This window comes from Corythoichthys intestinalis, unplaced genomic scaffold (assembly GCF_030265065.1).
Source record: "Corythoichthys intestinalis isolate RoL2023-P3 unplaced genomic scaffold, ASM3026506v1 HiC_scaffold_23, whole genome shotgun sequence".
Lineage (NCBI taxonomy): Eukaryota > Metazoa > Chordata > Actinopteri > Syngnathiformes > Syngnathidae > Corythoichthys > Corythoichthys intestinalis.
In genome coordinates, this window is record NW_026651592.1 from 9,716,312 (window position 1) to 9,953,784 (window position 237,473).

The 237,473-nt window shown below is 39.5% G+C and overlaps 4 protein-coding genes across 7 annotated transcripts; all 4 read left to right on the plus strand.

The window, feature by feature from the left end:
• The first annotated feature begins 37,242 nt into the window (after positions 1-37,242).
• Positions 37,243-84,852, plus strand: LOC130911227 (coiled-coil domain-containing protein 9-like). Of its 3 annotated transcripts, XM_057829059.1 has the most exons (16): positions 37,284-37,383; positions 37,951-37,997; positions 41,748-41,796; positions 44,458-44,562; positions 44,633-44,794; positions 47,973-48,299; positions 50,102-50,185; positions 50,285-50,449; positions 50,536-50,717; positions 57,864-57,925; positions 66,833-66,953; positions 67,113-67,221; positions 67,292-67,721; positions 73,565-73,732; positions 73,804-73,986; positions 82,323-84,852. In XM_057829059.1, exons 3-16 carry the CDS (start codon positions 41,794-41,796, stop codon positions 82,325-82,327), a joined length of 2,106 nt encoding a protein of 701 aa, XP_057685042.1. In that variant the 5' UTR covers positions 37,284-37,383; positions 37,951-37,997; positions 41,748-41,793; the 3' UTR covers positions 82,328-84,852. The 3 variants fall into 3 exon arrangements, with proteins under 3 accessions (XP_057685040.1, XP_057685042.1, XP_057685039.1); XM_057829057.1 differs by lacking the exon at positions 37,951-37,997 and having other exon boundaries at positions 37,243-37,383; XM_057829056.1 differs by lacking the exon at positions 37,284-37,383 and having other exon boundaries at positions 37,455-37,997.
• A 5,835-nt stretch (positions 84,853-90,687) lies between these two features.
• LOC130911097 (putative transmembrane protein INAFM2) lies at positions 90,688-95,504 on the plus strand. The gene has a single exon (XM_057828810.1). The coding sequence runs from the start codon at positions 91,414-91,416 to the stop codon at positions 91,711-91,713; it is 300 nt and encodes a 99-aa protein (XP_057684793.1). The 5' UTR covers positions 90,688-91,413; the 3' UTR covers positions 91,714-95,504.
• A 13,596-nt stretch (positions 95,505-109,100) lies between these two features.
• On the plus strand, positions 109,101-160,507 carry LOC130911209 (serine/threonine-protein kinase PAK 4-like). The gene is made up of 11 exons (XM_057829018.1): positions 109,101-109,259; positions 140,335-140,572; positions 144,977-145,149; positions 145,211-145,403; positions 148,645-148,878; positions 148,951-149,367; positions 150,133-150,266; positions 150,353-150,479; positions 154,624-154,749; positions 154,829-154,963; positions 158,661-160,507. Exons 2-11 carry the CDS (start codon positions 140,372-140,374, stop codon positions 158,814-158,816), a joined length of 1,896 nt encoding a protein of 631 aa, XP_057685001.1. The 5' UTR covers positions 109,101-109,259; positions 140,335-140,371; the 3' UTR covers positions 158,817-160,507.
• Positions 160,508-162,750: 2,243 nt separating this feature from the next.
• Positions 162,751-223,050, plus strand: LOC130911164 (echinoderm microtubule-associated protein-like 2). Of its 2 annotated transcripts, XM_057828943.1 has the most exons (22): positions 162,751-163,022; positions 179,985-180,212; positions 189,181-189,298; positions 189,359-189,463; positions 196,409-196,437; positions 202,387-202,516; positions 202,588-202,737; positions 204,281-204,350; positions 204,440-204,550; positions 204,617-204,712; positions 204,776-204,910; positions 209,109-209,208; positions 209,289-209,443; positions 209,505-209,630; positions 209,723-209,854; positions 209,930-209,997; positions 213,215-213,303; positions 213,374-213,471; positions 213,561-213,648; positions 213,716-213,811; positions 214,633-214,763; positions 222,232-223,050. In XM_057828943.1, the coding sequence occupies exons 1-22, from the start codon at positions 162,923-162,925 to the stop codon at positions 222,355-222,357; spliced, it is 2,481 nt and encodes an 826-aa protein (XP_057684926.1). In that variant the 5' UTR covers positions 162,751-162,922; the 3' UTR covers positions 222,358-223,050. The 2 variants fall into 2 exon arrangements, with proteins under 2 accessions (XP_057684926.1, XP_057684927.1); XM_057828944.1 differs by lacking the exons at positions 162,751-163,022; positions 179,985-180,212; positions 189,181-189,298; positions 189,359-189,463 and adding an exon at positions 195,197-195,280 and having other exon boundaries at positions 222,232-223,044.
• Positions 223,051-237,473: the final 14,423 nt, after the last annotated feature.

Here is a 237,473-nt window from a genome sequence, read left to right on the forward strand (position 1 = left end):
AGTCGACAATTTTGACCATTATGCAGTAATTTTGCCCTGCAATACTGAATAAATGCATTTATAATATTTTATATTCCATTTAGCACAAGACTGTTATTTGTCATGACCATACCATTTATTTAGCAATTGTGGAAAAATACTTAGATAAAAAGAATATCCTGTAAAAATATTGGAAAGATTGAAACAAAATACATAGTGCTGCTCTCTTCGTCACATTTTCCTCATTTTGAATCTTCCCCCTCAATGGGCTGAATTCCAAATCCGATGAAATCATGACCCTGCCGACGTCATCCTTCAGCTGGGGACGCTAGAGCGCTATAATGACAGGCGAGGCTAAACGGCCAATTAAAAGAATAACTTCTCTTCATCTGCGCTTTGCCAAATTCTTGTATATAGTCGAATCGTCTCAAAATATGATTCAAATTCACATATTAATGCTATTTAAAAAAAAAAAAAAAAAATGCTGTCACTGGCACTTTAAGTATTAGCAAATAAATGCCGGCTATGAACTTACATAATTACATACAGTTTCAAGCTGTAAATATTTCCACATTATACTGCATCACACATGGCTGTATATAAGTGCTGCAACGATTACTTGATTAACTCGAGTATTCAATTAGAAAAAAATATTCAAATTCAATTTTGTTGCTTCGAGTATTCGTTTAATTAAAGTGGCGTTGTAATGGTTTATTTTGAAAGTGTTTGCATTTAGTTTTAATGATTAGGGTGGATACACTGCCCTCTGGTCTGCCTCTTTTCACATGGCTGAATCCAACTGCTCCCTGTTAAGACCAACGTAAGCTAAGTTTTTGTTTGCGCTAATGTTTTTTAATGCATTCATAATTTAGTTTATAGGTGTATTTAGCTGTTTTTTGTGAGAATATGTGTCTGAACCATTTGTTAAGAGCATTGTAAAAAAAAACTTTAACGTTTTATAGCATTTAAACTAGCGGACTTTTTCTATGTAAATTAGCCAATTGTTCTTTTGTTGTGCATAGATCCACATTAAAAAAAAATTATACCGTTTGAGGCTCAGCCCAGGTATTTTAATTTTTCATGTTCCTTATCCGATTACTCGATTATTCGAACTAACTAGTCCATCGATTAATCGACTACTAAAATATTCGATAGCTGCAGCCCTACTGTATATCCACTGTCTGCGTCTTAACAAGTCTACATATACCCCACAGTTATGGACATACCGTATATAATTATACTCCAGTACAGGGTAAATATTGATGCAGAGGCAGCATACTGAAGTGTTAAATTTTACATTCCACTGCCGCCATATTAAAACTTTACCTGACCAATTTTTTACGCTGTGAAAGGAACTAGAAATATAAATAAAAAGCAATACTCTACCTGATTGATCTCTCATAATGGTGTTCTGCTGGCCGGGTGGAGAAGGCGGTGGTGTGGGCAGATTGGGTTGCTCCTGGTGGTTCTGGTTCTGCTGGTGATTACTGGGCATGTTGTGCAAAAAGGAATAACAGGCACTTGGGTGTTGGTGGGGCAAAGGGCCACTCGCCCCTCCAGCAGCCTCGCTCACGCTCTCAACTGCTTCTGCACGTGCCATCTTATGGGAAAGCTGAGGGAAAACAATTATCATTATAGTATATTATATAATATTACGGTAGTATTAGTAGACATGTGCCGATTACCGGTTTCAAGGTATACCGTGGTATGAAAACGTCACGGTTTCAAAACCGCAAAAATTTTCCTTCATGCCATCCCTACATTATAAGCTATTTTTTAAGTGCCAAAAATGCAGGGAGAAATATCTTGCTTGCAGCTGCAAGGCTCAGCCCACCCCCACCCATTTGTTGCTCAGTGTCAGTGAGTCAGCTGTGCTAAACGATGGCTGGAGAAGGTGAAACTGAACCTGAACTTTTTTCCCTATCATAGAAAACGTATAATAATGTGTTAATAATTTCACACATGTCGCTCCAGAGTATTAGTCAAACCCCCAGCCAAATTATGAAAAAAAAAAAAAACGCGACTTATAGTCTGAAAAATACGGTATGTATTCATGTTGCCACGAGAAGGCAGTGTATCCACCCAAATCAATAAAACTAAACGCGAACACTTCCAAAACAAACCATGACAACGCCACTTTAATTAAACGAATACTCGAAACAACAAATGCGATTTGAATCTTTTTTCTAATCAAATTACTCGAGTTAATCGATTAATCGTTGCAGCACTAATTTATTGTAATTTCATTTACAATATTTTTTTATTTGATTTATTTATTTATTGGAATTTAAGATTATACTTATGCTCCAATTTGCTAATATGTTTTGAAAAATAAATATCCTGTTCTATGGAAAAAAACACATTTTAGAGCTGTGATTACAATACCGTAATACTGTGATATTTTGGCTAAAGGTTATCATACCATCAGAATCAAGGGCGTAGGTTTGCATAGAGACAGTGGGGACATAACACTACCAACTTTTCAGGATGCTGAAATTATCCCCACCAACTTTTAAGCAACCATTTGCATTATGACTTCAGTTATATAGGTCATTTAGATTGTCTTCCTATATGTTGTGAGGATAGAATTGATCCTGCCATTATAAAGTGATTTACAGTACTTTCATTATATTCAGACTCACATTGACCCCTTTTCTCTCGCCGAATGTGCCAGTCCATTTTTTTCCCTCACATGCACGTTTGATTGGCTCATGACTTCAACCCCCCAACCCCCACACACGCATTCACAGCCCGACAGAAATACAACATGCCGCCTCCCCCGCCCCCTTCGAAGACGAGAGATATTAGACGTTTTTTTTCCTAGCAGCAGCCAATGTAAGTATTGTAAAAAGATGTCAATGTTGTCGAGGCGGGGAACACATCACTAATTTGGCATCTGCTACAGTGCTTCACGTCAATTTTACTCACCTAAATTTCTTGACATAATAAAAACAGCTAGCTGAAAATAAGATTAACAGACTTATTTTGTTTGTCAGAAATGTTCTTACTGCAAGAATATTGTTCAAAACACTATTTGAAAGCAATTTTTTCTTGATTTAGGTGAAAAATGACCAACTTTTAGATGTATGGGCTCAATACAAATAAATAGTAATATATACTTAAAGTAAGTGGAAGAATCTGACGCATTAATCTGTTAACTAGCATTTAACACTCAAAACAAGATGGGAGAAAATTATTTGACTAGATTTGACAAAAAATATCAGATTAAGACGTTATAAATTTGCAGTGTGAAATTTAGTATAGGTCAATACGGATTTATTTTGCATGAGTCATTTAGCCTATCAATTAATTCGGTTCATATTAGTGAGAAATGTAGCCCTGACCCCCATTCACTCAATCTGTTTGGTCTTATTCATGTCCCGTCGCCAGTGTACATGCAGGTTATGCTGTTATATCGTCCCTACCAATACTGAGACCAAACCTACGCCCTTGGTCAGAATGTAATACCAACTGTGTTAGTGATACACCTAAGCCTGTCGCAATATGCAATAATTCCATTAATCGCACGATAAATAAATATGAAGGCGGGATTTTTTCCGCTGCGATTTATCACCTCGTGCGGCAGACGTGCTGTTAAAAGTTCGGATTCCTTGTTACCAACTACGCAAAATGCATCTTTGTTCCAGGTCTGGCAAAAAAATAGGCAGGAGCCAATCCGTTCCCATTATATCCCATTTTCTATTTTTGCTGGAGATGCATCCGTCAAAATCCGTAAATATCCGTCCGGATATCTACAGCGAAGTCCACCAAAACATTGTTACTGACTTGGCTGCTACGAACAACCTCGCTTTGACAACGGACAGCTGAATGGACATGATGAACATTGAGTGGCAAATTAAGAGCACTGTGCTTCAAACTCGCCGTATGCTGGTGTTGTGCAGTAATGAGCAGACGTGACTACTGTGGCGTTTGCTAACTTTTTTAATGCACGCACACACTAGATATCAGGAAATGGCAAACTAGATGTGCTACATACCATGCCATTGGCTACATGAGCCCAGAGTGATTATGGGACACATAGTCCATATACTACATCGATGAATTCTAAACCGGCATGACTGAATGGAAGTTAAGCAGGCCAAATCAATCCATACCAGTGACTATAGATAATGCTGCAAATATTGTTAACTCAGTACATGACACAGATGGATTCGGACCACAAATAGGATGTTTTGCTCATGTAGTAAACCTAGCTGCTAAGAGAGCTGTAACAATCAACAGTGTGCCCTGCCTCACTTTACAAACAGTAAAGATTGTTCTCAGCACTTTTATACAAAATTTCTTCAGATCAGTAAGAAGTAAGCACATATTAGGCACTAAAATGCATGTTTATTGAAAATTGACCGAACCGCACATTTTCAAAACACATTTTATTTATTCTGTGTTTCTGTGCGGTATTAATGTTGTTGTCTTTTACTGAAGAAGCATGATCTATATTTTTTAGTTATATTTCTTAAAAAAGGTGTTTTTTAATATAAGAGTAAACATTTATCGTGTTTAAATGGGTGTACTTGATCTATTAATATATACTGTATTCTCACTGTATTATTGAAAATGGTTTTTAAAAAATGGGGGGCGCAATAATATCGCAATAATTTATGAGACAAATTATCGCACACTAAAATTTGCTATCGCGACAGGACTAAATACACCCCTGCGTTGTTTTTATAATTCTGTCAGTGAATGTTGCTTTCTTGATCTGGTTCCACACTTGACCTAAATTTCATCAATACTCGCTAGGGGGCAGCACAAATAACCCCCTTCATATTCCGCAGTGTTTGTAAACACAACGTACACGCGACTATTTAATTGCTTCGGTTTTTAAAGTTTAAAAAAAGTAGTGCACTCAGACTATACCCCTAAAATGTCCGACAATCCCTATATCAACAACATTTTCAAGTGGCAACAACTTGAATCGCGATGAAACACAATTGCTAATTGAAAATTGTTCATTAGTAGCCTAGCTTAAATTCGTCATGTACTGTAGTATAAAGAAGTCACGTGTCCACCATTTTGTTTGTCTTACCGTGTGTGATGTGTCTGCGTGGAGAGTTGCTCTTGACTTCTGGCCGATGAGTAGAACAAGCGCAAAGCCGGGCACATCAGAAGTGGGCAGCTACGTTAAAAAAAAGTATCATGCAGCGCTTCCAAAAGTGTCACTTCATGTCAGATGAGCTCGCGCGATGACTCTGGACACCAGTTGACGAAGTTGTTATGAGTCCATGTGTCGAGCAGCTACCGACAACTTGTCGACATGTTTACCGTTTCTCGTTTTGTTACGACTGTTTGCCGCCGAATGCGGATCACTTTTTTATATTACTATACAACATCCGGTGTGGCTTTTCAAAATAACGTAACATCTGAAGCGATACTCTCCACGCAAAGAAAATATGATTACATCAGCCGTTTTATTTAGCATTTATATTTATGTCATAGTGACTGAAAATAAATAAATACATACATACATACATAAATAAACAAATAAATAAATAAATAAATAAATAAGAGTAAAATGCATGGACAAAAAAATTTTCTCATGTAAATTTTATTCATTTACTTTTACTATGTTCTTAATGGCGACGTTGTCTTTGGAAAATTGAACACTGCATTCATTAGCTTAGACGATTAAAGCTTAAACAAATCCACAAAATCAACAAAAGTAAAAAAGGTGTAACTAATTAAAAAAACGATATTACAAAACAAAATACGTGCACTAAAAAGATGCAAAATAATTATTTTATGGAAATAATGTTCTATATTTTTGTAGCAAATAATCAAGATACAAAGTGATTTGTTTTCGATACTAAATATCATTATTTGAATGAATTTATGTTTCTTCATCTTAAAGTTTTCCACGTTTTCTTCAATTTTTTACACCTCAAAATGTGCAAGTAAATTGATAAAAAAAAACTTACTTTTTACTTGAAAACGTATTTTTTAGATCATATATATATATATATATATAATATTGCAAAGAGTACATTTTCTCATAAGTATGTAACATTTTTTGCTATTTTACATATATACATACAGTACAATCAACTTTTTTTTAGAAGAAAAAATAAGGTAAATTCTCGTGCAATTATAAATTCAATTTAGTGTTTTCTTTTTCTTCTTTTCAGATTCATGAAAGTATTGTTACCGAATTTGTAAATTAACTTTAGCTTATGTCCTAAATTTCCTTCAAATATTTGCTTAAGCATTAAGACATGAGCACGTGGTGTTTTGTTGTATACAAACATTAAAACCCTCCACGTGTGCTTTTATTTTGACGGAGCGCCATTTTAGCTTCCGGTGAAGTTGCCTTTCCTGGTCCACAACAAGTGCTGACATGCTCCCTGTCACCAGCTGTTGTCTCCGCCTCCTCTTGACTTCCAGTCCTCATCCTCATGCGTTTATGTCGCGCTCTTTCTTTAAACACATTTAGTTGTATTTACTCACACGTGCATGCCACTAACCTAACTCCTTGCATGCAAACTGTCACTGTCATCAAATGGGGCCTGCAGGAATTGGCATTTTAACAGTTGGTTTCCTCAAGGCTTGTAAACAAACCTGCACACATGCTGAACTTTGGCCCCAAACCCCCAGGCCGGCTTTCCCCTCCACTTCCAAACAATGACTCAGCCTCGGGTGTCAGGTTTCTCTGTATGTTGTGCTCCACTTGCCTGCTTGCGTATGTAGTAATAATAGTCACTTTAACATGTGTGCTTAACCCATTTTTTGGGCAAGTGACTATTTTTGGTCATTTAAAAAAACAGCCTCAAAAAGATCTAGTGTACACATACGTGATCATCACAGTTTGGGTCATGTGTCCACAGGCATTTCATAAATACTGTATACCGAAAATGAATCTTGATTTTTTTAAATTTCATGAGTAGGTAGATAAAATGGTAAATTAATGTAATATTAATTTTAAAAACTAAAATAAAAAAACCCCCACAAATTCACTCTGGTTGCAGCCCCAATAACATTTTAAAGTTGATAAATAAATAACATGAATAAATAACAGCCTTTTTAAAAAATCTTTTGCTGTTGTTGTTTGTAATAAAGAATGAAAAAACAACAGCCTTTTTAAAAAATCTTTTGTTGTTGTTGTTGTTTGTAATAAAGAATGAAAAAACATTCGAAACTAGGCCTGCAAGGCGGACTCAACAAGTCCTCGCAGTTTGGCGCAACTCGGACGGCAGGCAGTTCAGGGTGGTGGCAGATCGTCCCCGTCATCATCTCATGGGAACATTCACACACCTAGAAGGAAAAAACCCTGTTGAAGACGGTCCTACAAAAAAGGAGGCGTGACTGAGCTGTGCAGCCACGCCCTTATTCAAAACCAAAATGAATCTTCTAAATGGGCTAATTTGAACAAAACTCATAGGCCATCCATCCATCCCTCATCTACCGCTTAATCCGGGGTTGGGTCACGCGAGGACCAGCTTTAGCAGGGAAGCCCAGACTTCCCATTCCCCAGTCACTTCAACCAGCTCCTCCAGCGGGATCCCAAGGCATTCCCAGGCCAGCTGAGAGACATATTCTCTCCAGCGTGTCCTGGATCGTCCCCGGGGCCTCTCGCCAGTGGGACATACCCGGAACACCTCTCCAGGAGGCATCTGAACCAGATGCCCGAGCCACCTTAACTGGCCCCTCTCAACGCGGAGGAGTTGCGACTCAACACCGAGTCCTTCCCGGTTGACTGAACTTCTCACCCTCCGTAATAGGAGGGTCTTTTGGAAAAATTCAAGGGGGCGCCACTGAGCCATTTTATTACTTTTTTTGCAGCGTCACAAAATTATCGTCATTATCCCATGAGAAACTAACATATGCTTGAAACTCGCCCTTTTTTTAATGAGAAATACAATCACACACCTATGTAAAAAAAAAAACCTATTGTAACTGGTCCGACAAAAAAAGGTGCTATTGAGCTGTGCAGCCACGCCCTTATTCAAATATGGCCAATTCGACCAAGTGTCCCAAATTTCCCCTGAAGTCCCTGAAGAAATCGACTTCCTTTTAATGCCGAGCAAAGGGTCGTCATGGGAACAGACAGAAACAAGGACATGGGGATTAAAATGTAGTATGACAAAATGTCTTGTAACTACACTGAACAACCTGAAAAGAACTGGACATGTATAAGTAAAATGAGTGACTTTCTGTTGCCACTAGTTGGCGCTGCAGGGTTGATGCAAATGACCCCTACAGGACTCTTCAGGGTACTACTCTCACCAAGCATAGGTAGTTTGGCGCAGATATGCTGTATCTCTGCCATGTTACGACTGTTCAAAATTTGTGGTGAGACAAGGTCATTTTCACTTTCCTGTTTGGACCATCTTCTTCAACGAACCATCAATATTTTTCATCAGACACCTGAACACATGTCTTAAGGCTCCCCGGATGTAGGTATGAAGTCAATTGTTTTTTTTTTTTCCCCACGGAGGAGGAGCCCGTGTAGTAAAAAAGGGGTGTTTCTTGGTCCCAGCAGGGGGCGCCATGCCTAATGGATCATACTTCAATGCAGTTGTGTTTAGGCTCGGATACCTCACATACATTCATGCCAGATATGAAAAAGATTGAACCTTTGATCAGGGAACTATTAGTCATTTACTGAATTTGGCCGACTTTGGCACCCCGCCCAGCCCAGGCCCGTGAATGGAAACTCACAATTTTTTGATAACTTTAGATCTCATATGTCTCACCAACTTTGAGGAGGATCTAATTAACTCCCTGTATCCCAATGTCCCTGTAACTTGAATTAAATTTCACACTCGATCCAAAATACCTAATTTCCTGCCATTTTATGACCATTCAAAATTTGTGGTGAGACAAGACGGTCATTTTCACTTTCCTGTTTGGACCAATCTGCTTCAACGAACCATCAATATTTTTCATCAGACACCTGAAGACATGTCTTAAGGCTCCCCTGATGTAGGTATGTATGTAGGGTTTTTTTTTCCCTCACGAAGGAGGAGCCCGTGAAGTAAAAAAGGGTGTTTCCTGTTCCCAGCAGGGGGTGCCATGCCTAATGGATAATATTTCAATGCAGTAGTGTTCAGGCTCAGATACCTCACATACATGCCAGATATAAAAAACACTGAACCTTCGATCAGGGAACTTTAGTCATTTACTAAATTTGGCCGACTTCGGCACCCCGCCCAGACCAGGCCGTGAATGGAAACTCACAATTTTTTGATAACTTTAGATCTCATACAGTGGGGAGAACAAGTATTTGATTGGCAGTGTATCAAATACTTGTTCTCCCCACTGTATGTCTCACCAACTTTGAGGAGGATCTAATTAACTCCCTATATGCCAATGTCCCTGTGACTCAAATTAAATTTCACGCTGGACTCCAAATATCTGATTTCCTGCCATTTTACAACTGTTGAAAATTTGTGGTGAGACAAAATGGCAATGGTCATTTTCACTTTCCTGTTTGGACCCATTTACTTCATCGAACCATCAATATATTTCATCAGACACCTGAACACATGTCTTAAGGCTGCCCTACTGCAGGCCCAGGCGTGAAGTCAATTGATTTTTTTTCCCACAGAGAAGGAGGCCGTCTTGTAAAGGCGAAATAAGTGAAATTATCTTCTGGTGCTTCAAGTAAATTTTACCCACTTTGATTTCTTGAAATAAGAAAAATGCTTCGCTGAAAACAAGATTAACAGACTTATTATACGCAAAAAGTTTGGATATTTGAAATAAAAAAAACTTGTTTGTCAGAAATGTTCACAATTCAAGACTACATATTGTTCAAAACATTATTTGAAAGCATTTTTTTCTTGATCTAGTTGAAAAATGACCAACTTTTAGATGTACGACCTTAATGAGACCAAATACTGTAGTAATATTTACTTAAAGTAAGTGGGAGAATCTGACACATTAATCTGTTAACTAGCCTTGAACACTCAAAACAAGATGGAGAAAATTGTTCAACTAGATATAAGAAAAATGATCAGATAAAGACATTATAAATTTGTAGTGTGAACGTTTGTATGAGTCAGTACAGACTCATTTTGCATTAATCGTTTAGCCTATCAAATGATAAGATAAGATAAGATAAGATAAGATAAGATAAGATAAGATAAGATAAGATAAGATAAGATAAGAAGACCTTTATTGATCCCACCATGGGGAAATTCTCGGTGTTACAGCAGCAAAGATATACAGTGCCTTGCAAAAGTATTCGGCCCCCTTGAATCTTGCAACCTTTCGCCACATTTCAGGTTTCAAACATAAAGATATGAAATTTAATTTTTTTGTCAAGAATCAACAATAAGTGGGACACAATCGTGAAGTGGAACAACATTTATTGGATAATTAAATTTTTTTAACAAATAAAAAACTGAAAAGTGGGGCGTGCAATATTATTTGGCCCCTTTACTTTCAGTGCAGCAAACTAACTCCAGAAGTTCAGTGAGGATCTCTGAATGATCCAATGTTGTCCTAAATGACCAATGATGATAAATAGAATCCAAATGTGTGTAATCAAATCTCCGTATAAATGCACCTGCTCTGTGATAGTCTCAGGGTTCTGTTTAAAGTGCAGAGAGCATTATGAAAACCAAGGAACACACCAGGCAGGTCCGAGATACTGTTGTAGAGAAGTTTAAAGCCGGATTTGGATACAAAAAGATTTCCCAAGCTTTAAACATCTCAAGGAGCACTGTGCAAGCCATCATATTGAAATGGAAGGAGCATCAGACCACTGCAAATCTACCAAGACCCGGCCGTCCTTCCAAACTTTCTTCTCAAACAAGGAGAAAACTGATCAGAGATGCAGCCAAGAGGCCCATGATCACTCTGGATGAACTGCAGAGATCTACAGCTGAGGTGGGAGAGTCTGTCCATAGGACAACAATCAGTCGTACACTGCACAAATCTGGCCTTTATGGAAGAGTGGCAAGAAGAAAGCCATTTCTCAAAGATATCCATAAAAAGTCTCGTTTAAAGTTTGCCACAAGCCACCTGGGAGACACACCAAACATGTGGAAGAAGGTGCTCTGGTCAGATGAAACCAAAATTGAACTTTTTGGCCACAATGCAAAACGATATGTTTGGCGTAAAAGCAACACAGCTCATCACCCTGAACACACCATCCCCACTGTCAAACATGGTGGTGGCAGCATCATGGTTTGGGCCTGCTTTTCTTCAGCAGGGACAGGGAAGATGGTTAAAATTGACGGGAATATGGATGCAGCCAAATACAGTAACATTCTGGAAGAAAACCTGTTGGTATCTGCACAAGACCTGAGACTGGGACGGAGATTTATCTTCCTACAGGACAATGATCCAAAACATAAAGCCAAATCTACAATGGAATGGTTCAAAAATAAACGTATCCAGGTGTTAGAACGGCCAAGTCAAAGTCCAGACCTGAATCCAATCGAGAATCTGTGGAAAGAGCTGAAGACTGCTGTTCACAAACACTCTCCATCCAACCTCACTGAGCTCGAGCTGTTTTGCAAGGAAGAATGGGCAAGAATGTCAGTCTCTCGATGTGCAAAACTGATAGAAACATACCCCAAGCGACTTGCAGCTGTAATTGGAGCAACAGGTGGCGCTACAAAGTATTAACGCAAGGGGGCCGAATAATATTGCACGCCCCACTTTTCAGTTTTTTATTTGTTAAAAAAGTTTAAATTATCCAATAAATTTTGTTCCACTTCACGATTGTGTCCCACTTGTTGTTGATTCTTGACAAAAAATTTAAATTTTATATCTTTATGTTTGAAGCCTGAAATGTGGCGAAAGGTTGCAAGGTTCAAGGGGGCCGAATACTTTTGCAAGGCACTGTATGTATGTAGGGGGGTTTTTTCCCTCACGGAGGAGAAGCCCGTGAAGTAAAAAAGGGTGTTTCCTGTTCCCAGCAGGGGGCGCCACGCCTAATGGATAATATTTCAATGCAGTAGTGTTCAGGCTCGGATACCTCACATACATGCCAGATATAAAAATCACTGAACCTTCGATCAGGGAACTTTAGTCATTTACTGAATTTGGCCGACTTTGGCACCCCGCCCAGACCAGGCCGTGAATGGAAACTCACAATTTTTTGATAACTTTAGATCTCATACAGTGGGGAGAACAAGTATTTGATACACTGCCAATGGGAAAACCCATTGACAGTGTATCAAATACTTGTTCTCCCCACTGTATGTCTCACCAACTTTGAGGAGGAGCTAATTAACTCCCGAAATGCCAATGTCCCTGTGACTCAAATTAAAGCACTAATGTGAAGTAATTTCTTCACATGCCAAATAGGGTCACAAGTAAAGTTATTAAACATTGTCCAACAAATAAAGCATGAAAAAATAATTTATATGTTGTATATTTGACAAAATAATCGCGTTTCCGAAGTTCGAACCTGAAAGGGGACGAACCCGGAAATGATACGTCACACCGGGAACGCGATGGCACCTCCATAGATACGGCCGCCATACAAAGCCCTTCAAACAATGATTCAAACAGCGATATAAGCGATAGATCAAGCGCAAGGGAGGAGATCCAAGTTTTTGAAGAGTTGGAGGAAGAAGAGGAGATTGGAATTTCATGTTATTAGCCAGACGCTAATCATGATGCAAACAATGTGCCTAGACTTCCTGACATGGAATGGATACAAGACCCATCGAGATTACAACATTGGTAAGATATAGGCTGCTATTATTTTCATGATTTGAAGATGCAGATATTTGCTCATAATTTTATGTTTTTGTCTATCTGATGACATTGTTAAAAAAATAATAATCAGACTTCATGTTCATTTTGGCAGATCCGGCAGCTCTCGTGCATAAAAAATAATAATATAAAAACGTTGGGGGGAAGAATACAATAACACATCTAAATGGCATGCGTACACTCTTCTGGTGAACTCCCGTATTACAACTAAATAAAATCCACTATAGACCCTACCCACCGACGTCACAAAATCACGTGCTTGCTGTATGGTTCCGCTCCCTTGTCCGTCATTTTGTGTCTGTATTATCAATGGTCTCAATTGATCGAGCAATTTATAATGCATTTCATGGAAGACCTGGTGCTTTCGGATGCCGTAAACTCACTTGATGCGTTGCATAAAAGGCGTTATGTGGAAAAGCTTCAGTTTATCCATTCGCCAGATCCATATTTGATGCCTAAATCGATGTTTTTCGACCCGCTGTCTCCGCCGTATTTGCCTGACATCTGCTAGCTACCCTGATATGTACAACTATCTTGTCCACACAAAATCAGCCTATTCTCACGAAAGTTTGAATAACTTTAAGAGCTTGGAGGCTTATAAATGCTTCATTGCTGGTTGGGTGAAACAGGTCCTCGTCCACGAAAATTCGGCAGGAATCTATCTTGTGCTTGGAAAGGTGAGTTACGAAATTTTCAATTCAAAATCTTTTGTTATTGCTAACATCCACTGTCAAGTCTCATGTATTTCATGTCGTTTGTCAATGGAGTTAGGGCTTTTAATGTTTATATGGTTTAGCGATAGCACTCTCACTACATACATACGCGTATGTTGCCGGCGATTAGCCTAGCAATGATCTTAATTGTGGTTGTCAGCCCAAAACCCTCTAAATATATATTAAATGCATCTTACCAGATATAAAATGACTACTACATAATCTGTGGTAATCGTTTGGAGCCCAGTTTTCTCGTCGAATTGCAGCAGCCCATCTCGCTCTCTTCTCTCCGGGTCTCTCGGAATCCGGTAGAACTTCAAGTCTCTCCGTCTTCTCCGTCTATCTTCTCTGTTATTGCAACCGACCGCCACACACGCCTTCACCATTTTGATTATTAATGTTAACGAGCAGAAAAACACGTCGTAAATAGGAGGAATGTACGTAGCCGTAACAGGTAAACATGATGTGTTGACGGACAATTGGGCGGCACCTGTCAGGAGGAAGGAGTTGTGACGTCACGTGGGTAGGGTCTATATCACAGTCGCCAATGGCTTTCTCCACTTTATTGTGGCAACAATAAGAAAACAAAGTGGCATCTAATGGCGTGCGGAAATGTAGTTTTTTCACACAAGCGAACAGATTACAAAGCACCACTTCAGTGTTGTCCCGAGACTACATTTCCCATGATTCACTTCGTGGCCTGGGTGCTCACTAATTCGCTGCCAGACATTAAAAGCAACACTTGTCACCTGTCAGCGGCTCCCGCGAAGCGGCGAAGCACAAACTAGAAGGCTTCAAAGCGATCACCGTGAAAGAAACGGCGAACCGTATAAATGTAATGCAATGCATGAAGCATGAAGGTGGAAATACATAATACAAATACAGATAAATAAAAAATAAATAAACTCACCGGCGGTGTGTGTCTCTTACTGCAACGTGACCGTGAATTACCGCGACGCTGACCCGCTTAAGTGCACATCCACACCCCTTTCCCGATTGACAGTGGATTAACCCTTTCGGACAAGATCGTAGATGAAGGACAATTTAAACACGCTTAACCTAGCGAATGCAACAACAGCTATGATCGGGGATAGCCTCGGCTAACGTCGCTAGCTTATACTGTTCATTCCACAACAGTTGGCAGCTCTGCTTTGACAAAGTCATCAGTCATCTATCCAAAAATCACACTTACTTTTTGGCAAATCCTTGATCATAAGCAGACCGGTTAAGGAAGCAAGCATCTTCCAAGTGTTTGCAGCAGAGAACACTACTCGATGATGGCATGAAATTCATTCGCTTCGTCCATTTACGTGCCCTGCTATCCTTTGGCCACTCATACAACTTCGTTTGAGTGAGAACAAAACATCGCCACACACCGCCGTGGCATCTTACCGAGAAGCAATGCAACAAACAATACTGTTCTATGGCGGACTTCCCTCGCACTTCCCGGTGTGACGTGATTTCCGAAGATTGCCGAAGAAAAGCATTTTCGTTGTCAAGGGCATTGCTATGAGTTAAACAAAGAATCTGGAAGGGTTGCGTTAAAAAAATAATGAAAATATGCTTATAATTGTTTAGCCATTGATATTATTCAAAAACATGGTTGGCCAACCTTACTTCAATGTTCCCCTTTAAATTTCACGCTCGATTCAAAATATTTGATTTCCTGCCATTTTACAACTGCTCAAAATTTGTGGTGAGACAAAATGGCAACGCTCATTTTCACTTTCCTGTTTGGACCCATTTACTTCATCGACCCATCAATATATTTCATCAGACACCTGAACACATGTCTTAAGGCTGCCCTAATGCAGGCCCAGGCGTGAAGTCAATTGATTTTTTTTCCCACGGAGAAGGAGGCCGTCTTGTAAAGGCGAAATAAGTGAAATTATCTTCTGGTGCTTCAAGTAAATTTTACCCACTTTGATTTCTTGAAATAAGAAAAATGCTTCGCTGAAAATAAGATGAACAGACTTATTATACGCAACAAGTTTGGATATTTGAAATAAAAAATACTTGTTTGTCAGAAATGTTCTCAATTCAAGACTAGATATTGTTCAAAACATTATTTGAAAGCATTTTTTTTCTTGATCTAGTTGAAAAATGACCAACTTTTAGATGTACGACCTTCATGAGACCAAATACTGTAGTAATATTTACTTAAAGTGCTTGTGACACGAAAAAGCATGTTTATTTCATAATACACGCGGTATTTTATGCTCCTGAATGATATGGACCGCTTGGATGTGTGTGGAAGCGATCGCTATATTTATTTAGTTTTTTGAATCCCGCGCCAGGAAAATGAGTGACTTCCGGCTTCGGTCTCGCATTGAGGAGGAGGGCGCTGTGACGTGTACGGTAGAAGACGTCCTCTTCACGCTACAGTGTACTGTTGTGTATGAGGACGAAGGATTCAGCTGATTTTGCGGATTAATGCTTTTATTTTTTGCATCACGCCAGCCAAACGGCTGCAGAAAAATCATTCTGTATGCGGGAGAGGCGTATGCGCCTTTTTGGAGTTTCAAAAGGTTCCCATTCACCGTGGATATTTACTGTGGGACCATTGGACTTACAAGGAAGTGAGTAAACATCTTGTTTTGTATTATGTCAAATACGAATACAGTGATTACAAAGTAAACACTATAAAATTCCTTTAAATAAAGGACTACTTACGTTTGATCATTGATAGGCATGTAAAAAGCTATCCTCACGCTCATTAGCAGTTAGCTGTTAGCACGTTAGCTACACAACAATTCCAGCCACCCTCCTCCAGGGAACGAACTGTAAATTGCTCTCCGCCGGGCGGTTTGCCGATCCGCAAAGAAACTCGACAACCGGGTCGTCATGTCAAATAATCCAGGCTAGTTATGTGTGATTTTCCACTTCGAAGACTTTGAAACATCCCTCGGTTCGGGTTAGCATGTCGGCTAGCTGTCACTCCTTCTGGTCTGTTTGCATTCTCCGAAGCCGGGGAAGGGAAATGACATATGTCCGATTTAGGTGTCATAAAATATCGTTCGGCAGGTGTGACAGTAAAGGTAAAGTCGACTGTTTTGACCATTATGGAGTAATTTTGCCATGTCGTCTTGAATAAATGGATTTTTATTATTTTATATTCCATTTAGCACAAGTTATTTGTCATGACCATGCCATTTATTTAGCAATTGGGGAAAGTACTTGGGTAAAAAGAATATCCTGTAAAAATATTGAAGTAAAGAGACAGAAACAATGACATTTTGCCGCTCTCTTCGTCGCGTTTTCCTCATTGTGAATAGTTCCCCCTCGACGGGCTGACTGGTCCTTCTCAAGCCATTTATATAGCTATTGGGGAAAATACTTGGATAAAAAGAATATCCTGTAAAAATATTGGGAGTAGAGAGACTGAAACAATGACATTTTGCAGCTCTCTTCGTCTCGTTTTCCTCGTTCTGAACAATTCCCCCTCAATGGGCTGAATAGTAAAACCGATGAGCCTAGTCTACCGCTGACGTCATCCACCTGTTGGGGACACTAAAGCCCTATAATTGTAGGCGTGGCTAACCGGCAGATTAAAAGACTAATTTCTCGTCATCTGCGCTTTGCTAAATTGTTGTATATGGTCGAATCGTCTCAAAATATGATTCTAATTCACATAATAATGCCATTTAAGACTTTTTTTCTGGTGTCGTATGCTCTTTAAAGTAAGTGGGAGAATCTGACACATTAATCTGTTAACTAGCCTTGAACACTCAAAACAAGATGGAGAAAATTGTTCGACTAGATATAAGATAAATGATCAGATAAAGACATTATAAATTTGTAGTGTGAACGTTTGTATCAATGCAGATTCATTTTGCATTCAGTGTTTCCCACAGGATTTTAGGAGACTGTGGTGGGAGGCTCTCTGACCATAGGATTTTTCGAAACTGTGGTGGTGGGCTGCATCGGAGTCGGACAGCCACACCATGTCGTGCCACGGCGAATTTTTTTTTTTTCCCCATATTTTTCCCCCCCAAGAAGAACCATAACAAAGATATATTTGAAATATTTCATTAGCTAGGCTAATGTTATAGCTCTCAGCTACGGTACATGTATGTAAAATGCGTTGCTGATTACAGCTACGTTACCCTATGTAATAATGCGACTTTTTTTCTCGTAGCAATAGTACGACTTACATCTCGTAGTGACTCAGGGTTGGCAACCCAAACTGTTGAAAGAGCCATATTTGACCCCCCCCCCCAAAAAAAACTGATACAGTATGTCTGGAGCAGCAAAAAATTAAAAGCCTTGTACAAGCCTTATAATTATCAATACTAGCTACATTAGCCTACTATAAAAATGAATAAGTTGGCTAGAAATACATAATTAGCCTTCATGATTAAATGTTTATTTTCCCTGCAGTGGATCCTATAGCGCACCACGTGACTTCTCTGTTGTACGATGACACCACAAGTTTAACTTCATTACAATATTAATGAATTGAAAGAATGTTTGTATCATGTTGGTCCTCCTAGAAATCCTATTAAAACAAAAAATATATTTCCCTCCCCCATCTTTTTCCATAAAAAAAAAAAAAAAAAGCCCCGAAGCAGCACTAAAGAGCCGCATGCGGCCCAAGAGCCGCGGGTTTCAGACCGCCGTCGTAGCCCTCCTTTTTCCTTTTTATTTGACCCTCATAAGTACTACATTACCACAACAATAACAGTTCTTCTGTCAACTGACCCATTTACAGGACTGGGGGAATTCTAATAGCCGTGTAAAGAGTTTTACTTGATTCGGTGAGAAGGTGAATAGTTTTTTCCCCGTTGTTCGTGAACTAAATTTCCACACAAACGCACATCGAGGTACCATTAACTTAGCAAGGAGAGGTATGAGAGTCATTTTTCCGAGTGTCCCAGAGCTCGCGAAATTTGGGGGGGCGCATTTATCCAAGTTTCGTCAGCCGTAATTGTCTGAAGTTGGCGCGCCGGTGTTGTGCCGAAAAATAGCCACTCCACGCGAAATGTCCACCCTGACGGGAGCGCCCACACGTCATTCGTACAAACAGCCTTTTCTTACCAATCGATGGACACGGAAACGACGTTCTTGTACCGTGAATATGTATCATTTTACTCTGCTTGAACTAATAAATATTTTACTGTGACCAACGCTCTGAAAATAGAGCAAGGCTTTATTTTGGGCCGCGCCTCTCCGCGCAAGTTCAATCAAAGTTTGCTTACCGTCCAAGACGGCCGTCCACCGCTCACTTTCACCGAAAAGTCCGATCCAAACTATTGTAATGCCCCGGATATGGGGAAGAAGGAGAGAAGTCTGTATTTGCTTACCCACTTGATTGTGGTAACAATAATAAAGAAAAACAATAACAAAATAACAGCGGGCTGCTACGACATGCGACCGCTATCTCTCGCTATCTCGCTCGTTCTCCCATTCTTCCTACTCGTTCCCCTTGCGTCTCTTAAATGAATAAATAAATAAATAAAATACTACTCTAAAATGCTGCTCTCACTCGCGCGGGTAGTAGAGTGGAGTGGGCTACAGCTGTGTAATCGGCTGACTGACGCATCTGATTAGTATCTTTTTTTTTTTTTTTCCGGCGGGGGGGGGGGGGGGGGGGGGCGCAAATGAGACTGTGGCGGGCCCAAATGAGACTGTGGCGGGCCGCCACAGTCTCTTTCATTGGTGGGAAACACTGGCATTAATCGTTTAGCCTATCAAATGATAAGATAAGATAAGATAAGATAAAATAAGATAAGATAAGATAAGATAAGATAAGATAAGATAAGATAAGATAAGATAAGATAAGATAAGATAAGATAAGATAAGATAAGATAAGATAAGATAAGATAAGATAAGATAAGAAGACCTTTATTGATCCCACCATGGGGAAATTCTCGGTGTTACAGCAGCAAAGATATAGGTAGCTCAGAGGACAGCATGATGTGGCCGTTAATGTATAACATTAGCATAACATTCGAAAACACATTAAATAGTCTGTACATTGTACAGAGGGAAAAAAATAGTTGGCAGTGCAGCAGTGCATGATATAAAGTACAGAATTGGAAGCAATAAAAAATACAGTAGTGGAATGTTAGATATTGCACAGTATAATCAAAAGTGCTGAACGGCACAATTGCACCAATGACCGGCAGTTAGGAGAGACTATCTAGTGTTCTTATTAAACAGCCTGATAGCGGCAGGCAGGAAGGAGCGGCGGAATCTCTCCTTTGCACAGCGAGGGTTTATAAGTCTATTACTAAAGGAGCTGTGGAGTGCTGTAACGGTGCCCCGGAGGGGGTGGGACGAGTTGTGCAGCATTGATGACAGCTTTGCCATCATCCTCCTGTCCCCCACTGAGTCCATCGAGTCCAGGGAGCAGCCCAGAACAGAGCCGGCCATCCTCACCAATTTGTCCAGCCTCTTTTTGTCCCGGGCCGAGATGCCGCCTGCCCAGGAGACCACTCCCTGGAATATGACCGATGCAACCACCGAGTCATAAAAGTTCCTGAGGAGTGCCCCCTGAACGCCAAAAGACCTCAGCCTCCTAAGTAGGAAGAGTCTGCTTTGACCCTTCCTATAGAGAGCGTCGATGTTGTCACTCCAGACCAGTTTATTGTTCAGATGAACACCCAGGTATTTGTAAGTTGAGACTCTCTCAACATCCGTTCCCTGGATATTCACTGGTGCAGGTGGAGAGTGCCGGCGCCTGCCGAAATCCTCCAACAGCTCCTTGGATTTCTCCGCGTTGATCTGGAGGCGGTTCTGCTGGCACCAGTCCACAAAACCCTGAGTAAGTTCTCTGTACTCCCGATCATCACCGTCTGAGATGAGGCCGACGATCGCAGAGTCATCGGAGAACTTCTGCAGGTGACAGTTGGAAGTGTTGTATTTGTAGTCCGAAGTGTAGAGGGTGAAAAGAAAGGGAGCCAAGACAGTCCCCTGCGGTGCCCCAGTGCTGCAAAGAAGCACGTCAGACAGACAGTCCCGTGTTCTCATGTACTGTGGCTGGTTTGTGAGGTAGTCCTGGATCCATGTGGTGAGGTGGTGGGCCACTCCCGCCCGGTCCAGCTTGTCTCCCAATAGGGTAGGCTGGATGGTGTTGAAAGCGCTTGAGAAATCAAAGAACATGATCCTCACAGTGCTCCCTGCCTTCTCCAGGTGGGAGAGTGAAGTGTGGAGTAGGTAGATGATGGCATCATCCACACTAATACCAGGCTGGTATGCGAACTGGAGTGGGTCCATTGAGGAGCTCACCAAGGGGTGCAGGTGGACAAGGACCGGTCTCTCCAGGGTCTTCATGAGATGAGACGTCAGCACCACTGGTCTAAAGTTGTTGAGCTCCTTCGGGTGTGGGGTCTTTGGCACCGGGACCAGGCAGATTAGGTTCATATTGGTGAGAAATGTATCCCTGACCCCCGTTCACCCATTCTGTTTGGTCTTATTAATGTCCTGCCCCGAGCAAAAAGTGTACATGCAGTTTAGGCTGTTATATTGTCCCTACCAATATTGAGACCAAACTTATGCCCTTGATTCAGTAATATAAAAATATTTTATGTGAAAGACTGGATCTTATAGTAACGTGTAGAACATGAAAAGTAACGTCAGTGACTTTGTCGAGTAAGTAATCACTCTTACGTTGAGGTAACTGAGTTACTAACTCAATTGCCTTTTCGAAAAAGTAATTTGTTACTGTAACTAATTACTGTACTTTTTTAAAGTCAGATTAACAAAACTGGTTGCCCCTAGTTGGTACTGTAGGGTTGATGCAAATGACCCCTACAGGATCCTTCAGGGTACAACTCTCACCAAGCTCGAGGAAGTTTGGCACAGATATGTTTTATGTCTGCCTTTTTTCGGCTGTTCGAAATTTATGGTGAGACAAAATGACGATGGTCATTTTCACTTTCCTGTTTGGACCCATCTACTTTAACGAACCATCAATATTTTTCATCAGACACCTGAACACATGTCTTAGGGGCCGTTTACATGGTGACTCCCTGAGAATACGAAAAATGTCAAATTTGCATTCATATGGGCCCGTCTCGAACAATGTGGCAATTCCGCATGAAAACGATGTAGTATTCATGCCAGGCCCTAGGGGGCAGTGCAGATTTACAAGGCGACAGCGAATGATGCACTTTGACCCCACCAAAGTTCCTCAGCCCGGAAAAAAATATGCCCGCCCACTCGAAGCGATGGCATTTTTCTTTTGTTCAAAAAGGCACAAAAATGGAAATATTCAACATATTTAATTTAAAAATATTATTAAAACAGTAAATTAAAGTCAACATTCCACCATATTTGCTGTTTTTAATGTTTAGTAGCACCGCTGTGTACGTCCAATGTGACGTGTACGAGTGCTGACGTTATCGGCGCGGTGTCGCGCCGCAGAAGCCCACAGAGGAGGAGGCCGTCTTGTAAAAAAGCTCGTTTCCTGTTCCCTGGAGGGGGCACCAGGCCTAATGGGTAATATTTCAACGCAGTCGTGTCCAGTCTGAGATACCCGTCATACATGCCATACACTGCTGGTGGTCAAAAGTATTAGCACCCCTGAACAGTCTCAAGAATTTTGGGGAGGATCCAACTAACTCCCTAGGCGCCAAGGTCTCAAACGTGTGCCCTGTATATCGACTAAAATTGCACATTTAGGGTTTAATTTGGGGGCTTCAAGTATTAAATAACTCTTGAGTTGCCAGGAATTAATTCTAAAAAAATAAATAAATAAATACTAGGCAGAGATTTAATTCACTTGTGGATTTCCCGTTGGTGCGATGAAAAAGTAGTTTATTACTATTAAATAACTGGTGAGTGATACAGTAAGATCACATGCTACCTTTTGCAACAGCAAATGTTTTATGTAACATAACTTTTGGGGGTTTTCGGCTTCTGTATGATGAAGACCAACCACGTTTCATTTCTATGCTTCCATCATGTGCTCCTTGTGGACTGCAGCAGTCATGTTAGACTTCATGTGACCGAATGAAAACTCACACACAGCGTGACTTCAACCTATTAAGCTTTTGCATGTTGACTGTTGCGGAGCTAATTCCAAAACCCGAATAACTACAAAAAATGACATTTGTTTCTAGTGAAAAAATCGACATGTAGCCAATAACCACTTTGCTATTGATTTTTGGGGGATAACCTGGACGTGTAAATGTGTTTAAAAATCTAAATTTCCTAATTATCCAGTTTTTTAAAAAAAAATACGATGTGTTAACCCTTTTTTAAAGGGAATATCTGTCGCCACGTTTACATGCTGACTTTTTTTCATACCGATTCAAATCATTCCGAATGGAAATTTCACATCAGCTGTTTACATGTCACTTCATCTATTCCGATCCAGCGTTTACATGTGTCTGCCTTTATTCCGAAAGGACGTTTGACAACTGCCGTCTGACATGCGCAGATTAATCAAAACAAAGCGTCACGTTGCAAAACATGGAGATCGATCGTCAGATCAGCTGCTGTTCTAACTTTTCGAGTGGAAACAAAACTTCAGAATGACACGCCGTTCATTTAAAAAGTTGTGTGGGTGCGCTGTGCGTGTGCTTGGAAGCTATGTTGCATGTGACGTTACTTACGTCACCAAGTGACGTCACCACGTCAGTACGGAGCATGTGCAGAAAGAACGCAGCCAGACACCATTCCGCTTCCCTGTTTACATGATATAATTTTACTTCTAATCGGTTTGGGAAAAGGAATATTCCACCCCTGTGAATCGGAATGAAATTCCATTCGGTTTGGGCCTGTTCATTCCGAATGAGGTGTTTATATGGAACACATTTATTCGGTGTGAACAAATATTCCGATTGAAATTGGAATATTTGGTTCCATGTAAACGTGGCAAATAATGTAAACCTGCTATTAGGGTCGATCCTTTGGAAGGAGCTTCTGTGCATGCACCATTCGCAATGAATATTTTGAGTACAGGAAGTAATTTTGTAATTTGTTGTAAAATAAACAGCGGAAAACACTTTCAGAACTTAATGGATGAGAAAATTAATCGGTAAATACTATATTCGTTGCTGAAATGTTGAGCTATATTGCTGACCTAAAAATTTATCCGAATCCTGATTTTTTATTTAGGTAAAATTATTTTTAAAATATATTTTTTTGTTTTATTTGTTTGATCAAGTGAAACAAAAAAGAAAACGGTTACTGTTTTCTCATTTATTTATAAATGTACTATTAGTACAATTATTAGAATTAATATTTTTAATTTAAATGTTTATTTATTATTAGATTTAAATAAAAATCAATCCAAATACAAATTCTTTTTGAAAATTATATTATTTTTGGAGGTTTTCAATAAGGAAAAAAAAAAAAAGTAAATATTCTCGGATTCGTGTAGTCTTTAAGTATAAAGCCTTAAAGAATATGCTTATCTTTGTATCTTTGTCTATGAATAAAATGCATTATTTGTCATGAATCCAAATGAGATATTTGCAAACGTCTGCTTTTGCTCTGGAAAACAATGTTACATAAACCTTATGGGGCAAGTGACTATTTTTGGTCATTAAATTAAAAAAATGATAATCATAATAACTTACCCCCGTAAAGACCTTGAGACCTGGTGTCCATTTGCGTGGATGTCACATTTTGTGTCACCCAGGCAACAATATGGCCTGTGATGTCCACTTATGTGGACGCCAAATTCAGCGTGTACCCTATGAAGGATTGACATTCATAGTCCAACTTTTCTCACTACCTACTTTTTGCTTATAGACTAAAAAAATATTGTCTACTTGCAAAATATATCAGTGATTACCTGTAATAAACCATCAAAATAATGGTTTGTAGCAGCCCAAGCAACCAGTGTTGTGTCACACACGTGGGGCACATGGCAAGAAAAAAACACTTGGAGTAGTAGTAGTAGTGTTTACAATGACATCACCACATAGCGTTAGCATCACAAATGACTTGTGACACCCCTGCCGTGGCGACCTTTAACCCTGCTCACATTGTCTTACCCAGCTGCGGGACAGAGAGGGAAGATGGGGGTTGGTTAATGCAGGATTGAAGGCTGTCTAATCAGCTGGAAAAGACAACCCCCCTTCACCCTAGACCCCCAACTCCTCTGGCGGTTGAATTGAGTGTTTGTGTGGGGGGGGGGCTGAGCTTGTCAGGTACATGCCTGGGCAACTGTCCTCTGCCAGCATTTCAATCAATCAAACAAAATCAAATACTAGTATAACCGATTTGGCGCGATATATGAATAAGAGAAATAATACACTGTACTATCATTGAGTTTGAATGTGTTCGGCAGTGGTCCCCAAACTACGGCCCGCCTCCATGTTTGGTCCGGCCCCCTGAACAATACCAGAGAGCATTTTGATTTTTTTTTTTTTTTTCTCAGTAGTGTTATTTATTTCCTAGCCTTTTTCTGTGAAGAACTCAGAGAGGGTTATTTGGTCATTATCTATTTAATTAATATTGTTATTATTTATTATTATTACATGATATTATTATTTTTATATTATTTACTTTTGTTCCGTGAAGAATCCAGAAAGGGTTATTTGATTGTGGCTTTCTGAAAAACAATACATTTTTACATTTAGGCACTCCTGCATTTGACACACTTTTTCTGTTGTAAACTGACCCCGGCCCCTCATCAGAGAAGGGAAAAGTTATGTGGCCCTCACAGGAAAAAGTTTGGGGACCCCTGGTGTACAGCATTAAAAGGTGGGAAGAGTTATTAGCTCAGATTAGCTTGTAGCCAGTCGACATGATAAATCGTAGGACTGGCCAAAATTCAAAAGAAAGTGACCCAGAAGTGTTCAAAAATCAACAAGAAGTTACTCGAAATGAACAGGAATTGAACCTAAATCATGAAATGAACAGAAAGAGACCCAGGAAAACACCTACAGTGTATCACAAAAGTGAGTACACCCCTCGCATTTCTGCAGATGTTTAAGTACAGTACTGTATATCCTTTCATGGGACAACACCAGTGCTGGCCACGTTACTTTAATTAGTTATAGTTACTCACTACTTCTTCCAAAAAGTAACTGAGTTAGTAACTGAATTACTCAATAGTAAAAGTAACTACTGTAGTTACCAGGGAAAGTAATTCTTTCCGTTACTTTAAAAAGAAATTGTTGTATGTCAGTTGAATAGAGAAGAACAGACAGTTGTGTCATAGAACCTTGTAATATTTATTGCACCTAACCAGCAACAGATTTATACTACACTTGAAGTGCAACAAAAATAAACAGTAAACAATATAATAAAATAACAATCAGCAGTAAACAATATAAAGTGAGTTTAATCAATTAAATCTCACTCTCACAACCTGAGACAACTGGTCAAGTAGACATAGCCTACTGTACTTCAAGTATTTTGACTCAAAATAGTGTTTATATCTCCACCTCGTAAAGGACAAATTTTCCTCTAAATGCTCTGCCATCATATCCCTCTGCATCTGTTTTGCGTGTGTGTGTTTGACGCACGCGCTGTTCTGGTTTGTGTGTGAAAACACCAACTCTGATTGGCTTACCATGACACATGACTCTAACCCTCAGCAAATCACATCCATCGCATCTATCCAGGTGGTGCATTCAGGTAGCCTCGTCCCCCTACTCCTCCCGTCACCCTCAAAGCGTCTGCCATCCTCAAGATGGAAGCAGCATTCTTGCTGGCTGACAATGGGGGATGGGAACGAGGCTAGCATTCAGGTGTAGCAAAAACAGAAAAGTTAGCAAGCTTTGGAAAGCATTGTCTAATTGAATGAGCAGGGACAAACGGCCTGGAGTCATTAGAAGTACGTGCTGTAATATTCTGATACGGAATTATCCGAGGCACCCTAAAGTGCACACGGCGCCAATATTGTTTTGCTCACATGATGCGGGAGTGAGTTAGAGACACGGCCTGCCGAGAGCCGTACGTTTTTTGTAAATGTTGAAGTTATATGTGCTATTAAAGAAACAGAGTGCCAGCACGTCCTGTGTGGTATATCTTTGCTAAGAAAAAGCACAAAACAAAACACATGCGCTATTCTCGAACCTGAACGCACCCAAAGTCTTGGATGACAAAAGAGCAGAGTAGACTCGCTACGGCTGGTAGTTTCTTCAGTTTATTCAAAGTAACGCACCGCTTTTGACCGTCAGTAACGGTAACAGCGTTCTATTGCCGGAAAAAAATAGTTAGATTACCCCGTTACTGAAAAAAATAACGCCATTATGTAACGGCATTATTCCCAACACTGGACAACACTGACAAAACGACATTTTGACACAGTGAAAAGTAGTCTGTGTGCAGCTTATAGACCCTACCCACCGACGTCACAAAACCACGTGCTCGCTGTATGGTTCCGCCCACTTGTCCGTCATTTTGTCTCTGTATTAGCATTGGTTTCAATTGATCGAGGAATTTAAAATGCATTTCATGGAAGACCCGGTGCTTTCTGATGCCGTCAACTCACTGGATGTGTTGCATAAAAGGCGTCATGTGGAAAAGCTTCGTTCTATACAGTCGCCAGATCCATATTTGATGCCCAAATCGATGTTTTTCGACCCACTGTCTTCGCCCTGTCTGCCTGACATCTGCTACGCTGATATTTACAATTATATTTTCCACACAAAATCAGCCTATTCTCACGAAAGTTTGAAAAACTTTAAGAGCTTGGAGGCTTATAAATACTTCGTTGCTGGTGGGGTGAAACAGGTTCTCGTCCACGAAAATTCGGCAGGAATCTGTCTTGTGCTTGGAAAGGTGAGTTACGAAATTTTCATTTCAAAATCTTTTGTTATTGCTAACATCCACTGTCAAGTCTAATGTATTTCATGTCGTTTGTCAATGGAGTTAAGGCTTTTAATGTTTATATGGTTTAGCGATAGCACTCTCACTACATACATATGTGTATGTTGTCGGCGATTAGCCTAGCAATGATCTTAATTGTGGTTATTTGTCAGCCCAAAACCCTCTAAGTATATCTTAAATGCATCTTACCGGATATAAAATGACTACTACATAGTCTGTGGTGATTTTTTGGTGCCCAGTTTTCACGTCGAATTGCAGCCGTCCATTTCGCTCTCCTCTTTGGATCCCTCGGAATACGGTAAAACTTCAAGTCTCTCCTTCCATCTTCTCTGTTAGTGCAACCAACAGCCACACACGCCTTCACCATTTTGATTATTAATGTTAAGGAGCAGAAAAACACGCCGTAAATAGGAGGAATGTACGTAGCCGTAACAGGTTAACACTATGTTTTGACGGACAATTGGGCGGTACCATTCAGGAGAGCGGAGTTGTGACGTCACGTGGGTAGGGTCTATTTAACAGTTAATTTATTTTCCCCTCAAAATAACTCAAAATATAGCCATTAGTATATAAACCCCTGCAAAATAAGTGAGTACACCCCTTAGTGAAAGTTGTCAATATTAACATACAACATGTCAACTGTCAATATTTTGTGTGGCCACCACTATTATCCAGAACTGCCTTTACACTCCTGGCCTTGGAGTTGACCAGAGCTTCACAGGTTGCCACTGGAATGCTCTTCCATCCTCCATGACGACGTTGCGGAGCTGCCGGATATTTAAGACTTTGCGCACCTCCACCTTCTGCTTGAGGAGCCCCCAAAGATGTTCTATTGGGTTCAAGTCTGGAGACATACTTGGCCAGTCCATCACCCATTTACCCTCAGCCTCTTCAGTAAAGCAGTGGTCATCTTGGAGGTGTGTTTAGGGTCATTCTCATGCTGGAACACTGCCCTGCGACCCCGTTTCTGGAAGGAGGGGATCATTCTCTGCTGCAGTATTTCACAATACATGTTGGAGGTCATGTTTCCCTCAATGGAATGTAACTCTCCGACACCTGCGCACTCATGCAGCCTCAGACAATGGCATTCCCACCACCATGCTTGACTGTAGGCATGACACACTTATCTTTGTACTCCTCACCTGGTCGCCGCCACACATGCTTGAGACCATCAGAACCAAACAAATGAATCTTCGTCTCATCAGACCATAGGACATGGTTCCAGTAATCAATGTGCTTTGTTGACATGTCTTCAGCAAACTGTTTGCAGGCTTTCTTGTGTACCGTCTTCAGAAGAGTCTTCCACTGAGCTGCAGCTCAGTTTCAGGGTGTTGGCAATCTTCTTGCACCCTTGGCCATCTTCATGTAGCGAAACAATACGTCTTTTAAGATCTCAGAGAGTTCTTTCCCATGTGGTGCCATGTTGGAACTTTCAGTGACCAGTATGAGAGTGTGAGTGTGTGAGAGCTGCACTACAAATTAGAACACACCTGCTCCCTATGCACACCTGGACCTCGTAACACTAATGAGTCTGCACACTGACTACTTTTGCGTCAAAGTCTCATTTTGTCAGTGTTGTCCCATGAAAAGATATACTTAACTAGAAACTGCAATTTCGGGAGAAATTACACCTGGGTCTTTCCTCAGTGGAGATACAGATCTTAGCCCCACTCAGGTGTAGCAATAGAATGGACAATAATACCAGTCATTTGCATTAAACAAATTAATGCCATTAGAAATGATTGGGAGAATTGGACGTCCATGGCCGTCAATAGCGGCACCCTTCATAAGCGTCAATGGAATTGGGGACGTTTGGGGGAGACGTCCTATTGATATCAGGTCATTTTTTGTAGATTTGGGAAAAAAAAAAAATTCCCATTGAAAATGAATGGGAAAAATTTTGGACGTCCATGGACGTCAATGGTATCAACTTACATAGGCGTCAATGGAATCCAAGTACATTGGCATCAATAGAATGAAAAAACATAATTAAATGCCATTAGAAATGAATGGGAAATTTGGACGTCCATGGCCGTCCATGGCCGTCAATGGCGGCGCCCTTCATAAGCGTCAATGGAATTGGGGACATTTGGGGTAAAGGTCCTATTGATATCTGGTGATTTCCTACTGATTTGGAGACATTTTGTTTTTTCCCCATTGAAAATGAATGGGAAAAATTTGGACGTCCATGGACGTCAATGGCATCACCCTCCATAAGCATCAATGCTATCGGGGACATTTGAGGTAAAGGTCCTATTGATATCTGTTGATTTCCTACTGATTTGGGGACATTTTGTCTTTTCCCCATAGAAAATGAATGGGAAAAATTTTGGACGTCCATGGCCGTCAATGGCATCGACATCCATATAGTCAATAGAATCCAAGTACATTGGCATCAGTAAATTCGACATGCATGGCCGTCAATGGCATCAATGCAATGTAAAGTCCATAGGAAATCCCATTGGAAGTGAATGGGAACTTTTCCCATTACAAATGAATGGGAGAGTTTTTGGCCAATTTCCGGGGAACCGTAATTTTTTGCCAAATTCTGTATACAACTTTTATGCCCCTCAACGTCCCGGAATTTTTGATGCCCAAATTATGTGATTTGGTCAAAAACTGTAGGACTAGATACATTTTTAAACTTTTTTTTTTTTCCGGAAAATTGCCGTTTACGGGCGAACGGAAAATTTTTCGGGGGATTTTGAAAAATTCCCATCGTCGCGCGAAAAATCCGGTCGTGTCAATACTTGAACTGTGCCGATCGGTGCTATGGTTCGGGCTGCGCGGCGCGCCGAAAAAACGCGGAGAATAAGATGATGATATAATAAATAATAATAATAATAATAAGACGAATAAAGTTGCAGAACAGCACTACCTGGACTTTCCATAGGAAAGACCCAGGTAAATATCTGCAGAAATACGAGTGGTGTACTCACTTTTGTGATACACTGTAAATAAACAGAAAGTGACCCAAAATCTACAAGAAGTGACCCATAATTGCCCCAAAATGAATAGGAAGTGTAACAAAACCAAAAGGAAATACCCAGAAAATGACACAATATTAACAGCATGTACAGTGCTGGCCAAAATATTGGCACCCCTGTAATTCTATCAGATAATGCTCAACTTCTCCAAGAAAATGACTGCAAATACAAATGCTTTGGTAGTAATATCTTCATTTATTTTCCTTGCAATGAAAAACACAAAAGAGAATTCAAAAATTAAATCGTCATCATTTTACACAAAACTCCAAAAATGGACCGGACAAAAGTATTGGCACCCTCAGCCTAATATTTGGTAGCACAGCCTTTAGACAAAATAACTGCAAACAACCACTTCTGCTATCCACCAATTAATTTGTTACAATTATCTGCTGGAATTTTGGACCATTCCTCTTTGGCCAACTGCTCCAAGTCTCTGAGATTTGAAGGGTGCCTTCTCCATAGTGCCATTTCCAGATCTCTCCACATGTGTTTTATGGGATGTAGGTCTGGACTCATTGCTGGCCACTTTAGAAGTCTCCAGTGTTTTCTCTCAAACCATTTTCTAGTGCTTTTTGAAGTGTGTTTTGGGTCACTGTTCTGCTGGAAGACCCATGACCTCTGAGGGAGACCCAGCTTTCTCACACTGGGCCCTATACTATGCTGCAAAATTTGTTGCTAGTCTTCAGATTTCATAATGCCATGCACACGGTCAAAGAGTCCAGTGCTAGAGGCAGCCAAGCAACCCCAAAACATCAGGGAACCTCCGCCATGTTTGACTGTGGGGACCGTGTTCTTTTCTTTGAAGGCCTTGTTTTTTTCCTGTAAACTGTATGTGGATGCCTTTTCCCAAAATGCTTTACTTTTGTCTCATCTGACCAGAGAGCATTCTTCAAAAACCTTTTTGGCTTTCTCAGGTAAGTTTTGACAAACTCCAGCCTGGCTTTTTTTATGTCTCTGGATAAGAAGTGGGGTCTTCCTGGGTATCCTACCATAGAGTCCCTTTTCATTCAGACGCCGACGGATAGTACGGGTTGACACTGCTGTACCCTCGGACTGCAGGACAGCTTGAACTTGTTTGGATGTTAGTGGAGGTTCTTTATCCACCATCCACACAATGTTACGTTGAAATCTCCTGTCAATTTTTCTTTTCTGTCCACATCTAAGGAGGTTAGCCACAGTGCCATGTGCTTTACACTTATTAATGACACTGCGCACGGTAGACACTGGAACATTCATGTCTTTGGAGCTGGATTTGTAGCCTTGAGATTGCCCATGCTTCCTCACAATTTTGCTCCTGAAATGCTCAGACAGTTCTTTGGCCTTCTTTCTTTTCACCATGTTCAATGTGGTACAACAAGGACACTGGACAGAGGTTGAGTCAACTTTAATCCATTTTAACCCTTAGATGCATAAGTGGGTCAAAAATGACCCGGTGAGGTTGTTTTCTTGAAATATCTTCAGAATGAAAAATTGTTATCAATTCATATTTCAGGTATTCCTCAAAAACATGTTCTTGATATAATGCCATTCAAATTTTTTGATGAACTTTTTAGTCATTTGAAGAAATTGTCATTTTTGTATTACTACCCTAATCTTCCACAAGTGGGTCAAAAATGACCCACATGCATTTCCTATGGAATCCAATTGGAATCTTTCATTCTTATCAACTTTGGCTGTCAGGAATAAATTTACCGTGGACCACACAGACTAGGTATGTAAAAAGTGACATCCCTTAAGAAGATTATTTTACACAGCAAGAGCTGATACGTGTACTGTAAGTATTATGTCCATATTACATTTTGTGTATTTTGTGTGTGTGTCTTTTATGACTCTTATTATTTATCAACAAATTAACCTACTTCATAACTAGCTAGCTAACTAAGGATAGGTTCATACCGCAGGTCCTAATGCACAATTCCGATTTTTTGTCATATCTTTTTTTTTGGGCGTACCCGTTCAGACTGCCTTTGTCCATTGAGCCTGTTCAAGTATCACACATGCGCTCTAATTTGCAGTCCAAGATGCGCTGAGCAAACTGGCCCGCATGCGCAGGAGCATTGGACCAGAGAGAAAACCGAGCATTGTCAGGCTTATTCTGAACCCATTTAATTTTTTTATCACGGTTGTCAAGCCCGCTCCTTCCCCAAAAGCCGTGTTCAAGCTAGGCGCTAACGCTAATGCACAGCTGCACCGCTACCATAGCACGCTGTCTCTCTCCCTCTTTGCTGATGTTAATTGCAGCATGAATTCCATTTTTGAGGGACTTGACAGTTTGGACTGCAGCCACATTCTGGAAAAATGCGGCCCAGATGGGATTTTAACCACATACGAAAGTTACCTGGATCGAATTTGAAAATGGTCCAATTTTATGCGACTTTTCCCGTTCGGTCGAGTCGGAAAAACATGAAAAAATGGGATTTGTGCCAGATTTACAGCGGAAGTGGTCCTACAGATGTTGGATGATGGAGAGGCAGTGACGGGGTTGGACTCAAGTGTCCGAAATTTCTGATGATGAGGACCCAGACTATTGTCCAGGTGGCAGTGGCAGTTGTCCAACTGGAAATCCAACTGAACAGGATCAATGTGACTCATAAGATTCCACTTATGTGTCCTCTGAAGAACAAAGTGTCCAAATCATGGCCAACAGAATGAGATAATAGGGTTCTTACTGGAGAGAATTACCTCCCACCCATGGCAGAACACAGAGCCACAATATCCTCAGAAATTGGTCAGTGCCTCCACAAGGGCTTAGCACCGCTGTTTTACCAAAAAGATGCATGGGAGCTCTTCATCATTGATGATAAAAGACAAGGAAGTCTATTGGTGTTCTGTTTTGTTGTTGTTGTTGTTGTTTTTTTTTTCAAAAAATGTTAATTGAATCATAAAGATATTTCAAGCATGAAATCATTCTTGTGTGGCCCTAAATATCATACTGATTAATATACAAGTAATTATTCTTCACCAAAATGGCATAAAAACACATTGGTTCTAATATGGGTCATTTTTGACCCACTTATGGAAGAGTGTACGGTCCAGTAACTTGTGCATCTAAGGGTTAACTGGCTGCAAGTATGATTTAGTTATTGCCACCACCTGCGATGTGGCACAGGCAAGTAACGGGTGCTGTTAATTACACAAATTAGAGAAGCATCAAATGATTTTTCAAAGGGTGCTAATACTTTTGTCCGGCCCATTTTTGGAGTTTTGCGTAAAATGATCATGATTTTTTTTTCATTCTCTTTTTTGTTTTTTCATTGCAAGCAAAATAAATGAAGATATTACTACCAAAGCATTTATAATTGCAATCATTTTCAGGGAGAAATTGAGCATTATCTGTCAGAACTGCAGGGTGCCAATACTTTTGGCCAGCACTGTATATTAATATAAATACAAAATTCTGTAAAAATCAATAGTAAAAATAGTAACATAAATGTATAATGATAATTAATATTAAAGTTTGGTAAATTACCAAAAATAGTCACCTGCCCTATTAAGGCCATACAAGGTTAAAGTGCTTAAAGCGAGAGGAAACTTAAGCCCTGTTGGCTACTGCATGTGAGAACTGCCCGGAGACACATGCCTCAGCCATTTCCATTACCCCCCACCCTAGAGACGGGCTTGTGTGTAAACAAAAGTGGCCGGCGTCGATGTCATCTCCCCGTGATTACAACCTCAAGGGCTCCGGTGTTGTCTCCTGGGAACTTGTTTGGCTCTCAACAATGAGATCATCGCCCAGTGCCCTCCCGCATCAAACCTTCCGTCCACCTACTTTGACAGAGAAGCATGACTGACACGAATGGACAACCACTGATCCTAATGACAAACATGTTATTATGTTGAACTTCTACATCTTATATAATCATATTGGTCACCTGATGTCATGCCACTAAATCATGTGTCGTCACACTGTAACCTTTGTGTGACCCTTCTGAGATGACACGTTGAAAAAAACGGCACAGAATTATATTAATACAGATGCATCTTTATTGTCAGGTAATTGCACCATAGGCGGAGTTTGACTTTTGGGGCGGGAGGGGGGGCACAACATGTTGATGACCCCAAAACGCACTGTCAGCAATAAAATTAACTTACAAGAATATTTATAATAATAAGTTGACAATTAGCGTTTTTTGTTTCCCATCATTCTTGAGGGGAATTCTAAATCAGGCTGCTTAGGCAATACTTTTCGCCAAGATCGTCATCCATTGAATTTGGTACGCCCGGCGGTGTCGTGCCAATGTACTTACCCCAGTCAAAAATTGTATCCCCTGGGCGGAGCCATATGGAGGTAGATTTGTGTCTTTATTATTCAATCAAAAAAAAAGTTGCTTCAATAAAAAAAAAAAGTTGCTTCAATTAAAATATATATTTTCAAACAAAAAAAGTCGCTTCAATAAAAAAAAAAATGTATTTGAATGCAAGAATAAATTTGAATCTCAAAAAAATGCATGTGAATGCTATTTTTCTTTGATTATTGTTTTTTTTTTTTGATTGAAGTCAAGTTTTTTTTTTTTTTTTTAATTGAAGCAACTTTTTGATTGAAGTGATGTTGATTTGTCACATCTTGGCTAGGACATTTTTCTCTATTATCAAATCAAAAATAAGTTGCTTCAAAAAAATATAGATTTTTAAAAAAGAAAAATCACTACAATCAAAAAAAAAAAGAGAAAATTTTCAATCATAGAAAAAAGTTTTTGAATGTGAAAAATATTTGAGATTGAAAAATTTGCCTTTTAACACTTAATTTTTCATTGAAAAAGTTTTCTTTGATGCGATCCTCTTGGTGTTCGGGTCATATTATGATTAGGACATTTGTGTCTATTATTCAATCCCCCCAAAAGTTGCTTCAATCAAAAAAAAAATTTCCAATCATAAATAGTAAAAATTATTTCGACCCATTATAAAAAAATGTTTTTTTTTTGTTCATTTCATTCATTTTTGTTGCAGTTTTATTGCTTGACAACTTTTATATGTGGTGGAAAACACGCAGGTGACTTGAAGTTTCACTCTGAGACCCCCAATTTGGCCAAATTTCAAAATTGTCCGATATGCATGTGTGATACATCATTGGAAAGCTTAAAATCTCCATTTTCCGGGGGAAGAAAAAATTCGGACATGAGGGCATTTAAAAAAAAAAAAAAGTTTTTTAGACAGCAAAACCCTATCTGGAGGTGAGAGCACGCCAGAGCAGAATTACAGACGCCACGACTTTCACGAGATATTATCGCGTACTTACCTTGTTTCGATCCCAAAACTCCCATGTCGCATGTATCACTGAGTGCAGCTGGATTTTTGGGGGATTTTATGGGTGAAACATGGTAATATAACAAGGGTCGGGATGCAGAAATCAGACATCAAGGAGTGGTCAAAATTTTCTTTGTCATATATTAACCCTTTTAAACTTTTTTTTTTCAATTTTTCTTTGTTTGGATTGATTATTTGTCATCTAACATATCGGGGAAAATGCGTCAGCAACAAAAAAAATACAATTAAGCGATAGTTATGAGGTACATATCCGTGACTTTTTTACAGACGCCATTTTTTTCATTGTGATGTAATTTGTTCAAAAATTTAAAATATGCGAGTGAATAATTTTTTAAAAGTCGTTTTTCTTTTTTAAACAAAATATTAGACATCAATTAATGATTCTAAGCTAAAAATGACAGACATTTTGAAGAATAAATATAATTACTTACCTTGTTTTCATGGCTGGGTTGAAACAAAAACGGTTGCGCGATGTCTGTAAACGGGGGTTGCAGGGTGAAAAGGGCAAATTAAAAATAGTTCGGTGGCTTCATGCACCATGAATCTGCTATGGCAGCATATAGGCATATTGTTCTATCAAACACAACAGTTGTTTTGGATTAAAATACAGCAGTTTCTTTTAAAGAGGAGTGGAAGAGCAGCAACTGCTTTTTCAGTCTCGTCTGTGTTTTCTGTTTTATATATATATATATATATATATATATATATATATATATATATATATATATATATATATATATATATATATATATATGTCATTTACATGCAATGACACTTTTTGGCCACCAGGTGGGCCCTGGACTCCCCCTTAAAATCCGCTTATGTGTAAAATAAAGACACTTAACCTTTAATAGGGCACTCATTGAACTCATTGCCTGCCATTGACGGGGCCCAGGAGTAGACGCCCAATCAATTTTGGCTGGGAGGATGGCAGCAAATGATCACTGCTAGCCCTCACATTAAAATGTTATTAATTTATTAAAGTGAAAAGCCGAAAGCAAAAGAAGAAGATAAATATCAAGACCTGGTGTCTACATACTGTATGTAGACATTGCATTTTGAGTGATGAGGGCCACACTTGCGCACCAAATGTTAATAAAATGGCTCACAAAACATGGTGTACACAATTGTGGACGTCAGGTCTTTGTTTTTTTATTGACTAAAAATCATAATTAGCCCCAAAAAGGGTTGATGATAGATACAGTAGTCAGGACAAATATGACATATGTGGAACGTTTTGATGTGTTAGGTCTGACAGTTGTTTTTAATTCAATTTTAGGAGCAAAATCAAAAACCGTTGACAGTTAAGGATCCCTGTTTTCATCAAAAATAAGAAAAATATTTACTTATCATATATGTGCTTGTCTTAGAAAAAATATTGACAACGAAAATAGACATTACTGCAATATTTATTTAACACTGTGATACTTTTACAAAGTAAATGGCTACTGTTATTCTAATTGTGTGCCAGTCGTCACAACATAGTAATTAGGCGAGCTGTGGAGAAAAAAAACTTGAAATACTGGCAGATTTTTATGGAGTCAGCGTGCCAATTTTACTTTTAGTTAACATAAAGATCAAAGCTAACAGGTCCCTCCCAAATTGCTCCCCAGTGTAATTTTTTTAAACACAATTATTGTAGTTTAAGTATTTCTGTTTAAATTAATGTACTGTAGTTTAGCGTCATCTGTTGGAAATTGTCGGTACTACCTTTAAAATGCTTTAAACGTCTACTTTAGCTTAAGTGAAAATGCGAAAAAAATCTGTGAAAACAACAACCATATACGTAAAATGGTATCACAGAGTGTAAATCGTGTGGTCATTTAAATACGATCTTCGATGAGGCTCACGCAAAGCTCGAGTTACTTCCTCTTTAAATCCCCCGAGTGTGGCTCACTTTTTGGCAGGAAGTGAGCTTCAGCTAACTGTTGGCAAAATAACGTGGGCACTCAAGGTGCTGGATGTGGCAGCGAGCAACGAGTAGAAACTCATCCCCAGCAAAATTAGACGAGGTAATTATTTTGTATAAAAAAAGGAACAGAACAAACTATGCCTTCAAGGCTAGGTTTTTCTTTTAACGCGCTTTTTTTCGCTGCACGTCCTACGTTTCGGCGCTCTTTCGGTTCGTCTGGTGCGCATTGTGTCATGGCTTGTCGTGCTTACGTTACGTCCAAGTCAGACATTCGTCGTAAAAAGCGAGCGGGAAGCCTCGTTCGGTTAACTTTGTCCTTCTTAAATATGCACTTGCTTTAGTTGTGTTTGTATTTGTTTTAATTGTGTATTTTGCGACCCATATTCGCCCTACTTTAGCTCGCTGGCGGCGTATCCCCATGAAGGATTTGCTTCCACGCATGCGCCAAAACCGCTAACCTGTCTGTTGACCTCACCTGGGTTTAGATTAGTTTAATTTGAGCTAAAATAGCGACACGTGGACTCGCCACGTTCATTAAAATGCAGACAACGTGACTGTTGCGTCTGTACTGAACGTCATTCATGGCTATATGAGTGAATGTAGGTGGTGTTGTGGCTACTGGAAGGAAGTGAAGTCTTGTTTGTTGTCCCATGTGTATACATTTCAGGCCATTGCACATTGAATTTTCAGATGAAACTACAGTGCATCACAAAAGTGAGTACACCCCTCGCATTTCTGCAGATATTTAAGTATATCTTTTCATGGGACAACACTTTGACACAATGAAAAGTAGTCTGTGTGCAGTTTATGTAACAGTTAATTTATTTTACCCTCAAAATAATTCAAAATATAGCCATTAATATCTAAACCCCTGGCAACAAACGTGAGTACACCCCTTAGGGAAAGTTGTCAATACAACATGTCAACTGTCAATATTTTGTGTGGGCACCACTATTATCCAGAACTGCCTTTACTCTCTTGGGCATGGAGTTGACCAGAGATTCACAGGTTGCCACTGGAATGCTCTTCCACTCCTCCATTGCGGAGCTGCCGGGTATTTGAGACTTTGCGCACCTCCACCTTCCGCTTGAGGATCCCCCAAAGATGTTCTGTTGGGTTCAAGTCTGGAGACATGCTTGGCCAGTCCATCACCTTTACCCTCAGCCTCTTCAGTAAAGCAGTGGTCATCTTGGAGGTGTGTTTGGGGTCATTGTCATGCTGGAACCCTGCGACCCAGTTTCTGGAGGGAGGGGATAGTGCTCTGCTGCAGTATTTCACAGTACATTTTGGAGTTCATGTTTCCCTCAGTGGAATGTAACTCTCCAACACCTGCAGCACTCATGCAGCACTAGACCATGGCATTCCCACCACCATGCTTGACTGTAGGTATGACACACTTATCTTTGTACTCCTCACCTGGTCGCCGCCACACATGCTTGAGACAGTCGGAACCAGACAAATTAATCGTCGTCTCATCAGACCATAGGACATGCTTCCAGCAATCCATGTGCTTTGTTGACATGTCTTCAGCACACTGTTTGCGGGCTTTCTTGTGTACCGTCTTCAGAAGAGGATTCCTCCTGGGGAGACAGAAATGCACACCAATTTGATGTAGAGTGTGGTGTATGGTCTAAACACAAACAGGCTGACCGCCCACTTCTTCAATCTAGGGCTTCAGCTATCGATTATTTTAGTGGCTGATTAATCGATGAACTGGTTAGTTCGACCTCAAACGGTATGAAAAAAATAGGATCTATGTACAACAAAAGAATAATTGGCTAACTTACATAGCAAAAGTTTACTAGCTTAAATGCTATAAAACATTTTTAAAAAAATTTTTATACAATGCTCTGAACAAATGGTTTAGACACATATTCCCTCAAAAAAAAAAAAAAACGGCTAAATATACCTATAAACTCAATTACGAATGCATTAAAAAAAACATCTCAAACAAAAACTTATGTTGGTCTTAACATGAAGCAGCTGGATTCAGCCATTTGAAATGAGGCAGTCTAGAGGGCAGTGTAGCCATCCAAACCAATAGAACTAAATTCAAACACTTTCAAAATAAACCATTACAACGCCACTTAAACGAATACTCGAAGCAGCAACATTTAGTTCGAATCTTTTTTTCTAATCGAATACTTTAGTTAATCGATTAATCGTTGCAGCACTACTTCAATCTCTGCAGCAATGCTGACAGCACTCCTGCAACGATCTTTCAAAGCAAGCATTTGGATGCGACGCCCAGCACGTGCGCTCAGCTTCTTTGGACGACCGACCCGAGGCCTGTTCTGGGTGGACCCTGCTCTTTTAAAACGCTGGATGATCTTAGCCACTGTGCTGCAGCTCAGTTTCAGGGTGTTGGCAATCTTCTTTTAGCCTTGGCCATGTTCATGTAGCGCAACAAGACATCTTTTAAGATACTCACAGAGTTCTTTTCCATGTGGTGCCATGTTGGAACTTGCAGTGACCAGTATGAGAGAGTGTGATCCATTTGCTAGTCTGATCTGCAGCTACTGGAAGCATCTGGTTGAAAATATTAATGTGATGGTTCACTTACTTTTTTTCCCCCCTCCTGTCATTGTTTGCATACTATACTCATTAAAATATGAAAACCTATAAATATTTGTGTGGTTTTAGTTAAAGCACACTTTTTTTTCATCTGTATGATTTTGACAAAAATCAGATCACATTTCATGGTGATTTTATGCAGAAATGTGAGAAATGCCAAAAGGTTCAGATACTTTTTCATACCACTGTATAGACCCCAATCACCAGCGTCACACAATCACGTGATCGCTGTATTGTGCCGCCATATTGTCCGTCATTGTGTGTCCGTATTGTCATTGATCGTAGTTTCTAAAGGTGGATTCACTTGCAAATTATGGAAGCCCTGGTGCTTTTAGATGCTGTAAAGTCATTGGATGAGTTGCATAAAAGCTGTTATTTGGAAAAGCCTCGGTCGATCCAGTCGCCAGATCCATATTTGATGCCCAAACCGATGTTTCCTCCCGTCCGGTCCCGTCCCGTGCGTCAGAGCTCGTCCTGAGACCACAAAATTTCCAATCGTACTCCAGTTTATGTCACGATGAGAAGTCGGGTACCCAAAATCGGCACCGGCCTGAATATAAATCGACATTTGGTCAGCTGAGCGTCACCGTTGTCACGATTGTAAAATGAAACTTGATCGGCGGTTCGACAACGGGCCGGTGTGTGCCGAAAAATATCTGCCCTGCGTGAAATGTCCCCCCTGACGGGAGCGCTTATTTATAACGCTTTATTGAAGTGAAAACATCAAATGTTTTCATGGACGCATTGCAGTAATGGATTTACGACTGTAAGATCAGTTTTAAATAATTAAATTACACAAAATATTAGTACTGTATTTTAGTGACAAATCGTGGACTGGGCCACATAACCATCTTTGAACAGAAATGTATTAGGCTACAGGTTTTCACGACCATATCCCAATGACAATCACACAGGTATTACATTTATTAGTTCAACCAGAGTAAAATAATACGTACATATTCACGGTACAAGAAAGTCATTTCCGTGTGGGCGCTCCCGTCAGGGGGGACATTTCACGCAGGGCGGCTATTTTTCGGCACAATACCTGTTGTTGCGCTCACCTTCATGCTGCGCGACCGTGGCGGCAAGCTTCATAGTCTCCGTCTGATGATGTCTGTGATCGTGTTGGCATCATATTGATGTTTTCGCCGCTGTCTAACGGCTGTCGACACAAACGCATCATGGACCGAGATAAACAAACCGTGCTGCTTTCGAGATTTGCCCATTTCACAATGGGCACACAGCAACTACTAAAATGACCGTTTATCTTCTCTGTTACTGCAACCAACCGCCACACATGCCTTCACCATTTTGATTAATCAATGTTAACGATTGTCAGGAAGGTTTTTGGGTTCGTTTACTAGGCGGTGATTCCTAAGACAAGCAGAAAAACACGCAGTAATAGGAGGAATGCACGTAGCGGTAATATGTAAACACGATGAGCTGACGGACAATATGGCGGCACCAGTCAGGGGGGCGGAGTTGTGACGTCACGTGATTGGGGTCTATATACATGTATACATATACAAATCATTTTCATCTATATATCATAACAATTACATTTGCCATGCTTAAAAACTATTTAGAAAAATATACATATATGGTTTTTTATTATACTTTGGGGGAAAATCATGTCTTTTGTATCTCTTTCCAATGCCGTTAAATCTGAATAAATACATTGAAGAAAAAAAATTGTAATTAGGCTCCGCCTATACTTTGCTGATTTTCGCGGGGGGGGGGGGGCATCAACCGCGAAAAACGAGGGATCAATAACAAAAACGGGTCATTAGAGTTGAGGACAACAACTAGTTAGTCAATGTAATGTTGTGGAAGGTTCAAATGGTCATTGAATGAACTAATTGTTGATAAATATGTTTTTTTCTAATGCAGCAAAGCATTCAGCCCACAGCTCGTGCATGACAAGACGGAAGAAGTCATGGTGAGTTGTTCAATTAAAAAATATATACATGTACTGCATTGAAGAGCGTGGAATTTGAACCCAGATTCAAATGGTGGATGTGCAGCTTTTAGTCCACTCGATGGTGCTGTTTTACTAGTGAGAAAAATCCGCTAATGAGGCCTGTTCAGTCTTAATATTTTCTATTTTTTGTCTTCTGTTGAATTATTTTTTTGTTTTCTTTTGTATTTTTGTTTTTGTCGTTTTTCTTTTGTCTTGGATTTTTCTTGTGTTTCTTGTGTCATAGATGTCTTTGAGTTTTATTTTCCTAATTAGTAGTTGTATCGAGTTCATTTTGTCTACACTTAGTTGAACATTTCTTTTATCCCAGGCGATTGGTTTTAGGTTGTTTTATTTACCTGACACGGTTGAAACATGTCAGGGATAAAAGAAAAATTCAACTTTCCTAATTTGTGTTTACTTATTTATATTTGTGTCATTTTCTCCTTTTTTTTCTTTCGTCTTTGGTTTTAGCATTTCGTCTTCCCTCTGTCGTTTCCTCATTGCCATATTTTCTTATTTGTTTTCCATTGTTTCATTTTTTCTTCTGTGTACTGCCATTGATTTGAGATGTTTTTTTTTTTTTTTTTTTTTAAATCAATTTCTTGAATTGTAATCTATCTTATCATCTTTTTAATCCTTTTGTCATTTTTTGTCTTTTCTTTCTGCTTGTTTTTCTTATTCTTTTTCGTGCTTCATCTTGTTTTGTATTTTCGCTTTTGTCATCTTTTGACCTGCCTTTATCTTGATTTTTTTTTTGGCCTGTCTAAATTCCTTTTATTTTTTTCTCCACTTGTTTCTTTAATCTTGTAATTTCTTCTTTTCTTGTTTTGCCATCATATGTCATATTTACTGCATTTTTTGGACTATAAATCGCAGTTATTTTCATAGTTTGGCTGGGGGTGCAACTTATACTCTGGAGCGACTTATGTGTGAAATTATTAACATGTTATTACCGTATTGGCCCGAATATAAGACTGTGTTTTTTCGCATTGAAATAAGACTGAAAAAGTGGGGTGGTCTTATATTCACGGTCTAGACATTATACCCATTCACAACGCTAGATGGCGCCAGATATCATTAAAGCGATGTTCTGTCATGACAGAGCTCAGCCATTCTCAAGTTTAACCAGTTTGCATTATTTTATTGCAATGGTTTTCCTTATTCAGATTTGTTACAAGACTACAGTTACAGTTAGACTTCACTTTGATGGTTAATGAAGTTATTGCAATTTTGTTGTTTTATCACAATAGAGTGGTATATTTACATTTCAAAAACCAGAAGCCATTCATTTACGAATGTGATTGCACTTTAGTTTACATATTTAAATGTTCAGATATTAAGATTTGAATGAAGCAAAATAACATGCTTTTTCTCTCAAATATATTGTTATAATCATTTGTTTCAGATGTACTGTAATTATTTGCTGTATACAAAATAATTTGGTGTTCAAAAAGTTGAGTCTTGAAAAAGAGGGGGTCGTCTTATACTGTAATCAGGGCCGTCTTATATTGGGGCCAATACGGTGTATCATTTCACATGTTATTTTGGTGTTTTGGAGTGACACTGTTGGTTTGGTAAACTTGCATGTTCTTTGTTATAGTTATCTGAATAACTCTTTAATAGCTATGTTACGTTGACATACTGGCCACGTTCGCATTTGGGTGTTCATCCATCATGGTACATTATAATTAGAGGTGTGCGAAATTTCCGATTCTTAGATTATTCGCGAATCGGCCGTGGAAGATTCGAGAACGATTCACAAATATCCAAATTCCGATTATTGAATTATACCAGGTAAAGCGGAAGTAAAACACAGTCAGTGCGGTCTTTGGGACGCAATGAGTGAATAATGTTCAACTCATGCCGCTAGATAAAAAAAACAATCATACCTGACTGCGGCCGACAGCCGCTACAAACAATGCCCAGTTGCTAGTTGCTACAAACATACGGCTACAGTAGATATGTATATATATGTAGAACTAGATGCAAAATGACAGACGATGTCGGTGTTAGAACATGTATTATTGAACAGAAATGCGAAATGACACTTTCCGGCGTAAGTAAACAGCCGCCATCTTAAAGCAGTAGACCTCTCTAGAAGGCTCTGTTGTAGCGAACCTAATTAACTTTTTATCTAAAATACTCCTAAATCGGCAGAATCTTGTCTTGAATCTATCGTTAAATGTTGAAATAGTTTTAAAACATTGACAAAAGTTTAGTGGACTGGAGTTTTTTGTTTACTGTCATTGTTGTATATTTGTTGACTGTTATATGTTAACTTGATACTGAAATAGTAGTTTGGTTTAGCCTGAGAGGATTTTTGAACAATTTTGGAACTAATGTACAAAACATTTAAAAAAAAAAAAAAAAAAAAAGGAGCCTCTAAATCGTAATCGAATTGTTAGGTGCCCAAAGATTCCTAGCTGTAATTATAATACTGTACACTTATTCAGCATGCTGTTCTCTATTGTATTTTTATTTTAAATTGCCTTTCAAGATGACAAATCTGTTCTATGTGTTGGATTTTATCAAGTAAATTTCCCCCCAAAATGCGACTTATACTCCGGAGCGACTTATAGTCCGAAAAATACGGTACTTTTCTTTCTTCTAACCTTTTCCTTCAATTTTTGTTTTTTTCAGTCTTCAACAGTGGACCTCAAGACCAAGGAGGAGAAGGACGCTGAGTTGGACCGAAGGATTGAAGCACTGAGGAAGAAGAATGAAGCTCTGGTCAAGCGCTATCAAGTACGTGGTCGAATGGATGCCTTGGGACATTTGATGCTGACTCAATGGCACGTATTCTGGTTGCCGATAGGAAATCGAAGAGGATAAGAAAAAGGCAGAACAGGAGGGAATTGCCATCACCACACCACGGAAACCCCGCGCCCATGAGCCGGCGGAGACTGGAGACCGTAGAAGGATGGAGAAAGAAAACTTCACAATCACGGTGGACGTCTCCAAGTCGCCTGTGGGGGGAGTAAGTACTAAACTTAGAGGTGGGAATCTTTGGGCGCCTAAAGATTCAATTACGATTACGATTCAGAGACTACGATTCAATATAAATCGATTATTGATCTTATTGAGCAATCTACTAGCTGCTTTTTTTATGTTTCGTACACTAGTTACAAAAAGTTAACAGTTCAAAACAGTAAATAAAATACTCAAGTGTCCGTTCTGTATCAGCAGCTTTGAACTACATTCAATTAATTTAATATTGCACATCAACCGTTAAAGTTGTTAAATTTGCTCCCGTTATTCCATAATTTCCCTTATGTCTACTTTCGACATGTGAAAGTTTTAAAGCTTGCTTGTCTTGCGTCTCCGATTGTTCTTGGGGGCAATTTACATTGCTATTTTTTTGTGTAGCGATCGCAAATGCTCCTCAGTGACAGCTAATAAACACTTTTAATTTATTCCCTAATAACAAATCTTAATTCTATAATTTATTTACACTTCCTCCTTACTAAAGTTTTTTTTTTTGTTTTACAACAGAAAAGGCAACAGTGGCATTCAGATACGATTTTAATTTTTTTCAGGTCATTCATTACCAGTCATAAGCAGCACGCCAAAACGCCACGCTGAAAAATAAGTAAAAATATCAAAATGACTTACCTCTTCATCCTCTGAAGCACCGTGGCCCCCAACAAAATGTTTACTGCATATAAATGTGAATGGCTTTACTTTGCTGGCGTTAAACTGGTCTTTTGGATGTCCGCGCAAGTTTATCCATTCCTCACTTTTTTTTTCCCCCTCTGAGTTTTTGGTTTCGGGAAACATATGAAGAAAACATCCTTCATATTTTGTAATGTTATAGAGTCGTTTCTACAAGTTCCATAGCAGCAGTGTTTGATCGGCATGTTCTTTTTTTGGAAGATTACCAGAGAAAACAAGTAGAAATAGCATGGTTTGTATGCGAGGGCGTGTTGTCTATAATGTCCCACTTCCACGTTACGAAGGCGACGTCACGGTCTAAAAATAGCATTTGTGTGGTATGCTCCTGTCTATAAAGGGGCATTTTTGGAAGAGAAGAAGCATGAAGTGTTTCCATGTCAGAGCAGCAAGGTTTTTTTTTTTTTTTTTGGGTGGGGGGGACCGAATTTCCCATCTGTGTTTTTTTTGTGTTTGGCTGCTGCTGCTGAAGTCCTTTCAAATATTCTTTAAATAGTAAGGATGTACACGATCTGATCACGTGATCGCGCCATTTTTCAGAGGATCTGAATCAGGTGAAACGACTGGGCTTTTAATTAATTTTTTGTAAGGGATAAAAAGTAACAAAATAATCCAGAAATTCAATGGCATTGCCAAAAGAAACAAAAATATTTGTTTTATACTCTGCAACACACACGGAAAAAAGGAACGAAGAAGTCCAGTAAACAGTACAGTACTGTTGTTTTGAACTTTTGTTCAAATTAAAAAAAAAAAAAAAACAGAACAGGCCTCTATCCGCAGACACCATCAGTTTTTTATTTTTATTTATTTATTTTTTTTGTAGTTGAAAGAACCCCGCGACAGTCTGTCAGCATGGCTTGAAAAATGATAAACATTAGAACGAACGACCTTCCCCGCCGTGGCTAAAAACCAGCACATCGGCATCAATATCATGCTATAAAGTCTATACCCGTGCTGTAATCTGTTTATGGCTTGCTTTTATGTTCTGTTTCCGTTGGCGTCACACATTCGCCAGATGGTAGGTTACACTGCCGAATTCGAATGTTGAGCCTTGAGATTTGATTTAAAATGCTCCTCACTCCCACATCTGCTGAGTAGGGGAGAACTTGCCTGGCACAGCCAGACTGTTCTCCCTGTATTTTTCAAACACTGAGAGAAAAAAGTCTGGGAACCAGCCCATTGACGGCCTCTCGAACAGGTACAAAATCAATCGACAAATCAGATTCGTTTATTTGCGTGACGTGTTCTTAACGAGCAACGTCACTCTTGCGCGTCGGAAGTCGTCTCCACAATAACACAGATGGTGATCAGGAGAGCCGAGAATATGTTCCAATCCACGGTAAAATCAGTTTTAAATTACCAAAAACACATCGACACGAGTCATTGACAACAGTCTGTCTCGCGCTAGCCATGTTGAATAAACTCCGCTCTCCTCGTATGTTTACGTCCACGCGCAAGTCCCTCGTCCTGCCCTCGTCGTTTTACTAACGTCATGTCTGCCCGTCGCTGATTGGTCCATTCCGCTGTCTGTTTGCTGTGGCTTGCTCCGCCCTGGAAATTGTATCTGCTGAATGGTGGCCAGACTCCATCGCTGGAACACCGGTGAGTCTGGTGTACCAGGCAAGGGGAGAACAGGGTTAGTTGGCACACTTGCAATAACTTGACCACCAGAGGGTGGCGTTGCACAATATCAGAATTGTTCAAAATTATGCCACCCAAAAATCTACATTGTTGTGTTGCAAATGTTGCACTGAACTGACTGGTCTTTTTTCTTTTATAAAGTGCAATTTTTTTCCACTCTGCAGTCAGGGAATTGAAATATGTTAAAACGGTTAATTTTTAAAGCAACTCTAGTTTGTCTATCATCGTCAATGGCAGCCAAGAGGTTAAAAGAACTAGGATTACAGTGTATCACAAAAGTGCGTACACCCCTCGCATTTCTGCAGATGTTTAAGTATATCTTTTCATGGCACAACACTGACAAAAGGACACTTTGACACAATGAAAAGTAGTCTGTGTGCAGCATATACAACAGTTAATTTATTTTCTCCTCCAAATAACTCAAAATATAGCCATTAGTATCCAAACCCCTGGCAACAAAAGCAAGTACACTGCATTGAAAGTACGTACATCCCTAAATGTCCAAATTGAGTACTGCTTGTCATTTTCCCTCAAAAATGTCATGTGACTCGTTCCAGGAGTGCTGTCAGCATTGCTGCAGAGATTGAAGAGGTGGGGGGGTCACCCTGTTGGTGCTCAGACCATACGGCGCACTCTACATGAAATTGGTGTGCATGGCTGTCACCCCAGGAGGAAGCCTCTTCTGAAGACGGTACACAAGACATTTTGCGGGCTTGTGTACCGTCTTCCGAACAGGCGAGGGGTGTACTCACTTTGTTGTTACACTGTAGTTCTACCCCACACGACACCTAACTTTCCTTCCTACTAATAGCACTGAAAGGACAACCACTTCCTGTCTCTTGCAGGACAAGCGCGTAGTGGACGACTGGAAGCCCGCCACACCCCGCGGGCGGAGGGCGTCGGAGGAAGGTGATACCACCCGAGGACCCACCGACAACCGCAGTCCCCCAAGGAGGACTGGCTCTGGGCGTATGGCGAGGGGCGGGACGCCCAGAGGAGGAGGTGGGAGCCGCCAGGAGAGGAGAATACGGGAACCACGTACGCCCAGAGATGGAGAGCAGGGTGAAACGGGGGGGCGGCGAGGAGGCAGGAGGGGAAGAGGAGGAGGGGGACCAGGAAGAGGAGGAGGAGATGCAGAAGGGACACCAGGCGGCGTGGACAGGAAGTCCAAAGTAAATAATACTACTATTTTTTTATTATCTTGAGTTAGACTGCAATACTTTTAACAAGTTGGCAATAGCGCTGCAGTGGTATTGAGCTATTCGACAACAATTTAATCGTTTAGAGACATTGACTGAAAAATAGTCCAATTTTGTTTTTTGCTATTTATTTGTATTTCCTATTTTTTTCTTTCTTTTTCTGTCTTATTTTTTGTTTAAAAAAATTAATTAAAATGGAAATGCAGAAAAAAATCTTTTTCTAATTATATTCAAAATACATTTATTTTAGATAAAAAAACAAAAAAGGAAAGAACAAAGTATTTTGTTAATGTTTTTATTCCTATAAATTCAGAAACAGTAAATATTTTCTTTTTTTTCATCAATTTTATTTAAAATATACTGTCATCAGCTTTTGCTTTGGAAAATAATAGTTTCATCATCACAAAATATTCAGTCAACTTTTCTCAGCCATTTACAGTGCTGGCCAAACGTATGGGCACCCACACAATTCTGTCATAATGCTCAGTTTCTCCCAGAAAAGGATTGCAATTACAAATGCTTTGGTAGTACGGTAATATCTTCATCGATTTTGCTTGCAATGAAAAAACACAAAAGAGAATGGGGGAAAAAAATCATGATTATTTTACACAAAAATGCGACGGACTAAAGTATTGGCACCCTTTGAAAAATCATGTGATGCTTCTCTAATTTGTATAATTGACATTTGTATAATTGACATTACCTGTTACTTACCTGTGGCAGCCAGTTCAAATGGTTTAAAGTTGACTCAACCTCTGTCCTGTGTCCTTGTGTGTACCACATTGAGCATGGAGAAAAGAAAGAAGGCCAAAGAACTGTCTGAGGATGTGAGAAGCCAAATTGTGAGGAAGCATGGGCACTCTCAAGGTTACAAATCAGAGTTTACAGGAAAAAAACTAGACCTTTAAAGAAAACACTGTCCCCACAATCAAACATGGCAGAGTTTCCCTGATGTTTTGGGGTTGCTTTGCTACCTCTGGCACTGGACTACTTGATTGTGTGCATGGCATTATGAAGTCTGAAGACTACCAACAAATTTTGCAGCATAATGTAGGGCCCAGTGTGAGAAAGCTGGGTCTCCCTCAGAGGTCATGGGTCTTCCAGCAGGACAATAACCCAAAACACACTTCAAAAAACACTAGAAAATGGTTTGAGACTAAGCACTGGAGACTTCTAAATTGGCCAGCAATGAGTGGAGACCTCAATCCCATTAAACACCTCTGAAAATTGCAGTTTGGAGAAGGCACCCTTTAAATTTCAGATTTTTGGGAGCAGTTGGCCAAAGAAGAATGGTCTAAAATACCAGCAGAGCATTGCAAGAAACTCATTGATGGATACCGGAAGCAGTTGTTCGCAGTTATTTTGTCTAAAGGTTGTGCTCCCAAGTATTAGGCTGAGGATTCCAATACTTTTGTCCGGGCCATTTTTGGAGTTTTGTGTAAAATCATAATTTTTTTTTTTTCATTCTCTTTTGTATTTTTTCATTGCAAGCAAAATAAATGGGGATATTACTACTAAAAGCATTTGTAAATGCAATCATTTTCTGGGAGAAATTAAGCATGATCTGACAGAATTGCAGGGGTGCCAATACTTTTGACCAGCAGTGTACATTTTAAACATAAATCCTACTGTAATGTAACAGTAAAAACACATGATTTATAGAATGTATTAGCCGATTCGTTGACTCAATGCAGCAATAATCGGTGACTAGTTAACTATTAAAACCATAATTTGTGGCAGCCCTAGTTTTGATAAGTTTTCTTCTTCCCACCCAGGAATGGGAGGAGAAGAGACGACAAAACATTGAAAAAATGAACGAGGAAATGGAGAGAATAGCGGAGTATGAACGAGGACAGCGGGTAACTGACTCATTTGGAATTTGTGGTCTGAAACGTGCATTTCATGACCAGATGGGCGATCCCCGTTGCATATTGAATAAAAGAAAGTTCTCTTCTCAGGCTGACGGCGATAAGCCCCTCCGCAACTTCCTGGACGACCCGCGTCGCTCCGGCCCGGCTCTCGACACTGACCGCAAGGAGGGCAGCCGCAGACATGTCCGCAACTGGGGCGGGCTAGACTTTGATAACGTCAAGACTGGCGGCGATCTGGAGAAAGAGTGGACTGTGAGTCAAAGACTGCTGCTTCAAACCAAAACTGAAGGTTTGCCACGTTAAATCGCACGGGGTCCTATTTTTGTCTTCCTCTCTAGAGTCGACGACCCGGCCCAAAAGGCTCAATGGACATGACCATGTCCATGACAGGCCGCGAGCGAGCGGAGTACTTGCGTTGGAAGAAGGAGCGCCAACAAATCGACGAGGAGCGACTGGCACGTCATCGCAACGCCACCGGACAGTGGAGGCGGGAGTGGGACATGCAGAAAACCGACAACATGTAAGAAAATGTGCGGCATTGGCATCAAGCCCTACTGGCGCATCTGATCATCTAGACTGTGAAAAATAAAATGTTCCAATAGCGTAACGCACAAGCACCGCAGCATGACGTCACCATTGTAAACCGAACGGGGGGTCAACATTAAAGCAGTAATGTGAAGTAATTTCATAACATGCAAAATACGGTCACAATTAAAGTAATTAAACATTCTCCAACAAATAAAGCATGAAAAAAAAAATTTATATGTTGTTTATTTGACAAAATAATCGCGTTTCCAAAGTTCGAGCCTGAAAGGTGACGAACCCGGAAGTGATACGTCACACCGGGAACAGAGATGGCAGCTCCATACATACGGCTGCCATACAAAGCCCTTCAAACAATGATTCAAACAGCGATATAAGCGATAGATCGAGTGCAAGGGAGGAGATCCAAGTTTTTGAAGAGTTGGAGGAAGAAGAGGAGGTTGGAATTTTATGTTGGACCTAACATGTATTAGCCAGACGCTAATCAGGACGCAAACAATGTGCCCAGACATGGAATGGATACAAGACCCATCAAGATTACAAGATTGGTAGGCTGTTATTATTTTCATGATTTGAAGATGCAGGCGTTTGCACATAATTTTATGTTTTTGTCTATCTGATGACATTGTTAAAAAAAAATAATAATCAGACTTCATGTTCATTTTGACAGATCCGGCAGCTCTCATGCATATAAAATAATAATATAAAACGTTGGGGGGGAAAGAAGGAGATGAGTTGTTGATGGCTTTCTCCACTTTATTGCGGCAACAATAAGAAAATAAAATAATAGCGGACTGCCGCCACATTTGACCGCGAAGTTTTGCTTCTCGCTGATCTCCTCCTCGCCTCCTCCTACTCCAGCGTCTCTTAAACGGATCGTGCATAGTGTCTTATTATGAGCTTTTTGTTTACAAATGTATCGAACACACGACGTGCTGACAACTTTGTTTCTTTATTAACGCATGGAGCTAACAGTACAACACGGCTCGGGGCTCTCTGGAGGAAGTGGCGTTTAATGGCGTGAGGAAATGTAGTTTTTTCACACAAGCGAACAAATTACAAAGAACCACTTCAGTGTTGTCCTGAGACTACATTTCCCATGATTCGCTGCCAGACATTAAAAGCAACACGCATGTTTTTGTCACCTGTCAGCGGCTCTCGTACGTAAAACACAAACTAGAAGGCTATCAAGCAATCACCGTGAAAGAAACTCCGAACTGTACAAATGCAATGCTTGAAGCATGAAAGTGGAAATACATAATCCAAATACTAAAAAATGTGCACAAACTCACCGGCGGTGTGTGTCTCTTACTGCAACGTGACCGTGAATTACCGCAACGCCGACCCGCTTATATGCACATCCACACCCCTTTCCCGATTGACAGTGGATTAACCCTTTCGGACAAGATCGTAGATGACGCACAATTTAAACACGCTTAACATAGCAAACGCAACAACTATGATCGGGGATTGCCACGAGTTAACTTTGGGCTAACGTCGCGAGCTTATGATATTCATTCCACAACAGTTGGCAGCTCTGCTTTGACAAAGTCATCAGTCATGTATTAAAAAATCACACTTACCGGTACTTTTTGGCAAATCCTTGATCATAAGCAGACCGGTTAAGGAAGTAGGCATCTTCGAAGTGTTTGCAGCAGAGAACACTACTCGATGATGGCGTGAAATTCATTCGCTTCGTGCGAATGAAAGATGTCCATTTACGTGCCCTGCTATCCTTTGGCCAGTCATACAACTTTTCGTTTGAGTGAGAACAAAACATTGCCACACACCGCCGTTGCATCTTACCGAGAAGCAATGCAACAAACAATACTGTTCTATGGCGGACTTAGTTCGAATAATCGAGTAATTGGATAAGGAACATGAAAAATTAAAATACCTGGGATGAGCCTCAATTGGTATAAAAAATAAATAAATGAGGATCCATGTACAACAAAAGAACAATTGGCTAACTTACATAGCAAAAGTCCGCTACCATAAATGCTATCAAACACTAACGTGTTTTTTTTTTTTTTTTTTTAAACAATGTTCCTAACAAATGGTTCAGACTCATATTCCCACAAAAAATGACTAAATATGCCTTTTAACTGAATTAACAATGGATTAAAAAACATTAGCCCAAACAAAAACTTAGCTTACGTTGGTCTTAACAGGGAGCAGTTGGATTCAGCCATGTAAAATGAGGCAGAGCAGAGGGCAGTGTTTCCACCCTAATCTATAAAGCTAAATCTAAACACTTTCAAAATAAACCATTACAATGCCACTTTAATTAAATGAATACTCGAAGCAACAAAATTTAATTCAAATTTTTTTTATCGAATACTCGAGTTAACCCAGTGCTTCTCAATTATTTTCTGCTACGCCCCCCCCAAGCAAGACGTAAATGTTTCGCGCCCCCCCAAACTCTCTGCCGCCACTGTAAATAGTATTATTTGTCTATAAAATTACTATTATAAATAGGCATCTGCCTAATATTGTCCTTTTTTTCTAATAAAGAAAAAAAGTAACATAGATCAACTTATAATAAAGTATAACTTTATTAACATTGTTTTGTTTGTAACAGAGAAGACTTGACGTGCATCAATTTGCCTGAATTAAAAAAAAAAAAAAAAAAAGTCACATTCAAACTGTAAAAATACACTCAATTTACATTTTTGACCATTTGATACAGAAAAATAAAATCAGTAAATAATAACAAATTCAAAATGATTAGAAACATTCACTCATGAGGACAATATGCCAAAAAATTTGACCGAAAAAACAAAAATGAATAAAGGAAAAAAAGAGTGTCCTTGGACAGAAGGACAGTTTTTATTTTTGCTGCTCACACTCAGTATTACCTCCTTTGCAATGGTGTGGAGTCATATTGCAATGAGCATGCTAACAATGCTCACTGGTTTACTGATATAACACTGACAAAGCAGGACGATTGTTGGCAATATTCGGCACGTTTTCGCTGAAAAACAATCAAGCGGCTTATCAATGAGATTGGGGTCGAATGTCTTTAGGTGGCGTCTTAATTGATTTGGCTTCTGGCGGTCCGCTATAATTATTTTTAGACACAGTCAACAGTCTTTCCTCATCACCCACAGTATTAAAAGTCAAAACTAAAAGGCAAACGGCACGAACAAAGCGCATTCTCGGCGGCCGAGGTAGAACCGTAGGTGAGGGCGGTCGTCGTTACGATCCCAAGCCGAAAATGGCACTTATCGGGCGGCGGCGTGAGAACCGGACAAGACAGTGGGTCGCTGCGTGAGTGAGTCCGGTCGGAAAACGGCGGCGGCGCACTGCTCTTCATATTTGTTTTCTGTGTGATGAGTGCTCTTCCTTAGTTCAAAAATACTGCACGCACTCTGAAAATGAGAGCGCCACTGCCACCCACTGAGTGGATGCGCAAGTACACTTTATTCCAGTACGGCAGAAAAAAAAAAAAAAGCATGTTCCCCGAGGTCACACGTGCCCCCCCTGGCATCGCTCTGCCCCCCCCCCAGGGGGGCGCGCCCCACTATTTGAGAAGTACTGAGTTAACCGATTAATTGTTGCAGCATTAATGAAGTGTAAATCTGATTGTCATATATGTTACAGTAAGCAACATTACACTATTTTGATGTTTGAATATTCTATCAAAGAACAAATCGGGGGTATTAATAAATTGGCTCTCTTAATATACACTTTTATAACAACCTCATGTTTAATAACATCAGAATAAGGTCTGAAGCACTGTACATTTTAGTAATCACGAATTTGAAGTTTCAATGACAATAATGACAATATTTCGTCAACGAACAATTTTTTTGATGACGACATCATTATGGTGCGCTGAAAACGTGTCTTTGGAAGACGTAGGTTCTTGGGGTGGCGTGGCTCAGTGGTAGAGTAGTTGTCCCCCAACCCAGAGGTTGTGGGTTCGATTCTTCGCCCTGATGAACTTACTGAACCCCACGTTGCTCCTGGTGCTGCGCCACCAGTAGGTGGATGGCGAGATAGTATAAAGCGCTTTGAGCGCCTTGAAAGGTGGAAAAGCGCTATATAAGTATAACACCATCTACCATAAAACATAACGAGATGGATGCATGTTGTCGTTTGATGACACGAGAACAAGATGACAATTGATGCAAGGAGGGGTTCTTGTTTGGTGCCCTCAATATTGCATCACTGCTTTTTGTGGATGATGTGGTGTTGTCGGCTTCATTGAGCCATGACCTGCAGCTCTCACTGGAGCGGTTCGCAGCCGATTGTGAAGCAGTCAGGATGAGAATCAGCACCTCTAAATCCGAGACTAAGGTCCTCAGTCGGGAAAAGGTGGAATGCCCTCTCCGGGTCAGGGATGAGGTCCTTCCCCAAGTGGAGGAGTTCAAGTATCCCGGAGTCTTGTTCACGAGTGACGGAAAAATGGAACGGGAGATCGTCAGGCGGATCGGTGATGCGTCTGCAGTGATGCGGACTCTGCATCGGTCCGTCGTGGTGAAGAGGGAGCTGAGCCGGAAGGCAAAGCTCTATTTTCCAGTCGATTTACGTTCCTACCCTCACCTATGGTCACGAGCTGTGGGTCGTGACTGAAAGAACAAGATCCCGGATACAAGTGGCCGAAATGAGTTTCCTCCGTAGTGTGTCCAGTAGGGGTGTGACAAAATATCGAAATGGTGATATACAGGCATGAAAATCTCTCACCTTTCGGCGAAATTCGCCGTTTTGAAGTCAAAAAGGGCGACCTACGTGAATTGCGTAGATCCGAGGAGAAATTCTTTTTGGGAGGAGGGGGGGGGGGTCGGGAGGTTTTATTTAATAATTATTATTATCATCATGTGATTAACTTAGTACGTAAACTGAGCACTTAAGAACACAGTCAGCAAATCCTTCTAGATGCTTCGCTGACGAGAACCAATCATCGGCCCAAGCTGCGTTCCATTATTCCAAACGCGCGCACTCCTTACGCGTGTACATGGAGTGCTCGGAGAGCCTTCGGTTGCATTGCAAAGCTGCGAAAACAAAAAGCAGGCCTTATCCACATCGGGGCAGACCAGAGCGCAGCATACACACTTGCCTGTATTTGCCAGCAGATTGAATTTGGTGAGTAATGGTTTCAATCGTTTTCACGTTTTGCGATATAAAAAAGTTACTGCCATTCGTTGCAGCTTGAGCTGCCAGAGCTAGCCAAATCTCCCATGAAAAAAAATAGCTCCCGTTAAATTGGCGTCAAGCTTGTGTATTTAGCGGTAATATAAACGAAGAAACACACTGTTGAGTCAAATTAAGCGGCATTCTCTCGGATGGAGGGGGCGCCTCACATCGCTTCCGTCCTCCGTCGGAGACGCGTTATTTTCGGCTTGGATTTGAGCTGACGGCCGGTGTCGGCACAACAGCGGCCCGACGAGAGGTGGGAATGAGTCCTGCTTCTTAAAGCTTTTCAGAAATACAGGGATCTCTCGTTTTTCGCGGTTAATGGGGACCAGAACCCACCGCAATAAGTGAAAACCGCGAAGTAGCGCCCCAACCCCCCCCCCCCCCCCCCCAATTTTTTTTTGCGTGTTCAATGCATTTATTCAGATTTTACATTGGAAAAAAGATACATATATATATAAGACATGTTTTTTCACTTATTTCACCAAAGTATCATTTATACATGGTTTTCAAGCACTTCAAAATGTAAGAATTATGATAAGTTTTAAACATGTTACTGCCCCACCGAATTATTTTTAAACAAGAATAAAGTAGTTAGAAAATGCTTGGCTTTATTAAAAGCTTCATAGTGAGTCTACTCAAACCCTCTCAGGCTTTGGTAAATGGTGATTGGCACATGTGCAAAGTTTTTCTTTTTATATATATTTTTTTGTTTGAAGCAACTTATTTGATTGAATAATAAAGACACAAATGTCCTAGCCAAAATGTGGCCCAAATGCAAAACATTAAATGGAAAAATTTGTTTCAATCAAGAAAAATAGTTTTCAAATGCTTTTTTTGTCTCAAATTTATTATTGCAATCAAAAAAATTTTTTTAATTGAAGCTACTTTTTGGGATTAAAAGTACTGTACTGTATTTTGATTGAAGCAACTTTGTTTTTGATAGAAGTAACTTTGTTTTTTGATTGAATAATACAAACACAAATCGTTATTGAGAGAGAAAGAAATTAAGAAAGCTTTAAAACTAAAAGCCACCGGGGAGTCTGTTTTTAAAAATATTTATATTTCATTACATAGACATGCGTCGTAGGGAAGGGAGATTGAGGGATAAAAAAAGGAGTTAGATGAGGCTGCTAAAGGCAGTGGATACCTCATCAGCTGGGTGAATAGCAGACCTGGTAAGAACAAGTTTGCAAGGATAGTCGGGTATTAAATCCAATTATAAACACAATTACAATGTTATTTTTCTATAAGATTTTTATGTCATTGCTTTATTAATCATTAGGTGCTAGAGTTAAGTATGGATAATAATGAAATAATAGTTTTAAGAAAACTGCTGTTGGTGGCTCAGTGACCATCTGATGTGGTTTGTTCTCAGATGAACAAGTTGAGGAAGGAAGTTTTGATGCAGAGGTTGAAGGAAGAAAAGAGGCAGACTGACTGAGTCACAGCCAGAAAGTGTTGATGACAGTTTTGATTTCTATTCACTGTTGCCCCCTCCCAATTAAAGTATGTCACAGTCGCAGCCAATTATTATCTAAAGCTGGTTAAAATTGAAGTTATGTTGTTTTAAGGTGTATTAAATACTTCTTCATGTGCCCCTTTTGATCTACGAGCACCCACCCCTCCACCGGTCTCTGCATGGCCCTGCTGAAACACAGTGTGGGTCGACAGAGCTCAATATTTTGTTGGGGTGTACAATACAGTGTGCTGGAATATATTTCCTCCACACCCTTCTCACCTTTTTAACCCCTGACCCATTTTCATGCCTGGATATATCGTGATACTTTGTATCCCAAAAGGTTATCGATATGCTCCTGCCAAGAATCGAGATATCGTTTTGAAAAGGTGTCAATGTCTAAAAAAATAAATTTTTCAAATGAACCAACAAATTGCTACCAAAATCTTGCCCCAGTGTAAATAAATTTGATTTGATTTTTACAGTGTGCTTGCACCAAATGTCATTTTGTTTTGTCGTTGACAGGTTCAAGGAGGAAGCGAATGTGGCGGCAGAGGGCAGCACACCAGAACAGGGTGGCAGGAGAGGTATGTTACAACTCCTGTGGTAATGCAGCCAGTACATGAGCAGTGTGACACTCCTCAAGGCAAAGCGTTTTCCTCGCAGCTTCAAATTTTCTCCCTGTCGGTGTCCCAACACTTTTCTCAATGTCGCGTACACGTGTACCCTCAGAGACTGTCACGTGAGATACCATCATTAAGTTCATTAGCTAAGTGGCCAGTTGTATTTCCCCAGAGTGGCATCGAGCTCTCCCCGGAGACCTCATAAGTGTTCGGGTCCACATTGAGAGATGAGCAATTACCCACAATACATCCATGATGTCATTTCCTCGCACGAATGATGGGCCGCTATCTTTTTGTCTTCTTCCCTACAGCCCGAGGGCGTAGCTTTGGCAGCAAGCCTCGGGGCAAAGCTTCAGGTGAAACCCCAATGTGGTCCACTGATATTGGCACTGTCTGTGTGCTTGTTTATGTTTTGCATGCACGACAAGCCAAAAATAGTCTGATTTCCCACCCCAAATTAGAAAATTGGCCCTGAATTTTTATTGCTTTACTGGGTTTGTACGGGTCCTTGAAATGCTTGAAAATGCTTGGATTTTATCATCGGTTTTTCAAGGTTTGAAAAATGCTTGAATTTTGTGCAGTCTTTGAAAATGTTTGGAAATGATAAGCACACAAAATTTTTCAGCACCCTGTCTGAAAATATAAATTATTAAATGAAGGAAAATAAATTTGCTTCATTGCTTTTTCACACTCGTTCTGAACTTGCTTTACATCACCCCAACAATATACAAATAAAGTAGTACCGTATTGGCCCCGATTATAAGACAACCCCCTCTTTTTCAAGACTCAAGTTTGAAAAAAGACTTTTTGAACACCAAGTTCATTTTTATACAGAAAGTAATTGCAGTACATCTAAAACTAATTATAACAATATATCTGAGAGAAAAGCATTCAAATCTTAATATCTGAACATTTAAATATGTAATCTAAAGTGCAATCACATTCGTAAATGAGTGGCTTCTGGTTTTTGAAATGTAAATAAACAATCAGTTGTGATAAAACAACAAAATTGCAATAACTGCATTAACCATCAAAGTGAAGTCTAACTGTTACTTGGTCTTGAAACAAATCTGAATAAGGAAAACCATAAAATAATATGCAATAAAATAATGCAAACTGGTTAAACTTGAGTAGCTGAGATCTGTCATGACAGAACGTCGCTTCAATGATATCTGGCGCCATCTAGCGTAGTGAATGCGTATAATGTCTAGACCCCGAATATAAGACAACTCCCAATTTTTCAGTCTTATTTGAATGCTAAAAACACCGTCATCTATTCGGGCTAATACGGTATTTAAACGCATACATGTGCATTTGCTGTGGTTTATAAACAGTGATGTTCCAAACGCATATTTTTGGGTCCGAGCCACCTGATTTTGAGAATCTGCCTATACCAAGTTCCGATCAGATACAGAAAAAAAGTGTTAAATTTTTTTTTTTTTTTTTTTTTTTTTTTTTAACATGCTACTGTTCCGCCTTCATAGTGCGAATTATTTTTAAAGAAGAATACTTGAAAAATTCTTGTCATTATTAAATGTTAATTGAGTGAGGCTACTCAAATCCACTCATGCTGCTGAGAACAGCCTCTCACTTACAAAATGAGTTGCCACAGCACACTATCGCTAGTGTTGACCAAGCTAAACGATGATTGACACTTTGGGTCTTTGATGGTAGAGCTAACAAGCTTCTCTGGCAAGATCAAAGTTACACCCCTGTCAATCATCATTAACTTTAATAGCCAACTCCAGGGCACTGCAGACCAAGAAAAGCAGCAGGATAGAGATTGAGAAGCTGTACAAGCATGAAGCAGAAAAACATACATTTTTTAAAATTAAAAAAATTTTCACCCGAGTCCGATCCTCTGCAAAATAGTGATAACGTGATCGGGACATCCCTATTTTGTACAGTACTTTTATCACATGACCAGTTCCTCTTTTTGTTAAGTTTGTTACAATTAAAATTTTTAATCGAGTTAATCACAGCCTAAAAATTAATTAATCGTAATTATTCGCAATTCAAACCATCTCTAAAATATGCCATATTTTTCTGTAAATTATTGTTAGAATGGAAAGATAAGACAATACAGATATATGGTGGAAAACACTCAGGTGACTTGAAGTGCCGCGCTGAGACCCCCAATTTGGCCAAATTTCAAAATTGTCCGATATGCATGTGTGATACATCATTGGAAAGCTTAAAATCTCCATTTTCTGGTGGAAGAAAAAGTTTGAACAGGAGGGTGTTTAAAAAATTGTTTTTTAAATTTTAAACAGCGAAACCCTATTTGGAGGTGAGGGCATGAAAAAGCATCATAATTAAAGACGCCATGACTTTAACGAGATATTATCGCATACTTACCTTGTTTCGATCCAAAAACTCCATGTAGCATGTATCACTGAGTGTCAAGACACAGCTGTGAATGGCCACAGCTGGAGAAACATGGTAATATAATAAGGGTCGCGGTGCAGAAATCGCAGACATCAAGGAGTGGTCGAGATGTTCTTTTTCATATATTTTTATTCGTTTGCCCGGGCGTGACGTTTCTTCGTCCGCCAAACAGCATGCTATCACTGCGACAGCACCTTTGCTATTGACTAATCTGAGCAAAACGACTGGAAGTACCCTGTCCGCCATTGTTGAGGTGTGTTGCACACAGCTAACAGCAGCAAACATCACTGTTTTCATTGACTGACGCTGGGCTGGGCTGTTAGGTGTGGTAACACACCAGCAATGGCGGTCAACCACTAAACGGCGAACTACTGAAATCTACTTGGATTAGTCAATAGAACATGTTCAGAGTTTGCCACAAAACGTTCACTGCTGCCGGGAACGCACCCTCCCAGGGGTTTTAGAATCGGCACCTTTCGAACGAAAGCCTCCGGGGTTGTAGAATATTTTGGAAGACTGTTGCGTACGTGAGAAAAGACACAATTTTTTTTCTGCATTCTGGAAAAACTGGAAAATTGGTCTTGTAAGTTCTTAAACAGTGCTTGAATTTGGCCGTGAAAAATGTTTACAAACCCTGGTTTTAGTGCCATTGACAAGCATAGATGTCAAATCCTGTTTAAATTGATTTGGACTTCTGTCACCATCAATGCAGCCACAATGTTAAATGCTCATTTCAAGTGGTAAAACGTTTAACTTTTGGATTACGGTTGTGTAATTTGACTGATCAAGTTGTATTTTGGAAATTACTTATGCACAGGACTCACTCACTCATTGCATAGTACTGCATAGTACACACACTCTTCTAAGTACGCACTGGCACTGTCTGTGTTGTTATCAAGATGTAGGTAAAGAGTTTATGGCAGGAGCGGTGAGGGATGTGAAGGTTCAAAGCCTCAAATTATTTTTAGCGCCGCTTGACTGCTTTTTTCTGTGCGTGTGCCAGACGCTTTAAGTCAGGGATGTGGCGTCTTAGTGACATCACTCACTGCGTCTTAATTGGTGGAATGACTCAAGTGTCCTCAACTCCAGTCTCTTTGGGACTTTTTCCTCCCCTTGCTGATCCCGCTTCCCCGCCTTCTCTTTGCAACCTTTTCATCACCTCCCGCCTTGCTCTTCAGTCTGTTATCTGCCGTTGCCTGCTTCATCCTTGCAAAGCTTTCAGACTGTGTGACCTTCCTTTCTCCTGTGCCTCACGTTCATATGTGTGTTAAGACAACCGTTTTCGATTAACCTTTTGGCTGAAAAGACAAATTCAGCAAAAGTGCAGATGTTCCATTGCGGAAATTGTATAGTCATCTGTACAATGCTTCAAAGCATGGCTCCCTTCTTTAGAGTGGCCTGTCGAGGATGTACAGTGTCTCACAAAAGTGGAGTACACCCCTCGCATTTCTGCAGATATTTAAGTATATCTTTTCATGGGACAACACTGACAAAATGACACCTTGACACAATGAAAAGTAGTCTTTGTGCAGCTTATATAATAGTTAATTTACTTTCCCCTCAAAATAACTCAAAATACAGCCATTAATATCTAAACCCCTGGCAACAAAAGTGAGTACACCCTTTGGTGAAAGTTGTCAATATTAACATGCAACATGTCAACTGTCAATATTTTGTGTGTCCACCGCTATTATCCAGAACTGTCTTTACTCTCCTGGACATGGAGTTGACCAGAGCTTCACAGGTTGCGACTGGAAGGCTCTTCCACTCCTCCATGACGACGTTGCTGAGCTGCCGGATATTTGAGACTTTGCGCACCTCCATCTTCTGCTTGAGGTTCCCCCAAAGATGTTCTATCAGGTTCAAGTCTGGAGAGATGCTTGGCCAGTCCATCACCTTTACCCTCAGCCTCTTCAGTAAAGCAGTGGTCATCTTGGAGGTGCGTTTGGGGTCATTGTCATGCTGGAACACTGCCCTGCGACCCAGTTTCTGGAGGGAGGGGATCATGCTCTCCTGCAGTATTTCATAGTACATGTTGGAGTTCATGTTTCCCCTCAATGGAATGTAACTCTCCAACACCTGCAGCACTCATGCAGCCCCAGACCATGACATTCCCCACCACCATGCTTTACTGTAAGCATGATACACTTTGTACTCCTCATCTGGTCACCGCCACACATGCTTGAGACCATCGGAACCAAACAAATTAATCTTTGTCTCATCAGACCATAGGACATGGTTCGAGTAATCCATATGCTTTGTTGACATGTCTTCAGCAAACTGTTTGCGGGCTTTCTTGTGTAAAGTCCTCAGAAGAGGCTTTCTCCTGGGGTGACATGGGGCGTATGGTCTGCGCACTAACAGGCTGACCACCCCACCTCTTCAATCTCTGTAGCAATGCTGACAGCACTCCTGGAATGATCTTTCAAAGAAAGCATTTGGATGAGCGTGCGCTCCGCTTGTTTGAACAACCAACCTGAGGCCTGTTGTGAGTCGTGCCCTGCTCTTTTAAAACGCTGGATGATCTTAGCCACTGTGCTGCAGCTCAGTTTCAGGGTGTTGGCAATCTTTTTGTAGCCTTGGCCATCTTCATGTAGCGCAACAATACGTCTTTTAAGATCCTCAGAGAGTTCTTTGCCATGTGGTGCCATGTTGGAACTTTCAGTGACCAGTATGAGAGAGTGTGAGAGCTGCATTACAAATTTGAACACACCTGCTCAATATGCACACCTGGACCTAGTAACACTAATGAGTCACATGACATTTTGGAGGGAAAATGAAAAGCAGTACTCAATTTGGACATTTAGGGATGTAGTAACTAGGGTATACTCACTTTTGTTGCCAGGGGTTTAGATATTAATGGCCATATTTTGAGTTATTTTGAGGGGAAAATAATTAACTCTTTTATATAAGCTGAACAGTACAGACTATATAAGCTGAACAGTACAGACTACTTTTCATTGCGTCAAAGTGTCATTTTGTCAGTGTTGTCCCATGAAAAGATATACATAAATATCTGCAGAAATGCGAGGGGTGTACTCACTTTTGTGATTCACTGTATCTCATCAAAAGTCCAATTACATTTGTGGCATTATTTAACCATTTTTCTCCCCTAAAAAATGTTTCCAATAAAATGTTTTCATTTGTATTTTATTGGATACTAACCTTTGTCAGAAAAATTTACATGAAAACTATTCAATCCACATATTAGTGTAATTTGTTATCGAAATTAACAATTGATAATAATTTAAACAATTACTATACACTGCTGGCCAAATGTATTGGCATCCCTGCAATTCTGTCAGATAATGCTCAATTTTTCCCACAAAGTGGTTGCAATTACAAATGCTTTGGTAGTAATATCTTCATTTATTTTGCTTGCAATGAAGAAACACAAAAGAGAATTGGGGTGGGGGGGGATTAAATCATTATCATTTTACACAAAACTCCAAAAGTGTTCCGGACAAAAGTATTGGCACCCTCAGCCTAATACGTGGTAGCACAACCTTTAGACAAAATAACTGCGAACAACCGCTTCCGGTATCCATCAATGAGTTTCTTACAGTGCTCTGCTGGAATTTTAGACCATTCTTCTTTGGCCAACTGCACCAGGTCTCTGAGATTTGAAGGGTGCCTTCTCTAAACTGCCATTTTCAGATCTCTCCACAGGTGTTCTATGGGATTCAGGTCTGGACTCATTGCTGGCCACTTTAGAAGACTCCAGTGCTTTCTCTCAAACCATTTTCTCGTGCTTTTTGAAGTGTGTTTTGGGTCATTGTCATGCTGGAAGACCCATGACCTCTGAGGGAGACCCAGCTCTCTCACACTGGGCTCTACATTATGCTGCAAAATTTGTTGGTAGTCTTCAGACTTCATAATGCCATGCACACGGTCAAGCACTCCAGTGCCAGAGGCAGCAAAGCATCTCCTAAACATCAGAGAACCTCCGCCATGTTTGACTATGGGGACAGTGTTCTTTACTTTAAAGGCCTTTTTCCCCCTGTAAACTCTATGTTGATGCCTTTTCCCAAAAAGCTCTACTATTGTCTCATCTGACCAGAGAACATTCTTCCCAAACATTTTTGGCTTTCTCAGGTAAGTTTTGGCAAACTCCAGTCTGTTTTTTATGTCTCTGGGTCAGAAGTGTGGTCTTCCTGGCTATTCTACCATAGAGTCCCTTTTCATTCAGATGCCGACGGATAGTACGGGTTGCCACTGTTGTACCATCGGACTGCAGGACAGCTTGAACTTGTTTGGATGTTAGTCGAGGTTCTTTATCCACCATCCACACAATCTTTCGTTGAAATCTCTCGTCAATTTTTCCTTTCCGTCCACATCTAGGGAGTTTAGCCACAGTGCCACGGGCTTTACACTTATTGATGACACTGCGCACTGTAAACACAGGAGCATTTATGTCTTTGGAGATGGATTTGTAACCTTGGGAGTGCCCATGCATCCTCACAATTTTGCTTCTCATGTCCTCAGAAAGTTCTTTGGTCTTCTTTCTTTTCTCCATGCTCAATATGGTACACACAAGGACACGGGACATGGGGTTGAATCAACTTTAATCCATTTTAACTGGCTGCAAGTGTGATTTTAGTTATTGCCGCCACCTGTTATGTGCCACTAAGTAACAGCTGCTGTTAATTACACAAATTTCACAAAAGAAGCATCACATGCTTTTTCAAAGGGTGCCAATACTTTTGTCTGGCCCATTTTTGGAGTACTGTGTGAAATGATAATGATTTAAAAAAAAAAAAAAAAAAAAGCCATTCTCTTTTGTGTTTTTTCATTGCAAGAAAAATAAATGAAGATATTACTACCAAAGCATTTGTAATTGCAATCATTTTCTGGATGAAATGATTATTTTCTGATAGAATTGCAGGGTTGCCAATACTTTTGGCCAGCAGTGTATATATTTTTTATAACCAAAATTTACAGGCAGACATGTTTCAACATTTATTTATTTATTTGATCGGGACATTGCACGTTAATGAACATCTATTTAGGGACATCTAAAAGACATACTTATGCCAGATCATAGCAAAAATACTAATTTACATCCGTAGTCCCTAGGCTGGTAATGGAACAGAAAGACACTAGAAGATATATGAGAAAACAAAAGGTTACAATAAAACGCAGTACAGTACAATAAATGACTAAGAAGTTAAAAGTTTGTGTTTACAGGACAGGTTTACTTTCAACCACTGCTTGAGGGTGAGTTTTGAATGTTTGCAATGAATCACACTCCCTGATGGCGAGTGGTAGACTGTTCCAGATCTTAGTGGCCTTAACAGAGATAGTTTTTACCAAAGGCTGTTTTTCTGAGTGGTAAAGGAGGCCCTGGTCTTGAGACCACTGTGAGCCCCCTTTTTTTTTTTATTTATTTATGGCGGAAAACACTCTGGTGACTTGAAGTTCCGCTCTGAGACCCCCAATGTGGCCAAATTTCAAAATTGTCCTATATGCATGTGTGATACATCATTGGAAAAGCTTTAAACCTCTATTTTCTAGGGGAAGAAAATTTTGAACAGGAGGGCATTTTTGAAATATAAAAAAAGTTAAACAGCAAAACCCTAACTGGAGGCAAGAGCACGCGAGAGCAGAATTAAAGATGCCATGATTTTAACGAGATTTTATCGCGTACTTGCCTCGTTTTGATCCAAAAACTCCATGTAGCATGCATCATCGAGTGTCAAGACACAGATGTGAAAGGCCACAGCCGGATTTTTGGGGGGTTTTATGGGTAAAACATGGTAACATAAAAAGTGTCGCGATGCAGAAATCGCAGACATCAAGGTGTGGTCGAGATGTTCTTTTTCATAATAACCCTTTTAAAGTTTTTTTTTTTTTCTTCATATTTTCTTTGTTTGGATCGATTATTTATCATCTAACATATTGGGGAAAATACAACAGTAACAAAAAATGTACAATTAATCGATAGTTATGAGGCAGATATCCGGGACTTTTCTACAGACGCCCATTTTCTTCATTGTGACGTAATTTGTTTAAAAGTTTGAAATATGCGAGTGAATAATTTTTTAAAGTGTTTTTTTTTTTTTTTTTTTTTAACGAAATATTAGACATCAGTTAATGATTCTAAGATAAAAATGACAGACATTTTGATTGATAAATCTAATTAATTTCTTTTTATGGCTGGGTTGAAACAAAAGCGGTTGCGCAACGTCTGTAAACGGGGGTTTCCAGGGTAAATCGGACAAATTAAAAATAGTTCGGGGGCTTAATGCGCCATGAATCTGCTATGGCAGCATATATACATATTGTTCTATCAAACACAAGAGTTGTTTTGGCTTAAAATACAGCAGTTTATTTTAAAGAGGAGTGCAAGAGCAGAAACTCCTTTTTCAGTCACGTCAGTGTTTTCCACCTCATTTATTTATTTATTTATTTTTAAGTCCAACATGGGAGGCTGGGTGACTAGTTCTTTGGTTTGACATTTTTCATGAATGTGTTTCCAACCAGACGATGGCAAGCGACCCCCCAAAGTGCCCACATTCGGTGACTTCCTTTCCCAGGGCAGGTCCCAGGGGCTCCGTGGGGAGCGGAACAGAGGGAAGGGCAGAGGAGGGAAACCCAGCTACAGGTGGGACAACAGTTTTAACTTGCAATTGCAATAAAGTTGAGCACAATGTTACAGAAATTTTATTTTCACGAGATATGAAATCGCTGCATAGGATTTACTTTCGCACCTCGGCCGAGTTTGATACCTATAGCATACCTGACCTGAGCTTTAAATTTGCAGTATGCATGACAACCGCTGGGAAGGCGAGAAAGAAGACGAGGAGAAGGAGAAGAAAGACAAACCTAAGCGAGAAAAGAAGAACACGGTCATACCGGAACCAGAGCAGAAGGTGGCTAGCAGGAAGTGAGGAAAGGCAAGGTCACGTTTGAACTTCCTGTCACTCTCACTGTGTCTCACAGGTGGAGGAGATGGAAGATGAAGACCAAGTGGAAGATGACGAGCAAGACGACGACCAGTGGGAAGACGCCAGCGAGGGTGAGGAGGAAGTGTCTGACGAAGAATGCAAGAAAGATGACGGGAAAGAGGAGGTCGGCGAAGACGGCTCCCCTGCCGAAAGCCCCCTTGAAAAGCGTACCCCGAGACCCAGGGTGCACATCCCCTCACCCCAGCCGGCCTCGCAGAATCCCCTGGAGGCGGGGAAGCCCGTCAGCCCCTTCCAGCTTCCAGATGGACACCAACCTGTGTCAGACTGGGGGGAAGAGATGGAGATGCTTTCGCCAAGGAGTAGCATGGGAGGGGAAAGCCCCCTGAAATCCCAAAGTTCTGAGAGCAGTCCCCCACAGAAGAAAGAGCAAGAACAGACAGTCAAACGCATTGAGCAAGACAAAGGTACTTCTCTTGCAAAATTGATTTTTTTCCAATTAATTACTGTAGTGCTGAGAGTAGAGCTTATCATGAGTAGGAAATAAAGTCAGAAATGAATTTGAATAATCATAGACTTCACCATCAGTTGACATGACAGCTCCCACAGACGTTGCGCCACGGATTCCCGTAGGGGGCCGACTCAGAGCGTTGAGGTGGCTTTCACTAGTGGCGGTGATAAACACACGTTGCGTTCTAACATCAGATTTAGGTGGAAATAGGATGAAAGTTTTTCAGCATACAAACAGGCAGGAATATCTCGAGTGAATTGGTGGAGGAATCAAGCACCATGCATGCACTTTGAAACCTTGTGAAAAAAAATGGATAAACTAGTGTAATTCTGGCTTGAAATATTTACGTAAAATGAATGATAAAAGCTCATTTTTGCTTTTAACCAAGAATCTATTCTGTTTTACTTTCATATCTATAGAAATTCCACGATTTAAGCAATTATATACAAGAATTTTCAACTTAAAAAGCTCTTTTTTTTTTTTCCGTGACGCCACCATTTTGGATTACACAATAATATAACTTTGGCTTGAAATATTTACGTAAAACGATAACAGCCCGTTTTTCTGCTTTTAACCAAGAATCTAGACTATTTTACATTCATATCCAAGAAATCCCACAATTTAAGCATTTATTTTCAAGAATTTTCAACTTAAAAAGCTCTTTATTTTGTGACAGCTGCCATGTTGGATTTTGTATCTTCAAATCGGTCCTCGGGGGTGGCTGTGGGTCCTGGTTTTTGTTCATACCGATCAAGCACAGACCTTTCAAGCAATGTGGTTTGTACTAAAACAAGCAGTACCTGACTGCAATCAACTGATTTCACTTATAAAACACCAGATTGGTGAAAAGGTGTGGTCTTGTTTTGTTGGAGTGAAATCCTGCACCCACTGCGGCCCTATGTGGAATAGTTTGGAGACCACTGCTTTACACAATAGCAGAATTCAACCTAGATAAATTGTGATTGTATGTAGAAAAATGCTAATTTTGCTTTTTTTGAGTAAAATTAAGATAATTCTGCACGCTTTCCTCAAGTATTAGGTTTCTGATGTGGAAATTGAGAGATTTGTCAGCTGTTGAAGACACGTCAAAATTGCACTAAATTAAAAAAAAAAAATTGACTCGCTATTTTGAGCAAAACCTTTTCCTACTGATCCTGTTAATATAGGCGATTATCTCTGCATCTGGTGATTTTTGTGCTTCTAATGTAAAAATTGAGAATTTTAACTTAACTTTTAACGTCAACTGATAGTGAAGTCATGGAATAATACATTAACATGTAATAAATAAAAATAGAGAAACAAAAGGTTCAAAACCTCTCACAATTGTCATTGTAGTACAAGTGCCACGTGTCTGTAAAAGGCTAATGATACCTGACTAGCATCATCTTAATAAGGTGTTTATCTCTTCTGAAATATTTCAATAAGCTCATCTGATATAGTCAGCAGTTACATAAAAGCACTCGAATATTTACGCACGTTAGCCTAATATTCAATGTTGTATAATATTAGTGTGTCATCAATACATTGTAAATGTCTTTTTAACCCTTTATAGGGAAAGGCGCTCTTTTTGGTAATTAATGAAAAAAATGTTAATGCTGTGGCCTCAAAATATGATGTCCATATACACTCCTGGCCAAAAGTATTGGCACCCCTGAAATTCTGTCAGATAATGCAATTACAAATGCTTTGGTAGCAATTTCTTCACTTATTTCGCTTGCAATTTAAAACCACAAAAGAGAATGGCAACATTTTTTAAAATCATTATCCTTTTACACAAAACGACAAAAATGGGTCAGACAAAAATATTGGCACCCTTTGAAAAATCATGTAATGCTTCTCCAATTTGTGTAATTAACAGCATCTGTTACTTGCCTGTGACTGAACCTCTGTCCCGTGTCCTTGTGTGTACCACATTGAGCATAGAGAAAAGAAGGAAGACCAAGAACTGTCAAGATTTGAGAAGCAAAATTGTGAGGAAGCATGGGAAATCTCAAGGCTAAAAGTCCATCTCCAAAGACCTGAATGTTCCTGTGTCTACCATGCACAGTGTCATCAATAAGTGTCAAGCCCATGGCACTGTGGCTAACCTCCCTAGATGTAGACTGAAAGGAAAAATTGACGAGAGATTTCAACGAAATAGTGTGCGGATGGTGGATAAAGAACCTCGACTAACATCCAAACAAATTCAAGCTGTCCTGCAGTTCGAGGGTACAACAGTGTTAACCTGTACTATCCGTCGGCGTCTGAATGAAAAGGGACTCTACGGTAGGATACCCAGGAAGACCCCACTTCTGACCCAGAGATATAGAAAAGCCAGGTGGGAGTTTGCCAAAACGTACCTGAGAAAGCCAGAAACGTTTTGGAAGAATGTTTTCTGGTCAGATGAGACAAAAGTAGAGCTTTTTGGGAAAAGGCCTCAACATAGGCCGTCAAAGAAAAGAACACTATCCCCACTGTCGAACATGGCGGAGGTTCCCTGATGTTTTGGGGTTGCTTTGCTACCTCTGGCACTGGACTGCTTGACTGTCTGCACTGCATTATGAAGTCTGAAGACTACCAAACAAATTTTGCAACATAATGTAAGACCCGGTGTGAGAAAGCTGGGTCTCCCTGAGAGGTCATGGGTCTTCCAGTAAGACAATGACCCAAAACACACTTCAAAAAGCACTAGAAAATAGTTTGAGAGATAGCACTGGACACTTCTAAAGTGACCAGACCTGAATCCCATAGAACACCTGTGAAGAGATTTGTAAATGGCAGTTTGGAAGAGGCACCCTTCAAATCTCAGAGACCTGGAGCATTTGGCCAAAGAATAATGGTCTAAAATTCCAGCAGAGCATTGTAAGAAACTCATTGATGGATACCGGAAGCAGTTGTTTGCAGTTATTTTGTCTAAAGGTTGTTCTACCAAGTATTAGGCTGAGGGTGACAATACTTTTGTCCAGCCCATTTTTGGAGTCATCATTATTTTATTTTATTTTTTCATTATCTTTTGTGTTTTTTCATTGCAAGCAAAATAAATGAAGATATTACTACCAAAGCATTTGTAATTGCAATCACTTTCTGGGAGAAATTGAGCATTATCTGGCAGAATTACAGGGGTGCCAATACTTTTGGCCAGCAGTATATTTTGATACCTGGTACCAATTAAAATTGTGTATAAATACGAGGGGTGTGACGAAATATCAAAATGGTGATATATCGTGATACTTTGTATCCCAAAAGGCTATCGATATGCTCCTGCCAAGAATCGAGATATCGTTTTAAAAAGGTGTCAGTCTGGAAAAAAAAAAAAATGATAAAGAACAAACAATTTGCTACCAACATCTTCCCCCATAATAGTGTCTCATTCAACTCTAAGGCTGTTTTGACTGTGCTCGACACCCAACCAATCCATTTAGCCTGGGAACATTCGATCATTTGAAACCAGAGCATTCACAGTCATTCTGTCCGATTTTCATGGCATTTACAGGTCACTTGCTGTTCATTTTAAGGCATATACGGGTCATTTCCTGTTGAGTTTGAGTCACTGCCTATTGATTTGGGTGAATCCCAGGTCATTTCCTGTTCTGTAACGCAAAATAAACAGGAAGTGACCCATAAAATACCCCAAAATCAACAGGAAGTAAGTAAAAATGAACAGGTAAATGACCTTAAATGGCCCAAAATTACCTCATTGCCTGGCGTTGGCTACCACTGACGGCCATAGACGTTCAATCCATTTGAAGTGGGAGGGATGGCAGCGAACGAACGAATGTTCATTCGCTGCCATCCCTCCCACTTCAAATGGATTGGACGTCTACTAGTGATAAACTCATTCCAATTCCCAGCAGAAGCTTTTTTCTGTTTATTAGTTATTTGTAGAATATCCTAGATTATTTCCTGAGTAATGTATTGATAATCGTTGTATTGCCATATTGTCAGATCATCGTTATCGTGAGCTTTGTCTTGCAAATCGTATCATATCTTGCAGTTCCCACTCCGAATAAATACAGTATGTAAATTCTTATTTCATTGCATGCTTTTGATAACTATAGACGTTCAATTTATTTAGACTGATGACTGGATGCTCATATTCCATTGCCATTGACCATGATAGATGTCCAATCCATTTGCTTTTAGCAGAATGTGTACTCCTTGCAGCTTCCCACAGCACTTAACCGACAATCTCCCAATGGCATATGAACAGCACTACTCTATAACAGAAGAAGAAAAATGACACACTGCTATACCTAGTACCAGCTCATCTACAAGGTTTAAACATGTCAGCCGCTATAGCTGGTTTGTGTGAACTATTAATTAGGGCTGTCCCAAATGACTAATTTTCTCCCGATTAGTCAGCCGACTATTTTTACGATTAGTCGACTAATCTAATAATTAAATTTTTTTAATTTATTTATTTATTTATTTATTTATTTATTTCTACTAATTTAGCAATGAAATTTTTGTTGACGCTTATCAATTCACCAAAACATATTGGAACACTTAAATTATTTATTAAAGTACAAATAAACACGAAAATCACAATAATAAATCACAAATAAACAATGAGTTCAAGTGCTGATAGAATTAACTAGTGCAAAAGAATGGAATGTAAACCAATTCAGAACACTGACTTCGCCTTTCCAACATGATTCAAAACAATTCTTAAAAAAACACCTAGCATTAATAGTATAGCATAGTACTATATATAATAGTATTATAATAATTATAATAATTATTCATTGCCAATCAGATTTTTCATAAAGGGTGTCATTTTAAAGGCTTAGTGTAGAATCTGAATTCTGAAGTATGTGGGATTAACTTCAGAAATCGCTATTTATATGATGAACATGACATGCTTTTATTTTGAAATGTTCACCGGAAGTACGTTCGCTAAACCGCTAACTTCAGCTTTACATTCCTCAAAAAAAGCCATTTTTGTCATTGCATGTAGTGTCAATAATAGATTTTTTGGGTCATTTTTTTCGTTTGCAAATGCTGTTAACCAGCGATTTTTCATGTCTGAAGTGTCACCTTTTAACCGCAAGTTTGCTTTCACGAGACGACTGCCAAAGTTTTATAGCAGGCTAAAGTAAGTTGCCCCCCACCCCATTCACCTCAGTGTAGCAGTGCTAACGTTACAGTGTTTAATATAGATGTTTTCTTATTTTGTATGTCTGAACTTTAATTCTACAGCGTGTTGATAAGAGAAAGGAACTCGAGACTCATATGCCATCAGCACGCACGCACCAATGTATGCACGCACGCAGCTATAAAAGGCAGCCGTGAAAATTACCGCCCTCATTTTTATTTGCCGTGCGATAAATGGACTCATTGCATATCGTGACAGGCTTAGCAACTTCAATAAAACATGTCATCAGTTAGTTAGATTGACTTACAAACTGGGTGACGGCGCTTTGGGTGTTTATTCACGGCCAACGTGCAGCCAAGCTTGGCATTGAAGAGACAGGACACAAGAGTGTTCCCTCCTTTGTTTCTTTGAAATAAGTCAATGTTTTGGACACTCTGGTGCGCTTTTTTGGCTTTGTGCCGCTTTCCCCGCTTGCATACAGAGCGTCAAACATTATGAACTTTCCACGCATATATTTTTTAACCCTTCATTAACCGTCGACGGGATGTTGTGTTCGGCGACGGATTTACGTCATCGATGACGTCGACGATGTCGACTAGTCGGGACAGCTCTACTATTAATACAAAAAGAGATGTTCCTAAATGAGTGTTTTATGGTCTGACGTCAATACCGACATTGTGGGCAATAGCTGGTTCAATTGAAAGTAGATCAACCGTCCTTTTCAGTCTCTTCAGTCACCCCGGTGGGTTCGTCACCTCCAGGAGCGACAGAAGTCCTCGCGTCAGAAGCAGACTCCGTTCCCGCAGACACATCAATAGAGCCGCTGCCTCAACTGGCTCCGTCCGACATGCCTGACGTCACCAAACATGAGCAAGATGCGGCCAGCGCGCGAGGTTGTCAGCAAGTGTGTGTTGTTAAAGTGACAGAACGCATGAATCAGACCAGTCATTTTAATGTCTCGTAGGCAAAGCTGATAGTCCATCACCGGCAACACCCACTGTCCTGGTGAGCGAGGCCACTGACGAAGGAAGCACAACTGAAGCAAAAAGGGGGAAAGACGACCGTGATGAAAACAACTGTAACGCGTGCGACGTAAAAACTGATGTTGCTACCACATCGGAGGGGTCATCGGAACAGCCCATCGCAGGTAAAGTCTTGCTAATTCCATCAACTCAAAGGGACAGTCAACACATAGAATGAAGGTTGCTCAAAGATAATGGAGAACAAAGGTTTAAATCAGGGGTCCCCAACCTTTTTTGCACCACGGATCGGTGTGATTTGGGTCTTTTTTTTCACAGACCGGTGTTCTGTCAAATTTTGCACCATAACAAAATTTTGCTCCCAAAGCTTTTGTGGCGGTGAAAAAAAACCCTCTTTTATATTCAGTTGGACTTTCAATGTTATCCAACGGTGCTAAAAAAAACTATTTACATCATGAACATACATGTGCAACACGAAAATGGCGTAAATTAATGCTTAACGACACGGCAAAGTCGTTAAGTGAGAGAGTTGCATGCAGTTGTTTTGTGCAGCTAACATGGCAAACGTAAGTTAATATTCCTTTCTTTCAAGAAAGTTTGTAGTGTTTACTTTGGAATCGCTGCATTCGCGGTCATTTTTAACATTGCGCGCATGGCAAATTTGTCAGAACACCGGCAATATAAAATAACATTTGTTGTTAGCCCCGTTGTGTTAAGTGCAGGGAAAATACAACTCACCGCTGAATTAGTGGGAGCCTTGAGCTTGTTTCGTTGAGACGAGATGGTCCCGAGATGGGAGAGTGAGAGAAGCCCGCTTCACAAAGATACGATGTCGATAGCGATAGCAATTTTAGGATATTCCGAAAGGACTTTAATCCAGAACCTCAGTAGAGTTGTTGTCTCAAATGTACGTTTAAGGTCGCTGAGATTTGCGATCTCTACAAGCTGATATTTCTGTTGCACAGACATACTCGAATCACTCGGTTTATTCACATGCGGGTCACGAATCCACTCCTTCGCTGTTCTTGGGTCTTTAGTGATTGGGAAGTAGCATAAATTTTGTTTTTTTGAGGTTGAAGGCTCATTTTCTGGCTCGTCATGTGCCCTTTTCCCCGTAAAAAATCTGTCCAAAGACGTCTGTTTTTCAGTCATTCTAGTGTGGGGGCTAATTATTTCCGGGAACAAATGTGATGCTCCTGCCCCACGTCAAACATCATTATCAAGGACAAGCGCACATAGATATACAAAACAAGATGTACTGTTAGCAGGATTTCTATGACTACATTATATCCTGCAGTATTATATCTAGAGTAGACATGGATATTGGTGTTTTAAGGGGCACACGCCGAAGTTCATTTGGCCAGAATGCAGTTGTTAATAAATTATTAATCTGTGCGGCCCAGTAGCAAATGCGCCTCGGACCGGTACCGGTCCGCAACCCGGAATTTGGGTTGGTTTAGATGTCAATTCGACCCACGTACATACAGTGGGGCAAATAAGTGTTTAGTCAACCACCAATTCTGCAAGTTCTCCTACTTGAAAAGATTAGAGAGGCCTGTAATTGTCAACATGGGTAAACCTCAACCATGAGAGACAGAACGTGGAAAAAATAAACAGAAAATCACATTGTTTGATTTTTAAAGAATTTCTTTCCAAATTAGAGTGGAAAATAAGTATTTGGTCACCTACAAACAAGCAAGATTTCTGGCTGTCAAAGAGGTCTAACTTCTTCTAACGAGGTCTAACGAGGCTCCACTCGTTACCTGTATTAATGGCACCTGTTTTAACTCATTATCGGTATAAAAGACACCTTTCCACAAGTGTGTCAGTCACACTCCAAACTCCACTATGGCCAAGACCAAAGATTTGTCGAAGGACACCAGAGACATAATTGTAGACCTGCATCAGGCTGGGAAGACTGAATCTGCAATAGGTAAAAAGCGTGGTGTAAAGAAATCAACTGTGGGAGCAATTATTAGAAAATGGAAGACATACAAGACAACTGATAAGCTCCCTCGATCTGGGGCTCCATGCAAGATCTCACCCCGTGGCGTCAAAATGATAACAAGAACGGTGAGCAAAAATCCCAGAACCACACAGGGGGACCTAGTGAATGACCTACAGAGAGCTGGGACCACAGTAAAAAAGGCTACTATCAGTCACACAATGCGCCGCCAGGGACTCAAATCCTGCACTGCCAGACGTGTCCCCCTGCTGAAGCCAGTACACGTCCAGGCCCGTCTGCGGTTCGCTAGAGAGCATTTGGATGATCCAGAAGAGGACTGGGAAAATATGTTATGGTCAGATGAAACCAAAATAGAACTTTTTGGTAGAAACACAGGTTCTCGTGTTTGGAGGAGAAAGAATACTGAATTGCATCCGAAGAACACCATACCCACTGTGAAGCATGGGGGTGGAAACATCATGCTTTGGGGCTGTTTTTCTGCAAAGGGATCAGGACGACTGATCTGTGTATAGGAAAGAATGAATGAACAAAGAAGAATGAACAAAGGGTACATAACAAAGTATTGAGATTAACTTTTGGTATTGACCAAATACTTATTTTTCACCATGATTTGCAAATAAGTTCTTTAAGAAACAAACAATGTGATTTTCTGTTTTCTACGTTCTGTCTCTCATGGTTGAGGTTTACCCATGTTGACAATTACAGGCCTCTAATATTTTCAAGTGGGAGAACTTGCACAATTAGTGGTTGACTAAATACTTATTTGCCCCACTGGACACACTGATCGACTCTTATGCTGCATGGTGGGAAGTCGGAGATTTCCAACCTCTGTCCTGGAAAAATATCATTGGAACGGCACTTGAACTAGGAGGTCCTAGTCGCGAAGTCGTTGAAAATAAAGTATCCTGACTTCACGAGTTGGTTCAATCTGGCGTGGAGGTGCAACAATTAATCGATTACTCGAAAACTAATCGATTAGCAAATTAATTGACAACTATTTTGATAACCGATTAATCGTTAAAGACCTTCTTCACCTTAAACTTGTCCAAATTCTTGAAATTATAACATATATATAACTTGAAACATACAACTATGTAAAATAATAATAATTTAGTGATATCAAAGGATCATAATCATTCCCCTTTTTGTCTACTCACTGCCAGGAATCAAAAAGTAAAGTCGTTTGAGTCGCATTATGTAATTTTCAGAGCAACCATTAGCAAAATCACAAGACCTCGTTGTGGCGTTGCCTCCTCACTGTTGTGGTGATGGTGGTGCCGACTCAGGGGAGGCAACAGGAAACCAGAGAAATGGCTAGATGAGAGGCACAATTAGGTTTTTGACGGGAAACCAGCAAAGTGCTGAAGCGTGATTGGATTAAGTCGAGAGATGGATGACACGCCAATGCTTAAGTGGCGAATCCATTTTGGAGGATTATGCCAGACGTTCATCTATATAAACATTACCTACACCGTGACAATACAATACAGCACTACTGTATGTCAAAGCTTGACTGGTGCACCACTTGATCTCTTCTTTATATACATTTGAGTCATTTTTAAGAAGTCAGTTGCTAAAACATACATACTGAAACATACAGTACAAGATGATGAACTTTTTCCAATGACAAAGAATCAAACTCTGATCAAGATAATTAACCCATTGACTGCCGTTGACGGTGATAGACAAACCAGATCTGCTTAAAAAAGGAATTTTTACATTGACCACACATTAACTTTGACGTTTTATCACTTAGGACGCTAAAACTAAGGGAATAGATCAACAGCATAGGCGGAGTTTGACTTTTGGGGCAGGGGGGGCACAATATGTTGATGACCCCGAAACGGTCGGCTGTTAAATTAACTTACAAGAATATTTATAATAATAAATTGACAAAGAGCGTTTTTTGTTTCCCATCATTCTTGAGGGGAATTCTAAATCAGGGTGATTAGGACAGCTGTACTTTTCGCCAAGATCGTCATTCATTGAAGATGGTACGCCCACTGGTGTCGAGCCAGTGTAGTTACCCCCATCAAAAATTGTATCTCCTGGGCGAAGCCACTGCGCTGCACTTATTTGCTTTATTTCCGTTTTTGGGTGAAGTAGTTATCGACGAGGTTTTAAAACTTGGCCCATCCCTTAAAAAAAACAACAACAAAAAATAACTTTTTTTCTGTTGTATAACGTAACATACATACTGAAGGTATAAAAAGGCAATATTTCACTGTTTTAATCATAGGATAACCTATAACTGTTATTACTGTAAGTCAAGTCCTGTATGGAGTTTCTCCAGTTTATATAAATTATAAATAATAATATATATATTATATATGTATATATATTTAATAATATATAAATGTTATTTTCTGGCTTCAATTAATTAAGTCGACATAACTCATAACTAATGTGTGTGTGTGCGCTCCTGCGGCCATGGGACAAAATTTTTGACAGGGGTAACTACATTGGCAAGACAGCGGTGGTGGCTATGTTGTACAATTAGCGTCTTTAGTGGGGCAAATTGAAACTCCACACACCATTTTGACGGTGGTCTCTAGCGTTTCATTGTCCACAATTTCAAATCCTTGGTTCTTGCTCAGTAGTTGTTGTCACTTTTGAAAGCTTAGTTTGGAAAAAATTACGTATATCTATCTTGCCTATTCGGTCCTCGGGTGGTTTTGGCTAAGCAAAGCAAATGACCGTCTAAGGTGCTCGTCACATGATCTGGTCCAAAAATAATTTTGACCCATTATAAAAATCTTTTTTGTTCATTTCATTCATTTTTGTTGTTTGTTTTATTACTTTACAACTTTTATAGACAATATTTTACCAGAAAATTCTTAATTTTAAAATCATATATCGGAAAGGCAATTATATGTAATGACACTTTTCGGCTTTAAACTCTGCTTATGATCGACAACCTTCGTGCTTTTATAACAGACTTAATGTTACTAAATAATAATACAGTGATCCCTCGTTTTTCATAGTTAATGGGAACCAGAACCGGCCACAACAAGTATGTTTTATGTGTATGTATATTTTAATTAATGTTTTTTACGCACTTCAAATGTAATAATTAGGATAAGTTTTAAACATGTTAATGTCCCACCGAATTATTTTGAAACAAGAATAACGTACAAAAATGCAGTCTTTATTAAATGCTTCATTGAGTGAGTCCACTAAAATCCACTCTCGCTGCTCACTTACACACAATGAGTTGCCACAGCAAGTGTTCAACAAACTAAACGATTGACACATGCGGCGTCTTGAAGTTTCGGTTTCTCTGGCAAGCTCAAACCTTAACGCCTGTCAATCATCGTTAACTTTAACAAGCAATTCCAGTGCACTGCCTGACCAAGAAAAGCAGCAGGATGGAGACTGAGACATCGTGATAGCATCGGGACAGCTCTATAAAATAACATATTTAGTTTAGGGCTGTCAAATTTATCGCATTAACGGGCGGTAATGAATTTTTTAAATTAATCACGTTAAAATATTTAACACAATTAACGCATGCGTGGAACGACCCACTCACACATTGCCGCAAATAGACTACAAAGTCGCTGTTTTGCGTGTATACAGATCTAAAAGGCAGCGTCAAGTGAGTAGAGTAGATACAAGCATTCAGTGGGGCTGTGCTTTTAACTGGTGAAAGGCTGGCTTTGATATCTCTTCCACAACAACTACAACTATTGTAGGAAGTGAGGTGGGGACTGAGAGGAGTTTCTTTTTCTTAACAACCTGTATGGCTCCCAACTCAGAGAAGATATACTATTTGCAGCCACCACACACAGTCATGGTTGCATCACAGAAAGAATGTTCATAATGTTAATGCCATCTTGTGGATTTATTGTTGTAATAAACAAATACAGTACTTACAGTGCCTTGCAAAAGTATTCGGCCCCCTTGAATCTTGCAACCTTTCACCACATTTCAGGCTTCAAACATAAAGATATGAAATTTAATTTTTTTGTCAAGAATCAACAACAAGTGGGACACAATCGTGAAGTGGAACAACATTTATTGGATAATTTAAACTTTTTTAACAAATAAAAAACTGAAAAGTGGGGCGTGCATTATTATTCGGCCCCTTTACTTTCAGTGCAGCAAACTCACTCCAGAAGTTCAGTGAGGATCTCTGAATGATCCAATGTTGTCCTAAATGACCGATGATGATAAATAGAATCCACCTGTGTGTAATCAAGTCTCCGTATAAATGCACCTGCTCTGTGATAGTCTCAGGGTTCTGTTTAAAGTGCAGAGAGGATTATGAAAACCAAGGAACACACCAGGCAGGTCCGAGATACTGTTGTGGAGAAGTTTAAAGCCGGATTTGGATACAAAAAGATTTCCCAAGCTTTAAACATCTCAAGGAGCACTGTGCAAGCCATCATATTGAAATGGAAGGAGCATCAGTCCACTGCAAATCTACCAAGACCCGGCCGTCCTTCCAAACTTTCTTCTCAAACAAGGAGAAAACTGATCAGAGATGCAGCCAAGAGGCCCATGATCACTCTGGATGAACTGCAGAGATCTACAGCTGAGGTGGGAGAGTCTGTCCATAGGACAACAATCAGTCGTACACTGCACAAATCTGGCCTTTATGGAAGAGTGGCAAGAAGAAAACCATTTCTCAAAGATATCCATAAAAAGTCTCGTTTAAAGTTTGCCACAAGCCACCTGGGAGACACACCAAACATGTGGAAGAAGGTGCTCTGGTCAGATGAAACCAAAATTGAACTTTTTGGCCACAATGCAAAACGATATGTTTGGCGTAAAAGCAACACAGCTCATCACCCTGAACACACCATCCCCACTGTCCAACATAGTGGTGACAGCATCATGGTTTGGGCCTGCTTTTCTTCAGCAGGGACAGGGAAGATGGTTAAAATTGACGGGAAGATGGATGCAACCAAATACAGGAACATTCTGGAAGAAAACCTGTTGGTATCTGCACAAGACCGGAGACTGGGACGGAGATTTATCTTCCAACAGGACTATGATCCAAAACATAAAGCCAAATCTACAATGGAATGGTTCAAAAATAAACATATCTAGGTGTTAGAATGGCCAAGTCAAAGTCCTGACCTGAATCCAATCGAGAATCTGTGGAAAGAGCTGAAGACTGCTGTTCACAAACACTCTCCATCCAACCTCACTGAGCTCGGGCTGTTTTGCAAGGAAGAATGGGCAAGAATGTCAGTCTCTCGATGTGCAAAACTAATAGAAACATACCCCAAGCGACTTGCAGCTGTAATTGGAGCAAAAGGTGGAGCTACAAAGTATTAACGCAAGGGGGCCGAATAATATTGCACGCCCCACTTTTCAGTTTTTTATTTGTTAAAAAAGTTTAAATTATCCAATAAATGTTGTTCCACTTCACGATTGTGTCCCACTTGTTGTTGATTCTTGACAAAAAATTAAAATTTTATATCTTTATGTTTGAAGCCTGAAATATGGCGAAAGGTTGCAAGGTTCAAGGGGGCCGAATACTTTTGCAAGGCACTGTATGTACAGTATGCTGAATGTATATAACCGTCTTGTCTTTCCATTTCAACAATAATTTACAGAAAAATATGGCATATTTTAGCCATGGTTTGAATTGCGATTAATTACGATTAATTTTTAAGCTGTGATTAACTCGATTAAAAAATTTATTCGTTTGACAGCCCTAATTTAGTTATTTAATTAATTTTTTAAAAATCCGCAATGGACTGAGGGCGCGAAGTTTGAAGCTCGAAGTAGCGAGGGGTCACTGTACCTCATTGGCTGCCGTTGACAGCAATAGACACCCAAACCATTTTATCTGGAAGTCTTCACGGACCTGACGTCTATTGCAGTTACTGGGTACTGAGTTAACTGCTTGCGTTAATTAGTGAGTTAAATTGGAGTCAACTCTTTAACTTGCCTAGCTTTAACTTTATGCTTTTTTTTTCACCATATAAATGTCTAAAAAGGGCATCTTAAATTCCGATCTTTAAGGTTTTTCCCCCAGGCAATTGTTTTTCTACAGCTTTGTATTCATATTAAATAAATGTAATTTTGCAGGCTATTTTATTTGATTTATTCATCCACAAAAATCCTTTCAGTTGAAAATATTATGCAAAAAATAATGCAATGCGATTAAAATGCAATTAATCAAAATGAATTACATAGCCTAATTCAATTAAATTTGTAATCTGGTTCCAGCCTTAATGTAAATAAATGATAAATAATTTTCCTATAATTAATCATCATCATCAATACTTTTTGTTTTTCATGCATAAATGTGTAGATTAATCAAATGTTATTAACACAAAATTAAATTGAATTAAAACAGTTACTGTAATTGATAATGCCTAAAAAAAAAAAATCAAAAATTATTTATTCCACAGTTTAGTGGGTGCGCAAAAAATTAATGATAACTCCCAAAAACACAGCGAGAACAAGCATCCTCCTAACGCTCTCAGGACCTCAAGACAACCGTACTTATTCACGAGTCCAACATCCTTCCCAAAACTAATTAATGTGTTTTTTATTCATTTGTCTTCATGTGGACAGACTGAATTCGACAATGTTGGAGCGATGTCCCCCCAAAATAGGGCGGAAGATACCTTGCAGCAAGGATTTTCACACTGTCTGACTGCAGAGAAGGTTGTCTCATCGCTGTTTAGATCTTTCTCACTTGTTTTCCCCTATGTCAGAGGGGAAAGAATCAACAAAAGGAGCTGCTGGAATCAGCTGAAGCCACGCCCTCTTCACATGAAGTCAACCAATTACAAGGCTGCAGTGAGTTTTTACTCTTTTGTATGCCTTAGTTCTTTTAAGACACTTTTGTACTACTTTTTATCGCTGAGGGAGAAAGTATTATAACTGTCTGACTTATGACTGCTGTATAGTCATACGTACATTTTAAATGAAAGAAAAAGACTTATGAATCGTACCGTCCTGAAAATTGTATGTTTACCGCAAAATCCATATTATTGTATAAATTGCCACTCGGAGTAGATCATGTAAAGTGGGCAGGAAAATTAGGGATGTCCCGATCTGATCCGTGATTGGAAATCGGGCCGATTGCACCATTTTTCAGAGGATCGGAACCAGGTGAAAAGGATCGGGTTTTTAATTGTAAAAGTGTATTTGTTTTTTTGCTGTTTTTTTGTCAGCAGTGCAGCTGGAGTTGGCTAGTTAACCTTTTAACACCTGAGCCTATTTTGTCTGAATTTGCATGCCTTCAATGTTGCCTTTATATTTCAAAGGAAAAATTGTTCACATTGGCCAGACACCTTAACCTTCATATCCAAACTGTCGTTTTCTTCACCGACCAATTATAATCAACATTTTGGATTCAAAAAGTAAATAAAAATTTTAAAAAATCCCAAAATTTTTTGGTCAAAATTTGTAATACTGATGTCCCATTGACAACCAAACATGCTCAACGAAACATTTTGAAGCTTAATAATATTTATTTAACTTGTTAGGATAAACATTCAAAAGAGAAAAATGAGACCGAAACGTTTTATATTTGAAAATTCAACAGAAACAGCAGGTATGGTCATCTGCGTTTTTGTTCTTTCGACATATTATGGTCAAAACAGGTTATATACAGTTGACCAACATTGTAAAATAGTGAATACATACAGTATATGGCGGAAAACACAGACAAGGCTGAAAAAGCAGTTTCTGCTCTTGCACCACTCTTTAAAACTGCTGTATTTTAAGCCAAAAGAACTGCCGTGTTTGATAGAAAAATATGTCTAGATGTTGCCATAGCAGTTTTATGGCGCATTAAGCCCCCCCAAACTATTTTTAATTTGTCCGTTTTAGCCTGAAGACCCCCGTTTACAGACACCGCGCAACCGCTTTGTTTCAACCCAGCCATAAAAAGAAGCTAAGTAATAATATTTACCATTCGAAATGCCTGTCATTTTAGCTTAGAATCATTAATTGATGTCTGATATTGTTTAAAAAAAAAAAAAAAAAAAAAGACTTTACAAAATTGATTCACTTTCATATTTTAAACTTTTAAACAAATTACGTCACAATGAAAAAAAAAGTGTCTGCAAATCAGTAACGGATCTCTACCTTATAACCAGGGGTGCACATATTTTTTTTGCCTAGGTTCTCGGAGGAAGACCTGGAGATGTGACTTGTCCCTCACTGAGCTTGAGAGCCAACCCGCCTGATGCGATAAAATTATGACAAGCTTTACTTAGAGCCAATTACCTTAAATTAATTATATAAACAATTAACGCTTGATTAACATCAACTGGCACAACAAAATTGCCATTACTTTGAAGTGAAATGTAAAGAAATAAACATAAAAGCACTAATTCAAAATAAAGGGCATTCATATGCGGCTCCCACATTAACTCAAAGCCTTTGTAAAAGTGGGATGTCCTCCTCATAAGAGCTCATTGAACGTGCATGTTTAGCTTTGTGAAATGCGAGCAAAAACACGTTTGTCAGTGCATGGCGCTGTTCTTCAATAACCTTTTCCCGCCACTTGTCCATAGGGCGAGTGGGGTCCTGTCTGACATCGATAGTTTGCTTAATTGCCTTAATTTCGTGCTTTTCAAAGTTTGGATGGCTAAAATTCTTTGACCCTACAAAAAAATGCGCTGCTCTTATTAACGACATTGGGATTCTCACGGCAAATGTTGCACCACATTTCCGTGCGAGCATCACTTGCTTCTAGCCATGGTACCTCCTGCAGCCACTTTTCAGCAAGTCCTTTTTTCCGGTACCTCCGGTGACGTCTCTGTCGTCTGTCCGTCTTTTGACGGGAGCAGGGGAACACGGAAATAATTACTCAGTGGGGCCTGCCTCTTTGACATTTTGAGAAGTGATTTTCTCGTGTCCGCCGCAAATACAGTGGTCAGCCATCGGTACGCAAAAGCGTGTGGAAGCCGTCGAGGGCCAGCGCGTTTGTCTGCGTCCACTTATGTGCACCCCTGCTTATAACTATCGCTTAATTGTATTTTTTTGTTACTGTTGTTACTGTATTTTAGATGATAAATAATCCATCCAAGCAAAAAAAAATTTGGGGGAAAAAAGGGTAAATACAGTGGGGCAAATAAGTATTTAGTCAACCACTAATTGTGCAAGCTCTTCCACTTGAAAATATTAGAGAGGCCTGTAATTGTCAACATGGGTAAACCTCAACCATGTGAGACAGAGTGTGGGGAAAAAAAAATGAAAATCACATTGTTTGATTTTAAAGGAATTTATTTCCAAATTAGAGTGGAAAATAAGTATTTGGTCAATACAAAAAGTTCATCTCAATACTTTGTTATGTACCCTTTGTTGGCAATAACGGAGGCCAAACGTTTTCTGTTACTCTTTACAAGCTTTTCACACACTGTTGCTGGTATTTTGGCCCATTCCTCCATGCAGATCTCCTCTAGAGCAGTGACATTTTGGGGCTGTCCTTGGGCAACACGGACTTTCAACTCCCTCCACAGATTTTCTATGGGGTAGCCTGGTGCAGGTCTACAATTTTGTCTCTGGTGTCCTTCGACAGCTCTTTGGTCTTGGGCATAGTGGAGTTTGGAGTGTGACTGACTGAGGTTGTGGAGAGGTGTCTTTTATACTGTTAATGAGTTAAAACAGGTGCCATTAATACAGGTAACTAGTGGAGCCTCGTTAGACCTCGTTAGAAGAAGTTAAGACCTCTGACAGCCAGCAATCTTGCTTGTTTGTAGGTGACCAAATACTTGTTTTCCACTCTAAATGTGAAATAAATTCTTTAAAAATCAAACTATGTGATTTTCTGTTTTTTTCCCCACATTCTGTCTCTCATGGTTGAGGTTTACCCATGCTGACGATTACAGGCCTCTCTAATCTTTTCAAGTAGGATAACTTGCACAATTGGTGGTTGACGAAATACTTATTTGCCCAACTGTACACACTGATAGACTCTTATGCTGCATTAGAGGAAGTATAAATGCGAACATGAAATTTTTCGTATTCTCAGAGCGTCACCATGTAAACAGCCCCTGTAGCTCTACAATCAAAGGCACGAATGTGTCAATCATGGTTTAGTCAATCTTCATTGTCTAGAGGCTTTTTTCGGCAGCATGAGTGAATTTGAGTGGACCCACTCATATGAATATATAAATGTTATGGAGAGTGCAACACTTTTAACGCCATACTTCTAATCAATGAAAAATGTGGGTGCGCCTACATTTTGTGTTGTTGCACCTTAACAAAAAAGTTAGGCGCACAAGTACAACCAATGCAAAAAGTGTGTAAGCTTGGCAATGCATATTTGTTTTTTACTTTTTAATAGGGGGGTGACAAAATATCGTAATGGTGATACAGTATATCGTGATACTTTGTATCCCAAAACGTTATCGATATGCAACAATTTTGGTAGCAACAAGTTGCTACCAAAATCTTCCACCCTAATAGTGTCTCAGTTAACTCTATGGCTGCCTTGACGGTGCTCGTCACCCAATCCATTTTGGCTGGGAACGTTCGCTCATTCGAAACCAGAGCATGAACAGTCATTCTGTCAGATTTTCAGGGCATTTCCAGGTCACTTGCTGTTCATTTTAGGGCATTTCCAGGTCATTTCCTGTTGAGTTTGAGTCACTGCTTATTAATCTGGGTGATTCCCAGGTCTGTAACACAAAATGAACAGGAAGTGATCCATAAAATACTCCAAAATCAACAGGAAGTAACTGAAAATCAACAGGTAAATGACCTTAAAATTAAATGGCCCAAAATTACCTCATTGCCTGGCATTGGCTGCCACTGACGCCATAGACGTTCAATCCGTTTGAAGTGGGAGGGATGGCAGCGAATGAACAAATGTTCGTTCGCTGCCACCCTCCCAGTTCAAATGGATTGGATGTCTACTAGTGATAAACTCATTCCAATTCACAGCAGAAGCTTGTTTTTCTGTTTATTAGTTGTTTTTAGAGTATCCTAGAATGAATTCCTGACCAGTTTATCGATAATCGTTGTATCGCCATATCGTCAGATCGTTATCGTGAGCTTTGTATCTCAAACCGTATCGTATCGTGAGGTACCAAGAGGTTCCCACTCCTACTTTTAAGGACTAAAAAGTTACAAAATAATCCAGAAAGGCAATGGTATTGCCCAAAAATACAAAAATAAATACATTTTATACTCCGGAACACTCCTGGAAAAAGCAGAAGTACCGTATTAAGTACAGTATTATAACATGTTTGGAACTTTAGTTCAAATAAAAACCAAAAAAAGTTTTTTTCAGTATCTGATTGGGACGCGCTATTGGCAAATTCTCAAAATCAGACGACTCTGACTCTGGTGTAAAAATATGCGATCGGGACATCCCTAAGGAAAATTCTGTAGAGTAAAATAATTTAACTTTGTGTTATGCAGGATGTGCATTTCATCATGACGGGGAGATGCTTTGTTTTTTGTTATCAATTATAAAGGAAGACCGGATCAGCATATTAAATTTATATTTGAGACCACCTTGTCACTAAGCATTCGTTTGTCACACTGACACGTTTAAAGCTGCTGCTGGTGTCCCATTTTGACCTTGCGGGACATGAACAAAGTGACTCATCAGTGCAAGAGTGTTTATTTTAGCTTTTATGAAAGTCGCCACCTTGTGTTGTCATTTTTGTTGTTGTTACTGCTGCTGTTCAATTTTAATGAGGAAAAGCAAGCCCCAATGACCATTTTGTCTAGTTACATTGGGGTAAATAAGTATTTAGTCAACCACCAATTGTGCAAGTTCTCCTACTTGAAAGAATTATGGGAGGCCTATAATTGTCAACATGGGTAAACCTCAACCATGAGAGACAGAATGTGGAGCAGAAAAAAAAAAAAAAATCACATTGTTTGATTTCTAAAGAATTTATTTCCAAATTACAGTGGAAAACAAGTATTTGGTCACCTACAAGCAAAGATTTCTGGCTGTCAAAGAGGTCTAACAAGGTCAAACGAGTCTCCACTCGTTACCTGCATTAATGGCACCTGTGTTAACTCATTATCGGTATAAAAGACACCTGTCCACAAACTCAGTCAGTCACACTCCAAACTCCACTATGGCCAAGACCAAAGAGCTGTCGAAGGACACCAGAGACAAAATTGTAGACCTGCACCAGGCTGGGAAGACTGAATCTGCAATAGGTAAAACGCTTGGTGTAAAGAAATCAACTGTGGGAGCAATTATTTGAAAATGGAAAACATACAAGACCACTGATAATCTCCCTCGATCTGGGGCTCCATGCAAGATCTCACCCCGTGGCGTCAAAATGATAACAAGAATGGTGAGCAAAAATCCCAGAACCACACGGGGGAAACTAGTGAATGACCTACAGAGAGCTGGAACCACAGTAACAAAGGCTACTATCAGTAACACAATGCGCCGCCAGGGACTCAAATCCTGCACTGCCAGACGTGTCCCCCTGCTGAAGCCAGTTCACGTCCAGGCCCGTCTGCGATTCGCTAGTGAGCATTTGGATGATCCAGAAGAGGACTGGGAGAATGTGTTATGGTCAGATGAAACCAAAATCGAACTTTTTGGTAGAAACACAGGTTCTCGTGTTTGGAGGAGAAAGAATACTGAATTGCATCTGAAGAACACCATACCCACTGTGAAGCATGGGGGGTGGAAACATCATGCTTTGGGGCTGTTTTTCTGCAAAGGGACCAGGACGACTGATCTGTGTAAAGGAAAGAATGAATGGGGCCATGTATCGAGAGATTTTGAGTGAAAATCTCCTTCCATCAGCAAGGGCATTGAAGATGAGACGTGGCTGGGTCTTTCAGCATTACAGTGATCCCAAACACACAGCCAGGGCAACAAAGGAGTGGCTTCGTAAGTGAATGACCTACAGAGACCTGGGACCACAGTAACAAAGGCTACTATCAGTAACACAATGCGCCGCCAGGGACTCAAATCCTGCACTACCAGATATGTCCCCCTGCTGAAGAAAGTACACGTCCAGGCCCGTCTGTGGTTTGCTAGAGAGCATTTGGAGGATCCAATTTGAGCATCCTGAAAAGTTGATAGTGTAATGTCCCTACCCCGTCCCTATGCAGGGGCGCCGTATAGGGGTGAAAAGTGATCCTGATTTTAAGGGCCCATGCTCTGATGGGGGCCCTTAAAGAAAATTAGAACATTAGGTAATCATTTGCAAATTTAAATATTAATCATTATAATTTTAATAGGAATAAAACAAAGGGTTTCTTGTATAGTTTTTGGAGAAAAGTAAACACCCAGAGAGCATATGTATTGCCAGCCACCCCATCCCCCATATTTTCATTAAATGGTTTGGTCCGCCCTTCGATCAGACCGGGAGCAGCGGTGCGCATCGGAGTGCGCGGATCACGGTACTGCAGAAATGTTTTCAAAACAAAAATCGGGTTTTCAAAAGAGGAAAGAAAAGAAAGCAAAACAGGAAATGGGTAGAAAGGCCAACATGATGTGACAAAGTACTTCACAAAGGAAGGTTGGTTTAACCTGTTATCTTAGCTCCGAAACGAGGTCCCAGCTCACTCCGTAAGAAATACGAGATTTTCCTGGCCTCAATGAGCGACATTCACCTATTCAAAAACATAAATTCCCAATAATGACGGCATTTTTTGGTATCCTACACATGAAAGTTGGTGTGGAAATTTTCTTTTTTAAAATCAGCTTGAATCCAGTTTGTCAAGAATTTATTGACTTTAGTTTGTCATCAATTGAATTTAGTTTGTTCACAAGGGACCTCGCTTCGGAGCTGTAGCCTACAGTGGAGATCGCGAGTTTCCAAATGAGGCTAAGCCAACTCCATAATGAAATACTGTAATTGTTTGCTAGCTAGTGTTTGCTCCACTTTTAGCTTACATTTAATCAGTACAGCAGGCAAACCCTTAGCAATCTCTTTATATTAAAACATTTATATACTGTAATGTATACTGTAGTATAGTTTAAACATTTATTCTAAGTCATTCATTATGGTATTTGAGAATATTTCAAATAAAAATATATTTAGATTGTAAAAAATTGCCTTTTCTAATAGATGATATCAGTCTATTCATTATTGCTCTATATACTGTATGTTTACATTAATATATTTTTATCTTAATGCAGAAAATGCACAAATTAGTGTGTAAAGATTCACCAGAATGCAGGAAATTACGTAGTTGATACTTTAAATGTGTGTGTGCCGGGCCCAAAGTGATATCTTTTCATGGGGCCCAAAATCCCTGGCAGCACCCCTGTCCCAATGGAGGAAGTCGGCGTGATGTCACGATGACGTCACTTCGCTTTGCAACGTGTCGCCATTTTTCGAAGGGGGCACGCACAGCTAAACATTCCGTAGACAAACGTCTGAAATTCATATATTTTAGGTGTGTTTTGCATCTTTTTTCATAAAAACGTCTTAAACATGGCTAACTATTTTCACGAGTCACTGCCGACAGACGCGAGGAGGCGATACAATTTAAAACTACCGTGTATTGGCTGGCAATTCTGCCCATACAAAGTCGCAGCTGATAGCTGGATGAACAATCCAAAGGAATGGCCTGCAGTGGAGTTCGGAAACATCTACGACTATTTCATAAAGTCACCCAGTAAGTTGACCTTTACCAATTACGTGGAATTTGTACTGTGTGGAACTAAGAAAACTGGTAGTATATACGGAGTGATTATTTCTGCCGTAACCAGTAATTGCCCTCCAAGCGTTATTTAGCCATGAACACGTCACGGCAAAATAACGAATTCTCACCAGGCCAATAATATACCGATTGACTAATCAGAGCAGTTCACCGCAAAAGAAAACGCTTTGCGAGTTGCTGGTTACGGTAATAATAACCACTGCCTAGTCTATTGAATCCTAGCAGCTAATTGGGGCAACAACAACAAAAAATCAAAGTTTACTCACCAGTAATAAAATGTCAGCTGGAAACGTAAATGTGCTTGGATTTAGGTTCCCACAGGCGAAAATAGTCCACGGAACAGTCTTTTTTTCTGTTCCTCGATTAATTGGATTCAGCCATTTGTTTCTCCTTTTCTTCTCACGAGGAAGAATGAAGAACTTCAAATGCGGCTCCGAACTCTTCCTTGCGTGACAACCCGCAACACAGCAACTTTTAGTCATTTCGACGGTAAAAAGACCACAAATAATACGAAAGTTCAACGCGTTTGTATTACAATGCACGACAGAGCAACTGCTTGTGACTCGTCTTTTGCCCCATTTCAGTATGGCGACGCTTTGTTGTGGCTGGTGACGTCATTAATGCCCGGATGTCCGACTGGCTCTAAGCAAACTTACGCCCTTGAATCATGTATGAATTCACTTTGCAGTGTTTTACTGTAAAATTGTGAATGACGCAGTCGATTTTCCGGAGTCAGTTTTATTTTGAAACGTGCCTTTAATTTTGAAACTCAACCCGGAAACGACCAATACGCCCTGAGGCGGACTTGACAGTGTCCCGTCCCGCGCAACGAGAGCCTCCTTGAGAGAGTTCACTTGTCCCGTGACGCGCAGAGGACAAGCGAGGAACCACCACAGACTACGGCGCTCGAGCGTCTCCCCACTCCGCCCACACCGCGTTCTCGCACGGCTTGGAGGAAAGCGGAACCGGGGGGTTCTTCTCTCGGCTCCGGACCCGTCCCGCTTCTGATGATCTACACGCCAGTGGGGGAAGTGGCTCCGCTCGCAAGATGAAATCAGCCGACGGCGGGGCCAGCATCACCGTGGACAAGCTGAACGCCGGCGACCCCAAGCGGAGGCCCAGCTACCCGGGGGAGCCGCGCGCCAAGCAAGCCAGCATGTCCGCCAAGGTGTGGGTCAAAGTGGCCATGGCCATCGCTTATTTCCTCTGCGTGTCCGTGGCCGCTTTCATCCTGGTCATCTACTACGTCTTTTTCTGGACGCCCGGCCCGCACAACAACAGCACCGCCAGCAGCGGCGGCGTCGCGGGCTCGCACAACCGCACCGACTGCGCGTCCAAATTCGGATGACCGCATGCTGGAAGATGGAGGATCGTCCCGCGTTTGTGCGAAGGTGGGATGCTGACCTGACGGATGCACCGAAAAGACCCCGAAGTGCCCTCAACCTTTTGCTTTCCTTGAAGGACGTCCAGGATTCAATATATATTTTTTTTGCCTTTGCAACGTTGTAGCCTCCCCCAACTTCATAACTACTTTATTCACCTTGAAGGACTTCCAGGAATAGATTCCACGGGGTTCGATATTCAATATTTAAAAATCCTGACTCGGCAACTATGTGATCTCCCCTCCCCCTCAATGTTTGTTTTCTGGGTCTTTGAAAAAGACTTTGGAAAAAAGACCCAGATAGTGTTATTGTTTTTTTTTTGTTTTTGTTTTTTTGAATGGGATTTCTTCAGCGCGCTCCACAGCCCGAACCGTTTTGACCAATTGGCACTGTTCGAATATCGAAACGACCAGAATTTTCACGCGACGCAGGGAATTTCTCGAACGACCCCGAAAGATTTCCTGTTCATCCTTCAACGCTGATTTTTCACAGATTTATGGAAAAAACAAAACTTCAAAATGTATCTAATCCTATTTTGGACCAAATCACATAATTTGGACATCAAAACTTCGGGGACGGCGAGGGGCATAAAAGGTGTATACAGAATTTTGGAAAAAATATACGGTTCCCTGGAAATTTGCAATAAACTTTCCCACTCATTTTTAATGGGATGCAATGTTCAAATTTCCCATCCATTTCCAATGGCATTAACATTGCATTGGGCCAATTAAGACAGATACAATTGACGGCCATGCATGTCAATTCTATTGATGCCAATGTACTTGGATTCCATTGACACATATGGATGTCGATGCCATTGACGGCCATGGACGTCCAAATTTCCCATTCATTTTCAATGGCATTTACTTTTTTTTTAATGCCATTGATGGCCATGTTTGTCAATTTCTATTGATGCCAATATACTTGGATTGCATTGACGCAGTTGTAAGTCAATGCCATTGATGGCCATGGACGTTTAAATTACCCATTCATTTTTTAATGGCAAAAAAACCAGTGTCCCCAAATCAACAGGAAATGACCAGATATGACTAGGAAACGCCCCCAAATGTCCCTAAATGACCCGATATGACCAGGACACGCCCCCCCCAAATGTCCACAAATGACTTGGTATGACCAAGACCTGATATTTTCCCCGAAATGTCCCCAAACCAACTTGGACGGCGCTAAGATCTGTAGCTCCACACAGCAAAGACCCAGAGTAATTTCTCCAGAAATTGCAGTTTCTAGTTAAACATCCTATTTACCTTGAAGGACTTCAGGATGCCCCCCCCCCCCCCCCCCACCTTCAATAACGAATTACTCCCAGATAGCAGACCGACATTGAATAAACGTTGATTTTCTATCAAAATCATCAGTATGGTTGATATCGAAATTTTCGACGTCAAGTGACGTTGAAAAAAACGTTGTTCTATGGTATGTCAGGCGACTGTTGGGTTAACATTGTTTTATAGTTGATGGACTAATGTTGACAAATAGTTGATTTATGATTGACCGAGAAATATGATTGAAAAGTCATTGAATTATATACCTATTAACCCAAATACTGTATTGGCCAGAATATAAGACAGTGCTTTTTGCATTGAAATAAGACTGAAAAAGAGGGGGTCGTCTTATATTCGCGGTCTAGACATTATACCCATTCATGGCGCTAGATGGCGCCAGATATCATTGAAGCAATGTTCTGTCATGACTGATCTCAGCTACTCTCAAGTTTAACCAGTTTGCATTATTTTATTGCAATGCTTTTCCTTATTCAGATTTGTTTCAAGACTACAGTTACAGTTAGATGGTTAATGCAGTTATTGCAATTTTGTTGTTTTATCACAATAGATTGGCTTCTGCTTTTTGAAATGTAAATAAACCATTCATTTACGAATGTGATTGCACTTTAGTTTACGTATTTAAATGTTCAGATATTAAGATTTGGATGAGGCAAAATAACATGCTTTTTTTCCCCCTCTAATATATTGTTATAATCATTTGTTTCAGATGTACTGTAATTATTTTCTGTATAAAAATTAATTTGGTGTTCAAAAAGTTTTTTTTTCAAACTTAAGTCTTGAAAAAAAGGGGGTCGTATTATAATCAAGACCGTCTTATATTCGGGCCAATACGGTAAATCAATAAATAAGCCGCAGGATTCAAAATGAAGGAAAAAATAGCACTTATAGTCCGAAAATTACGGTACTAACTATGAAGGAAATACTGTCTTCACTATTATATTCACTATAATGCTTCATTTGTGTCATATTTCTCTTTTGCCGGAATTCAGTGATTATTATTATTTTTTATTTCTTTGGCTTGATGTGGTTATGTAATATGTCATTATACAGTATCATTGTAACAACAGTTCATATGGATAACTTTGTGCTGAGAAAAAAAATTCAAACAAATTTGTAAGCAGTTACTCACAATGTTACTCATTAGTTGAGTAGTCTTTTCACCAAATACCTTTTTTACTTGAGTACATTTTTTGGAAGACTACTTTTACTTGAGTAATATTATTTTGAAGTAACGCCATTCTTACTTGTGTACAATTTTTAGCTACTTTACCCACCTCTGCTCTTAACTCATTGGTGGCGCTAGACGTCCAACCATGCGACTGCCCGCCCTCCCAGTCAAAATTTACTGGACGTCTATCACTGTCAATGGCAAGCAACATGTTAAAGCAGAAACGATTAATTGACAGAAAGCTATTTTAATGTTGAGTCATCCAGCCGCTGTCCAACTGTATTAGACGTCAATGGCAGCCAATGAGTCAATCACTGTATTTACCGTCATGGATCTTCCTTTGGACCTGTCCTACGATACCTCTAGTATCTCAAATCCTTTCTAAATATGCTTTTGGCTCGCAAAATCCAAGTTGAGTTCAATATGCTTAATTCATGTCACAAAGACACAACATTGCCATATTTTGCGGAAGGTATAAACATCGACTTCATAATGTATTCACGGGGTGCGGGTCCGATAAATAGGGGGCCTGCATTGTTGGCGAGGCCGTCAAAGCTGACCGAGTGGAATCACAAAGAGCTTTTTTCTTGAAAATTCTTGTCAATAAATGCTTAAATCTCTGAATTCTTCATAGATATGGACGGAAAACAGTCTCGATTCTTGGTTAAAAAGCCAAAAAGAAAAACAAAAAACGTGAGGTTAGCATTTATTTTACCTAAATATGTCGAAGTACAATGCTAGTCTGTTAGTGAATGTAGCTAGCGGCCGCATGATGTAAACAGAGCTTTTCCGGTGAAGATTCTTGTGAATAAATGCTTAAATCCCTGAATTCTTTATAGATATGGACTAAAACAGTCTCGATTCTTGGTGAAAGCAAAAAAACGTGCAGTTAGTATTTATTTTACGTAAATATGTGGAAGTACAATGCTAGTCTGTTAGTAAATGTAGCTAGCGGCCGCCTGATGTAAACAGCTTTTCCAGGGAAAATTCTTGTGAATGCTTAAATCCCTGAATTCTTTATAGATATGGACGTAAAACAGTCTCGATTCTTGGTTGAAAGCAAAAAAACAAACAAAAAAACGTGCAGTTAGCATTTGTTTTATGTAAATATGTCGAAGTATAATGCTCGTCTGTTAATGAATGTAGCTGTCGGCCGCCTGAAGTAAACAGCTTTTCCGGGGAAAATTCTTGTGAATAAATGCTTAAATCCCCTAATTCATTATAGATATGAACGTAAAACAGTCTGGATTCTTGGTTAAAAGCAAAAAAACGTGCAGTTTGCATTTATTTTACGTAAATATGTCGAAGTACAATGCTCATCTGTTAGTGAATGTAGCTAGCGGCCGCTTGATGTAAACAGAGCTTTTCCAGTGAAGATTCTTGTGAATAAATGCTTAAATCCCCGAATTCATTATAGATATGAACGTAAAACAGTCTGGATTCTTGGTTAAAAGCAAAAAAAAAAAAAAGTGCAGTTAGCATTTATTTTACGTAAATATGTCAAAGTACAATGCTAGTCTGTTAGAAAATGTAGCTAGCGGGCCGCCTGATGTAAACAGCTTTTCCAGGGAAAATTCTTGTGAATAAATGCTTTAAATCCCTGAATTCTTGATAGATATGGACTTAAAACAGTCTGGATTCTTGGTTAAAAGCAAAAAAACGTGCAGTTAGCATTTATTTTACGTAAATATGTCGAAGTACAATGCTAGTCTGTTAGTAAATGTAGCTAGCGGCCGCCTGACGTAAACAGCTTTTCCAGTGAAAATTCTTGTGAATAAATGCTTAAATCCCTGAATTCTTTATAGATATGGACGTAAAATAGTCTCGATTCTTGGTTAAAGCAAAAAAATAAAATAAACGTGCAGTTAGCATTTATTTTACATAAATATTGCAAACTATGATGTCAATGTGGTAGCGGCTAATTTCTCCCATTGTTTTTTTTTTTCACAACGTTTCAAAATGCATGCGTGGTACGAAAAACATAATAATTACCTTGAATCCTCGAACAAATCACTTCTGAGACAATCCTTCCTGTTTGTATGCGGTAAAGCTTTCATACTTTTTCAACAGAAATTTGGCGTTAGATCGCTGAGTGCTTGTGTTTGTGAATAGCTCCTCTTGATGTGGGCGGCCCCCTAGTTGAATGCGAGGTGCAGTGCATGACCGATCAGACCCATCAATACATTATGAAGTCTATGGTACATATAAGAAAAATGTGCAATATTTTGTGATGAATTTATCAATACTGCTTGAGGATGTACAAAAGACCCTGGAAGTGCCCTGAACTTTTTACTGTCCTTGAAGGTACTCCTTAACTGCAACTATATTACCTTATATTACGACATTACTGTTTCACAAACATGGTTGTAGTTTATATATATTGTTAACCAGCACTCAGAATATTTAGCTCCCAATCTTAGAGCATGTTAAACAGTTCATAGACCTTGAAGGACCTTCATATGAACCACTACCTCCATTAGTTTAACGTTCTTCACAAATCATGGAGTGGACGTTCCTGATTGTTTTCAGGTTCAATGGGTCCAAACTTATTTAATTATACAGTGGGGCAAAAAAGTATTTAGTCAACCACTAATTGTGCAAGTTCTCCCTCTTGAAAATATTAGAGAGAGAGGCCTGTAATTGTCAACATGGGTAAACCTCAACCATGAGAGAGAGAATGTGGGGGAAAAAAAAAAAATCTCATTGTTTGATTTTTAAAGAATTTTTTTGCAAATCATGGTGGAAAATAAGTATTTGGTCAATACCAAAAAGTTCATCTCAATTGTTATGTACCCTTTGTTGGCAATAACGGAGGCCAAACGTTTTCTGTAACTCTTCACAAGCTTTTCACACACTGTTGCTGGTATTTTGGCCCATTCCGCCATGCAGATCTCCTCTCGAGCAGTGATGTTTTGGGGCTATCGTTGGGCAACACGGACTTTCAACTCCCTCCACTGATTTTCTATGGGGTTGATATCTGGAGACTGGCGAGGCCACTCCAGGACCTTCTTACGAAGCCACTTCTTAATTGTCCTGGCTCTGTGTTTAGGATCATTGTCATGCTGAAAGACCCAGCCACGTCTCATCTTCAATGCCCTTGCTGATGGAAGGAGATTTTCACCCAAAATCTGTCGATACATGGCCCCATTCATTCTTTCCTATACACGGATCAGTCGTCCTGGCCCCTTTGCAAAAGAACAGCCCCAAAGCATGATGTTTCCACCCCCATGCTTCACAGTGGGTATGGTGTTTTTCGGATGCAATTCAGTATTCTTTCTCCTCCAAACACAAGAAGCTGTGTTTCTACCAAAAAGTTCGATGTTGGTTTCATCTGACCATAACACATTCTCCCAGTCCTCTTCAGGATCATCCAAATGCTCTCTAGCGAACCGCAGACAGGCCTGGACGTGTGCTTTCTTCAGCAGGGGGACACGTCTGGCAGTGCAGGATTTGAGTCCCTGGCGGCACATTGTGTTACTAATAGTAGCCTTTGTTACTCTGGTTCCAGCTCTGTAGGTTATTCACTAGGTCCCCCCGTGTGGTTCTGGGATTTTTGCTATTTGTTATCATTTTGTTGCCACGGGGTGAGATCTTGCATGGAGCCCCAGATCAAGGGAGATTATCAGCGTTCTTGTATGTCTTCCATTTTCTAATAATTGCTCCAGTTGATTTCGTTACACCAAGCATTTTACCTATTTCAGATTCAGTCTTCCCAGCCTGGTGCAGGTCTACAATTTAGTCTCTGGTGTCCTATGACAGCTCTTTGGTCATGGCCATTGTGGAGTGACTGACGGAGTTTGTGGACAGGTGTCTTTTATACCGATAATAAGTTAAAACAGGTGCCATTAATACAGGTAACGAGTGGAACCTCGTTAGAAGAAGTTAGACCTCTTTGACAGCCAGAGATCTTGCTTGTTTGTAGGTGACCAAATACTTATTTTCCACTCAAATTTGGAAATAAATTCTTTAAAAATCATACAATGTGATTTTCAGTTTTTTTTTCTCCACATTCTGTCTCTCATGGTTGAGGTTTATCCATGTTGACAATTACAGGCCTCTCTAATCTTTTCAAGTAGGAGAACTTGCACAATTGGTGGTTGATTAACTACTTATTTGCCCCCCTGTATGCATCAATTTGTCCCATAAACATTTTAGAATTTAATTCCAGTCTTGCAAAATTTGGTGCTTTAATTATTGTGATTTAAAACAATATCATATTTGAATTGCCAATGAATTAAATCAACATTCAAAAATGGACCCGGGCGCTTCAATTTGGACAACATTGCCCTTTCTCAAGGAACGTCATTTAGAACATAGCTTTTCTCTTTTGAATCAACATCTCACTCTGTGCACTGACTTTGAGATTTGTTGGTGATACTATTCAGGTGATATCTCTAATGTAGCGGAACACGTAGCCTCAGTATAATCTGTAGTCTCTTTTTAGCGCAAGGGATTGGCCCACCAACAACCTCTCCCAGCTGTAGCTTCTCCTTGGATGGCGCCTCACTGTATGATGGGATGTCACTTCCTGTAATTGAACGACTTGATTGCGAAAATGGTTGTGATGATAAACTATGCATTTATTCCTGTGTGGGTGTGATTATTGCAATTTTCCTATTTTGCCTGGGTAGTTTTTGAAAACTGCTCCAATTAACTACGTATATGATGAATACGTAACATTATCACCAAGGGCGTAGGTTTGGTCTCAGCAATGGTAGGGACGATATAACAGTATAACCTGCATGTACACTTTTTGCTGGGGACGGGACATTCATAGTGATCAATGCAAAATAAATCTGTATTGATTTTTATGACTTTTATGTGTATTGGTTCAGCCTACACTGTTCAATTCAAACTAGGGCTGTCAAACGATTGAAAATTTTAATCGAGTTAATCACAGCTTAAAAATTAATTAATCGTAATTAATCGCAATTCAAACCATCTATAAAATATGCCATATTTTTTCTGTAAATTTTTGTTGGAATGGAAAGATAAGACACAAGACCAACATATACATTCAACATACTGTACATAACTACTGGCATTAACATTATTAACATTCTGTTAAAGCGATCCATGCATAGAAAGACTTCTTAAAAGATAAATGTTAGTGCGAGTTATAGAAATTTTAGATTAAAACCCCCTCTTAATGTTTTCGTTTTAATAAAATTTGTAAAAATTTCAATCAAAAAATAAACTAGTAGCTCGCCATTGTTGATGTCAATAATTACACAATGCTCATTGTGAAACAGGCTGAAACTTGTGTCAGGCTGAAACCCATAAAATCAGTGGCACCCAAGCGCCATCAGAGGGCAACAAAACACACACAAAAAAACACAAGTAACAAATAGACATGACACTGCTGTCATTTTAATCTGTTTGAGCGGGGCATGTGCGGTAATTGCGTCAAATATTTTAACGTGATTAATTGAAAAAATTAATTACCGCCCGTTAATGCGATAATTTTGACAGCCCTAATTCAAACCTTTGTTTTCAAAAACTACTGAAGGGAATAGTTACCTTGAGAGACAGAATGTGAAAAAAAAAAAAAAAAAAACAGAAAATCACATTGTTCGATTTTTAAAGAATTTATTTTTAAATTAGAGTGGAAAATAAGTATTTGGTCACCTACAAACAAGATTTCTGGCTTTCAAAGAGTTCTAACTTCTTCTAACGAGGCTCCACTCGTTACCTGTTTTAATGGCACATGTTTTAACTCATCGGTATAAAAGATAAAAGAAAAAGTCCACAAACTCAGTCAGTCAGTCAGACTCCAAACTCCTCAATGGCCAAGACCAAAGAGCTGTCGAAGGACACCAGAGACAAAATTGTAGACCTGCACCAGGCTGGGAAGACTGAATCTGCAATAGGTAAAAATACTTGGTGTAGAGAAATCAACTGTGGGAGTAATTACTAGAAAATGGAAGACATACAAGACCACGGATAATCTCCCTCGATCTGGGGCTCCATGCAAGATCTCACCCTGTGGTGTCAAAATGATAACAAGAACGGTGAGCAAAAATCCCAGAACCAAACGGGGGGACCTAGTGAGAGCTGAGACCACAGTAACAAAGGCTACTATCAGTAACACAATGCACCGCCAGGGACTCAAATCCTGCACTGCCAGACGTGTCCCCCTGCTCAAGAAAGTACACGTCCAGGCCCATCTGCGGTTCGCTAGAGAGCTTTTGGATGATGCAGAAAAGGACTGGGAGAATCTGTTATGGTCAGATGAAACCAAAATAGAACTTTTTGGTAGAAACACAGGTTCTCGTGTTTGGAGGAGAAAGAATACTGAATTGCTTCCGAAGAACACCATACCCACTGTGAAGCATGGGGGTGGAAACATCATGCTTTGGGGCTGTTTTTCTGCAAAGGGACCAAGACGACTGATCTGTGTAAAGGAAAGAATGAATGGGGCCATGTATCGAGAGATTTTGAGTGAAAATCCGTGTTGCCCAACGACAGTCCCAAAACATCACTGCTCTAGAGGAGATCTGCATGGCGAAATGGGCCAAAATACCTGCAACAGTGTGTGAAAAGCTTGTGAAGAGTTACAGAAAATGTTTGGCCTCCGTTATTGCCAACAAAGTATTGAGATGAACTTTTGGTGTTGACCAAATACTTATTTTCCACAATGATTTGCAAATAAATTCTTTAAAAATGAGATTTTCAGGGGTTTTTTCCCCCCACATTCTGTCTCTCATGGTTGAGGTTTAACCATCTTTACAATTGCAGGCCTCTCTAATATTTTCAAGTGGGTGAACTTGCACAATTAGTGGTTGACTAAATACTTATTTGCCCCACTGTGTATATATCTTTCCAATGCTAAATCTGAATAAATGCATTTGGGAGGTGTGCTACTTGGCGGTTTTTCACTAATGGCGGCGGGTTCTGGCCCCCTTAAAGCTGTAGTGTGAACTAATTTCTTCACATGCCAAATAGGGTCACAAGTAAAGTAATTAAACATTGTCCACCAAATAAAGCATGAAAAAATAATTTATATGTTGTATATTTGACAAAATAATCGCGTTTCCAAAGTTCGAGCCTGAAAGGGGACGAACCCGGAAGTGATACGTCACACCGGGAACAGCGTTGGCAGCTCCATACATACGGCCGCCATACAAAGCCCTTCAAACAATGATTCAAACAGCGATATAAGCGATAGACCGAGCGCAAGGGAGGAGATCCAAGTTTTTGAAGAGTTGGAGGAAGAAGAGGAGCTTGGAATTTTATGTTAGATCTAACATGTATTAGCCAGACGCTAATCAGAATGCAAACAGTGTGCCTAGACAACCTGACATGGAATAGATACAAGACCCATCGAGATTACAACATTGGTAAGATATAGGCTGTTATTATTTTTATGATTTGAAGATGCAGGCATTTGCACATAATGTTATGTTTTTGTCTATCTGATGACATTGTTAAAAAAAAAAAAAATCAGACTTCATGTTCATTTTGGCAGATCCGGCAGCTCTCGTGCATATAAAATAATAATATAAAAACGTTGGGGGGAAAGAAGGAGATGAGTCCTCGATGGCTTTCTCCACTTTATTGTGGCAACAATAAGTAAACAAAATAATAGCGGACTGCCGCCACATTCGACTGCGAAGTTTTGCTTCTCGCCGATCTCCTCCTCGCCTCCCACTCCAGCGTCTCTTAAGCGGATTGTGCATTGTGTCTTGTTATGAGCTTTTTGTTTACAAATGTATCGAACACACAACGCGCTGACAACCTTGTCTCTTTATTAACCCATGGAGCAGTTCTTATGGAAAAGTTAGAACACAGCTCGGCACAGCTCTCGGCAGGAATTGGCGTCTAATGGCGTGAGGAAATGTAGTTTTTTCACACAAGCGAACAGATTACAAAGCACCACTTCAGTGTTGTCCCGAGACTACATTTCCCATGATTCACTGCGTGACCTGCGCGCTCGCTGATTCGCTGCGAGATTGACTCAATGGCTACGCTAAACTAACACGCTATTTTTCAGCTGTCACCAGTCAGCGGCTCTCATAAAACACAAACTAGAAGCCTATCATGCGATCACCGTGAACGCTGAACCGTCCATAAGCAATGCAATGCTTGAAGCATGAAGGTGGAAATACATAATACAAATACAAATAAATGTGCACAAACTAACCGGCGGTGTGTGTCTCTTACAGCAACGTGACCGTCAATTACCGCGACGCCAACCCGTTTATATGGACATCCACACCCGTTTCCCGATTGACAGTGGATTAACCCTTTCAGGCATGATCGTAGATGACGCACAATTTAAACACGCTTAACCTAGCGAACGCAACAGCAACTATGATCGGGGATTTCCACGAGTTAACTTTCGGCTAACGTCGCTAGCTTATACTGTTCAATTCTACAACAGTAAGCAGCTATGCTTTGACAAAGTCATCAGTCATCTATCCAAAAATCACACTTACTTTTTGGCAAATCCTTGATCATAAGCAGACCGGTTAAGGAAGCAGGCATCTTCGAAGTGTTTGCAGCAGAGAACACTACTCGATGATGGCGTGAAATTCATTCGCTTCGTGCGAACGAAAGATGTCCATTTATGTGCCCTGCTATCCTTTGGCCACTCATACAACTTTTCGTTTGAGCGAGAACAAAACATCGCCACACACCGCTGTGGCATCTTACCGAGAAGCAATGCAACAAACAATACTGTTCTATGGTGGACTTCCCTCGCATGTCTAGGTGTGACGTAATTTCCGAAGATTTCCGAAGATTGCCGAAGAAAAGCATTTTCGTTGTCAAGGGTGTTGCTATGGGTTGAACAAAGAATCTGGAAGGGTTGTGTTTAAAAAAATAATGAAAATATGCTTATAATTGTTTAGCCATTGATATTATTCAAAAACATGGTTGGCCAACCTTACTTCAAAGTTCCTCTTTAACCGTGAAAAACGAGGGATTACTGCTTTCCCCCCCTTTTTTTTTCCTAAGCTACTTCTGCACTGCAGCACATCTTTTGAACACTGCGTGGCGGTGTTTCACAGTTGGAAACGGAAATCGAAAATTCTAATTAAAACATTAGTCACACGATTAATACTTAACCCATGCCATGAATTATCATGAATTATCACCTTTTGCTGAGCCTGTAGCAAAAAAGAAAATGACATTCCAACAGGAGCAGCCTCATCGTTGAAGAGTATATGAAAAATTCAAACTGAAAATCAAACAAAAGGTCATGTTGAGCCTCTTTTTCCGGCCCTCATTATGCAATAATGTTTAGTTTCCTGCGTGCACTCTTGATGTTTTTGATGTATTCTATGTGGAGGTTTCCAGGCTTATGTAACAGCAAAAGCATGCTGGAACAAGACGGAACCCAAAGTAACCTGCAGAGACGTCCGTCTCCAAAACTCGCATGAGTTTAGAAAGACACTTGGAAGGGAATTTCATGGCAAAAGTAAGTATATTTTTCTACCTCTTTGTGCAATATTTTATTATGTGATTGCAAATTTTTCACTAATAGATTTTCTAATATATTTTTCTCTCCTATATTTTTCAGTCTAATTAAAAAAAAAAAAAAAAAAATCCAAATTATTTGTAATTTGTCGTAACTTTGAAATTGTTGAATGTTAAGACCGTAACTGATAAAGTAATCGGTTATCGTTTTTCGCAAATGTGCTTTATATTTTTTTCCTTTGTTAGCATAAATTTTTACTTAAAGTATAGTTTTCTGATATTTGTGTATTTCTATCCAATTTTTTTTCACGTGTTTGTCCTATTTTTTTATTTGTTCTATTTTTCCCTTATTTTTTTACCTTTCACCTGGCGGAAAACACAGACAAGGCTGAAATGTTGCGCCCCTGTTTAAAATAAAGTGCTGTAATTTAGGCCAAAAGAACTGCTGTGTTTGATAGGACAATATGTCCATATGCTGCCATAGCAGATTGATGACCATTAAGCCCCCAAACTATTTATAATTTGTCCATTTTACCCTGGAAACCATAAGCGGATTTTATGGGGGGGGAAGGTCCGAAAAGTGTCATTACATGTAATTGACTTTCCTATAGACCCTACCCACGTGACGTCACAACTCCCCTCTCCTGAATGGTACCGCCCACTTGTCCGTCAAAACATAGTGTTAACCTGTTACGGCTACGTACATTTCTCCTATTTACGGCGTGTTTTTCTGCTCCTTAACATTAATAATCAAAATGGTGAAGGCGTGTGTGGCTGTTGGTTGCACTAACAGAGAAGATGGAAGGAGAGACTTGAAGTTTTACCGTATTCCGAGGGATCCAAAGAGGAGAGCGAAATGGACGGCTGCAATTCGACGTGAAAACTGGACACCAAAAAATCACCACAGACTATGTAGTAGTCATTTTATATCCGGTAAGATGCATTTAATATATATTTAGAGGGTTTTGGCCTGACAACCACAATTAAGATCATTGCTAGGCTAATCGCCGACAACATACGACGTAGTACGACATAGTTTCAAATTCAAGATGTTTGTGACTTCCCTTTCTTCCACCATCATTATTTTTTGAATAATATTTAGCTGGTACCAAGTGAAAGAAACTGGCCTCGTCTACGGGGCTGACAAATAACCACAATTAAGATCATTGCTAGGCTAATCGCCGACAACATACGACGTAGTACGACATAGTTTCAAATTCAAGATGTTTGTGACTTCCCTTTCTTCCACCATCGTTATTTTTTGAATAACATTTAGCTGGTACCAAGTGAAAGAAACTGGCCTCGTCTACGGGGCTGACAAATAACCACAATTAAGATCATTGCTAGGCTAATCGCCGACAACATACGACGTAGTACGACATAGTTTCAAATTCAAGATGTTTGTGACTTCCCTTTCTTCCACCATCGTTATTTTTTGATTAATATTTAGCTGGTACCAAGTGAAAGAAACTGGCCTTGTCTACGGGGCTGACAAATAACCACAATTAAGATCATTGCTAGGCTAATCGCCGACAACATACACGTATGTATGTAGTGGGAGTGCTATCGCTAATCCATATAAACATTAAAAGCCCTAGCTCCATTGACAAATGACATGAAATACATTAGACTTGACAGTGGATGTTAGCAAGAACAAAAGATTTTGAATTGAAAATTTCGTAACTCACCTTCCACAAGAGCACAAGATAGATTCCTGCCGAATTTTCGTGGACGAGGACCTGTTTCACCCAACCAGCAACGAAGTATTTATAAGCCTCCAAGCTCTTAGAGTTTTTCAAACTTTCGTGAGAATAGGCTGATTTTGTGTGGACAAGATAGTTGTAAATATCAGGGTAGCTAGCAGATGTCAGGCAAAGACTGCAAAGACAGCGGGTCGAAAAACATTGATTTAGGCATCAAATATGGATCTGGCGAATGGATAAACTGAAGCTTTTCCACATAACGCCTTTTATGCAACGCATCCAATGAGTTTACAGCATCAGATAACACCGGGGCTTCCATGAATTGCTCTGTAACTTGCACGACTAATTGAAAACAATGAGAATAAGTCTAAAAAATACGGACAATATGGCGGCCGGATACAGCGACACGTCATTTTGTGATGTAGGTAAGTAGGGTCTATTGTCCGTCTCTGTTTAGCCCTATTCTCAATGGTTTCAATTAGTCGTTCAGTTTATAGAGCAATTCATGGAAGCCCCAGTGCTTTCAGACGCTGTAAACTCATTGGATGCGTTGCACAAAAGGCGTTATGTGGAAAAGCTTCAGTCTATCCATTCGCCAGATCCATATTTGATGCCTAAATCGATATTTTTCGACCCGCTGTCTTCGCCCTCTCTGCCTGACATCTGCTACCCTGATATCTACAACTATCTTGTCCACACAAAATCAGCCTATTCTAAGAGCAGCACTCTAAGCAACATTACCCCGTGTGATTTCTAAAATGGCGACAATAAAAAAAAAAAAAAAAAGTTGACTGCGATGGCCGACGCTTCAAGGATAGGTGGATATTGGACTATTTCTTCAATAAAACACGCAACAACTGTGTCTGCCTCATTTGGAAAGAGACAGTCGCTGTTTTCAAAGAGTTCGATGTCACGCAATATTACCAAACAAGACACGCTGACATGTACAACATTACAGGGACGATATACGCAGCAACTTGAAGCTAGTTTAATTCCACAGCAGCAGTATTTCGCAAGAGCCCGAGTGTCGAAAGAGAACGCCACAAAGACGAGACTGTTGAAATTATGAATTAAAAAAAATAATAAAGCAAATGTGACACACAGAAGGGCTTGCTAAAATTTGTTTAAATATATTGTTCTATGTAAATCAGCCAAGGTAGCACCCCGCATTTTTACCACACCAAATCTGGCCCCCTTTGCAAAAGGTTTGGACACACCTGTTTAACTGATGAGCCGTAGACGAGGCCAGCTTCTTTCACTTGGTACCAGCTAAATATTATTCAAAAAATAATGATGGTGGAAGAAATAAGCATCTTGAATTTGAAACTGTATGTTGTCGGCGATTAGCCTCGCAAGGATCTTAATTGTGGTTGTCAACCCAAAACCCTCTAAATATATATTACATGCATTTTACCAGATATAAAATGACTACTCCATAATCTGTGGTAATCGTTTGGAGCCCAGTTTTCTCGTGGAATTGCAGCAGTCCATCTCGCTCTCCTCTCCGGGTCTCTCGGAATACGGTAGAACTTCAAGTCTCTCCGTCTATCTTCTCTGTTACTGCAACCAACCGCCACACACGCCTTCACCATTATGATTATTAATGTTAACGAGCAGAAAAACACGCCATAATAGGAGGAATTTACGTAGCGGTAATGCGTATACACGACGAGTAGACGGACAACATGGCGCGGAGGCGTGGTTGTGACGTCATGTGAGTAGGGTCTATACATATAAAAGTTGAAAAGCAATAAAACTGCAAAAAAACGAATGAAATGAACAAAGATATATATTTTTATAATGGGTCCAAATTATTTTTCGAGCACCTTAGACGGTCATTTGCTTTGCATATAACTTTAAAAAAAAAGTAAAAAAAAAAATAAAAAAAATTCAAAAATGATTTTTTTCTTTGACAGAAAATATTTTTTTTGATTGAAGCAACTTTTTGGAGGGATTGAAAGATTTAGACACAAATGTCCTAATCATAATATGGTCCAAACACAAAAAGGATTGCTTCAATCAAAGAAAACTTTTTCAATGAAAAATTAAGTGTTCAAATGCAAATTTTTCAATCTCAAATATTTTTCCGCATTCGAAAACTTTTTATATGATATAAATTTTTCTTTTTTTGATTGAAGTGATTTTTCATTTTGAAAATCTATATATTTTTTAAGCAACTTATTTTATTACAGTTTTATTGCTTTAAGCTTTAAAGCAATAAAACTGCAACAAAAATGAATGAAATGAACAAAAAAATATATTTTTATAATGGGTCAAAATTATTTTTGGAGCACCTTAGATGGTCATTTGCTTTGCATATAATCCCCCCCCCCCCCCCCCCCCAAAAAAAAAAATAGAAAAAAATTATTTTAAAAAATTATTTTTTTCTTTGATCGAAAATATTTTTATTGATTGAAGCAACTTTTTTGGGGGGGATTGAATGATTTAGACACAAATGTCCTAATCATAATGTGGCCCCAACACAAAAAGGATTGCTTCAATCCAAGAAAACTTTTTCAATGAAAAATTTAGTGTTCAAATGCAAATTTTTCAATCTCAAATATTTTTTGCATTCAAAAACTTTTTCTATGATTGAAAGTTTTCTTTTTTTGATTGAAGTGATTTTCTTTTTGAAATTTTATATTTTTTGAAGCAACTTATTTTTTTGAATGAATAATAAAAACAAAAATGTCCTAGCCAAAATGTGGCCCAAAAACAAATCAACATTACTTCAATCAAAAAAAGTTGCTTCAATCAAAAAAAAAAAAAAAAAAACTTGACTATCATAAAATAAAAAAATAAAAAACCTATCAAAGAAAAATAGCTTTCACATGCATTTTTTTCTTTGTTTCAAATTTATTTTTGCATTCAATCACATTTTTTTTAATTGAATAATTTTATTTCATATAATATTAATTTTGTTTTTGGTTGAATAATAAAGACACAAATCTACCTCCATATGGCTCCGCCCAGGGGATACAATTTTTGACTGGGGTGACTACATTGGCACGACACCGGCGGGCATACCATATTCAATGGATGACAAGTATTGCCTAAGCAGCCTGATTTAGAATTCCCCTCAAGAATGATGGGAAACAAAAAACACTCATTATCAACTTATGATTATAAATATTCTTGTAAGTTAATTTTATTGCTGACACTACGTTTCGGGGTCATCAACATGTTGTGCCCCCCTGCCCCAAAAGTCAAACTCCGCCTATGCTGAAAACCCCCGTATACAGACATTGTGCAACCGCTTTTGTTTCAACCTGGCCACAAAAAGAAGGTAAGTAATCATATTCATTAATCGAAATGTCTGTCATTTTTAGCTTAGAATCATGAATTGATGTCTAGTTGAAAAAAAAAACAACTTTAGGATTTTATTCTCTTGCATATTTTAAACTTTTATTTTAAGAGGGGTGCAAAAGCAGAAACTGCTTTTTCAGCTTTATCTGTGTTTTCCGCCATATATATTTTCCATGTTTTACCCAAATAGTTCTGTATTTATCATCTATTCATCTTCAATTGTTTTTTTTTTGGACGTACACTATTTTCTGTTTTAGCATTTTTGTGCCCTGCCCCTTAAAAATAATCATTTTCCGTATAGGTACATTTCTTTTTAGTTTTTTTTTTTCTTCCTTATTACCGGTAATAGTTTTATTTTTTCTAAATGACGTAACGTCGTAAAGTCGAAACAGTATATCGATACTAACCATCGATAACTACGCTGTTGCCATGACAGCAGCTCCGCAGTTTCCCGGATGTAGTCTCTCCTGCCCCCTCCTGACACTTCCAACATGGCGTCGGCAAAGTGAGACTTCGGGCTAATAGTTTGTTCTCGGCTCTTTAAAAAGTCACCGCGGGGCTCTTTCGCACTTTTTGCGTGGCCACGGACGGTTCACTGGGAATCTTACGTGGTGAGTAAGATTCTTTTGTACTCATAAAACCGCAACTTTATCTTCTTAGTATGTCCTAGTTTGATTTGAAAAAAGGGGGGCGCTTTTATACGTTTGCCTGCTAGCTGTTGCTAACGTTAGCCTTCTACTTCGAGGAGGACACTTTCTCGCTCACTTTTACGTAGTTTATGCCTAGCTATAAAGTCACGAAAAGTGCTTTAGGAATGACGGGCAAATGTTCTCAAGTGGGTTTAATGTATTCGATAAAATAGACAAAACACTTCCTGGTAGGAAGAGTTGTCGGACCAATAGAATTGCAGCGTTTCAATTTCGACGAGGGGTAATAGCTAGGCTAAATGCTAAAATCTTCCTCTTCCTGTATGTGCGCGTGCGTGTGTGTAGATTCACGAAATAAGGGGATTTCGACCCCGATATATTTGGCGTTCATGTATGATGCAGTTATTAACTAGGGACTATATACTGGAGTGTTTCAGAAGTCAAGAAAGTTGGGAAATCCCACCCAAATTGTCTTCCTTTCAAGTTGATCCGACACTTTTCGGTCTTAGACTGTAGTACTGCTGCATCTGAAGTAGGGGTGTGACAAAATATCGAAATAGTGATATATCGTGATACTTTGTATCCCAAAAGGTTATCGATATGCCCCTGCCATGAATCAAGATATCGTTTTAAAAAGGTGTCAATGTCTAAAAATAAAAAAATTAAAGGGAACCAACAAGTTGCTACCAAAATCTTCCACCATAATAGTGTCTCGGTTAAAGTGCCTGTGACACGAAAAAGCATGTTTATTTCATAATACACGCGGTATTTTATGCTCCTGAATGAAATGGACCGCTTGGATGTGTGTGGAAGCGATCGCTATATTTATTTAGTTTTTTTAATCCCCCGCCATGAAAATGAGTGACTTCCGGCAACAGTCTCGAGTTGAGAAAGATGGCGCTGTGATGTGTACGGTAGACGGCATCCTCTTCACTATACAGCATACTGTTCTGTATGAGGACGGAGGATTCAGCTGATTTTGCGGATTAATACGTTTATTTTTCGCATCACGCCAGCCAAACGGCTGCAGAAAAATCATTCTGTATGAGGTAGAGGCGTCTGCGCCTTTTTGGAGTTTCAAAAGGTTCCCATTCACTGTGGATATTGGCCAAAACAAGCCCTACTACTGTGGGACCATGGGACTTACGAGGAAGTGAGTAAACATCGTGTTTTGTATTATGTCAAATACTGGGATAATTTTAATACGGAGGTGGCTTGCATTTTGTGGCTGACATGCTCCTCGTCCACTCCGCCAACGACCGGCACATGCCCCCGCCGGGCGAGCACTATACTTGGCTTTTGCCCTCTTGGTGTGCTCGGTGTTCTGTCAAATTTTCCACCCGATCAGAAATTGCAACTTTTTGTTAAAAATAGCCGCAAATACAGCGATTACAAAGTAAACACTAGAGGCGTGCGAAATTTCCGATTCTTAGATTATTCGCGATTCGGCCGTGGAAGATTCAAGAACGATTCAAATCCAAATTCCGATTATTGAATTATACCAGGTAAAGCAGAACTAAAACACAGTCAGCGCGGTCTTCAGGAAGCAATGAGGTCCGGACCGAGAGCAAATATAATGTTCACCTCATGACATTAGATAAAAAAAACAAAAATACCTGACTGCGGCTGACAGCTGGTTCAAACAACGCCCAGTTGCTAGTTGCTACAAACATATGACCACATACGGCTACAGTAGATATCACATTTATGCAGAACTAGATTCTAAATGACAGACGACTGCGGTTTTAGAACATATAAAAAGAACTAGATGCAAAACGACAGGCTTGTTGCCGCGTTGTAAACAGCCGCCATCTTAAAGCAGTAGACTTCTCTCGAAGGCTCTGTTGTAACCAACCTAATTAACTTTTTATCTAAAATACTCCTAAATCGGCTGAATCTTGTATTGAATCTATCTTTCATTGATGAAAAAGTTTTAAAACTTTGACAAAAGTAGACAGAAGGGAAATTATGGAATAATGGGAGCAATTTTAACAACTGTAACAGTTGATTCACAACATTAAATTAATTGAATGTAGTTTAAAGCTGCTGATACAGAATGGGGACTTGAATATTTTATTTAATGTTTTTAACTTAACTTGATACTTAAAGATCAGTTTGGGTTAGCCTAATAGGATTTTTAAACTATTTTGGAACTAATGTACAAAAATTTAAAAGGGCGGGTTTGGGTGTCATCAATAATCGATTTATAATCGAATCGGAGCCTCTGAATCGTAATCGAATCGTTAGGTACCCAAAGATTCCCACCGCTAGTAAACACTGCAAACTTTTTTTTAAATAAAGGACGACTCACTCGGTTCGGGTTAACATGTCGGCTAGCTGTCACGCCTCTTGGTTTGTTTACATTCTCCGAACCCAGGGAAGGGAAATGACATAAGCCCGATTTAGGTGGCATAAAATATCGTTCGGGAGGTGCGACAGTAAAGGTGAAGTCGACAGTTTTGACCATTATGGAGTAATTTTGCCATGTCATCTTGATTAAATGCATTTTTATTATTTCATATTCCATTTAGCACAAGACTGTTATTTGTCATGACCATCCATTTTATTTAGCTAAAAATATTGGAGTAGAGAGACTGAAACAATGACATTTTGAGGCTCTCTTCGTCACGTTTTCATCGTTCTGAATAATTCCCCCTCAACAGGCTGACTGGTCCTTCTCAAGCCATTTATTTAGCTATTGGGGAAAAATACTTGTATAAAAAGAATATCATGTAAAAATATTGGAGTAGAGAGACTGAACTTTCTTTGTTTTCCTCGTTGTGAATAATTCCCCCTCAATGGGCTGCATACTAAATCAGATAAATTCGTGCCTCCACTGACGTCATCCACCTGTTGGGGACGCTAGAGCCCTGTAATGGTAGGCGTGGCTAACCGGCAGATTAAAACACTAATGTCTCATCATCTGCGCTTTGCTAAATTGTTTTATATCGTCGAATCGTCTCAAAATATGATTGTAATTCACATAATAATCCTATTTAAGACTTTTTTTTTCTCCTGTCGTACGCACTCTAACTCTAAGGCTGCACTGACGGCGCACGACGCCCAATCCATTTAGACTGGGAACGTTCGTTCATTCCATACCAGAGCATTCACAGTCGTTCTGTCTGATTTTCAGGGCATTTACAGGTCACTTGCGGTTCATTTTAGGGCATTTACAGGTCATTTCCTGTTGAGTTTGAGTCATTGCCAATACATTTGGGTGATTCCCAGGTCACTTCATGTTCTGCAACTCAAAATAAACAGGAAGTGACCTATAAAATACCCCCAAATCAACAGGAAGTAACTGGAAATCAACAGGTACATGAACTTAAATGGCCCAAAATGACTTCATTGCCTGGCATTGGCTGCCACTGATGGCCATAGACGTAGGCCTGTCGCGATAAGAAATTTTAGTGTGCGATAATTATTCTCATAAATTATTGCAATATGCGATATTATTGCGCCCCCCCCCCAATTTTTTTTTAACCAATTTACAATAACACAGTGAGAATACAGTATATATTAATAGATCAAGTACACCCATTTAAACGCGATATTTACTCTTAAATTCAAAAATACTTTTTAAGAAATCACAACTACAAACAATAGACCATGCCTCTTAAGTAAAAAACAGCAATATTGATACCGCACAGAAACACAGAATAAATAAAATGTGTTTAAAAAAAAAAAAAAAATTGCAGTTAAGCATTTAAGCAAATGAAAACTTTTCCCGTCATAGCTTCTGCAATGGTGTTCCATAGGGATGAAATGATACAGTTAAGTCATGGTTTGGTACGATTTTTAATATGGGGGACACGATTTTCGATCCGATTCAATACATTTAATGCTCTGGGGGGAAAAAAAAAACAATTTTTTGTTTCTTTTTTGTTTTTTTTGTTGTTTTTTTTTAACGAGCAAACGAGCAAAAATTAAATTGCCATCATATAAACATGCATTTTAGTGCATAATATTTATGTGCTTACCAGGGGTCGCGTTAACCGAATATTTTCCGTCGTTGACCGGTTTTTTAAAACGGTGATGGAAAAAACTGAAGTCCATCCGTCATTTTGACAGGCTGCAATTCACACCCCAGACCACAGGGTGGCGAGTGAGCATATTAATTAGCTATTGTCTCTCTTGATGCATGACGTCGTTGGCCTTACTCGGAAAAATGTCAAGGCAACTGAGTGTTTGCCTGGCACGGCCAGACTGTTCTCCCTGTATTTTTCAAACACTGAGAGAAAAGTCTGGGACACAGCCTCTCGAGTAGGTCCAAAATCAATCGACGAATCAGATTTGTTTATTTGCGTGACGTGTTCTTCACGAGCAACGTCACTCTTGCGCGCCGAAAGTCGTCTCTACAACAACACGGATGGCGGGAGAGCCGAGAATATTTTCCAATCCGCGGTAAATTCAGTTTTAAATGAGCTAAAACACATCGACACGAGACATTGACAACAGTCTGTCTCGCGCTAGCCATGTTGAATAAACTCCGTTCTCCTCGTATGTTTACTTCCACGCGCAAGTCCCTCGTCCTGCCCTCGTCGCTTTGGTAACGGCACGTCTGCCCGTCGCTGATTGGTGCACTCCGCTGTCTGTTTGCCTCTTGTTAAGCTTGTTCGGACAGAATATTAATTAAAAATGAATGAAAACTAAATACTATTCAATATGTCATTATTATAATTTTAAAAATATAAGTGACGGGTAAAAAATAGATTATGACCGGATTTTTATGACACTGTCAGTCAAAATGACAGACAACGAAAAAGTCTAGCGCAACCTCTGGTGCTTACTATCCTACTGATCTGAAAAATTTTTGTATAAAAGTGCTGGGAACAATCTTTACTGTTTGTAAAGTGAGGCAGGGCACACTGTTGATTGCTACAGCTCTCTTAGCAGCTAGGTTTACTACATGAGCAAGACATCGTATTTGTGGTCCGAATCCATACTGAATTAACAATATTTGCAACATTATCTATAGTCACTGGTATGGATTGATTTGGCCTTCTTAACTTCCATTCAGTCGTGACAGTTTAGAATTCATCGATGTAGTATATGGACTACGTGTCCCATAATCACTCTGGGCTCACGTAGCCAATGGCATGGGATGTAGTACATCTAGTTTGCCATTTCATGATATCTAGTGTTAGCAAGCGCCGCTGTAGTCACGTCTGCTCATTACTACACAACACCAGCATATGATGTAATGACAATCGACTTTCATAAACAGGACGAGTTTGAAGCAGCTGTTCGTTGTCAAAGCGAGGTTGTTCGTAGCAGCCAAGTCGGTAACAATGTTTTGGCGGACTTCGTTGTAAATATCCGGCGTTGTGCCGAAAAATAGCCGCCCCGCGTGAAATGTCACTCCTGACGGGAGCGCCCACACGTCAACAATACCGGCGCGCCATAGATGGTCCACAGTCACTCCGGAGCACTAAGGCGGCCGGTATACGTTGAACAATAGGATATAATAAGAACGATTGGCTCCGGCACTAGTTTTTGCCAGATTGAACGAAGATGCATTTTGCGCAGTTGGTAACGAGGAATCCGAACTTTTAACAGCACGTCTGCCGCACGCGCGCACACACGTGCACGCGAGGCGATAAATCGCAGCGGAAAAATTACCGCCTTCATTTTTATTTATCGCGCGATAAATGGAATTGTTGCATATTGCGACAGGCTTACATAGACGTTCAATCCGTTTGAAGTGGGAGGGATGGCAGCGAATGAACGAATGTTCATTCGCTGCCACCCTCCCAGTTCAAATGGATTGGACGTCTACTAGTGATAGTCATTCCAATTCACAGCAGAAGCTTGTTTTTCTGTTTATTAGTTGTTTGTAGAACATCCTAGAATGATTTCCGGACCGTTGTATTGCCATATCGTCAGATGTCGTCTGTTTTCCACTTCACTGTCCTCTAGAACTGGTGCTAATTCTGGGATCATTGATTACCTAAATTTTCAAATAAAAAAGTCAAGCAAACTGCTCTAGGTGTTTATAAATAGACATAACCGCCGGTGCACTTTAACCACAGTAAAGAATGTGTCGCGTTATATCTAAATACTTGATCTGCTACAGTTACAAGCGACATCCAGGCACTCAAAGTGCTGAGTGGTTAACCTGAACCAACTACAGTAAACTATGCTGTCATTCACTGGTGCGCATCTCACTCACTAGGCTAGGGCCAAGCTTGTAATAGCTGCTTGACAAGATTTCCACAAATTGTTACTCATGTCAAAACAGTATGGCTGCAGCTATTAAATATTTTAGTCGTCATTTAATCTATTAACGAGTTAGTTCGAATAATCGAGTAACCTGATTAGGGACATTTAATGCGTTGCAGAATCAATTGTAGAAGATGTAGAACAAAGGACTTGCTAAGTTTGCACTTCCAAAAGAGCATTAAAATACAAAGTAAAATTCCAGAGTGTTTCTTCAAACTAAGCAGAATCATATTTTCATTTAAAAGTAAATTAGAATACCCAAGTTTAGCCTCAAATGCTATTAAAATACGTAAATAAATGAGAATCTAAGAACAATTGGCTAACTTGAATAGCAAAAGTCTCCTAACTTAAATGCTCCAAATGCTAACTTTCTTTTCACAATGATCTTAACAAATCGTCCAAACACATACCGTAATTTTTGGACTATAAGCCGCTACTTCTTTCCCGTATTCAAAATAAAGGAAAAAAGTAGCCTAATCCTGCGGCTCATAATCCAGTGCTGTTTATTTGTTGATTTATTTGGGTTAATAGGCAACACTTTATTTGACAGCGGCATCATAACACTACCATAAGAATGAATGAAAATTAATGCTTATGACAGATGTCATCAAGTGTCATCCGGCAAATTATGTCACTCACTCCATTTATGCCCAGTTCATATCTTATACATCCATTCAAAAGTGAGATAATTTGCAGAATGACACAAAATTAAATCTGTAAAGCATTCGTTAATGCTCAGCCAGTGTCATGTCATAATTATGATGGTCTTATGACAGTCTTATGGAGCCACTGTCAATTAAAGAGTTACTAAATACTATAACTAGCAATTCATGAAACAACTGGAACAGTAACTGAAGAAATAATTAGCACAGAACATGAATTTTGATTGTTATTTACATCTGTAGCGCTGTAATGCATGCTAGGAGGCAAGTTGGAGATGGCGTGGCTCAGTGGTAGAGTAGTTGTCCCCCAACCTAGAGGTTGTGGGTTCGATTCTCTGCCCTGATGAACTTGCCTAAGTATCCTTGAGCAAGATACTGAACCCCACATTGCTCCTGGTGCTGCGTCACCAGTAGGTAGATGGCGATGTAGTGTAAAGCGCTTTGAGCACCTTGAAAGGTGGAAAAGCGCTATGTAAGTAGAACACCATTTACCATTTACCAAGTTGCATGACAACAGTGTTGACAGCAGGTGGCAGCAGAGGTTGACTGTCTCCCCTAAGGGAGCACTGATAGCCAAATGAAGCTTTTTGAAGCTTTGCAGCCAATTGGTTCAAAGCTTCATGATGGTTCATTTGGTCTTATGACAGTCTTATGATGCCACTGTCAAATAAAGTGTTACTAAATACCAGAACTAGCAGTTAATGAAACAAATGGAGCAGTAACTGAAGAAATAATTAGTACAGAACATAAATTTTGATTGTTATTAACATCTGTAGCGCTGCAATGCATGTCAGGCATGTTGGGCGACAACAGTGTTGACAGCAGGTGGCAGCAGAGGTTGACTGTTTCCCCTAAGGGAGAAGTGATGGCCAAATGAAGCTTCATGAAGCTTCTTCATGGTGGTTCATTTAGTCTTATGACAGTCTTATGATGCCACTGTCAAATATTGTGTTATCGGTTAATATGCGTTGTAAATATCCCATAATAAAGTGAGGACATCTGCGGCTCATAGCCCAGTGCGGCTTATATATGGACAAATGTCGTTTTCGTGTCAAATTTGGTGGGTGGCGGCTTAAAATTACGTTAGGAAAAAAAAGCTTTGAATCAAGTTTTACTGCTTCGATGGTTCGTCTAATTAGAGTGGCGTTGTTATGGTTTATTTTGAAAGTGTTTGCATTTAGTGGCAAAATTTAAGATGACATAACTCGTCTAACGACTGAATCCAACTGCTCCCCTGCTAAGGCCAACATAAGGTATGTTTTTGTTTTGTTTGTTCATGCATTCGATATTTTGTTTAGAAGTATATTTAGCAGTTTTTTTTTGTTTGAATATGTGCTTGAATGCTTTGTTAGGGGCTTTGTAAAAAATATTTTATAGCATTTAAGCTAGTGGACTTTTGCTGTGCAAGTTAGCCTATTGTTCTTTTGTTGTACTTAGATCCTCATTTATTTATTTCTTTATTTATTTATTTTCATCCCGTTTGAGGCGATGCTCCCATATTTTGATTTAGTTTTAAATGCATTTATTGCTCTTGTGAGATGAAAGTGCAATTCTGCATAGTTTGAAGAAGAACTTGGGAATTTTCTTTTGTAATCGCTTTTAATTAATGCTCTTTTGAAAGTGTTATCTCAGCAAGCCAAAACAAAAATTATTGCAAGCATAAACTTGTTTCTTTCGTTTTACATCTTGTCATCCAATTACTTGATTATTCGAACTAACTAATTGATAGATTAATTGATGCCTTAAATAATCGATAGCTGCAGCCCTAAAACTAAATTACGAATGTATACAAAACAAAGGAGCTCAAAAAAATTTACCTTAGCTTAGCAGCTGGATTCAGCCATGTTATGAGTTATGTTATATTCACTGTTACCACAAGAGGGCAGTGTATCCACTTAAAATAATGATGTTACACTTGTATAAAACACTTTCAAAACAAACCATTACAATGCCACGCTAAACGAACACTCGAAGCAGTAAAAAATGATTCGAAGCTTTTTTCGAATCGAATTACTCGAGCTAATCGATTTATCATTGCAGCACTACAAAATAGTGAGTCAGGTTGTAATTTGTTTTGTTCTGATACAATTCTGATACAAAACTTAACGATACCGGCCAATACTGTACCGATACCATGCCTTTAAAAAAACATTTTAAAGTTTCTAGTTCTGGCCAGTCATAGACTTAATAACCTATTGACACGGGAAACGGGGCCGATTCGTAGGGGGCCTATTTTCAAAAACTTCAAATTCAAATATTTACAAAACCAAAGCTGCTACTGAGTCTCCATGAGCAGCGGCATAAAAAAATTATAAGTCTTTCCCTTATAAAATCCCGATTAATTATTTTTAATATAAGTATCACACAACTTAAAATGGCTATAAAAGTCTCAGATTTTACACTAGATAAACAAAAATCACCAAATGCAGAGATAATCACCTATATTTTCAGGATCAATAGCAATATTTAACATATCGTATAAGTTTTTGACCAGAATAGCAACTTTTTTTTATTTTTTTTATTTACTGCAAGTTTTCAACAGCTAATAAATCACTCAATTTAACATCAGAAACTTAATACTTGAGGAAAACATGCAGAATCAATCATAAAATAATATGTAAATAGATAACTGATAAATTCTATATACAATCACAACTCATTATCGAAAAGAATGTCCCTTTATTATCATGATACACCATATACTGTTAGCGAATGAGGCTAGCGGCTGCCTGGCGTAAAAAGAGCTTTTCTGGCGAAAATTCTTGTGAATAAATGCTTAAATCCCTGAATTCTTCATAGATATGGACGTAAATCAGTCTTGATTCTTTGTTAAAAGCAAAGAAACCATACAGTTAGGGTTTATTTTACGTATATTGACGAAGTACCATACTACTGTTAGCGAATGAGGCTAGCGGCCACCCGGCGTAAAAGGAGCTTTTCTGGCAAAAATTCTTGTAATAAATGCTTAAATCACCGAATTCTTCATAGATATGGGCGTAAAACTGTCTTGATTCTTGATTAAAAGTAAACTATGAGGCTAGTCAGTTACGAAAATTAGCCGCTTCCATGTGTAAACAAAGAAGAAAATTCCTGCGAATAAATGTTTCAATCACGCATGCAAATATTTACCTTGAATCCTCGAAAAAAATCTCTTGAGACAATCCTTCCTGTTTGTATGCGGTCTAACTTTCGTAGTTAAATCGGCTATTACTAAATGAAGCTCGGCCCCCTCTGATAAGTCGTCACGCAAAGAATGACGAAGGGACACGTCAATAGTGATGATGTCGATGGGCCAGTTAAAAAATATATGCGTTTTATACTCTGCAACACTCCCGTAAAAAAGGGAAGAGGAAGTACTGAACATGTTTGAAACGTGTTCAAACGAAAAACTAGAAAACATAACTTTTTTCGGTATCGGATCGGGGCTCTGTATCGGATTCAGATCATTGTATCACATTCTTAAATTCGGGGGACTCGGACGCAAAAATATGCAATCCGGACATCCCTAATAGGTATCTCTACATCCCTAGTTCTGATGTCTTAAAGGCCCCTTGAAGTAAGAATTCAGATAATGGCTTCAGATTTGTAATTTTTTTTTTTTGTGGCGGGAAAAAAAAAATTCCCTGAACATTTCTTTCTCTATCCAGCAACAAACTTGCAGGATATGTTTGTAATATGAAACGGAAGAGGTAATTACATTTTGGGGTAATAAGGTTAAAGGGCACAGAGGTCAGAAAAGGAATTTCACGTTAACTTGATAACGGATTATTCTGTTGTACTTAAATTTGCATGGTAAGTCATGTGATGAGAAAAAAGGGGCAGAAATATGACAATGCTTTGAATCTTTCCCCTTAAGCAGAAATATGTCCTCTCGGAGTGCTTCTCTGGGTTGCTTTTCAGGTCGGTTTGAGGCAAACAGCTGCTAATCGAATTTGAACAATTTGGAATAATATAGTACAAGTTATATTTTTGTGGAAGGTTAACTGCTTTTATATCAAATTTTCTGTGGGTCTAATGACTGAGCCCTTTGTTCTTCACAAGCTGCAAATATTTTGCCAAGGTCATTTACAATTATTGTTAAAAATTGTGTTTCAAAGGTATTAATCCAAAGAGATGATTCACCAACTGTCTGTAATTTTTTAAACACTAGATTTAATTCATGTCTGATGTCATTTACTTTTGCAGAAATCTGATTTTCTTCTCTAAAAACCCTTAAGAGTTTGAGGCCAACCTTGTGTAAATTTGTGCAGAATTATGTTTCTATGTATTAACTCACTGGTTGCCATTTACAACTACAGTGGTTTGAAAAAGTATCTGAACCTTTTGGAATTTCTCACATTTCTGAAAAAAAAAAAAAAAAAAAAAAAAAAAAATCAAATGTGATCTGATCTTTGTCAAAATCACACCGATGTAAAAACAGTCTCTGCTTTAACTAAAATGTGTAGGTTTTTATATTTTAATGAGGATAGCATGCAAACAATGACAGAAGGACGGGGGGGGGGGGGGTAATTAAGTGAACCCTCTGCCTACAGAGACTTAAAGGAACCAATTTTTACCAAATAAATTAAGTCAGGTGTGTGCCCAATCACTGATGAGTGGTTTAAAGCTGCCCTGCCCACTATAAAACACACCCCCGGTAACAATTTTCTTGATGAGAAATATTGTCTGATGTGCATCATGGCTCGGTCAAAAGAGCTGTATAAAGACCTGCGATCAAGGATTGTTGATTTGTATAAAGCTGGGAAAGGATACAATACCATCTCTAAAAGTATGGATGTTCATCAATCGACAGTCAGAGAAGTTGTCTATAAATGGAGAGAGTTCGGCACTGTTGATTCTCTCCCAAGAATTGGCAGTCCACCAAAGATGACGCCAAGACTTCGGCGCAGAATTCTCAGTGAGGTAAAAAAGGTGTTTGCTGAAGGCTTAAAGAAATCACTGGCACAGTCCAAAATCTTTATGCACACATCAACTTTATGTAAAACTATGGCCAAAAATGGTGTTCAAATATTTTGTGGACTGATGAAACCAAAGTTGAATTGTTTGGGAGTAACACACAACGCCATGTGTGGAGGAAAAATGGAACCCGCTCACCAACATCAACACCTCATCCCCACCTTGCAGCATGGTGGAGGGAACATCATGAATTGAGGCTGTTTTGCTAGCTCAGGGCCTGCACCGCTTGCAATCATTAATTGAAGAATGAATTCAAAAGTTTAACAGGATGTTTTGCAGGAAAACCTGAGGCCGTCTGTCAGACAGTTGAAGCTAAAAAGACGATGGATGCTGCAACAAGACAATGATCCAAAACACAGAAGTAGATCAACTTCGGAATGGTTTCAGAAGAACAAAACACACGTTCTGGAGTGGCCAAGTGAAAGTCCAGACTTGAACCCCATTGAGATGCTGTGTCATGACCTAAAGACAGCGATTTATGAATGAATGAATGAATTTATTGTCATCATCATCATAATCATTGGCAGTTTCAGAGTGTGGGATATTTTGGCCAGAAAGGAGAAACATTGACACAGTCTAAGGAATAATTTGCCCGAAGAAAAAAAGACGATGACAGACAAAGGAAAAGGGGAAAAAGCAAATGCTTATCGATACCCGTCCCCCAACAGCCCGGGACGCACAGTCTAGCATGTTTGTGTTACAGTCCAGTTATTTTGGTTTTTTTCTTGTTTTGGGTTTTTTTTTGTTTTGTTTTTTGTTTTTTACTCACATATCATTCAAAAAAGTAATTGATTGCCATGGATTTCGCATATTGTCAATTTGAGTGGGTTCATTGGATCAGTTGATGTCCAAGTTGGTGTAGGGAGGGATGGCCGGGGGTATCATGGAGGCCCACGTCTGCTGTATCCGCTTCGAAAGATTAGTCATCATCCTCCCGTGCCCGGTTCCTGCGAGCGAGCCTTTCATGATCCCAGATGCCAGACATCCCAGGAATCTGACTGAACTACAGCAGTTTTGTAGAGAAGAATGGGCCAAGATTAGTCCTGATGGATGTGCCAGACTGATCTGCAGCTATAGCAAGTGTCTGGTTGAAGTTAATGCTGCCAAGGGGGGGGCACAAAGTATTAAATGTGATGGTTCACATACTTATTTTTCCGCCTTCTGTCTTTCTTTGCATACTATCCTTATTTGAAAAATAAGAAAACCTAGAAATGTTTGGGTGGTTTTAGTTAAAGCAGACACTGTATTTTCATCTGTAAGATTTTGACGAAGATCAGATCACATTTGATGATGATTTTATGTAGAAAAGTGAGCAATTCCAAAAGGTTCAGATAATTTTTCATACCACTGTATATACATCATTTGAACAGGAAGGACTCGCTGGGAGTGCTCATGATGTTTCAGTGCCATTGACGGCACGAAACATCCAATCCATTTTAACTGGGAGGACTGAAAGTGATTATTAGCTGCCAGCCACTCCCATCCAGTGAGTTAACTTGTTGCTGCCAATCACATAATTTTTGGGGTGGCCTGCAGCACAGTGGAGGCATGAAGCAGCAAGTTAAGCTGGTGAAATAAACACAGAGAACTGAGTGAGTATGGAAGGGGTACAAAGGCAGGGAGGGACGGCTGTTTTTGTTGCCTTTGAAGGTCCGATTAGGTGGGGGGTGTCTTCACTGTAATGAACACAGGAGCCAACATCAACACCCCCCCCTGTATCCAACAGTGGGGGCCGTTCAGGAACATAAGCAAAAATACACAAAAGCGCCACAAAAACATTTCAGAGTGAGAGTGAACCTCTTATCAAGGCCGCTCCTGCCGCATTCCTTCGTGTTGCCGTCAGGCTTTTTCCTCCCCAACTTTCACATGCTTCAATACTGCTTGTAATTGGAAAAGATACTGTTTTAGATTTAATGACAGTTCAAAAAGAGTCAAGCAGGGATGTACACCTTACAAACACAGAAAAATCTAGATGATCTGACTTGAGCCTCGGTCGTGTTGCAATAGGTGAGAACAGGGCTGGGAGTAAACAAGAGCTGCTTTTTTGTTTGAACTTCTTTCAGCAGGAATATTCTGCCTAGGTTTCAGTGTTAAATCTACACCATAACATCATTCAATGTAGTGCTGCAACGATTAATCGATTAACTCGATTAGAGCTGAAACGAATACTCGAGCAACTCGAGTTTTAAAACTGATCCGAGTAATTTTATTCATCTCTAGGAATTGTTTAATTTTGCCAGCTCTAAGCATCATGTTTTGCCCGGACTACTTTTGATGCGGGACAATGCGCTGATGTCACGTGCGTAGAGGAAGAAGCAATAAAAAATTATAAAAAAACTTTCTGCAGCCGACAGCCACTACAAGCTACACCGACGTTGCCAAAAACTAGCCTGTATGATGCTACGGTGATAGCAGGTAGCATCTGATGTGTCTCATAGATATCACATGTATGTTGAACTAGATGCGAAATGACAGAGCCAGCGGTATTAGTAAACAGCCGCCATCTTTAAGCAGTAGACTTCCCAGCGCTAATAAATATAACGTTACTGTCACTCGCACACGTATCGTTAGCTCTTCGGAGGGCTAGGTTTCTCTTGATTATGACCACTGTCGATGCGTGGCTAACGTGTCTTACATACAGGCTTTATTTAATCTATAAAAACAGCGCTGTAGAGTGATGAGGGTGTAAAATTAAAACATAAGAAAGCTAACTGTCGATTTTAGCTCAGTAGTCATTGCTGAATAAAACACCAAGTATTACTGGTGCCTAATGTGCTCCAATACAGCAGGTATGATACATTTATTTTGAACACTGCAAAAATTCCAAATCCTATCAGTACTTACAGTTTAGACTAATTTAAAACTTAACTAGAACTTAAAAATAGCTTGACACAAATGGAAATTAAATTGAAACACGTGGGAAAAACATGTAGCTTTCAAGTGATGTGTGTTATCAATAGACATGTGCCGGTTACCGGTTTCACAGTTTACCGTGGTGTGAAAACGTCGCGGTTTCAAAACCACTAAAATTTTCCGTCATACCTTAGTACGGTATTCGCTATTTTTCATGTGCCAAAATGCAGCCGAAGTGGCTTGGTGCGGCACCGCTCACCCCTTCCCGTTTGTTGCCGTGAGTGTCACTAAACAGCCAGCAAACCCAAAAACAAATCCTCCAAACACAAGGCGTACCTTTTTTCAATTTATTGAGCTCTCAAATCGTGGTGAAATATACAAATAAATACATTTAAAACGCGGTACAATTGTATTTTTCCACGTGTGATTAGGTTCAACAGGATAGCAGTAGCTCCATTAAAAAGTTCGCCAAAAACAAAACACACATTTTCCTTTCAAATTCAATATACAAACTAACTAAAACTTACAAAGACGAATGTTAGCCTAGACTAAACTGGGAGAGCAGCTTCTTTTATGTCTCACAGCCGCTGAGTGAGAGAAAAGCTTGAATGCAGGGGGGAAAGAAAAAGAATCGCGTCAAAGATCGCTAATTGAGAGAGGAGGTCTCACTCCTCACTTTTTTTTTTTTTTGTAGATGAAACCTTTCCTCAACAATATTTACTTTTTAACTAATTTATAAAACTAACTTATACATTTTTAACTAACTTATTAACTTATGAATTCTTTGTTCTTTTTAACACAAAGGCATGGCATCATGTAGACTAGAGTTGACACAGTGGCTGAAAATGGCGAAACTTCACTTGAGCTTCCCCCCTCAAAAAAAAGTCATTCAGTATATATTTTTAATTTTATTTAGAAGTGTTTTTACTTTTTATAGCAATTATTTTGTTCTTACTCTAATATTGAGCAACTTCAGCTGTGGCTGTGGGTATAGTCTAGGTTCTATTTATTTTAATTTTATATAATATTTGTTATTTTTTGTTAATTTATTTATTTTCACATTATATTCATGTTCCAATTTGCAAATATGTTTTGAAAAAATCCTGTTCAATGGATTTTTATTTATTTTTCAAACCCATACATCTCAAAATTTTGGAGCTATAATTGCAATACCGTGAAACCGCGGTATTTTTGCTCACGGTTATCGTACCGTGAAAATCTCATACCGGCACATGCCTAGTTATCAAGCGTAATTACATTTTTAGTTAAGAAATATGTTGGTTTGTTTTTTTATATGATCTAGAAGTTTTTTGAGTGAAAGCAGTGATTTTTTTTTTCCTAGTCACTTCTGAGATGCAATTGTTGGCTGTTTTCAACAATGTACATCGAAAATAAAGACATTGATTTACTGAAAATGGTTCAATATTGGATTGAATGTCTTTTTTTTTCTCAGGTATATTTATAATTGCTCTTTACCTAAAAAAAAAAAAAAAAAAATGTTTTATCCGATTTCTCGATTATTCGATAGGAATTTCAGTCTGTTACTCGATTACAAAAATATTCGATAGCTGCAGCCCTACATGGAATCGAAATTTAAAAATTCGAACCGTCTCGGGAGAACCGGAGTGTTAGAACCTGGTCCCATCGATGTATGAACCGAGGCTGAGGACACACTAGTGTTTAACAAGCTCAGCAAAGATTGACAGATGCAGCGTTTTTCAAGGCAGCGTTCCCAGGTTTCTCTGGCAACATCAAGCTTCGCCAGCTGTCACTCATTGTTAACTTTAACAAGCAGTAAACTGCAGTGCACTGGTAGGCAAGAAAAGCAGCAGGAGAGAGAGCAAAGGCTGTATGCGCATGAAGCAAAGAAACATAATTATTAGGGGTGTCAAACGATTAAAATTTTTAATCGAGTTAATTACAGCTGAAAAATTAATTAATCGTAATTAATTGCAATGAATCGCAATTCAAACCATCTATAAAATATGCCATATTTTTCTGTAAATTATTGTTGGAATGGAAAGATAAGACACAAGATGGATATATACTGTACATTCAACATACGGTACATAAGTACTGTATTTCTTTATTATAACAATAAATCAACAAGATGGCAATACCATTATTAACATTCTGTTAAAGCGATCCATGGATAGAAAGACTTGTAGTTCTTGAAAGATAAATTTTAGTACAAGTTATAGAAATTTTATGTTAAAACCCCTCTTCATGTTTTCGTTTTAATAAAATTTGTAAAATTTTCAATAAAAAAATAAACTAGTAGCCCGCCATTGTGGATGTTAATAATTACTTACACAATGCTCATGGATGCTGAAGCCTATAAAATCAGTCGCACCAAAGCGCCAGCAGAGGGCGGCAAAACTCCGAAAAACACAACAAGTACAGCTTTCACTGTGCTGTCATTTTAATCTGTTTGAGCAGGGCATTTGTGCGTTAATTGCGTCAAATATTTTAACGGGAATAATTTTAAAAAATTAATTACCGCTCGTTAACGCGATAATTTTGACAGCCCTAATAAATATATTTGTCTAATTAAAAACCCCCTTTTCAACCGATTCCGATCCTCTGAAAAATGGCGCGATCAGCCTGATTTCCAATCACGTGATCGGATCAGGTCATGTATAATTTTAATCCAACCGAAGGTTCACTCAGGTACAAATGAAGACAATGTGGACTACAACTTCAAGACAAATGGCTCAAAAAAGTGCTCTTCTGCTTTTTAAATTGTGTAAACACGAACATGTAAACATTAACGGCTTTCCCTGAGGTACAAATATTTTTTTTAAAAAAAGGAAAAGTCATGTCCTTTTGCATCTGAACCTCAACAATATGCAGGACAGGTCTAGTGCGTTTAGCTCCTGACAAAATTCCATGTTGTTGTATAAGAGTTGATCCACGTGCTCAGATGAAAGTGTGCTGTGCTCTGCTTTGAGTCCTGCAGTAAAAAAAAACGAGGGTCAGTGTGTGGGCGTAGCACGTCAGATGGATAAAGTTACCCGGCTGGGCAGCGACAGCCATATGAGCTACGTTGTCTGTAACAACAAAAATATCTTTTTTTGTGATGTTCCATTCATTTACAGCACCACTTAGCAGCTCAGCCATTTTAGCACCTGTGTGGCTTTTATACGTTGCTCTTGGTTGAGCCACTTGTGCTCTCTCTCTTATTTTCTAGAAGATTTTCTTGTAGAATCCAAAATAATTCCACACAACTGCTTTAAAATTTTTGGGAGCACGTCTGATTTCACGGAGAGGTTGGTTGGTTAGGTTAGCCATGTTTGTTGCTGTTTTGCATCTAGAGCAGACATGTCCGAAGTCTGGCCCAGGGGCCAAATGCAGCCCTTGGTCAAATTTCATCCAGCCCCCAGCCTCTGTCATAAAATCAGTAACGTCTGGCCCGCACACAGACTTAATAAATTGGTCAGCAGTACTTCAACCAGCATATGAAGTAGCTTACACACGAAATGCTACTCCTCATTTACCCACTAAAAAGCAGCAGCACTTTAACCCTTTATTGCCAAATGTATCACATTTGTTACACCTAAAATTTCATGATTTTGAGGCTAATTTAGAATTTTGACATTTCTTCTCGACAAAAAAAAAAATGATGGATGCAAGTCAACACATGCATCTGCAGGTTCCATGAAAAAAAACATGATTTAGCATGGGTTATAGATATTAAAGCGCTTATTACACATATTCATTTTGACTTTTCTTTTTACAAATTTGAAAAATAGGTTTCATTAGGACCTTATTTTTCAAATTTTGGGATTCTCTAATAATTGCTTCATGTTGCAGGTATTTAAGGGCTAAGCAACTTTACTCCGTGTGACCCATTACTTCGATTTTCTAAAATGGCGACAGTCAACAAAAAAAAAACAAAATTGACTGACAGCCGACGCTTCAAGGATAGGTGGAAATTGGACTATTTCTTCACTAAAATACGCAACAACTGTGTCTTGCTTCATTTGCAAAGAGGCGATATTACCAAAAAAGACACGCTGACATGTACGACAAGATTACAGGGAAGATACGCAGCGAGAAATTGAAGCAACTTCAAGCTAGTTTAATTTCACAGCAGTAGTATTTCGCAAGAGCCCGAGAGTCGAAAGAGAACGCCACAAAGGCTGCGAGATTGTTGAAATTATTCATTAAAAAAATAATAAAGCAAATGTGACACACTGAATGGCTTGCTAAATTTTGCTTAAATATATTGTTCTACGTAAAAAGGATGTGAGCCAAGGTCGGCCCCCCACATTTTTACCACGCCAAATCTGGCCCCCTTTGCAAAAAGTTTGGACACCCGTGATCTAGAGGCATGAGTTGTGGATGCGTACTCTCGGTCCGTTCTCCATCACGTCCCGAAGACCGCGCTGGCTGTGTTTTGGTTCCGCTTTACTTGGCGTATTTCAATAATAGGAATTTTGATGTTTGTGAATCTTTGTCGAATCGTCCATGGCGGAATTGCGAATAATCTAAGAATCAGAAATTTCATACAGTTTTACTCAGTGTACTTCTGGAAACTGTTGTCGGTGAACTAGGAGTGGGAACCTCTTGGTACCTCACGATACGATACGATTTGCGATACAATGCTCACGGTAACGATGATCTGACGATATAGCGATACAACGATTTTCGATACGTTAGTCAGGAAATCCTTCTAGGATATTCTACAAAAAACTAATAAAAAGAAAACCAAGCTTCTTCTGCGAATTGGAATGAGTTTATCACTAGTAGACGTCCAATCCATTTGAACTGGGAGGGTGGCAGCGAATGAACATTCGTTCATTCGCTGCCATCCCTCCCACTTCAAACAGATTGAACGTCTACGGCAGTCAGTGGCAGCCAATGCCAGGCAATGAGTAATTTTGGGCCATTTAAGGTCATTTACCTGTTGATTTTCAGTTACTTCCTGTTGATTTGGGGGTATTTTATGGGTCACTTGCTGTTTATTTTGCATTACAGAACAAGAAGTGGCCTGGGAATCACCCGAATGAATAGGCAGTGACTCAAACTCAACAGGAAATGACCTGTAAATGGCCTAAAATGAAAAGCAAGTGACCTGTAAATGCCCTGAAAATCGGACCAAATGACTGTGAATGCTCTGGTTTTAAATGAACGAATGTTCCCAGTCTCAATGGATTGGGCGTCAAGCACCGTCAATGACAGCCTTTTTTTTTTAATGGACACCTTTTTAAAACGATATCTCTATTTTTTTTTTAACTTATGTTGGTCTTAACAGGGAGCAGCTGGATTCAGCCATGTGAATTGAGGCTGACTAGAAGGCAGTGTATCCACCCAAATCAATACAACTAAATTCAAACTCTTTCAAAATAAACCATTACAACGTCACTTTAATCAAACGAAATCTCGAAGCAGCAAAATTTTATTTGAATATTTTTTTCTAATCGAATACTAGAGTTAATCGATGCAGCACTAATTTCTGTTCTTGACAGGAGCAAATCGATAACCTTTTGGGATACAAAGTATCATGATATATCACCATTTCGATATTTTGTCACACCCCTTTGAAAATGTGCCATAGTTTCTGTCATATTTTCTTATTGTATGTGTTGTTAGGCTGCATCATAGCAGTGTTTGGTCATGTCACTCATGTGATGTCCTGCACCCAGCCTTATTCACCGGTCTCCTCTCCAGGCTCCAGACTTGTTTGTTTTGAAACAAAAAGATTTTTTTCTTATCTTGGCTAGAGAGAATACGCCACGTTGCTTTAGCCTTGAAAGGTCTGTACTGAGTGATCATCACACACTAAATGTAACTTGTCGCGTTAGCATAGCGTTCGCATTAGCATTTAGCGTGGCAAGTGGCACCTTAAACTCTTGGACAACTTTTTCTTTTTTTTTTTTTTTTTTTTTTCCTTTTTTTTTTTTACATACAGTTCATGGTGTCCAGGTGGGTTTAATTAATTGAAGGTAATCTATTGTTTTCCTGCTGAGTGTGTATTATCATCACTAAGATGGTGATGTCCTTTTAAACGCTACAATTATCAATGTTAATTTGGAATTGTTGGAAACTTTTATATATTCTTGGACTTTGAGTAATAAGTATTTTCGTCCAAAAGACGAAAATAAAAGGAATGCCAAAAACAACACTAGCCAAAAGAAATAAAAATCTACGTTTATACTACCCTCTTCGCAAAACAGGCGGTAAATTTTAGGGCTACAATGCAACTAAATATTCGAGTGATCAGGACAACTGTAGAAGTTACCACGATGCTTTATCACTTCCATGTTAGCTGTCGACGCTCATTAGCCGAGTAGGCACAATCCACCCTGCCATCTCCAATGCAAAAATAGAAGCCATTTCTAAAGCGGACCCAGAAGCGCAGGTGTTTTCTCTGAGCCGAGGGTAATTTAAAATTGAGTGTGGCAAAGTGGAAAACTGTTACGTGGTCAGACAAATCACAATTTGAAGTTCTTTAATAGAAATCTGGGACGCCATGTCATTCGGACGAAAGAGGACAAAAATAACCCAAGTTGTTAACGGCCCTCAGTTCACAAGCCAGCGTCTGTGATCATATAGAGCTGTTAGATCCGATGGGATGGGTAACTGACACATCTGTGGTAGCATAGGCGGAGTTTGACTTTTGGGGCAGGGGGTGCACAACATGTAGATGACCCCGAAACGTAGTGTCAGAAATAAAATTAACTTAGAAGAATATTTATAATCATAAGTTGACAATGAGTGTTTTTTGTTTCCCATCATTCTTGAGGGGAATTCTAAATCAGGCTGCTTAGGCAATACTTTTCACCAAGATTGTCATCCATTGAATATGGTATGCCCACCAGTGTCGTGCCAATGTAGTTACCCCAGTCAAAAATTGTATCCCCTGGGCGGAGCCATATGGAGGTAGATTTGTGTCTTTGTTATTCAACCCAAAAAATGTCGCTTCAATTAAAAAAAAAAAAATGTGTTTGAATGCAAAAATCAATTTGAAACTCAATGTGTTTGAATGCAAAAATACATTTGAAACTCACCCCCCCCCCCCCCCCCCCCCAAAAAAAAAAAATGCATGTGAAAGCTATTTTTCTTTGATTTCTTTTTGGTAATTCATGTCAATTTTTTTTTTTTTTTTATTGAAGCAACTTTTTTGATTGAAGTAATGTTGATGTGTTTTTGGGCCACATTTTGGCTAGGACATTTGTGTCTATATTATTCAATGAAAAAATAAGTTGCTTAAAAAAAACATAGATTTTAAAAAAGAAAATCACTTCAATCAAAAAAAAGAAAAAAATTCAATCACAGAAAAAGTTTTTGAATGCGAAAAAATGTTTGAGATTGAAAAATTTGCATTTGAACACTTAATTTTTCAATGAAAAAGTTTTCTTTGATTGAAGCCACCATTTTTGTGTTTGGGCCTTATTATGATTAGGACATTTGTGTCTAAATCATTCAATCCCCCCAAAAAGTTGCTTCAATCAAAAAAACTATTTTTGGTCAAAGAAAAAAATGATTTTTTAAAATATTCCCCCCCCCCCCCCCCCCAATTTCTTAAATTATATGCAAAGCAAATGACCGTCTAAGGTGCTAGAAAAATAATTTTGACCCATTATAAATTTTTTTTTTTTTTTTTTTGTTCATTTCTTTCATTTTTGTTGCAGTTTTATTGCTTTTCAACTTTTATATATATAGGAAAGTCAATTACATGCAATGACACTTTTCGGACCCCCCCCCCCCCCCCCCCCCCCCCACACACACACACACACACCTGGAGAAGGCGTACGATAAAGTACAAGAGAGAACAGTTTGTGTGGGGAAAAAACAAATAGTTTCTAAGGGAGGATAGGAGTACAAGAAAGGTTTGGTTGAATTCCTTTACTTTTAATTTAGGATTTTCTGAGCGATGTCAATGTTGTGTATGCATGGCACCCGCATGGAATGTAATGGTAAACAAAGTATTTTGTTTACAAACGGAAGGAAAGACTTTTGGCGGTTTATTTGTGTTAGCATGTGCATGCTAGTTTTGACACTTGCCTGATTGGTCACCAAAATTGACTTTTTCAGACTTTAAAATTGTTAACAAAACTACTTTCCGTTTTGAATTGTAACATACAGTAGATGAATTTACCGAAAGACGTGCGGAGTACTTTGATCAAAAGAATAGTTCAGCATTAACGTCTCAGCAAAATGTAACCGTGAACCTGCACATTACTTGGACCACGTCCAAGTTTTTTTTTTAAATTCATATTCTATTCCTCGAACAAATGACACTGCTAAAATTCGGACAGCATTGCAGTATCTCCGTCATGTACATATTTCAGTCTAAATAAGCTGTAATTATGCACTTATAGCTCTAGAGTAGGAGTGTGCCATCTTAGCCACCCCACGATTCAATTCGATTACGATTCAGGGAGCTTCGATTCGATTATTGAACGATGATCGCAGTTATCACGATTATCGCCATTATTGATGCATCGTACATTACTAGTTAATACAGTAGCCAAACAAATTTATGTCCATTACTTGATTCAACAGGAACGATGGAAACATGCCAATACAACAAAAAGCTGCCCTTAAGCTGCTTTTTTATTTATTTATTTTCAAGAATGTGCAAAAACATTAACCATTTTAAAGGGAGTACTTATTTCCCTCAACAATACAATAAAATTTACACAGTTGGAATGAATAACACATTTTCTGGACACAAAGTGTCTTTAGAAATAAGAATTCTTTTAAACAATATACTTTGTTTTCACAGATTTCTGTACTATTTCGCATGTTTGTAGTGTTACCGCTGTACCTCAATGGTTTTACACGTTCTGCATATGAAATACACTTTAGCGAATTAGCTGATTAGCTTAGCGCTCGGCGCTTAATATTAGCATCTCAAAAACAACAACAATAAACATATGGGTCTTGCTGAAAGACCCAGTGACGACCCATCTTCAGCTTTCGGGCAGAAGGCAACAGATTTTGATTTAAAATGTCCTAGTATTTCAAAGCATTCATGATGCCATGCACCCTAACAAAGGTCCCAGGGCCTTTGGAAGCGAAACAGCCCCACAGCATCACTGACTGATCGAGAGAGATTGACTTCCCATACTTCACAGTGGGTATGAGGTGCTTTTCAGCATGCGCATCTTTCGTGGCACGCCAGACCCACATAGAGTGTTTGTTGCCAAAAAGCTCAATCTTGGTCTCACACAAAAATACACACTGGGACCGTGTGCTTTGGTCAGATGAGACCAAGATTGAGCTTTTTGGCAACAAACACTCTATGTGGGTCTGGCGTGCTACGAAAGATACGCATGCTGAAAAGCACCTCATACCCACTGTGAAGTATGGGGGTGGGTCAGTGATGCTGTGGGGCTGTTTCACTTCCAAAGGCCCTGGGAACCTTGTTAGGGTGCATGGCATCATGAATGCTTTGAAATATCAGGACATTTTAAATCAAAATCTGTTGCCCTCTGTCCGAAAGCTGAAGATGGGTCGTCACTGGGTCTTTCAGCAAGACAATGACCCTAAACATATGGCCAAATCTACACAGAAATGGTTCACCAGACACAAAATCAAGCTCCTCCCATGGCCATCTCAGTCCCCAGACCTTGTTTTGTTGGCAAAAGGGGGTTGTACAAAGTATTAACACCAGGGGTGCTAATAATTATGACACACATTATTTGATGTCAAATAATTTTTTCTTTATGTGGGATTTTTTCCCCACTGAATGAATGCACTTGTATTGAAGGTTGGATTTTTCTCTTTTTTTCCATTAAGGTCCCATATTATTTGAATTTAAAAAAATTATTAGAAGCTAAAAAACACATCTTTTTCAGGGGTGCCAATAATTATGGAGGGCACTGTATATGCTTATTATTATAATGCTTCAAAATAATCGATAGGAGCATTGCGGTAGACAAGTTGTCCTTGCTTATATTTAACAAAGGGGAGTATTTTGGATTGCCTGCCCTCAGGTGTGTTGACTTTGTATGACACTAACACTCGCTTGTCCTACTTTGGGGGCTTTTTAACATGCAGCGTTTGCAAGTAGTCCTCCCTAATTAATTATCACAATTTCTGCATTTGTTCATCTGGTTTTAAAAGTCAAATCCCTGGCGTTGTCTTCAGAATGTTCTAACAAGGATAAGTGCGATAGTAACGATGTATTTCGGGTTGTTTTTGTTGGTGCAATTGTTGTTGTGTAATTCTGGTGTTCAGACAGCAAGCTATGCTAGGTATGCCTCTGAATAGTACGAGACTGAAAATCATTACAGCCAGCAGGGTAATATGTTATGAAGGTTTCACTGCTCTGTGACAGCTTGCTGAATGGTAAAACTCTCACTGGTGTTGTTGTGTGGCTCGTTTATCTATCTGTCCATCCATGTATAGAGTGGAATGAGGTCAGTGTACTCATCAGATAATTTTCAACATCCTTTCTCACAGCTCAGCCAGGCGAACGTGCGATGGGAAAGTGAAGGGACGGGCTTTCTGGAGGTTCAGCAGGGGGGATTAAGCCTGAACGATATATCGTTTAAACATCGCCATCGCGATGTGCATGTGCGCAATAATCCCATCGCAAGCACGTGCGATAGTTTTTCTTTTTTTTTGATCCACATACGCCTCACTTTCTGGTCTGCGCACAGCCTCCTACCCTCCCTCTCCCAGCCTTTTGATTCTCTCAGTCACTGCGGCACAACAATGGCTTTGATCTGGCCAAAGAAGCAGACTTCACACGGGCATCTGTCAGTCATCATTTAACTTGTTAAACAGTTGCAAGGAAGCCGCGCTGGAATGAATGTGTGTACTGTGGGGACGTTGGAGACATTTAAATGCCAGAAGTGATCATGAGGAGTTTGAAATTTCTACATGTCACTTCAACGGTCACAGCTAAAGTAGATAAACAGAAGCATTTAATAAAGCCAAGCATTTATCTGCTACAGTACTTAATTCTTGTTCAAAAATGATTTGGTTAGACAGTTATGTTTAAAACTTATCATAATTATGACATTTGAAGTGCTTAAAAACCATTTATTTACATACATTTTTTAAATCACTTTGGGGGGGGGGGGGAGTGAGAAAAAAACATGTCTTATACACGGTGACCCAAAAAAAAGTTTACACTGCCATAATACAACTTAAATGCCATGTTTATTCAGCTTAGAATTAGAATTGAATCACAAATTATACATTATTGTAAAGAACATGTACAATACACTCTATTGTTCAATGTGTCCTCCCTTAAGTGTCACAACAGCCTCCAGGCGCCTGCGGAACGCTGCTTTATGTTGGATGCTGTCATCTTTTCCCAAGATCTAACAATGGACCTCTCCAAGGCTGCCACAGAAGTTTGTGGCTTCTTACAGGCACTGTCCTCCACAGTTGCCCATATGCTATAATCCAGGGGATTGAGATCTGGACTCTGGGGTGGCCACATATCACCTTGTCAATCAACTTTTTGGTCCGCACAGATCGGCACTTCCAGACCCAGGTTTTCGCGAGGCTGTTCCAATATCTTTCAGCTTCTTTTTAACTTTGTAGACTGCACATCTGGATATTCTCAGATTTGCTGCAATCTCAGTAGGTGTCAGACCGGCACGCAGCAATTCAGGTACAGCTAAAGTTTTCTTCATTTTCAGCAGAAGCACAGGAATTGTAGAGACGAGAGATTACCAGCTGCGTTGAGTGACCTTAATGAATCACTTAAGCATGACAACCTATTTAGATATGTTTCAATGGCTTTTAAACAAGCAGTCAACTGAGTGTAAACTTTTTTTTGGGTCAACCTGTATGTATGTCTTTCCAATGCTAAATCTGAATAAATACATTGGGCACAAAAAACACACACAAAAAAAAATTTTAAATGGGGGGGTGGGCTACTTCGCGGTTTTTCACTTATCGCGGCGGGTTCTGGTCCCCATTAACCCCGAAAAACAAGGGATGACTGTACACTGTGGTGATCTAAAGTCTTTCCAAACAGCTATTTAAGTCATCTTGTGAAAATATCTTGAAAAAAATATATATAATTTTTTTTTAATATCGCAATATATTATCGCAATATATCGCAAACCCAAAAAAAATCGCAGCAATAGTTTTTCCCAATATCGTTCAGGCCTAGTTATCATGAGTGCTAAATTCCACAGATTTTTAATCAATTATCGCAATTTAAAGTTGCATGCCTTCAGATATCATGTTGTAGTATCACATTGTGCTACTATTTTCCAGGTTTAACTGCACTGTAAAAAAAAAAAAAAACAACAACAATTGAATGAACCCTTCAGACCCTCCCAGTTGAAATGGATTGGACTTCTATTGCAATCAATAGGTGTTTTTGATATTATTAGGTTCCTGCAGATAGTTAAGGATAAAATTCATGAAATAACAAGGGATGTCTGCTGTCTGATTACGTGATAGAAAATCGTGCCCGATGACAAAATTTTCTGAGGATTGGAATCAGGTGAAATAGAATTTTTATTTTTAAATGTTAGTGCTACTAAGCAACTAAGGGCACTTTCACATTAGACCAGGGGTTTTCAACCCAGTCCTCAAGGCACACTGTGGGTCCTGGTTTTTGTTCCAGCCGATCCAGCAGAGACAGTTGAACCAATGAGGCTTCTGCTAAAACAAGCCACACCTGACTGCAATCAACTGATTGCACTTGTAAAACACCAGATTGGGGAAAAAGTGTTGTCATCTTGTTTGGTAAGAATGAAATCCTGCACCCACAGTGTGCCTTAGTGGAATAGGTTGGGGACCCCTGCATTAGACCAAGAGGACCAGGGTCCAGTTGGAGAGCTACCTCGCAACAACACTTGCAAATGACTTATTGAAAAGGTTGAGTATTCACACTGTGCCAACTAGGCATGTGCCGGTATGATATTCTGATGGTATGATAACTTTAAGACAAAATATCACGGGTTCACGGTATCACGGTATTGCAATTGCAGCTCTAAAATGTGTTACTTCGCGATATCTGGGTTTTAAAAAAATATTTTTTTTTTTCCCATTGAACAGGAATTTTAATTTTCAAAACATATTTGCAAATTGGAACATAGTATCATGTTAAGTTAGAATAAATTGAAAAAATAAAATATTCTAATTAAAATAAAATAAAAAAAATGCAGTCTTTTAAGTGAGCCTCAACCCACAGCCACAGCTCAACATTATTACCATCAGAACAAATATAATTGGATTATTTTCCATAAAAAGCACATGTGTATGACTCGTATCATGTTCACATTATACACACGCTCTTTCTCAACACAGACTGTTGCCAGAGAAAAAAAACCCACCAAGTATTACCACTGCTAGACAGTGTGTTTACTAGAGGTGAGAATCTTTGCACCTCCCACATTTCATGTTTTATAGATTACTTCCAAAATTTTTCTAAAATCCTCTCAGGCTAAACCAAACTAATATTTCAGTATCAAGTTAACAGTAAAAAACAGTAAATGAAATACATAAGTCCCCATTTTGTATCAGTATTTACTATATTCAATTAATTTAATGATGTAAATAAACTGTTAAAGTTGTTAAAACTGCTCCCGTTATTCCATATTTTCCCTTCTGTCTGCTTTCGACGTGTCAGTTTTAAAACAGTTTCATCATTTAAAGATTGATTAAAGTCAAGATTTTGCCAATTTAGGAGTATTTTAGATAAAAAGTTAATTAGGTTCGCTACAACGGAGCTTTCTAGAGAATTCTACTGCTTTAAGATGGCGGCTATTTACTAACGCGGCAATTACTAAATGGCAAGTCTTTCATTTTGCATTTCCAACAACTAAACAATGTATGTATGTATGTATGTATGTATGTATGTACATAATGAGACGAATGCCAGTTTGAGACGACAACGATATGAAAATGTAGGAGTGGGAACCTCTTGGTACCTCACGATACGATACGATTTGCGATACAAAGCTCACGATAACGATGATCTGACGATATTGCGATACAAGGATTTTCGATACATTGGTCAGGAAATCATTCTAGCATATTCTACAAAAAACTAATAAACAGAAAAACAAGCTTCTGCTTTGAATTGGCATAAGTTTATCACTAATAGACATCCAATCCATTTGAAATGGGAGGGTTCATTCGCTGCCATCCCTCCCACTTCAAACAGATTGAACGTCTATGGCCGTCAGTGGCAGCCAATGCCAGGCAATGAGTAATTTTGGGCCATTTAAGGTCATTCACCTGTTGATTTTCAGTTACTTCATGTTGATTTTGGGGTATTTTATGGGTCACTTGCTGTTTATTTTGCGTTGCAGAACAGGAAGTGACCTGAAAATCACGCAAATGAATAAGCAGTGACTCAAACTCAACAGGAAGTGACCTGAAAATCACCCAAATGAATAAGCAGTGACTCAAACTCAACAGGAAATGACCTGTAAATGCCCTAAAATGAAAAGCAAGTGACCTGTAAATGCCCCGAAAATCGGACCGAATGACTGTGAATGCTCTGGTTTTGAATGAACAAACGTTCCCAGTCTAAATGGATTGGGCGTCGAGCACCGTCAATGGCAGCCTTTTTTTATTTATTATTTTTGTTAAATGACACCTTTTTAAAACGATATCTCGATTAGGGCTGCAGCTATCAATTATTTTAGTAGTCCATTATTAGTTCGAATAATCAAGTAATTGGATAAGAAACAGGAAAAATTAAATTACCTGAGCTGAGCCTCAAACGGTATAAAAAATAAATGAGGACCTCTGTGCAACAAAAGAACAATTGGCTAACTTACATCGCAAAATTCCGCTAGTTCAAACTTAAAAAAAAAAAAAAAATTGCATTAAAAAAATTTTGTTTGAGAATTTTTTTTTTTTTAAACTTATGTTGGTCTTAACAGGGAGCAGCTGGATTCAGCCATGTGAATTGAGGCTGACTAGAAGGCAGTGTATCCACCCAAATCAATAAAACTAAATGCAAACTCTTTCAAAATAAACCATTACAACATCACTTTAATCAAACGAAATCTCGAAGCAGCAAAATTTTATTTGAATATTTTTTTCTAATCGAATACTAGAGTTAATCGATGCAGCACTAATTTCTGTTCTTGACAGGAGCAAATCGATAACCTTTTGGGATACAAAGTATCATGATATATCGCCATTTCGATATTTTGTCAAACCCCTATGAAAATGTGCCATAGTTTCTGTCATATTTTCACAATGTATGACATTTTCTTATCGTATGTGTTGTTAGCCAGCATCATAGCAGTGTTTCGTCATGTCACTCATGTGATGTCCTGCACCCAGCCTTATTCACCGGTCTCCTCTCCAGGCTCCAGACTTGTTTGTTTTGAAACAAAAAGATTTTTTTCTTATCTTGGCTAGAGAGAATACGCCACGTTGCTTTAGCCTTGAAAGGTCTGTACTTAGTGATCATCACACACTAAATGTAACTTGTCGCGTTAGCATAGTGTTCGCATTAGCATTTAGCGTGGCAAGTGTCATCTTAAACTCTTGGACAACTTTTTCTTTCTTTTCTTTTTTTTTTTTTCTTTTTTTTTTTTTACATACAGTTCATGGTGTCCAGGTGGGTTTAATTAATTGAAAGTAATGTATTGTTTTCCTGCTGAGTGTGTATTATCATCAGGAAGACGGTGATGTCCTTTTAGACGCTACAATTATCAATGTTGATTTGGAATTGTTGGGAACCTTTATATATTCTTGGACTTTGAGTAATAAGTATTTTCGTCCAAAAGACGAAAATTAAAATGAATGCCAAAAACAACACTGGCCAAAAGAAATAAAAATCTAGGTTTTATACTACCCTCCTCGCAAAACAGGCCGTAAATTTTAGGGCTACAATGCAACTGAATATTTGAGATGTCTAATGATATTGCCAAAAGAAATAAAAATCTACACGTTTTATACTTCACAACCTCGCAAAATGATCGATAATCTCGGTAGTATGTAAATATTTTACATTAGATTTTTTTTTTCACTTAATACTTTACCTCGATATTGTATCAGGACTTGGCAGATCATCAAAATTGGGTAACTCTGACTCAGATTGGGGTCCAAAATATGTGATCAGGACAACTGTAGAAGTTACCACGATGCTTTATCACTTCCATGTTAGCTGTTGACACTCATTAGCCAAGTAGGGAGGCATTTAACAGCAAAGCTAGCAGACAATTTCACAGTCATCTGTTAAATCTAAATGTACGCCTTCAACTTAATTATAGTGAAAGAGGCCTTGTGTTGACTGTAATGTCATACTGTCAAAAAGCTGTTGCCTTTAGGACTTGGTGTCGTCAAAGTGAGGCTAACCTTAAACGATCCCAGGGTGTCGGCAAGTGCCAGCGTCGCTGTCTACATTCATTGCATTACAAGCGATGACGACATCATTTTTCCGTCCGCAGCTCTGATGCTCGACCGTTTGTTGCCCCGGCCGCCGCCATGTTCACCAAGAAGAAGAAGTCGCGCATCCAGATCTCGGCGCCGTCCAACTTCGAGCACCGCGTGCACACCGACTTTGACGAGCAGGAGCAGAAGTTTGTGGGCCTGCCTCGCCAATGGCAGTCACTCATCGAGGACACGGCCAAAAGGCCCAAGCCCTTTATCGACGCTACAGTCATCACCACGGTGGACCCGCACAAGGTAGAACGGAGTCCGACTGGGGAGTTCCCATCGTATATAATGGTTGGGATTACTCGAAAAAAATAGAATCCTTTGCAAGCATTATGTATGAATTTGTCAACTGAAGAGGAGAAAGACTTTTTTTTTTAAGCAATTTAGAAAAAAAGTAGTAAATTTTCAAAATTTTTTGTCCGATTCTTTTTAATATTTTTTATACGTATTTTTGTATTTTTGTGTACTCCTTATTTATTTTTGTCAAATGTTAGTCGTGTCTTGTTTTTTTTTTTTTTTTTTTAGGGCTGTCAAAATTATCACGTTAACGAGCGGTAATTAATTTTTTTAAATAATCCAGTTAAAATATTTGACGCAATTAATGCACAAATACCCCGCTCAAACAGATTAAAATGAAAGCACAGTGAAAGGTGTACTTGTTGTTTTTTTCGGAGTTTTGCCGCCCTCTGCTGGCGCTTGGGTGCGACTGATTTTATAGGTTTCATGAGCGTTGTGTAAGTAATTATTGACATCAACAATGGCGGGCTTCTAGTTTATTTTTTGATTGAAAATTTTTACAAATTTTATTAAAACGAAAACATGAAGAGAGGTTTTAATATAAAATTTCCATAACTTGTACTAACATTTATCTTTTAAGAACTACAATTCTTTCATGTCATGTCATGTCATGTCATGTCATGTCATGACAAGTCATGGATCGCTTTAACAGAATGTTAATAATGGTAATGCCATCTTGTTGATTTATTGTTATAATAAAGAAATACAGTACTTATGTACCGTATGTTGAATGTATATATCCAACTTGTGTGTTATCTTTCCATTCCAACAATAATCTACAGAAAAAATATGGCATATTCTATAGATGGTTTGAATCATGATTAATTGCGCTTACTTACGATTAATTAATTTTTAAGCTGTAATTAACTCGATTAAAAATTTTAATCGTTTGACACCCCTAGTTTTTTTTTCTTTCTAATAGGTACAGTAGTGTGAAAAACTATCTCAACCTTTTGGAATTGCTCACATTTCTGCATAGAATCACCATCAAATGTTATATGACCTTTGTCAAAATCACACAGATGAAAAAAACAGTGTCTGCTTTAACTAAAACCACCCAAACATTTATAGGTTTTCATGTTTTAATGAGCATAGCATGCAAACAATGACAGAAGGGGGGAAATAATTAAGTGAACCCTCTGCCTAAGGAGACTTAAAGAGCAATTGAAACCAATTTTTACCAACAATTTAAGTCAAGTGTGTGCCCAATCACTGACGAGTGGTTTAAAGCTGCCATGCCCACTATAAATCACACACCAGGTAAGGATTGTCTTGATGAGAAGCATTGTCTGATGTGCAGCATGGCTCGGTCAAAAGAGCTGTCTGAAGATCTGCGATGAAGGATTTTTGATTTGTATAAAGCTGGCAAAGGATACAAAACCATCTCTAAATTCTGGATGTTCATCAATCGACACTCAGAGAAGGTGTTTACAAATGGAGAGAGTTTGGCACGGTTGATTCTCTCCCAAGGAGTGGCTTTCCACCAAAGATGACGCCAAGAGTTCAGTGCAGAATATTCAGAGAGATTAAAAAAAAAACAACCTAGAGTGTCTGCTAATGACTCACTGACATAGTCTAATATCTCTGTGCACACACCAACTATATGTAAAACTATTGCCAAGAATGGTGTTCATGGGAGGACTCAATGAAGGAAGCCACTGCTTTCTAGAAAAACAAAACATTGTCGCTTGTTTAATGTTTGCAAAAAGACACACTGCACAGACGTTTTGGCAAAATATTTTGTGAACTGATGAAACCAAAGTTGAATTGTGTGGGAGTAACACACAACGTCGTGTGTGTTGGATGGAACAGCTCACCAACATCAACACCTAATCCCCACCGTGAAGCATGGTGGAGGGAGCAGAATTTGGGGCTATTTTGCTGACTCGGGCCCTGGACAACTTGCAATCATTAATGGAAGAATGAATTTCTGAAACATTTATTAGGATGTTTTGCAGGAAAACCCAAGACTGTCTGTCAGACAGTTGAACCTAAAAAGAAGATGGATGCTGCAACAAGACAATGATCCAAAACACAGAAGTAAATCAACCTCAGGTTGTTTCAAAAGAATAAAATACACGTTCTAGAGTGGCCAAGTCAAATTCCAGACTTGATCGCCATTGAGATGGTTTGGCATGACCTAAAGACAACGATTCATGCCAGACATCCCAGGAATCTAACTAAACAACAGCAGTTTTGTAGAGTAGAATGGGCCAAGACTAGTCCTGATTGATGTGCCATACTGCTCTGCATCTACAGGAAGCGTATGGTTGAAGTTATTACTGCCAAAGGGGGGGGGCCACAAGATATTAAATGTGATGGTTCATTTATATATTTTTCCCCCTCCTGTTTTTTTTTTTTGCATACTGTCCTCATTAAAATATGAAAACCTATTAATGTTTGGGTGGTTTTAGTTAAAGCAGACACTGTTTTATCATATGTGTGATTTTGACAAAGATCAGATCACATTTGATAGTGATTTTATGCAGAAATGTCAGAATCTCCAAAAGGTTCAGATACTTTTTCAAACTACTGTATACTTGATTAACACAACTTTTTTTTTTGTAAACCATAATGTTTGTTTGAAAAAATCTTAAAGACAAAAAGAGGTTTTCCTGGTATTTTATATAATGTATACATACACAGCGGGGCAAATAAGTATTTAGTCAACCACCAATTGTGCAAGTTCTCCTACTTGAAAATATTAGAGAGGCCTGTAATTGTCAACATGGGTAAACCTCAACCGTGAGAGACAGAATGTGGGGAAAAAATTGTTTGATTTTTAAAGAAATTATTTGCAAATCATGGTGGAAAATAAGTATTTGGTTACCTACAAACAAGCAAGATTTCTGGCTGTCAAAGAGGTCTAACTTCTTCTAACGAGGTCTAACGAGGCTCCACTCGTTATCTGTATTAATGGCACCTGTTTTAACTCATTATCGGTATAAAAGACACCTGTCCACAAGCTCAGTCAGTCACACTCCACTATGGCCATGACCAAAGAGCTGTCGAAGGACACCAGAGACAAAATTGTAGACCTGCCCCAGCCTGGGAAGACTGAATCTGCAACAGGTAAAACGCGTGGTGTAAAGAAATCAACTGTGGGAGCAATTATTTGAAAATGGAAGACATACAAGACCACTGATAATCTAGCTCGATCTGGGGCTCGATGCAAGATCTCACCCCGTGGCGTCAAAATGATAACAAGAACGGTGAGCAAAAATCCCAGAACCACACGGGGGGACCTAGTGAATGAACTACAGAGAGCTGGAACCACAGTAACAAAGGCTACTATCAGTAACACAATGCACCGCCAGGGACTCAAATCCTGCACTGCCAGACGTGTCCCCCTGCTGAACCCAGTACACGGCCAGGCCCGTCTGCGGTTTGCTAGAGAGCATTTGGATGATCCAGAAGAGGACTGGGAGAATGTGTTAAGGTCAGATGAAACCAAAATAGAACTTTTTGGTAGAAACACAGGTTCTCGTGTTTGGAGGAGAAAGAATACTGAATTGCATCCGAAGAACACCATACCCACTGTGAAGCATGGGGGTGGAAACATCATGCTTTGGGGCTGTTTTTCTGCAAAGGGACCAGGACGACTGATCTGTGTAAAGGAAAGAATGAATGGGGCCATGTATGGAGAGATTTTGAGTGAAAATCTCCTTCCATCAGCAAGGGGATTGACGATGAGACGTGGCTGGGTCTTTCAGCATGACAATGATCCCAAACACACAGCCAGGGCAACAAAGGAGTGGCTTCGTAAGAAACATTTCAAGGTCCCGGAGTGGCCTAGCCAGTCTCCAGATCTCAACCCCATAGAAAATCTGTGGAGGGACTTGAAAGTTCATGTTGCCCAACGGCAGCCCCAAAACATCACTGCTCTAGAGGAGATCTGCTTGGAGGAATGGGCCAAAATACCAGCAACAGTGTGTGAAAAGCTTGTGAAGAGTTACAGAAAATATTTGGCCTCGTTATTGTCAACAAAGGGTACAATAACAAAGTATTGAGATTAACTTTCGGTATTGACCAAATACTTATTTTCCACCATGATTTGCAAATAAATTCCTTAAAAATCAAACAATGTGATTTTCTGTTTTTTTCCACATTCTGTCTCTCATGGTTGAGGTTTAACCATGTTGACAATTACAGGCCTCTCTAATATTTTCAAGGTGGAGAACTTGCACAATTAGTGGTTGACTAAATACTTATTTGCCCCACTGTATAGTATATATATTTATAACGTATTCAATGTGAGCATGACCATGAATTTTTCAAATTCCAAACCTGGACACCTGGCATATCTAGGAACCCCTCCATAGGCTCCTTATTGTTGAATTCTTCTTTTGTCTTCAGAGCATCGTGCGCGGCAACAAGCTGGGGGTAGACGGCTCGCTGACCTGGCTTCTGGACGAGTTTGACACCATGTCGGTGACTCGTTCCAATTCGCTGCGACGGGGAAGCCCTCCCGTGCAGCCTCGCCAAGAGAATGGGGACCCCCACCAGCGACATCCCTCGCAGTCCGACAGGTAAGTGAAAAAAGAATTTTAAAAAAAAAGTTTTGGAGGTGATCTCTGTTTTCAATCATAGAGAGCGCTCCAGGCCAGACCACCAGAGCAGTCAGCTCCCCTTCCGTGGCTCCCAGCGAGACGACGGGGTCCACACGCGGCCTCAGCAGCAGCCTCGAGGCCAAGAGCCCGGAAGGGTCAACAGGGACAGACCAGGTTCTGGTCCCCCGCCGCCACCTCCCCACAGAGACCGAGATCATCGACACCAGAACCAGGTAAGACTCCGGATGGCGAAACAGGCCTGCGTCTTAAGTAATTCACCGCCATTGAAAGCGATAGACTATGAAGTCAATTTGGGCTGGGACGACTGTAATTAAATCCTCATGTTTCAGTAGCATTGACGGCGATAGACGTCCAATCATTTGGACTTTGAGCTCTACCGAACTCCAGTGGCACAGATTTACTTCCATAAACTCCTAATATTTGTATATCGCTGTCCAATTGTTTTTAGTTTGTATTTTATTTTGTTCTTGCTCAGTTTACCTTTTTTCTACCTAAAAAAAAAAAAAAGAACCCTTTTAGGGATAGCGGTCACTACAAAGGACGGCTACTCAAAAGTTGATCCTTAATCGAGCAAGTGAATATTTTTGGTAATTAAAATCTTCTGGAAATCTGGACATCTGGCCTTTAACTCATTTGCTCCCAAAAACGTATAAATACATTCTATTTTTAATTATTTCAGTCTCCCAAAAACGTATTTATTCGTCTTTTACGTTTTTTTTTTCACAAGAGACATCTCTAGGTTCTGATGCAAGTTCACTCCAAAGCACAACGCTCAAAATCCATTTTAAAGCAATAAAACTGGCCACTGGAGGGCAGTAGCGCATTTGGTAAGAACTCATATCGGACCATGAAAAGAAATGAATGAAGAGAATTAGTCAGGAAACGGAAGTTGGAAGAAGTAAGAAGCGTGAGAAAAATGTGGAGAAAGATGTAAACACAAGGCACTGCGCCACACAAGTTCCCTAGGTGAATTCTGTTATGAGGTAGTGGTCACTGCAAAAGAAAGATAAAAAAAAATCTATCTTGATGAGACAGACAGGCGGTGATGAGGGAAAAATTTACCCCGTCTGCTGATACAGCCGCGGCCACAACAGCGTCATCTCTCAGTTCAATTGTTTAGTTGTGTGTAAATAAATTGTTATTTTGCTATCAAAAGCTCTATTTGTCTTGTTGTTCATGTTATTTTGTAGAAGGAAAACATTATTCAGATGTCTGGGATGTCACAAAAGCAAAAAATAGCTGTGTTAAAGTCAAAGTTATGTTTGAAATGTATGCTTTTACAAAAAGCTCAATTTCTCTGTTTTTTTCATCAGAAATTGGAAAATTGCTCAAACTAAGCTGTTTTCTAATGCTGATATCTAGAGAATGGATAAAGATATGAACTTAGTTTTTTTCCTGCTGAAAGAAGAGAGTCTAATCTTTCTTTTGGTGGGTTCCATGTTTATATAGCAATAGAACAGAATTTTCTGTGGGCCTTGCAAAATCAGTCAAAATCCAGTAAAACGGCCGGGAGCGAAGGGGGTTGCTCCGGTGAAAATGGCTGGGAGTGAATGAGTTAACCGTGACTATTTTTAGGTCATTTAAAACAACTTCAATATTCGCAGTTATTATTATTGTTTTTTTTTTCAAATTATTTTATATACTCTATATGGTGAGGAGCATAAGAATTTGCACCCCTTGTGATTTTGCATGTTTACCCACTTAGAAAATAGGTTGAGGTCAGAAATTTCAATCATTGATGCATTTCCACTCAGAGACATAATCTAAAAAAAAATGTGGAACTCATATTGTATGATTTTTCAATAATGTATTTGTAACTTACTGGGGTTCCCTGAGAATCGACAATAATTATGACACTAAAAGAGTTGTCAGTCTACCTTAAAAAGTTCACCATTACCCCATGAGTAACTACCCACCCACCACCAGCTTGAGCTCATTATTGTAACCTGTGTACCCCACAGTCAGTCATAATCCAACTGCTACCATGGGCAAGACCAGAGAGCTTTTGAAAGACACCAGAGAAAAAATTGTTGAGCTCCACAAAGCTGGAAAGGGCTATGGGACAATTGGAAAGCAGCTTGGTGAGAATAAATCAATAGTTGCAGCAATTGTTAGAAAATGGAAAAGGCTAACCATGACTGATACCCTACCTCAGACTGGGGCTCCATGTAAAATCTCTTATCGTGGGGTGTCACTCATGATGAGAAAAGAGAGGGCTCAGCCTAAAACTACACGGCAGGAGCCGGTCAATGACCTGAAAAGAGCTGGATGCAATTTCAAAGGCTCCTGTCAGTAGAACACTACAGCACAATGGTTTAAAATCGTACATTGCTGAGAAGGTTCCCCTGTTGAAGCCAGTGCATGTGAAAGCCCATCTAAAGTTTGCCAGGGACCATCTGAATGATTTACAGGGGTCATGGGAGAAAGTCATGTGGTCAGATGAGATCAAAGCAGAACTTTTTGGTGCAAACTTTGCTCGCCGTTTGTGGAGGAAAAAGAAAGATGAGTACAGTCCCAAGAACAGCATACCCACTGGAAACCATATGCTTTGGGGATGCGTGTCGGCAAAGGGGACAGGACGACTGTACTGTATAAAGCAGAGGATGAATGTTGAAATGTATCGTCAGATTTTCAGCCACAACCTCCTTTCCTCAGTCAGAGACTTGAAGATGAGTCGTGGCTAGATCTTCCAACATGACAATGATCTGAAGCACACTGCCAAGCTGACCAAGGAGTGGCTGTGTAAAAAGCATATCAAGGTTCTGGAGTGGCCTAGCAAGTCTCCAGACCTCAATCCAATCGAAAATCTTTGGATGGAGCTTAAACTAAAACAGCCCCGAAACTTAACAGATCTAGAGAAGATTTGTGTGGAGGAATGGGCCAAAATCCCTGTTTCCATATGTGAAAACCTGGTGAAAAACTACATAAAGCGTGTGACCTCTCTAATTGCAAACAAAGACTTCTGCTCTAAATATGAGTACTGATTTTCTCAGGGGTACAAATACTTATGAACCCTGCTAATTACAAATAAATAAATGAAAAATCATACAATGTGAGTTTCGGATTTTTAAGAAACAATTTTTTAGACTATGTTTCTATAAGTGGAAATGCATCTATGATTGAAATTTCAGACTTTAAAAAAAAAAAAAAATTTTTTTTATAAGAGGGTGAACTTGCAAAATCACAAGAGGTGCAAATACTTCTGCTCCTCACTATAGATTTTCAAGTATAGATAATTGTATCTATTCATATAATGTTAAAAAGTAAATTGAAATACTTTCCCCAAATAACACAATAACTTTTTTGCATGCAATTGATGGCGCTACATGACATGTCCAATTCATTTAAATCAGGAAGCCTAGCTGTGAATGCTCATGTTTTCTCCATTTTGAATGGGAGGGGCAAATGAACAAATGCGTCTTATGTATTCATTGTACCATTTGCTGTCTTCAGGATCAGGTGGTCCGCCGCGATCCGCACCCCGATCACAGGCCCAAGTCAGGATATCAGGCTCGGGATGGCAGCCCCCAGTCTCCTAGGGAAAAGCGGCCCCTCTCCGGGCCCAATATCCGCACCCCGAACCTACCGGTGACCGACGGAGTGATGAAGACGGCGCAACAGACGGCAAGGCCGTTTAACACGTACCCCCGGGCGGAGAGCGACGGGGGACGCAGCCCCACTGGCCCGGTAAGCAAAGACACGCCCCTTTACATGAACATAATGACAACGATTGAATGCAATGTGTCATCCTTCGCCCAGCCGACGCACCCGCACGAGTCCTCCCCTCAAAACGGCCCCTCCGTCCCCCGCCGAGGTTCTTCCGGGTCCAAGCCCCCCGCGGGCCACCCTCACCACACATCATCGCATCCCAGCTTGACGCCCGAGGCCGGGCGATACCCACACACCCCTCACCCCGACGTGCCGGCCCCGCGGCCACCGGAAGCCCGCTCCCCGCAGAGGGAGCCGCAGCGTGTTTCCCACGAGCAGTTCAGAACGGCTCTACAGATGGTGGTGGATCCCGGCGACCCACGCACTTACTTGGACCACTACATTAAGATCGGCGAGGGGTCCACGGGGATCGTGTGCATCGCCACCGTCAAGACTACGGGTAAACTGGTCGCCGTGAAGAAAATGGACCTGAGGAAGCAACAGCGCAGAGAACTTCTCTTCAACGAGGTAACGCCTTACAGATTGTTAGACACAATGTTGTCATCATTGAGACAGGGGAGAACAAGTTGTCACAAATTGTGCTCTTTCATGAATGTCTACCTATTTATTCAAGCCAATAAAATTTAACAGTAAAGACAAACTCCTGTCATTTCAATACTGATACTGCGCAACACTGCCTTCTGGTGGTCGATTTATATCAAGCGTGACAACCAACCCTCTTTTCGCCTAATTCACCGGAATCTATCTGGCTTCACTCTGAGATTATGAATCGCACGGCCGTTAAATTTGCTGGAAAATCCGTTTAAGGCATATGAAAAGCGAGTTCATATTTTTTTAAGCAATTAGTCAAGAAATAACCTAAAAATCTGCCAAAATCTTGTATAAATCAGACACAAATAATTATGTTTATTCTTACTACCAGGCGTTGACAACTCCACATAAGTCTACATTATTAATAATAAGGTTTTGTTTTGCGTAACTTCACATGGAAAGTGAAAAATGGGACACCCAATTTTTCTTATTTTAGGTCTGGCAGCTGTTTTGAATGGAATTTTTGGGAGTGGATTTAAAAAACTCATCTCAGGTTTTCTCCATTATGTCAGATTTTTTAGCAAAGAAACCCCTGTTTTCTTAAAAAAAAAAAATGAAAACCACTACTTTACACATTTACTTGTCAGTTTTGAATCCTGCATCCACAAGTTAGTTAAAAACAAGACCTAGAACAACAAAACAAACCCTGTGTTATTCATCTCGTCACTCTGTCAACTCCAGGTTGTGATCATGCGCGACTACCACCACGAGAACGTTGTGGAAATGTACAACAGCTACCTGGTGGGTGATGAGCTCTGGGTAGTCATGGAGTTCCTGGAGGGGGGCGCACTTACCGACATTGTGACGCATACTAGGTGAGAGCTGAGCCCTCGCTTCTAAACTCTGAACTCAAATCTTTCCTTGATTATTGATTGAAAATTGTTTTTCGCATTCACGCCAGGATGAATGAGGAACAGATCGCCACAGTGTGTCTCTCCGTCCTAAAGGCCTTGTCAGTGCTGCACACGCAGGGCGTCATCCACCGCGACATCAAAAGCGACTCCATCTTGCTCACGCATGACGGCCGGGTAAGATGTCTCTCGGCACAATCTTCCTTTGGCGATCATTGGCTCCCAATTCTCCCATTCTGAATTAATTTGATGACTATCCGAATTCATTAGGTAGCCAAATATATTGGCTAATAAAAACGGTATACAATTATATTGGATAATAATGGTATCAGATTTTAATGATTGGTTTTGGGCCAATAGTCATCGTCAAAGTTTTTGTTGAAGCGTTCTGCCTTTGCACAAGGGTAGATCCCTCCTTCGTATGGCAGTTATGTTTATTGACTGTTAGACGCCACCAAACTAAGATTTTTGGGATTTGTTTCGTGAGAAAATTAAATGATGAATAAATGCCGTCCGTCCGTCCATCCATCCATCGTTTAGTCCGCGGTCGCGTCGTGGGGGCAGCAGCTTTGGCAGGGAAGCCCAGACTTCCCTCTCCCCAGCCACTTCAACCAGCTCCTATGGCAGGATCCCAAGGCGTTCCCAGGCCAGCCGAGAGGCAGTCTCTCCAGCGTGTCTTCAGTCGTCCCCGGGGCCTCCCGTTGCGTTTTATGATGAAAAAAATGAATGGACGCGGGTTACCGGGGCCCCCCTCTGGAGTTGGGGCTGGAAGGCGAGCGTCTGGTGGCCGGGCCTGTACCCTTGGGGCCCGGCTGAACACAGCCCGCAAAGGCAACGTGGGTCCCTCTTCCCATGAGCTCACCACCTGTGGGAGGGGCCAAAGGGTGGAGTGCGTAGGGAGTTTGGTGGCAGCCAAACACTGCTTGGCGGTCCGACCCCCAGCTACGCAAGCTAACTCTTGGGACATGGAACAATAAATCATTGAAAAATAAGGAATGTTAAAATCATTTCATATAACTACTAAATTACCAGAAATAAATAGTCACTAAGAAAAGTAATAAAACACAAAAATCCAGCAAATCCTGGGAATTGTCATTGCATTAGCATGTCCTATGATTTGGGGCGGGGGGGAGGACCTATTATTGCCTGCCTGTATTTTTATTGCTTTGGTCACCCTCTAGTGGCTCTTTGGTGTAACTACTATAAACGTGATTTAATTGTGAATGATTCTGTCTAACCGCTCGAAGTGTACAGACGCACATTTGAGCTCCTGAAAGCACGCTCCTATCTCAACTGATAAGCGCTCAGGGCCGGGACCAGCCTGAAAAATACGACTCCAGTATGGCTCGGAAAACTCTGAAACCTGAGGATCTGGATGAAGTTAAAGCCTCCATCCAGAAAATAGTGGCCTCTCTGGCCCCTCTGACGAACCTGGAGGCTTCTCTGACTAACCTGATTCAAAGCCAGAATCGGGAAGTCATGAAAGAATTACAGCTGATGCGCGCTGAAAACGAGAAGCTCAAGCAAATGGTTGAGGAGAAGGAGGCTCGCATCAAAAGGCTGGGAATTCTGGCTGACGATCTCGACCAAGGAAGACGCGCAAATGATCTCATCATCTCTGGATTACAACTGACGCCCAGATCATATGCCGAGGCCGCTAGCCCACCTGTGGCTCAACAGGCAATTGCCAAGCTGCAAGAATTTGGAATAAAGGTGGACTCGCAGGACATCCGCCACTGCTGCTCCCAAGAGGTGGGAGAGGACCGGCGACGGTGGTCGTGAAGTTGGCAGACCACAAGAGCAAGGTTGCCTTGCTTGACCAGCGCCACCGCCTGAAAGGAACGAAGATTTTTCTGAATGACAACTTGACTCACCGAAATGCCCAAATAGCGAGAAAAGCACGTCAGCTCAAAAAAGAGGGGAAAATTGCCAGCACCTGGGTCTCTGATTGCAAAATCCTTGTCAAGTCGCAAGACATGAAGATAAGAGCCGTGAGAAGCCTGGAAGAGCTGACCTCATTCGAAAATTAATGATGACACCTGTTACCAGATTGATGAGTACCATGATGACTAGAGGTGTGCAAAATTTCCGATTCTTAGATTATTCGCGATTCGGCCGTGGAAGATTCAAGAACGATTCACAAACATCCAAATTCCGATTATTGAAATATGCCAAGTAAAGCGGAAGTACACAACACTCAGCGCGCCGCGCTGTCTTCGGGACGGAACGGAGCGAGAGTAGCTAAACAACATGCTTCCCATTACCCGGCCCCTCGGGTAATGCCAATGCTGAACTCACGGCTCTAGCTCAACTCATGCAACGAGACAAAAAAACACAACAACATACCTGACTGCTGTCGAAAAGCTGTACAAAGTACATCCATTACAACGTTACAGTGGATATCATTTATATAGGACTAGATGCAATATAGATTCGGTAGTGTTAGCAGCACATCTACAAAAAGCTAGATCCGAGCGTTATAAACGGCCGCCATCTTAAAGCAGTACACTTCCCTGCAAGGCTGTTGTAGCGAACCTTCCAAGCAAACCTAATTAACTTTTGATCTAAAATACTCCTAAATCGGTAAAATATTGACTTGAATCTATCTTTAAAATAGTTTTAAAACTTTCACATGTCGAAAGTAGACAAAAGGGAAATTATGGAATGACGGGAGCAATTTTAACAAATTTAACGGTTGATTCACAACATTAAATTAATTGAATGTAGTTTAAAGCTGCTGATACAGAATGGGGACTGGAGTTTTTTATTTAATGTTATTTTTGTATATTTGTTTACTGCTATATGTTAACTTGATACTGAAATAGTAGTGTGGTTTAGCCTGAGAGTATTTTTGAACAGTTTTGGAACTCATGTACAAAACATTTTTTTTTTAAAAAAAAAGGAAAAAAAAGGAGGGGGGTGCATCAATAATCGTTTTCTAATCGAATCGGAGCCTCTGAATCGTAATCGTAATCGAATCGTTAGGTGCCCAAAGATTCCCAGCTCTAATGATGACCCAACTGATAATCTTGATCCTGACCTCAACTTTTGCAATAACATGTCGAACAACTGTAAGTACTACACAGTGGAACAGTACTACACAGAGCTTCAATAACAAGTTTGATGTTATTGCCGTCTCAGAAACCTGGCTTAAGGAAAACAAAGAAACTGACTTTAATTTGCACGGATACGACATTGCTATGATATCACCGACCATCTGCCTATCTTCACAAACTACACTCCACGCAACCACTGCGTAAATCCGACAAAGACATTGTACAAAAGAATCAGAACTGATCAAAATATTGAAAACATGAAAAAAGATCTCTAAACTAAAGACTGGAATGATGTTTACAATGCAAACAATGTGAATGCAGCTTATGGGTGCTTATGAATACACGTCAGCACGATAAGCACTGCCTGATTAAGTTGACTCCCACAAGACAAAGAATGCAAAACAAACCTTGGATGACCAAGACGCTTATCAACGCTTGCAAAAGAAAACAGCTCTTTATATCTTTGTTTTTGTTTTTTCATTTGTTATATTCTGCCAATCTTGTTTGTAGTTTATTTGTCGACGCCAGTGCTTGAGACAGCTATCATTTACCACACAATGAATTATACCTATCACTGGAGATGCACTACTGAAGTAACGTGATAGATTGATATGATGTGTTTTATGGAATGTACAATGTAGTGTCTTGTAAAAATAGATAAGTAGTTTTATTGAGCGTTAGTGTATGTTAAAGTTGAACACTTCTATGATGAAGTAGAATGTAATTGTAACGTATTTTATTTGAAAGCTTTTTATTTAACATTGCAAGGCGAAAGAATATCAAACACTAAAACTAAATTTTGACTGTGCGTCCCGGGCTGTTGGGGGACGGGTATCGATAAGCATTTGCTTTTTCCAGTCTTTCCTTTGTCTGTCATCGTCTTTCTCGGGCAAATTCCACATTCTGAAACTGTCAATGATTATGATGATGATGACAATGACAATAAATTCATTCATTCCTTTAATTATGGATCTTTTGGCTCATTTATATTATTTATATGGGACATTTATTTTCCATAACCTCAGTAGAAGTTGTTCTCTTATTTTTCATATTCTGTTCATTTTAATTGAAAAACCTTGAAGTTGTTATATTTATCTTTTTTTAAAGCTTCCAGTGGGGCATCACAATAATATTAGCAATCACACATTAAGTGCATGACCGCATATATCGGTATCAGATTTTGAAATTCGGACAATATCAGGATATTGGTTAAAAAGTCCTTACCGGACAACTCAGTTTGACTGATAATTACTTCGTGTGTCCAGGTGAAGCTGTCTGACTTCGGTTTCTGCGCTCAAGTGTCGAAGGAAGTGCAGCGTAGGAAGTCTTTGGTGGGTACGCCGTACTGGATGGCGCCTGAGCTCATTTCGCGTCTTCCTTATGGACCCGAGGTACTGTTTGCGCTTCCTTTTCTCTACCCACCGAGAATTCCCGAGTCCTACTTGTGGTATCTGGTCGTTCCCTGTGCAGGTGGACATCTGGTCGTTAGGCATCATGGTGATCGAGATGGTGGACGGGGAGCCGCCGTACTTCAACGAGCCGCCACTCAAGGCCATGAAAATGATCCGAGATAACCTGCCACCTAAACTCAAGAACCTGCACAAGGTACAGTGAACTGTTTTATTCGACTTGGTATGTTGATAGTGGAGACTGAAAATTACAGTGGTACCTCTGCTTTTGAATAATTGGTTCTGGAAGTAGTCTCGTAACCTTAAAATTCAATAAGTAGACGCGCGTTTTCCATATAAATACTCTATTCTGTTCCAAGCACTACTGAAACTCCACATGAAATTTTATAATTGGGATAAAACGGGAGTAAAACAACAGCCAAACACATTTGAAGAATTCCAAATACCTAACCTAACCATTAACACCCTAATGAAGTAGATAATAAAACATAATGCGAAGGGAAAAAATATATCTATAATATATATTTTTTACAAATTAGAAAAAAAATACATGCATTTTTCATAACAAAAAATACATACAGTGATGAGCAGAAGTCTTTGCACCCATTATGATTTTGCAAGTTCACCCACTTAGAAAATAGGTTAGAGGTCTGAAATTTCAATCATAGATCCATTTCCGCTCAGAGACATAATCTTAAAAAAGCCAGAAATCACATTGTATGATTTTTAGGGGTGTCAAATGATTAAAATTTTTAATCGAGTTAATTACAGCTTTAAAATTAATTAATCATGATTAATCGCAATTAATCGCAATTCAAACCATCTGTAAAATATGCCATATTTTTCTGTAAATTATTGTTGGAATGGAAAGATAAGACACAAGATGGATATATACATTCAACATACGGTACATAGGTACTGTATTTCTTTATTTTAACAATAAATCAACAAGATGGCATTACCATTATTAACATTCTGTTAAAGCAATCCATGGATAGAAGGACTTGTAGTTGTTAAAAGAAAAATGTTAGTACAAGTTATACAAATTTTATACTAAAACCGCTCTTCATGTTTTCGTTTTAATAAAATTTGTAAAATTTTCAATCAAAAAATAAACTAGTAGTAGTTGATGTCAGTAATTACTTACACAATGCTCATGGGTGCTGAAGCCTATAAAATCAGTCGCACCCATGCGCCGCCAGAGAACGCCAAAACTCCGAAAAACACAACAACACTATGCTGTCATTTTAATCTGTTTGAGCGGGGCATTTGTGCGTTAATTGCGTCAAATATTTTAACGTGATTAATTTAAAAAATTTAATTACCGCCCGTTAACGCGATAATTTTGATAGCCCTAATGATTAAAAAAATATATATACTTTATATATTTGTAATTTACTGGGGTTCATAAGTATTTGTACCACTGAGAACCAGCAATAATTATGACACTCAAAGAGTTGTCAGTCTACCTTAAAAAGTCCACTTTTACCCCGTGAGTAACCACCCACCCACCACCCGTTTGAGCTCATTATTTTTACCTGTGAACCCCACAGTCAGTCATAATCCAACTGCTACCATGGGCAAGACCAGGGAAAAACACCAGAAAAAAATTGTTGCGCTCCCACAAAGCTGTAAAAGGATACGTGACAATTGGGAAGCAGCTCGGTGAGAATAAATAAACATTTTTAGCAATTTTTAAAAAAAGGCTAACCATGACTGATAATCTACCTCGGACTGGGGCTCCATGTAAAATCTCTTCTCGTGGGGCATCACTCATGATGAGAAAAGTGAGGGCTCAGCCTAGAACTACCCGGGAGGAACTGGTCAATGACCCGAAGAGAGCTGGTTGGACAGTTTCAAAGGCTACTGTCAGTAGAACACTACGCCCTGTTGAAGCAAGTGCAGGTGAAAGCCCACCTGAAGTTTGCCAGGGACCATTTGAATGTTGTACAGGGGTCATGGGAGACACTTTTTCAACTTTTTGAGTTCTGAAGAGAGCTGTATCCACACTTTCAAAGGCTACTGTGCAATGGTTTAAAATCATGCGTTGCTCAGAAGGTTCCCCTTTTGAAGCCAGTACAAGTGAAGGCCCGTGTGATGTTTGCCAGGGGCCATCAGAATGATGTAGAGGGTTCATGGGAGAAAGTCATGTGGTCAGATGAGACCAAAGTAGAACTTTTTGGTGCAAACTTTACTCGTTGTGTGTGGAGGAAAAAGAAGGATCACTACAATCTCAAGAACACCATCCCTACTGTGAAGTATGGGGGTGGAAACCTCATGCTTTGGGGCTGCTTGTCAGCATAGAGGACAGGACGACTGTATTGTATAAAGCAGAGGATGAATGGTGAAATGTATTGTCAGATTTTGTGCCACAACCTCCTTCTCTCAGTAAGAGACTTGAAGATGAGTCGTGGCTGGATCTTCCAACATGACAATGATCCGAGTCACACAGCCAAGCTGACCAAGGAGTGGCTGCGTAAAAGGTTCGAGAGTGGCCTCGCCAGTCTCTGTTCTTAAATACTGTACACCTCTAGGACACATCATCAGTAATGAACCGGAGGTCATAGGGTGTTTGATCATCATACACCCTCACTCCAGCGACCCTGCCGATGGTGATCAGCCCCTGACTTGTGTCCAAGCAGCCTGCTACTCCAAGGATCGATCCATAGCCATCTTGAGGCTTTTTCCTCAGCCTCAGATATTGATTTGATGGCTCTTCGGCACAGCTGCCCTTTTACTCCCAGGAGTTTAAACGTTCGAGACAGTGACTGGCCAGCAAAACCTCGACACCCCACCTCAACTGGTTCGCAGCGGGCTTTCCAGCCATTGCTCCGGCACTCGGTCACCAACTCTGCATATTTGGCCCTCTTATGCACGTTGGCCTCCTCCAGTCTGTCTTCCCAGGGGACTTTAAGCTCAACCAGGACTACTTGCTTTGTCGACTCTGATGTTAACACCATGTCTGGGTGGCGCGAAATGGCTCAATCTCTCTGGGCGACTTTGAGTGTCCATTCCTGTGCGGGGGTTAGAAGCCCCCCCCCAACGATACTTGACTGATGTTGCGCCTTTTCCCCAGCTCTAATAAAGGTGATGGACTGCTTGGGAGTGTGCCGGTACCTGCAGTTGATAATAGCTGTGCTGAGTGTATCTGCCAGGGCCCTGTGCACCTGGTCGTGACGCCGGCGGTACTGCCCTTCCCCCAAAGCCTTTGGGCAGCAGCTGAGGATGTGCTCACGGTGGCTCTCTTCTGGCACAGCTGGTATTCTGCAGTGTTTGCTAAGTCCCAGCGCTTTAAGTTAGTTGGGCTTGGGAGAACGTTGTACACTGATTGGATGAGGAACTTGATGTTCTGTGGTTCAAGCCGCCAGAGCTCTCGAGACCTAAATCCAATAGAAAATCTTCAGATGGAACTGAAACTTGGTAGAAGATTTGTGTGGGGGAATTGACCAAAATCCCTGTTTCCATATGTGAAAACCTGGTGAAGAACTACAGCAAGCGTCTGACTTCTGTAATTGCAAACAAAGTCTTCTGCACTAAATATTAGCACTGATTTTCTCAGGGGTACACATACTCATGAACCCCAGTAAATTACAAATAAATTATTGAAAAATCATACAATGTGATTTCCGGATTTTTTTTTAGATTACCGGTGTGTCTATAAGAGTGGAAATGCATCTATGATTGAAATTTCAGACCACGACCTATTTTCTACGTGGGTGAACTTGCAAAATCACAAGGGGTGCAAATACTTCTGCTCCTCACTGCATATAGTTTTGTTGTGAAAAATGGATGTAAATATTTTTAATTCATAAAAAAATATATATTATAGAATCCTTTTTTCAAATATAATCATTTCTATCTGATGGCCATTTTTTGACATTATTTCTTTGCAGGTGTCTCCGGTGTTGAAGGGCTTCCTGGACCGCATGTTGGTACGCGAGCCGTCCCAGCGCGCCTCGGCCGGGGAGCTGCTGAAGCACAGCTTCCTGAGCAAGGCCGGACCACCGTCCTGCATCGTGCCCCTCATGAGGCACAACCGCATGAGATGAGGACTACTCGGACACACTTTGGGCTTTTCTACTGTGGCTGCGTGGGTGCGAGTGCGAGTTGGTTCTTCCCTTGTTACAAAGCAATAATTTGGACCGAGTGTGCGAGCGAGTGACTCAAGCGCGAGTCTTACTGTTAACGGAAAAGAACACTTACTGTAACCTGCCTAACCTGGAACTTTTATTATTGTTATTATTCAAACCCGGTTTGGATTTTAAGAGGGGACGGGAGAAACATTCCTGACTGGACTTTTGACTACTGAGGGACGCACGTCGGCAGGAAAACGAGCAAAACATGAAGTCAAAGGTAAACACTGGAGTAGATTTTCTTGCTTTTTCATGCGGGAGTATGATTTGATTTGATGGTTATGTTTATGATATGATGCTTTAACTCATTGGCTGCCATTGCGGCGATGGGCGTCCAATCCATTTTGACTGGGAAGTCGTTCATTTACCCCTCCCAGTCAAAATGGATTGGACGTCCATCGCTGTCAATGGCAAAATGAGTTCATCATGAGTGACTTTTTTTCTCTCCCTAGCACTGTCAACAATAGGAGCACATTTACACACAACAACACAAACACACACACACACACACTGGTTGTCATGTTGTGGCTGCTTGATGTACAAACATACTTTTTTTTTTTTTTAAATGAACTTTTTAGATCATATTTTGTACAAAAACGAAAACAATGATTTGTGACAACTTTTTAAACGGTGCTTTCTTCTCCCTCGTGATTTAATACCAAACAAAAACAAGCGTGGCTTCGGCGTGTAGTGCAGAACACGTTTATTTGTAGAATTATGAGCTTCCCGTTTAGCACGACTAACTGGTACGTTGTGGTTTACCTCCCACACAGCAGGGGGCAGCGCCGTGTCCAACTATTCTTTTGTTTCTTCCTCCTGGCTGGAATGTACGATGGAGGATTAGTGCCACACAACGTAAGAAAGAAAAAATAGGCTAATGAGATTAAGATTAATATTACAAAATTTGAGTCACATTGTGATATGAGATTTAATTCTTACGAGAATACAATCGTAATTATGATAACGAGATTTAATAATATTGCAACTTAAATCTTGTAATATAATGACGTTATTCTCATAGGCCTTGTTTTTTTTCATTGTTTGTGCGGTCTTAATAGTCCTTTGGAGTATGACGAATATTACGACTTTAATATCGTAACATTATGACTGTTTTCGCCGCAACCAGTTTTTTTTCTTTCTTTCTTTGTGTGGCCTTGATACGCCGTTGTAAGAATGCAATGTTAGGTCACGTTTAGATTTTAGCCCAAAACACTAACAATCAGCAAGTCGGCAATTTAGAATTATTATTACTATTTTCATTTGTCGGCTCGCAAGTGAAGCGACAATCAGGTGCACTCGAGATCGGTAACACTAAAAATGAAGAAAACACTACTCTAAGGCCCAGCACTCTGAATGTTTTATTAAAATCATTCAGATGAGTGCGCAAAATTCGTTAAAAAATTGTTTTACGGTGGTCGGGGTGCCTTTTACGCCACGCGGGGACACTTTGACGTCACCGTAGGCGAAACGAAAATTCGTAACGGTTCATAATTCTGTGTAAATACAAAAAGCGATAAGTTGTTCCTTATTGCTCGCTGATAATGTCATCAGCGTCTGTCTGTGTTGTCACTGGGATTGGCGAGAAAATAAAAACATTTCGCTCTGAATTTTTAGTTTCTTTTTTCACTAAGGTACACAATGCTGATTAACTATAATCTCATTTAGGGATGTCCCTATCGCATATTTTAGCACCTGAGTCTGAGTCATGGAATTATAATGTATTCTTATGAGAAAATCCCGCTTGACATATACCATTTCGACTTACAAACAAGGTCCTGGAACGAATTGACTTCGTACGTAGAGGTACCACTGTAGTTTTGAATGCTCTACTGGTCCTTCTCAAAAAATGAGCATATCATGAAAAGGTACTCTAAAGAAGCTACTAACCTAATCATCTGAATCAACGAATTAACTTAAAACCCCTTCGAAGATTCTTGAGGCTTTTAAAAACTCCCAGCCTGTTGCATTACTCAAAACCGCAATCATGGGCAAGACTGCCGACCTGACTGCTGTCCAGAAGGCCATCATTGACACCCTCAAGCAAGAGGCTACGACACAGAAATTTCTGAGCGAATAGGCTGTTCCCAGAGTGCTGTATCGAGGCACCTCAGTGGGAAGGAAAAAGTGTGGCAGGACACGTTGCACAACCAGAAGAGGTGACCGCACCCTGAGAAAGATTGTGGAGAAGGGCCGATTCCAGACCTTGGGGGACCTGCAGAAACAGTGGACTGAGTCTGGAGTAGAAACATCCAGAGACGCCGTGCACAGGCATGTGGTGGAAATGGGCTAGAGGTGCCGCATTTTCCTGGTTAAGCCACTTTTTGAACCTGAAACAGCGGCAGAAGCGCCTGACCTGGGCTACAGAGAAGCAGCACTGGACTGTTGCTCAGCGGTCCAAAGTATTTTTTTCAGACGAAAGCAAATTTTGCATGACATTGGGAAATCAAGGTGCCAGAGTTTGGAGGAAGACTGGAGAGAAGGAAATGCCAAAATGCCTGAGGTCCAGTGTTAAGTACCCACAGTTAGTGATGGTCTGGGGTGCTGGTCTTGGTCTACTGTGTTTTATCGAGGGCAGGGTCAATGCAGCAAGCTATCAGGAGATTTTGGAGCATTTCATGCTTCCATCTGCTGAAAAGCTTTATGGAGATGAAGATTTCGGTTTTCAGCACGACCTGGCACCTGCTCACAGTGCCAAAATCACTGGTAAATGGTTTACTGACCATGGCATTACTATGCTCAATTGGCCTGCCAACTCTCCTGACCTGAACCCCATAGAGATTCTGTGGGATATTGTGAAGAGGAATTTGAGAGACGCCAGACCCAATACTGTGGATGAGCTTAAGGCTGCCATCGAAGCATCCATAACACCTCAGCAGTGCCACAGGCTAATTGCCTCCATGCCACGCTGCATTGAAGCAGTCATTTCTGCAAAAAGATTCCCAACCAAACATTGAGTGCATAGCTGATATAACTATTGTAGGTTGACTTTTTTTGTATTAAAAAACACTTTTTTGTATTGGTCGGATGAAATATGCTATTTTTTTTAGATAAAGGATTTTTGGTTTTTCTTGATTTTTTTTTTTTTTTTTTGCCAAAACCATCGATATTAAAACAATAAAAGGCTTGAACTACTTCAGTTGTGTGTAATGAATCTAAAATATATGAAAGTCTAATATTTATCAGTACATTACAGGAAAAAAATGCCCTTTATCACAATATACTAATTTTTTGAGAAGGACTTGTATATTCAAGTGTTCTTTCTGGAATTGATTTTGCTGCTCTCGTGTGGACATTAAAAGAAGCGCAGCGTATACCGTCAGCCGCTAATACTGTACTATCAAAAGTTGAAAACAAATATGTTGTCTCCATTTCGAAATGATCAATTGTGACTGAGGTGCTAAAATAATTTTGTTTAATATACAAACATCTTTAATTCTTAATATACAAACATCTTAATTCTGTCGATTTTCCCACCTGGTGTTCGCTATCAATTAGCAGCACGTGTAAATAATTCAGCAGTGACGTCATCACTGTACTTGCATCTCTCCCGGTGCTGGAAATCGAACCTGTGTCACGTGACGCGTTTTGCCTCCTGAACCAGTGAACGTGAGAAGGCTGTTGTTGCCATGGAAACAGCGCGGCCGTCCTGCATGAGGCAGATGGACGCGACTGGAACTTATCAAGCAAAAGAGGAGTCACACCGGAAACGTTGCACGATTTCAACATAAAGAGGACTCATCGATTATTGGATATTTGTGCAGGGCATAAATGTATAATTACATGCCTGCTTTAAGGTTAAAATTTTTAATTTATACTCATTTTACCGAATAGTGGTTTATATGAACTTTTAATGCCCGAGTCTATTATAGTCCTTGCTCTTACACTGAAAGTTTTTTAGCAGAAATGCAAAAAAGTAAAGCCGCTTGACTTGGAATCAGACTGAGAAGGCAGCGTGAGACGGCGGCCGCAGGTAAAGGTGAGAGAAGGAAGAAAATAAGGAGTGGAAAAGGGGAAAAAAAGGAATGATGGACGGAAGGAGAGGACCGGACAAGAAGATGTTTATGTCTTCGTGTGGGAGCTTGTACGACAGCAACAGCCTGCTATTGCAATACTGCAACAACGGTCAGTTCACGCACACACACAAAATACACAACAATGACCACATCTGTGGCTTTTTATTTTAAATTTCCCCACTCAAATCAAGAACAAAAGGCCCGAAAATACACGGAATAGTCATTGTATGAGTACAAAGTAGCTGAAAATGTCTCACGTGAACCAAAAGGTGTTGCTCGTTATCAACAAGTGCTAATTTTAACAGCTCATTTTTTTTGTTATATTTTAACTAATAAGCTAACTGTGTTAGCTGAAATTGCTATGTTGATCCTGTGGGCGCCAACCTCAAATTTTTAATAGGTGAATGGTCTCTTGTTGCTTCTACAACAACACTGATGCTTTTTTTTTTTTAATGCCACTGTTAATTGTATGAGATGATGACACACTAAACGTATGAAACAGAAACCTATAATATCTTAAAACCTCTCGAAAAGACCCTAAATATAACCTTAAAACAGCAAAAATAAATAAATAAATAAATAAATAACCACCTGTTACTGTTGCAACCACCTCAGTCATAGGCGAAGTTTGACTTTTGGGGCAGGGGGGCACAACATTTTGATGACCCTGAAGCAGTATCAGCAATAAAATTACCTTACAAGAATATTTATAATAATAAGTTGACAGTATGCAGTTTTTGTTTCCCATCATTCTCGAAGGGAATTCTAAATCAGGCTGATTAGGCTTTTCGCCAAGATCGTCATCCATTGAATATGGTACACCCACCGGTGTCGTGCCAATGTAGGTACCCCAGTCAAAAATTGTATCCCCTGGGCGGAGCCATATGGAGGTAGATTTGTTTCTGTTATTCAATCAAAAAAGTTGCTTCAATAAAAAAAAATAGTTGCTTCAATCAAAATTAATATTTTCCACGAAAATAAAAGTCGCTTTAATAAAAAAGTGTTTGAATGCAAAAATGAATTTGAAACTCAAAAACAAAACAAAAAAAAATGCATGTGAAAGCTATTTTTCTTTGATTTTTTTAAATTTAATTGTATTTATTTATTTTGAAGCAATGTTGATTTGTGTTTGGGCCACATTTTGGCTTGGACATTTTTGTCTTTATCAATCAGAAAATAAGTTGCTTAAAAAAATATATATATTTTCAAAAAGAAAAATCACTTCAATCAAAAAAAGAAAAATTTCAATCATGGAAAAAAGTTTTTGAATGCGAAAAAATATTTGCGATTGAAAAATTTGCATTTGAACACTTAATTTTTCATTGAAAAAGTTCTTTGATTGAAGCAATCCTTTTTGTGTTTGGGCCATATAATGGGGAGGACATTTGTGTCTAAATCATTTAATCCCCCAAAAAGTTGCTTCAATCCCAAAAAATATTTTCAATCTAAGAAAAAAAAAATTTTCAAAATAAAATTGTCCTCCCCTAATTTTTTTTTGGGGGGGGGGGGGGTATTATATGCAAAGCAAATGACCGTCTAAGTTGTTGGCCATGATCTGTTCGAAGAATAATTTTTACCCATTAAAAAACTATATTTTTGTGTTCATTTGATTCATTTTTGTTGTAGTTTTATTGCTTTACAACTTTGATATATATGAAAAAAGTCAATTACATGCAATGACACTTTTCGGCCACCCCCCTCAAAATCCGCTTATGACCTCAGTAGTCACATCATCAACAGTGATGCTGCAATCCTTCGCTAATAAAAATAAGCCACATTTCGTTTTTAAATGAATAGAAAACACCTACAGTGGTACCGCTACATAAGAAGTTAATTCGTTCCAGGAACTTGTTTGTAAGTCGAAATGGTCTAATGTCGAGCAGGATTTTCCCATAGGAATACATCATAATTCCATTAATTCGTTCCAGAGCCCAAAAACCTAAACTAAATCCTTAATAAATACTGCTGGTACTATTACAAATGGCAATTACACATAGAAAAACAAATAAATTATTGATAACAATCGGAACAATAATATAATAATAATAATAATTCCTGTATTAATGTAAACAATTGGGTTCTAATGTGGCGGACGTTTTCTGCTGTACCTGAACGCACCGAGCGGTTGACGTGTCAGAGAGAGGAATCGGTGGCGGTTGACAGTTTCACTTTCACTTTCAATGTTTTCTTGAGAACACCGTCAACTTTTGTGTTGGATAAGTTGTGACATAAATGACAAAAACCTGACGAAACTGGCGATTTCTTTGGCGATTTTACACAATAATAATTGTCACTTTAACTTATAAAGTCTGGCGAACGGTGGTCGGAGGAGGACTGTGGAGATGTATTGTTGAGCCAACTCACTGATGCGCACCCCACGCTCATATTTCTCTATACCTTGCATCTTCATTTAGAAGGTAAGCGTCACCTTTTTTGCCTGTTTCACCACCTGTACCAATCTTTTTTAAACCTGAGTTGATTTCTCACACAAGAAAATTCGCTGTGCGTTCGTCTCCGGTGCTGTCATGTCGTTATATTTCGAGCATGTCGTCGGATATAGACCCTAGTCACCCTACTCACCAACGTCACAGAATGGCGTGTCGCTGTATCCGGCCGCCATATTATCCGTCAGTGTTTATCCGTATTCTCAATGGTTTCAGAACAGGTGTTCGGCCATTCCTTACTACGCGGCGAAACGTCCTACACAATGCTCAGGGCGCTTGCGCATGCATCCACACGCATGCGCACATCGGTTAGAAGCGGCGAGTACTCACTATTTTTGTTTTTATTTAGTTATTTAGAACCTTTTCACGGCCTCAAAGATACTTTTTGCATGTATTACCCTCTCATACTTTTAACCATTGTGTTTTTTTGTGTTAGCTTTGAAGCAATTGACCACATTAGCCATGTAGCGTATTTAAACCGTCTTTATTTGATATAACTACATTTAAGTATTTTCTGCAGGCATTTTTTTAGTAAGTTATTCCTGTATGCATCTAAACAAAACAAGTTTAGACCGCACGGTAGTACTCTGGGTGTCAAATTCGACTAATGTAGCACGTTTCGCCGATGTAGGATATTTTGGCAGAACACTGGTGCTTTCAGAAGCTGTAAACTCATTGGATGCGTTGCATAAAAGGCGTTATGTGGAAAAGCTTCAGTCTATCCATTCCCCAGATCCATATTTGATGCCTAAATCGATATTTTTCGACCCGCTGTCTTCGCCCTCTCTGCCTGACATCTGCTACCCTGATATCTACAACTATCTTGTCCACACAAAATCAGCCTATTCTTACGAAAGTTTGAAAAACTTTAAGAGCAGCACTCTAAGCAACATTACCCCGTGTGACCCTTTACTTCCAATTTTCTAAAATGGCGACAATCAACAAAAAAAAAAAAAGTTGACTGCGACGCGTCAAGGATAGTTGCATATTGGACTATTTCTTCAATAAAATACACAACTGTGTCTGCCTCATTTGCAAAAAGACAGTCGCGGAAGATACGCAACGAGAAATTGAAGCAACTTGAAGCTAATTTAATTTCACAGCAGCAGTATTTCGCAAGAGCCCAAGGGTCGAAAGAGAACGCCACAAAGGCGAGATAGTTGAAATTATGAAATAAAAAAATAAATAAATAAAGCAAATGTGACACACAGAAGGGTTTGCTAAAATTTCTTTAAATGTATTGTTCTACGTAAATCAGCCCAGGTAGCCCCCCGCATTTTTACCACACCAAATCTGGCCCCCTTTGCAAAAAGTTTGGACACCCCTGTTTAACCGATGATCCGTAGACGAGGCCAGCTTCTTTCACTTGTTACCAGCTAAATATTATTCAAAAAATGAAGATGGTGGAACAAATAAGCATCTTGAATTTGAAACGGTATGTTGTCGGCGATTAGCCTAGCAATGATCTTAATTGTGGTTGTCAGCCCCAAACCCTCTAAATATCATCTTACCAGACATAAAATGACTACTACATAATCTGTGGTAATCGTTTGGAGCCCAGTTTTCTCGTCGAATTGCAGCAGTCCATCTCGCTCTCCTCTCCGGGTCTCTCGGAATACGGTAGAACTTCAAGTCTCTCCGTCTATCTTCTCTGTTATTGCAACCGATCGCCACACACGCCTTCACCATTTTGATTATTAATGTTAACGAGCAGAAAAACACGCCATAATAGGAGGAATTTACATAGCGGTAATGCGTCAACACGACGAGTTGACGGACAATATGGCGCGGAGGCGTGGTTGTGACGTCATGTGAGTAGGGTCTATAGAAACAAATGGCGAGTCAAATTTTACGTCGGATGTCGAAAAGATCGTTTGTCGAAGCGATCGTATGTCGAGGTACCACTGTACAGTGATCCCTGGTTTTTCGCCGTTAATGGGGAGCCCCCACCCCTCGCAAAAATCGAAAATCTGTGAATTAGAGATTAAAATGGGTGGGGGGTGTTCAATGTATTTATTCAGATTTAACAGCATTGGAAAGAGATGTTTTCCCCCTAAGTATAATTAAAAAAACAAAACAAAAACAAACAAACAAAAATCTTTTGTGCATAGTAACTGAAGGAATCTGACCTTCTAGCCAGACCGCCGGAATCGCGCTAGCCGAACCCATACCTGTCAAGTTGCACGGTTTGGGCGTAATTTGTACAAGTGAGCACGGATTTTTAAATGTGTACGCCGTACGTTCAAAATCTGTACGTTTTTCGTGCATTATGGTTTTTTTTTTCTCCGTTCAGATTTTGTCACCATTTCGGGAACGAGACAATGTGCGCTACGATGCGTTACTATGTTGGTTGAATTACGCAAGAAAAGTCAGAGACACTGGGCGAGAAGAGTTTGTTGTGACGCTGTAGCAAACGCGATGCTAGGCTAGGTGGCTCCAATGTTTCCTGACTGTAGCCGACAGCCATCCATGCCTAGATATCACATGCTTATAGAACTACATGCGAAATGACAGACGGCAGCGTTAATAAACAGCCGCCATTTTGAAGCCTTAGACTTCTCAGAAAGGCTCTGTTGTAGTGAACCTTCCTAGCGAACTTAAGTAATTTTTTATCTAAAATGCTCCTAAATCGGCAAAATCTTGACTTGAATCTATCTTTAAATGATGAAACAGTTTTAAAACTTTAACATGTTGAAAGTAGACAGAAGGGAACTAATGCAAAAACGGTAGCAATTTTAACAACTTTAACATTTACTTTAACATCAGCAAGAACTGTTCACGATTGTACCATCATGTCAAATCAAATTGAGGCAACGCAAGTGAAGGACATACAATGGGGAAAATAAATATTTAGTCAACCACCAATTGTGCAATTTCTCCTACTTAAAAATATTAGAGAGGTCAACATGGGTAAACCTCAACCATGAGAGACAGAATGTGGAAAAAAACTGAAAATCACATTGTTTGATTTTTAAAGAATTTATTTCCAAATTAGAGTGGGAAATAAGTATCTGGTCACCTACAAACAAGCAAGATTTCTGGCTGTCAAAGAGGTCTAACTTCTTCTAACGAGGTCTAACGAGGCTCCACTCGTTACCTGTATTAATGGCACCTGTTTTAGCTCATTATCGGTTTAAAAGACACCTGTCCACAAGCTCAGTCAGTCACACTCCAAACTCCGCTATGGCCAAGACCAAGGAGCTGTCGAAGGACACCAGAGACAAAATTGTAGACCTGCACCAGGCTGGGAAGACTGAATCTGCAATAGGTAAAACGCTTGGTGTAAAGAAATCAACTGTGGGAGCAATTATTAGAAAGTGGAAGACATACAATACCACTGATAATCTCCCTCGATCTGGGGCTCCATGCAAGATCTCACCCTGTGGCGTCAAAATGACAACAAGAACGGTGAGCAAAAATCCCAGAACCACACGGGGGGGCCTCGTGAATGACCTAGAGAGCTGGGACCACAGTAACAAAGGCTACTATCAGTAACACAATGCGCTGCCAGGGACTCAAATCCTGCACTGCCAGACGTGTCCCCCTGCTGAAGCCCACGTCCAGGCCCATCTACGGTTCGCTAGAGAGCATTTGGATGATCCAGAAGAGGACTGGAAAATGTGTTATGGTCAGATGAAACCAAAATAGAACTTTGTGGTAGAAACACAGGTTCTCGTGTTTGGAGGAGAAAGAATACTGAATTGCATCCGAAGAACACCATACCCACTGTGAAGCATGGCGGTGGAAACATCATGCTTTGGGGCTGTTTTTCTGCAAATGGACCAGGACGACTTATCTGTGTAAAGGAATGAATGAATGGGGCCATGTATCGAGAGATTTTGAGTGAAAATCTCCTTCCATCAGCAAGGGCATTGAAGATGAGACGTGGCTGGGTCTTTCAGCATGACAATGATCCCAAACACACAGCCAGGGCAACAAAGGAGTGGCTTCGTAAGAAGCATTTCAAGGTCCTGGAGTGGCCTAGCCAGTCTCCAGATCTCAACCCTATAGAAAATCTGGAGGGAGTTGAAAGTCCATGTTGCCCAATGACAGCCCCAAAACATCACTGCTCTAGAGGAGATCTACATGGAGGAATGGGCCAAAATACCAGCAACAGTGTGTGAAAAGGTTGTGAAGAGTTCCAGAAAACATTTGGCCTCCGTTATTGCCAACAAAGGATACATAATAAAGTATTGAGATTAACCTTTGGTGTTGAACAAACTTATTTTCCACCATGATTTGCAAATAAATTCTTTAAAAATCAAACAATGTGATTTTCTTTTCTTTTTTTCCACATTCTGTCTCTCATGGTTGAGGTTTACCCATGTTGACAATTACAGGCCTCTCTAATATTTTCAAGTGGGAGAACTTGCACAATTAGTGGTTGACTAAATACTTATTTGCCCCACTGTAAATGTGGCTTTTTTTTTCCTCTCGCTTTGCAGTCCATCCCAGTTCAGGGTGATTGCAAGGTTTTGTCGATGAAAGTGACAGCAAGAGGGAAGGATTCATTCAAGTCTTTCACTGAGTTCGCCAAAGAAAAAAAAATCTACTGATGGATAAGCTTGTTTCTGTGTGCACTGGTGGTGCTCCGTACGTGGTGGGGAAAAACAGGATTCGTGGCGCTTCGTGAACATGAAAAGACTCGTCCTAAGTTTCTCAACGCCTGCATGAGGCTTAACCCCACCAAGTAGCTACCAGACTACAAAGCCATCAGCCAAACCATGCAGCACCATAAGTCGAATTAATGGTAAGAAATACTCATCATTGATTAGCAAAAGCTTAACATGTTATTAAAAATAATTCGGACACTTATTAAGCTTTAAAAGTGTTTAAATTACATAAAATGCACACACTACTTGTATTTTTAGTTTTAAACATATTGTAATGCTGTCACGGAATTGCATTTAAAAAATATGTGGTTTTCATGGCTCTCTCAACCAAAAAGGTTCCCGACCCCTAAGTTGGAGTGTAATGCATTGTTTTGCAAGTGTTGCATTTAGTTTTATTAATTTGGGTGGATACACTTCCCTCTAGTGGCAACAGTGAATATGATGTAACCCGTCTGACCTGACTAAATCCAGCTACTCCCTGTTAAGACCGACATAAGGTTGTAAGTTTTTGTTTGTTTATGCATTTGTACTTCAGTTTAGAGGTATATTTAGCAGGTTTTTATGGGAATATGTAGTTGCACAATTTGTTGAGCATTGTTATAAAATTTTTTTGTAGCATTTAAGCTTGTGGACTTTTGCTATGCAAGTTAGCCAATTGTTCTTTTGCTGTCCTTAGAGTCTCATTAATTTATTTTTTTTTTTATACAGTTTGAGGCTAAGATCAGGTATTTTGATTTATTTTTAAATGCATTTATTGCTCTTGTGAACTGAAAGTGCAATTCTGAATAGGCCTGTCGCGATAACAAATTTTAGTGTGCAATAATTTATTGCGATATTATTGCACCCCCCATTTAAAAAAACTAAATTACAATTACACTGTGAGAATACAGTATGTATTAATCGATCACGTACACCCATTTAAATGCAATAAATGCTTACTCTTAAATTCAAAAATACTTTTTAAGAAATCACAACTAAAAACAATAGACCATGCCTCTTTTAAGTAAAAGACAACAATATTAATACTGCACAGTAACACAGAATAAATGAAATGTTTTTTTTTTTTTTTAAGAAAAAAATAAAATCCCACTTAATAATTTAAGCATCTTGGCAAATGAAAACGTTTCCCCTCATAGCTTCTGCTATGGCGTTCCTTGTTTATTGTAGGTACCTCTACATACGAAGTTAATTCGTTCCAAGAGCTTGTTTGTAAGTCGAAATGGTCGTATGTCGAGCAGGATTTCCCCTTAAGAATACATTATAACTCCATTAATTCGTTCTACAGCCCAAAAACCCACTCTACATCCTTAATAAATACTGCTGTTACTATTGCAAATAGCAATTACAAAGAGAAAAACAAATAAAATATGAATAAAAATCAGAATAACAATAATATAATACTAGCAATAGAGGTGTGCAAAATTTCCGATTCTTAGATTATTCGCGATTCGGCCGTGGAAGATTCGAGAACGATTCACAAACATCCAAATTCCGATTATTGAAATATGCCAAGTAAAGCGGAAGTACAACACACTCAGCGCGCCGCGCGGTCTTCGGGACGCAATGAGGAACGAAGCGAGAGTAGCTAAACATCATGCTTCTCATTACCCGGCCCCTCGGGTAATGCCAATGCTCAACTCACGGCTCTAGCTCAACTCATGCCACGAGATTAAAAAAAACACAACAACATACCTGACTGCTGCCGAAAAGCTGCTCCAAAGTACATCCACATAATGTTATGGTAGATATCATTTATATAGGACTAGATGCAATATAGATTCGGTAGCGTTAGTAGCACATCTACAAAAAGCTAGATGCGGGCGTTAGTAAACGGCCGCCATCTTAAAGCAGTACACTTCCCTGCAAGGCTGTTGTAGCGAACCTTCCAAGCAAACCTAATTAACTTTTTATCTAAAATACTCCTAAATCGGTAAAATATTGACTTGAATCTATCTTTAAAAATAGTTTTAAAACTTTCACATGTCGAAAGTAGACAAAAGGGAAATTATGGAATAACGGGAGCAATTTTAACAACTTTAACAGTTGATTCACAACATTAAATTAATTGAATGTAGTTTAAAGCTGCTGATACAGAATGGGGACTGGAGTTTTTTATTTACTGTTATTTTTGTATATTTGTTTACTGCTATATGTTAACTTGATACTGAAATAGTAGTTTGGTTTATCCTGAGAGTATTTTTGAACAATTTTGGAACTAATGTACAAAACATTTAAAAAAACAAAAAACAAAAGGAGGGGGGTGCATCAACAATCGTTTTATAATCAAATCGGAGCCTCTGAATCGTAATCGTAATCGAATCGTTAGGTGCCCAAAGATTCCCAGCTCTAACTAGCAATAATAATAATAATACAGTACACTAACTGTAATAATGTAACAAATTGGGTTCTAATGTGGCGGACTGAACGGGGCAGACGGTGAGCAGGAGAGCGCTATTTTACTTTCTGTTTCGATCCTGGCATCAACAGCAGTGGACACTCGGCGAGTTGATGGAATAAATGATTAGAAACCTGACGAAGCTGGTGATTTCTTTGGCGATGTTACCACAATAAGAACTGTCACCTTAACTTATAAAGACTGGCGAACGGAGGAGGACCACCGGTGGACCGGCACGCCGGAGATGGTCCGCAGTCAATCCCGAGCACTGACGCGGCCATTATACGTTGAACAATAAGATATAATGGGAACAAATTTGCTCCGGCGCTATTTTTTTGCCGGACCCAGAACGAAAATGCATTTTGCCTAATTGGTAATAAGGAAGCCGAATTTTTAACAGCACGTCAGCCGCACGCGCGCACGCACGTGCACGGGAGGTGATAAATCGCAGCGGAAAAATTCCCGCCTTCATTTTTATTTATCGTGCGATAAATGGAATTATTGCATATTGCGACAGGCTTAATTCTGAATAGTGTTAAGAAACACTCAGGTATTTTATTTTGTATTCGCATTTAATGCTATCTTAAAAGTGCGATCTTAGCAGTCCAAAATAAATTTTAATTCAAGCATAAACACTTCTTTCTCTTTTACATCTCCTTAAATTTGTTCTGCAACGCACTAAATGTTTGTAATCCGATTACTCGATTATACGAACGAACTAATCGATAGAATAACTGATTATTTAATTAAATCGATAGCTGCAGCCCTATGTGTGTGTCATTGACTTTGTGTTGCCAGCCGGTGTCTGTCCGTAATGATGCTGACGATAGGGTGATGGAAGCAGGAAGTAGGTGTGGTCACAAGGAAGAGTGAGTTAGCAGGGTGGGGGGTTGAATGAGCCGAGCCGGGGCGGGGTTTGTGCTGAGTGGACGCGACGCCTCCCTGACTGTTGCTCTGCGGACACTTTGATGGAGAACAGCCAGCAAGCGGGCAAGATGGCAGGTAGGCCGGACCAGCCCCATCCTCATCATCCATGTCAACCTTCCTCATCTTCATCCTCTTTTATGGAAATTTATATGCTTCCTGGCAGCCGTCACATGACCTTAGCTCCCTTTAAAACCTCACCTTGCTGCTATCTGGGCTGCTGGATGAATAGCAAGCAGATGTGTGTGTGCCTTTGTAGGTGATATTGATCAGCAGTCTATGACACTGCACCTTTTTTGCACCACAGAGCAGCTTTTTTAATCCTCATCATTAACTCATTCACTGCCATTGATAGTGATGGACGTCCATAACTCCATACTGTAAAAAACTATGAGTAATAACATACAGCAAAAAACTGTAGAACAAATAATGGTTTTTTAACTGCATTGAATACATTTAATTACAGCAAATAAAAATTATACTGTATATAGCTTTACCACAAAAACGACTAAAGAAAATATAAAATATATAAAAAATAAAAAATAATGTTAACAATGGAAAACTTTCATTTTACAGTATTATTTGGGCAATATACATTTTTAGTTTTTTCTCAGTAAAATGTATAAATGTGTTAAATGTTGTAAAAACTAAATGAGGACTCCGAGAGGGCAGACCTTCGCCTCAGCAGCCAAATTTAACTCTCATCATCATCATCAACCAGGGTTCCCTGAAGTCACTCACAACATCTTATTTTGTTTTTCCCATCCAAAAACGGCCATTTCGGTCCAAATTTGTCTTACTCGCACTTTTTCTCCATACAAGGTGTGCACAATAGCCGTATACACGCATGCTGGATAGTCTACGTACTACTACTAGGCTACTACAAGGACAGCGTTCTATTTCACCTATAGTGTGTGTTAATTTTTGTATTGGGAAAAAAAAAGCATCTGTGTATTATAATGCAAATCTTGCAGCTAAACGGCGCAATGACACACAAACACATTTTTTGTTTTCAAACATTTTTAAAAAAGCTGCAGGGAGCCACTAGGGCAGTGCCAAAGACTCGCATGCGGCTCTAGAGCCGCGGGTTGCTAACCCACACACCCTAAGCCTTTTTATGGGAAATCGACTATTTTGGTGATAAAAAAAAAAATAATAATAATGAAAGAAATAATAATAATAAAAAAAGCCCCAGAAAGACTCAGCGTCTACATACATGGACATCACTTGGGTCTTGCAGGCTAAATACTTTATAAACATTTATTAGACAAGTGTTTTTATTTATTCATCATTATTTTGTATTGTTCTGTGAATAAATACAATTATAAATTATTGAAATGCTAATAAAAATAACATTTAAATGAGTAAAAACCGAAATACAGTGGTATGAAAAAGTATCTGAACTTTTTGGGATTTCTCACATTTCTCCATAAAATCACCATCAAATGTGATCTGATCTTTGTCAAAATCCCACAGATGAAAAAACAGTTTCTGCTTCAACTAAAACCACCCAAACATTTATAGGTTTTCATATTTTAATAAGGATAGTACGCAAACAATGACAGAAGGGGGGGAAAATAAGAAAGTGAACCATCACATCGAATATTTTCCTTTGGCAGCTATAATGTCAACCAGACGCTTCCTGTAGCTGCAGATTAGTCTGGCACATCGATCAGGACTAATCTGTGGAGTGTCCAATAGCCTTTTTCTGAACATTAAAGGAGCAACAATGTTTTTTTTTTTTTTTTTTTTTTTTTTTTTTTTTTTGTTAGTAGCTGTGGCTTCCTCTGTGGAGTCCTCCAATGAACACCATCATTGGCCAAAGTTTTACATATAGTGGATGTGTGCCGAGATAGTGGACTGTGCCAGTGATTTCTGTCAGTCTTTAGCAGACACTCGAGAGTTCTATTTTACCTTTCTGAGTATTCTATGCTGAACTCTTGGTGTCATCTTTGGGCGAGAAGCAACAGTGCCAAACTCTCTCCATTTGTAGACAGCTTCTCTGACTGTTGATTGATGAACATCCAGACTTTTAAAGAAGTTTTGTATCTTTTCCCAGCTGTATACAGATCACCGTTCCTTGATTGCTGGTCTTCAGACTAAGCCTGTCGCGATATGCAATAATTCCATTTATCGCACGATAAATAAAAATGAAGGCGGTAATTTTTCAGCTGCGATTTATCGCGTGCGTGCCCGCGTACGGCAGACATGCTGTTAAAAGTTCGGATTCCTTGTTACCAACTGCGCAAAATGCATCTTCGTTCCAGGTCCGGCAAAAAAATAGCGCCAGAGCCAATCGTTCCCATTATATCCTATTGTTCAACGTATCACGGCCGCGTCAGTGCTCCGGATTGACTGCGGACCATCTCCAGCGTGCTGGTGTTGTCGACGTATTGGCGCTCCCGTCAGGGGTGACATTTCACGCGCAGCGGCTATTTTTCGGCACATCGCCGGATATTTGAGTGGCAAATTAAGAGCGCCGATCTTCAAACTCGTCCTCCTCCTGTGTTTGAAAGTCGATTGTCATATGATGGTGTTGTGCAGTCATGAGCAGAAGTGACTTCTGTGGCGTTTGCTAACTTTTTTAATGCGCGCACACACTAGATATCATGAAATAGCAAACTAGATGTGCTACGTTCCATGCCATTGGCTACGTGAGCACGGAGTGATTGTGGGACACGTAGTCCATATACTACATCGATGAATTATAAACTGAATGGAAGTTAAGAAGGCCAAATCAATCCATACCAGTGACTATAGATAATGCTGCAAATATTGTTCATTCAGTACGTGACACAGATGGATTGTGACCACAAATAGGATGTCTTGCTCATGTGGAAAACCTAGCTGCTATGAGAGCTGTAGCAATCAATAGTGTGCCCCGCCTCACTTTACAAACAGTAAAGATTGTTCTCAGCACTTTTATACTAAATTTCTTCAGATCAGTAAGAAGTCAGCACATAGATATTATGCACTAAAATGCTTGTTTATATGATGGGAATTTAATTTTTGCTCGTTTGCAAAAAGAAAAAAAGAAAAAAAACAAGAAACAAAAAATAGTTCTTTTTTTTTTCAGAGCATTAAATGTATTGAATCAGATCGAAAATTGTGTGCCCCATATCGAAAGTCGTACCGAACCGTGACTTAACTGTATCGTTGCATCCCTATGGAACCAGAGGCTATGAGGGGAAAAGTTTTCATTTGCCTAAGTGCTTAAGTTATTAACTGCAATTGTATTTTTTTTTCCCTTGAAAAACACGTTTTATTTATTCTGTGTTTCTGTGTGGTCTATTGTTTTTAGTTGTGATTTCTTATCGCGTTTAAATGGGTGTACTTGATCTATTAATATATACTGTATTCTCACTGTATTATTGTAAATTGGTTTTAAAAAAATTGTGGGGGGGGGCGCAATAATATCGCATATCGCAATAATTTATTAGATAAATTATCGCACACTAAAATTTGTTATCGCAACAGGCCTACTTCAGACATCTCTTTTGACCGAGCCACGATGCACACCAGACAATGATTCTCATCAAGACAATTCTTACTAGGTGTGTGTTTTATAGTGGACAGGGCAGCTTTGAACCACTCATCAGTGATTGGGCACACACCCAACTTTAATTGTTTGGTAAAAATTGGTTTCAATAGCTCTTTGTCTCCTTAGGCAGAGGGTTCATTTGTTTATTTTCCCCCCTTCTGTCATTGTTTGCATGCTGTCCTCATTAAAATATGAAAACCTATAAATGTTTGGGTGGTTTTAGTTGAAACAGACACTGTTTATTCATCTGTGTGATTTTGACAATGATCAGATCACATTTCATGGTGATTTTATGGAGAAATGTGAGAAATTTCAAGGTTCAGATACTTTTTTATACCAATGTACACTATGGTTACGCCTCCTAATAACGCATTTTTTTTAACCTACCATTGACAACAACAGACACCCATTTAATTTAACCTAGATGAACTGGCTGCAAATGCTCACGTTTCAGTGCCATTGATATTCTAGACGTCCAATCCATTTTGACTGGGGGGGCAGTTCTCCCAATCAAAATGGATTGAACCTCAAGCGCAGTAAACGATAGCCAATAAATTCAATGAGTGCCCTGTAAGGGCTAAATTGACCCTTTTTTCTCTCTTTAAATGAAAATCATTTTAGAAGTAAATATGACCGTATTGCTATTAAAACTTATTTTAAAAAATGCCCCAAGTTTTCAGAAAATGTATGCATGTTTGCACGCCCTACAAAGACAAGCACTGCCACTGTGTTGAGGAAGTGAAACGTTTTACAGCGTTTGTGTTATTCATTTTACGACCCCCATCTTGATGCGGTTTATGCAAAAGAGGCTCCCACCACTTCCCGTCTGCTTTATCGCTCACTTTTGATTGGATCGCAATGTCGCGGGCATCTGTAGTGAATGAGGGCGCTTGTGTTGGAGTGTAATCTGCCACTCTGGAGCACAGATTAAAAATGTTTTTTTGCTAACGCTGTGCCAATGGTGATGTCATCATTGAAAATGGAAGAGTTGCTTTGTCCTCTTATGTCCTCTTTTGAACTATTGAATTTGATCGGGTTTCATATAATCACTTTTGTTCTACTCGTCTGTGGGAAAATGTCAAACATGGTTAGACACAGGACGTTTGCCATTTTCGACTTGATGCCATGTTTCTGAGTTTTCAAAAGAATTCAGCCTCCAGCAATAGTTTGACGAGCAACCTGATATTTGGTGGGCATGTCTTTCATGAGGAGACCCACAGTAAAGGCTGAAGGAGCCATACCTAATGAAACATGGAAAATCCACCATTTTGGTTTGAAGCATGCCGTTTCAGGCTCGCTAGCATTTTATGGATTTTCAAAAATTTAATTGCCAGATCAGCAAAAACAAAAGTTAATTAAAAATTATTAGACTAGTCAATTAGTCGTTAAAAAAGTCTGCTGAATGATCGGGAGAAAAATAATCGTTTGGGACAGCCCGAGTATAAACGATGTGATTTGGACAAAAGGTGAAGGACAAATAACGTTTCGAAATTTCACTTTTTACCCCCTAAACGCAGTTTTTGGGTGAACTGCCATCTTTGGGGTGTCGAATAAAAGAGCGTCAAGGTTGCATGAGAATTCTGGTATGAATGGTGTCGGTAGGTCAAACGGTTTGGGCCGGACAGCGTGCTGAAGAAACGCTATTAGAAAACAAAAAAGTTAATATTATAGATTAGGGGTGTGACAAAATATCGAAATGGTGATATATCTTGATACTTTGTATCCCCAAAGGTTATCTATATGCTCCTGCCAAGAATCGAGATATCGTTTTAAAAAGGTGTCAATGTCTTAAAAAAATGAATGAAAAGGAACCAACAAGTTGCTACCAAAACCTTCCAACACGATAGTGTCTCAGTTAACTCTAAGGCTACATTGACGGTGCTTGACGCCCAATCTATTTAAACCAGAGCAGTCACAGTCATTCTGTCTGATTTTCAGGGCATTTACAGGTCACTTTCTGTTCATTTTAGGTCATTTCCTGTTGAGTTTGAGTCACTGCCTATTCATTTGGGTGATTCCCAGGTCACTTCCTGTTATGTAACTCAAAATAAACAGGAAGTGACCCATAAAATACCCCAAAAGTCAACAGGAAGTAACTGAAAAAGACTGGTAGTGGGGCAAATAAGTATTTAGTCAACCACCAAATGTGCAAGTTCTCCTACTTGAAAAGATTAGAGAGGCCTGTAATTGTCAACATGGGTAAACCTCAACCATGAGAGGCAGAATGTGGAGAAAAAAAAAACAGAAAATCAGATTGTTTGATTTTTAAAGAATTTATTTGCAAATCATGGTGGAAAATAAGTATTTGGTCAATACCAAAAGTTCATCTCAAAACTTTGTTATGTACCCTTTGTTGGCAATAACAGAGGCCAAATGTTTTCTTTAACTCTTCACAAGCTTTTCACACACCGTTGCTGGTATTTTGGCCCATTCCTGCATGCAGATCTGCTCTAGAGCAGTGATGTTTTGGGGCTGTCGTTGGGCAACCAAGGACTTTCAACTCCCTCCACAGATTTTCTATGGGGTTGAGATCTGGAGACTGGCTAGGCCACTCCAGGACCTTGAAATGCTTCTTCTTATTTTCAAGTGGGAGAACTTGCACAATTAGTGGTTGACTAAATACTTATTTGCCCCACTGTAAATGACCTTAAATGGCCCAAAATTACCTCATTGCCTGGCATTGGCTGCCACTGACGGAACGAACGGACGTTCATTCGCTGCCACCCTCCCACTTCAAATGGATTGGACGTCTACTAGTGATAAACTCATTCCAATTCACAGCAGAACCTTGTTTTTCTGTTTATTAATCGTTTGTAGAATATCATAGAATGATTTCATGACCAATGTATCGATAATTGTTGTATCGCCATATCGTCAGATCATTGTTATCATGAGCTTTGTATCGGAAATCGTATCGTATCGTGATGTACCAAGAGGTTCCCACGCCTATTATTGATGGTAGCTTTTGCATTAATGGTGTTTTGATAGGGATGTCTCACATGAGTAAGCCCACAAAAAAAGTCTCAAGAAACCATGCCGAAAATGACATAAGACAGAATAGGTTTAAAATGGCCACTTTAAAACTGAATGCTAGACTTCTTAAGTTTGATGATTTAGCATGAATTTACGTGCAAAATCCTGTGCCCCCCTTCAGACGACACCATGTCAGCGGGTAGCAACTTGGACATGGAGGACCGCGTGTCTCACTTGGAGCAGAGGCTTCAGCTTCAGGAGGACGACATCCAGCTTTTGAAGGCGGCGCTGGCCGACGCCCTGCGCCGCCTTGGCTGCTGCGAGGAGCAGAGTCTGGCCTCGCAGCAGCCTGGGTGCGGCAACTCCTCCGGGAGGAGGTCTCTGCCTGCCACGGCCCCACCCACCAAGGGTAAGTACTACATATGGTTCTGTTTTAGGTTTTTATTGACATATTTGGGTAAAGTAGCCACAAATTTTAGAGTAGCGTTACTCAAGTAAAAGTAGTCATCCAAAAAATGTACTCAAGTTGAAGTATTCATTGAAACGAATACTCAAGTCATGAGTAACATTGTAACTGCTTACATTCTCAGATTAAAAAATAAAATAAAATAATGGTATATTTTTTTTCCAAGCACAAGTTCATCTATAAAAACTGTTGTATTTAGTTCATTTTGTCTACACTTATAGATAGTTGAATTTTTCTTTTATCCCAGACAATTGTTTTAGGTAGTTTTATTTACCTGACATGTTTCGGTGACTACTCTTATTATTTTACTGTACTGTAACCTATTACCGTATTGGCCCGAATATAAGATGGTGTTTTTTTGCATTGAAATAAGAATGAAAAAGAGGGGGTCGTCTTATATTCGCGGTCTAGACGTCATACCCATTCACGATGCCAGATGGCGCCAGATATCATTAAAGCGATGTTCTGTCATGACAGATCTCAGCTACGCTCCCCATTCACGACGCTAGATGGCGCCAGATATCATTGAAGCGAGGTTCTGTCATGACAGATCTCAGCTACTCTCAAGTTTAACCAGATTGCATTATTTTATTGCAATGTTTTTCCTTATTCAGATTTGTTTCAAGACTATAGTTACAGTTAGACTTCACTTTGATGGTTAATGCAGTTATTGCAATTTTGTTGTTTTATAACAATAGATTGGTTTATTTACATTTAAAAAACCAGAAGCCATTCATTTCCGAATGTGATTGCACTTTAGTTTACACATTTAAATGTTCATATATTAAGATTTGAAAGAGGCAAAATAACTATTTAATAATTAATTAATTAATTAATTTCTGTATAAATATTAATTTGGTGTTCAAAAAGTCTTTTTTCAAACTTGAGTCTTGAAAAAGAGGGGGTCGTCTTATACTCAGGGCCGTCTTATAATCGGGCCAATACGGTACATGGTCATATTAGGCCAAAAAATACACCAAAACCATGAAGGAGTCATGTGGTTATTGTTGCGACGTCTATAGACCCTACTCACGTGACGTCACAGCCACGCCCCCACGCCATGTTGTCCGTCTACTCGTCATGATAATGCATTAGCGCTTCGTAAATTCCTCCTATTATGGCGTGTTTTTCTGCTCGTTAACATTAATAATCAAAATGGTGAAGTCGTGTGTGGCGGTCGGTTGCAAAAACAGAGAAGATAGACGGAGAGACTTGAAGTTTCACCGTATTCCGAGAGACCCGGAGAGGACAGCGAGATGGACTGCTGCAATTCGACGAGAAAACTGGGCTCCAAACGACTACCACAGAATATGTAGTAGTCATTTTATATCTGGTAAGATGCATTTATTATATATTTAGAGGGTTTTGGGCTGACAACCACAATTAAGATAATTGCTAGGCTAATCGCCGACAACATACACTCAGACGTTGCGAATGAACTACCTGAAAATATATAATTATAAGGGGATAATAAGACAGTTTTCATACAATTAATTTACAATTTCACTATTGAGGTCAAAAGCCAAAAAATAAATTCAACTAGGGACAATCTGGAGTAGTGCTATCGCACTTCATATTTATTACATATTAATATATGTATATAATGAGAGTGCTATCGCTAAACCATATAAACATTAAAAGCCCTAGCTCCATTGACAAATGACATGAAGTACATTACTTGACAGTGGATGTTAGCAAGAACAAAAGATTTTGAATTGAAAATTTCGTAACTCACCTTCCCGAGCACAAGATAGATTCCTGCCGAATTTTCGTGGACGAGGACCTGTTTCACCCAACCAGCAACGAAGTATTTATAAGCCTCCAAGCTCTTAACGTTTTTCAAACTTTCGTGAGAATAGGCTGATTTTGTGTGGACAAAATAGTTGTAAATATCAGGGTAGCAGATGTCAGGCAAAGACGGCGAAGACAGCGGGTCGAAAAACATCGATTTAGGCATCAAATATGGATCTGGCGAATGGATAAACTGAAGCCTTTCCACATAACGCCATTTATGCAACGCATCCAATGAGTTTACAGCGTCAGATAAAACCGGGGCTTCCATGAATTGCTCTATAACTTGCACGACTAATTGAAAACAATTAGAATCGGTCTAAAAAATATGGACAATATGGCAGCCGGATACAGCGACACATCATTTTGTGACGTAGGTGAGTAGGGTCTATTGGTGAAACGGAGACCTCTGGATCTCTGGCAAAAATAAAGTCACTAATGCCCCTTTCCCACTGAAACTAGTGGGTCAACGTGCGTTTTTCCAAGCCGATGCAACCCACTAGCAATTGGCATTTGGCACCTTTCCCACTGACAAAAAAAAAAGCCGTGTCTTTTTTTTTTTTTTTTTTTTTCACCCGTCTAACCCCCCCACCCCTCCTCAGCCATGCGTAAGGTTACGTGACGTCACCATGCTAAGATCAAAGTTGACAAGTGCGACCGAATTCATTCAGTTCAAGGAAGTAAACAATGCAGAGCATTATGGAAGCCTCCTTTCCGTTTGTGTTCTCTGTTTTCATGGTTTTTACTGCCCTCAAAATGGTCGAAATGCGGCAAAGGATCAACACTCTGCTTGTGCTGAGGCAACGTAGGCGACGTGAATTCTTCTTCTTCTAATAGCTTTGTTGTTGGCATCGACGTTACTACGGTTGTGGGGCGTGTTAAATGGGAGGCGACTGGCATGTTGTTATGGCGCATCACGTAAGAGCCTACGTCATGATGTAAATTAGGGTGTTGACTAGAGCTGGGAATCTCTGGGCACCTAACGATTCGGTTACGATTCAGAGGCTCCGATTCGATTATAAAACGATTATTGATGCACCCACCTCCTTTTTTTTTTTTTTTTTTTTAATGTTTTGTACATTAGTTCCAAAATCGTTCAAAAATACTCTCAGGCTAAACCACACTACTATTTCAGTATCAAGTTAACATATATAAATAAAAAACTCCAGTCCGCATTCTGTATAAACAGCTTTAAACTACATTCAATTAATTTAATGTTGTGAATCAACCGTTAAATTTGTTAAAATTGCTCCCGTTATTCCATAATTTCCCTTTTGTCTACATTCGACATGTGAAAGTTTTAAAACTATTTTAAAGATAGATTCAAGTCAATATTTTACCGATTTAGGAGTATTTTAGATAAAACGTTAATTAGGTTTGCTTGGAAGGTTCGCTACAACAGCCTTGCAGGGAAGTGTACTGCTTTAAGATGGCGGCCGTTTATAACGCCCGCATCTAGCTTTTTGTAGATGTGCTGCTAACACTACCGCATCTATAATGCATCTAGTCCTATATAAATGATATCCACCGTAACATTATATGGATGTACTTGTAGCAGCTTTTCGGCAGCAGTCAGGTATGTTGTTGTGTTTTTTTATCTCGTTGCATGAGTTGAGCTAGAGCCGTGAGTTGAGCATTGGCATTACCCGAGGGGCCGGGTAATGGGAAGCATGATGTTTAGCTACTCTCGCTCCGTTCCATCCCGTAGACCGCGTGGCGCGCTGAGTGTTGTGTACTTCCGCTTCGCATATTTCAATAATCGGAATTTGGATGTTTGTGAATAGTTCTCGAATCTTCCACGGCCGAATCGCGAATAATCTAAGAATCGGAAATTTTGCACACCTCTAGTGTTGACTGTTGACCCGGGGTTTTGCTTTCACACTGCATGACGATCAGAGCCGAGGTGATTTTAACGCGGGTCACTTAGCAGTTTGATTGACACGGGTCGAGGCGGGTCGCTGCACCTTTCCCACTGCCACCAAAAGCCGATTGTTAGTGGGTTGACACGGGTTTTTGGGCCAGTGGGAAAGGGGTATAAGTAGAATAAAGAGGGCTGCGAGAGAAGGGATGGGCTGCTCTGGCTCGCGGCACCCACGCGGCATCTCCGCTCGTCTGCGGGACTGTCACATGTTAGATGGAACTCACGCATGACTAGGTGAAATTATACACACTCAAGTAGAAAACCTCGGTGTCAGGATTAGCGATCTGACAACATAGAATAGGATGCCAATATACTCACACTCGCAAGGGATTCACACAAATACTGGGTTCTAGACCACATGGCTTATTGATGTACACTTCACTCCTCCCAATCACTTCTCTCAAACCCACCCCCCCTCGCTTTTTCCTTGGTTATCAGGCCCCCACATGGTGTCAACCGGTAATACACCTAGCTAACGAGAGTACCAACATATTAAAGAGTGTAACAGTACATGTATTTGTATTGAACCGTTTCGGTTTGGAAAGGGGGCGTACCGAACGAGTTTCTGACGTGATGTAACCCTTACTTTTCGAGGCTGTGAGTCGATCGGGTGACAGTTTCTTTGTGTAGATTATATTTACTCTGTCTTCTCTACTATAATGAGGACCCTCACGGTAGAACAGTATATAACCCAGAAACATCAACGGCGCGACAACGTGGCCGCCGCAAGAACACAGTAAAACGCGGGCGTTAAAGTCAATCAGCCAACGCACACCAGTTGCAGTGCGGCCGCGTGTTAGACGCGTCCCAGAAGCGGCTCAACGCGATGCACACGAAAAGAACGGCAGAGTTTATTATTTGACGCGAGACGCGGCCCTCCTGCGTCAATACTACTAGCTAGGATCGGGCAGACCGGAAGTCACTCGTGTAAAAATACGGTGGATCCGGTCGATTTTCAAACTAATATGTAACACACTTTTTGAGTCCATCAGATCTCTTGAGTGGTATGTCGGGGCACAGTTGACTTGTCTTTGTTGATTTACTGCTGTCCTATTCACATAGGAAGTAAAGTTATACAACATAAAATATACAATATAAATGAATACTACGTCAGATTTGTAAAATATAAACACATAATAAAATAAATAATCGCCCATTTAAATAAATAAAAATGAGCTAAAACACCTGTAATTAAGTAATAAGAATAATACACAGATCCTGCTTACACAATTAAATTTATTGATTTCTGTGTGGCGCTTTAACTTGAGAAAATCCACCAATAAAGCTTTTGAAAACCGTTCATAAGAAAAAAAAATGATTCATTGAGGCATTTCATTTGTAAAATACATGTTAAAATCTTTGTCATTGGGATTGCTTTTCTCTTGAGCACAGGACTTTTTGTTTTCTTTCCTACAGAAAGAAAGCTGACCAATACGCGGGGTCTCGAAGGCAAATCGTTGTTGGATTATTATCTTTAAATTAGGGCTGTCAAACGATTAAAATTTTTAATCGAGTTAATTACAGCTTAAAAAATAATTAATCGTAATTAATCGCAGTTCAAACCATCTATAAAATATGCCATATTTTTCTGTAAATGATATATGTATTCTGTAAAATACATTGTTGGAATGGAAAGATAAGACACAAGATGGATATATACATTCAACATACGGGTACATAAGGACTGTAGTGGGCATTTCACTCTACTGTCATTTAAATCTGTCTATGCTGTCCTCACTCCGAAGCGTCTACTTTTTCCAAAGCTAGACAGCTAGTGAACGACACCTTAATAATCAGACTTTTTCCTTTTTCATCTGATTTATTAATAAAATGGCCTCAAACCATTGTCCTCTTTAGACCGTCGTAAAACTACAAAAAAAAGTACACAAGCATTGCATTAGCAACAACGTTAGCTTAGCACGCTATACAGGTTCACTAAACATAAACAAAAAGCGTCTCATACAAAAAATATAACATTTCGCTTACTAACATAATATGTACATTCTTTACAACAACCATACTTACGGACAAATGTTGTCCAAGGATCATATGAGCACAACATTACAACGTAGGCGTCAGCCCGAGACTTCGTGCAGCCATATTGAACTGGCAAGAAAACAATAAACCATGTCGCAAAGCGACCACAAGAGTTCGCTGTTAGACAGCACAAAAAGCCTTGCTGTAAAACTTACCAAAAGGCAGAATACTGTCTGAGCGGGACATGTGCGTTAATTGCGTCAAATATTTTAACGGGATTAATCCAAAAAATTAATTATCGCGTGTTAACGCGATAATTTTGACAGCCCTACTTTAAATACCCGCTACTTTTTGAGCAGAATTCTAGCTTTGTATAGGCTAATGCTCCTATTGTTGAAAGCACAAAAGTGTGTAATAAACAACTAGCACATTTATATTTTGCATTTTGTTTTCTTCCTGTGCCGAAAATGAACCGAACCGTGACCTCAAAACCAAGGTACGTACCGAACCGAGATTTTTGTGTACCGCTACACCCCTACGACATATTCATAGTTAGAGTAGGCGTTTAATGTATTTCTTGTTGTTGTTTGTGCTTTCTCGGTCTCTCCCTCTTTTTTCTACTCCCCCATAACACCTTCCAGTTCGCTGCTTTCTCCTAATAAATGAGGTATGGTAAAAAAAAGGAAAAAAAGTAATGACTCGTGTAGCCCCAAGTAGCGGAGAAAGAGTAGTATTTCTTCTGCGCAAATCGACTCAAGTAAAAAGTATTGCGTGGTAAAACTCTAAGAAGTGCATTTTTCTCCAAAAGCTACTCAAGTATATGGCGGAAAACACAGACAGGACTGAAAAATCAGTTTCTGCTCTTGCACCCCTCTTTAAAATAAACTGCTGTATTTTAAGCCAAAACAACTGTTGTGTTTGATAGAATAATATGTCTATAGACCCTACTCACCGACGTCACAGAATGACGTGTTGCTGTATCCGGCCGCCATATTGTCCGTCTCTGTTTAGCCCTATTCTCAATTGTTTCAATTAGTCCTTCAGTTTATAGAGCAATTCATGGAAGCCCCAGTGCTTTCAGACGCTGTAAACTCATTGGATGCGTTGCATAAAAGGCGTTATGTGGAAAAGCTTCAGTCTATCCATTCGCCAGATCCATATTTGATGCCTAAATCGATATTTTTCGACCCGCTGTCTTCGCCCTCTCTGCCTGACATCTGCTACCCTGATATCTACAACTATCTTGTCCACACAAAATCAGCCTATTCTAAGAGCAGCACTCTAAGCAACATTACCCCATGTGATTTCTAAAATGGCGACAATAAAAAAAAAAAAAAAAAGTTGACTGCGATGGCCGACGCTTCAAGGATAGGTGGATATTGGACTATTTCTTCAATAAAACACGCAACAACTGTGTCTGCCTCATTTGGAAAGAGACAGTCGCTGTTTTCAAAGAGTTCGATGTCACGCAATATTACCAAACAAGACACGCTGACATGTACAACATTACAGGGACGATATACGCAGCGACTTGAAGCTAGTTTCATTTCACAGCAGCAGTATTTCGCAAGAGCCCGAGTGTCGAAAGAGAACGCCACAAAGACGAAACTGTTGAAATTGAATTAAAAAAAAATAATAAAGCAAATGTGACACACAGAAGGGCTTGCTAAAATTTGTTTAAAAATATTGTTCTATGTAAATCAGCCAAGGTAGCCCCCCGCATTTTTGCCACACCAAATCTGGCCCCCTTTGCAAAAGGTTTGGACACACCTGTTGAACTGATGATCCGTAGACGAGGCCAACTTCTTTCACTTGGTACCAGCTAAATATTATTCAAAATGTAATGATGGTGGAAGAAATAAGCATCTTGAATTTGAAACTGGATGTTGTCGGCGATTAGCCTCGCAATGATCTTAATTGTGGTTGTCAGCCCAAAACCCTCTAAATATATATTAAATGCATCTCACCAGATATAAAATGACTACTACATTATCCGTGGTAATCGTTTGGAGCCCAGTTTTCTCGTGGAATTGCAGCAGTCCATCTCGCTCTCCTCTCCGGGTCTCTCGGAATACGGTAAAACTTCAAGTCTCTCTGTCTATCTTCTCTGTTACTGCAACCAACCGCCACACACGCCTTCACCATTATGATTATTAATGTTAACGAGCAGAAAAACAAGCCATAATAGGAGGAATTTACGTAGCGGTAATGCGTATACACGACAAGTAGTCGGACAACATGGCGCGGAGGCGTGGTTGTGACGTCATGTGAGTAGGGTCTATATGCTGCCCATAGCAGATTGATGGCGCATGAAGCCTCCGAACTATTTTTTATTTGTCTGTTTTACTCTGGAGACGTCGCGCAACCGCTTTTGTTTCAACCCAGCCATAAAACAAAGGTAATTAATTATATTTATTATTCAAAATTTCTGTCGTTTTTAGCTTAGAATCCTTAATTGATGGCTAATATTTCGTTTAAAAAATGACTTTAAAAAAAATTATTCACTCGCATATTTTAAACTTTCAAACAAATTACGTCACAATGAAAAAATTGGCGAGTGTAAAAAAGTCACGGATATCTACCTCATAATTATCGTTTAATTGTTGTTGTCGTTTTTTTTTTTTTACTGTCGCATTTTCTTCGATGTTAGATGATAAATAATCGATCCAAACAAAGAAAATTACGTTAAAAAAAAGCATTTAAAAGAGTAAATATATGAAAATGAACATCTCAACCACTCCTTGATGTCTGCGGTTACTGCATCGCGACCCTTGTTATATTACCATGTTTCACCCATAAAATCCGCAAAAAATCCGACTCTGGCCATTCACAGCTGTGTCTTGACACTCGGTAATACACGCTACATGGAGTTTTTGGATTGAAAAGAGGTAAGTACGCAATAATATCTCGTCAAAATCGTTGCATCTTTAATTCTGCTGTCACGTGCTCTCACCTCCAGTGAGGGTTTTGCTGTTTAATAATTTTTAAAAAATGCCCTCCTGTTCAAATTTTTTCTTCCCCCAGAAAATTGAGATTTTAAGCTTTCCAATAATGTATCACACATGCAAATAGGACAATTTTGAAATTTGGCCAAATGGGGGGTCTCAGAGTGGGACTTCAAGTCACCTAAGTGTTTTCCCCCATATGTAACGGAGTAAATGTAACGCATTACTACCCACCTCTGCATGTTTATCATCTGACACGTACTTGTGTTGCGTTCAGTGCGTCAGCTACTTCAAGCGCTCCCTTCCAAGCCGACGAGCAACGGATACGTTCAACACAAACGCCTTCTCTCGTCACCGTCCTCGCCTAAGAAGGATGTTCTGAACTCCATCAAGAGGTAGAATTGTGCACAAATTCATATAAGAGTATATATTTATATCGATTTATCTTTGTTTAGGAAGAGCATGTCAACAGAGCGCCTCACGTTGGTCAGGAGGGAAGCGGCGGCGGCTGAGAGTCGGAGTCGAACAACTTCGTCCAGCAGCTCGACAGGCGGGAAAAGGTCAACACTAACAGACTTTTATTACACCTGATACTTAGTTACAAGCTTTAAACATGATTGACTCATTAGAATATAAAATGAAGCTAATCAGTGATAATATTAAGTTTTTGTTGACAATAAAATAATATTGAATTCTCATCTTCACTGGCATTTAACTGGGAGACACTGTGAGTGAATGATTGCTAACAGCCCTGCTAGTTCTGATGAATCGGACGTCGCTGTCAATGGCAGCCGATTCATAATTTGTTTGAATACTAACCCTTTAACACCTAAGCCTATTTCGGCCGAATTTGCATGCCTTTGATGTTGCCTTTATATTTCAAAGAAAAAACTGTTCACAATGGCCAAGTTGGGTCCCTTTTTTCAGGATGTTGTTTTCTTCACTGACCAACTTTAATCCACATTTTGGACCCAAAAAGACAAAAAAAAAAAAAAAATCCCAAAATCTTTTTTCAAAATTTGTAATGTTGAAGTCCCACTGACAACCAAACATGCTAGACCAACCGTTTTGAAGCTTGATAATATTTATTTAACTTGCTAAGATAAACATTCAATAGAAAAAAATAAGATTGAATAGTTTTATGTTTGACAATTCAACACAAACAGCAGCTATGGTCAGAGGCGTTTTTGGCCTTCACACATACTATGGTCAAAACATGTTATATACAGTGCAAAATAGTGAGAATTTTTTTTAATATATATTATCCAACAGAAAAAGGGTTTGGAGGATATCTCTTTGTGAAGTTAGGTATTGTACCCATCACCTTATCAAAGGTATATATCTACATGTAATCAAGCTTCTCGAACACACATCTATATAAAAATTGAAAAGATTCATAGTGAAGAAAAATTAACAAACATTGAAAAAAAAGTATTTTCAAAAATATTGACAAGTAGTTCAGTTCAATTCAAATTTTTTTTAGGCATGCGACCAAATAAAGTTTTTTTTTTTTTTGCGCACTCAATAAAGTTTGTTTTTGAACATGTCACTAAGCTGCGTCACATACCTGTACAACGTCACACAGCCTACTCATCCGCCGTTTGCGCGCTGCTGTCACCTCTACTCGGCGAGACGCTGACTGATCCGAGGAAAACAATGACAAATAGAGCTCATCCTATTCCTTGAGTTGATGAAATAATGCATTAGCTGGCGCTAAATTTAGTTTTCGATTCATTCTGCACGTTTCAAAGTCGCTAGCTCAATTCAACCGGCCGTTGCTTGCTACGCGTGTCTCCTTTCCCTTAGTTGGCGCCTTGCTCGTCAATTTATTAAAAATGTTCACATTAGGTTCGTACTTCTTGACCTCACAACGGCCCTTGGGATATGTAGTCTTTTGTGCTGCTTTCGGTTTTGAAAAAAGGACAAGAAATGATGGAAATATGGAGATAGACACATGGTTCATGCAGCGTGTCAATGCATATTTATGAGTGCAAGAAAACTATAAAACTCAAATGACATTATCTCCTGTTTTACTTGGTCGATTGACTTCAAATAAAAACTGGTGTGGACATCAACTTCCGTACTTTCAAACGAGAGCAACCAGGGGCATGTGGGTGACGTAATTACAGCGTTACGAGGCTTCAAAGATGATATGCGTAAACGTGTCGCATCCGACACGTTCAATGTTAAAGGGTTAGTAATCGAAGAGGAGTTGATAATCCATTACAATAAAAAATACCGAAATTTTCCCACTATAAGGCGCACCAGACTATAAGCCGCCACCCACTAAATTTGACACAAAAACGGCATTTGTTCATAGATAAGCCGCACTGGACTACAAGCCGGGGTTGTCCTCACTGTATTATGGGATATTTACACCAAAAGATGTCAACCGGCATCCTTTTATTTGACAGCAGCATCATAAGATTGTGATAAGATCAAATGAATCACCATGAAACTTTGAACCAATTGGCTGCATAGATTCTTTGCTTCAAGGAGCTTCATTTGGCCATCACTATTCTCTTGGGGGAGAGAGTCAACCTCTGCTGTCAACACTGTTGTCTTCCAACATGCCTCCTAGCATCCATTGCAGCGCTACAGCTGTAGATAACAATTAAAATTCATGTTCTGTGCTAATTATTTCTTCAGTTACTGTTCCAGTTGTTTCATTAGTTGCTAGGTAAGGTATTTGGTAACTCTTTATTTGACAGTGGCGCCGTAAGACTGTCATTAGACCATCATAATTATGACATGACACTGCCATGAGTTTTAAGGAATGCTTATGACAGATGTCATTTTGTGTCATCCGGCCATTTTGAAAGGATGTCAAAGATCCGAGCTGGGCATTAATGGCGTTAGTGACATAATTTGCCGGAAGACAATTACCGTATTTTTCGAACTATAAGTCACACCAGAGTATAAGTCGCACCAGCCATAAAATGCCCAACGAAGAGGAAAAAAACCATATAAGTCGCACTGGAGAAAAAGTCTCATTTTTTTGGTGACATTTACTTGATAAAATCCAACACATAGAACAGATATGTCATCTTGAAAGTCAATTTAAAATAAAAATACAATAGATAACAACATACTGAATAAGTGTACAGTATGATAATGTTACATGATGCATGAACAACGAAACGTGAACGTGGCCGGTATGTTAGTGTAACATAGCTATCATTAGTTTGTTATTTATTCAGATAACTATAGAATAAAGAACATGCTCACAAGTTCACAAAACCATCAGTGTCACTCCAAAACACCAAAATAACATGTGCAATGATATAATAATGTGTTAATAATTTCACACATAAGTCGCTCCAGAGTATAAGTCGCACCCCAGCCAAACTATATAAAAAAAAAAACAACAAAAAAAAAAAAACTGCGATATAGTCCGAAAAATACGGTAATTATATATGTCATAAGCATTAATTAATGCCAATGATAATGTCACGTCATAATTATGGGGGTCTTGTGGCAGTCTTATGACGTCACTGTCAAATAAAGTGTTACCTATTAACGTAAAATAAATTGACAAATAAGCCGCAGGATTCAAAATGAGTGGGAAAAAGTAGCGGCTTATAGTCCGATAATTACAGTAGGAATCCATTCTCAATTAAATGTCTTTATAATAAAGGTAAATGCCCAATTTTGTACAGTGGTGTGAGAAAGTATCTGAACCTTTTGGAATTTCTCACATTTCTTCATAAACTTCAATAGCTAAAACCACCCAAACCTTTGTAGGTTTTCATATTTTAATGAGGATAGCATGCAACCGATGATAGAAGGGGGGGAAAATATGTAAGTGAACCCTCTGCCTAGGGAGACTTAAAGAGCAATTGAAAGTATTTTTTACCAAACACTTTAATTCAGGTGTGTGCCCAATCATTGATGAATGGTAAAGCTGCCCTGCCCACTATAAAACACACACCTTGTAAGAAATGATGAGAAGCATTGTATGATGTGCATCATGGCTCGGTCAAAAGAGCTTTCTGAAGACCTGCGATCAAGGATTGTTGATTTGTATAAGGCTGGGAAAGGATACGATACCATCTCTAAAAGTATGGATGTTCCTCAATCGGCAGTCAGAGAGGTTGTCTATAAATGGAGAGAGTTTGGCACTGTTGCTTCTCTCCCAAGAATTGGCAGTCCACCAAAGGTGACGCCAAGAGTTCGGCGCAGAATACTGAGTGAGGTAAAAAAGGAAAACCTAAAGTGTTTGCTAAAGACATACAGAAATCACTGGCACAGTCCAAAATCTCTATGCAGACATCAATTATATGTAAAACTATGGCCAAGAATGGTGTTTATGGGAGGACTCCATGGAGGAAGACACTGCTGTCTGAAAAAAAACATTGTTGCTCATTTAATGTTTGCAAAAAGGCACTTGGACACTCCACAGAGGTTTTCGCAAAATATTTTGTGGACTGATGAAACCAAAGTTGAATTGTTTGGGAGTAACGCACAACATCATGTGTGGAGGAAAAATGGAACAGCTCACAAACATCAAACATCATGGTGTCGGGAACATCTTGATTTGAGGCTGTTTTGCTACCCCAGGGCCTGGACAACTTGCAGTCATTAATGGAAGAACGAATTCAAAAGTTTATCAGGATGTTTTGCTGGAAAATCCGAGGCAGTCTGTCAGAAAGTTGAAGCTAAAAAGAGGATGGATGCTGCAACAAGACAATGATCCAAAACACAGAAGTAGATCAACTTCAGAATGGTTACAGAAGATGAAAATACACCTTCTGGAGTGGCCAAGTAAAAATCCAGACTTGAACCCCATTGAGATGCTGTGGCATGACCTAAAGACAGTGATTCATGCCAGACATTCAAGGAATCTGACTGAACTACAGCAGTTTTGTAGAGAGGAATGGGCCAAGATTAGTCCTGATTGATGTGCCAGACTGATCTGCAGCAATAGGAAGCGTCTGGTTGAAGTTATTGCTGCCAAAAGGGGGGCCACAAAATATTAAATGTGATGGTTCACTTACCATAATTTTCGGACTATAAGCCGCTACTTTTTTCCTTCATTTTGAATCTTAAGGTTTATAATCCAGTGCGGTTTATTTGTTGATTTATTTGGGTTTATAGGTAATACTTTATTTGACGGCGGATCATAACACTGTTATAAGACCATCATAATTATGACATGACACTATCATTGGCATTACTGAATGCTCATGTCATTAAGTGTCATTCAGCAAATTTAGTCTCTAACTCCATTTATGTCCAGCTTGGATCTTTTACATCCATTCAAAAGTGAGATAATTTGCCGGATAACACTAAATGACATCTGTCATAAGCATTCGTTCATGCTCATGACAGTGTAATGTCATAATTATGATTGTCTAATGACAGTCTTATGGCGCCACTGTCAAATAAAGTTTTACCATAACTAAAAACAACTGGAACAGTAACTGAAGAAATAATTATCACAGAACATGAATTTTGACTGTTATTTATCTCTGTAGCACTGCAATGCATGCTAGGAGGCATGTTCGACAACAACAGTGTTGACAGCAGGTGGCAGCAGAGGTTGATTGTCTCCCTAAGGGAGCAGTGATGGCCAAATGAAGCTTCTTGAAGCAATGAATCCATGGTGGTTCATTTGGTCTTATGACAGTCATATGATGCTGCTGTCAAATAAAGTGTTACCATTTATTATATCTTTTTGTGTAATTATCCCATGATACAATGAGTACAGCTGCGGCTTATAGTCCAGTGCGGCTTATCTATGAACAAATGCCATTTTCGTATCAAATTTGGTGGATGGCGGCTTATAGTCAGGTGCGCCTTATAGTGCGAAAATTACTGTACTTATGTTCCCCTTTCTGTCATTGTTTGCATACTATCCTCATTAAAATATGAAAACCTACAAACATTTGGGTGGTTTTAGTTAAAGCAGACACTGTTATTTCATCAGTGTGATTTTGAAAAAGATCAGATCACATTGATTGTCATTTTTTCAGAAATAAAATAAAATAATTTATTTGAATCAAATCCCAAACTTTTATTTGGTAATAATTTGAAAAGTTAATGCGTGTCATATAAATATACGGTAGATGTATAGCGTATGTGTAATAATTAATATAATTGAGTAGGTGAGAGTAAATTTGCTCGTGATGCAAACAAATCATAATTCTTGCATCAAGTCAACCTTACAAGATGGTGCAGTGGCCTCACATTTCTCATTTAAAGCTGGGAGGAGGAGAAGGAGGTGGTGTTGCTGGATTCAGGAAGTCTCTCCTGATTGGTTGAGGGGAAGCATATGAGTTGGCAGGGTGAAGAAGGAAGTGCCGCAAAACACACACACTCAGTCACTGTCGCGGTTTGTTCTAACGGACGCAAGCAGCTATGAAGAAATCTAGCAGGTAAACTTTACTTCCAATTCGACTTAAAATCTTATTCAAAAGAGGAACGGAAGGAGAAATGAAGTTGCTTTTGGAGTCATTTTTCTCAAGTGTAATTTGAACTTTTAATGAGTGTTTTGTGTTGCTAAGTAATCTTGCGAATTGTGCTGTGGTCACTGTAGAAGTCTATTGTGTGTATGCATTATTAATACACACTGCAGCTTTACTAAATGTCTGGAGCCAGAGCCAAGACATCCGTCTGGACAGATATGCACGCACATGCACGTTCGGAAAAATGCATCCTCATGACTTTAAGAGCTTGGTTGTATAGCGTTTGCTTAATGCAGGCAGCAGTAATTCTTCTTTTATTGAGCATTGAAACGGATGGATTGTGTTGAGTTCAAGTGCTGCTTGCACGTTTGTACAAATAAAAACTGTGTTTATTGACTCTAGATGTCCAGCAGCATCAATGGTAATGAATGAGTTAAGTACTTTTCTTCAGATTTGATGATTACATCACTCAGTCGGACGCCATGAAAAAGTGTCTAATGGAGTGCAGTGTGTGGTTTTTGAGTCCATTAGAAGCAAAGTAACGATGCATTAAGATTCTCACATTGACCAGCGAGGATAACCTCAAGTCAGTTTCATCCTTGAAATCTGTAGTCAATCAAAACCAAATGTTGTTTTCACGAACAAGTGGTGAAAAACATGGCAAACTGGTTGAAACCAAAGTGGGGGGGGGGGGGGGGGGGGGGGGGGGGGGGAGAGAGAACAAACAACACAAAGCACAAACAGTGTGTTTCTGTTTGTGTGTCTACAGTGTGTGATTACTTTATGGTGATGATGTGCACACATGACTGGTTATTGACTACACGCATCAGTAGGCAGCCACCGATTGGCTGTTAGAGGTGCTCGTTAAAGTTGGTTCTGTTGGTAGTTCCGCCCAACTGGACCAGAATCCGTTGTTAACAAAACAAGTCTTTGTTAGCCGTTTGAGTTCCTTAGTCTGTTTTTCCTCTTTCGCTGGCGTCCAGGCAACGTTTCCATGGGAACCTTCTGAAAGAAGTCACACCAGGAAAAACAAGAAAATTAGGGACAATCAATTTGAGGCTAACATGCTAAAATGTTGTATTTTTTCTCCCATTTCAGCAAATCCAAAGAATGCACCTACAATGCAGGTAAGAAGTTTTATGAATATATATATTTTTTTTTTAGTTAACAACAGGTGTCTCGAACGTGTGGCCCCGAGGGACAATTGTGGTCAACAGGACTGTATTGATCGGCCCTTTACTTGAAATATAAGCTGTTTGTGTGACCTGCACGTCGGTGCTCTTGGCCATTTTAAAAAAAAATCCCTACATAGTTAGCCTGTCGCGATATGCCATAAGTCAAATTATCGCACGGTAAATAAAAATGAGGGCGTAATTTTCCTGGCTGCGAATTATCGCCGCGTGCATAGATACAGTGCGGTAAATAAGTATTAAGTCAACCACTAATTGTGCAAGTTCTCCCACTTGAAAATATTAGAGAGGCCTGTAATTGGGTAAACCTCAACCATGAGAGACAGAATGTGGAAAAAAAAAGAGAATCACATTGTTTGATTTTTTTTTTTAAAGAATTTATTTGCAAATCATGGTGGAAAATTTAGTATTTTGTCAATACCAAAAGTTCATCTCAGTACTTTGTTATGTACCCTTTGTTGGCAATAACGGAGGCCAAATGTTTTCTGTAACTCTTCACAAGCTTTTCACAAACTGTTACTGGTATTTTGGCCCATTCCTCCATGCAGATCCCCTCTAGAGCAGTGATGTTTTGGGGCTGTCGTTGGGCAACACGGACTTTCAACTCCCTCCACACCCGGTGGCGTCAAAATGATAACAAGAACGGTGAGCAAAAATCCCAGAACAACACGGGGGGGACCTAGTGAATGACCTACAGAGAGCTGGGACCACAGTAGCAAAGGCTACTATTGGTAACACAATGCGCCGCCAGGACTCAAATCCTGCACTGCCAGACGTGTTCCCATGCTAGAGAAAGTACACGTCCAGGACCGTCTGCGGTTCGCTAGAGCGCATTTGGACAATCCAGAAGAGGACTGGGAGAATGTGTTATGGTCAGATGAAACCAGAAAAGAACGTTTTTGGTAGAAACACAGGTTCTCGTGTTTGGAGGAGAAAGAATACTGAATTGCACCATACCCACTGTGAAGCATGGGGGTGGAAACGTCATGCTTTGGGGCTGTTTTTCTGCAAAGGGACTAGGACGACTGATCTGTGTAAAGGAAAGAATGAATGGGGCCATGTATCGAGAGATTTTGAGTGAAAATCTCCTTCCATCAGAAAGGGCATTGAAGATGAGACGTGGCTGGGTCCTTCAGCATGACAATGATCCCAAACACAAAGCCAGGGCAACAAAGGAGTGGCTTCGTGAGAAGCATTTCAAGGTCCTGGAGTGGCTGAGCCAGTCTCCAGATCTCAACCCCACAGAAAATCTGTGGAGGGAGTTGAAAGTCCGTGTTGCCCAACGACAGCCCCAAAACATCACTGCTCTAGAGGAGATCTGCATGGATGAATGGATCAAAATAACAGCAACAGTGTGTGAAAATCTTGTGAAGAGTTACAGAAAACGTTTGGGCTCCGTTATTGCCAACAAAGGGTACATAACAAATTATTGTGATGAATTTTTGGTATTGACCAAATACTTATTTTCCACCATGATTTGCAAATAAATTCTTTAAAAATCAACACATTTTCTGTTTTTTTTCCCACATTCTGTCTCTCATGGCTGAGGTTTACTAGGGGTGCAACAGTTCAGTTAGCCCACGGTTCGGTTTGAACCTCGGTTTTGGGATCACGGTTTCGGTTCCGTTTGCGTTTTGCTTTTTTTTTTTTAACTGCCTTTATTTTGCTTTTTAAAAAAATGAAATAAACACTTAAAATGTTAACATTTTCGACTGTTAAAATGCCTCTTAGCTCTTTGGCAAGTGTAGTGACTGACTACTGAAATACACACACAGTAGTAAAAAAGTTACTTGGCAAAGTAACTGGTGATACCTTTCATGTTTTTTTTTTCATTAAAAAAAAAAAAACAAACAAACCCAAAAACATAGTAACCTTTGCTATGTTTGGAGGTAATTTAATGTTGTGAATCAACCGTTAAAGTTGAGTAAATTGCTCCCGTTTTTGCCTTAGTTCCTTTCTGTCTACTTTCGACATGTGAAAATTTCAAAACTGTTTCATCCTTTAAAGATACACTTAAGTCAAGATTTTGCCAATTTAGGAGTATTTTGGATAAAAAGTTGCTTAGGTTCGCTCGGAAGGTTTACTACAACAGAGCCTTTCTGAGAAGTTTACTGCTCTAAAATGGCGGCTGTTTACTAACGCTACCGTGTGTCATTTCGCATGTAGTTCTATATGCATGAGGTATCTAGGCGTAGATTGTATGATGTCGGCCACAGTCAGGAAATATTGGAACCGCCTAGCATCGCGTTTGCTACAAACCAAACGCGTGACCAAATCCAAACGGATGAAAAACAAAAACGCAATGCACGAAAAACGTGCAGATTTTGAACGTAACGTACGGCGTACACATTTAAAAATCAGTGCTCACTTGTATAAATAACCCCGAGACCATACAACTTGACAGGTATGAATGATAGTGGACCGTCACAGTTAGGTAGTAGCACTCTGTAGCACGGGACGTCCAACTATCAGCGGTCAGGGCGAAACTATGTGCTTTCGCGAAATCATCTTCGATGGCTTTGCGTGCCATTTCATAAAGATTATGTTGTTGGCGAAATATGTCCGCGAGGGAACAATATAACGCGGGTCAAGCGTTGCAATTAAATTAACTAAGCCCGCATCTTCAACCACGGAATATGGTTGCATGTCTTTTGCAATCCACATCACCACTGCGTGGGTTATTTTCTTGTGTTTTTCTGACCTGATATTGTAAGGCTTTTGGAACACCTCTTCTATAGACCCGTGTGTTTTCACTGGTGTCATCTTCAGGGTTGTCCTCCTCTGAGAAAGCGATGTCTGTGGGTGATGCCGGCTGAGGTACCCAAGTCATGTTAGAAGTGTTGGCGTTAGCATAGGGTATTCTTTTTTTTTCAATATTTTCTCTCTGTCTGCACTGTAGTCCACGGGGAAACTGAAATGTTGCCACACCGCAGATTTGAAAGAAGCCGGTGCCTCCTCAAAAATCGGTCTGTCGACTCCTCCGCTCGCCATAACTTTTTTTGTTTTCTTTCTTGTTTCACTTTCACCTCGGTCGTAAGCGAGAGAGGGCGTTACTCGGCTCCTATTACACAGGTGCTTGACAGCGATTGGACATTTACTCACGGGGCGGGAATGTCTCCACAGCTGCGCTTCACGTCACACACAGGCACACAGAGTTTGACCAATTCATTCCACAAGCGTTCGGAATAAATTACTGTAATTGCAAAACCAAAAAGGCGCGGTTCATAAAGGCGTATTGAACCGTACAGGGCGAACCGTACGGTTCGGTTTTGAACCGCAAACTGTTGCACTGCTAAGGTTTACCCATGTTGACAATTACAGGCCTCTCTAATATTTTCAAGTGTGAGAACACAATTAGTGGTTGACTAAATACTTATTTGCCCCACTGTATGTGTGTGCGTGTGCAAACAGTTTGCTGAAGACATGTCAACAAGGCACATGGATTACTGGAACCATGTCCTGTGGTCTGATGAGATGGGCGGGCTTTCTTGTGTACTGTCTTCAGAAGAGGCTTCTTCCTCCTGGGGTGACAGCCATGCACACCAATTTGATGTAGAGTGCAGTGTATGTTCTGAGCACTAACAGGCTGACCCCCCCCCCCCCCCCCCCCCCCACACCTCTTCAATCTCTGCAGCAATGCTGACAGCTCTCCTGTAACGAGTCACATGACATTTTAGAGGGAAAATGACAAGCAGTACTCAATTTGGACATTTAGGGATTACGTAGTTTCGATGCGGTGTACTCACTTTTGTTGCCAGGGGTTTAGATATTAATTGCTATATTTTGAGTTAGCTTGAGGGGAAAATAAATAAACTCTATTACCGCATTGGCTTAAATATAAGATGGTGTTTTTTACATTGAATTAAGACGGAAAAAGTGGGGGTCGTCTTATATCGCAGTCTAGACATTATACCCATTCACAACGCTAGATGGCGCCAGATCTCATTAGCCACGTTTACATGCTGACTTTTATTCATACTGATTCAAATCATTCCAAATGGAAATTTCACATCAGCTGTTTACAAGTCACTTCATCTATTCCGATCCAGCGTTTACATGTGACTGCCTTTATTCCGAAAAGACGTTTGACAACTGCCGTCTGACATGCGCAGATTAATCAAAACAAAGCGTCACATTGCAAAACATGGAGATCGATCGTCAGATCAGCTGCTGTTTTAACTTTTCGAGTGGAAACAAAACTTCAGAATGATACGCCGTTCATTTAAAAAGTTGTGTGGGTGCGCTGTGCGTGTGCTTGGAAGACATGTTGCAAGTGACGTTACTTACGTCACCAAGTGACGTCACCACGTCAGTACGGAGCATGCGCAGAAAGAACGCAACCAGACACCATTCCGCTTCCCTGTTTACATGATATAATTTTACTTCTAATCGGTTTGGGAAAAGGAATATTCCACCCCTGTGAATCGGAATGAAATTCCATTCGGTTTGGGCCTGTTCATTCCGAATGAGGTGTTTATATGGAACACATTTATTCGGTTTGAACAAATATTCCGATTGTAATTGGAATATTTGGCTCCATGTAAACGTGGCAATTGAAGCCATGTTCTGTCATGAGACATCTCAGCTACTCTCAAGTTTAACCAATTTGCATTATTTTATTGCAATGTTTTTCCTTATTCAAATTTGTTTCAAGACTAAAGTTACAGTTAGACTTCACTTTGATGGTTAATGCAGTTATTGCAATTTTGTTGTTTTATCACAATAGATTGGTTTATTTACATTTCAAAAACCAGAAGCCATTCATTTACGAATGTGATTGCACTTTAGTTTACATATTTAAATGTTCAAATATTTAGATTTAAATGAGGCAAAATAACATGCTTTTTCTCTCAAATATATTGTTATAATCATTTGTTTCAGATGTACTGTAATTATTTTCTGTATAAAAATTAATTTGGTGTTCAAAAAGTCTTTTTTTCAAACTTGAGTCTTGAAAAAGAAGGTGTCGTCTTATAATCAGGGCCGTCTTATATTCAGGCCAATACGGTATAGCCATTAATATCTAAACCCCTGGCAACAAAAAAGAGTACACCGCATAGAAACTACGTACATCCCTAAATGTCCAAATTGATTACTGCTTTTCATTTTCCCTCCAAAATGTCATGTGATTCGTTACATGAGTGCTGTCAGCATTGCTGCAGAGATTGAAGAGGTGGGGGGGTCAGCCTGTTAGTGCTCAGACCATACGCCGCACTCAACATCAAATTGGTGTGCATGGCTGTCATTCCAGGAGGAAGCCTGTTCTGAAGACTACACAAGAAAGACCGCAAACAGTTGGCTGAAGACATGTCAACAAAGACCATGGATTACTGGAACCATGTCCTATGTTCTGATGAGACGGGCGGGCTTTCTTGTTTTGGCGGGAAAATGACAAGCAGTACTCAATTGGGACATTTAGGGATGTATGTTTTTTCAAAGGGGTGCACTCACTTTTGTTGCAGGGGTTTAGATATTAATGGCTATATTTTGAGTCAAAAATAAATGAACTCTATTATATAAGCTGCACATAGACTACTTTTCATTGTGTCAAGGTGTCATTTTGTCAGTGTTGTCCCATGAAAAGATATACTTAAATATCTGCAGAAATGCGAGGGGTGTACTCACTTTTGTGATACACTGTATTTTTTTAGCCATTATTAATCAAAATGGGGGGCTGGTTGACCTGAGATTGACAGAAAAAAAGAATGATTATCTCAGGCCGTAGCAGCTCAAACATTTTTTTTCAGCACAAACGAATGACATAATTTTTCTGTTTTTCGAATGATGATTTTCTGATGGGGGGCCAACTTCACAGAGGTCACAGCTGGTGGTCAACTTGATCAACTTAAAAAAAAAATTCTGATCTTTTTATCTATGCTATATCAGAGGACGGCTACGTGAGGATGTTCCTGCGCGGCCGTCCAGTCACCATGCATGTACCCAAGCAGCAGAGGGACAGCTATAGCCTGGACCACAAGGGGGCGCTACCCAACCGCAAACTTAAATTGGAGTGGGTGTATCCTTCAACGCTAACTACTACAACACATCATCTCCCCGCGTTTATTTCCCCTAACGACGTGACAACAGCTATGGCTACCGCGGTCGCGACTGTCGCTCCAATTTGTATCTTTTGCCCACCGGGGAGATTGTTTACTTCAACGCTTCGGTCGTGGTGTTGTACAACACCGACGAGCAGCAGCAGAGACACTACTTGGGACACAACGATGATGTCAAGTGGTGAGATGCTACGCGATGTGTTCGGCTAAGAGAGAGGTTAAATTTGACAGCTGATAAGATACAGTGGGGCAAATAAGTATTTAGTCAACCACTAATTGTGCAAGTTCTCCCATTTGAAAATATTAGTTAGGCCTGTAATTGTCAACATGGGTAAACCTCAACCATGAGAGACAGAATGTGTGGGGGGGGGGGAAATCACATTTTTAAAGAATTTATTTGCAAATCATGGTGGAAAATAAGTATTTGGTCAATACCAAAAGTTAATCTCTATACTTTGTTATGTACCCTTTGTTGGCAATAACGGAGGCCAAACGTTTTCTGTAAATCTTCACAACTTTTCACTCATTGTTGCTGGCATTTTGGCCCATTCCTCCATGTAGATCTCCTCTAGAGCAGTGCTGTTTTTGGGCTGTCGTTGGGCAACACGGACTTTCAACTCCCTCCACAGATTTTATATGGGGTTGAGATCTGGAGACTGGCTAGGCCACTCCAGGACCTGGAAATGCTTCTTACGAAACCACTCCTTTGTTGCCCTGGCTGTGTGTTTGGGATCATTGTCATTCTGAAAGACCCAGCCACGTCTCATCTTCAATGCCCTTGTTGATTGAAGGAGATTTTCACTCAAAATCTCTCGATACATGGCCCCATTCATTCTTTCCTTTACACAGATCAGCCATCCTGGTCCCTTTGCAGAAAAACAGCCCCAAAGCATGATGTTTCCACCCCCATGCTTCACAGTGGGTATGGTGTTCTTCGGATGCAATTCAGTATTCTTTCTCCTCCTAACACGAGAACCTGTGTTTCTACCAAAAAGTTCTGTTTTGGTTTCATCTGACCATAACACATTCTCCCAGTCCTCTTATGAATCATCCAAATGCTCTCTTGCGAACCGCAGACATGCCTGGACGTGTACTTTCTTCAGCAGGGGGACACGTCTGGCGGTGCAGGATTTGAGTCTTGCATGGAGCCCCAGATCGAGGGAGATTATCAGTGGTCTTGTATGTCTTCTATTTTCCAATAATTGCTCCCACAGTTGATTTCTTTACACCAAGCGTTTTACCTATTGCAGATTCATTCTTCCCAGCCTGGTGCAGGTCTACAACTTTGTCTCTGGTGTCATTCGACAGCTCTTCGGTTTTGGCCATAGTGGAGTTTGGAGTGTGACTGACTGAGGTTGTGGACAGGTGTCTTTTTTCCTGATAATGAGTTAAAGCAGGTGCCATTAATACAGATGAAGAGTGGAGCCTCGTAAGATCGCATTAGATGAAGTTAGACCTTTGACAGCCAGAAATCTTGCTTTTTTGTAGGTGACCAAATACTTATTTCCCACTCTAATTTGGAAATAAACTCTTTAAAAAAAATCAAACAATGTGATTTTCTTTCTTTTTTTTTTTTCAACATTCTGTCTCTCATGCTTGAGGTTTACCCATGTTGACAATTAAAGGCCTCTCTAATCTTTTCAAGTGGGAGAACCTGCACAATTGGTGGTTGACTAAATACTTATTTGCCCCACTGTATATGCTACAATGTTGTTTTTTGTTAGCTTGAGTGTGCATCCTGACATGGTTACTATAGCAACCGGACAAGTGGCAGGAAATACTAAAGATGGAAAGGTAACCAAACGCATATGAACCAAAAATGATTTTTTCTGTGCCATTGACGACGATAGGTGTCAATGAGTTAACACAGTTTGTGTGTTCAGCTGCTTCCGCCTCACGTCCGCGTGTGGGACTCGGTGAGCCTGAACACGCTTCACGTACTCGGCCTGGGCGCGTTCGACCGAGCCGTCACCTGCGTGTCCTTTTCCAAATCTGTGAGTAGCGCCACCTGTTGTTCAACTACCCTAAGATCATCGTTTCAAAGTTATATCGCCCCGTAGAACGGCGGCAGTTTCCTGTGCGCCGTAGACGACGCCAACGACCACATCTTGTCGGTGTGGAACTGGCAGAAGGAGAAGCGACTGGCCGATGTCAAGGTAGGCGCCTGACGTTTGTCTTTTGTTTTCGGTCTGGCAAAACACATCTTTTCACGTTCGCAGTGTTCCAACGACTCCGTGTTGGGCGCCGTGTTTCACCCGATGGACGCTGAGCTGATCGTAACTTGTGGAAAGTCACATCTTAACTTTTGGACTCTGGAAGGAAACACGCTGACAAAGAAACAAGGACTTTTTGAGGTAGCAAAAACAATGTCAATTATTGTTTTTAAAAAAATAACAAAACAAAAACAAAGTACGTTTAAAATGCTGTCTTGAAGTACTACAGTATACAGGTCTTTGATTGCTTATATTTCGTTTCCTATTAGCTTTTCTATTCAATAGCGATTTGTCATCTTATTTAAACAGCCATGAACCAGCTAATATTAGGTGCTGTCTCTTTAAAAGAGTACTCTAATTCAGGATTTTAAACTCAAGATTGAAGACCAGGAAAAAATTGATATTGATCCCTAGGAGTGGGAACCTCTTGGTACCTCACGATACGGTATGGTTTGCGATACAAAGCTCACGATAATGATGATCTGACGATATGGCGATACAATGATTATCGATACATTGGTCAGGATATCATTCGAGAATATTTTAAAAACAAATAATATACAGAAAAACAAGCCTCTGCTGTGAATTGCTGTGGAATGAGTTTATCACTAGTAGACGTCCAATCCATTTGAAGTTGGATTATCCCTCCCACTTCAAACGGATTGAACGTCTATGGCCGTCAGTAGCACCCAATGCCAGGCAATGAGGTAATTTTAGGCCATTTAAGGTCATTTACCTGTTGATTTTCAGTTACTTCCTGTTGATTTTGGGGTATTTTATGGGTCACTTCCTGTTCATTTTGTGTTATAGACCCACCTAAACGAATAGGCAGTGACTCAAACTCAACAGGAAATGACCTGGAAATGCCCTAAAATGAACAGCAAGTGACCTATAAATTAGGGGTGTGCCATCTTAGGCACCCCACAATTCAATTCGATTATGATTCGGTGTGCTACGATCTGATTATCAAACGATGATCGCAGTATTGGCGATGATCGTGATTATCACGATTGTCAGTGCATCGTACATTACTACTTAATACAGTAGCCAAACAAATTTATGTCCATTATTTATTTAAAATATACTAATGATTCAACAGGAACGATGGAAACATGCCCATACAACAAAAAGCTGCCCTTAAGCTGCTTATATATATATATATATATATATATATATTTATATATTAGGGCTGTCAAAATTATCGCGTCAACGGGCGTTAATTAATTTTTTTAAATTAATCACGTTAAAATATTTGACACAATTAACGCAGATGCCCCGCTCAGAGAGATTTAAATGACAGTACACAGTGAAACGCTCACTTGTTGTGTTTTATGGAGTTTTGCTGCCCTCTGCTGGCGCTTGGGCGCGACTGATTTTATAGGCTTCAGCAACCATGAGCATTGTGTAAGTAATTACTGACATCAACAATGGCGGTCTACTAGTTTCTTTTTTGATTGAAAATTTTACAAATTTTATTAAAATGAAAACATTAAGAGGGGTTTTAATATAAAATTTATATTTCTTTCTATCCATGGATCGCTTTAACACAATGTTAATAATGGTAATGCCATCTTGTTGATTTATTGTTATAATAAAGAAATACTGTACCTATGTACCGTATGTTGAATGTATGTATCCATCTTGTGTCTTATCTTTCCATTCCAACAATAATTTACAGAAAAATATGGCATATTTTCTAGATGGTTTGAATTGCGATTAATTACGATTAATTCATTTTTAAGCTGTAATTAACTCGATTAAAAATTTTAATCGTTTGACCACCCATATATATATATATTTTTTTTACAAGAAAGTGCAAAAACATTAACCATTTTAAAGGGAGTACTTATTTCTCTCAACAATACAATAAAATTTACACATGTGGAATGAATTCCACATTTTCTGGAAACAAAGTGTCTCTAGAAATAAGACTTCTTTTAACCAATATACTTTGTTTTCAAAGAATTCTGTACTATTTTGCATGTTTGTAGTGTTACCGCTGTACTTAATCGTGGTTTTACATGTTCTGCATATGAAATACACATTGGCGAATTAGCTAATTAGCTTAGCGCTTGGTGCTAACTATTAACATCTCAAAAACAACAACAATAAAGGCTAAACAGTACAAGGGGGTTCGTGTACTCACCTCTTTTAGATGCACACGGGTCTTAGCAACACACTCAGGACATTTTTCAATTGAAATGCCTTAAAACTACTGCTGGACATCTAACTGACAAGGAGCAACGAACTATCCCTCTTGCTCTAAAAAATAACTTATGCACAAAAGTGTGACCACCGGGTTGCGCTTCTGGACCTGCATTTCTCATACACAAATTTATTTTCCAGTCTTTTAAAAAGGAGTAAATCTCTCTATCTCAGTAACCAGCAGCACCCATCCTAACGTGCGCGTGCCCGGTAAAGGTGCCCGGCGGCAGACGTTTCTTGAATTTCGTTCTGCTACGAGCGGCTGCCATAAAGTTATGAGGGAAAAACATCGTTTTTGAACTTTTATGAATCGTAATCGAATCGTCACGTGTCGAATCGCGATGCATGTAATAATCGATTTTTTTTTTTTTTTTTTTTTTTTTTTTGAAACTCCACGACTATAAATGCCCTGAAAATCTGACAGAAAGACTGTGAATGCTCTGGTTTCCAATGAACGATCGTTCCAAGTCTAAATGGATTGGGTGTCGAGCACCGTCAAGGCAGCCTTAGATAGGCCTGTCGCGATAACAAATTTTAGTGTGCGATAATTATTCTCATAAATTATTGCGATATGCGATATTATTGCGCCCCCTCCAATTTTTTTTAACCAATTTATAATAACAGTGAGAATACAGTATATATTAATAGATCAAGTACACCCATTTAAACGCGATATTTACTCTTAAATTCAAAAATACTGTTTAAGAAATCACAACTAAAAACAATAGACCATGCCTCTTAAGTAAAAAACAACCATATTAATACCGCACAGAAACACAGAATAAATAAAATGTGTTTAAAAAAAAAAAAAAAAAACTGCACTTAATAACTTAAGTATTTTGGTAAATGAAAACTTTTCCCGTCATAGCTTCTGCAATGGTGTTCCATAGGGATGCAACGATACAGTTAAGTCATGGTTCGGTACAATTTTTGATACGGGGGACACGATTTTCGATCCGATTCAATACATTTAATGCTCTGTAAAAAAATAACAATTTTTTGTTTCGTCTTTTTTTTGTTTTTGTTTTGCTAACGAGCAAAAATTAAATTGCCATCATATAAACATGCATTTTGTGCATAATATTTATGTGCTTACTTCTTACTGATCTTTGTATAAAAATGCTGAGAACAATCTTTACTGTTTGTAAAGTGAGGCAGGGGACACTGTTGATTGCTACAGCTCTTTTAGCAGCTAGGTTTACTACATGAGCAAGACATCCTATTTGTGGTCCCAATCCATCTGTGTCACGTACTGAAGTAACAATATTTGCAACATTATCTATAGTCACTGGTATGGATTGATATGGCCTTCTTAACTTCCATTCAGTCATGACAGTTTAGAATTCATCGATGTAGTATATGGACTACGTGTCCCATAATCACTCTTGCCTCACGTAGACAATGGCATGGGACGTAGCACATCTAGTTTGCCATTTCATGATATCTCGTGTGTGCGCGCATTAAAAAAGTTAGCAAGCGCCGCTCAAGTCACGTCTGCTCATTACTACACAACACCAGCATATGACAATCGACTTTCATAGACAGGACGAGTTTGAAGCACAGCGCTCTTAATTTCATTCAGCTGTTCGTTGTCAAAGCGAGGTTTTTCGTAGCAGTCAAGTCGGTAACAATGTTTTGGCGGACTTCGTTGTAAATATCCGGCGTTGTGCCGAAAAATAGCCGCCCTGCGTGAAATGTCACACCTGACGGGAGCGCCCACACGTCAACAACACCGGCGCGCCATAGATGGTCCACAGTCAGTCCGGAGCACTGACGCGGCCGGTATACGTTGAACAATAGGATATAATGGGAACGACTGGCTCCGGCGCTAGTTTTTGCCGGACCTGGAACGGAGATGCATTTTGCGCAGTTGGTAACGAGGAATTCGAACTTTTAACAGCACGTCTGCCGCACGCACGCACACACGTGCACGCGAGGCGATAAATCGCAGCGGGAAAATTACCGCCTTCATTTTTATTTATCGCGCGATAAATGGAATTCTTGCATATTGCGACAGGCTTACGTGTACTTAGTCTTTTGATGATGACAAGTTGTTTAATATTTAAAAGAGCAAAAGTGGCTTTATCATTGAACCTTATGGTACTCCAAATCTGTGTATTATTTTTCCCAATAGAAACACGAGAAGCCAAAGTACGTGTTGTGTGTGGCTTTCGCCGAGAATGGAGACGCTATCACCGGAGACTCCAGTGGAAACATTTACGTGTGGGCTAAAGGTAGTAAAAGTTATTTACATGTCAACGAATGTACAAAGTGTACTGTATCGTGTGAGCTGTGATTGGCTGTCGAAAAACAGGCGGCAATCGCATCAGCCAGGTCTTGGCGGGGGCTCACGAGGGCGGCATCTTCTCCATATGCGTCTTGAAGGACGGGACCTTGGTGTCTGGGGGAGGGAAAGACCGCAAAGTGGCACTGTGGGACCGAGAATACCGCAAGCAAGCGGACATGGAGGTTAGGATGTCATTGACTACATCCTAAGGACCAACCGTAACGTTTTTTATATGGCTGTCAGGTGGGTGATGCTTTCGGTCCAGTGCGGGCTATTGCGGAAGGCAAAGGGGGCCAACTCTTTATCGGGACCACCAAAAACGCCATCCTCAAAGCGGCTTTCCCTGATACTCTGACACCCATCATACAGGTGAGTGCCTTTTCACTCTTTGGCTGCCATTTAACATCCAATTAATTTGAACTGGGACAGTTGGCAGTGACTGATAACCAATTTGCCTGCAGGGTCACACCGATGAACTTTGGGGTCTGGCCGTGCATTCGAGTCTGGATCAGTTTGTCACCTGCTGTCAGGATAAGCTAGTTCACCTGTGGGACACAAACTCCCACCAGCCTATCTGGACCAAGACCATTGAGGTCATTTTAAAACTAAGATACAACACAAAATGAATTCCTTTTTTAGTTGTTAGAATTGTTGTATGTTGCGTTTAGGATCCTGGAAGGTGTGCGGGATTTCATCCAAACGGAGAAGTTCTGGCCATTGGCACTATGACTGGAAGGTATCTTATTACAGGAAACCCTCACACTATGCGGTACAATGCAGGGGTTTCAAAAATATTCATCGGAGAAAAAAAAAAAAGTAAAAAATTAAACGGAGCACGCGAGGCTAAAGCGAAACACATCGAGTCTCAGGAAGCCCCATACCTCATGAACGAAAATCAAGGCTGCTAAAGCATAGACTTCATAACCTATTGGCATGACACTGGAAACGGGGCCTATTTTTCAAAACTTCAAATTCGAATATTTTCAAAACCAAAAGTGCTACCGACCTAAAACTAGTGTTGCACCGATACCATTTTTTGGGCCCGATACCGATACAGATACCTGGCTGTGCAGTATCGGCCGATACCGATACCACTCTGTTAGCAAAAAAAAAAAAAAAATACATACATATATATATAAATATATATATATATATATATGTTTTTTTCTTTTTTGTATGTACGTACAGTATAAGGGATGCAATGATACAGTTAAGTTACGGTTCGGTACGATTTTCGATACAATTCAATACATTTAATGCTCTGAAACAGAAAATATAACTTATTATTATTATTTTTTTTTTATTATTTGCTAACAAGTAAAAATAACAGTGCCATCATATAAACAAGCATTTTAGTGCATAATATTTATGTGCTTACTTCTTACTGATCTGAAGAAATTTTGTATATAAGTGCTGACAACAATCTTTACTGTTTGTAAAGTGGGGCACACTGTTGATTGCTGCAGCTCTCTTAGCAGCTATATTTACCATATAAGTAAAACATCCTATTTGTGGTCCGGGTCCATCTGTAACATGTACTGAATTAACAGTATTTGCAGCATTATCTATAGTCACTGGTATGGATTGATTTGGCCTGCTTAACTTCCATTCAGTCATGGCGGTTTCTATTTCATCAATGTCGTCGGCGGCGGCGGCTTTTATATGGACTACGCGTCGCTCTGGGCTCACGCAGCTAATGGCATGGGATCTAATGTAGCACATTTAGGATGCTATTTGATGATATCTAGTTTGTGCGCGCAACAGTTAGCATGGGATCTAACATAGGACATCTAGGTTGCTATTTGATGATATCTAGTGTGCGCGCTGCGCCACTTGAGTGTTCTCTTGCCACAGAAGTCACTTCTGCTCATTACTGCACAACATATGACAATCGACTTTCATAAACAAAACGAGTTTGAAGTACGGCGCTCTTAATTTGCCACTCATTGTTCATCATGAAACCATGAGTTTGCTTAGTCTCCCACGGTCTTAATCTTTCTGATCCCATCAGCGCTACAATAGCAAGCGTTAACTTATGCATGCTAATCGTTTGTGAATGCCATGTTTGATGAGCAGCGAAACATCGTGGATATGCGTTGTAGTGTACATCCGTAATATTGAAGACAATGGTGTAAATTTCGTTTGGCAGTGTCGAGAAAAAGACATACAGCTGTAATGATTTGGGAAGTTAGCTCACATTGGGAGGACAGTATATTTGCGTTCAAGTGATGCCAGTAGATGGTATCGGCGCCCTAAATGTTGGTACTCGTCGATACCGATACCACCAATTCGGCCTGGATCGGCGCCCCCAGCTGATACTGGTATCGGTATCGGTGCAACTTTACCTAAAACCAAAACAGGCACCTACCTTAGCCATCCATATATGAGTCTCCATGGGCAGCGGCTTCAAAAAATTCAATAGCAATATTTAACATATCGTTATATACATATAACATATACGTTTTTGACCAAAATGGCAACTTAATTTTTTTTTTATTTCCTGCAAGCTTTCATCAGCTAATAAATCACTCAATTTAACGACAGAAACTTAATACTTGAGGAAAACATGCAGAATCAACTATAAATAATATGTAAATACATTATTAATAAATTTTATACACAATCACAACTTATTATAGAATAGCCCTTCATAATCATTATACACAGGGGTGCACATAAGTGGTCCGCATGCGCGCATGCGTACTGGACGTAGACAAACGCGCTGGCCCTCAACGGCTTCCATACGCTTTTGCGTACCGATGGCTGACCACTGTATTTGCGGCGGACACGAGAAAATAACTTCTCAAAATGTCGAAGAGGCAGGCCACACTGAGTAATTACTTCCGTGTTCCCCTACCCCCGTCAAAAGACAGACGGACGACAGAGACATCACCGGAGCTACCGAAAAAAAGGACTTTTGCTGAAAAGTGGCTACAGGAGGTACCATGGCTAGAAGCAAATGATGCTCGCACAGAAATGCGGTAGAAAATGTGCCGTGAGAATCCCAATGTCGCCGATAAGAGCAGCGCATTTTATGTAGGGTCAAAGAATTTCAGCCATCCAAACTTTGAAAATCACGAAAAAAACAGAGCATGTGGCAATTAAGCAAACTATCGATGTCAAACAGGACCCCACTCGCCCTATGGACAAGTGGCGGAATAGGGCGGAATAAAGGTAATGAACAGCAACATGCACTGACAAACGTGTTTTTGCTCGCATTTTACAAAGCTAAACATGCACATTCAATGAGGTCTTATGAGGAGGACATCCCACTTTTAAAAAGGCTTGGAGTTAATGTGGGAGCCGCATAATGCCCTTTATTTTGAATTGGTGCTTTTTATTTCTTTACATTTCACTTCAAAGTAATGGCAATTTTGTTGTGCCAGTTGATGTTAATCAAGCATTAATTGTTAATATAATTAATTAAAGTTAATTGGCTGTAAGTAAAGCTTGTCATAAATTTATCGCATCAGGCGGGTCGGCTCTCAAGCTCAATGAGGACCAAGTCACATCTCCAGGTCCTCCTCTGAGAACCTGGGCAAAAAAATTATGTGCACCCCTGATTATACACTATATACTGTTAGTAAATGAGGCTAGCGGCCGCCTGGCGTAAACAGCTTTTCTGGCGAAAATTCTCGTGAATAAATGCTTAATTCCCTGAATTCTTTATAGATATGGACGTAGAACAGTTTCGATTCTTGGTTAAAAGCAAAGAAACTGCATTTAGCGTTTATTTTACTTAGATTGTCGAAGTACAATGCTACTCTGTTAGCGAATGAGGCTAGCAGCCGCCTGGCGTAAACAGAGCTTTTCTGGCGAAAATTCTTGTCAATTCTCGTTACTGAAAGAAAGTAATCAAATTACAATAACTCGTCAGTGACAACACTGGCTTTTATTCCGTGTCTGGTAATTCATTTTTTTGTATTTCAATTGTGGGTGTGGGTGTATTTCAGATGGTTAGTGCTGGACACAGACACTCGTGACCTTGTGTCTATGCACACAGACGGCAATGAGATCATCTCCAATGTGAAGTATTCTCCAGGTAAAACACCAGCTGAGCCTTTCTCTCGTTAGCATCTGATGCTAACCACAATGTATGTGTGTTCCGTCAGATGGCAACTTCCTGGCGGTGTCTTCACACGACAACTTTGTTTACATCTACGCCGTAACGGAGAATGGACGCAAGTACAGCCGCGTGGGAAAGTGTACCGTGAGTTAAACCAATCTGCCTAGCAACAGAGAGCTAAGATGTCATGTGACTAGGTATTTCTCGAATTGTGTTTGTGAATGTTTCTTCAGGGTCACTCCAGCTTCGTGACACATGTGGACTGGTCCTCCGATAGCGACTACCTAGTGACCAATTCGGGAGACTACGAGATCCTATTCTGTCAGTGGACTCATCTACTTCCTACATGTATGTTCATTAATAAACATTAAGGCTGTTCCTGTTTTAGGGGAGGCGCCCAGCGGCAAACATGTGACCAACATGGACACCGTGCGAAACCTCACCTGGGCCACGTCCACCTGCACGCTGAGCTTTACCACGTTTGGTAAGTTTGGCAAGCTCAAATTCACAATCAACACAATATGATCATAGACTTCATAATGGTATTGACAGGACACGGGGTGCAGGGCCGATTATTAGGGGGCCTATCTCCGTCAAAGCTGACCAACTGGAAACACATACATAGAGCTTTTCATGTTGAAAATTCTTATGAATAAATGCGTAAATCCCTGTATTCTTTATAGATATGGACGTAAAACAGTCTCAATTCGTAGTTAAAAGGAAAAATAAAAATAAAGGGCAGTTATTCCATTTATTTTAAGTAGATATGTCAAATGTGCTGCCTGTCTTTAAGTCACTGTGGCGCCGCCTTACCACAACAAAGAGCTTTTTACGTTGAAATTCTTGTGAATAACTGCTTAAATCCCTGATTTCTTTATAGATATGGACATAAAACAGTCTCGATTCTTGGTTAAAAGCAAAAAAAAAAACCTGGCAGTTAGCATTTATTTTATGCAAATATTGCGAACTATGAAGCCTTAACGACTAATTTCTCCCATTGATTCTTTTCACAACGTTTCAAAATGCATGCATGGTACGAAAAATATGATAATCACCTTGAATCCTTGAACAAATCTTTTCTGAGACAATCCTTCCTGTTTGTATGCGGATTTCGTACTTTTATCCTAAATCCGGTGTTGAATCGCTGCATGTGTCTTTGCGACCGACTGCAAATCACTGAAGGGGATTGTGAGATGGGCACCCTGCTTGAAGGCATTGCGCAGTGGCTGGCCGACTTAAGCCGTCAATACAATTATGAAGTCTATGATATGATAGAAAAGAGATTTTAGCTCTGGTTTTCATCAGGAATTTGGCCGGACGGTGCCGACGGCACAGACATCAACGGCGTATGTCGGTCACACGACAACTCCCTGCTGGCGTCGGCTGACGACTTTGGCAAAGTGCACTTGCTTTCGTATCCGTGCTCCCAGCCTCGGGTTAGTATTCAGCACCGTTTACAGTGTATGCCTGTCAGTATTAGGGGGAAAACACATGGGAGCCGACTGAGCGATGCCAAAATGTGAAAGTCATCGCCGTTGAGTTGAAAGCCAACACACGGGGCGCGTTGCGACTGCAGCGGCAAGGGACACGCATCGCCCTCTGACTGTGCATCATTGCTCGTCCATAGACTTCCCTATCAGTTGACGGGACTCGGGGCCGATTCGTAGGTGGCCTATTTTCAAAAACTTAAAATTCAAATATTTTCAAAACCAAAGCTGCTAGCGACTAGGCCCGTCGCAATAACAAATTATAGTGTGCGATAATTTATCTCATAAATTATTGCGCCCCCTCCCCCCAATTTTTTTTTAAAAACCAATTTACAATAACACAGTGAGAATACAGTATATATTAAGATCAAGTACACCCATTTAAACGTGATAAATATTTACTCTTAAATTCAAAAATACTTTTTAAGAAATCACAACTAAAAACAATAGACCATGCCTCTTAAAGTGCCTGTGACACGAAAAAGCATGTTTATTTCATAATACACGCGGTATTTTATGCCCCTGAATGATATGGACCGCTTGGATGTGTGTGGAAGCGATCGCTATATTTATTTAGTTTTTTGAATCCCGCGCCATGAAAATGAGTGACTTCCGGCTTCGGTCTTGCATTGAGGAGGAGGGCGCTGTGACGTGTACGGTAGAAGACGTTCTCTTCACTATACAGTGTACTGTTGTGTATGAGGACGAAGGATTCAGCTGATTTTGCGGATTAATACTTTTATTTTTTGCATCACGCCAGCCAAACGGCTGCAGAAAAATCATTCTGTATGCGGGAGAGGCGTATGCGCCTTTTTGGAGTTTCAAAAGGTTCCCATTCACCGTGGATATTTACTGTGGGACCATTGGACTTACAAGGAAGTGAGTAAACATCTTGTTTTGTATTATGTCAAATACGAATACAGTGATTACAAAGTAAACACTATAAAATTCCTTTAAATAAAGGACTACTTATGTTTGATCATTGATAGGCATGTAAAAAGCTATCCTCATGCTCATTAGCAGTTAGCTGTTAGCGCGTTAGCTACACAACAACTCCAGCCACCCTCCTCCAGGGAACGAACTGTAAATTGCTCTCCGCCGGGCGGTTTGCCGATCCGCAAAGAAACTCGACAACCGGGTCGTCATGTCAAATAATCCAGGCTAGTTATGTGTGATTTTCCACTTCGAAGACTTTGAAACATCCCTTGGTTTGGGTTAGCATGTCGGCTAGCTGTCACTCCTTCTGGTCTGTTTACATTCTCCGAAGCCGGGGAAGGGAAATTACATATGTCCGATTTAGGTGTCATAAAATATCGTTCGGGAGGTGTGACAGTAAAGGTGAAGTCGACTGTTTTGACCATTATGGAGTAATTTTGCCATGTCGTCTTGAATAAATGGATTTTTATTATTTTATATTCCATTTAGCACAAGATTGTTATTTGTCATGACCATGCCATTTATTTAGCATTTGGGGAAAGTACTTGGGTAAAAAGAATATCCTGTAAAAATATTGAAGTAAAGAGACAGAAACAATGACATTTTGCCGCTCTCTTCGTCGCGTTTTCCTCATTGTGAATAGTTCCCCCTCGACGGGCTGACTGGTCCTTCTCAAGCCATTTATATAGCTATTGGGGAAAAATACTTGGATAAAAAGAATATCCTGTAAAAATATTGGGAGTAGAGAGACTGAAACAATGACATTTTGCAGCTCTCTTCGTCGCGTTTTCCTCGTTCTGAACAATTCCCCCTCAATGGGCTGAATAGTAAAACCGATGAGCCTAGTCTACCGCTGACGTCATCCACCTGTTGGGGACGCTAAAGCCCTATAATGGTAGGCGTGGCTAACCGGCAGATTAAAAGACTAATTTCTCGTCATCTGCGCTTTGCTAAATTGTTGTATATAGTCGAATCGTCTCAAAATATGATTCTAATTCACATAATAATGCCATTTAAGACTTTTTTTCTGGTGTCATATGCTCTTTAAGTAAAAGACAACAATATCAATACCGCACAGAAACAGGATAAATAAAATGTGTTTTTTAAGAAAAATAAATAAATTTGCACTTAATAACGTAAGCATTTAGGCAAATGAAAACGTTTCCCCTCATAGCTTCTGCTATGGTGTTCCATAGGGATGCAACGATACAGTTAAGTCACAGTTCGGTATGATTTTTGATACGGGGGACACGATTTTCGATCCGATTCAATACATTTGATGCTCTGAAAAAAAAAAAATTATAATTTTTGTTTAGTTTTTTTTTTGTTTTTTTTTTTGCTAACGAGCAAAAATTAAATTGCCATCATATAAACATGCATTTTAATGCATAATATTTATGTGCTGACTTCTTACTGATCTGAAGAAATTTTGTATTAAAAGTGCTGAGAACAATCTTTACTGTTTGTAAAGTGGGGCACACTGTTGATTGCTACAGCCCTCTTAGCAGCTAGGTTTACTACATGAGCAAGACATCCTATTTGTGGTCCAAATCCATCTGTGTCACGTACTGAATAAACAATATTTGAAGCATTATCTATAGTCACTGGTATGGATTGATTTGGCCTTCTTAACTTCCATTCAGTTTATAATTCATCGATGTTGTATATGGACTACGTGTCCCATAATAACTCTGGGCTCACGTAGCCAATGGATATGGACGTAACACATCTAGTTTGCTACTTCATGATATCTAGTGTGTGCGCGCGCATTAAAAAAGCAAGCAAACGCCACAGTCACGTCTGCTCATTACTGCACAACACCAGCATATGACAATCGACTTTCCTAAACAGGACGAGTTTGAAGCACAGCGCTCTTAATTTGCCACTCAATGTTCATCATATCCATTCAGCTGTCCGTTGTCAAAGCGAGGTTGCTCGTTGCAGCCAAGTTGGTAACAATCTTTTGGCGGACTTCGTTGTAAATTTCCGGCGTTGTGCCGAAAAATAGCCGCCCTGCGTGAAATGTCACCCCTGACGGGAGCGCCCACACGTCAACAACACAGGCACGCCGGAGATGGTCCGCAGTCAATCCGGAGCACTGACGCGGCCGGTATACGTTGAACAATTGGATATAATGGGAACGATTGGCTCCGGTGCTATTTTTTCGGACCTGGTACAAAGATGCATTTTGCGTAGTTGGTAACAAGGAATCCGAACTTTTAACAGCACGTCTGGTGCGTGCGCGCAAGGCGATAAATCGCAGCGGAAAAATTACCGCCTATATTTTTATTTATCGTGCGATAAATGGAATTATTGCATATTGCGACAGGCTTACTAGCGACCTAAACCTAAAACAGGCACCTCCCTTAGGCATATATGAGTCTCCATGAGCAGTGACATAAAAAAAAATTCAAAGTCGTTTCCTAATAAAATCCAGATTGATTATCTTTTTATACAAGTATAACAAAATTTAAAATGGCTATAAACGTCTCATATTTTAAGCTAGATAAACAAAAATCACCAAATGCAGAGATAATCACTAATATTTTTAAGATCAACAGCAATATTGAACGTTTTTGCTCAAAAAAGCAGTTAGTTCACAACAGCTAATAAATCGGTCTATTTTCACATCAGAAACTTAATACTTGAGGAAAGCCTGCAGAATCATAATTTTACTCAACAAAAGCAAAATTAACATTTTTCTAATATACAATCACAACTTATTGAGGTTGAATTCCGCTATTGTGTCAAGATACAAAATCCAACATGGCGGCCGTCACAAAACAGAGCTTTTTAAGTTGAAAATTCTTTCAAACAAATGCTTAAAATGTGGAATTTCTATAGATATGAATGTAAAACTGTTTAGATTCTTGGTTAAAAGCAAAAAAACGGGCAGTTATCGTTCATTTTACGTAACTATTTCAAGCCAAAGTTACGGTTTTGTGTAATTCAACATGGCGGCCATCACCAAACAAGGGGCTTTCTAACTTGAAAATTCTTGTTAAAAAAAAAAAAAAAAAAAAAAAAAAATGCTTAAATTGCGGAATTTATATGGACATGAACGTAAAACAGTCTAGATTCTTGGTTAAAAGCAAAAAAACCGGCAGTTATTGTTCATTTTACGTAAATATTTCAAGCCAAAGTTACGGTATTGTGTAATTCAAAATAGCGGAACAAAGAGCTTTTTAAGATTGAAAACTTGCAAATAAATGCTTAAATCGTAGAATTTGTATAGATATGAACGTTAAACAGTCTAGATTCTTGGTTAATAGCAAAAAACGGGCTGTTATCGTTCATGTTACGTAAATACTGTATTTCAAGACAAAGTTACGGTATTGTTTAATCAACATGGCGGCCATCACAAAACAAAGAGCTTTTTAAGTTGAAAATTCTTTCAAACAAATGCTTAAAATGTGGAATTTCTATAGATATGAATGTAAAACTGTTTAGATTCTTGGTTAAAAGCAAAAAAACGGGCAGTTATCGTTCATTTTACGTAACTATTTCAAGCCAAAGTTACGGTTTTGTGTAATTCAACATGGCGGCCATCACCAAACAAGGGGCTTTCTAACTTGAAAATTCTTGTTAAAAAAAAAAAAAAAAAAAAAAAAATGCTTAAATTGCGGAATTTATATGGACATGAACGTAAAACAGTCTAGATTCTTGGTTAAAAGCAAAAAAAACGGCAGTTATTGTTCATTTTACGTAAATATTTCAAGCCAAAGTTACGGTATTGTGTAATTCAAAATAGCGGAACAAAGAGCTTTTTAAGATTAAAAACTTGCAAATAAATGCTTAAATCGTAGAATTTGTATAGATATGAACGTTAAACAGTCTAGATTCTTGGTTAATAGCAAAAAACGGGCTGTTATCGTTCATTTTACGTAAATACTGTATTTCAAGACAAAGTTACGGTATTGTTTGATCAACATGGCGGCCATCACAAAACAAAGAGCTTTTTAAGTAGAAAATTCTTGCAAATAAATGCCTAAATCGTGGAATTTCTATAGATATGAACTTAAAACAGTTTATATTGTTGGTTAAAAGCAAAAAACGGGCAGTTCACATTCATTTTACTGAAATATTTCAAGCCAAAATTACGGTATTGTTTAATCCAACATGGTGGCTGTCATGAAACAAAGCTTTTTAAGTTGAAAATTCTTGCAAATAAATGCTTAAATCGCCGAATTTCTACAGATATGAATGTAAAATAGTCTAGATTCTTGGTTAAAAGCAAAAAATGGGCAGTTATCGTTCATTTTACGGAAATATTTCAAGCCAAAGTTACACAAATTTTGTCTATTGATATATATTTTTCTGTTTTTCTCAAAAAAAATTCACCGTATTCCATAATACAGTGGAATTTTTTTTTCGGTGTATTCCCTTGTTTTTCGCAGTTTTCGTAATAAACGCGAACATCGCGAAAGCGGGGGAATACAGCGGAAAAAAAATTAACTGCATTCCCCCGCTTTTCCGCGAAAAACGAGGGAATACAGTGAAATTTTCTTTCACTCTATTCCCCAGCTTTTCGACGAAAACCACGAAAACAGGCAATTCAGTGATTTTTTTTTTTTTACGCTGTATTCCCTCGTTTTTTTGCGGTTTTCACAGAAAAGTGAGAGAGTATAGTGAAGATTTTTTTCGCTCTATTCCTTCGTTTTCCGCGGAAAAGCGAGGAATACAGTGAATTTTTTTTCGCTGTATTCCTTCGTTTTTCGCAGGAAAGCGGGGAATACTAGAGGTGGGAATCTTTGGGCACCTAACGATTCGATTATGATTACGATTCAGAGACTCCGATTTGATTATAAATCGATTATTGATGGCACCCCCCTTTTTTTTTTTTTTTTTTTTTTTTTTTTTAAATGTTTAGTATATTTGTTCCAAAATTGTTCAAAAATCCTCACAGGCTAAATAAACCAAACTACTATTTTAGTTTCAAGTTAGAAACGGTAAATAAAATACTCAAGTCCCCATTCTGTATCAACAGCTTTAAACCACATTCAATTAATTTAATGTTGTCAATCAACCGTAAAAGTTGTTAAAATTGCACCCATGATTCCATAATTTCCCTCATGTCTACTTTCGACATGTGAAAGTTTTAAAACTGTTTCATCATTTAAAGATAGATACATTTTGCCGATTTAGGGGTATTTAAGATAAAAAGTAATTAGGTTCTCTATAACAGAGCCTTCTAGAGAAGTCTACTGCTTTAAGATGTTTACTGTTTACTAGCACGGGAAAGTCTGTCATTTCACATCTAGTCTAGATATATGTGATATCTACCATTGCCGTATGTTGCCGTATGTTTGTAGCAACTACCAACTAGGCGCTGTTTGTAGCGGATGACAGCCGCAGTCAGGTATTATTGTTTTTTTTTTTTTTACCTAGAGGCATTGGCTGTACATGATATTTACTCATGGTCCGTTCCTCATTGCGTCCCGAAGACCGCGCTGACTGCATTTTATTTCCGCTTTACCTGGTATAATTCAATAATCGGAATTTGGATGTTTGTGAATCGTTCTCGGCCGAATCGCGAATAATCTAAGAATCGAAAAATTTTGCACGCCTCTAGGGAATACAGTGAATTATTTTTTCGCTGAATTCCTTCGTTTTTTGCAGGAAAGCGGGGGAAGACACTAAATTTTTTGTTGTATTCCCTCGTTTTTCGCGGAAAACGGCAATACAGTGGAATTTTTTCCCCGCTGTATTTCCTTCTTTTTGTGGTGTGTTTTTTTTTTTTTTTTTTTTGCGGAAAAGCGGGCCAATACAGTGGAATTTTTTTCCCCGTGTATTCCCTTGTTTATCGCAGTTTTCATAAAAAACAGCGAAAAGTGGGGGGATACAGCAAAAAATTCCCTGTATTCCCTCGCTTTTCTGCGAAAACTGCAAAAACAGGAAATGCAGTGAATTTTTTTTCCGGAAAAGCGGGGGAATAAGGTGACTTTTTGTTTTTTTTTGCTGTATTCCCTCGTTTTTCACGGGAAAGCGGAATACAGCGAACATTTTTTCAGCTGTATTTGCTCGTTTTTCATGGTTTTCTGCATTTTTCGCGGAAAAGCGGCAGTTTTCGTAAAAAACGCGAACATCGCGAAAAGCCATCCGAGTGCCACCAAACTCCGAGGGCTCGTTCAGTCTTGCTTGCAGGCCTAGTTCCATATAACATGTATTGAAGGCGAGCGACGTTGCCTATCGTGTTTTGCCCTTAAGAAGAATTAGGGTTTGCAAATGATCGCTGCAAACCTTCCCAATCAAAATGGATTGAACATCCATTGCTGTTGATTTCTGGGTCACATTCTGTTGATTTCGGGCTACGTCCTGTTGATTTGTGGGCATTTCCGGGTCACTAACTGCTCATTTCCGGGCATTTTAAAGACCATTTTCCTCAACGACATACCATATTGAACATATTCAGTCAAAAAGGATTCGACGTCCTTTGCCGTCAAACGCAAACAATGATTTAAAATTGAGTGCCGTCTTGCAGGCACCAGGCCACGAGTACGGCGGCCACAGCAGTCACGTGACCAACGTGGCTTTCCTGCAAGATGACAGCCGTCTCATCTCTACTGGAGGAAAAGACGCCAGCGTCCTTCAGTGGCTGCTTGTTTAGGTAACGCCTGCCAGGTGGCCTCCCGTCCACCGTGGGGCAACGCCTTTTTTTCTCCTTACGTGCCTGCACGTTAACTCACGCGTACGCTGGATAAAACGAATGTTTACTATGTTGCAGTTTATTGTGTTTAGTGTTTAAAAAGGCTACACGATGGGAAAATGTAACAAAAAATGTTAGCATTAGCACGCTAAATGCGCCTGGATGAAATTAAGTTTAAAAATCCAAACGTTTGGACTATGGTACGTCTCTGCTGTGAGTGAGTGCTAGGTGGGATGGACTCTTGTAAAACATTTTTAATGCTAATGCTAACTGTATTTAGCTAGCTGAATGTCACAGATGACACATAAACACACTAATGTGAATGTACACAACAAAAACACCGTCCCTTTAAGAGCAGCCCAGTTGCCTTGTCGCTATGGAAATGTTTCCTCTTACTACTCCTTTTTTCCACCAGGGAGCGCTACAGCGCAACTTGTCGCTGTGGAAATGTGTCCTCTTACTACTCCTTTTTTCCACCAGGGAGCGCTACAGCGCAACAAGTGCATGAATGATTGGCTTCTAAAGAGTTCAATAGATTAAATTAATATATATATATATGAATTATATATAATCATGTGTAATGCGGTATATCCGAGTGGCTCTGCTATTTTAAAATAGTATATAATATATAGTTAATAGAAATTGTCTGATGGTGGGCGTGTCATGTGGTGATTGACAAGCAGCTTAACTGTGTTTGTTGGCTTTTTGATTTGTTAATAAAGTTTTTATCCAACCATGACTGCCAGGTTGTGTCTTTATCAACAAAACATTTAGGTTTTACACCTCTAAATTTGTCATGAGTAAAGTTCATATAAAAGTATTGATATTACCAGGTTGAAACCTACTTTGTAAAAAAAAAAAAATAATAATAATAATTAAAAAAGAAAAAAAATCTTTTCATAAAAAGTGATAGTTTGGAGGATTCAGTCAGACAGACGCAAGCATTTTGAATTCTAGCTTGAAAATGATTATTTTGTGCAAGGTCCATCAACGACATGCGTGACTAAATTTGGTATGAAAGACCCACTCTCAATGTACTAACCACCATCTTTTAGAAAGCCTTCCCAGAAAGCCATTTTATGGCTTGGAAGAGTGTCAATACTTTTGTCCACTGTTTAAATGAAAGGTCGATGGCAGCAAATTGTGGGGACTGCAAACATTAATTAGAATATTGACATTGCCCGAGGCTCAGACCATAGTTCTATTACCGAAGATTCGCACGGGGAATGGCGGCATCATGGGTATTTGTAATTATCTACTCTCTTTGTACACTGCTGGCCAAAAGTATTGGCACCCGTGCAATTCTGTCAGATAATGCTCAATTTCTCCCAGGAAATGATTGCAATTACAAATGCTGTGGTAGTAATATTGTTATTTAATTTGCTTACAATAAAAAAAACAACACAAAAGAGAATGAATTTTTTTTTTTCATCATTATCATTTTACACAAAACCCAAAAAATGGGCCGGACAAAGTATTGTCACCCTCAGCCTAATACTTGGTAGAACAACCTTTAGACAAAATAACTGAACAACTGCTTCCGGTATCCATCAATGAGTTTCTCACAATGCTCTGCTGGAATTTTAGACCATTTTTCTTTAGCCAACTGCTCCAGGTCTCTGAGATTTGAAGGGTGCCATTTTCAGATCTCTCCACAGGTGTTCTATGGAATTAAGGTCTTGACTCATTGCTGGCCGCTTCAGAAGTCTCCAGTGCTCTCTCTCAAAAACACTTTTCCAGTGCTTTTTGAAGTGTGTTTTAGGTCATTGTCCTGCTGGAAGACCCATGACCTCTGAGGTAAGCTTGAGAACGATAAACCGATATGACCGGGTATCCGGTTTTACAGGTGGGAGATACAGCTGTATCGATAGTAAAGTTACCATTCAACAGTAATTAGCCATTAAATATTCAATGAACCGATAGTAGAGATAGAATTCGGCTATCGCGAGCACAAGAATCGGCTTCTAATGCCTAGTTCAATGCATTGCTTAATATGATAATAATTTAGCTTTTACCTCACATGCTGCGCTTGTGTCATTCACCACACAGCGCACTTAGATTGTGACCGCCGTCGTGGTTGCCTCAACTTCCCATTCATTTCGTCAGAAGTGCTAGTAGTCGCCGTCATTACCCGATCGTCATGGGCGTGTCATAACGCGAGAGCTAACAAAACCACTTTAACGCACGCTCCGTAGCGTTTTCTTCACAGCCCCCCCCCCCCCCCCACCCCCCCCCCCCCCAAAAAAAAAAAACATTGTAGTGGCAATGAAGCAACATGCTAAAACAATGGACAGTTTGCGCACCACGCCAGCGACGTGCAGCGATTGATTTTCAACGCACCCCGGAAAACAAAAGTCGGACTTTGAGGCGACGAAGGCAGCAGCTAGATCTGTTCGAGCTAGTGTGAAGTGTGAAGCGGTACAGAGATCGTGAGTTTTTAACCCTGAAAAATAACCCACTACAATGGTGGAAAGGGCGGCATATTGTTTCCACGAAACGCAGTGTACTTAAACATGTGGATCAAGAAAAATCTGCCCTTCAAAAGACATATAGACAGTGATGAGGAATAAAAAAAATGTGGAAGCACAGGCATAAGTGAATGACTTTGCTTTGTATAAGGTTAAAGAAGACCTGTCTGTCTAAAATGCCATGTTTTCCCCCCCAGTTATACCAGTGGTAAAGCATAATTTATTATTTATTTATGATAACACTAGCAGGTTTAATTCTTTTTTTCTAGAGCTGCTGCATATAATTAATATTTTTTGCTTGTAAGATGTTGAAAGTTTGCACTTAAGTTACTTACCTATTGTGTTCAAAAGACCAGGAAATACAGTAATAAAATTACCGCACTTTATTGTTGTCTGTCACTGGAGTTTTATTTTATTATCAATCCCATCCAAAGAAATGACGGTCATATAGTAAGCCTTTTTTTTTTTTTCATAAAAAAAAAACAACAACAACAACATAACATTGGTATGAAATTTTGCTGTTTAATTTAGCTATGAGTAATGTGGTCTTTCTTATGTTTAAAATACTGTACGAACACACACAACAAATGTTTACTATCTAGGGCTGTCCCAAACGACTAATTTCCTCCCGATTAGTCAGCCGACTATTTTTACGATTAGTCGACTAATCTAATATATATATATTAGGGCTGTCAAACGATTAAAAATTTTAATCGAGTTAATTACAGCTTAAAAATTAATCGTAATTAATCGCAATTAATCGCAATTCAAACCATCTATAAAATATGCCATATTTTTCTGTAAATTATTGTTGGAATGGAAAGAAAAGACAAGATGGATATATACATTCAACATACGGTACATAAGGACTGTATTTGTTTATTATAACAATAAATCAACAAGATGGCATTAACATTATTAACATTCTGTTAAAGTGATTCATGGATAGAAAGACTTGTAGTTCTTAAAAGATGAATATTAGTACAAGTTATAGAAATGTTATATTAAAACGCCTCTGAATGTTTTCGTTTTAATAAAATTTGTAAAATTTTCAATCAAAAAATAAACTAGTAGCCCCATTCTGTCCTCAATGTGTGTGAGTACACAAATTGACAGATAGCGAACATAAGTTCCAAAAAGAAATCAGACGGTGTGGCAAAGTTGCATGGGCTTTACTGAAGTCATCTCTTTTTGACAGGAGCACGTTTCTTGTATTTTTGTAAAACTGAAAATAACAAGGCAATGTGTCAATAACTTGCATAAATCACAAAATAATATAAAATGTACACACACGTGTCCATTTGAGCAGTAGCACTAGCCAATTAGCTCACAAGCGTCTAACAATGTAACTGCATTTCACCATATATGTGAACAAATTCAAATACACATCATCAATAACTATCTAATGCTCATGAATATAAACAAAGGAATATAACTCACAAGTGATGCATGTATTAGACACAAACAGTGTGATGGGGCTATGAGAACTGCCACTGAATACTGGATGCGGACGTTAGCTGGTCTGAAGAGCACTGTCTATTAGTGTGAGTTCGCGTCGACATATAATCACGTCAGAAAAGCGCGCCGAAACCCAAATAATCAGCTGCACTGAATCGCCAGCAGACGGCGACATTACGCCACATAACATATGCAAGTCACACCCAAGCGCCAGCAGAGGGCGGAAAAACTCCATAAAACACAATTAACAAGTTGGCCTTTCACTGTACTGACATTTAAATCTGTCTGAGCGGGCCTAGTGCGTTAATTGCGTCAAATATTTTAACGTGATTAATTTAAAAAATTAATTAACGCCCGTTAACGCGATAATTTTGACAGCCCTAATATATATATATTTTTTTACTACTTTAATATTTTAATTTTTGTTGAAGCTTATTAATTCACAAAAACATTTTGGAACACCTACATTCTTTATTAACGTATAAATAAATAACATGAATCAATATAATAAATAATAATAATAAATCAATAATAAATCACAAACAATGAGGTCAAATGATGCTGGCATTAACTAGTGCAAAAAAAAAAAAAAAAATGTAAACGGAAACACTGAGACTTCACCTCTTTGACAGGAGTCAAAACAATTCTTACTCTTTTTGTGGTATGTCATTGTTTATATTTTTCTAAATGTTAAAATGAATTGCAATGTCCCGGACAACCATTTTCAGAATACTTTGTGTGAGTTCAGATGCTTTTTCTGGTGTGCATTCCGCATTTTTGGGGGAGGGGAAAAACTGTTCAACTTTTGTTTGTTTTAACCTGAAAATAGATAAAGTAGAGGGCACACTGAAATATTACCACAACTATTTTGAATGAGAGGCACACATACTCACAGTAACAAAAATTAAATATATAGTATTAATTTTATAGTATACTACAATATGTATATACACAATGATACTTTATAATATAAAGTGACTAACATTAGTGCAGTCATGGATTACAGTAAGCAGGCCACAGCTGTTTCCATATATATTTTCATTATGTTATGTATATACAGCATGTATGTATATATTTTCCCCAAGTGGGAGCTTCCATGATCCTAATAAATTTAATAATAATTAAAAAAAAATATATATATATATATATATATATATATATATATATATATATATAATTATATATACATTAATTATTTTATTAAATAAAAATGCACGTTGATACGACGCACATAAAGGTAACTTCCATTTTAAAAAATCGTTAGAAAGTTGTATGGACTTACAATCTGCTAGCTTGTTGTTGCTTGTTGTCTTGGAAAAATACACTTGGGTGACGGCGCTTCAAGTGTTCGTTCATAGCTGACGTGCTACCGTGGTATACGAGCTCAGCTTTGCAAAGAGTACACATAGTGGCACCCTCCATATTTTCCTTGAAATTATTCCAGGCTCTGGCTATTCTGGTCCGCTTTTTTGGCTTTATGCCACTTTCATGTGTCACCAATTCTGCCCTTTTTGGTATTTGGCAGTGTTTTCAACTCCTCGCCATAATGAGGAGTGAACCGGCGATTCACTTGGCTCGTTGTTGTTGATTCGGCCCATGTCCTCCTCAGGAAGGCGGCGGCGTTCATAAAAACACAGAGAGGCGTCGGATGGCTCTTTATCGATACTTTTATTGTCCAAAACAAAAACGCAGGAGCTGCAGCCACTGAACTCCGTGCTACCCGCGCAGCGCGCACTTTCCAAACTCACCGATTTCACTCCCTCTGTTTCGCTCCCTCTCTCTCGCCCACTTTCTTCCTCTTTGCTCTATCTGACAATGCCGGTCACATTGAAATAACAGCGGCCCCCTTAGGGGTGTTCATCACAACCGCTTGCATCGCGAGCGAACGCCATTCTAAACTTTATCCGCATGTAATTTTTTTTTTTTTTAACCCGTCAATACCCGTCGACGGTATGTTTTGCCCGTCGACGCATTTACGTCATCAATGACGTCGACAACGTCGACTAGTCGGGACAGCTCTATTACTATCGTATCTTTTTCACTCTGTATCGAACCGTATCGTTCTTAAACTGTATCGAATCGTATCGACTCACTCGGCCTTAAAAATGTATCGTCTTTGAATCGAATCGTAACCTGTGTATCTAGATACATATCAATTCGGCTTCATGCCAGAGATTCCCAACCCTACTCTGAGGGAGACCCAGCTTTCTCACCCTTGGCCTTACTTTATGCTGCAAAATTTCTTGGTAGTCTTCAGACTTCATAATGCCATGCACAGGGTCAAACAGTCCAGTGCCAGAGGTAGCAAAACAACCCCAAAACATCAGGGAACCTCTGCCATGTTTGACTGTGTTCTTTTCTTTGAAGGCCCTGTTTTTTTCCCTTTAAACAATGTTGATTCCTTTTCCCAAAAGCACTACTTTGATCTTATCTGAAGAGAGAACATTCTTCCAAAACGTTTTTGGCTTTTTCAGGTAAGTTTTGGCAAATTCCAGCCTGGCTTATTATGTCTCTGGGTCAGAAGTGGGGTCTTCCTGGGTATCCTACCATAGAGTCCCTTTTTATTCAGACGCCGACGGATAGTACGGGTTGACACCGTTGTACCCTCTGACTGCGGGACAGCTTGAACTTGTTTGGATGTTAGTCGAGGTTCTTTATCCACCTTGCGCACAATTTTTCGTTGAAATCTCTCCAATTTTTCTTTTCCGTATTGTAAGAAACTCATTGATGGATACCAAAATCGGTTGTTCGCAGTTACCGTATTGGCCCGAAGATAGGACGGCCCTGATTATAAGACGACCCCCTCTTTTTAAAGACTCAAGTTTGAAAAAAAGACTTTTTGAACACCAAATTAATTTTTATACAGAAAATTATTACAGTACATCTGAAAGTAATGATTATAACAATTTATTTGAGAGAAAAAGCATGTTGTTTTGCCTCATTCAAATCTTAATATCTGAACATTTAAATAAGTAAACTAAAGTGCAATCACATTTGTAAATAAATGGCTTCTGGTTTTTGAAATGTAAAAAAAACCCAATCTATTGTGATAAAACAACAAAATTGCAATAACTGCATTAACCATCAAAGTGAAGTCTAACTGTAACTGTAGTTTTGAAACAAATCTGAATGAGGAAAAACATTGCAATAAAATAGTGCAAACTGGTTAAACTAGTAGCTGAGAGCCGTCATGACAGAACATCGCTTCAATGATATCTGGCACCATCTAGCGTCGTGAATGGGTATAATGTCTAGACCCCGAATATAAGACGACTCCCACTTTTTCAGTCTTATATCAATGCAAAAAACACCGTCTTATATTCGGGCCAATATGGTATTTTGTCTAAAGGTTGTGCTACCAAGTATTAGGCTGGGGTGCCAATACTTTTGTCCAGCCCATTTTTGGAGGTTTGTGTAAAATGATCATGATTTAATTCTTTTTTTTTTTTCATTTTCTTTTGTATTTTTTCATTGCAAGTAAAATAAATGAAGCAAACGACCAAAGCATTTGTAATTGCAATCATTTTCTGGGAGAAATTGAGCATTCTCTGACAGAATTGCAGGGGTGCCAATACTTTTTGACCAGCACTGTACAATATGAAAATGTCATGCATTGTGAACACATGACAGAAACTGACGCATTGTTGTCGGGTTGTTGTCTCGTGAGATGAAAACTGGCATTTGTCGTGTTACGTTCTAGTCTCCCAAGCCACGTTTTTAGCTTGCGCCGTCATGAAAAAATTTTTCGTCAATGAAATATTTTTATAGTCATTGTTGATGGAAAAAAAGCAATGGCATCACCCCTTTCCTATTTTTTTATCATCTACGCTCACGTGATAATAGTCGAGATGAACCTTAACCCTTGATGACTCAATTGATACCCTTATACAGTGGGGCAAATAAGTATTTAGTCAACCACTAATTGTGCAAGTTCTCCCACTTGAAAATATTAGAGAGTCCTGTAACTGTCAACATGGGTAAACCTCAACCACGAGAGACAGAATGTGGGGGAAAAAACAGAAAAATCACAGTTTGATTTTTAAAGAATTTATTTCCAAATTAGAGTGGAAAATAAGTATTTGGTCAATACCAAAAGTAAATCTCAATACTTTGTTATGTACCCTTTGTTGGCAATAACGGAGGCCAAACATTTTCTGTAACTCCTCACAAGCTTTTCACACACTGTTGCTGGTATTTTGACCCATTCCTCCATGCAGATCTCCTCTAGAGGAGTGATGTTTTGGGGCTGTCGTTGGGCAACACGGACTTTCAACTCCCTCCACAGATTTTCTATGGGGTTGAGATCTGGAGACTGGCTAGGCCAATCCAGGACCTTGAAATACTTCCTACGAAACCACTCCTTTGTTGCCCTGGCTGTGTGTTTGGGATCATTGTTATGCTGAAAGACCCAGCCACGTCTCATCTTCAATGCCCTTGCTGATGGAAGGAGATTCTCACTCCAAATCTCTCGATACATGGCCGCATTCATTCTTTCCTTTACACAGATCAGTCGTCCTGGTCCCTTTGCAGAAAAACAGCCCCAAAGCATGATGTTTCCACCTCCATGCTTCACAGTGGGTATGGTGTTCTTCGGATGCAATTCAGTATTCTTTTGGTCCAAACACGAGAGCCTGTGTTTCTACCAAAAAGTTCTATTTTAGTTTCATCTGACCATAACACATTCTCCCAGTCCTCTTCTGGATCATCAAATGCTCTGTAGCGTACCGCAGACGGGCCTGGATGTGTACTTTCTTCAGCAGGGGGACACGTGTGGCAGTGCAGGATTTGAGTCCCTGGCGGCACATTGTGTTACTGATACTAGCCTTTGTTACTGTGGTCCCAGCTCTCTGTAGGTCATTCACTAGATCCCCCCGTGTGGTTCTGGGATTTTTGCTCACCGTTCTTGTTATCATTTTGACGCCACGGGGTGAGATCTTGCATGGAGCCCCAGATCGAGGGAGATTATCAGTGGTCTTGTATGTCTTCCATTTTCTAATAATTGCTCCCACAGTTGATTTCTTTACACCACCTATTGCAGATTCAGTCTTCCCAGCCTGGTGCAGGTCTAAAATTTTGTCTCTGGTGTCCTTCGACAATTCTTTGGTCTTGGCCATAGTGGAGTTTGGAAGGTTGTGGACAGGTGTCTTTTATACCGATAATGAGTTAAAACAGGTGCCATTAATACAGGTAACGAGTGGCGCCTCGTTAGACCTCGTTAGAAGTTAGACCTTTTTGACAGCCAGAAATCTTGCTTGTTTGTAGGTGACCAAATACTTATTTTCCACTCTAATTTGGAAATAAATTCTTTAAAAATCAAACAGTGTGATTTCCTGTTTTTTTTTTTCCACATTCTGTCTCTCATGGTTGAGGATTACCAATGTGACAATTACAGGCCTCTCTAATCACATAATTGTGCATTTGCACAATTGCACAAATGGTGGTTGACTAAATACTTATTTGCCCCACTGTAGCTGTCAATTCACTGTGCAGTCGGGCCTAGTAACCATGATATTTTACAAATTTTGGGGGGAATGTGTGCGATGTCTTCGACATGTCAGTCGAATGTTGTCAGCAAAGACTGGTTGGACTGCATTTTTGCCTGAAAGTGCACGGGGTCTCACTGGTATGGTATCTTTTGTGGAGCTGATGAAAAGACAAGCATAGAACTCGTTCAACTTGACATTTCTTTACATTCTTGCTTGTCATTTGTATTTTACACACTGGCGGCCCCACCTACTCCATTCCAATGTTTTCAAGTGGGCCATGTGTACGCGATGTTTGTGTGTTCATGATTGTGCATGGGTGTGTGTGTGCGAAAGTGAGCGGCTGTTCTCAGCAGCGTGAGCGGATTTTAGTGGACCCACTCAATTAAGCATTTTTCTAAGTTATTCTTATTTAAAAATAATCCACATTATGAAGGTGGCACTGCGGGACAGTAACATGTTTAAAATAGGGCTGTCAAACGATTAAAATTTTTTATCGAGTTAATCACAGCTTAAAATTTATTAATTGTAATTAATCGCAATTCAAACCATCTATAAAATATGCCATATTTTTCTGTAAATTATTGTTGGAATGGAAAGATAAGACACAAGACGGATATATACAGTTAACATACTGTACATAAGTACTGTATTTGTTTATTATAACAATAAATCAACAAGATGGCATTAACATTAATATTCTGTTAAAGCAATCCATGGATAGAAAGACTTGTAGTTCTTAAAAAAAATAAATGTTAGTACAAGTTATAGAAATTTTATTTTGAAACCCCTCTTAATGTTTTTGTTTTAATAAAATCTGTAACATTTTCAATCAAAAAATGAACTATTGGCTCGCCATTGTTGATGTCAATAATAACACAAAGTTCATGGTGCTGAAACCCATAAAATCAGTCGCACCCAAGCGGGAGCAGAGGGCGACAAAATACCAAAAAAACACAAGCAACAAATGGACATGACACTGTGCTGTCATTTTAATCTGTTTGAGCGGGGCATGTGCGTTAATTGCGTCAAATATTTTAATTTGATTAATTCAAAAAATTAATTACCGCCTGTTAGCGCGATAATTTTGACAGCCCTAGTTTAAAACTTTTTTTTTTTTCTTCTTAGAACAACACTTTTTTCGGTGTCCGATCGGGACTTTATCGGCAGATTCTCAAAATCAGGTGACTCGGGTGCAAAACTATGTGTTAGGGACATCCCTAGACTGAATGCATGTTTTTTTTTTTTCAATTTGAAAAACGGTAACAAATAGTAGAACTCCAAAAATCTGAACTGAATTCCCAAAAACAAAAGGAAAAATAATGCAAAAACCAAAACTGATACATAGACTTCATTACTATAGACGTGACACTCATAGACGGAGTTTGACTTTTGGGGCAGGGGGGGCACAATATGTTGATGTCAGCAATAAAATTAACTTACAAGAATATTTAAAATAATAAGTTGACAATGAGCGTTTTTTGTTTCCCATCATTCTTGAGGGGAATTCTAAATCAGGCTGCTTAGGCAATACTTTTCGCCAAGATTGTCATCCAGTGAATATGGTATGCCCGCCGGTGTCGTGCCAATGTAGTTACCCTAGTCAAAAATTGTATCCCTTGGGCAGAGCCATATGGAGGTAGATTTGTGTCATTATTCAACCAAAAACATGTCGCTACAATAAAAAAAAAAAAATGTTTGAATGCAAAAATGAATTTGAAACTCAATGTGTTTGAATGCAAAAATTAATTTGAAACTCAAAAAACTCCCCCCCCAAAATGCACGTGAAAGCTATTTTTCTTAGATTTTTTTCATTTTTTTATTTTTTATTATTATTTTTTTTTTTTTTATTGAAGTCAAGTTTTTTTTGATTGAAGCAACTTTTTTGATTGAAGTAATGTTGATGTGTTTTTGGGCCACATTTTGGCTAGGACATTTGTGTCTATATTATTCAATGAAAAAATAAGTTGCTTCAAAAAAATATCGATTTAAAAAAAGAAAATCATTGCAATCAAAAAAAAAAAAGAAACCTTTCAATCATAGAAAAAGATTTTGAATGAGAAAAAATATTTGAGATTGAAAAATTTGCATTTGAACATTTAATTTTTCATTGAAAAAGTTTTCTTTGATTGAAACAATCCTTTTTGTGTTTGGCCCATATTATGATTAGGACATTTGTGTCTAAATCATTCAATTCCCCCTCAAAAATAGTTTTGGTCAAAGAAAAAAAATAAATTTTTAAAGTATTTTCCCCCCCCCCCCAAAAAAATTTTTTTAAATTATATGCAAAGCAAATGACCGTCTAAGGTGCTCGAAAAATAATTTTGACCCATTATAAAAACATATATTTTTGTTCATTTCATTCATTTTTGTTGCAGTTTTATTGCTTTTCAACTTTTATATATATAGGAAAGTCAATTACATGCAATGACACTTTTCGGACACCGGGGGGGGGGGGGGGGGGGGGGTCTGGCCCCCCATGAAATCCGCTTATGGTGACACTTCGTCATTCTTTGCGTGATGCCTTACCATAGGGGGGCGTGCTTAAATCTTCATTTAGTAATAGTTGAAGACGGCATATGGTCATGTCAAAGCCGGGTTTAAGCTTGGATTTTTGAACTACGAAAGCTGTACCGCATACAAACAGGAAGGATTGTCTCAGGCGTGATTTGTTCGAGGATTCAAGGTAAACATATTTTTCGTACCATGCATGCATTTTAAAATGTGAACCGCCGGGCCTCGGACCGGTGCATTTGGTACCGGGCCTCATAGAAATAATAATTTATTAACGACTGCATTCTGGCCGAATTAACTTTGGCCTTTGCCCCTGACTCAACACACCAATATCCCTGTGTACGCTAGATATAATACTACAGGATAGAATGTCATCATAGAAATCCATTGATTGGACTGCTAGCAGTACATCTTCTTTTGTATACAGTGGGGTAAATAAGTATTTAGTCAACCACCAATTGTGCAAGTTCTCCTACTTGAAAAGATTAGAGACCCTGTAATTTTCAACATGGGTAAACCTCAACCATGAGAGACAGAATGTGGAAAAAAAAAAAACCAGAAAATCACATTGTTCGATTTTTAAAGAATTTATTTCCAAATTAGATTGAAAAGTAAGTATTTGGTCACCTACAAGCAAGATTTCTGGCTGTCAGAGGTCTAACTTCTTCTAACAAGGTCTAACGAGGCTCCACTCGTTACCTGTATTAATGGCACCTGTTTTAACTCGTTATCGGTATAAAGGACACCTGTCCACAACCTCAGTCCGTCACACTCCAAACTCCACTATGGCCAAGACCAAAGCGCTGCCAAAGGACACCAGAGACAAAATTGTAGACCTGCACCAGGCTGAAAAGACTGAATCTGCAATAGGTAAAACGCTTGGTGTAAAGAAATCAACTCCATATCTATGAAGAATTTGTGGATTTAAGCATTTATTCATAAGAATTTTCGCCATTAAAGCTCTGCTTACGCCAGGCGGCCGCTAGTCTCATTCGCTAACAGAGTGGCATTGTACTTCCGCAATATACGTAAAATAAATGCTAACTGCACTGTTTGCCAGAAAAGCTCTTTACGCCAGGCAGCCGCTAGCCTCATTCGCTAACAGTGTATAATGATTATAAAGGGCTATTCTATTGTATAATAAGTTGTGATTGTATATAGAATTGATTAATAATCTATGTATTATTTATAATTGATTCTGCATGTTTTCCTCAAGAATGAAGTTTCTGATGTTAAATTGAGTGATTTATTAGCTGTAGAAAACTTTAAAATTAAGTTGATATTTTGATCCAAAACCTCTATGGTATGTAAAATATTGCTATTGATCCTGAAAATATAGGTGATTATCTCTGCATTTAGTGATAGTTGAAATTTGTAAAATCTGAGACTTTTGTAGCCATTTTAAATTGTGTTATACTATATAAAAAATAATCGGGATTTCATAAGGGAAAGACTTTGAATTTTTTGATGCCGCTGCTCATGAAGACTCGTATATGGCTAAGGTAGGTGCCTGTTTTGGTTTTAGGTCGGTAGCAGCTTTGGTTATGAAAATATTTGAATTTGAAGTTTTTGAAAATAGGACCCCTACGAATCGGCCCCGTTTCCCTATGTCATGTCAATAGGTTATGAAGTCTGTTTCAGGGCTCTGGAGTGGCTAAGCTTGCGCGAGTCAATGGTGGCTGAAATCAACTCCATCGACTAATTAAACCCCCGCTAACTCAAAGAATCACATGCGATGACGTTTTTCTGTTCTCTTTTTTTTTTTTTTTTTTTTTTTTGAGGCAACAAAAGGAGAAAAATTGGTAAGAAGTAACTGATAAGTTACTTTTGAAGTTACTTCGTTATTTTGATAATAAAGTAATCAGTGAAGTAACTAGATTACTTTTTTAGGTGTAATCAGGTATTAAATTACTTTTTAAAGTAATCCGTGACAACACTGAATAATAACTAGAAACTGCAATTTCTGGAGAAATTACTTTGGGTCTTTGCTCTGTGGTGATACAGATCTTAACCCCGCCCAGGTTGGCTTGGGGACATTTCGGGGACAATATCAGGTCACTTCCTGTTGATTTGGGGACAATCTTTTTTTTTTTTTTTTTTTTTTGCCATTGAAAATGAATGGGGGAAAAAATGGACGTCAATGGACGTCAGTGGTATCGACTTATATAGGCGTCAATGGAATCCCAGTACATTGGCATCAATCGAATGAAAAAACATGATTAAATGCCATTGGAAATTAATGGAAAGTTTGGACACCCATGGACGTCAATGGCAGAGCCCTCCATAAACGTCAATGGATTCGGGGACAATTGGGGGACACGTTCTATTAATGCCTGGTCATTTCCTGTTGATTTGGGGACATTTTTTTTTTTTTTTAACCCATTGAAAATGAATGGGAAAAATTTTGGACATCCATGGCCGTCAATGGCATCGACTCACAGATTAGCATCTATTGATTAGCATCAATAGATTTGACATACATGGCCGTCAATGGCAGCAATGTAAAAAATTCTATTGGAAATCCCATTGAAAGTGAATGGGACATTTCCCATTAAAAATGAATGGGGAAAGTCTTTGGAAAATTTCCAGGCAACTGTAAATTTTATAAAAATTCTGTATGTAAATTTTGTGCCCCTCACTGTCCCGGAATTTTTGATGCCCACAGTGTGTGATTTGGTCAAAAATTGAAGGACTAGATACATTTTGAAATGTTTCTTTGTTTCCCATTAAAAATGAATGGGCAGATTTTTGTCAAATATTCAGGAAACTGTACATTTTTTCCCCAAAAAGTTTCCCTGACTTTTATTCCCCTCGCTGTCCCGGAATTTTTGATGCCCAAATTGTGTGTTTTGGTCAAAAATTGAAGGACTAGATACATTTGTAACAGTTTCTTTTTTTCCCTTTAAAAATGAATGGACAAGTTTTTGTCAAATTTCCGGGGAACCGTACATGTTTTTCAAATTCTGTATACAACTTTTATGCCCCTCACGGTCCCGGAATTTTTGATACCTAAATTATGTAATTTGGTCGAAAATTGTAGGACAAGATACATTTTGAAACCTTTTTTTTTCCATTAAAAATGAATGTGCAAGTTTTTGGCAAATTTCCAGAAAACTGTAATTTTTTTCAAATTCTGTATGTAATTTTTATGCTG

What these genes read in the sequence shown, in the direction of transcription:
- LOC130911097 (XM_057828810.1), top strand. Translation starts at nt 91,414, where the DNA reads ATGAAATCAGCCGACGGCGGGGCCAGCATCACCGTGGACAAGCTGAAC.
- LOC130911209 (XM_057829018.1), top strand. Translation starts at nt 140,372, where the DNA reads ATGTTCACCAAGAAGAAGAAGTCGCGCATCCAGATCTCGGCGCCGTCC. An exon ending in CATCCCTCGCAGTCCGACAG is followed by an intron (nt 145,150 to 145,210) that starts GTAAGTGAAAAA and finishes TTTCAATCATAG; the next exon opens with AGAGCGCTCCAGGCCAGACC. An exon ending in GAGAACTTCTCTTCAACGAG is followed by an intron (nt 149,368 to 150,132) that starts GTAACGCCTTAC and finishes TGTCAACTCCAG; the next exon opens with GTTGTGATCATGCGCGACTA.
- LOC130911164 (XM_057828943.1), top strand. Translation starts at nt 162,923, where the DNA reads ATGATGGACGGAAGGAGAGGACCGGACAAGAAGATGTTTATGTCTTCG. An exon ending in GTTCTGAACTCCATCAAGAG is followed by an intron (nt 189,299 to 189,358) that starts GTAGAATTGTGC and finishes ATCTTTGTTTAG; the next exon opens with GAAGAGCATGTCAACAGAGC. An exon ending in AAACTTAAATTGGAGTGGGT is followed by an intron (nt 202,517 to 202,587) that starts GTATCCTTCAAC and finishes ACGTGACAACAG; the next exon opens with CTATGGCTACCGCGGTCGCG.
- LOC130911227 (XM_057829057.1), top strand. An exon ending in ATGCAGAAAACCGACAACAT is followed by an intron (nt 50,718 to 57,863) that starts GTAAGAAAATGT and finishes TGTCGTTGACAG; the next exon opens with GTTCAAGGAGGAAGCGAATG. An exon ending in GGAGGGAAACCCAGCTACAG is followed by an intron (nt 66,954 to 67,112) that starts GTGGGACAACAG and finishes TTAAATTTGCAG; the next exon opens with TATGCATGACAACCGCTGGG.